Source organism: Diceros bicornis, chromosome 26 (genome assembly GCF_020826845.1).
Source record: "Diceros bicornis minor isolate mBicDic1 chromosome 26, mDicBic1.mat.cur, whole genome shotgun sequence".
NCBI classification, from domain to species: Eukaryota; Metazoa; Chordata; class Mammalia; order Perissodactyla; family Rhinocerotidae; genus Diceros; species Diceros bicornis.
In genome coordinates, this window is record NC_080765.1 from 19,602,093 (window position 1) to 19,850,999 (window position 248,907).

Genomic DNA, 248,907 nt, shown 5'->3' on the forward strand with positions numbered 1-248,907 from the left:
TTCAGGAGGCCAGCTATTGCAGTAGTCTAGGTGATAGATGGTGATGTCTTAGATTAGGGTGGGGACAGTGGAGCTGAAGGAAAGTGTGGGATTCACGAAATATTATGAAGGTAGAATCAATGATCTTGTATGTGTTGGGTGAGAAAAGGGATGAAATCAAGCAAGACTCAGGTTTCTGGTTTGAGTGACTGGGTAGAAAATATCGTAATTACTGAGATGAATGAGACAGGAAGAGGTACAGTTTTCTGGCCAGAGAAAACATAACATACAAAATACCTTGTTCAGTGGCTGGCACACAGAAGACACTCAATAAATGGGAATTACTATTATTATCTGGTCATTCTGTATTCTACAACAATGGCTTCTAGAAAACAGCTGGAAACAGTAACTTCTCTGTCCTTAAATATAGTATGTAAGCATGAAATAGAAGAATGGGATTCTGAGACAAATGGATGGTAGCAGGTCTCTGTGAAATAAATTACAGCAAAAACTTCACTAAGAAAGTCTGATGCCACTTCTCCAAGGAAGATATACAGATGGCCAATAGGCACATGAAAAGATGCTCAACATCACTAATCATCAGGGAAATGCAAATCAAAACAACACTAAGATACCACCTCACGCCCGTTAGAATGGCTATAATCACCAAGACAAAAAACAACAAATGTTGGAGAGGATGTGGAGAAACAGGAACCCTCATACACAGCTGGTGGGAATGCAAATTGGTGCAGCCTCTATGGAAAACGGTATGGAGATTCCTCAAAGAATTAAAAATAGAGATGCCCTATGATCCAGCCATCCCACTACTGGGAATCTATCCAACGAACCTGAAATCAACAATCCAAAGAGGCTTATGCACCCCTATGTTCATTGCAGCATTATTCACCATAGCCAAGAAGTGGAAGCAACCTAAGTGTCCCTCGACTGACGATTGGATTAAGAAAATGTGGTATATATATACAATGGAATACTACTCAGCCATAAAAAAAGACAAAATCGTCCCATTTGCAACAACATGGATGGGCCTGGAGTGTATTATGTTAAGTGAAATAAGCCAGAAAGAGAAAGACAAACACTGTATGATCTCACTCATATGTGGAATATAAACCAACACATGGACAGAGAAAACTGGACTGTGGTTACCAGGGCAGTGGGGGTGGGGGGTGGGCACAAGGGGTGAAGGGAGTCATATATGTGGTGATAGACAAACAAAAATGTACAACCCAAAATTTCACAATGTTAGAAACCATTAAAACATCAATAAAAAAAAAAAAATCGTGTGACCACACACACACACACACAAAAAAAAAAGTCTGATGCATAGAGGAGAATCGCTACAACGCAGTCAACTGAAGAAACTTTGGTTTACCAAATCTCCATCTGATAAGGTTTCACTGCTTCTCTGAAATCACAGTAATGAAAACATGTCAACTACCAGACTGCTTCACATTTAAAGCTTTTATTTTGAAAAATAAAATACAAAAGTCATTAAGTTGTAAATGTATATGGTAATTCCTCCACTTCTCAGAAACAATACAATGAATTATTTAAATAATTAAGACATTTAATATTATCCACATCAATACATTTAAACAGGTACAAGTGTTCTACAAAACATTAGAACATGTACAGACAACTGATTCCAAGGTGAAACTGCCCCATTTTGCGTTCAGAATCCCATTTTTAAACCCTCCCCTTGAAAACAAAGCTTAGAATCTGATAAGAAAAGATGAAGACCAGAGCAGTTTAACAGAAAGCACACGTCCCCTCTGGGCTCCTCATCCACAGGGATGTGCGTGTACTTAGGATCAAGAGCGCTGTACTCAGAAAGCAGATCACTCAGGAAGGCCCAAACGTGGACTGACCGCCCACCTTCTCAGTGGGAGGAGACTGGCAAATGAACAGGAGATGGGGGCCGTACATCCACTCCACTGGTCTCAGCAGGGCACAGCCGGTCCTAGGAATTTCCCTTCCGCTGAAAAGGCAGCAGTCCTCCCTGGGCAAACACAGAGAATTCGGTTACCGGTGTGGAGTCACAGTTTTCTCCCCTGCACCACACTGCCTCCTTCCCAGTTGTGGGCCTGGCATAAGCCAGGTAGCCGAGCAGGAGGATCAACAATCACAAGAAAAGCTGCATCAGGACTACCGGAGAGGCACTCTCCCTCAGTCTGGGATGCTTTTAGATGCTTGCCAGGAGCTTCGACATGCAAAACAAGCAGATGGCAGCCAAAGCAAGGACTGCTCCTGCCCATTTCTAAATGACTGCCACTGCCATCTGCAAATGAAGCTACTGCAGGGGCACTGGTAGGGACGTCAAATGTCCAGGGGTCCAACATGCTGACTCCTCATTTGAAAAAATGGATACCAAGGTTCTTTATAAAGGAAGCTTTAGAGAACACAGTGACTGTCATTCAAATGCCAAAGGGACCCAAAAGACGAGAAGAAAGACCAGTATCCGTCGTGAGATGCCATGCTGTCTTCTCAGCTTCTCCTGAAGCCTTCTCTCATTGCATGTGGACACCTACAGGCCTTGACAAACTAACAAGGATGAAATGCTGCTTCAGAGGCAACTTGAAGCCTGGAGTCAATGATACTGTGTTCTGTCAATAAATGAATTCCTGTCTGTGTGTTTCAGAGAGGGAATTTATCTATAAATTTGGAAGTATTTTGGATAAACAAAATGATCCAAGGCCTGTTCACTGCTGTAGCCATGCAAGCCCACAGATTAGAAGTCTAACATTCAGCATTTGCTCCTTAGCAAAAAGGCAATCATAAATCCTGAAACCTATTAATATTATTAGCTCACTGCCATCCATGATTTTGACATGGCACAGCAGTGTTCACCTGCTTTTTATATCTACAATCCATTAACACACAGGAAGTCACAAAAATCTTATTCAAATTATTCAATCTCAGTTTTCTCATCAGTATAACAGAAATAATACCACCTACTTGCCAGAGTGGTTTGAAAATTGAATGAAATCCTTTATATATATATATATATGAATAATATACATATTTTCCATAGATGTTATATATATCATATTATATATTATATATATCATTTATATATTACATATATAAAATGCTTGGTATTTTACACCTGGTATAAAGTATGCACCAGAGTACATAGTTGTTATATAAAATAAAAACCAGCAAGAAAAACTATTAAAAAAATATCAGATTTTTAAAAAAGCTTTTCAAGTTCCAAATGATCTAAGGCATCACCACATTGTTCAGAGCAAAACAGAATCTTAAGAAAGTGTGGGAGAGGGATGTGAAGCTCTGAGCGGCTACGTCAGGAGGTCTGGGCTCAGACACCGGCCTCCCCACTAATTGCCTAGTGTCCCTGGACATGAATCTGATGATTACTCAGATATAAGGCATGGCTGGCCTAGCCCACATTGTGCCCTTAGCTACAATGAGACAACACAGTTTATAAACATCATAAGACATCATAATACATTAAAATCAGCAAGGGCAGACCAGAAAAACCAACCAATCCAAAAAAATATTAGTGCAAAAACATTTGCATGCCCAGCACACATAGAAAGCAGTACGGGTGGTGGAAGAAGCCCTGGCTGGACGTCAGGAGATGGTGTTCTCTAGTCCCGGGCTTCTCCTACCTGTGATGTGACCTTGACAAATAACCTCTCTCTGGAATCAGTTTTCTTATCAGCAAACGGGTGGTTGGGCTTGATGGTCTCTGGGTTTCTTTCAGCTAAAATATTTTATTATTTTAAACCTCTCTTCATATTGAAAATAACAACAAATACTGTTTAAGTGCTTACTATGTGCCATGGTTTTTGCAGACATTATTATGGTTAATTCTTACTACCACTCTCTTAATAATACTGTCCTCATTTCACTGAGGAGGAAACGAAGACACAGAGAAGTCTAGTAATTTGCTCCATGCCACAACACAGAGCCAAGATTCCAACCCAGGTGGACTGACACCAGAGCTTTGCTCTCCACCCTGGACCTGCTGCCTCCTATGAGAGCCCAAGCGGGGAAACCCAAAGACCCAGCAATGTCCCCCAACCCTCACCTCATGTATACAGAGGTTCTTGGCTCAGCTACTCCACTTGCTCAGTCTGTGGAAGGAAGCAAAACATGTTTTAAAGTCCTTGAAATTGGTCAGCATGAGAAGTGACAGCCCCCCTCAAAATATCAGGTGTAACTTTCAGGCTCTAATCACAGATTTTATAATGAACTCAGCCTGTTACTGCTGCGTAACAAAGAATTTGACTGGCCTTTGTCCCTGGTTCCTGGTAGGGAGACTCTAAATCCTTGGAATTTCTGCGGTAACAGAAGTGTCTGTTATTCATGAGCTCCTTGGATCACATCCGAGTTTATGCTAAGAGATGAGATGACTTGAGATGGGGGCAGGTCACCAGAAAGACAACTGTGCGATTAGAGGGGTGGGGCTTTAAGTCAGCCCAACCTCTGGGTAGGGGAGGTTGACTAGGAATTGAGTTCAATCACATGGCCAACGATTCAATCAACCAAGCCTTTGTAATTAGACCCCAATAAAAACTCAGGATGCCAAAGCTCAGCGGAGCTTCCTGGTTGGTGAAGACACTGATGTAACAGGAGGGAGACATACTCTGATTCTACAGGGAGAGGGCACAGAAGCTCTGTGTCTGAGACCCTCCCAGACCTTGTCCTATGTGTCTCCTCGTTTGCCTGGTCCTAATTTGTATCCTTAATAATAAAACTTAATAATAAAAATCGTTAAGTACAGTGCTTTCCTGAGTTCTGTGGGCTATTCTAGCTAGATATCAAACCCGAGGTTCTGTGGGCTTCAGTTTTCCCATTTCTTAGAAGTAAAACCAAAGCTTTTTAGAGACAGCCCTTTTCTAAGTGTGCGCGTGTGATGCATTAAATGAAACTAACCAGAATAAGGGGCTTGAAGTGTGTGTTAAGCCTTCTGCCCAATTTTTTATTTTTCTTATTTATTTGTAGTAATTCTCTATATTCTACAGATGAGTCCTTTGTTTCAAATAGTTTCTCCCACTCAAGACTTACTTTTTAACTCTCTTTTAGATGCTTTCTAATAAGTAAACATTCTAAATTTTAATGTAGTCCAACTTATCCATTCTAAAATTAATAATTAGTGTTTTTTTTGTTTTTTTTGTGTGAGGAGATCAGCCCTGAGCTAACATCCGCCACTCCTCCTCTTTTTTTGCTGAGGAAGACGGCCCTGGGCTAACATCGGTGCCCATCTTCCTCCACTTTATATGGGACGCCGCCACAGCATGGCTTACCAAGCAGTGCGTCGGTGCGCGCCCGGGATCCGAACCAGCGAACCCCGGGCCGCCGCAGCGGAGCGCGCGCACTTAACCGCTTGCGCCACCGGACCGGCCCCAATAATTAGTGTTTTTTACAACTTGTTTAAGAAATCCTTTCCTCTTAAGGTCATGAAGATATTCTCCTCTATTGTCTTCTAAAAACTTTATTATTTTGCCTTTCACATTTAGGTCTATAATTCACCTGGAAATGATTTTGTGTATGCTGTGAAGCAGGGGTGTCCCTTTAGTTTTAGTCTCAAATTCCCTTTCTTAACTCCTTCAGACTTAATATGCAAAACACCCTTTGGATTTGACATTCCTTCAATAATACTCTGTCTCTTGAATTATTCTCTGGCTCCAATTGCCACAGCCTGTAAGTGAGTGACAGCCTGTTCATGAATCCATCCAGGTTTCTGGGACATCATGCCCAGCCTGGGCTCAGGGCCTTGCGCCCCCTTGTCTGCAAAAGTTGATCAGTCTTTTGAGTACATTAGGCATTCCTTGAGAAGATCTTTTTTCCTCTGACTACTGAGCACTTATTCCAATTTCTCATCTGTAACAGAAATTCAGTAAACATCTGTTGAATAAATGAAACGAATGAATAGATGGATGGATTAAAATTAAATATATGCTAATAAGAATATGCATTGAGAGTAGTTTGAAATTCTCACATAATATGTATCAATTATTGATGGCTCACTGTTAACAGACAACAATCTGGGAAGACAGAGCCTTTAACCCTGGCATGAGACATAGCTTCTCAGAGAGCCCAGCCCATTTACTCCAGGCTTGCTTTAGGTAACACGACTTCACAGAGAGTCTGTGAGTTGGTAGTTTCCCTCACCAACCCATATCTGGAACGTTTTTAGAAACTGAGTTCAGTGCAGAGTCTTCATTTCCTATTAACAAACTAATTGCTGATAGCAGCAGCCTGGAGGCAACGTGCATTATCACTATGCTAGAAAGGGAAGTCTGCTGCTGCGTTCAAGGAGTAGTTACAAATATTTTCCCTGCTACTACATAGGAATGGCATATGATGCTAAGATGCAGGACACTCTGGGCTACTCTAGGCATGTCAGCCATAACACTACCTGTTTCTCTTCAACTCAAGAAACAATATTGGAATCCAGGTAAATGAGAGGGAGGGGCCGGCCCCGTGGCGTAGTGGTTAAGTGCGTGCTCCGCTGCTGGTGGCCCCGGTTCGGATCCCGGGCGCGCACCGACACACCGCTTGCCAGGCCATGCTGTGGCCGCATTGCACATAAAGTGGAGGAAGATGGGCACAGGTGTTGGCTGAGGGCCAGTCTTCCTCGGCAAAAAGAGGAGGATTGGCATGGATGTTAGCTCAGGGCTGATCTTCCTCACAAAAAAAAAAAAATGAGAGTGTAACATTACAAGTATAACTCTGGATCTGTTTGAATTAATTTTTTAAAATGTAAAAGTTACAAGTTTCAAACTCTCCTTTCCCAACTTGGAGGACTTTGCAGTGGAGGGCCAATGGCTGTGTATAATGTATTCATAAGTCTTCTAGGTTCCAAATGAGAAAAGTTAAAAGGCCATGGATGTATATCTAATAAGAACAAAGGGTGGCTGTACATTTTTATTTCAAGTTAAATATCAGAAGGCTGGAGCAGATTCACCAAGCAGGCTCCTTATATGTGGGATACTGTGTGGTTTGTGAGTGACCTCAAGTAATCAGATTTTAGTTATTAATAAAGTATTTCCCTAGTTTTGGAAAGCCTTGAACTCTCTCTCTCTGAAAACCAATTTTTCTGTCACCAGCACATATCATTATCTCTTTAAAAAGATGACATCAATGCAAGAGGAGGCAGCAGATACAGTACCTGAGGTTTTTCTTTAAGAAATTCAGGTAGCTGAAATTCTCCTTTATAGACCTGGAAAAACAAAGCCACGTGTGAGTTTAAGGAAACAGGTGCCATCATCCTCACTTCAGGGTGCCTGCAGTGCCTGACGGTGGATGGGTTTACTGTCAGTTCAAGGGCGGCCACCGCTGAAGGGCTGAGTGACAACCCCACGCACGCTGCTCCCACCTGCTCCACATCTGCCTGAGTGCTCCCAAATGCAGGCTGGCTGGGACAGGGCTCAGAGTATCTGAAGAAGGAAAAAAATGCATCCCAACATTCCAAGTTCCAATCATTTTAGCTGAGAGAGACAGCAAGCTCTAGGCCATTTCTCGCAAGTAACCAACACAGAATTCACACAATTCAGGAACAGCCTGCTCCTGACTTCCTCTTGAAACCTCCAACCTTATAACCCTGGATTTAATCCAACTTCACCTTTTCTTAATGTATCCAATATTCCCATAATAATCTGAATATTAGATGGATTCTTAAAATGATATATACTTTTAACCTTGTAAAATCTTATAATTAAACTTACTTTTTTAATATATAAAATTATGCTTGCAATACCAGCAATAATTAGGACATAATTTAAAAAAATAATACCATTTATAATAACATCGGAAAAAAACCCCACCAAATACCTAAGAATAAATCTAATAAAAGATGTGTAAGATCTTTACACAGAAAACGACAACACATTACTGAGAGACATTAAAGACCAAATGAATTGAGAGACATACCACTTTCAGGGAATGGAACATTCAACACAATAAAGATGTCCATTCTCCTCAAAGGATTTCCAATCAAAATTCTAGCATGCTTTTTTTGGGAGGGGGAAGGGTGATTTCAAGCTGATTGTAAAAGTTACATGGAAATGCAAAAGGCCAAGAATAATCAAGGTAATCGTAAAAAGAACAAAGTGGGAGGACTTATTCTACCAGATATTAAGACTTACTATTACACACCTATAATTAAGCTATACTATACAGATATATATGTATATATAATTCAGCTATAATTAAACAGCAAGGTTTTGGCACAAGGATAGAGAAATATATCAATGAAACAGAATAAAGAGTTGAGAAACAGACCTTTGTATACAGACACTTGGTTTATAACAAAGGTGGCACCACAAAGAAGTGCAATTAGAATAAATAAATAAATGTGGTTTATGTAATACAATGGTATACTACACAGCAATAAAAAAAATGAACTACTACTATACAAACAACATAGACGAATCCCAACATATAATGATGAGGGGAAAAAAGCTAGACCCCTGAAAATAATATATTACATGTCTCCATTTAAAAATTTTAAAGCTTGTAGAAATTACAATGGACACCTCAGAAATCCAAAAGATCATATGAGAGTACTACGAAAAGCTATATGCCAACAAATTGGATAATCTAGATGAAATGGATAAATTCTTAGAATCATACAACCTTCCAAAACTGAATCAAGAAGAAATAGAGAATCTGAATAGACCTATCACCAGTAAGGAGATCTAAACAGTAATCAAAAATCTCTCAAAAAATAAAAGTCCAGGACCAGATGGCTTCCCTGGTGAATTCTACCAAACATTCAAAGAAGACTTAATATCTATCCTTCTCAAACTCTTCCAAAAAATGGAAGAGGAGGGGGAGCTTCCTAACTCATTCTACGAGGCCAATAATACCCTGATACTAAAACCAGACGAGGCCAACACAAAAAAAGAAAATTACAGGCCAACATCACTAATGAACACTGATGCAAAAATCCCCAACAAAATACTAGCAAATTGAATACAACAATTCATTAAAAAGATCATACACCATGATCAAGTGGGATTTATTCCAGGGACACAGGGATGGTTCAACATCTGCAAATCAATCAACGTGATACACAACATTAATAAAATGAAGACTAAAAATCACGTGATCATCTCAATAGATGCAGAGAAAGCATTTGACAAGACAGAGCATCCATTTATGATAAACACTCTGAATAAAACATGTATAAAAGGAAAGTACCTCGACATAATAAAGGCCATATATGACAAACGCACAGCTAATATCATACTCAATGGTGAAAAACTGAAAGCTATCCTTCTAAGAAGAGGAACCAGACAAGGATGCCCACTTTCACCACTCTTATTTAACATAGTATTGGAACTCCTAGCCAGAGCAATCAGGCAAGAAAAAGAAATGAAAGGGATCCAAATTGGAAAGGAAGAAGTGAACCTTTCGCTATTTGCAGATGACATGATTTTATACATGGAAAACCCTAAAGAATCCACCAAAAAACTTTTAGAAATAATAAATGAATATTGCAGGATACAAATGAAAGTTGCAGGATACAAAATCAACATACAAAAATCAGTTGTGTTTCTACATACTAACAACAAAGCAGCTGAAAGAGAAATGAAGAATACAATCCATTTACAATTGCAACAAAAAGAATAAAATACCTAGGAATAAACTTAACCAAAGAGGTGAAAGAGCTGTACACTGAAAACTATAAAACATTGTTGACAGAAATTGAAGAAGACACAAAGAAATGGAAAGATATTTCATGCTCTTGGATTGGAAGTATTAACATAGCTAAAATGTCCATACTTCCTAAAGCAATCTATAGATTCAGTGCAATCCCTATCAAAGTTCCAATCACATTTTTCACAAAAATAGAACAAAAAAATCCTAAAATTTATATGGAACAACAAAAGACCTCAAATAGCCAAAGGAATCCTGAGAAAAAAGAACAAAGCTGGAGGTATCACACTCCCTGATTTCAAAATATACTACAAAGCTATAGTACAGCATGGTACTGGCACAAAAACAGACACACAAATCAACAGAACAGAATTGAGAGACCAGAAATAAACCCAGACATCTATGGACAGCTAATTTTTGACAAGGGAGCCAAGAACATATAATGGAGAAAGGAAAGTCTCTTCAATAAATGGTGCTGGGAAAACTGGACAGCCACATGGGAGAAAATGAGTAGACAATTATCTTACACCATACACAAAAATTAACTCAAAATGGATTAAAGACATGAATATAACACCTGAAACCATGAAACTTCTAGAAGAAAACATAGGCAGTACACTCTTCGACACTGGTCTTAGCAACATAGTTTTAAGTACTGTGTCTGACCGAGCAAGGGAAACAACAGAAAAAATAAACAAATGGGACTATGCGAAACTAAAAACCTTCTGCACAGCAAAGGAAACCATCAATGAAACAAAAAGACAACCTAACAATTGGGAGAAGATATTTGCAAACCATATATCTGATAAGGGGTTAATATCCAAAATATATAAAGAACTCATACATCTCAACAACAAAAAAACTAACAACCCAATTAAAAAATGGGCAAAAGACCTGAACAGACATTTCTCCCAAGATATACAGATGGCCAACAGGCACATGAAAAGATGTTCAATATCGTTAACTATCAGGGAAATGCAAATCAAAACTACAATGAGATATCACCTCACACCCGTCATAATGGGTATAATTAACAAGACAGGAAACAACAAGTTTGGAGAGGATGTGGAGAGAAGGGAACTCGCACACACTGCTGGTGGGAGTGCAAAATGGTGCAGCCACTATGGAAATCAGTATGGAGATTCCTCAAAAAATCAAGGATAGAACTACCATATGATCCAGCTATTCTACTGCTGGGTATTTATCTAAAGAACATGAAACACGAATGCATAAAGGTACATGCACCCCTGTGTTCATTGCAGCGTTATTCACAATAGCCAAGACTTGGAAGCAACCTAAGTGCCCATCAAGGGACAAATGGATAAAGAAGATGTGGTCTATATACACAGTGGAATACTACTCAGCCATAAGAAACGATGCAATCCAGCCATCTGTGACAACATGGATGGACACTGAGGATATCATGCTAAGCAAAATAAGTCAGAGGGAGAAGTTCAAATACCATATGATCTCATTCATAAGTAGAAGATAAAAACAACAACAAACAAACACACAGAGACAGAGATTGGATTGGTGGTTACCATTGGGGAAGGGGGGAGGGAGGAGGGCGAAAGGGATGATTAGGCACATGTGTGTGGCGATGGACTGTAATTAGTCTTTGGGTGGTGAACATGTAATCTATGCAGAAACAGAAGTATAATGATGTACACCTGAAATTTATACAATGTTATAAACCAATGTCACCGCAATGAACAAAAATTTTAAAGCTCATAAATAGGCAAAACAACTCTATGATGCTAGAAATCAGGAAACTGTTTACTCTGGGGAGGAGGGAGATAGTAGTGACTGGGAGTGAGGATGAGGGAGGTTTCCAGAGCGCTGGTAACTTTCTGTCTTGATATGGGTAGTGATAACGAAGGTGTGTTCATTTGGTGATCATTTATTGAGCTATGATTTGTGTACTTTTCTGTACGCATGTTATATTTCAATAGCAAATTTGAACAAATGTAGCCAACACCTTAATACTAAAAATTTACTGTGAGTACAAAGATGTTGGTTTCAACATTGCAACAGCAAAAAAAAAAAAAAGAACTTGCATGTCAATCAAGAGTGAAGGCTTTCATTAGCAAAAGTCTGATAACTGCTGGACTCGAGAAGTTACGGTAAGAAACTATGGATTGTTACTGGGAAGAGAATCACTGGATAAGCTCCTTAGAGCACAAAGAAATCTTCTAAATGGTGAACGCTAAAGCCTACAAACCTAAAGGATTTTACTTGGTTTTAAGATGACTGATCCACTTCCAAAAGCAGCAGCATTTCTTCTGAGATTCAGATAATGAATATACTTTCTTCCTGTCTCTTTCTCCGCAATTTCTAAAACCTGTCTATTCTTTGGGGTCTCTGCTACAGTCCTACGAAGGCTAAATTAAAGCAAAGATATCAGATTTCTGGATAAGGCATTTCTTCAGAGATGCATCACACTGGAAGCTGAGGTGGGTGCTGGATAACAGCGCAGCTGCCAGGAGTGTCTCAAAAGCTACCATCATCTCTTTCGTACCTTCAGGTCACTGGGGGGCTGGCCTAGCTGCCCCCTAAAGAATTTGCATGTTTGTTCTACCCTAACACCACAGTCAAGAGACTGTTCCAGCTTTCTTCACTCCCACCCCGGCCCCGTTTTATTGAGATATGACTGACATATAACATTGTATTAGTGTTCTAAGCTTTCTGATATAGGAAGTATCTAAGTCCCAGGAGCTGAGTTATCATGTTAACGCTGACCCCCACTGTGCCTGTCTACTACCTGTGGGGCAAGCAGACACCATATCAGGTGCTGGGGCTCAAGCCACTAGGATGGTTTTTTTTTTTTTTTTTTTAACCCGATTCTCAAGTACCCTTCTTTTTCCCTCTATTCAGGGAACTGAGTCACAGCCCCCACCCTCCAAGCCCCTGGGGCATAAGCTGCTCAGGCCTAGGGTCCTGTGCCCTGGCTGCCTTATTGAATCAGAACAAGTTTGATTTGCCCCAGTCCTTCTTCCACTGTTAGTGGGCTAGGTCGCGAAGCAACTTTTCTTATATTCCTCACATCCTCTGAGACTCGCAGAAACTGAAACTTCTCCCAGCTAGCCTCTTCTGCTGGAAGACAAGCAGAGAGTCAATGCGAGCCAGGGGGTCAGACAGCTAGTTAGTGGCAGAGTGAGGCTCAGAAGGTGCCAGCCCAGCACTCTCCCATTATATCATACTCTTTGCATTTTATTACCATTAGCAAATCTTACAGTTAAATCTTCCATTCTCTTGTTGATTTGTTGTAAAAACCAGTAAGACAAGAGAAAATAGGAGTGGGAACATTAAATATAAGTTTCTTTCAGGTATCAACAGTTCCAGAGAGGTAAGGCTTTGATATGAAGGGAAAAAAACCCCTAAATACGTGATGTTACAAATATAATAAAAAAACCAAAAAGGAGTCAGGATAAGACGACAGATAAAAGGCTCAATAATAAAATAAGTGGGAAGCTGTCTCCTTTCATTATCCTTTAGGGAACAAATGCTTCAAAAGTTAGAAACTACGGTCCTGACGAAAAGAACACTTTCTACTGACAAAGCAATTCCTATCTGGTGCAGGAAACCCGGTACTGCATTGCTTATAAAAACAGCAAAGTTAGGAATGGAATTTCCTTTGGTTAAATGAACAGTGCTTCTGGACATACTATTCTCTGGTACTAATGGGTTGCGGGTTTTGCTTGGCAGCAATAAGCCAGGTACTCAGAATCCAATGTTCCCACAGAACCCTGCCATCCCAAGCCCTGAAGGAATGAGGAGGAGACAAAAGTAGGCTTCTGATTTGGAGGGTACATCGGAAATAAAAGTAGTAAGAACAGCAGCTAAACTTTATTATTTTCTCTGCACCAGGTTAGTCTTAAGTAAGAGCTTCACGTGTTATTACTTCATTGAATCCCACAATCCCCTGAGGAAGCTATTATTCTCTTTTTACAGATAAAGCAACTGAGGCACACAGAAATTAAGTAATGTGTCCCACAGAGGTATGGAGGCCACAACAGTAATCCAGACAAGAAAGGATGACAAGCAGGCGGCACTTGAGGTGGGGAGAGGTGGTAGGTTTGTGGATTTTTTCTAATTACATGAAGCTTTCCTAACAGATTGGATGTGGGGTGTAAGAGAGCAGGGGGGAGTCAAGGATGACTCCAAGGTTTTTGGCCTAAGCAACGACCAACTAGAAATATGGAGTTACCATCAGCTAAGTTGGGAAAGGTTCTGGGTAGAGCAGATTTCCAGGGGAAGATCAGTAGTTCGGTTTTGGATATGTTAAGCTTGAGATTAGACAACAAATGAAAATGTCAAGTAGCCAGTTGGCTATACAAATCTGAAGTTTATGGAAGAGGTCTGGGCTAGGATATATAAATTTGAGAGTCATCAACTTTTAGATGGTCTTTAAAGCCTTGATATCTGATGCTATAACCCAGGAGCCCAGGGCAGACAGAGAAGAGCAGAGGATTTAAGATTGAGATGTGGGGGCATTCTAACATTAAGAGGTCAGAAGAGGAAGAACCAGCAAAGAAGACTGAGAAGAAGCTACCAATGACATAGAAGGAAAATTCAAAGAGTGGTGCCCTAGGAGCCAAGTAAAGGAAACATATCAAGGAGTTAATGAATTGTATCAAAAGAGACTGGAAGATAAGATGATAACTGACCACTGGATATAGCAACGTAAAGGTCACTGACGAGCAAATTAAGCAGAATGGAGGTTGTGAAACTCTGAATGGAGTAAATGTAAGACGGAATACAGGGAGAGGAAATGATGACAGGGAGTACAGAAAACTTGAGTTTTGATGGAAAGGGAAGCAAAGAAATGGAATTGCAGTGGCAGAGCAACTGGGATCAAGAAGAGTGTGTGAGTGTGAGTGTGTGTGTGTGTGTGTGTTAAGAAAGAAGAACTAAGGGCATATTTGTTTGTTGATGGGAAAGATCCTGCTGCAAAGCAAAATCTAATGATGCAGGAGATATGGGGAGATGGGCTTGGGTACACAAGAGGAGGAAATGCCTTCAGACGGGAGCATGGACATTCACTTCTGTTAACACAGACTTTCTATTATGATAAATGAGGATATTAGGTCTGCAACACCTCTTCCCCTAGTCTCTCAAAAATTACATAATAATTTTTGATTAAAGTCACATTATGTAAGTTTCCATTATTATGACAATATAAATATCACATATTTACATTTTCTTACACAACTTTTGTTGTTTTAGCTGGAGTTAATGATTGCCTCATATATTTTTAAAATTAATAGACTTCATTTTTTAGAGCAGTTTCGGGTTTACAGAAAAATTGAGCAGAAAGTACTGAATCTCCACCTACTTCTCCCTCTCCTACAGTTTCCTGTATTATTAACATCTTGCATTACTAAGGTATTTGTTGCAATTAATGAACCAGTACTGATACACTGTTATTAACAGCGTCTTTGGTTTGCATTAGGGTTCACTCTATTATACTTTCTATGGGTTTTGACACATGTATCCACCATTAAAGTAGCATACAGAATAGTTCCACTAACATAAAAATCCTCTGTGTTCCACCTATTTATCCCTCCCTACCTTTCCCCAATCTTTTTACCGTCTCCATAGTTTTGCCTTTTTTTAGAATGTCATAGAGTTGGAATCATATAGTTTATAGCCTTTTCAGATTGGCTTCTTCCACTCAGCAATATGCACTTAAGGTTCCTTTATGTCACTTTGTGGCTTGATAATTCATTTCTTTTAATCAGTGAATAATGTTCCATTGTCTAGATATATGGCAATTTATTTATCCATTCACCTACCGAAGGACACCTTGGTTGCTTACAAGTTTTGACAATTATAAATAAAGCTGCTATAAACATTTGTGTATAGGTTTTTTTTTTTTTCCTGAGGAAGCTTGGACCCGAGCTAACATCTGTTGCCAATCTTCTTCTTTTTTTTTTCCTTTTTTCTCCCCAAAGCCCCAGTACATAGTTGTATATCCTAGCTGTATGTCCTTCTAGCTCTTCTATGTGGGATGCCACCTCGGCACAGCTTGACGAGCGGTGTGTAGGTCTGCGCCCAGGATCCGAACTGGCAAATCCTGGGCCATTGAAGCAGAGCAAGTGAACTTCACCGCTACGCCACTGGGCTGGCCTCTGTGTACAGGTTTTGTGTGAACATAAGCTTTCAGCTCATTTCGGTAAATATCAAGGAGTGTGACTGCTAGATCGTATGGTAAGAGTATGTTTAGTTTTATAAGGAACTGCCAAGCTGTCTTCCAAGCGGCTGTACCATTTTTCATTCTCACCAGCAATGCATGAGAGTTAGAGTTCCTGTTGCACCACATCCTCACAATCATATGGTGTTGTCAGTGTTCTAGATTTTGGCCATTCTAATAGGTGTGTAGTGGCATCTCGTTGTTTTAATTTGCATTTCCATAATGACATGATGTTGACCACTTTTTCATCTGCTTAGTTGCCATTGGTATATTTTCTTTGGTAAGGTATCTGTTCAGATCTTTTGCCCATTTTTAAACTGGATTGTTTTTTAATTTTGTGTTTTAAGAATGTTTTGCATATTTTGGATGCCAGTCCTTTATGAGATAAGGTGTTTTGCAAAGATTTTCTCCCAGTCTGTGGCTTGTCTTTTCATTCCCTTAACAGTGTCTTTTGCTTTGTCTGAAAGCTTCTCAAGCTTTTATTATTGTTATCATGATATATCTTCATTCATCTTTTTACTTTTAATTTGTGTCTTTATATTTAAATTGGTTTTCTTGTTAAAAGAAAGCTATTTTCTCTACTCACAACACTTCTGATGCCAAATGTGTGGGTTTTTCCTCACACCAAGTAATTCTAACACTAACTTCCTAGAGTTACCACAGACCTCCACAGGTTAAGGGCTCAGCCCTACAAGATGCCCTCTACTTCAGAAGCCAGTTGCAAGTCCAGGCCTCCCATACTTCTGACCAACCAACTAGAAATCAGAGTTTCCCACAACCCTCTCCTCAGGTACAATAATTTGCGCTAATGGCTCACAGAACTCAGGGAAACACTTTACTTACTATTACCAGCTTATTATAAAGGATAAAAATGAACAGCTAGATGAAGAGGTACATAGGACAAGGTCTGGGAGGGTCCTGAGCACAGGAGCTTCTGTCTCTGGAGTATGGAGTGCACCACCCTCCCAGCACGTGGATGTGTTCACCAACTTGGAAGCTCTCTAACTCCTTCATTTTCATTTAGGGTTTTTACGGAAGCTCCATTATGCAGGCATGATTGATTAATTCATTGGCCAATGGCTGATTAACTCCATCCCTAGTCTCTCTTTTTTTTTTTCTTTGTGAGGAAGACTAGCCCTGAGCTAACATCCGATGCCAATCCTCCTCTTTTTGCTGAGGAAGACTGGCCCTGGGCTAACATCCATGCCCATCTTCCTCTACTTTATATGGGACGCCGCCACAGCATGGCTTGACAAGCAGCGCATCAGTGTGTGCCCAGGATCCGAACCTGCGAACCCTGGGCCGCCCAAGCAGAGTGCACACACTTAACTGCTGTGCCACTGGGCCGGCCCCCACTAGGTCCTCTTTCCTCCTTGGATCTAGACAGGGTGGGGCTGAAAATTCCAACCCTCTAATCACAGGGTTGCCAACCCTGGTGGTCTAATGGCTCAGATTTGGCGCTCTCACCACTGTGGTCCAGGTCCCCACATACCCGTCTGTCAGTTGTCATACTGTGGCGGCTGCATGTTGCTGTGATGCTGAGAGCTATGCCACCAGTATTTCAAATACCAGCAGGGTCACCCATGGTGGACAGGTTTCAGTGGAGCTTCCAGACTAAGACAGACTAGAAAGAAGGATCTGGTCACCCACTTCCGAAAAAAATTGGCAATGAAAACCCTATGAGTAGCAGGGAAGCCTTGTCTGATATAGTGCCAGAAGATGAGGGGATGGTGCAAAAAGACCCCTCTGCAGTACATACAGTCACTAGGCATCAGAATCGACTCAGACAGCACTCATAACAAAAAAAATCACATGGTTACCTCCTCTGGCAACCAGCTCCCATCCTGAAGCTATCTTGGGGCCCATAAAGCAACTCATTAACATAAACTCAGGTACGCTTGAAAGGGGCTTATTATGAATAACAATAGATGCTCCTCTCACCCTTATCACTCAGGAATGACAAGGGTTTTAGGAGCTCTGTGCCAGGAACTGGGAATGAAAGCTGAATATATATTTCTTATATCGCAATATCAAACTTGTAGACAACATATAGTTGGGTTTTGTGTTTTAATCCACTCTGGTAGTCTCTGTCTTTTAATTGGTGTATTTAGACTATTCACATTTAAAGTGATTACTGACACAGTTGGTTTAGTATCTACCATATTTGTAACTATTTTCTATTTGTTGCCCTTGTGCTTTTTTTCTTTCTTGTCTTCTACTCTTTTTTTGCCTTCTCTAGTTTTAATTGAGCATTTTATGATTCCATTTTCTTTCCTCTCTAAGCATATCAATTATACTTCTTTTAAAAATGTCTTCAGGGGCTGGCCCCATGGCTTAGTGGTTAAGTGCGCGCGCTCCACTACTGGCGGCCCGGGTTCGGATCCCAGGCGCACACCGATACACCGCTTCTCCGGCCATGCTGAGGCCGCGTCCCACATACAGCAACTAGAAGGATGTGCAACTATGACACACAACTATCTACTGGGGCTTTGGGGGGGGGGGGAAGGAGGAGGATTGGCAATAGATGTTAGCTCAGAGCCGGTCTTCCTCAGCAAAAAGAGGAGGATTAGCACGGATGTTAGCTCAGGGCTGATCTTCCTCACACACACACACAAAAAAATGTCTTCAGTGGTTGTCCTAGAGTTTGCAATATATATTTACAACTAATCTAAGTCCACTTTCAAGTAACATTATACTGCCTCACCAGTAGTGCAGGTATTTATTATAGAGTATGCCCAATTCCTTCCTTCTGTCCCTTATTACATGTCACTCATTTCATTTATCCATAAGCTATAATCATTGACTATGTTGTTGCTATTATTTTGAAAAAAAAAAAAAAAAAGTTATATGCTAGATCAATTAATGAGAAAAATAAAAGATTTTATTTTACTTTCATTTATTCCTTTCTGTTACTCTTCCTTTCTTTATGTAGATCCAAGTTTCTGGCCTATATTATTTTCCTTCTCTCTGAAGAACTTCTTTTAACATTTCTGGCAAGGCAGGCCTATTGGTGACAAAGCCCTCAATTTTGTTTGCCTGAGAAAGTCTTTATTTTTCCTTCAGTTTTGAAGGATAAGTTTACTGGACACAGAATCTAGGTTGGTGTTTTTTTTCTTTCAACACTTTAAATATTTCACTCCACTCTCTTCTTGCTTGTACGGCTTTTGTGGAGAAATCTGGTATTATTATTATCCTTGTTACTCTATAGGTAAGGTATTTTTGTCTTCTGGGTCTTGTCTTTGATTTTCTGCAATATTAATATGATATGTGGAAGTGTAGATTTTTTTAGTATTTATTCTGGTTGGTGTTTTCTGAGCTTTTTGGATCTATGGTTTGGTGTCTGTCATTAGTTTTGGAAAATTCTCAGCCATTATTACTTCAAATGTTTCTTATGTTCCTTTCTTTCTTTCTTTGCCTTCTGGTATTCCCATTATGCAGATATTACATCTTTGGAATTGTTCCACAGTTCTTGGATATTCTGTTCTATCTTTTTCATTCTTTTTTCTCTTTGCATTTCTGTTTTACAAGCTCACTGATTCTTTCCTGGGCTGTGTCCAGTCTACTGATGAGCCCATCAAAGGCATTCTTCATTTCTGTTACAGCGCTTTTGATTTCTAGCATTTCCTTTTGATTCTTTCTTAGAGTTTCCATCTCTATGTCTATATTACCCATGTGTTCTTACATATTATCAGCTTTTCCCATCAGAGTCCTTAGCATATTAATCATAGTTATTTTAAATTCCCAGTTTGATAATTCCAAAATCTCTACCATATCTGAATCTGGTTCTGATGTTTGCTATTGTCTCCTCAAACTGTGTTTTTTGCCTTTTAGCATGTCACGTAATTTTCTGTTGAAAGTGAACATGATGTATTAGGTAAAAGGGACTAAGGTAAATAAGCTTTTAGTGTGAAGTTTTACATTTATCTGGCTAGAAATTAGGCTATGTTTACTGTTTGTTGAAACTGTAGGTATCAGAGGCTAAAATTTCCTCCATTGTCTTTGTTTTTGTACCCTGTTGTTTTGGGGTTTCCCTAGAGACTTCTTTCTAAAATAGGGTCTGAGCATTGCAGTTCTTTTAGCAGTAATCCACTGTTATTATACAGGAGCCTGATGGGGGTGGTGGTAGGGTATGTGCGTGCATGTGTGTATGTGTGTGTGTGTGTGTGTGTGTGTGTGTGTGTGTGTGTGAATTAAGCCTCTAATTTTCCTTTTTTTCTCTCCCAGTTATGTCTTGATGTCTCTGTTCTTGTTTTCTAAGAGATTTTCTCAACTTTATTTTTCCAATTCTCTTATTAATTTTAAATTTCAGCTCTCATATATTTAGTTAACAAATTTTTTAGTTCTCTGTTTTTGTTCTTGTTGCTTTAAAAAATAACATCTTGTTCTTGCTCTTTCACCTTATCTCTACAAAAATATTAATTACAGTTCATGTAAGTTTTCTTTTGCTCATTACATTGTGTTTGTTTCCTCTGGGGTCCTCTTTTCTCTTTCTTTTGGTCTCTCTCTTTCACGTTAGAGATTTTCTGCAAATGTTCAGTGAGTCTTGGCTGAGAAGCACAAAAAAGTTGATTGGAGTTCTGTATATGAGGGTTGAGTCTAATTACAGGTGTGCTTTCTCAGCTGGCCTTTTTTGGTCAGGATTCTCCATGTATCATGTTGTAGGTCTTTTCTTTGGGGTAGTTAAGCATGTAGAAAAGGTGTCATAATCTCTTACCTTGGTGTCAGCATTCTTGAGCTGGGAAGAGGTGGAGGATTGGAGAGGGCAGCATCTAACAATAAATTAATTTTTTCAGAAAGCGGACTTTCAGTTAATGTTCCGGTTTTCAATTTGGAGACCTGCCTCTATTCCTAATGTCCTCATTTTCCCTAGTTTCCCTCCCTAAGAGAAAATACTACTTCTGCGGGGAAGGGATGGTGATCTGGAGGTCTAACTCCTCCACATACACTTTCAAACTCCATGTTTTTAGTATCAGATATCATCCCTGTCCCTTGACTTGTAATACCTGATGTTCCCAAATTGCTGAGCTTTTGTGGGGTTCAGGGTGAACTGCCTTGTTTCTTGTCCCTCTGCTTGCTTGTGTTCCTTTTTTTCAGGCATATAAGTTTGGCTCCCTTCCACTCTGCTAAGTCATTTACCATTCCTTCATAGCTTTGCATCTTCATCTATTATGTTTCAGGGGTAGCAAATGGGTTTGCGGTCTCTAGTTTGGTGGTCCCTGTGAGGTTGGAAATGGAGAAGGAGAAGAAGAGGTGCTAAAGTCAAAGGACCCAACAGTACTTAATTTTAAGGAAACATATGGTTAGGGTACACTTATAGCATGTATATCCTCTCAGGTCCAGGTAAGTAACTTGTGGCTGGAGGCTACAAGGCTTTGCAGAGGCTGGAAATCACCATTTATGGGATTGATAAATAGAGGAACAGACTACTACTGGAAAAGAAATTCTGTGTTGTGCAGAGGAAAAAGATGAATAGGAGAGACATGTAATTCCCATGATCTTTAGCTTTACTGTTAACTATTTGCAAGAGACTGGAGCTGGGGGAAAAAGATTAAGAGGTTTTTAAATCACTCCCCTCCAAGCTCTAATACTTTGTGATTTTGAAGGAAGGTCCTCAAAGCCTGAGCATCCATGAATTGCTTTCTCACTTCCACCTTTGCCCTCTCTAGCAGGCCTCCTAGGTCTGAGAACAAAGGTTACTGCATTGCTCCTGATCCTCTCAGAGAGCAAAACACTACATAGGGTCTAAAAGAAATGCATATAAAAATGTGAACTCCACATATTTAACACTGTTATAGCTTTACTTGTGGTAGTGACAATATGTTTCCATTTGAGAGGCTCTGGCTGGCAACAGATACCACTTCAAAAGAAATAACTCAAACAGAAAAGTAAATTGTATTTGCTACTTTGGGTTTGTAGACTGAAATCAGGTTCAAATTTTTGGAGTGAGGTATAATTAACTCCAGTATAAGTACAGCCTTCAATTGTGGAATTACATAGAATACAGAGCTAGAGAAGGGAGGAGAATTTACCTAAGTTGCCTGTGAAGTTTCAAAAATCCAAGAAAGAGGTCCTGAATGTTGGCTGAAGTGAGCAATGTATCCTTCTTGTTATTTGTCCTCAGGCCACTTTGAGCCTTCTTATAAGATTAATTAGGAACTGACCTACTAAGCCCAATACCACTCTACATGTCACCATAGGCTCACCTATGACAACAATTTACAATTAAGATGTAAACAAAAGTCTCAGAGCAGCTAAAATGGATGTCATTAACATGACTTGCAGACTACAGATCCAACCCTCTATTGGTCCCTTTCCCTTTACACATAGTTTTAACCAATGTTAAGATATTTAGTTTCAACCTGTAGCAATTAAATACAGCAAACAGGAAGGCACCGGGCAAGTACTGGTAACTGAGAAGTGACAAATGAAACAAAGGAAGACAGAAATTATAAAAGGCAGACAGGAAGCCTTGAGTTCTTTAAGAAAGAGACCAATAGTTCTATATCTAATATAAAGAGAACAGGCACTTTCTCTTTATAACACATACAATAATTAATTTTCTTTTGGTGAAATAAAATTTCAAATTATGATCAGTAACTTATTTAAGAAGGTAAGGAAGTATGTGATCAAATGCAGAAGGAATTCTATACCAAATTATTAATTATGATTTGGTCTTTAATGGGACAAATCTATCTAGAAACAACCTTCTAGAATGACTGATTTCCCAAGGGTTTCAGATAGTCGAGCTTTCACAAGTTACAGGAGAAACTGTTAGAAATGTTATGAGGCCAAATTCTGAATATTAAACGTTTTCTAAATTATTTTCATGCTAAAAGTGTGGCCACATTCTCAGACACATGTGCCTTGCTATTTGTGGTAGGCAGCCTCAGAGATCGGGCCCCTGTGATCCTTGCCTCTGGTATTCACGACCCTGTGTAATCCCCTTCCTTTAAGTGTGAGCTAGATCTAGTGGCTTGCTTCTAACAACTAGAATATGGCAAAAATGATGAGATGTTACTTTCAAGATTAGGTCATAAACAGTCTCTATCTTCTGTCTTAGGTACTCTTTCTTGCTCTCTTGCTTAGTTGCTCTGAGGCAAGCCAGCTGCAAGTTGTGAATTGCATTACAGAGAGGCCCACATGGCAAAAAACTGCTATCTCCAGCCGACCGCCATCAAGGACCTGAGACCTGCCAGTAGTCACAGGAGTGAGTTTGGAGAGGGATCCTTTTCCAGTTGAGCCTAGAGATGACTACAGCCCTGGCTGACAGTTTGACTGCAACCTCATGAAAGACCTTGATCAGAGGCATCTACATAAACTACACCAGAATTCCTAATCCACAGACACTGTGAGATAATATATCTGTTGTTTTAAGCTGCTAATTACCTTAAATTTTAGGGTAATTTGTTATGGCTCAGTAGATAACTACAAAATACAGATTTTGGTGTCATGAGTAGGGTTCTACTGTAACAAATACCTAAAATGGGGCAGAAGTTTTGGAACTGGGCAGTAGGAGGTGGCTAGAAGGACTTTAAGGAGAGCAGTGGTAAAAGCCTAAATTGCCATGAATTGACAGTAGATTTTAGACTTTGAGGAGGCTGCCTGTGAGGGTTTTAAGGAACACTGGAACATTTGATTAGAAACTGGAGGCTGGGGGATCTTTGTTATGTAGTAACAGAAAGTTTAGCGACCCTGTTACTTGCCCTTATACGGAAAGGAGAACATGAACCGAATGAACTGGATAGTCCAGCTAAGGAGATTCCCAAAGTACTGAAGGTGTCACCAGCTTTCTCCCTGATGATTATAGTAAAATGCAAGAGGAGAGAGAAATTGAGGGAAGGACTGTTTAAGGAAACAAACAAACAAACAAACAAACAAAATGAAGCCAGGAGTTGATGATTTTGAAACTGGGTTTGAAACTGTTTAGCCTTGCCATCTTCAGTGCTAGCAGTGTGGCACTGTCACATTTTTTCACTGATTCTGCTTCCAACGTCACATCATCTTCTCTGCCTTTAACTCTCTTGCCTCCCTCTTATAAGGACCCTTGTGATTACATTGGGCCTACCCAGATAATACAGGATAATCTCCTTATTTTAAATTCCTTAATTATATCTGCAAAGTCCTTTTTGCTGTGTAAGGTAACATATTCAGATTTCAGGGATTAGGACATGGAAATCTTTAGGAGACCATTATTCAGCTACCACAGGTAAACAATCGATAACTAATGCATTAAACTTAGAATTTCTACAGTTTATAAATGGGAACACAGGGATGAACAAAGTGCTGTAGAAATGACAGTTGTATATAGCCCTTACACACAAACAAAGAGCCCGTACACGTCTTTAAATTTTAAAACAATGGCTTACGTAAGAGAATGCTTTTATTCTTAGAAATGTGTGCTGAGGGAGCATAATAGCTGCAACTTTCAAATAACTCAACAGTAGCAGCAGCAGCAGCAAAAAAAAAGCATGTGTGTATACATGTAAACAGAGAAAGATGGACAGATGAAGCAAATACGGCAAAATTTTAACAACTAACAAATCTATGTTAAAGGTATACAGATGTTCTTCACATTTTTCTGTAAGTATGAAAAAGTTGGGAAAAAATATGGGGATCAAAAAAATTTTCAACACAATAAATACATTAACCCTGCAAAGTTGACTGGAGTAGATTATAAGAAATAAATAATTTGTGAATGGTTTGAAACCGAGGATTAAACTCAGGGGTTGGCAACCTACTCCATAAAAGGCCAGGGAGTAAATATTTTAGGCTTTGTAGGCCACACAGTCACTTTTCCAACTGTTCAACTCTGCTGTTGTAGTGTGAAAGCAAACACAGACAATATATAAATAAATGAGCATAGTGTGCTCTAATAAAACTTTATTTACAAAAATAGGTGGCAGGCCAGATTTAGCCTGCAGGCTGAAAACTGCCAATCCCTGATTTAACTCACAACATTCTTTGAAAATAAGAGAATTTTAAACAATTTCCAGAAACATGTACTAATGACCATACTATTTGCTAAGCACTGTATTAGGCAATGCAGACTAAGGTTACTGCTTCTGCTTTTTTTTTTTATTTTTTAAGAAAACAATGAAGATAGATACATATATATATTCCACAGGTTAAAAGATTAGTCGCACAACCCCTGGCTGTGAATTCAAATTTCACTGTAAACTCAAAATCTCATTTATTCTTCCTCCTCCTTTCTGTAAACTCTATAATGTAGTCCATCCTTCCTTCTTTCCCTCCTCTTTCCAATTGTACTCAAGTGCACAGAATTGGATTAACCATAATCCTTAGTTCATGACAAACTTTCATCATTGGTCCATGCTTGGCCTGTTATTATTTTATTTATTTTGTACTGTAATTCATTATTTTTAATAACGTAATAAGCATTCCCCCTTGAGAAATCATGACTTGATAGTTTCACATGCAGAGAAAACAACCCCAGCCAAAACAACCCCAGCCAGATATGATAATACAGGAAGGAATCTAGATTTTGAGATTTACATCTTTAATCCCACTGGGCTCTTGTGTCCCACTAGAGACCCATTATCTCTAAAACACAAATATGAAACAGCTGACAACATGTATGTTTACATATTCTCATTTGTCTTAAAATATTTTGGCAGCTTTGCAAATCTCAGACTGGGTTCCTGGAGAGTTCAATAGTCTTCTGCTGCCTACAAACAACTGGATAAATGTTATTAATATTTCTTATATCAAGAAGAAAAAATATTAATCAGCTCAGAAGCATGATATTCTACTCCAACAATGTTTTTAGGAAAAAGAAATGTTTAAGTGTATTGACTTTTGGGTGGAGTTAGACAGGATGGATTGGAATGTGAATTGAATTGGGAATGTTCCGTAACTGAAATAGGAACCTCTTCCTATTATAGAAGGCAGTACAGTAGTCCCCCCTTATCCGTGGGGAATACGTTCCAAAGCCCCCAGTGGATGCCTGAAACTGCGGACAGTACCGAACTGTATATATACTATGTTTTTTCCTATCCATACGTACCTATGATAAAGTTTAATTTACAAATTAGGCACAGCAAGAGATTAACAAAAATAGCTAATAATAAAACAGAACAATTATAACAATATACTGTAATAAAAGTTACTGTAGATCTTAGCAACCTCAGCATATGATTTTTTTCCTTTCCTTATTAAGTCAAGAACTTGCACCTTTTCACTTAAAAGAAGCACTTTATGGCTTCTCTTTGGCATATCTGAATTGCCAGCATCACTACTCTTGCACTTTGGGGTAAAATATTAAGTAAAATAAGGGTTACATGAACACAAGCACTGTGATACCACAACAAAGGATCTGATAACTGAGACAGCTACTAAGTGACTCATGGGTTAGGAAGCTTATACAGCACGAGTATGCTGGACAAAGGGACAATTCAGTCCAGCAGGACGGAGCGGGAGGGCCTGAGATTTCATCACGCTGCTCAGAATGATGCATAATTTAAAACATGAATTGTTTATTTCTGGAATTTTCCATTTAATATTTTCACACCATGGTTGACTGTGGGTAACTGAAACCAGATAAGGGGGCCTACTGTATAAATATAGTGAATTTAGCATTAAGACTTTGATTTCCCGGGAAAAAAAAGTTTGGTGTGCACAATGATTAAGAAATCATATCATCTGACTACAAGACACTTATCAGGCAAGAATGCTAAGGCATTTCCATTCAAAGAAAATGGTACCAAACCAAGTTTTCAGGGACAATGAAAGACAGTTAATACATACAAGTATAGTCAACAATTATCTCACAATTTCCTTTCACTGGGGTGCTTTTTCCTCCTTTTCTCAAACTGTGAAACTTCTACTTATTCCTTAAATATGAGAATCCGGTAGTCCCATTTCTGTGCCCACATGGCATCTGAATGCCCTACTTTTATGGCAGTTATCACACTGAATTACAGTTAACTATAAATTTATCTTCTCTATACTTGTTAAGAAGAGAGACAGAGTCTTTTTTTTATTTTTGTGAGGAAGATCAGCCCTGAGCTAACATACACGCTAATCCTCCTCTTTTTGCTGAGAAAGACCGGCCCTGAGCTAACATCTATTGCCAATCCTCCTCCTTTTTCTTCTCTTTTTCTCCCCAAAGCCCCAGTAGATAGTTGTATGTCATAGCTGCACATCCTTCTAGTTGCTGTATGTGGGATGCGGCCTCAGCATGGCCAGAGAAGCAGTGCATCACTGTGTGCCCGGGATCCGAACCCGGGCCGCCAGTAGCAGAGCGCGCGCACTTAACCACTAAGCCATGGGGCCAGCCCGAGACAGAGTCTTAATCATCATATTTATATCTTGGATGCAAGAATGAATGGAGAGTTGGATGAAAAAAGAAAGAAATGAATGAGATCCTTTCACAGTGGTCTCCATTTTTACAGATAATGGACTGAGAACAGTTTCCAAGGCCAACTTACAGTACAGATTGAGCACAGAGTGGCAGAAAAAGTGACTCTGTTGGGACTCTCTGATCTGAACCTGCTGAACCTTCAGGGCTACATATGACGTTACTTTATAGAATACTGTCATTCATTCTATCATTTTATTCAATCCTACTACTCTTGGAAAGAAAAGAATTCTAACTTATTTTTTGATAAAAACATTATACAGGTTAAAAAAAAGAATTATCTTCTGCTTAATTGCATTTTGAAATGTTCAGGAAGGAATCAATTGGTGCCAGGTAGCAAAAAAGAAAAATGGTAGAAAATCTAGGAAATTCTCCCGGGCCCCGACCTTAGTAAGGCTTCAATAAGAGAAAGAATAGAGTACATTGTCCAAGACCTCTAATCATGATCTTTTTTTCTTGCCTGAAAGACTACTCTAGGAAAATCACATGGCAGATGCAAGTGCTTTGCCTCATTTTCCTTCTTACAAATGGACATGGGGCCGGCCCAGTGGCGTAGTGGTTAAGTTCACACGCTCCGCTTCAGCAGCCCAGGGTTCACGGGTTCGGATTCCGGGTGCAGACCTACACACTGCTCATCAAGCCATGCTGTGGCAGCATCCCACGTACAAAATAGAGGAAGATTGGCACAGATGTTAGCTCAGGGCCAATCTTCCTCAAGCAAAAAAAGAGGAAGATTGGCAACAGATGTTAGCTCAGGGCCAATCCTCCTCACCAAAAGAAAACGACATGATGGAAAAAAGAAAGCTAGGCTAGGACAATCATATTCCCTGTAAAGAAGAAGGGAGATTAAGAACAAAAAAAATTACAAAAATTACAAAAAAAATTACAAAAAAACAGGGAGACTAAGAACAAGGAATTTATGTCACACCTTCACTCTGTTAAGATGTTCAGTTAAACTAGGTTTAAGAGCTAGAAATCAATGTTGGGGCAGAAAGACAATGTTCCAAGTTTCCTTAAAGCAGAAAGTAAAATTTGGTTTAATTAAACAGACATTGAGAACTGCTAGGTTCAGTGAAAAGGAGAAAAAACGCTGTGTGTGTGTGTGCATGTGCGCACACATTTTTTTTTCTCTACACATCTCCATGTAGGGGTATTTGTACAGTCATGCGCCACATAAGGACGTTTTAGTCAACAACAGACCATGTATATGACAGTGGCCCCATAAGAATAGTACCATGTAGCCCAGGTGTGTAGCAGGCTATACCATCTACGTTTATCTTAGTACACTCTATGATGTTCACACGACAACAAAGTTGCCTAACAACACATTTCTCAGAATGTATCCCCGTCGTAAAGCGATGCATGACTGTACTCTTTTTGGCTGCCTAGGATTTGAATCCCCTTCCTACATTTGGGAAATGCCTCATCTCTTGAGTCTTGGTGGAGACAAATCTTGTCCCCTATAAAAAAGCTGAAAACAACAACCACTTGCCCCTGCTTCATATCTCCTTCTGTATAATTATTATTAATAATTTTTAAAAGATAATTCCTTCATTAATTTTTTTAAGTTCAGTGCTATATGCTTGGTCAAATTTTCACCTGGTGCTGATTCCCTTTTGGTTTATTACTCATTCTTGAAAGAGAGGAGTTGTTCATATGTCAAATATTTACAGAGGTTCATATTGGTGAATGCCAGGGCTACATTCCAGGTTAGTAGGAATTCCCTTTATGAAAGGGTGTAAATGAGAATTGGTTTTTTTTACTTTTACTTCGCCACAACTAACCAAGATCCACACTGTACGACTGCTTTTATTGCTGAATCTTTCCTTCAACCTAGTTCACGACAGAGAGCATTGCACAAATATGGCTTATGGTCTGTATTCAGTCCCATCTTCCCTGCTTCACGATACTTCACGTCAAACCATGTCTAGGGAAGCTACTGGCACTTGGCTGTGTACCTACTGTTCTTCTTGTTATAGACAAGAGACTTGGTTTTGCCCTCAGGGCTTGCCAATTCTGTGGAAACCTGTCTTCTTCCCTAAAAGTGTCCACATTGGGTGTCCCACTCACCTTTGCTTAATCTTCACTGCACTTGTCTGCTCTTCCTCAGTGTCTTGCTGTTTGGGGCTGCAGATTTCTCCAAGTGTATGGAATCAGAGTCCAGCCCCTGATAATCTCTATTTTACTTTGCTTCTATGAATTCGCCTATTCTATGCATCTTATATAAGTAGAATCATAAAATATTTGTCCTTTTGTGTCTGGCTTATTTCACTTAGCATAATGTTTTCAATTTTCATCCAAGTTGTAGCATGTATCAGAATTTCATTCCTTTTTAAGGCCGAATAATATTCTATTTATGTATATACCATCTGTTTATCCATTCATCCTTCAATGGACATTTGGGTTGTTTCCACCTCTTGGCTATTGTGAATAATGTTGCTGTGAACATTGGTATACAAATATCTGTTTCAGTTCTTGCTTTCAATTCTTTTGGGTATATACCTAGAAGTGGAATTGCTAGATCATGTGGTAATTCTATATTTAACTTTTTTGAGGAACTGTCATAAAGTGGCTGCATCATTTTACATTCCTACCAGCAAAGTATGGGGGTTCCAATTTCTCCACATTCTCACCAACACTTGTAATTTCGTTTTTTTTTTAAATAATAGCCATCCTAATGGGTGTGAAGTGGTATCTCACTGTGGTTTTGATTTGCATTTCCTTAATGACTAATGATATTGAGCACTGTACTGTAAATATTTTAAATTTCTGTATATTATGATGTTTTGACATCCTAAAAAGAAAAACCTTTCTGGCTGGAGAGAGACTGCCCTTCCAGGACTAGCCAATTCTCAGAGATGGCAAAGATCCCAGCCCTGAAGCATGTCTTTGATATACAAACTAACCAATCTAGGGTCATAGCTCCTCTATCTGGCCCCTACACCCCAAGAGACAATGTTCCTCTGTCTTAATCATCCCAGCGCCAGGTGCAAGGTAATTAGGGACCACCCCTACAGCCCAAATCCCACCAAAATCATTTAAACTAGCCAATCCTAAACTGTTCACCCTGCCCTGACTTGCCTTTCCCTCAGAAACCCCAATAAAGGCTCCAGCGTAAATCTCCCCCTTGCTCCTGTGTTCTGCCTCCTGACTACTCTGGGGGCTTTTCCACCTAGAAGTGTCAGACCTCCTGTCTCCAGGACCTGTGAGTATAATAAACTTTGTTTCCCTGAGCCTCTCTTCTGACTCCTTCTGTGGCCGCACCTGACTCGCACAAAACAAGCATCTTTCTATATGCTTACTGGCCATTTGTATATCTTCTTTGGAGAAATAGCTATCAAGGCCTTTGTCCATTTTATGTTTAACTTTCTGAGGAACTGCCAGTCTGTTTTCCAAAGTGATTACACCGTTTTACATTCCCACCAGCACTGTAGGAGGGTTCTAATTTCTCCACATCCTTGCCAACACGTTATTATGCATTCTTTTCCTTTGTTTTTATTGTGGTAAAATATACATAACATAAAATTTCCCATTTTAACCATTTTGAAGTGTACAGTTCAGTGGCATTAAGTGCATTCACATTGTTGTGCAACCATCACCACTATCCATTTTCAGAACGTTTTTTATCATCCCTTACTGAAACTCTGTATCCATTAAACAATAATTTCTAATTCTCTCCTTCCTCCAGCCCCTGATAACCACTGTTCTACTTTCTTTCTCTACACATTTGATTATTCTAGGTAGTTCATACAAGTAGAATCACACAGTATTTGTCCTTTTGTATCTGGCGATTTCTTTTAGCATAATGTCTTCAAGGTTCGTGTATGTGGTAGCATGTATCAAAATTTCATTCCTTTTTAAGGAATTTCACTCCACTCTATGTATATACTGCATTTTGTTTACCCATCCATCTGTTGATGGACAGCGAGTTGTTGTTTCCACCTTTTGCCTATTGTGAATAACACTGCTACGAACATTGGTGTACAAATATCTGAGTCCTGCTTTCATTTCTTTTGTGTATATATCCAGAAGTAAAATTGTTGGCTCATATGGTAATTCTGTGTTTAATATTTTGAGAAACTACCATACAGTTTTCCATACAGGCTTCCTAGTGGGTATGAAATAGTATCTGATTGTGGTTTTGATTTGCATCTCTCTAATGGCTAATGATGTCAAGTATCTTTTCATTTGCTTATTGGCTACTTCTATATTTTCTTTGGGGAAATGTCCACTCAAATTCTTTGCCCATTTTTAAATTTGGTGATGTAAATTCTTATTACTGAGTCATAGATTTCTTTATATATTCTGGATACTAGTCTCTGGATACCATTCTGTGTGTTGTCTTTTCACTTTCTTTTCTTTTCTTTTTTTTTTGGTGAGGAAGATCGGTGCTGAGCTAACATCTGTGCCAATCTTCCTCTATTTTGTATGTGGGTTGCCGCCACAGCAGGGCTTGATGAGTGGTGTAGGTCTGCACCCAGTATCCAAACCTGCCAACGCGGGCCACTGAAGCGGAGTACACTGAACTTAACCACTACACGACTGGGCCGGCCTTGTCTTTTCCTTTCTTGATGATATCATTTATAAGCACAAAAGTTTTTAATTTCAACGTAGTTCAATTTTCCTATTTTTCCTTTTGTTGCTTGTGTTTTTGGTGTCCTATCTACAAAACCAGCGTCAAATCTAAGGTCATAAATATTTACTCCTATGTTTTCTCCTAAGAGTTTTATAGTTTTAGCCCTTAAATTTAGGTCTATAGTTCATTTTGAGTTAATTTCTGTGTATGGTATTAAAGAAGAGGTCCAACTTCAATCTTTTGCATGTCAATACACAGCTATCCCAGCACCATCTGTTGAAAAGACTGTTCTTTTCCCATTGAATTGTCTTGGCACTTTTTTTTTTTTTTTTTTAAAGATTTTATTTATTTATTTTTTCCCCCCAAAGCCCCAGTAGATAGTTTTATGTCATAGCTGCACATCCTTCCAGCTGCTGTATGTGGGACGCGGCCTCAGCATGGCCGGAGAAGCGGTGCACGCCCGGGATCCGAACCCGGGCCGCCAGCATCAGAGGGCGCGCACTTAACCGCCAAGCCACAGGGCCGGCCCTTGGCACTCTTTTTGAAAAACAATTAACTATATATGTTAGGGCTTATTTATGGACTCTCACATCACCTAATATCTTTTTAATAAATTATCTTTCTGCTTAAAGACAATTTCCCATTGTTTGCAACTAAGAATTTCATCAGGAATAGGGAAGTGTAATATAAAGTTAAGTAAGAGGAGGATCATCAGAGAGTAGTAGGGACCCCACAATTCCAAACAGGAAATCTGGGAATTCTTGCAGCCGTTTCAGTCCTTTGAGGTTAAACTATCAAATATGGTACCTCGGACATTCATCAAGTTTTACTTTCTTTCTTTTTTTTTTTTTTGTGAGGAAGATCAGCCCTGAGCTAACATCTGTGCTAATCCTCCTCTTTTTGCTGAGGACGACCGGCCCTGAGCTAACATCTATTACCAATCCTCCTCCTTTTTTTTTCTCTTTTTCTCCCCAAAGCCCCAGTAGGTAGTTGTATGTCATAGTTGCACATCCTTCTAGCTGCTGTATGTGGGACGCGGCCTCAGCACGGCCGGAGAAGCAGTGCATCGGTGCGCGCCAGGGATCCGAACCTGGGCTGCCAGTAGCGGAGTGCGTGCACTTCACCACTAAGCCACAGGGCCGGCCCAAGTTTCACTTTCTTATGGAAGTTCTGATACTGAATTAAGGAATGAGTCACTACTTAAGACCTCATTCTGATTTCATTTAAAGGGTTTCTCTCCAGTGTGGGCTTTACTAACGGGTAAGTGATAACCTAAAGGCCTTGTTGTGTTTATTACACTTGGGGTTTCTCTCCATTTTGACTTCTCTGATGGTTAATAAAACTTAAACTCTGAATAAGGACTTTTCATAATCCTTAAATTCGTATGGTTCTTTCCCAGGTTGAATTTTCTGATGTTAACTAGGCTTTGAAACTTAGTTACAGGCCTGTCCGCTTTGCTGCGTTTATAGAGTTTCTGGCTACTGTGAATTGTTTGATGCTGATTAAGGTGCAAATCATGACTAAAGACTTTCCCTTACTCCTTTGCATATAGTAGAGTGAGGTGAGAGTCATGGCTAAAACCCCACAATAAAATTACATTCCTACCCTTTACAATCCCGCTGTGAATTTTCTGATGTTCATTAAAGTGGGAACTGTGTCTAAAGACATTCTCAGATTCATTTTAACGGCATTTTTAAAGGCCCACAGCTGGTTGAAATGCTAGTTTTAGACTGCTTGTCACTTCTCTCTCTCCATCTTCCAGGCTCCTTTTCTGGCTCCCATAAGGATACACCATCTGCCACAGAATCCAGGATTCTGTATTTCTCTAGTATCACTTGCTAGTATTTTTTTTTTTTAACACAATGTGAGATATCATGTTATGGAAGTATTACATTAAAATACATTTAATGTATCCACAATTAAGGTATGTATTATGTACTCATGCTGGTGTTCTTGACTGTTTTTTGTTTTCCTACTTCTAGTGAAAATTTCCAAGTAAAATGTTTTGGAGCACATAAATAAAAGAAAAAAACCATATTCCCATAAAAAAATATTGTACCTTGGGACACTGATCATGTGCCTTTGTAGGCTATATTATTGGGGAAAACTAAAAGTCCAGATGTTGGTATTTGTTGACTAAATTTTTTAGCTTTCAGCAAATCCTGCCATGAAGACATTTGAAAGTAAATACATCTCTGTTAAGGCTAAATCAAAACTGACTGAGAGTACAGTAATTTGGAAGTTTTCAGGATTGAAAAAGCCAAATTCTGTATATTAAGCTAAAGTTAGCATAAGCAGAGACAGTGAGGTGGAAGACTTGATAGAAGATAAAATTGAGCAAAAAAAAAAAAAAAAAAGCCTAATCTAGGCCTTTTTTGGTAACTTCTGTTAAGAATTCTCCACAAGAGACAAGCCTGGGGACAAAGACTAAATTATGGGGTATACCTTTTCAACCTGAGCCTATTTTTAAAAAATTCTCTCGGAGCCAAGGAGGTGGACAGGGTATGGAAGACTATTGCTAAGAGACAGGAATTTCCATGATCAAAGAGACAAGACAAGCACTATGGCTGTGGTCCATGTCACCATGGCTAGAAGCAGAGACTGGAAGTCAACTCATCTCCTAATCTCTGCCTTACCTGCTCTGCTCCAACCACACTAACCAAACTCTGTGTAATGCCTCAAACAAACCAAGTGCTCTCCTGCCTTAAAGCCTTTCCAGAGGCTGTCCTCCAGATATCTGGATGGAAATTCCCTCACCACCTTGATGTCTTTGTCAGATCCATCTTCTTTTAATAAGGACTACTCAGAATATCCTATATGTAACTGTAACCTGTTCCTTCACTCATTCAGCTTTCTCAATCCCCCTTAGCCCTTCTCTATTTTTCCACAGAAGTTATCATCTTCTAACAATATACAATTTACTTATTTGCTACAATTATTGCCTATTTTTTGACTTATTCCTCTGGAATATAAGCTCCATGAAAGAAGGGATTTTTGTCAGTTTTGTTTCCCAATAGCCTCAAAAATTTCTGTTGATTCAATGAATGAAATATGCTGTACTAAACTAAATTTCATATTTTGAGAAGAAAAAAATAATGGGAGAATGAATCATCATCTGGTAAATGGTAGCACAGATACTATAGCATGTATATCAACTTTCTATTTCTGTAAATGACAGACTTCAAAAAATGCTATTTCATATTTTTTGACAACCCATTGGAAGCTTAGTCCATTGTGAAGGGAGAATTTAGCAGGTTGTTCTTAAAATGTCCAGATTTATTAAAGATTAAACATAATAAACTCCTAAATGGAAGAAAAACAAATGGTTGCTCATTGCAGGTAAATTCCACTTGTACTCTTTTATACCTATTGCCAATCAGAAAATATTGCTTTACCATAATTGGGGAGTTTAATGTTTTCCTTTCACTTGTTTGTTCACAGGTATTTCTCGGTTATAAGCGAGATACTGTCCTAGGTGCTCATCACACTATGGTAAACGAGACAGGCAAACAAGGTGCTTGTGCTCATGGTATTTACATTCAAGTTCCTTGAAAACTTCTTATAAAAGTGAGTGGTACATATTTGTGCTGCTCACCAGTATATCCAGTTCTCTTTCCTCTGGCACGTGGGAAGACTGTACTTCCCTATCGCTTGAAGTTAGACAGGACCACCTAACATCAGGCATTGCTTTTACTAGTGAAATGTAAGGAGAAATGATGTCTGACATTTCTAAGGGGAAGCATTAAAGACTTTGTGCACGATTCTCCATGCTCGCTCTCTCTTCCTCTGCCACAGTGGTTGTGAATCACATGTTGATATGGAGGAGTCACAAGATTAAAGAAGCCTGAATGTTAAGACAACACATGGGATGCCTGAGAGTAGCCTAAACTCCAAAAAACATTTAAAAAGTGACCCACTTTTTTTGGTTAAGGCCCCCGAGATTTGGAAGTTGTGTGTACTATAGCATAACCTGGCCTCTCCTGCTGACAAAGGAAGATTATACAAACTTCTTTCCACTGTAATATTTAAGTCAGAAAAAATACTGACGTCTGCCAGACATCATTTTTAATCTAGAACACAATAACAACTTCATGGTTGCTTGAAACTAACAAGAGGTTCTCACACTGGTTCTGAGAGAGACCCTTTCAGAGATTTCATAAAGTGAACATTATTCTCTCTTTAGTGTTACAGCAGAGTTTTCCAGAGGCTACCTCACACGTGATATTGTAAGACTGAATGCAAAGCAGATATTATAATCTATCAGGTGAGACAATAAATAACTAATTATTACTTACTAATTCTTTTTATTATAGAAAGTAGTTATTTTTTCATAAATATGCTATATTATGTTCATATATAGTGGGTTTCTTGTTATTTATAAATGAATTTAAAATATTTAAAAATTTTTCCATTTTAATTTCTAACACAATAAACATTTATATATATAAATAGCATGTTAACCAAAATGCTTTGGAGTCTTTGATAATTTTTAATAATTTTGGTCCTGACACCAAAAAATTTGAGAACTGCTGGACTAGACTATACACTTCTATCAGCGAAGAGTTATTATTTTTCATGTTTATCACTTACTCTTTTCCTTCTCTATGAAATAATTATTTTCTAGATAATACTAAAGGCTCCATAATAAATATCAACATATGTCATCAAGTTTCTGCTCAAAAGTACTTGAAATTGGAATGCATACCTAAAAGAAATTTTAAGAATTCTGAAATTTGTTATCTCTTTGAACCCAATCTGGAAAAATTATAAAATAAAGTAGAAAATGCTTCTAGGGAGTAGTAATCTCATGATAGCGCTAAAGAGAAATTCTACTAAGAAATAATTAATTGATTATGAGGTCCCTGGCCGTTGAGTTCTAGTTAATGAGGACTATGTTTCCTTACTGCAGCAACAATATTGCACTTCTGATTGTACATTACGTTATAATTTAAGAGTTTAGTTGAGATTATCTGTAATAGTTGCATAGTAATAATTATGACGTACAAACAGAGAAGACCTGAATTGCTCAAATAATTTAATTAAATCACTCACTCAACAATGAAGACATTTATTGATGTGCAAGGCCCTATGTTCAGCCTTACAGACATCAACGAAGATGTAAAGGAGTCATCTCTCAATCCAAATTATAAAGAAATCCATTCTAGTCCTGGACAAATGCTAGCCGGGTACCAGGACAGAAAATGAACACGTTGCATTGATGCATATATCATTTATTTTCTAGCAATACAAACTCTTAGAAATTATGCTCAGGTATTTCTGTGTTTTCAGAAGGGATCTTTGATTGCTTCACTTTAAAAAAAAAATTTTTGATGACTAAAAAAAAGTACGATATGTATTTATATAAAACAACAGAATTCAAATTCTGATAGTTACATCATACCATTTTATAGCCTTCTTCTCCTTCCACCTGTTGCATTCTGGAAATTATATTTTCACAGATTCTGACACAAGAAAGCGCTAAGCTGGGAGACAAGAGGAAGAGAGGATTGAAAGGAATAAAAAAAATTAAAAACCAATAATAACAATTATACTATATGCTTAGTATATTTTAAAAAATCCTCTGTTTTCATCTCTCCTCACTCTAATCCAGGTGTCTAAAACTCACATGTGAGTAAGTGACTGCCCTGCTGTAAATCTCTCACCTACAGTCTAAAGCATGGTACACCACGCCCTTCTGACCTTTCATCAAACCTCACCCGTCCAGCTCCCTCTCCTACAACTTCCTGCCAAGTCTCCAAAAAACTATCTTCTATTCCCAACACAGTTTCATGCTCTCCTAACTTTTCATTGACTGTTTCCTCTGATTGAATTCCCCTCTGAACCTTCTCTTGGCTGGTGAACCTCTATTTAACTCTCAAAACTCAACTAAAATATCAGCACCACCGTGAAGTCCCAAGTTGAATTAAAATTTCTAATCTTCCAGAGTACTTGGTTATTCTTTTTATAGCATCAATCACTGTAGTGTTAGAATTATTTTTTTCCATGCCCCTCCCCCCACTGATATTAGTGGTACCTTAATAGCAAAGACTATATTTCATTTATGCCCAGTTCATCTAATGTGGCACCTAGTAGGTACTCAACGAACTTCTACTGAATTACTGACTGGACTATTATACTGTAAAAGTTAAGAGCAAAGGCTGTGGAATTAGAAAGATTTGAGGCAGTAAGCCAGCTTTGCCAGTGATATCACGGGTGACTTTAGCCAAGTTACTTAATCACTCTGAACCTCAGTTTCCTTCTACGTAAAATGGGGTAATAACTCACAGATTTGTTTTGAGGATTGAATATGTAAATGCATACAAAATACTAAACTTAGCACAGTTCCTAGCACATCAAAGGTGATCAATCAATTGTAACTATCACTATTATTACTTTCTCAATATTAGGGCCAGGTTACACTGTTCCACTGATCTCTATCCCTTTAATTATTAGTTTAGGGTGGAGTTTGTGATTACAAAGAGGTAAAACAAATTGGTCAGTCTATTACTTAACAGAGAACTCTGTCTCTCTGACCACATACCCTAGCTGACTGAAGAAGCTGAGAAACTAATTTTTAAATGTTCTTAGTCCAATAAACAGCAATATTCATTAAATCACATTGTTTTCTCTGAGCATTCACATTTTATTGCAGGTTCACAACACACATAAAAATACCTATAGTGAAGGTCATTAAAATTTATAAAACATCTACACTGATAAATGAGTTATATATTTACGTTGAATTTGCTCTTTTTTTTTTTTTTTTGGTGAGGAAGATGAGTCCTGAGCTAACACCTGTTGCCAATCCTCCTCTTTTTTCTGAGGAAGATTGGCCCTGGGCTAACATCCACGCCCATCTTCTTTTACTTTATATGGGACGCCGCCACAGCACGGCCTGACAAGTGGTGTGTCGGTCCATGCCTGGGATCTGAACCTGCGAACCCTGGGCCGCCGACGCAGAGTGTGCGAACTTAACCGCTACGTCACTGGGCTCGTCCATCCTGTTTATAAAAGGTATTATCTGTAACACGCAATTGAAAACTAGGGTGTGTATAATTATTGGATTAAAGTTACTACTAGAGTGAAGTGTGACTTCTGGTTTCCAATTCCAGAGTGAGGGAGCTTGGAAGTCACCACTCCATCCTAACAAGTCAAAAGCTGAACAGATTGAAAAATCAACAGCTCTTCTTGGATTTGTAAGAGAGGTAAGTAAACAGGGCAAACCACTGCCCCCGAGACTGGAGAAACAGACAGGTGAATACAGGGGGTCATGGCTTACCGGAGCAGACCCTCCAGCAGAAACCAGGGTAGGAACACCTGAACTATAATTAACAAACTGCTGGAGGCTCAGCATGGACAAATCTGGGAGTTAAAAACTCCAGGGGGACCCAGTCTTAGGGGAGCCCCCACACTTTTGCGAGTTTTACCTCCAGTAGCTCAATCAGGTTCTCTCAGTAAATATTGGAGAAAAATTCTCTTGTGCTTCGGCAGAGGAAGGGAATAAGGAATCATTTTTAAATACACTAGAGCGCTCTGTTCTTCTTAACAAGGCCTGCCCTTAGGAGAAACTAGTTAACCAGAGCTTAACTTGCTGGGGTATTTTTAGAGCCTAACAGACCTAGAGAAGGGAAATGCCCAACTCTAGCCAGATCTAGAACTCCACGTGGGAGAAGGGAAATATCCAACTCCAGCCTACTCTAGCCATCCTGTTCCACTTAAGGAGGTTGAAAAAGAAAAAAAGAACCCTGAGAAACACTTGTGATGCTCACAGTCTGGAGGCAAAGGCTCACTGCAAGACTGAGAGCTAATCATAGGACTACAGAACACTGGCTCTTCCTCCATACTTTCAGAACTAGACATGGCAGAGATGCTGGAATTATCAATTTGGGAGTTTAAAACAACTATGAGTAGCACGCTAAGAACTCTAGTGCATAAAGTAGCAGCATGCAGGAACGTATGGGCAACGTAAGCAGCAGATGGAATTCCTAAGAAAGAACCAAAAAGAAATGCTAGAGATCAAAAACAATGTAACAGAAATGATGAATGTTTGATGGACTTATTAATAAACAGCTGAGGACAGAATCTCTGAGCTTGAGGATATATCAGTGAAACCTCCAAAACTGAAAAACGAAGAGAACAAAGACTGACTAGCCCCCCAACAAAAACAGAACAGAATATCCAAGAATTGTGAGACAACTACAAAAGGTGTAACATATACACAATAAGAAGACCAGAAGAAGATGGGGCCAGCCAGTGGCATAGTGGTTAAGTTCACGCGCTCTGTTTCGGCAGCCCGGGATTCACAGGTTTAAATCCTGGGCGAGGACCTACGCACTGCTCATCAAGCCACGCTGTGGCAGCATCTCATATACAAAATGGAGGAAGATGAGCAGGAATGTTAGCTCAGGGCTAATCCTCCTCAGCAAAAAGAGGAAGACTGGCAAGGGATGTTAGCTCAAGGCTAATCTTCCTCACCTCCCCCCAAAAAATTCCAATGGCTTTTTTTTTTTGTGGAAGTGAAAGAGTCAATCATCAAATTCATATAGAATTGTAAGGGATCCTGAATAGCCAAAACAATACTGAAAAAGAAAAACAGAGTTCAAGAATTCACACAGATTTCAAAACTCACTCCAAAGTTACAGTAATCAAAAAACACTGGTACTGGCATAAGGATGGACATACAGAGAAATAGAATGGAATTATGATTCCAGAAATAAACCCAAACATCTATAGCCAACTGATTTTTCACAAGAATGCCAAAACTATTCAATGGGGTAAAGAATAATCTCTTCAACAAATGGTGCCGGGCCAACTGCATACATGAAAAAATGAAGTTGGAACCCTACTTCATTCTACATACAAAATTAGCTCAAAATGGATAAAAGACCTAAACAGAAGAACTAAAACTATAAAACTATTAGAAGAAAACGTAGTGGTAAATCTTCAAAATTTCAGATGTGGCAATGGATTCTTAGATTTGACATCAAAAGCACAAGCAACAAGAGAAAAAACAGATAAATTGAACTACATAAAAATTAAAGCTTTTGTCCATCAAAAGACACATCAAGGGGCCAGCCCGGTGGCACAAGCGGTTAAGTGTGTGCACTCCGCTACTGACGGCCCGGGTTCGGATCCTGGGTGCGCACCAATGCGCCACTTCTCTGGCCATGCTGAGGCTGCGTCCCACATAAAGCAACTGGAAGGATGTGTAACTATGATATACAACTATCTACTGGGGCTTTGGGGGAAAAAAAAAAGGAGGAGGATTGACAATAGATGTTAGCTCAGAGCCGGTCTTCCTCAGCAAAAAGAGGAGGATTAGCATGGATGTTAGCTCAGGGCTGATCTTCCTCACAAAAAAAAAGATAAATAAAAAATAAAGCAAAAGGTTACTAAATTAGATATTAAAATTAAGAACTTCTATTCTTGAAAAGACAGCCTTAAGAGAAAGAAAGGTCAAGGGAAATAAGTGGGAGAAGATATGTGAAATACATATAAACTCTATCAAAATATGTAGAGAATTCCTAAAAATCATTAAGGAAAAAGCAAACGATTCAGTAGAAATTTGGGTAAAAGGCTTGAATAGGCATTTCATAACACAGTCTATTGGCAAATAACATATGAAAAGGTGTTCATTCTGTTTAGTTACTAAGGAAATACAAATTTTAACCATAATGAGACATCATTACGCACCTATAACAAAGACTAAAATTATAAAAGATAGACTCTAACAAATATCAGCAATGTAGAACAACTGGTATTCTCATTCACCTGATGGTGAGAGAGTAAACTGGTATAATCACTTTGCAAACCTCTTTGGCATTATCTCCTAAATTTGCACATACAAATACTCTATTCCATCGATCTCACTCTGTGAAGGAAAAGATTAACTCAGCAGGCCCAGCTTCCTCAAATGCTGCACATTCCCAAGGAAGGCCTGTGTTCAGGACTGGCTCTTGGGATCTGAGCTTGGAATGTTCTGTCTATAAGAATGTTTTTGCATATCTGAGGCCTTGGGCCAGGCTGTACCTGTTTGAGCAGAGAGTTTACGTTAATTTATTTATGGTGAACACCTGTTTTTTCTTGGAGGGGTCTGGAGCATGAGTAACTGAGGTCGGTCACGGAGGCACTAACATGCCTAAGCAACTGACCTCCAATAAAAACCCTGGATACAAAAGCTCAGGTGAGTGCCCTGGTTGGCAACAATCCACATGTGTTGTCACATATGTCCACTGGAGAGGACATCTGAAAGATAGCACCTGGTTTCCTCCAGAGTTCCCTCCATGTCCCTTTTGTCTTTGCTGATTATACTTTGTATCCTTTTGCTGTAATCAACTGTGACTGTGAGTATAAGAACTTCAGATTACTGTGAGTAGCCTTGGGGACTCCTAGCATAACTCTCAGGCATATTCTTAAAAAACTGCACACTCATTTTCACCAAAAGACATGTACAAGGATACTGTATATCAACATTAAAACATCCCTAAAACCATAAACAACCCAAATGTCCGAACAGCTGTGTAATTATAGTGTAATATTAAATAACAAAAATGAACTACTGTAAAATACAACATGAATCTCACAAATGTTAAACAAGAGAAACCAGAAACAAACGAATACTGTCAATGCCCTCCAGCTAAAGACTACCAGCACTATAGCTGTAGTTGAACATGCTGAGTTTATCACTCATTTCAGCAAGAAAGAACACACATAATGGAGAAATGTGGGGTGTTTCAGTAAAAGAGTATTAGAAAGGACTTAGATGATTCAGGTTTTGGTTAGGTGATTTTGGAAAGAGTCCAAGGAAATAGGGGTTTGCTCTGGATTGGGTCCTGCCGGCAAGCAGGGATGATCCTATGACTGGGTATCTTAATAAATCTTATCTAGAAGGAAGGCAGACTAGAAGCAAGACTAAAGCTATTATTGGTAACAAGCAGCTGTCACTTATATTAGACAAGAGGTAGGTATTTGGTATCTTGTGGTTAGCATGGTAACCTTGATTTTCTCTGTGCTTAGATAAAATTATGAAGTTGTCTTGTCCTTTCTCAGTTATGGTTAAAAAGTAATTTTGTCTGATGTTGGTGTCCTGTGAGATCATCTGTATCCAACAGGAGACCAACATGTTCTAGTGTGAGCACCAAGCCAGCTTCTAATAAACCAGAGCCTAGATGTTGTGTCAGATCAGTTCTTACACGTCAGAGACTGCCTTTTTTCCCTAAATACATACTGTATGATTCCATTTATACGAAGTTTAAAAACAAGTAAAATTAAATCCATGATGGCAGAATTCAGGACAGAAGTTATCTTTGGAGAGAAGAGGAAGAGGGAATAATTTGGAGGGGCAAGAAGGGGGCATCTGGGGGTATCGTTACTGTCTTCTTGGAAAGAAAAAGAAACATCTTCGGGTTGAAAAACGGTGGGAAAATAGAAAAGAACTGGCAATAATCTGTACAATCTTCACTCAATTATGAAACATGATCAACAGACTTTCACTGTAAGATGAAGTCTTTGTATGCTCACTTGCATATCAAGTCATTATTTAGGAGAATGTGTCACTTATTGAAATGCAAAATATATTAGGTGGAAAATATATGAAGGGTTTACATGAAGCCCACTAATGCTTATTCAAGATTTCAAGTCCCAAAAATGAATGTTTAAACAAAGCAATGTTGAAATTACATCAAATTCAGCTAATTTGATTCAACAACAACAAAAAAGAATATAAGAAAATTTGAGGATGGTATCTATGTCTCTAAGAAAGTGAGTACAAACGGCTGATAAAGATCTAGGAGTTGTCCAGATGCTCAAACACCCAAGACCATTCTGTGATGTTTTAAAAATTGTCATATAATACATAAATTAAAAAAATAAGCAAAGAACAAGAGCATATATATATTTTTAAATCTAGCAGACAGGTTAAAAAGAACCAAAAACATAATTGTTAAAATTAAAATACATTGGATAGTTCAAAGAGCAGATTAGATACAGATGAAGAGAGAATGAGTGGATTAGAAAATGAATCCAAAGAAATTACTCAGAACATAGTAGATAGAAAGACAAGATAAAAAACATGAAAGAGATGTTAAAATATCAGGAAGGCAGAATGAAATATTTTACATTATTTTCTTTTTATTGAGGTAACATTGGTTTATAACATTACAAATTTCAGGAGTACGTGATTATATTTTGATTTCTACAAAGACTATATCATGTTTACCACCCAAAGTCTAACCGCTACCCATGACCCTACACGTGGCCTTTTTACCTCTCCCTTTTGCCCTTCCCCCTTCCCCAGAATGAGATACTTTAATATGGGCATACCTCGGAGATACTGTGGGTTCAGTTCCAGAACACTATAATAACGTGCGTAGTGAAGTAAAAGCGAGTCACACAAATTTTTTGGTTTCCTGATGTGTATGAAAGCTACGTTTACACTATACTGTAGTCTATTAAGTGTGCAATAGCAGTATGTCTAAAAAACAATGTATATATCTTAATTAAAAAATACTTTATTGGGGCCGGCCCCGTGGCTTGGCAGTTAAGTGCGCGTGCTCCGCTGTTGGCGGCCCGGGTTAGGATCCCGGGCGTGCACCAATGCACTGCTTCTCTGACCATGCTGAGGCCGCATCCCACATACAGCAACTAGAAGGCTGTGCAACTATGACATACAACTATCTACTGGGGCTTTGGGAAAACATAATAAATAAAATTAAAAAAAAAAACTTTATTGCTAAAAAATGCTAGCCATCATTTGAGCCTTGCCTTCAGTGAGTCGTAATCTTTTTGCTGGTGGAGGGTCTTGTAAAAAATGCATTTTCGTGCCTGTATTCAACTAATTGGAGTCCAATGACAAAATGGAGAGAATGGAGGAAACACAATATTCAAAGAGAAATGGCTGAGAATTTTACAGAACTAGTGAAATACAGGAATTCACCTAAAATAGGTACACAAAGCAAAATAAAAAAAAAAAGAAAAGCTGTGTGTGTGTGTGCGTGTGTGTGTATAAAGGGAGATCCCACCTGAGAAAGAAGATCTTAGATGCAAGTACTTGTAAGCAAAAGAAGTGGTAAATACGTACATAAACATAAATAAATGTTTATATAATAATAATAATACTGTAATATATGGGGTAAAAAAACCCTAAAATACTCAACAGAAATAGAAAAAACATTAAAAGGGTGGTTATCAGAGGTAAAATGTTTATATGGTGATTTGAAATATTGAATAACTTTAGATTTTATCAAGTAGAGTTTGTACAGTAATATTTAAAGGCTAACAAAAGAATAAGTATGTCTGTCTAACATCTAAAACAGCAGTAGGGGAAAACGGAATTTTAAAAATCAGGCAAAAAAAAAAAAGAGGCGGCAAGAGCAAAAAGAAGGAGAAAAATTTAAAAAATTTGAAAATATAGTTTTAAGAAATAAGGACAATATATCAGTAATCCTAATAAATGTAAAAGCCCTATACTTGCTAGAAAAAAGACATAGGCCAGATTAGATTAAATAAAATTTCAGCTGTAGGTTAAGCAACCATTAAAACATAAAGACTTAGAAAGGTCGAAATTTACCAAATAGAAAAAGATATACTAGGGAAATTATAACCAAAAGAAGTTGGGTATTAGTACTAAAAAAATAGTCTTTAAGATAGGGTTGCCAAATTTAGCAAAAATAAGCAAAACCTAGGACTGTTAGGTAAATTTGTATTTGTAAACAAATAATTTTTACAATTACTTAGAACATACCTATACTAAAAAACTATTTATTGTTTATTTGAATTCAAATATAACGGGGCATCCTGTATTTTATCTGGCAATCCTACTTTAAGATGAAAAGCATTTTTAGTGATACAGTCTTTAGATTATGATAAAGTGTTCAACTTGCTAGGAAAGAACAGTGATTCTACACTCGTAAGCTCTCAATGAAGTAGCCTCAAAATAAAGCAAAATTTGACAACTTCAGGATGACAAACCCTCTACTTGCCCCTGTGCTGCCAGTGGCTGCTTTCCTCTAGAGCCACAGCACCTACACACGGTTTTTCTCTTCCATGACCCCAGGTTTTCACTAGACTGGCAGCAGTGTTCCCTCCCTTTGCCTCTGCAGGCCTGAGGGTGGTAATGGCTTTTCTTTGTTACTAGTTCCTGGTACTTCATCATTCCTTGTTGATTCCTTAACCACGGCCACACCTAAGTAAATCATCCTTCAATAAAATCTTGTCAGCTAAACAGTGTGCCTTCTGTTTCCTGTCACTACCATAACTGATACAATTAGGTGCAGAATTTTGTGATAATGACCATTCCCCATTCAACACTATAAAATGGAGAGAGTAGTACAGTTGGAAAAAAATCAGCATTTTGCAACTATCATAATAAAGACTGATGTGGGCAAAAATCATCAATGGATGCTAAATCTAAGGTGTAAAGTCTAATGAAAAGCAAGATATTTGCACAGTCTTAAAGTGCAAAGTTGCTTTTTAACTGACAGGGAGAAAATAGTAAATGTAGAGTGGAGACACTGGAAAAACAACTTTATGAAGAGACAAAAATTAACCTCACCAATGAGGGACAGATGGACATCATATGCCTCTAGATGTGATACCCACAGAATGAAACACCATATGCCCAGAATTCTGGCTGGGAATACATAACCGCATTTAATTATGAGTGAATACCAGAAAAACCCAAAATGAGGAACATTGTATAAAATAACTTGCCTGAATTCCTCAAAAATGTCAACGTCATGAAAGACAGAGAATGTATGAGGAACTGTTACAGATTAGAGGAAATTAAAACAACACGAAACTAAATACAGTATGTGATCCTAGACTGAAACCTGTACTGCTGGAAGAAAAAGTTATGAAGTACATTATCGGGACAACTGACAACATTTAAATATAGACTATAAATTAGATAAAAGTATTGCATCAATCTGAAATTTTCTGAATTTGACAACTGTACTGTAGTTATGTAAGAAAATATTCTTAGGAAATATTAAAAGGCAAAGGGGCATGATGTATGCAACCAATTCTCAAATTATAAATAAATAAATAAATAATACAATACAGTGTGTGTGTGTGAGAGAGAGAGAGAGAATGATAAAACAAAAGTAAACCTGGTGAATATATTTTACACACACACACACACACACACACACACACACACACACAGCAAGAGAGGGAGGCGGGGGAGGGGGACATAATTATGGCCACATGTTAAAAATTAGTGAATCTGGGAAAGGATATACAGGAGTCCTCTGTATTACTCTTGCAACTTTTCTGTTCAGTTTTAAATTATTTTAAAAGAAAAAGAAAAAGCACCATGGATATTGCTCCACTACCACTGTTCTTTGTTTCACCTAAAAATATGACGAAAGGTATGAACTCTGTTTCCAGGAAAATCAACTTGCATCAACACATATAAGTTTACACGTTATTTTAGGGAGTTCAAAGACATTGTAAAGTACACGCAGGTTAAGAACCACTGCTCCATTATTTTCCAACATTTAGTATTGCAAAAGAGAATTCTGCAGCAAGCATAATTTTTGTTTCTTTGTAGGTAACCTATTTTTTTCTGCCTCAATATATGTAGGTTTTTTTTCAGGATCCTTGAAACAAAACATACCACCAAAATATGTCTAGGTATAGACATTTTTTCATAAAGTTCTCTAGACTCGGTTGAGCTCTTTTATTCTTCAGGTCATTTTCAGCCTTGGAAACTTCAACGACAAATTTGATTAATGCTTCTGTTCAATTTCTTCTGGTTTCTCCTTTGGAGATTTCTATTATTCATTGGTTAAATCTCAATTTTCTTTCTTTCATATATGTAATTTTCTCTTACCTATCATTTTCATCTCTGTCCTTTCACTGTGCATTCTGGAAGAATATCCCAAGTGTGCTCGCCATATCATTAATTTGATTTTTTTGTAGTGTCAATTCTGCCCTTTATCACAAGCTCCCTCTACTCCAGACATGCTGTTCACTTGCAGCTGTGACATGAGAGTGGATATAGAAAGACACAGGGGCATAGAAAGAGGGGAGATGACAGGGTTAGCATTTTTGGCAGACCAGCTAACAACTCTAACTTCCTGATTTTCTAGTCAGGGCAGCCCCTCCAATCTGGAGTTAGGGATGAGTATAGTAAAGGTGGAGTCAAAGCCTTTGTTCTGCCCTCTTTAAGGCCATTGGTAATCTTTAAGAAAGTGATCTGAATGTGGTCCTCAATGCAGTCAATGACAAACTTATTGGAAAACTTCCCCATTCTTTAGCATGGAGTTTTTCATATCTTTATTTTACAATGATGTTCCTTTTTATTAGGGTATCTTTATGGAATTTTTTTTAAGGTAATTGGAAGAAGCTATTTCAGGCACTGGTAATCTGATACCAAGTTAACCCAGAAGTGTCTTCTCCCATAGATTCCCCTGAATAAGAGCACAGGGAAAAAATTACTTCTAATAATTCTGGTTTATTATATTTCCATTTATAGATACTAGGTTTTCTAAGAGTTGGTTATCATTGTTTAGCACAATCATTCACGAATGTTCAGAATAGGTATTTATTGACATAATTGATTTCTTTCTTTAAAATTCCAAGGGAAACTGTGTAAATAGCTACCCAACCAAACTTCTTAGCTACAAGCATTCTCTCACTCTCAAAAGGTAGTCTCACTAGTGAAGGCAGAAAGAGAAAGAGGAGAGGAACCTTGGAACCTGCTTCTTTTGTTTAAGAGACTGGATTCCCCATAGGCCTTTAGATGGGATCACAGATGCTAAAGAAGACAATTAAAATATATTAAACCATGAATGGCACAAGTAAGGAATACGTGCTTGTACATATCACAAAGGGGCTCCTTTGACATTTGATCGAGGTAAGTAAAAGACAAATAAGAGGAAGACCTGCTTTAGATAGCAAAAATGAGCGCATGAAACTCATTACTCTCCAGAGGATTTTTGGCAAAAAACGTAAATTATTGAGATAAATTTATGAATGACAGTGCCAAAATGCTGAAGGAGAAGATGAGAAAGATTTGATTTTGAAGGATGAGAGAAAGGACACACTCTTTCTGTGGCTATTTCCTTGGAGGAGTCTCAGACTTTTAGACTGACCCTGTGGACAAAGTCCTGGGTTCCTAAAACCAGTTTTTATCCCTTTAAAAAACAGTGGAAAAATTTCTGTCATCCTGTCATTACCTTACTTTTTCTAATTTGTCTCTTCTCTCCAATTACCTACATCTTCCTCCTGGATACAAACCAGGTCTTTGCTACTCTCGAAACAACTAGAAGGTGTTATGCCTAGAGCAACTGTTTAGTAACTACCTGCTTAATAATCGAAGCCTTAAAATGATACATCCAAACACATACTGAGGTATTCTGAGAGACGGCAAAATGCACTACTCTGAACCTCCTTACATATTCTTTACAGAATGCCTGAAGGAAACAATTCTGCCTACTTTCAAAATTAAGGCAAACTACTTTGAAGTTCAGAGATGAGGTGGATGGTCAGTCCTGACCTAGGCTCAGGAGCTCAGAAATCAAGGGTCCCAGGCTCTTTCCTTCTCTTCCTTCTGTCATTTTCAGTGTGTCTGACATCTTCTCTTATGATCACAAAGTGGCTGCAGCAGAGCCAAGCATAATGTTCTTCCATAGCAAAGTTCAAAAGCGGGAAGGGAGGGGTAGGCTTTCTTCAAACATTTCTTTATTTTCTCAGAAAGCTAAATGTCTCCCAGAAAACCCCTAGCAGACATCTCCTTATATGGCATTGTCTAGAAAAAACTGGTCACATGGTTATCCCACCTACAAGAGAGTCTGTAAAAATTAATATGAGGAATTTGTAGCTTATTTTTTAAGAGATAGTTCTTACCAATAAGGAAGAGGGAACAGGCAATCAACAGCGTCTAACACTTCTACCAACAGTTCCTATGCCTTATATCCTGTGGTCTTCATTACCAGAAAGGAATCACCTTTCTACCCCCAGTACCAATTCAAAAACTCCAGGGAAGGACCCTTATTTGCCTGGGTTGAGTCAGGTTCCCACTCCTGAACCAATCTGCTATGACCCTCAGAGGGATCATCATGCTAGAATGTTGTCAACTCAATACCACCACCACTCCTATCAAAGGCTGGGAATTATGTTTCCCAGAATCCCCTTCCCTACATGGTTCCAGGTTAGAATTTGCCAATGAGAGGAACTCACACAGAACTTGAAAGGCAGAAATCAAGTCATTACTCTTGGGAGATCATGGTCAACACGGCGAATTCCTTAGCTAAAATTGGTTCGCTGATTTGATTAGATTCAAAGGTGGTAAATGGGATAATAGCAGTCTATGGTACATGAGGCAAAACAGTTACTTAATTTATCACCCATAGTCACGTGCCCACACAATACAAGGCTTCGGGTAAACGAGTAACGGCTACAATAGAAAGTAACAGTGGAAATAGAGAACAAAAGAATATAGGACTGTGGGGTTGATTCTAAAATGGAGAACGTGGGGGGAAAAGGGTGATAAACTGAGGGATTTAAATTCCCACCTCAAGTCCTGATATGGAACCAGAAAGCTTTTATGGATGCCCTGAATGCCCTTATCACTTACAACCATTGGATCAAGATTTTTTTAAAAACCAAGTTCAAAGTGTAATCCTGCAGGTGGTTGAATACCAACACTAATTGAATTGACAGCCATGTATATTAAAGTTAAGGCACTGACTGAAAGAACAAGACTCTGAAAATTAAGATATCTGGGAAGATTCTGATGAAGCTGAGGATCCTGAATCCTCACATTTTGCTGAGCCTTACGTATCAGTCAGGATTTAGTCAGGGACGTAAAGCCACCATGATTATTTCTATAGGAAGCTATTGCCTTTGCGCAGCTACCACCTCTGTGGGTCAGCTGCCAAGGGTGTGGTGGTGGACCAGGAGCCACTCTTGGTCAACAGGGCCAGAACTCAGGCGGAAGAGCCAGATGTGGAAGGGAGAAGACCAAGGACAAGTACAACAATATCAGGCACCTCTGTGTCTATCACTGTGTCTGCCTGAGAAGACCTCCAGGAAGAAACAGCCACTGCTTTACTTCTACGTCCTAAATGTCAAATAAGTTCCTCTATGGACCAACTCTGTCCTAGAACCATACCAGGAAGAGAATTCTGGGAAAGGTAGTTAACCAAGTTGACAACAGAACAATCCAAGAAACCTACAAGGTGATCAACCTTCCCAGATTACTCAAGACTGTCTCAGTTTTAGCACTGAAAGTCCTACATCCCCGGAAACGCCTCAGTCCTGGGCAAACCAGCACAGTCAGTCATCCTACCTTCCTTGCCAACAGAGGCAGTCTTTTTTCTCTGTCTGAAAAAGCTGGCATCCTCTTGCCAAAAGAACCTTTAATGACCTCTCTTGAGGCAATCTCCTGGCAGGAGAATATTGATCCACCCCACTACCTCTTATTGCTTCTAAAGTTATAACTAGACTTAAATCCCAGCAGGCCTCAAAGAGATGAACACAAAGTCTGACCCAAAAAGAAGTTCTGTACACACCAAAAGAAGTGAAAGATTTTGCCCTTTTGTATCTGCAAAACCTAGGTAAAGTGTAGGAATCATAATAATGTTATTAGACCAGAGAAGAAGAAATGTAATGTTGGATCAATCCAAATTTATTGATATGGGTACATTAACAAGAGATTTTGCATGCAATGTGTTAGCTTGAGTACCTGGGAATAACTCTTAACAATTTCTTCAATTGGTTGACTGAAACCTGAAGCCAACAGTGGCTTACATTAAATGAAGTTTAGATGTCAGAACTTCCTTGGTATACAGTAAAGAAACGTTATTCAAAAGCTTAGAAAACAAGGAACACTGGGGTGTATTTAATGCGTATGACTGACCTGCTCACTTACTCCCTAACTATACCCCAGGACGCTCCAGAGAACTCACTCCTTTGCCAAGCCTCTGAGAATACATCAGCAAAGGGTGCAAAAGCATCCCTTAAAAAGCTCTTCAGTACTTTCTCTCTGCAGGCTAGAAATAACAGTGGGAAAGGCTACCAATGAAATAGACTCCTTGAACTCAAGGAGGGAAGATCTCAGAGTGGCCAGAGCCAAATGGTGGCATATAACTACTAGAAATAAGGGGCACATGGTTACACCTTATACCCATGTGCAGAGGTAGAGTAGGAAAACACAATGGTGTGACCTGTAGAGATCTTTGGTGGTAGCTAACTGATCATGGTCCCTAGGACTAAAATACATGGGCAGCCTACTGAAGCCACATTTCAGAGATTATACCAGAACTGCTCTTGTCTATCAAAATATTAAGTCAAAAGCAACAGTGCATTCGTAGAGAGACTGCAGAGATTAGTGCCATCAACAAAAACTTGAAAAATACTGGGTGATACTTAATGAAATAGCGACTCCTATTACACCTGCTGTTCCAGATATGTTAACTTTACTAGAGCTATCAACATAGCTCCTAATATCTAGTATGTAGTTATTGACCCAGCAAACACTTCTTTCTCTGTACCTGTTAGTAAAGACCATCAGAAGTAATATCTTACCAGAGGGCTATATCAACTCTCCAGTATTTGGTCATAATCTTCAGGGACCTTGATCATCGCACTACTGCACAAGATAGCACACTGATCTATTACACTGATGACATGTTAGCTCTTTCCCCAACTGAATGCAGACTGATATAGTCATAAAGTACTGTCACAGCCACTGGAGGCTTACCTCTGTAAGCCTGTAATTGGCATTTCTTACATAAGGCAGAATCCCTGTGAACTGAGACATACTCCAACTATTGTCTACAAGAGCCTCATATCAGAATATAGCTGTTTTGGCTGCAGAAATATTCTTCTTCCTATGTCTAAGATTTATTTTGCCAATGACAATCATTTTATTGAGCACCTACTAATTGTCAAGTATTAAGGTTGGGGCTCAGGATACAAAATGCATATTATGTGGTTCTTGCCTTTGAAAAATCCTTAGTCTAAAAGCAGAAGCATATAATATAAACAATTATAATACAGTGTGATCACTGCAGGAATAAAGGCAGGTACAAAGTATAGCAGAATGACCTGTGGCGCAGAAGACGTGTCATTTGAGCTGAATCTTAAAGGATAAAGTTGTAAGACAAAGAGGAGGAGAAGAAAGACAATCAAGACAGAGGGAACAAGTGCAAAGGTATGGAGGTATAAGAATGTGCTAAGAGAACGAAAGGCAGGTAGTGTGGTGTGGCTAGAAGAATAAAAAGAGATGAGGCCGAAGAGGAAGATGGAAAGCAGAAGAAGAGTCCTAATACTATTCTAAGGAGTTCCCTTACGGTTAGAATGCAGAAAGTCTCAAAAGACCATTGCTCTCATCAAAACAAGAAAACATAAACTTCTTACTTTTCTGAAGAGCCATCAAAGAGCAGTGGATGCAAAGAAGCCCAAATGAACCAAATTCCAGAAAAGGATGAAGGATGAGTTCTTCAAAGGTAAGCAAAAACCCTCTTTCTATCTTGAATCAACTGCCTAGTCTGGATAGGTGGACAGAAAAGCAGGCTTACCAAAGGTGAAAAATTTTGCTAAGACAAAAAAAGGGCAAACTTCTAGAGACACTGCAGACTGGTATGACGGATTAGAATCTGGAAGAGCCCCAAGTGTAAAAACAAATCTCTCAGTCTGACAATTGTACTCCAAGGGAATTCTGCTGAGTAAGTGGCAGTGAAAGCAGAGCTGGAAAGCAGAAACACATCTCCCAATTGTGTGTGGTGCTCAGGTTCTAGGGCCCTGCTGCAGCTGCAATCCTGAGGTGAAATAAACGAATTTAAACTTGAACACAATTCCCTGCCAGCTGAAATCTTGAAAAAAATCAACGAAATCAACACTTTATCTACAGCACACAGGAAACTGTGGGTTGGGATAAAGGCCAGGTCGCCATAAAATCTCATTTGAATCCAGAGTAAACTGTAATTAAAACGGCTGCTCAGCTCCAGCTCACCCTGACTCACTGAAATTTGAATCATCAGCCAGTTACCTTAGCTGCCTGACAGAGTAAAGAATATGCCCTCTCTGGGAAAAATAAAACAAAAACATTATCTAGTTTATTCTCTACATTTCTTTTATACAAAAGGTCCAGTATGAAATCAAAACTTCTAAGACATGTGAAGAAACAAAGAAGTATAACTCATAATTAAGAAAAAAAAGTCAAGAGAGAGACCCAAGGACAAGAAATTTTAAATAATTATTACAAATATGTTAAAAGAACTTAGAGGAAAAAATGAACAGAATGGGTGAAGAGATAGAGGATTCCAGCAGTGAAATGGAAATTCCAGACCTGAAAAATAAATTATCTGAAATGAAGACACTGGATGGGTTTAACAGCAGACTGGACACAGAAGAAGAAAGGATCAATGAATTCAAAGATAGGTTAATTGAAAACTAATCAAAGCTGAGGCCCAGGCTGGAGATGGGAAAAGAGCGGATCTATGAACTTGGCACATTATAGCCAAACAGCTGAAAACTAAAGATAAAAAGAAAATCTTACAGCAGTCGAAAAAAACCCAACTACATTCATAAGAATTTTAGCTGACTTCCCATCAAAAACAACGGAAGTCAATAAAATAACATCTTTTAAGTGCTGAAAGTAAAAAAACAAAAACACAAAAAATGTGTCAACTAGAACGATATACCTAGCAAAATATTTTCATAAAATGGAGACATAAAGACATTTTCAGGTAAACAAAAGCTGAAAGAATTAGTGGCCAGCATATCCTTACTATAAGAAATGCTAAAAGAAGTTCATTAGGGTGAAGAGAAATGATTCCAGATGAAAATCTGGATCTTCAGAAAAGATGAAAGAGACCATTTATGGCCCATAAAGCATAAAATATTTACTATCTGGCGTTTTACAGAAAAAGTTTGCAGCTCTTGTCAGAGAGCAACTACTATAAACAAACAAAAAAAGAAGTACAGCTAACAAGGGGAGATCAGAGCCAAAACAGGAGAGAAAAGGGAATACTAAAACATTAGTTAATGCAAAAGAAGGCAGGAAAAGAGAAACAAAGGGACAAAGACAGATGGTCCAAATAGAAAACAAACTGTAAGATGGTAGACTTAAACCCAACCAGGTGAATAATTACATTAAATGTAAATGGATTAAATGCTCCATTTATAGCCAGAGATTATAAAATGAGATTAATAAACAAGACCAGCTACATCTGTTTATAAGCAACATATGTACTTGAAATATAAAGACACAGATTAAGAGTAACAGGACGAAAAAAATATACCATGTATACGGTATGCATAAAAACAATGTTGTGGCTATGTTTATATCAGACAAAGTAGATTTCTAGAGAGTAACTGACATCAGAGATGATTGAGAGATATTTCACAACAATAAAAGAGTTAATTCTTCAAGAAGATATAAAAAGGTATGCTCCTAATAATATAGATTCAAAACACATGAAGCAAAATTGATAGAAATCAAAAGAGAAATAGACAAAATCATATTTACCAAAATTGATAAAATTGGACAAAAAAAATCAATAAGAATTAGGAGATTTGAGCAAAACTATGAAACAACTTGACCTAACTGATATTTATAGAACTCTGCAACAACTGCAGAATACATATTCTCTCAAGTGAACACGTGAGACCATATGCTGGCCCTAAAGCAATTTTCAATATATTTCAAAGGACTGAAACCATACTGTGTGTGTTTTCTGACCATAGTGGAATTAAATTAGAAACCAACAACAAAAAGATAACTAGAAAATCTTTAAATATTTGAAAAGTAAATGCCATTCTAAGAAGCCTGGGCTTTATCGCCCAGTACCAGTGGAGCTATTCAAGGATTTTATGCAAGGGAATGATACATTCAGATGTGAGCTTTTAAAAAATAATTTTCACTGAAAATAAAAAATGTAGTAGAAGAAGAATGACTAAACACATTCACATACAAAAAGAGGAATAAGCCATAACCCATGTGAGAAACTAGGAGAAACTGATGTAGGGCAGCTGAAAGGAAAGAGGATTGACTCAAGATATTTTCAAATGTAGAATCAAGACTTGGTGACCAATTAATTACATGTGATCTGCAAAGCTAGATAATCTCAACCTTAACTAACTTTGATGACTGGATAAATAGGAATGCCATGTACGGAGACAGGAAAAACAGAGAGAAGCAGTTTTTGCTGGGTATAGGAACTGAAAAAGAGAAGTGTGCAATACAGGCTCTACTTTTAATGCAAGAACATCGATTCCAACTGCTGCAGCTTCTTACTGTTTGCTTCAGGGATTTAACCCAACTCCCAGCTCACTAAATTATCTTTAAGGTCCTTCTTCTCTGCCACTGTGGGTTCTGCACCCTGATATCTGCTTTTCCATTTCACCACTTGCTCTTCCTTAGTACTATCTACTCAGGTTTTCAACTAGAACATCAACTGGGTATTCCATTCACACTTGGATCTGCTTTTCGACTCATTCTTCAGATTTGGTAAACAGATCTTTGAACTGTTTTTGGCTTGACCCATGTGCCCTTAGGACTCCTCATATCTGCCCACTGACTCAGAGACACTGCAAATGTAGATGAACACAGCCTTATCTCACCTCTACCCTGGATTCCTGCTCAGTTTACTGAACAATTCCATCCAGCTTCTGCCTATAAGGGAACAAGTTTGCACAATATGTTCAATCACGGACACTGAATTTGAGGTCCTTGTGAGCATCCAGGTGGAGATACACAGAAGGCAGTTGGCAATAATGAGGCTGGGGTTCAGGAAAGAGATCCACTGGGAGACACAGATTTATCATCAGCAGCATAGGTTGTAATTAAAGCCACATGAGAGGATAAGCTTGATCAAGGAGACTAAAAGCAGAAGTCCTTAATCTGACGGGCTTCAGGGGCATCTATGAATCCACTGAAAGTGTGGGTAAAATTTTGTGTATGTATGTGTCCGTATTTCTAAGGTAGGGATCCATACATTTCATCAGATTCTCAAATTGGTCTGCAAATCTAAAAAGATTAAAAACCTATGGGGGAGGAAGAAGGCTAAAGATATAACCTAAAGGGCATTATTTACTGAAATGTGCAACGATTTGGGGATTAGAGACTATGGTGGGAAAGGGTAAGGAATATGTTAGTTATATTTACTGAAATGTGCAACGATTTTGGGATTAGAGACTATGGTGGGAAAGGGTAAGGAATATGCTGGTGTTTCATCTCCAATTTACCATCTGAGTCACAGCAAACATGAAGCACATGATTTTCTATTCAAAATTGGGCAATATGTCCCCAAAACATGCTGACTCAAACACCAGTACTTTTAGACTACCCAGAATTGTATGAAAACCAGCACTTTTAGGCCTGGAGCTTTGGATTCTATATTCCCAGTCAAAACGTGAATTTTTTCTTACTCCCACCCCATAAACAATGGGAACAACCTCCCCAGCCATCTTTTTTCTCTGGAGCCCATCTCATGTCACAGCTGACAATCGAAGATCACTTTTTAAGCATTACTTTATGGACATTCATGATCATCAATGCTGGATATATTAGCATTTGAGTTTTTACAGGCAAAAAGGCTTTGAAAATACATAGGATTTGGATTGCAAAAAGGTCTATGAAACGCAACCCCACAAAACAAGAATGTCACCTTGTATGTATTACCACAAAGTGCTCAAAAATGCAATTATAGTTCACTCTTTACCTTTTTTTCCTCAAAATTATTTGTCACTTTAGAGACTGAGATGGGGAGGGGAAAAAGTTTTTTTCCCAGTGTGCATTTTGAAACCCTTTCAAAAGCCACAAACGTGTTATGAAACAAGTTCTCTAGTCACATGGATTCAAACCACAGCATTCTTCCCAATCTACCGCTCAAGCAAGCCAAGAATAATCTAGCCAGCCAACTTGCATGTAAGAAAACTATAATGTCTACTGCCTGGGAAATCTCTAAACATCATTTGTACATGTACCTTGGCTTATAAAAACCATTTCAATACTGTACAAAGGAGAAAGCTATGAATTACTAATTACCAAGAGATTATCAAGGACTACTGATGGGCACTTTATCTTTAGCAGAATGTAGTTCACAAAATTTTAACACATAAAAAACTTTTTTAAAACCTAAGAGATGGTTCATATATTCTTTTGAACATACACATATAGGTAATAACTGGAAAATGTTCAATTACATTAATCAATGAAACCTACTAAAATTATCAAAAATCTAAAATAACCTGTATTATGCTGGTAGTTCAAAAAATTAAAAAAACATTTTTTATCAACATATATCAAGCACCTTAAAAAATTTCAGATACTTTGAGACCTAGTTTAATGCTACTGTTATTAGTCTAATCTCTAAAAAAAAGTCTAAAATGTCATATGTGCAAAGATGTTCATTGTAGCACAATCTGTCAAAGAGAAAACTGTAAACGACAAAAGAAAAATGGTAAAATGAATTATAGAACCTATACCAGGGAAACACACTTTTTGTTTGTTCTTTCATTCATGCACTTACTGCTGTTTCAGAAAGGCCCATTTGGTGATATATTATATAACCATGAAAAATTATGTTTAAAAAGCATGTTCACAATGTGAAAATGCTCACGAATATCAAGAGGAAAGGACTGGATACAAAATTGTGTGTGTATAAAGGTAAGATTGTAAGACGTGTAATCTTACCTTTGTTTAACAACATGCAGAGAAGGAAGGGAAAGCCATCAAAATTTTATTTTGATACAGGTGAATTTTATTCTCTTATCTTTTTAATTTTATAAGTTTTATATACTGAGCTTATATTTTTATAATAAAATGTTTATACATATGAAAAGTATAAAAAGGACAAAGATTATTTAAAAAATAAAAAATCTGCCTTCATACATGTTTTACCACAAGATAGTTCTTCCTGTATAGCCACTAATGAATAGAAAAAGAAAAATGACAGTAATACCTAAGAGAAAAAAAATCCACATGGAAATTAACTTCATGAAATATAAATTTGTTTGTCAATTAAAGGTACCAAAAGAAAGACAGAATAAAAAGATGATATATTATAAGGTTGCAGGAAGGAGAGGACACTGACGTAAACAGGAGAATACCAGAGAAAGGCAAGAAATTTTAATCATGAAACTCAACAGCCTATCAGTGAACTTATGCTAACATGGCTGTCTTGTTTAAACTGTCATTTCAAAAAAGAATACATCTAGAGACAGAAAGAAGAATTGTGGTTGCCAGGGGCTCGAGGGATGGGTAATGGGTAATGAGAATGTAGTTTCAGTTTCAAAAGATGAAAAAAGTTCTGGAGATGGATGGTGGGGACGGTTACACAATAATGTGAATGTACTTAATGCCACTGAACTGTACACTTATAATTGTTAAGAGAGTAAATTTTGTTATGTATATTTTACTACAATTAAAAAAAGAATACAGGGGCTGGCCTGGTGGCATAATGGTTAAGTTTGCGCACTCTGCTTCCGCGGCCCAGGTTTCACAGCTTTGGATCCCAGGCATGGACCTACGCATCGCTTATCAAGCCATGCTGTGGCAGGCATCCCACATATAAAGTAGAGGAAGATGGGCATGGATGTTAGCCGAGGGCCAATCTTCTTCAGCAAAAAGAGGAGGATTGGCAACGGATGTTAGCTCAGGGCTAAGCTTCCTCACCAAAAAAAAAAAAAAAAAGAATACATTAAGGTCTGATTTGAAGTAGATTCAACTGGTAAGGTATATATTCAGAATAGCTCTTTGTGTTTGCAGCTTTTCTGAAACAGTATTTTATAAAGATGTGAGCATAACTTAAAAGAAAAAGCTGTATTACAGTACAATAGCACCTTTCTCTTAAGCAGAGGGTAGCATATTGCACCTGTTTACTAATTCTTCTAATGTACCCAATGTTTAGGTTCAAGTATCAAGAAAGTATGCCTCATCCAAAGAAAGGTTTAAAAGTAAAGTAGCCATTAGATTCAAAGAAAAAAGAAACGAGACGTAAGTGAGGTCACTAATAATCTTGGTGTTCACGCAAATTTGTGGTAATCAATTATGAGAATAAATCCCCCCAAAAGTAAACACCATTCGTGGAAATTGGGCAAAACGAAGAATTGTCCCCAGAGTTCCTGGGAAGAGCCACAGTTATCCTTAAAATGCAGTGGAAGATTTCTGATGATGAAGCATTCTACAAATAGAATTCTTCTATTTTAAAATAATTTTCTGATAAGAAAAAAGCAAGAAACAAAATAGGAAAAAACTTTTCAGGACCCAAATTCCACACCCAGTTTTCTCAATTCCCTTTAAAAATCTTACTTACCCTTCTAGTGTTTTCAAGGATTTTGGGATCAGGTTTCCCATAGTTAGGTGGATTGGCGTACGGGTCATATCCAAGCTTGGCAAGCATGGGTGCGATCACTGCCATGTCTTGTAAAACATCTGGAGGTATCTTCCCCACCCATTTTGACAGCGCTCCCACATTGACTGGCTGGATGACTTGGTCTGTAGATCTCTCCACTCTGAAAGCAATATAATGTAAATGAATATTTATGTAGAATACAAAAAAATAGTGTTAAAAGACAGGTGGAAATTATTTTTGATAATTTTAAAAATTGTAAGTGTCTGGATTATAAAGCTATTGAGAAAGAGGGCAGTAACCAGGCTTAACACTATTTACCAGACTTTTTTTAATTTTCTAAATTTGACAATGATTATTGGCAACCTCAGATTCCTAGAAATAGGAAAAAGGGTCAGCTAAAAACATCTGCACAAAATGTGTTGACGCTTTAATTACAACATTCAGAAAAAAATAACAAAGAGAAGAATGTTTAGCAAAAGTCAACTTACTCAAAATGCATGACAAATAAATAAATAAATAAGATGGATTGATGAATGACTACAGAGACAGATGTACTGATACGTGATAAAGCAAATACAGCAAAATGTTAATTGTAGCTGGTGAGTATGATTCTGTCAATTCTTTGTATGTTTGAAATTTTTCATAATAAAATTTAGGGGAGAAATAGCCAACCATAATCCACTAAGAATGCAAAATATTCATTTGTTCTATTTTTCTGTTGACCTCCTGAAGAACATTATTTTCTAAGAAAGAAAAAGAAGTGCCGTTTATGATTTTCAATATTACAGAATAAATGTGTTCTACCTCTTGACATGGAAATTTACTTTAAGCTTGTAATGATTACATTCGCTATATTTGACTAAGTCATAATCTTAGGATAAAATATAACATAAAATGACATCTAGGTTTAAATTGGATCTGAATTAGCATATTTTGGTCAAACGACTATAAAACAAAAGTGTTAGGAGAGTTTTACATCATAATACATAAGAAGTCATTCAAACATAGTATTCTAAAGATGATAAAAACCCTTTATCTTTAAGTAAATGACCTCTCCCAGCAGATAATCTTTATCTGATGAAGAATCCCTCAAAGGGCATCCACTCCTAAAACAACAGTGAAGAGAAAATGAAATGATTCTTTCCTGGGATGCTGTGAGGCCACAACTTGAGGTTTCCTTCCTGCCTCAATGGCCACATTCTTTTTCCTCTCTTAAAAACTTCTCCAGGATTCCACTTAGCCCACTGCTCTCTTCATTCTATACATTTTCCCTACATGGCTTCATCTCTAATGATCTTTGCTTAACATTATTTACCTGTGTAAAGAACATCCTGGTTTGTCCAGGACAGGTCCAGTTTATACCTATTGCCCCAGCTTAATTACTAATAGCACGTCCCACACACTCTCATAAATGCTCAAGGTTGTATGATAAAGTATACGATCACCCTACCCATATACCCTACACATACCTCAAAATTAAGATGTTCCTTTACACTTATGAATGCTCCAACACAGGAGCACCAAAGTATATAAAGCAACTATTAAGTGACATAAAGGGAGAAATTGACAGCAACACAATAGTAGTAGGGGATCTCAATACCCCACTTACATCATTGGACAGATCATCCAGACAGAAAGTCAACAAGGAAACAGTGGCCTTAAATGAAATACTAGACGAGACAGACTTAATAGATATATACAGAACATTCCATCCCAAAACAGCAGAATACACATTCTTCTCAAGTGCACATGGAACATTCTTAAAGATAGACCACGTGGTGGGAAACACGGCAAGCCTCAACAAATTTAAGAAGATGGAAATCATATCAAGCATCTTTTCTGGACATAATGCTATGAAGTTAGAAATCAACTACAAGAAAAAGGCTGAGAAAGTCACAAATATGTGGAGACTAAACAACATGCTACTAAACAACCATTGGATCAATGAAGAAATTAAAGGAGAAATCAAAAAATACTTGGAGACAAATGCAAACGAAAATACAACATACCAACTCATGGAATGCATAAAAGCAGTGCTAATGCAGAAATTTTTAGCAATACAGGCCCACCTCAACAAAGAAGAAAAATCTAAAATAAGTAATCTTAAACTACATCTAACAGAACTAGAAAAAGAAGAACAAACAAAGCACAAAGTCAGCAGAAGGAGGAAAATTTAAAAAGTTAGAGCAGAAATAAATGAATAAATGAAATAGAGACTAAAAAAACAGAAAGAATCAATAAACTAAGAGCTGGTTCTTTGAGAAGATAAACAAAATTGACAAACCCTTAGCCAGACTCACTAAGAAAAAAAGAGAGAAGGCTCAAATAAATAATATCAGAAAGAATGAGGAGACATTACAACAGATACCACAGAAATACAAAGGATTATAAGAGAATACTATGAAAAACTATGTGCCAACAAATTGGATAACCTAGAAGAAACAGATAAATTCTTAGGTTCATACAACCTCCCAAAACTGAATCAAGAAGAAACAGAGAATCTGAATAGACCAATAGCAAGTAAACAGATTGAAACAGTAATCAAAAACCTCCCCAAAACAAAGGCAGGACCATATGGCTTCTCTGGAGAATTCTACCAAACCTTCAAAGAAGATTTAAAACGTATCCTTCTCAAACTGTTCCAAAAAATTGAAGAAGACAGAATGCTTCCTAACTCATTCTATGAGGCAAACATAACCCTGATACCAAAACCAGACAAGGACAACACAAAGAAGGAAAATTAAAGGCTACTCTTGCTGATGAATATAGATGCAAAACTCCTCAACAAAATATTGGCAAATTGAATACAGCAATACATTAAAAGGATCATACACCATGATCAAGTTGAATATATACCAGGGACACAGGGGTGGTTCAACATTCACAAATCAATCAATGTGATACACCCCATTAACAAAATGAGGAATAAAAATCACATGATCATCTCAATAGATGCAGAGAAAGCATCTGACAAGATCCAACATCCATTTATGATAAAAAACTTTCAATAAAATGGATATAGAAGGAAAGTACATCAATATAATAAAGGCCATATATGACAAACCCACAGCCAACATCACACTTAATGGTGAAAACCTAAAAGCCATCCCTCTGAGAACAGGAACAAGACAAGGGTGCCCACTCTCACCACTCCTATTCAACACAGTACTGAAAGTTTTGGACAGAGCAATCATGCAGGAAAAAGAAATAAAAAGTATCAAAACCGGAAAGGAAGAAGTGAAACTCTTACTGTTTGCAGAAGACATGATTCTATATATAGAAAACCCTAAAGAATCCACCAGAAATATTAGCTATTAGAAATAATGAACAACTACAGCAAAGTTGCAGGGTACAAAATCAACTTACAAAGATCAGTTGCATTTCTATACACTTAGAATGAACTAACAGAAAGAGAACTCAAGAATACAATCCCATTTACAGTCTCAACAAAGAGAATCTAGGAATAAATTTAACCAAGGAAGTGAAAGACCCATACAGTGAAAACTACAAGACATTTTTGAGAGAAATCAAAGATGACATAAAGAAATGGAAAAATCTTCCATGCTCATGGATTGGAAGAATAAACATAGTCAAAATGTCCATATTACTTAAACAATCTACAGATTCAATGCAATCCCAATCAGAATCCCAATGACATTCTTCACAGAAATAGAACAAAGATTCCTAAAATTTATATGGAACAATGAAAGACCCCAAATAGCCAAAGCAATCCTGAGAAAAAAGAACACAGCTGGAGGCATCACAATCCCTGACTTCAAAATATACTACAAAGCTATGGTAATCAAAACAGCATGGTACTGGCACAAAAACAGACGCACAGATCAACGGAACAGACTTGAAAGCCCAGAAATAAAACTACACCTCTACAGACAGCTTATCTTTGGTGAAGGAGACAAGAACATAAAATGGAGACAAGAAAGTCTCTTCAATAAACAGTGCTGGGAAAACTGCACAGCCACATGCAAAAGCATGAAAGTAGACCATTATCTTATGCCATATACAAAAATTAACTCAAAATGGATTAAAGATTTGAATGTAAGACCTGAAATCATAAAACTCCTAGAAGAAAATACAGGCAGTACACTCTTTGACATCAGTCTTAGCAGCATCTTTCCGAATACCATGTCTACTCAGGCAAGGGAAACAAAAGAAAAAATAAACAAATGGGACTACATTAGACTAAATAGCTTCCGCACAGCAAAGGCAAGCATCAACAAAATGAAGACAATCCACCAACTGGGAGAAAATACTTGCAAATCATATATCTGACAAGGGGTTAATCTCCAAAATATATAAAGAACTCATACAACTCAACAACAAAAAACCAAACAACCTGATCAAAAAATGGGCAGAGGATATGAACAGACATTTTTCCAAAGAAGATATACAGATGGCCAACAGGCACATGAAAAGATGTTCAACATCACTAATTATTACAGAAATGTGAATCAAAACTACAATGAGATATCACCTTACACAGGTGAGAATGGCTGTAATTATCGAGATAAAAAATAACAAATGTTGGAAAGGATGTGGAGAAAAGGGAACCCTCATACACTGCTGGTGAGAATGCAAACTGGTGCAACCACTATGGAAAACAGTATGGAGATTTCCCAAAAAATGAAATACCATATGATCCAGCTATCCCACTACTGGGTATTTATCCAAAGAACATGAAATCAACAATTCAAAGAGATTTATGCACCCCTATGTTCACTGCAGCATTATTCACAATAGCCAAGACACGGAAGCAACCCAAATGCCCATCAACTAATGAAGGGATAAAGAGGATGTGGTATATATATACAATGGAATACTACACAGCTATAAAAAAGGACAAAACCGTGCCATTTGCAACCACATGGATGGACCTTGAGGGTATTATGTTAAGCGAAATAATTCAAACAGAGAAAGACAAACACCGTATGATTTCACTCATATGTGGAACATAAACACATAGATAAAGAGAACAGATTAGTGGTTACCAGAAGGGAAGGGGCTGGGGTGGGGGTTGAAATGGGTAAAGGGGCATACATGCATGGTGATGGATAAAAATTAGACTATTGGTGGTGAGCACAATGCAGCCTATACAGAAACAGATATACAATATTATACACCTGAAATTACACAATGTCATAAACCAGTATGACCTCAATAAAATAATTGAAAAAAAAATTTACTATTGGGCCCTTCACAGTAAACAGTTTGTGACCCCAATTTCACACTAAATCCTTTGTTGGCTAAATGTTTGGCAAATATCTTCACCCTCTCTATGGCTTGCCTTTTGACTTTATCATTGGTATTTTCTAATAAACAGGATTTCTTAATTTCAAAAAAAAAACAAAAAAAGAAAACTAAGATGTTCCAAAACTGGCCACATCATCCCCTGCTCAAAATCTACTCCTCTTCATGTACATCTTATCTTGATAAATGGCACCACCACCTATTCACAAGGCAAAGCCAGAGATCTGGGATAAAACAGGGAGAAAGTAAGATCCCTCCCAACTTATCTAGTTCTATAGGCTTTATCTCTGAGTAGGACAATCCTCCATTCCTACTGCCACTACCTTAGTTCACATCACCATCATTTCTCGCCCAGATTACTACAAAAGCCTCCTAATTGCCCTGCATTTAAATACTTGGCTTCCTTGTCCAACTATCTATCATTCTACCAGCATATAAGAAGGGTCTATGTCTTACTAATCTCACTATCACCAGCACCTAGCATATTAACAGATAGTAGATGCTCAATAAATGTTTATTAAATGAATGACTAAAAGAACTCTATAAATTTAATTTATACAAACATGCTCAAGAGAAGTCAAGGATAATATCTTTGTAAGGAGATTAACTGACACAAGACGAAATAACTAGAGAATAGCCAAGTGCTAACCTACATGATAATCACTGTGGGTGCGTTAGAAATGTAAGAGAATAGGAGTCACGTCTGCAGAGATAAACACTTCCAGAAAAAAAAAAGGCTAACAGTAAATAAAGAATAACATTTTCTGTTCATTGTATGTCAGGCACTTTGCATACGATTTCTAACTTAATCCTTAAAACAACCTTAAGAGAAAGATATTATCAGTACCCATTTTTCAAATGTGTAAACTGAGACCTAGAGAAGGTAAGTGATTTACCCAGGGTCACACAGTCTGGAAATAATGGTGTTAAGAATTTGAACTCATGTTGTGACTCCAAAGCTCCTGTTTTTCCCAGTTTCTCTTACTGCCATCCTATTGATCATCTTAATTTTTACATTCTATGCTTCTTTGAAAACCTTGGCCTTTTGCTCTACACTGCAGAGTGAGCAAGTTGGTTTGCCATAACAATAAAAACACACAAATGTACTATTGATATAATAGGTATATATAGTGCTGTGCTAGCAGTGTTTAACAACCTGCTCTGCAGGGGGAAAAAGGCAATGATTTGTTGCATTTACTGATGTCCATGGTGCAAATACTCCCACCACGGCTGATTTCAAGCTACCAACATGACGTCACTGACTGCAGAGCTGGGAAGAAATGCACAAAATGGGCTCTCTAAAGCTGGGGCAAGCCAGCTCCAGCAGACCACTGGATATCTGCAGGGCCACGATCTCTTATCCCACACTCTGAAATCCAAAAAGCTACAAAAACTAAACATTTTTCTGTAACTCGTTTGGCAGCAAAACATGACCTGAACTGATAGGAATCTATTTATAGTCTTTATTCTACTTGGCATAAACAATCATACTCTTTAATGCAGAAATATTAATGCGTTTGATTACAGAGCGCTGACTCAGAACGAGCAGAGGACGTTACATAACATGTGTTCTATACACCCAAAAATTTCTGAATTCTGAAACACATTTGTATTAAGCACTGCAGTCATATACTGTATGTCATGACTGGGAAGTTGGTTTTATCTTGAACATGTTGGGGAATGACAGAAGGGTTTTAATCACAGGTCTGACATAATCAGATTATCATTATTAGCATTCAATGCTGATAACTATGGGAAGAGTAGATTGAAGGAAGGGGCTATCAGGGTCAGAAAAACCAGTAAAGATGTTCAACTATATATCCCAAGAGTTGAGAAATGATTAAAGCTTCAACTAGAGCAAATGAGATAGAGATACAAGAGAAACTCCATAGATTATTTTTTTAATTGTGAAATTTTTGTTGTACATTACTGTTTATCAGTCACCCTATAAGTGCATCCCTCCACCCCTTGTGCCCACCCCCCACGCCCCTAGCCCCTGGTAACCATCAAACAATTCTCTCTGTCCGTGTGTTGGTTTATCTTCCACATATGAGTGAAATCATGCACTGCTTGTCTTTCTCTTTCTGGTGTATTTCACTTAACATAATACCCTCCAGGTCCATCCATGTTGTTTCAAATGGGACGATTTTTTTTTTTTATGGCTGAGTAGTATTCCATGGTGTGTGTGTGTGTATATGTGAATATATACCACATCTTCTTTATCCAATCATCAGTTGAGGGACACTTGGGTTGCTTCCATGTCTTGGCTATAGTGAATAATGCTGCAATGAACATAGGGATGCATAAGATTTTTTTTTAATTGATAAGACTTAATGGCCAATTAGATATGTGGGGAAGGAGGGAAAGGAGTCTAGATGAATTCAGATTTGACTTGAAGGACAGAATGGATGGTGCTATCATTCACTACAACAGGTAGCGTTAACTGGGTTAGAGTCCATATCTGGTGACAGTAATATGGAGGAAAAGCATACAATGTTGTTGCTTTGTTTTGTTTCAGGTGTAGGGAACAAAGAAAAAGAGGTAAATTGACAGTAGTCAGAAAGTTAACAAAAGTCTAAAGAAAAATTAGAGTTGACTAAGAGACTGGAATGTAGTATATGCTCAATAAACAACAGCTGTTACTATTTTTTCATCCAGATTATTATAGCACTGGTTCATAAGAAAAGTGAAAGTCATTACTCATCATGATCAAATAAACGACTTAAAGATAAAGTCCAACCATCTCTTTTCTGAAAGAGACAGAACTCTAAAAGAACTTGGGAAGGGCTACTGCATATCAATCAGATGTTTCTCTTTAAGACAGCAGTTAATGGCATTTTACATTTATTGAGCATAAAATTAAAATTAAGCATTTTCTGAATACCCACTATGTGTCAAGTCAAGTCTTAGATATTAAGGATGCAAAGATGACTGACTAGGCCATGGCCCTCCTCTCAAGAAGCTCAGAGTCCAGTAAGAGAGATAAACATATACACGTGATTATAATATGCAGCACGATAAATGTAACGACAGAGGTTAGAAACCATATTATGGGAATGCAGATGACAGAACTAGGCCATTCTTCTCCTGGGGTGGCACATGAGTCAGGCCAAGTTACCAAACAGCTAAGGTTGAGGTTAACAATCTATGGGTCACAGGCCAAATCCAGTCCCACTGCCTGTTTTTGTCTGGCTTTGAACTAAGAATGGTTTTTACATTTTTAAATGTTTTTTTAAAAAATCAAAAGAATAATATTTCATAACACATGAAAATCATATGAAATTCAAATTTCAATGTCATCAAGTTTTATTGGAACATAGCTGCACTCATTTGTTTCCATATTGTCTACGGCCGCTCTTGTGCTGCAATGGCCGAGTTGAGTAGTGGAGGTAAAGACCATATGGTTCCCAAAACCTAAACTATTTACTATCTAGCCCTTAACAGGACAGATTTGTCAACCCCGATCTAAGACTACATCTTAAGGGCATGCAGGATCTGTGTGTGGCTGTCTCAGGTGAGGTCCTTCCTCACAGAAGGGCCACCTCAACTTCCACACACGAGAGAAGCTGGTGCATTTAGAGAATGGCACACGCCGAGAGCTAAGGATATACTGAAGCTGCATGCGGGGGACAGGGTGAGAGTCGGGGAAAGAAATAGTGTTTACTTTGCACTTATCAGGTTCAAGAAAGACATTTGGTGAGCTAGAAGGATAAATAAATAAAAGAAAATAGAAAATAAAATACAAGAGAGGGTGTGGTCCCAATCCTCCAGGAGGTCACTGGTTGGTGAGCCACACAAACTTTCCACACTTAAACTCTTAAGAGTTGCTTCTTAGTTCCAAATCAGCTCTTTGGGCTCACCTTTCCTCTTCTCCCACGGGTTCTAGTTATTTAGTTTGCCTTTTCTAAGAGTAGCAAGGTGTAGTGGGGAGAATGCAGACCTGGAAGCTGGGCCTGTGTGATCTAGCTTTGTGATCTAAGAAAACTCTGATCCTCAGAGATTGGGGATAATGACCACTAGAGGCACAGTTTCCAAAAGATTGTTCAAAAGCAGAGATTGGCAAACTATGGCCCAAATCTGGCCTGCTCCCGGTTTTGTAAATAAAGTTTTACTGGAACACAGCCACACCCATTTTTCCTGTACTGTTGATGGCCGCTCTACAACATCGGAGCTGAATAGTTAAAACAGAAACCGTATGACCTATGAAGCCAAAAATATCGGGCCCTTTACAGAAAAAGTTTGTCATTCTTTGTTCACAAGAACTCAGTTATTAGAAAGAAATGAGCCTGGTCCAGAGAGCCTGATTTTCTTTTTCAGACAATAACCTGCAGGCTGGATGGAGCTCATTAAATCTCCCTTACTTCTTTAGCCCTTCTAGAAATTAACCAACACTTAGTGCTAAAGTGTACTAGGGTATAAATTAATTAACTTTCCAGTACCCTCTCATGTCACTGGGACTTGAAAACAGATTGCCTGACAGATTGGTATATTTCAACATCCAGAGCCCAGGCACAGCACTGTAAGGCAAGATATCTGTGAATCTGCAAGTTCTCCCCTAGTTGTAAACGTCCAGGCTCCCTTGCCTCACTAACATTCATAGCGGAAGGCAGCCCTCCTCAGGGAACTGGGATAATGCCCAAGTCTTGAATGACTGAGGTGAATATAATCCTCCAAGACACTCATTTGAAAAGCATGGATCTTCCATGAGTCTCAGTTAAACACTACAGCCAAGGCAGGCTGCCAAACCACAGGTGTGAATTATGATACACAGCAACTACTACAGGAAACCAAATCCTCTGGACTAGAGCATCAGGGTCGGAACGGACACGCAAAAAGGAATGGGCAAAAGAGTACATAAGCCATATGGTTAGACTTAGTATAGTAAAACAAAAGATGAAATACCATTAAAAGTCATGTTTTCAAAGACACTTTCACTCTTAGAGAATACTCAGGTTATGTCTTGTGAAAGAGGATTTAAAAATGTGTACACAAGTTCAACTTTGCAAAAATATGTTATATATGCATAGAATCATACCAAAATGCTAATGAGAGTGATAATATTGTGAGATTTTTATTTTCTTACCTACCTTTTTTGTATTTTCCAATTTTCTATGATAAACAATGTCTGTCTTTGTTAGCCCATGCAATAGTGGGACGCACAGGATTACAAAGATTCACTCAGAAGTCTAATAACTATCTCAAGCTCAGCATAGTCCAGACTGAACTCCTGATCTTACCCCCAAAATCTACTATACCCACACCCCTCTCCATCTCAGCTGAAAGCCCCTCCTTTCTTCTGGCTGCACAGGATAAAACAAAATAAAACTGGAGTTGTCTTTTGAGTACTCTCTTTCTCTCATATTCCACATCCAATCCATCAGAAAATCTTATCAACTGTACCTCAAAACATACCCAAATAGGATCACTTCTCATTAACTCCACTGCCACTCCCCTGGTCCAAGCCAGTATTATCTTTTGCCTGGATTTCTACAATATTCTTCTAATAGTCTCCCTGCTTCTTCCTTTACACCCCTGTGTTCTATTCTCGTCAATAAGCCAGAGAGAGCCTTTAAAAACACAAGTCAGGGCCGGCCCCGTGGCTTAGTGGTTAAGTGCATGAGCTCCGCTGCTGGCAGCCCGGGTTCGGATCCCGGGCGCGCACCGACGCACTGCTTCTCCCGCCATGCTGAGGCCGCGTCCCACATACAGCAACTAGAAGGATGTGCAGCTATGACATACAACTATCTACTGGGGCTTTGGGGGAAAAAAATAAATAAAATGATAAAATAAATAAATAAATAAAAACACAAGTCAGATCATGTTATTCCTCTGCTCAAAATTCTGCAACACCTCCCCAGGTATTCCAAGTCCTGAAAATGAGAGGGAATTTGAGAAACCACAGAATAGTTTTTCAGTCTCGCCAAATCACCCCCTAAAAACAAAGAAACCAGAGAGCAAAACAAAAAACGCATGAACAACATTTAAAACAAAACTAGGTGACAAAGTAGCCCCACAAACCTCAAAACACAAGTGGGTGGAAACAAGCAACACAGCCATAATACCTGCATGGAATGAATGTTTACGTGGAAAGAAGGAGGAAATAATAGGGCATCTGAAAGACAGCTATACTCGGAAATCACAGCAGACCTATTTGAGAACACCAGTTGAAACTGGGAGGGGTTTCACCCAAACCCAAAGACCAGTGCAAGGGGTCCTTGGTAAGTTCTAAAATGAGTCAAAGAAGGCTGAGAGGGGCCAGCCATGGCTTAGCGGTTAAGTGCACGCGTTCTGCTACTGGCGGCCTGGGTTCAGATCCCAGGCGCGCACCGATGCACTGCTTGTCCCGCCATGCTGTGGCGGCATCCCACATACAGCAACTAGAAGGATGTGCAACCATGACATGCAACTATCTACTGGGGCTTTGGGGAGAAAAGGGGGAAAAAAAAAAAGGAGGAGGATTGGCAATAGATGTTAGCTCAGGGCCGGTCTTCCTCAGCAAAAAGAGGAAGATTGGCGTGGATGTTAGCTCAGGGCTGATCTTCCTCACAAAAAAAAGAAAAAAAGAAAAAAAAAAAGTCTGAGAAACATGAACTCTTGAAACCAACCAGCCAAATCTCCTTTCCAGGACAGGGCATCACACTGAGGAGAAACTTCTAGGAGTAGAATCAGAATAGGGACAGAGACAAAGGAGTGAGAAGGTTCAGATACAGTCGAGGGAGAGGTACAGGGTCAGGAAATCTCAGAAAGCAAGCCACCATATTATTTAATACTTTACCAAAAAAACAGAAGAGGGAGATCTGTGAAAATCACAAAGATATCTTGAACCATTTTGCCTTCTAAAAGTTCAAGAAAACGATTTCCACATACAAATGAGCAACAAAAAAGTCTAAGATCAAATCTCATACAAAGTTATTATAAGAAAAAAAGAGAATAAGGAGAATAACATCTCTGGATAAGGAAAGCAGACAGACATGCACACAAAACATATTAAAATTGTAACTTACTATTTTAAAATAAGCTAAAAGACATTAAGAAAATGATACAAGACATGAAACAACAACATAAATCATAATCACAAAAACTCAGAAATGAAGTGATAGACCTCAGGAAAATATTAGAAATGAAAGGAAAAAGAAATCATTTCAGAAATGAAGACCAAACTTGAAGAGTTAATAAATATAACAGATACCCTTAAAAGAAATTAAAAGTGAAACAGAATAATGCCTTCAAAGATTTAAATGTTTTCCAATTGGAAATAGAAGAAATATTTTAAAAATAAAAGTAAGTGAAGAGACAAGATGAATTCAAGACAAAGTGACCAAATATTGAAGAAAGGCCAAAAACAAAACACAACAAACAACCCAGTATATGAATAATGGGAGTCTTTGAAGAAGGAGAAAATGAAAGTTAGGGAACTGAGGAAATACTAAAAACCAAAATTAAGGGGCCGGCCTGGTGGCGTAGCAGTTAAGTTCATGCACTCCACTTCGGCGGCCCAAGGTTTGTAGGTTTGGATCCCAGGCGTGGACCGACGCACCGCTTGTCAAACCATGCTGTGGTGGCGTCCCATATAAAGTAGAGGAAGATGGGCACGGATGTTAGCCCAGGGCCAATCTTCCTCAGCAAAAAGAGGAGGATTGGCAATGAGTGTTAGCTCAGGGCTAATCTTCCTCACACACACACACAAAAAAATCAAACAAAATATTCTTTAAAAAAATTTTTTTTCACTATATATTGACAGACCACATGGTCTATCTGAGAATATCTGCTTTATAATGACCAATATCAAGACATATTCTAGTAAAATTATGCGACTTTAAAGAAAAAATAATCCTTTGAGCATCTAGGCAAAATAAGCAAGTAACTTACAGAAGAAGACTAAAGGAGCAAATAAAAAAATAAGAATCAAAGTCAGTTTATCAGACTTTTCAACATCAGTACTTTTGCCAGAAGAAAATGGAGCAATCTATTTAACACACACGGAAGAAAATTTAGCCAAGAGTTTTATATCCAGCAAAACTGAACTTCAGGTATAAAGGGCACAGAGCAGCTGTTATCAAAATTAAGAACTCAGTGAATATTGTTTCCATGGCTATTTTCTGAAGAATCTACTAGAGGTTAAGTCAGCAAACTTTTTCTGTAAAAGACTAGAAAGCAAATATTTCAGGCTTTCAAGCCACAGTCTCTAGTGCACATCCTCCTTTTTAAAATTTTTACAACCTTTTAAAAATTTGTAAAAACCATTCTTAACTCACAGGCCTATAAAAACAGGTGGTGGGCCGGCCCCGTGGCTTAGTGGTTAAGTGCGCACACTCTGCTACTGGTGGCCCGGGTTCCGACCAACACACTGCTTCTCCGGCCATGTTGAGGCCGTGTCCCACACACAGCAACTAGAAGGACGTGCAGCTATGACACACAACTATCTACTGGGGCTTTGGGGAGGAAAGGGGGGAAAAAAAAAAGGAGGAAGATTGGCAACAGATGTTAGCTCAGGGCCGGTCTTCCTCAGCAAAAAGAGGAGGATTGGCATGGATGTTAGCTCAGGGCTGATCTTCCTCACACACACACAAAAAACAAACAAACAGGTGGCAAGCCATAGTTTGCCAACCCCTGTACTGGAAAATGAGCTTCAGACAACCAAAATAATTAGGGAGCACTGACAAAGGACTGGGATATCCTGACCAGATAGTGGTCTTGAAAAAGCATTTTCTGCTAAAGAAACGAGGGCATATTGAAGAACTGATTCCTGATCAGAGCCGAGCCTATAATATCTTGTCAGACCAGACAGCAAGAAAGTTATCAGACACTACTATGGTCATGGCAAAAGTATGCAGGAACCAATCTGAAGAAGCTTCTAGTGGCCAGAGATGGGACAATTTGAACTTCAATAAAAATAATAATTACAACAGATTGAAATCATTAAATTGGTCTTTTGGGAAGACATAGGAACCAACTCCTTACCTTGAAAACTAGCAAATAAAGAATAAGAATTAAGTATTTATCATGCCGTTTTCCTATGTGAACTGTAACCCTAGGTAACCAAATAGTAGATGCAGGGATGTATCTCTTCATAAAATCTTTCCAACTAATATATAGGAAAAAAAACAATTAGAATTTCAAAATTTTGCAAGATTCAACAAACTGATGAATCTAGGCACTGAAGATTAATGGTTGCTAAAATCACAAACAGAAAGACAACTACACGTAATGGACAGCCTTGTCGAATCAGATCTTGAGTCTGATTAATCTGGATTCAGATGCCAATCTGCACAAAGTACAGAATTCAGAAGAATACATTGGACCATCAGCAGTTTGACTGCAAAAATTTTGCAATCTGCAAAATTCGCATTGTAAATAACTTCACAAGCGAAATGACCTAGGTTCTTCAAAAACTAAAGTGCATGATAAAGAAAGGAATAGTGTTTGGAAATCCGTAGATTAAAAGAAATCTAAAAAACATGTCAGATTATTTTTAATGGGTAAGACTATAGTATATAGGGATGCATATTTGGGTGATATAACTATAAAGAAACATAAGGAAGTGATTTCTAAAAGTGCCATGATAGTGGATAGTTTGAGGGGGGAAGGAAGAAGTTTAGTTTGAGATAGGGTACATGGAAAGGCTTCTGGATTGACTGGCATAGTTCAACTTCTTGATATGGGTGATAGTTATAAGGGTGTTTGCCTTATTAAAAATAATTAAACTAATTTTTAAATAGTCCTTACAATGGTCTGCAAGACCCTACATAACATAACATGACTTCTACACACTCCCACCTCTACTCTGTTCCAGTCCCACTGACCTCTTTGCAATTGCTTGCCTAGGCCAGGCAGTTCTTCATTACCATCTTTACAGCGGCTGTTTCCTCCGCCTGGAACATTCTTTCCCCAGACATCCACTTGGCTAATGCCCTCACCTCCTTCAAGACTTCCCTCAGATCTTACTTTCTCCATGAGGCATATCCTGACCACTCTACTTACTATTACAACCTGCCCCTCAGTATCTCCTGGGTCCTGCTCCCCTTTATTCTCTGATTTTTCTTTTTTTCCCTAGCATTTATAACCTCCTAATATACTATACGCTTTTCTTCTCGAGTATGATTTGTTTTTTATCTCCCTCCACTCGACTGTCGGCTCCACGAGGAATTTTTGTATTTTGTTCACGTGCTCTTGCTCTCCCACAGGTCACTGCTAGAAATGCCACCTTCCCAGTGAGGACTTCCACACCATCCCTACACCCCAGCTGCTGGCAACTACCTATTCTCTGCTTTACTTCTCTCAATAGTACTTATTACCACCTGACAAACTAGACATTTAACTTGTCTATTTTTTTATGGGATGGCTCCCAAATGCTCATGTAAGTTCCATGAAGAAAGGGTTTATTGTGTTTCATTTTGTCTGTTCTGTTCACTGTTATATCCACAGCACATAGAACATTACCTGGCACATAATGGGTGCTCAGTAAAAACATTTTAAGTGGACAAATAGTCTTTATCATATTTAAGTAGTTTTTATCTATTCCTCCTTAAAAGTTTTTATTATGAATGACAACTGAATTTTACCAAGAGCCTTTTCAGCACTGAATGGTATGTCATATGATTTTCTCTTTAATTTATTGATGTAGTGAATTATGTTAACAGATTTTTCTGATATGAACTATTCTTTCATTTTTGAAATGAAAATTGGTCATAATAACTTAATCTTTGATATACTGCTGAATTCTGTTTACTATTATTTTATTTATGATTTTAACATCTATATGCATTAAGAAAATTCGTCTGGGGTTTTCTTAATTTATATTGGGTTCTATCATTAAATCATGGTTTCATGAAATGAACTGGGGAGTTTGCATCTTTTTCTGTGACCTAAGATAGTTTAAACAGCATTGGACTCATCTGTTCTCTACAGGTTAGAAATAATTCAGTTGTGACTCTTTTCAATTTCTTTGATGCTAATCAACCTATTTAAGTTCTCCATCTACCTTGAAAAATCAGCTATTGTCTTTAGGCTTTCAATTTATTACAAATGTATTTTCATGTAGCATTCTCATATAATTCTTTTAATTTCTTTTATATCTATGGTTATTTCCTTTCTCAATCCTTTATGTGATATACAATTGCTCTATTTTACCTTCATTGACACTGCAAAGGGTTTACCTTTCGTGTGTGTCTGTGTGTGTGTGTGTGTCTGTGTGAGAGGAAGATTAGCCCTGAGCTGACATCCGTTGCCAATCCTCCTCTTTTTGCTGAGAAAGATCGGCCCTGGGCTAACATCTGTGCCCATCTTCCTCTGCTTTATATGGGACGCCACCACAGCATGGCTTGACAAGCAGTGCGTTGGTCCGCGCCTGAGATCCGAACCTGCGAACTCTGGCCCACCAAAGCAGAGCACGCGAACTTAACTGCTGTGCCACCGGGCCACCCTCACAAAGGGTTTACTTTTTTATTGATCATCTCAAATCACTAATTTTGGTTTTTATTTATCCTTTTTACTATTTTTCTCTATTTTATTAATTTTAGCTTTTATCTGCCTTGACTTTAGGATCCAATACCATTACTCTTTTGTGTAAGATATCATACCATTGTCCTAAATTGCTATACGATTTGGGTCTATTTCTTACTCTGTTCTTTACCACTTATCAAGACAGATCGATCTTGATTCACACGAAAGGAGATTTTTTTTTATTAAAGTACTGAGAAGGGTCTCATTAGAAAGGGTAATGGTGCTTCAACAGCAGCATTAAACCAGAGTTTCCAGAAGGTACATTTAGTTGAAAGCTAAACTATGGCTAAACAAGAAAAGTAGCTACCTAATGTAAGCTCACTGCAACATGTATGCATTCCTGCCCCACCCTCACCCTTAATATATGTTCCATAAGCACAGGAATTTTTGTCTTTTGTTCACTGCTGTATCTTAAGTGCCTACAATGGTGCTAGGCACGTAACAGGAGCTCAATAAATATTTGCTGAATAAATGAATAAACCAAAGAATTCTGTTTCTGATTCTTCATATAAAATGAGCATTTCTAGGCTTAGATTAATAGTTAGCACAAGGTCAAGAAAAAATAAAATCTCTCTCTTCCCGATTACCCATCTTCTCCCATGCCCTGGTCATGTCTCAGTCCTTTTTCTTGTTCCTTAAACATTCTGCGATGAAAGCAGCTCTGTTGTGGTTTTGTCTCTGGTGGTTTTATTTTCTCTGTGTAGCAACATCTTGGTGTTTGGCCAGCCTTGCACTCTTTGCTAGGAACAGATTTCATTTCTTTTTTATGGCCTACAAGTAGTTGTAAAAACACGGGCGCGTCATTTCTCAAAAGTTCCATCACTTGCTCATTCTGCTTTGGTCCTCCAGCATGAAATATACCAACCAAGCTGGTTAAATGTTGCTAATAATTGCCCTTAGCCCATTCTGGACTTTAGGAATAACATATATGACCAAATATTTAAATTATTACCTAAAACAAATAGGGTAATCAGCAGAGTCATCATAAACCTAGGTTTATGTTTTTATCTCAGGGTAAATTGTTTTAACATGTTATACCTCAATAAAGGCTTTTAGCAGTTACAAAAAATGAAACTGTGGTTGAATTTCCTTCCACAATGATTGAATTGCATAGTATTATTTATCTCTGATTTGAAAAACATTGAGAGAGCAATAAAGGTAAGTATTTCTTGAGGATCTTAAACTATCTTTCACAATGTGGAGTACAAACAGAACTTCAAGAACGGCAACTTTTTAAAAATGTTTAACTCCAATTTTTATGTAAGCACCCACATAACTACCACCCAGAACAAGACAGAGAACATTCCCAGCCTCCAAACTGGCTGGCTCCTTTGTGTGGCATACCAGTCAGTACCTCTAAGATAACCACTATTCTAATTGCTAGATAGATCAGTTTTACCTGTTCAGAACTTCACATAAACAGAAACTTACATTATATACTCATTTGTGTCTGGCGTTTTCCACAAAGCATATTTGTGAGATTCAACCATGTTGGTGTACCAGCAGTTTGTTCCTCTTTATTGCTGAGTAATAACCTCATTGCATGAATATACCACATTATCCGTTCCCCTGTTGATGGGCATTTGGATTCATTTCCAGCTTTTGGCTATTATTATGAAGAGTGCTGCTAGAAATATTTTTGTAAAAGTTTTTTGGTGTAATATTCTCAAATATGTAACTTCTTCCTTCTGCATATATACCCAGAAGGGGATCTGATGGGTCATAAGGCAGGCATATGTTTTGCTAAGTAGCTAGAACAACTAGTTTTCCTAAGTGGCTATACTAATTTACACTCCCACCAACATTAAGAGTACCAGTTGCTTCATATCCTTGCCAACACTGTATTGTCCATCCATTTAATATTAACCATTCTGGAGGATACGTAGGGATATTTCACTATGGTTGTAATTTGCATTTCTTGTTGACTAATATTAAGCCTACTCTTTTACTTACTGTTTTTTTTTGTAGAATTAGAATGGTAAAGTTTTCACCTCATTAACCTATTCAAAAATTATATACTGAATGAAAGAAGGGAGTAGGACTCCTGAAAAGCAGAGTGGAGAGAAGTATGGCTTTATCCCTACTGTCTTGAAGCAAGTGATCTTGGAAGGCCTCCTTTTTCTAAGGACTAGCTCGGCCAGTGCTGAGTCAACCTATGTACTTGACGTTATCCATGCTCTTTCTTTTTTATATGGATTTGAGTCTAGCATTCTTTCACTTCAGCCTGAAGCACTCCCTTTGGTATTTGCTGTAGGCAGGTCTACTGCTGATGAATTCTCTCACTTTTTGTTTGCAGGGACTGTCTCATTTCTCTTTCATACTTGAAGTATAGTTTTGGCCGAAGTCCTAGTTGAGGTTTTTCCTTGTATGTCATCCCACTGCCTTCTGGAACCTATGGTTTCTAATGAAAAGGCAGCTGTTATTCTGGCTGAGGATCCCTTATATGTTCAGTCCTCTTCTCTTGCTGCTTTAAAGATTCTCTTTGGGCCAGCACCGTGGCTTAGCGGTTGAGTGCACGCGCTCCACTGCTGGCGGCCCGGGTTCGGATCCCGGGCGCGCACCGACGTACTGCTTCTCCTGCCATGCTGGGGCTGTGTCCCACATACAGCAACTGGAAGGATGTGCAGCTATGACATACAACTATCTACTGGGGCTTTGGGGAAAAATAAATAAATAAATAAAATCTTAAAAAAAAAAAAAAGATTCTCTTTGTGTTTCAACAATTTGATTATGATGTGTCTAGGTGTGGATCTCGGATTTTACTCTACTTGGGTTCACTGAACTTCTTGAATGTGTAGATACATGTTTTTCATTAAAATTGGGGTTCTGGGCCATTATTTCTTCAAATATTCTTTCTGCTCCATTCAATGTCTCCACTCCTTGTAGGACTTCCATTATGTGTACAAGCACGCCTCAGAGATATTGTGGGTTTGGTTCCAGATGACCGCAATAAAGCAAGTCACACAAATTTTTTGATTTCCCAGTGCATATAAAAGTTGTTTACACTATACTGTAGTCTATTAAGTGTGCAATAGCATTATGTCTAAAAAAACAATGTATATACCTTAACGAAAAAATACTTTATTGCTAAAAAATGCTCCCCATCATCTGAGCTTTCAGCAAGTTATGATCTTTTTGCTGGTGGAGGGTCTTGCAAAAAAAACACAATATCTGAGAAGCATAATAAAACAAAGCACACAAGAAAACGAAGTATGCCTGTATGTTGGCACACGTGATGATGTCACATAGGTTCCATAGGCTTTTTTCTTTTTCTGTTCCTCAGACTAGATAACAGCAATTGACCTATCTATAAGTTTGCTATTTCTTTCTTCTTCCAGTTCAAATCTCCTCTTGGGCCCAATGAGTGAATTTTTCATTTCAGTAATTGTACTTTTCAAGTCCAGAATTTCTATCTGGCATATTATAGTTTTACTTCTTTATTGATATTCTCTATTTGGTGAGACACTGTTCTCATACTTTGCTTTATCTTTATTTTTTAAAAATTGTATATATTTAAGGCGTACAACATTACGTTAGATATACATAACATTGTGAAATGATAACTAAAGTAAAGCTAATGAATATATACATCACCGTTTCGTGTGTGTGGTGAGAACACTTAAGGTCTACTCTCTCAGTCCTGGCCTAGCACTTAAGCTCAGCATGCTCTGCTTCAGCAGCCCATGCTCGGTTCCTGGGTGCAGACCCACACCGCTCTGTCAGTGGCCACGCTGTCCTGGGGCCCACATACCAAACAATAGAGGAAGATTGGCACGGATGTTAGCTCAGGGTGAATCTTCCTCAGGGAAAAAAAAAAAAGATATCTACTCTCTTAACAAATTTTTGTGTGTGTGTGTGAGGAAGACCAGCCCTGAGCTAACAGCTACCAGTCCTCCTCTTTTTGCTGAGGAAGACTGGCCCTGGGCTAACATCCACGCCCATCTTCCTCCACTTTATGTGGGATGCTGCCACAGCATGGCTTGACAAGCGGTGAGTCAGTGCATGCCTGGAATCCGAAACTGGGACACCAGCAGCGGAGCTCGTGCACTTAACTGCTAGCGCCACAGGGGCAGCCCCTCTTAGGAAATTTGAAGTATACAGTACAGTATTATTAACTGCAGTTAATCTCCCTATTAGATGTTGGCCAAAGGGTAGAAAGTTTCAGTTATTATCCAATCCGAGGAACAAGAAAAATAATGTTGAGCATACAGAACTTATGAGACCTACAGAACATCATTTACCCCAACTCCCTGCCCCTGGTAACTACCGCTCTACTTTCTCCTTCTATGAATTTGACTTTTTAAGATTCCACATACAAGTGAGACCATGCAGTATTTGTCTTTCTCTGTCTGGCTTACTTCACTTAGCATAATGTATTCCAGGTTCATCCATGTTTTCACAAATGGCAGGATTTCCTTTCTAAAGGTTGGATAATATCCCATTGTATATATATACCACAACTTCTTTATCCATTCATCCACCAACAATACTTAAGTTGTTTCCATATTTTGGCTATTATAAATAAAGCTTCAACGAATATGGGAGTGCAGATATCTCTTTGAGATACTCATTTCATTTCCTTTAAATATATACCCAAAGTGGGATTACCACATCATATGTTACTTCTATTTTTAATTTGTTGAGGAACCTCTATACTATTTTAGATAACTGCTATACCAATCTTACATTCCCACCAACAGTGTACAAAAGTTCCCTTTTCTCCACATTCTCACCAACACTTTTTATCTTTGTTCTTTTTAGGAGGCAGGAGTTCTCCTGCTTTTTTTTTTTTGTGAGGAAGATCAGCCCTGAGCTAACATCCATGCCAATCCTCCTCACCGGCTCTGAGCTAACATCTATTGCCAAGCCTCCTCCTTTTTCTCCCCAAAGCCCCAGTAGATAGTTGTATGTCATAGTTGCACATCCTTCTAGTTGCTGTATGTGGGATGCCGCCTCAGCATGGCCGGAGAAGCAGTGTGTCAGTGCGTGCCCAGAATCCGAACCCGGCCCTCCAGTAGTGGAGCACATGCACTTAACCACTAAGCCACGGGGCCAGCCCCTTATCTTTGTTCTTTTTGATAATACCCATCTTAACAGTGGTGAGATATCTCATTGTGTTTTGATTTGCATCTCCCTGACAATTAGTGATGTTGAGCACCTCTTCATATACCTGTTGGCCACTTATATGTCGTATCTGGAAAAATGTCTATTTAAATTCTTTGCCTGTAATTGGATTATTTGGGTTCTTTTGCAATGGAGTTGTATGAGTTCCTTATATAGTCTGGATAGTAACCAATTATCACATACATGGCTTACAAATATTTTCTCCCATTCCTTGTTTCCCTTTTCATTTTGTTGATTGTTTCCTATGCTATGCAGAAGTGAGGAAGTCCAACTTGTTTATTTTTGCTTTCCCTGTCTGTACTTTTGATGTCATATCTAAAAATCATTGCCAAACCAATGTCAGGAGTTTTTCCGTGTATTCTTCTATGAGCGAATATGAAGGCCTAGGATATTACTGTACACTACTATAGACTTTATAAATATTGTACACTTAGGCTACACTAAATCTATAAAAAAATATTTTTCTTTCTTCAATAATAAATTAACCTTAACTTACTACAGCTTTTTTACTTCATAAACTTTTTAATTTTTAACTTTTTGACTACTTTGTAATAACAGAGCTTAAACATAAACACTGTACAGTTGTACAAAAATATTTTTTCTTTATATCTTTATCTATAAGCTTTTTTCTATTTTTTAAAATTATTTATTTCTTTTTACCCTTTAAGGTTTTTTGTTAAAAACTAAGATACATACACACATCAGCCTAGGCCTACACAGGGTCAGTAACATCAGTATCACTGTCTTCCACCGCCACATCTTGTTCTACTGGAAGGTCTTCAGGGGCAATAAGACACATGGAGTCGTGATCTCCTATGATAACAATGCCTTCCTCTGGAATACCTCCTGAAGGACCTGCCTGAGGCTATTCTTGAGGAGCTGTCACTCTTTTCAGAAATATGTCCATGGTGGTTTGCTTGGTTTGTTTTTTTTTTTTCATCATGGATTTGCTTGTAAGCAGATAATACACTATGAACATTCCTCCCCATTGATGAAAATCTTTTGGTATTGGGGTCCATGTTTTCAAACCCTTTAAGGAGCTTGTTGAGACCTTCACAAGTTTCTGCTACACTCTTCACTGTGAATTTTCTTAGAGCTTCTTCTTCTTTTTCTTCTCCTGCAGTTTCCTTTTCTTTCACCTCTTTTTCAGCTATGCGTCCCTGTTCCAGTTTCAACAACTCTTCATTGGTCAGTTCCACAGAAACCACTTCTAGGAGCTCCTCAATGTCATCCTCACCCACACCCAGGTTACAGTTTGCCATCTCAACCACAGCCTTGTTGATTTTTGCAACCTCCTCATCCTCGGCAAATCCTCTGAAGTCATGGATGAACTTCTTGAGTGTCTTCTTCCAGATGCCATTCATATACTCCTTGGTGACATCACCTCAAACCCAAGTAAGGTTCTTGATGCAGTCACAGATGTTGTAATCCTTCCAGAATTGCATCACTGACTTCCTCAGTTGCAGCAATAGCCTGGGCAAAGATCCTCCTCAGGCTGTAGGCCTTAAAAGCTGCTATAATTCCTTGATCCATTGGTTGAATCAAAGAGGTGGTGTTTGGAGGGAGAAATACCACTTTGATATTGGGATGAAGGTCACCAATAAAAGGAGAATGGGGGTTGGCCCAGTCGTGTAATGTCAAGTTTGTGCACTCTGCTTCAGCAGCCTGGGGTTCGTGGGTTCGGATCACAGGCGCGGACCTATGCACCACTCATAAAGCCATGCTGTGGCAGACATCCCACATATAAAATAGAGGAAGATGGGCACAGATGTTAGCTCAGGGCCAATCTTCCTCAGCAAAAAGAGAGAGATTGGCGAGTGACATCAGCATCATGGCGGAGTGAGCTTTCCAGTAAACTCTTCCCCCGATAAGATACAACAAAAAGCGTCAAGCATAGACCAACAAGAGACACTCACACTGCACACAGGGACATCGGAAAGACCCACACTGCTGCACATCTGAGAGTGGACGTGCTGGAGCCCCCGGAGAAAGCGGGGAGAGGTAAGGAGAAATCCTCTCCCTCCCCATCAGATTGGCGACTCACGTTGCACAGCTCCCAGAGAGAGGGGACGTGCGACCCCTCTGCAGGGAAACTGTAGGTGTTCAGGCTGTCTCAGCCAGTGAGAAACTCCACACAGAGGACTCAGAACCGCTGCAGGGGTGCCATCAACATCTGAGAACCCCAGGAGAGTGGATAACGAGAGGTGAGTGAGAAGTGCCGCCCCCACCAAGAGACCCAGTGGGCAAGGGAGAGAGCCCTCGCCCCCCACACGCCTGACACTACAGCTCAGCCGACCAGTCTGAGCTGCCCTGGTGGAGTGTGGGCAGCCCGTGGCAGCAGAGTAGCTGGGGCGGAGTGTGGGCGGCCCATGGCAGTGGTGGAGTAGCCAGGGCAGAGTGCAGGCGGCCTGTGGTGGAGGCAGAGTAGCTAGGGTGGAGCATGGGTGGCCACAGTGGCGAAAGAGCCAGGGTGGAGCGCGGGCTGCTGCGGTGATGGAGTAGCCAGGGCGGACTGCAGGCACCTGCAGCAGCGGAACAGCTGAGGCAGAGTGGAGCGCAGTCAGCCCGTGGCAGTTGAACAGCCGTGGCAGAGCACAGCGGGCTCAGGTTACACAGCCCTTGACCCGTACACAGTGACGGCAGGTGGAAACTGCAACCAGATATTTCCATGGTCAGGAAAAACAAAGCCAATACAGCAAGTACAATGCAAAAGTACATTAAATCACCAGACCAGAAGGAAAATGACAAGGACCCAGAAACCAACCCTGAAAGCACAGAAATCCATAACCTAAACGACAAAGAATTCAAAATAGCTATCATAAAAAAGCTCAACGAAATACTAGAAAACACAGATAAACAATTCAATGAGACAAGGAGTTTCTTCACAAAAGAGATTGAAATCATAAAGAAAAACCAATCAGTATTGATGGAACACAATAATGAAGAACACGATGGAGGAGATAAAGGAGAATATGGAATCTTTAAAGAACAGAGCTGACAATATCGAGGAAAGAATTAGCATTATAGAGGATAGGAATACAGATATGCTCCAGATGGAGGAGGAGAGAGAACTAAGACTAAAAAGAAATGAAGAAAGTCTCCGAGAAATATCTGACTCAAATAGGAAATGTAACATAAGAATTACAGGTATTCCTGAGGGACAAGTGAGGGAAAGAGGAACAGAGAGCCTATTCAAGGAAATAATAGCTGAGAACTTCCCAAATCTGGGGAAGGAGCAGGAAATACCAGTAAGTGAAGCCAGTAAGGCACCTAAATATGTCAACAGGCAAAGGCCCACTCCACGACATATAGTAGTAAAACTGGCAAAGATCAATGACAAAGAAACAATATTAAGGGCAGCTAGACAAAAGCAAAGAAGAACGTACAAAGGAACTCCCATCAGGCTCTCAGCAGATTTCTCAACAGAAACTTTACAGGCTAGGAGAGACTGGAATGATAATATTCAAAATTCTGAAAGGCAAAAACTTTCAGCCAAGAATACTCTATCCAGCAAAAATGTCCTTCAAATATGATGGAGAAATAATAACTTTCCCAGATAAACAAAAGCTAAGGGAGTTCATGGCAACAAGACCCCCCAGTACAAGAAATGCTCAAGAAGGCCCTCAGGCCTGAAAAAAGAAGAGAAAGGGAATACAAAGCTTGGCGCAAGGAGAAGAATAGGTAGACAAAATCAGAAAAATAGCAAATCTTCACCGGAATAGGACAGCACCACTTAGATACCAAAATCAAAGATCAAAGGAATGAAACCACCAAAAATAAATATAACCTCATCACTGTAAACACACATCCACAACACAAGACAGAATAAGTTGTGACAAGAATAACTTAGAAGTGGAAGAGGAAAGACATCGAATTGACTTAGTAAAAGGGAATAAGAGGCTATCAGATAATGGACTATCTCGTACACAAGACTTTTTATACAAACCTCAAGGTAACCACTAAACAAATAATCAGAACAAAATCACGTAGGATAAATAATGAGAAAACTAAAAAAGTCATAAGACAGAACAACCAAACTAAACTGGCAGGCCGAAATACATGGGACAAGAAACTAAGGAAATGCAAAAGAACCAGAAAATAAGCGATAAAACAGCAACATTAAGCCCTCATATATCAATAATTACTCTAAATGTAAATGGATTGAACTCTCCAATCAAAAGACACAGAGTGGCAGGATGGATTAAAAAGCAAGACCCAACAATATGCTGCCTCCAGGAAACACATCTCAGCTCTAAAGACAAACAGAGGCTCAGAGTAAAAGGATGGAAGACAATACTCCAAGCTAATGCCAAACAAATGAAAGCAAGTGTTGCCATACTCATATCACACAAAGTAGACTTCAAGATAAAACAGGTTAAGAGAGACAAAGACGGGCAATATATAATGATAAAGAGGACGATCCACCAAGAAGACATATCAATTATAAATATATATGCACCCAACATAGCAGCACCAAAGTACATAAAGCAATTATTAACAAACCTAAAGGAGATATTAACAACAACACAATAATAGTAGGGGATCTTAATACCCCACCTACATCAATGGATAGATCATCCAGACAAAAAAATCAATAAACAAACAGTGGACTTCAGGGCCTGCCCGGTGGCTTAGCAGTTAAGTGCTCGCACTCCGCTACTGGTGGCCCACGTTCGGATCCCGGGCGTGCACCGACGCACCGCTTCTCCAGCCATGTTGAGGCCGCGTCCCACATACAGTAAGTAGAAGGATGTGCAACTATGATGTACAAGTATCTACTGGGGCTTTAGGGAAAAAAAAAAGGAGGAGGATTGGCAATAGATGTTAGCTCAGAGCCGGTCTTCCTCAGCAAAAAGAGGAGGATTAGCACAGATGTTAGCTCAGGGCTGATCTCCCTCACAAAAAAAAAAAAAGAAACAGTGGACTTCAATGAAAAACTGGACGAGATGGACCTAGTAGACATATACAGAGCACTCCATCCAAAAACAGCTGACTATACATTCTTCTCAAGTGCACATGGAACATTCTCAAGGATAGACCATATGTTGGGAAACAAGGCAAGCCTCAATAAACTTAAGAAGACTGAAATCATAACATCATAACAAGCATTTTTTTCAGACCATAATGCTACGAAACTGGAAATCAAATACAAGAAAAAATATGGGAAAGTGACAAAGATGTGGAGATTAAACAACATGCTACTGAATAACCAAAGGATCATTGATGAAATTAAAGAAGAAATCAAAAACTATCTGGAAACAAACGAAAATGAAAATATGCCATACCAACTCATATAGGATGCAGCAAAAGCAGTCCTGAGAGGGAAATTCACAGCAATACAGGCCCACCTCAACAAACAAGAAAAAGCCCAAATAAGCAACCTTAAATTACACCTAACAGAACCAGAAAAAGAAGAACAAAGCCCAAAGTCAACAGGAGAGAAATAATAAAAATTAGAGCAGAAATAAATGAAATTGAGACCAAGAAAAACAGTAGAAAGGATCAATGAAACAAAGAGTTGGTTCTTTGAGAAGATAAACAAAATTGACAAACTCTTAGCCAGACTTACTAAGAAAAAAAGAGAAAAGGCTCAAATAAATAAAATTAGAAATGAAAGAGGAGAAATTACAACAGATACCACAGAAATACAAAGGACTATAAGAGAATACTATAGAAACTATATGCCAACCAATCGGACAAACTAGAAGAAATGGATAAATTCTTAGACTCATACAATCTCCCAAAACTGAACCAAGAATAAATAGAGAATCTGAATAGACCAATCACAAGTAAAGAGATTGAAATAGTAATCAAAAACCTACCAAAAATAAAGTTCTGGACAAGACGGCTTCTCCAGTGAATTTTACCAAACATTCAAAGAAGATTTAATACCCATCCTTCTCAAACTATTTCAAAAAATAGAAGAAGATGGAACACTTCCTAACTCACGCTACGAGGCCAACATCACCCTGATATCAAAACCAGACAAAGACAATATAAAAAAGGAAAATTACAGGCCAATATCACTGATGAACATAGATGCAAAAATCCTCAACAAAATATTGGCAAATCGAATAGAGCAATACATTAAAAAGATCATACACCACGATCAAATGGGATTTATACCAGGGACACAGGGATGGTTCAACATCTGCAAATCAATCAACGTGATACACCATATAAACAAAACGAGGAATAAAAACCACATGGTCATCTCAGTAGATGCAGAGAAAGCATTTGACAAGATCCAACATCCATTTATGACAAAAACTCTCAACAAAATGGGTATATAAGGAAAGTTCCTCAACATAATAAAGGCTATTAATGACAAACCCACAGCCAACATCATACTCAACGGGGAAAGTCTGAAAGCCATTCCTGTGAGAACAGGAACAAGACAGGGCTGCTCACTCTCACCACTCTTACACAACATAGTACTCGAGGTTTTGGCCAGAGCAATTAGGCAAGAAAAAGGAATAAAAGGAATCCAAATAAGCAACGAAGAAGTAAAACTCTCACTTTTTGCAGATGACATGATTTTATAAGTAGAAAACCCTAAAGAATACATTGGAAAACTGTTAGAGATAATCAACAACTACAGCAAAGTTGCAGGGTACAAAATCAACCTACAAAGTCAGTTGCATTTCTGTACGCTAATAACAAACTAACACAAAGAGAAGTCAAAAAGATAATACCATTTACAGTCACAACAAAAAGAATAAAATATCTAGGAATAAATCTTACTAAGGAGGTGAAAGACCTATACAATGAAAACTATAAGACATTATTGAAAGAAATCAATGATGACATAAAGAAATGGAAAGATATCACATGCACATGGACTGGAAGAATTAACATAGTTAAAATGTCTATATTACCTAAAGCAATCTACAGATTCAATGCAATCCCAATCAGAATCCCAATGACATTCTTCATGGAAATAGAAAAAAGAATTCAAAAATTCATATGGGGCAACAAAAGACCCCAAATAGCTAAAGCAATCCTAAGAAAAAAGAACAAAGTTGGAGGCATCAAAATCCCTGATTTCAAAACATATTACAAGGTAACAGTAATCAAAACAGCATGGTACTGGTACAAAAACAGACACACAGATCAATAGAACAGACAAAGGAGCAGAGAATCTATTTCAAGAAGTAATAGATGAAAACTTCCCTAATCTAAGGAAGGAAACAGACATCCAGGTAGGAAGCACAGAGAGCCCCAAACAAGATAAACCCAAAGAGGCCCACACCAAGACACATCGTCATCAAAATGTCCAGAATTAAAGATAAAGAGAAAATCCTAAAAGCTGCAAGAGAAAGTCAAGTTACATACAAAGGAAACCCCATAAGGCTATCAGCTGACTTCTCAGCAGAAACCTTACAGGCTAGAAGAGAATGGCATGATATATTAAAAGTGCTAAAAGGAAAAAACTTACAGCCAAAAATACTCTACCCGGCAAGGTTATCATTCAAAATGGAAGGAGAGATCAAAAATTTCCCAGACAAGCAAAAATTAAAGGAGTTTGTCACCAAGAAACCAGCGCTACAAGAAATGTTAAAGGGACTGATTTAAGGGGAAAAGAGAAGACCAAAAACAGGAAAAATTACCTATTTCCATGATAAGAGGGTAATGGATACAAATGCACCAAAAAGAGGTTAGATATAATATCAAAAACATAAAAGGAGAAGTGACGTCAGCATCATGGCGGAGTGAGCTTTCCCGTGAACTCTTCCCCCGACGAGATACAACAGAAGGAACAGTCACAGACCAACAACGGAATCCCAGACAGTGAAAAGCTAGAGCGGAAAGATCCACACTGCCGCACATCTGAGAGCGGAACGTGCTGGGCCCCCGGAGGAAGTGGGGAGAGGTAAGGAGAACTCCTCTCCCTCCCCATCAGATCAGCGATCCCAGTCCGCGCGGCTCCCAGAGTGGGGAGGGGCGGCCCTCGGCGGGGAAACCGTAGCTCTTCGGGCTCTCTCAGCCAGTGGGAAACTCCCGCACAGAGGACTCAGAAGAGCCACAGGGCTACCATCAACATCTGAGCATCCCAGAGAGCGGATAAAGAGGGGCAAACGAGAAGCCTCCCACATCAGGGACCCAGAGGGCAAAAGAGAGCTCCCCCTTCCCCACAAACCGGACCCTGCAGCTCAACTGACCAGACCAGACCTAGCGATCCGTGGCAGACCAGACCAAGAGATCTGCGACAGACCAGACCAAGTGATCCGCGGCAGACCTGATCAAACGACCAGACCCGTGGATCACAGCGGGAAAAAAACAAAACACAAAAAACAAAACTGCGGATCGCAGCAGAAAAGCCGGGGCAGAGCACAGGGGGCTTAGACTACACAGCCCTTTACCACCAGACAGTGGCGGCAGGTGGAAATTGCAACCAGAGACATCCAGGATGAGGAAAAACAAAACCAACACAGGAACCACAATGCAAAAATATATGAAATCACCAGACCAGAAACAAAATGACAAGCACCCAGAAATCAACCCCGAAAACACAGAAATCCATAAACTAAATGACAGAGATTTCAAAATAGCTATCATAAAAACACTCAAGGAAATACGAGACAACACAGACAAACAATTCAATGAGATTAGGAGTTTCTTCACAAAAGAGATTGAAATCATAAAGAAAAACCAATCAGTGCTGATGGAGATGAAGAACACAATGGAGGAGATAAAGGAGAATCTGGAATCTTTAAAGAACAGAGCTGACAATATGGAGGAAAGAATTAGCACTTTAGAGGATAGGAATACAGATATACTCCAGATGGAAGAGGAAAGAGAACTAAGACTAAAAAGAAATGAAGAAAGACTCCGAGAAATATCTGACTCTATTAGAAAATGTAACATAAGAATTATAGGTATTCCTGAGGGAGAAGAGAGGGAAAGAGGGACAGAGAGCCTATTCAAGGAAATAATAGCTGAGAATTTCCCAAATCTGGGGAAGGAGCAGGAAATACCAGTAAGTGAAGCGAACAGGACACCTATATATATTAACAGACAAAGGCCCTCACCACGACACCTAGTGGTAAGGCTGGCCAGGGTCAACAACAAAGAAACAATATTAAGGGTAACTAGACAAAAACAAAAAATAACGTACAAAGGAACTCCCATCAGGCTCTCAGCGGATTTCTCAAGAGAAACTTTACAGGCTAGAAGAGACTGGAATGATATATTCAAAATACTGAAAGACAAAAACTTTCAGCCAAGAATACTCTATCCAGCAAAAATATCCTTCAAATATGATGGAGAAATAGTAACTCTCCCAGATAAACAAAAGCTAAGGGAGTTGATGGCCACGAGACCCCCACTACAAGAAATACTCAACAAGGCCCTCAGGCCTGAAAAAAGAAGAGAAAGGAAACACAAAGCTTGGAGCAAGGAGAAAAGTAGGTAGACAAACTCAGAAAAATAGTAGATCTTTACCGGAATAGGTTAACAACCACTTAAATACTGAATTCAAAGATCAAAGGAAGAAACTCACCAAAAATAAATTTAACCTCATCACTGTAAACACACAGCCACAACACAAGATAGAATAAGGTATAACAAGAATAACTTAGAAGGGGAAGAGGAAAGTGATTGAATTGACTTAGTATAAGGAAATAGAAGGCCATCAGATAATGGACTATCTCATACACAAGATTTTTTGCCCAAACCTCAAGGTAACCACTAAACAAATAATCAAAACAAAACCACATATGATAAACAAAGAGAAAACTAGAAGAGTCATAAGACAGAACAACCAAACTGAATTGGCAGTCCAAAACAAATGGGACAAGAAACAAAGGAAATGCAAAAGAACCAGAAAATAAGTGACAAAACAGCAACATTAAGCCCTCATATATCAATAATTACCCTAAATGTAAATGGATTGAACTCTCCAATCAAAAGATACAGAGTGGCAGGATGGATTAAAAAGCAAGACCCAACAATATGCTGCCTTCAGGAAACACATCTTAGCACTAAAGACAAGCACAGGCTCAGAGTGAAAGGATGGAAGACAATACTCCAAGCTAATGGCAAACAAAAGAAAGCAGGTGTTGCCATACTCATATCAGACAAAGTAGATTTCAAGATAAAACAGGTTAAGAAAGACAAAGAAGGGAAATATATAATGATAAAAGGGACACTCCATCAAGAAGACATATCACTTATAAATATATATGCACCCAACATAGGAGCACCAATGTACATAACAAACCTAAAAGGTTTGTTTATTACAAACCTAAAAGGAAAAATCAACAACAACACAATAATAGTAGGGGATCTTAACACCCCACTTACAACAATGGATAGGTCATCCAGACAAAAAGTCAATAAAGAAATAGTAGACTTAAATGAAAAACTGGATGAGATGGACCCAGTAGACACATACAGAGCACTCCATCCAAAAACAGCTGACTACACATTCTTCTCAAGTGCACATGGAACATTCTCTAGGATAGACCATATGTTGGGAAACAAAGCAAGCCTCAATAAATTTAAGAAGATTGAAATCATAACAAGCATCTTTTCAGACCATAAGGCTATGAAACTGGAAATGAACCAGGAAAAAAAAACTGGGAAAGTGACAAAAATGTGGAGATTAAACAACATGCTACTGAACAACCAATGGATCATTGATGAAATTAAAGGAGAAATCAAAAACTATCTGGAAACAAATGAAAATGATAACATGCCATATCAAACCATATGGGATGCAGCAAAAGCGGTCCTGAGAGGGAAACTCATAGCGATACAAGCCCACCTTAACAAACAAGAAAAAGCCCTAATAGGCAACCTTAAATTACACCTAACAGAACTAGAAAAAGAAGAGCAAAGCCCAAAGCCAGCAGAAGGAGAGAAATAATAAAAATCAGAGCAGAAATAAATGAAATTGAGACCAAAAAAACAGTAGAAAGGATTAATGAAACAAAGAGTTGGTTCTTCGAGAAGATAAACAAAATCGACAAACCCTTAGCCAGGCTTACTAAGAAAAACAGAGAAAAGGCTCAAGTAAATAAAATTAGAAATGAAAGAGGAGAAATTACAACAGATGCCACGGAAATACAGAGGATTATAAGAGAATACTATGAGAAATTATATGCCAACAAATTGGACAATCTAGAAGAAATGGATAAATTCTTAGACTTATACAACCTCCCAAAATTGAACCAAGAAGAAATGGAGAATCCGAATAGACCAATAACAAGTAAAGAGATTGAAATAGTAATCAAAAACCTCCCAAAAAATAAAAGTCCAGGACCAGATGGCTTCTCCAGTGAATTTTACCAAACATTCGAAGAAGATTTAATACCCATCCTTCTCAAACTATTCCAAAAAATAGAGGAAGATGGAACACTTCCTAAATCATTCTACGAGGCCAACATCACCCTGATACCAAAACCAGACAAAGACAATACAAAGAAAGAAAATTACAGGCCAATATCGCTGATGAACACTGATGCAAAAATCCTCAATAAAATATTGGCAAACCGAATACAACAATACATTAAAAAGATCATACACCATGATCAAGTGGGATTTATACCAGGGACGCAGGGATGGTTCAACATCCGCAAATCAATCAACGTGATACATCACATCAACAAAACAAAGAATAAAAACAACATGATCATCTCAATAGATGCAGAGAAGGCATTTGACAAGATCCAACATCCATTTATGATAAAATCTCTCAATAAAATGGGAATAGAAGGAAAATACCTCAACATAATAAAGGCCATATATGACAAACCCACAGCCAACATCATACTCAACGGGGAAAGACTGAAAGCCATTCCTCTGAGAACAGGAACGAGGCAGGGCTGCCCACTCTCACCACTCCTGTTCAACATAGTACTGGAGGTTTTGGCCAGAGCAATTAGGCAAGAAAAAGGAATAAAAGGAATCCAAATAGGTAACGAAGAAGTGAAACTCTCACTATTTGCAGATGACATGATTGTATATAGAGAAAACCCTAAAGAATCTGTTGGAAAACTATTAGAAACAATCAACAACTACAGCAAAGTTGCAGGGTACAAAATCAATCCACAAAAATCAGTTGCATTTCTGTATGCTAATAATGAACTAACAGAAAGAGAGCTCAAAAAGATAATACCATTTACAATTGCATCAAAAAGAATAAAATACCTAGGAATAAATCTTACCAAGGAGGTGAAGGACCTATACAACGAGAACTACAAGACATTATTGAAAGAAATCCATGATGACGTAAAGAAATGGAAAGATATCCCATGCACGTGGATTGGAATAATAAACATAGTTAAAATGTCTATATTACCTAAAGCAATCTACAGATTCAATGCAATCCCAATCAGAATCCCAATGACATTCTTCACAGAAATAGAAAAAAGAATACTAAAATTTATATGGGGCAACAAAAGACCCCGAATAGCTAAAGAAATCCTAAGACAAAAGAACAAAGCAGGAGGCATCACAATTCCTGACTTCAAAACATACTACAAAGCAATAGTAATCAAAACAGCATGGTACTGGTACAAAAACAGACACACAGATCAATGGAACAGAATTGAAAGCCCAGAAATAAAACCACACATATACGGACAGCTAATTTTCGACAAAGGTGCTAAGAACATGCAATGGAGAAAGGAAAGTCTCTTCAATAAATGGTGTTGGGAAAACTGGACAGCCACATGCAAAAGAATGAAAGTGGACCATCTGCTATCGCCATTCACAAAAATTAACTCAAAATGGATCAAAGACCTGAAGGTGAGACCTGAAACTATAAAACTCATAGAAGAAAATATAGGCAACACACTATTTGACATTGGTTTTAAAGGAATCTTTTCGGATGACATGCCTACCCAGACTAGGGAAACTAAAGAAAAAATAAACAAGTGAGACTTTATCAGATTAAAGAGCTTTTATAAGACAAATGAAACCAGAATCAACATGAACAGACAACCAACCAGCTGGGAGAGAATATTTGCAAAACATACATCTGACAAGGGGTTGATCTCCATAATATATAAAGAACTCACACAACTGAACAACAAAAAAACAAACAACCTGATCAAAAAATGGGCAGAGGAAATGAACAGACACTTCTCCAAGGAAGATATACAGATGGCCAATAGGCACATGAAAAGATGCTCAACATCACTAATCATCAGGGAAATGCAAATCAAAACAACACTAAGATACCACCTCACGCCCGTTAGAATGGCTATAATCACCAAGACAAAAAACAACAAATGTTGGAGAGGATGTGGAGAAACAGGAACCCTCATACACAGCTGGTGGGAATGCAAATTGGTGCAGCCTCTATGGAAAACGGTATGGAGATTCCTCAAAGAATTAAAAATAGAGATGCCCTATGATCCAGCCATCCCACTACTGGGAATCTATCCAACGAACCTGAAATCAACAATCCAAAGAGGCTTATGCACCCCTATGTTCATTGCAGCATTATTCACCATAGCCAAGAAGTGGAAGCAACCTAAGTGTCCCTCGACTGACGATTGGATTAGGAAAATGTGGTATATATATACAATGGAATACTACTCAGCCATAAAAAAAGACAAAATCGTCCCATTTGCAACAACATGGATGGGCCTGGAGCGTATTATGTTAAGTGAAATAAGCCAGAAAGAGAAAGACAAACACTGTATGATCTCACTCATATGTGGAATATAAACCAACACATGGACAGAGAAAACTGGACTGTGGTTACCAGGGGCAGTGGGGGTGGGGGGTGGGGGGGTGGGCACAGGGGGTGAAGGGAGTCATATATATGGTGATGGACAAACAAAAATGTACAACCCAAAAATTTCACAATGTTAGAAACCATTAAAACATCAATAAAAAAAATAAATAAATAAAAAGAGGGAGGAGGGGAGTTAAAGAGTAGAGCTTTCAGACAGAGGTCAAACTAAAGAGACCATCAATTCTGTACAGAAGGAGGAAGGAACAGAGAAGGACTACTAAAACACTGAGAAAAAAAAAAGTTAAAAAATGGCAGTGAGTACATACTTATCAATAGTTACTTTAAACGTCAATGGACTAAATGCTCCAATTAAAAGGCACTGGGTGGCTGATTGGATAAAAAAACAAGACCCATATATATGCTGCATACAAGAGATACACTTCAGACCTAAAGACACTCACAAACTGAAAGTGAAGGGATGGAAAAAGATACTCCATGCAAATGGCAATGAAAAGAAAGCTGGGGTGGCAGTACTCATATCAGACAAAATAGACTTTAAAACAAAAACTGTAAAAAGAGACAAAGAAAGGCATTACATAACAATCAAGGGAACAATCCAACAAGAGGATATAAAACTTGTAAATATCTACGTACCCAATGTAGGTGCTCATAATATATAAAGTAATTATTAACAGACATAAAAACAGAAATAGACAGTAACACAATAATAGTAGGGGACTTCAACACTCCACTTACACCAACGGGTAGATCATTCAAACAGAAAATTAATAAGGAAACATTGGCCTTAAATGATACACTAGAACAGATGGACCTAGTAGATATATACAGAGCATTCCATCCAAAAACCAAAGAATACACGTTCTTTTCAAATGCACATGGAACATTCTCCAGGATTGATCACATATTAGGCCACAAAACAAGTCTCCATAAATTTAAGAAGATTGAAATAATACCAAGCATCTTTTCTGATTACAACGGTATGAAACTAGAAATCAACTATAGGAAGAAAATCAGAAAAGCCACAAATACGTGGAGATTAAACAAAATGCTACTGAACAACGACTGGGTCAACGAAGAAATCAAAGAAAAAATAAAAAAATACCTGGAGACAAATGAAAATGAAAATATGACATGCCAGAATTTATGGGATACAGCAAAAGCGCTTCTAAGAGGGAAGTTTATAGCAATACAGGCCTATCTCAACAAACAAGAAAAATCTCAAATAAACAATCTAACAATGCACCTAAAGGAACTGCAAAAAGAAGAACAAACAAAGCCCAAAATCAGTAGAAGAAAGGAAATAATAAAAATCAGAGCAGAAATAAATGAAAGAGACCCAAAAAACAATAGAAAAAATTAATAAAACCAAGAGCTGGTTCTTTGAAAAGATAAACAAAATTGACAAACCTTTAGCTAGACTCACCAAGAAAAAAAGAGAGAAGGCACAAATAAGTAAAATCAGAAATGAAAGAGGAGAAATTACAACAGACACCTCAGAAATACAAGATTATAAGAGAATACTATGAAAAGCTATCTGCCAACCAATTTGACAATCTGGAAGAAATGGATAAATCTTAGAATGATACAACCTTCCAAAACTGGATCAAGAAGAAGTAGAGAATTTGAATACACCAATCACCAGTAAGGAGATCGAAACAGTAATCAAAAACCTTCCCAAAACTAAAAGTCCAGGACCAGACCGCTTCCCTGGTGAATTCTACCAAACATTCAAAGAGGGCCGGCCCCGTGGCTTGGTGGTTGGGTGCGCACGCTCCGCTACTGGCAGCCCGGGTTCGGGTGCCGGGCGTGCACCAACGCACTGCTTCTCCGGCCATGCTGAGGCTGTGTCCCACGTACAGCAACTGGAGGGATGTGCGGCTATGACATACAACTATCTACTGTGGCTTTGGGGGAAAAATAAAAAAAAAAAAAAAAAAAAAAAAACATTCAAAGAAGACTTAATACCTATCCTTCTCAAACTCTTCCAAAAAATTGAGGAGGGGGGGAAGCTCCCTAACTCATTCTATGAAGCCGACATTACCCTGATACCAAAACCAGACAAGGACAACACAAAAAAAGAAAACTACAGGCCAATATCACTGATGAACATCGATGCAAAAATCCTCAACAAAATACTAGCAAATCACATACAACAATACGTTAAAAAGATTATACACCATGATCAAGTGGGATTTATTCCAGGTATGCAGGGATGGTTTAACATTCGCAAATCAATCAACATGATACACCACATTAATAAAATGAAGAATAAAAATCACATGATCAAAATTCAATAGATGCAGAGAAAGCATTTGACAAGATAGAGCATCCATTTATGATAAAAACTCTGAATAAAATGGGTATAGAAGGAAAGTACCTCAACATAATAAAGACCATATATGAGAAACCCACAGCTAATATCATCCTCAATGGTGAAAAACTGAAACCTATCCCTCTAAGAACAGGAACCAGACAAGGATGCACACTGTCACCACTCCTATTTAACATAGTACTGGAAGTCCTAGCCAGAGCAATCAGGCAAGAGAAAGAAATAAAAGGGATCCAAATTGGAAAGGTAAAGTGAAACTGTCACTATTTGCAGATGACATGATTTTATATATAGAAAACCCTAAAGAATCCACCAGAAAACTTTCAGAAGTAATAAACGAATATGGTAAAGTTGCAGGATACAAAATCAACATACAAAAATCGGTTGCATTTCTATACACTAACAACGAAGTAGCAGAAAGAGAAATTAAGAATACCATCCCATTTACAATTGCAACGAAAAGAATAAAATACCTAGGAATAAACTTAACCAAAGAGGTGAAAGAGCTGTACACTGAAAACTATAAAACATTGCTGAAAGAAACTGAAGAAGACACGAAGAAATGGAAAGATATTCCATGCTCTTGGATTGGAAGAATTAACATAGTTAAGATGTCCATACTTCCTAAAGCAATCTATAGATTCAATGCAATCCCTATCAAAGTTTCAACATTTTTCACAGAAATAGAACAAAGAATCCTAAAATTTATGTGGAACAACAACAAGACCCCGAATAAGTAAAGGAATCCTGAGAAAAAAGAACAAAGCTGGAGGTATCACACTCCCTGATTTCAAAATATACTACAAAGCTATAGTAACCAAAACAGCATGATACTGGCACAAAAACAGACACACAGATCAATGGAATAGAATCAAAAGCCCAGAAATAAACCCAGACATCTATGGACAGCTAATCTTTGACAAAGGAGCCAAGAACATACAATGGAGAAAAGAAAGTCTCTTCAATAAAGGGTGTTGGGAAAACTGGACAGCCACATGCAAAAAAAATGAAAGTAGACCCTTACCTTACACCATACACAAAAATTAACTCCAAATGGATTAAAGACTTGAATGTAAGACCTGAAACTATGAAACTTCTAGAAGAAAACATAGGCAGTACGCTCTTCGACATCGGTCTTAGCAACATATTTTCAAGCACCATGTCTGACCGGGCAAGAGAAACAACAGAAAAAATAAACAAATGGGACTACATCAAACTAAAAAGCTTCTGCACAGCAAAGGAAACCATCAACAAAACGAAAAGACAACCTAACAATTGGGAGAAGATATTTGCAAACCATACATCTGATAAGGGCTTAATCTCCAAAATATACAAAGAACTGATTCATCTCAAGAACAAAAAAACTAACAATCCAATTAAAAAACGGGCAGAAGACCTGAACAGACATTTCTCCAAAGCAGATATACAGATGGCCAACAGACACATGAAAAGATGTTCAAAATCTTTAACTATGAGGGAAATGCAAATCAAAACTACAATGAGATATCACCTCACGCCCGTCAGAATGGCTATAATTAACAAGACAGGAAACAATATGTGTTGGAGAGGATGTGGAGAGAAGGGAACTCTCATACACTGCTGGTGGGAGTGCAAACTGGTGCAGCCACTATGGAAAACAGTATGGAGATTCCTCAAAAAATCAAGGATAGAACTACCATATGATCCATCTATTCCACTGCTGGGTATTTATCCAAAGAACTTGAAAGCACCAATGCGTAAAGATACATGAACCCCTGTGTTCACTGCAGCGTTATTCACAATAGACAAGACTTGGAAGCAACCTAAGTGCCCATCAAGGGACAAATGGATAAAGAAGATGTGGTCTATTTACAAAATGGAATACTACTCAGCCATAAGAAATGATGAAATCCAGCCATTTGTGACAACATGGATGGACATTGAGGGTATTATGCAAAGTGAAATAAGTCAGAGGGAGAAGGTCAAATACCGTATGATTTCCTTCATTAAGTAGTACATAATAACAACAATAAACAAACACATAGAGAGAAAAAAAAAAAAAAAAAGAATTGAAAGCCCAGAAATACAACCACACATACACGGACAGCTAATTTTCAACAAAGGTGCTAAGAACATACAATGGAGAAAGGAAAGTCTCTTCAATAAATGGTGCTGGGAAAACTGGACAGCCACATGCAAAAGAATGAAAGTGGACCATCTGCTATCGCCATTCACAAAAATTAACTCAAAATGGATCAAAGACCTGAAGGTGAGACCCGAAACTATAAAGTTCCTAGAAGAAAATATAGGCAATACACTATTTTATATTGGTCATAAAGGAATCTTTTCGGATGCCATGTCTACTCGGACAAGGGAAACTAAAGAAAAATAAACAAGTGGGACTTTATCAGATTAAAGAGCTTCTACAAGGTAAATGAAACCAGGATCAAATGAATAGACAACCCACCAGATGGGAGAAAATATTTGCAAATCATATATCCGACAAGGGATTAATCTCCATAATATATAAAGAACTCACACAACTGAACAACAACAAAAAAACAACCCAATCAAAAAATAGGCAGAGGAAATGAACAGACACTTCTCCAAAGAAGATATACAGATGGCCAATAGGTTTATGAAAAGATGTTCAACATCACTAATCATCAGGGAAATGCAAATCAAAACAACACTAAGCTATCACCTTACACCCGTCAGAATGGCTATAATCACCAAGACAAAAAAACAACAAATGTTGGAGAGGATGTGGAGAAATGGGAACCCCCATTCACTGCTGGTGGAAATGCAAACTGGCACAGCCTCTATGGAAAACAGTATGGAGATTCCTCAAAAAAATTAAAAATAGAAATATCCTATGATCCAACTACTTCACTAATGGGAATCTATCCAATGAACTTGAAATCAACAATCCAAACAGGTTTATGCACCCCTATGTTCACTGCAGCATTATTCACTATAGCCATGAAGCGGAAGCAACCCAAGGTCCCTCGATTGATGATTAGATCAAGAAAATATACACACAATGGAATACTACTCAGCCATAAAAAAAGACAAAATTGTCCCATTTGCAAAAACATGGATGGACCTAGAGGGTATTATGTTAACTGAAATAATCCAGAGAGAGCAAGATGAACACTGCATGATTTCACTCATACGTGGAATATAAACCAACACACGGACAGAGAGAACTGTATGGTGGTTTACCAGGGGCAAGGGGGGTGGGGGCTTGGCACAAGGGGTGAAGGGAGGCATGTATATGGTGACTGACAAATAGTAACGTACAACCAAAATTTCACAATGTTATAAACTATTATGACATCAATAAAAACAAATCCTTAGAATAAAATAAGAATCCATACCACAAACAAACGCGAGCAGCAAAAACTGAGCAAAACCCCATCTTTCAGGCAAAAAAGAATTGGGAAAACGGACCACTGGGGTCTAAAGACTATAAAACTGTTATTTTTGACAGTTTTCTGTCACCTCTTTGCCCTAATGGTGGTACCAGTCATGCAGAAATGCACAGCAACAGTGCAGGCAGCTAAAACTGTGAGAGAAACCCATAATTCTGGCCAGAATAACCAGAAAAGTAGCCACTGGGAGCCAGGGAATGTTGGGGTAAACCACGGAAAGAAAGAGCCAGAGAAAGTTTCCCATAATTTTGCACATGAATCAGCACAACTTCCAGCTCACACTTGGGAGAGACTTAAGGAAACACAGCAAAGGCTGTGAGAATTAAAGTATAAAGTAAACTGCCACCAAAGCTCCAAACTCATAAGCGGGTGAGAAAGACCCCAAGTAGCAAAGTCTAAAAACTAAACTGACACTGGAAATACTCTTCACAGAAGGTGAGCCCACCCTGTGGTTCAGAACCTAACCAGCTTGATTGCCTACGAAAACAAAAAAAAAAAATCATCATTCTCCAGAGGATTCTAACAGGACTCAGAGACTCAAAACATAACTTCAAAAATTAATCAAATACAGAGAAACAAGAAAATGTGATCCAATATTGAGGGAAAAGACAATCAAAAGCTGCACAGAATAGGAGGAAACACTCTCAAGTAATTTGTAAGGCTAAAATAACCATATAACAAAACCAGACATAGGTTATAAGAAAAATTTAAATTACAGGTTAATATCACTCATGAAATAGATATAAAAATCCTAAACCAAAAGACATCCCATGCACATGGATTGGAAGAGTTAACATAGTTAAAATGTCTATCTTACCTAAAGCAATCTACAGATTCAATGCAATCCCAATCAGAATCCCAATTATATTCTTCACGGAAATAGAAAAAAGAATACTAAAATTCATATGGGGCAACAAAAGATCCCGAACAGCTAAAGCAATCCTAAGAAAAAAGAACAAAGCTGGAGGCATCACAATCCCTGACTTCAAAACATACTACAAAGTAACAGTAATCAAAACAGGATGATACTGGTACAAAAACAGACACACAGATCAATGGAACAGAATTGAAAGCCCAGAAATAAAACCACACATATACGGACAGCTAATTTTCAACAAAGGAACTAAGAACATACAATGGAGAAAGGTAAGTCTCTTCAATAAATGGTGTTGGGAAAACTGGACAGCCACACGCAAAAGAATGAAAGTGGACCATGTGCTATTGCCATTCACAAAAATTAACTCAAAATGGATCAAAGACCTGAAGGTGAGACCTGAAACTATAAAACTCATAGAAGAAAATATAGGCAACACACTATTTGACATTGGTCATAAAAGAATCTTTTCGGATGACATGCCTACCCAGACTAGGGAAACTAAAGAAAAAATAAGTGGGACTTTATCAGATTAAAGAGCTTCTACAAGACAAACGAAACCAGAATCAAGATGAACAGACAACCCACCAGCTGGGAGAGAATATTTGCAAAACATACATCTGACAAGGGGTTCATCTCCATCATACATAAAGAACTCACACAACTGAACAACAAAAAAAACAAACAACCCGACCAACAAATGGGCAGAGGAAATGAACAGACACTTCTCCAAAGATATACAGATGGCCAAATAGGTTTATGAAAAGATGTTCAACATCACTAATCACCAGGGAAATGCAAATCAAAACAACACTAAGATATCACCTCACGCCCGTTAGAATGGCTATAATCACCAAGACAAAAAACAACAAATGTTGGAGAGGATGTGGAGAAACAGGAACCCTCGTCCACAGTTGGTGGGAATGCAAACTGGTGCAGACTCTATGGAAAACAGTACGGAGATTCCTCAAAGAATTAAAAATTCCTATGATCCAGCTATCCCACTACTGGGAATCTATCCGACGAACCTGAAATCAACAATCCAAAGAGGCTTACGCACCCCTATGTTCACTGCAGCATTTATTCACTATACCCAAGAAGTGGAAGCAACCTAAGTGTCCCTTGATGACTGGATCAAGAAGATGTGGTATATATATACAATGGAATACTACACAGCCATATAAAAAGACAAAATCGTCCCATTTGCAACAACATGGATGGGCCTGGAGGGTATTATGTTAAGTGAAATAAGCCAGAAAGAGAAAGACAAACACTGTATGATCTCACTCATATGTGGACTATAAACCAACACATAGACAGAGAAAACTGTATTGTGGTTACCAGGGGCAATGGGGGTAGTGGGGTGGGCACAAGGGGTGAAGGGAGACATATATATGGTGATGGACAAACAAAAATGTACAACCCAAAATTTCACAATGTTACAAACTATTAAAACATCAATAATTAAAAAAAAATCCTAAACCCAAAGTTAGCAATATCAAATCCAGCACTAATTATCAGTTGATAAATCATGATCAAGTTGGAGGTTTTTCCCAGAAATTCAAGGTTAAATCAACGTTAGAAAATCTATTAATGTGACTTATTACGTTAGTAGATTAAAGGAGAAAAAAAGGTCATATAATTACTTCAATTAGATAAAATTTAACCTCTGTGGTAGGCTGCTTCTAAAATGGTTCCGAATAATTCTGTAACACAAAGAGGACTTTAAACAAACAAGGTTGTGCCTCATGGGTCCTCTCAACTGAACTTATTGTTCAATTACGGCCTCCAGGAAGCTTAAGCACATTGTCCCTCAGCCATCTCAGCAGGAGCCCAAAGCAAAGAAGGATTTATCTCAAAGAGATCTGAGGGTATAACTGTTATCCAACGGAATGAACCCCAATGAGATTTACAGACAACCCATACGTTTTTGAGAAAAGTATCAGCAGCGACACTGCCAACTTGGACTGAAATGGACAGATATAGTACAAAATGAAAAGATGCACTGGATTCCCAAAATTATTCTGGCAGGAAGTAGACTGATAAAACCACATAGCTACAAAACATGTGCTATCTTTCATGAAAAAGGAAGGATCACTCAGCCCAGGGGGCAGAGCTGAGAGACGTGGAGAATAATTCCTAGAATTTCTATTGGAGACCTAATCAAAGAATGTCTAACATTTTCCCAGATGGATTTCAGAATTGATATGGACCAGGGAAACCTTTGTGCTTCCTATTTTGCCCCATTTTAAACAGGAATTACCCTATGCCTGTTCCATTATTGTATACTGGGAGGGTTGGCGTGGGGATATAACTTGTATCGTTAGTGTCACAGATCTTCAGATGAAGAGCAATTGTACTCAAGGACCTGTATTTAAGGAACTACACCCAGGAACCTCATCCACAACTAGATCTGATTTAGATGGCAAAATGCTAGACTTTGAGCTTGTAATTGGGTTAGAGAGGACCTGGGAAGGGAGGAAATGTATTTTGCATATGCCAGGAAAATGAGTCACTAGCAGCTAGAGGGCAGACTGGTAGGCTGCTTCTAAAGTGGTATTGATGAGTCCCACCGCCCCGGTATTCTTTTGTGTAATATCCTCCCCTTGATCGTGGCTGGACCTACGGACTTGCTTCTAAAAAATGTGGAAGCAGGGCCGGCCCAGTGGCGCAAGCGGTTAAGTGTGTGCGCTCTGCTGCGGTAGCCCAGGGTTCGGCGGTTCGGATCCCGGGCGCGCACCGATGCACCGCTTGTCAAGCCGTGCTGTGGTGGCGTCCCATATAAAGTGGAGGAAGATGGGTATGATGTTAGCCCAGGGTCAGTCTTCCTCAGCAAAAAGAGGAGGAGTGGCAGATGTTAGCTCAGGGCCGATCTTCCTCACACACACACAAAAAAATGTGGAAGCAAGTGACAGGATGTCACTTCCAAAATTGGGTTACAAAAGATGTGACTTTTGTCTTGTTCATTTTCTCTGGCTCTTCTCATTTATTTGCTCTGATGAAGTCAGCTGCCATGTTGTGAGTAGCCAAATAGAGAAAGCTTCATGGCAAGAAGTGAGGTCTTCCATCCAACGCCCATGAGGAACTGAATCCTGCCAAAAACCACATAAGCTGGGAAAAAAGTCCCTTACCACTTAAGCTTTGATTGCAGCCTTCTGAGAGATTCTGAGCCAGAAGACTCAGCTAAGCCACGCTTATATTGCTGGTTCACAGTAAACTATGATACAATATCTGTTTGCTGTTTTAAGTCACTACATTTCGAGGAGCCTCTGAGTCAGTGAACATATCCACATGCCACGAAGGTAGAGCACCCTAGTATCATGGGGCCAGAAGCTCCCACCCTTGGGACCCTTCTGGACGCTGCCCCCTATGTACTTCTTCATCTGGCTGTTCATCTGTATCCTTCATAAGAATGGCTCCAGATTTTCTTTCTTAAACGCAACCTTTCAAATGAGAAACAAACCAAGACTCAAAGCAATGAAGTGACTTGTCTAGGTTCACTCTGCTTGTAAGTGGCAGAGCTGGGATTCAAACCCAGGACCATCTGACTAAGAAACCAGAATCGTAACCATTTTACTCATTGAGTATGTCTTCGCAGGAAATAATAACATAAAATAAAGTACTTTATTAGGGAAAAGAAGCCTAAGGATTACAATCAGAATTTTTTTTTGTAAATGCCTGATTTAAAACTATTGATGTCTACTTCTAATGAAATAAATGATTCATTTATTTTTTTTAAAAAATGGGATAATATGATATCTTGGATTTGCTTTAAAATAATTCAGAAGTAGGGGAAGAGAGAGAGATAAATGAAACAATGTTGGCCTATGTTGATAATTGTTGGTGGTCATACATGGGGGTTCTGTATACCATCCTATTTTTGTATTTGAAATTTTTCGCAATTAAAAAAAAACCCTTATTTTAAGGTTTCTCAACCTTGACACTACTGACATTTTGGACTACATCAATTCTTTGCTGCGGCAGTTGTCCTGTGCATTGTAGGATATTTAGCAGCATCCCTGGTCTCTACTCATTAGATGCCAATAGTGCCACCACCCCACCGCTGTGACAACCAAAAATATTTCCAGACATTGCCAAATGTTCCCCCAGGGAGCAAGTGGCCCCAGTTGAGAACCACTGCTTTAAAACAAGGTTTCTTGCTATTATTAAAAGTCCTAATCTAGGCAAAACCAAAAAATATTAGGAAAGCTGCAGGATATAAATATACAAAAGCTCATTTGCATCTCTATACAAGAGAGACTAACAGAAAATTTAAAAACAACACACATTATTTACATTAACAACAAAAAAGAAGGTACTTAAGGGAGGCAACCTGGTGGCATAATGGTTAGGTTCGCATGCTCCACTTTGGCGGCCCGGGGCTTGTGGGTTCAGATCCTGGGTGCAGACCTACACACCACTTATTGAGCCGTGCTGTGGCAGGCGTCCCACATATAAAGTAGAGGAAGATAGGCACGATGTTAGCCCAGGGCCAATCTTCCTCAGCAAAAAAGAGGAGGATTGGTAACAGATATTTGCTCAGGGCTAACCTTCCTCTCCAAAAAAAAAAGATACTTAATAATGAATTAATCAAAAGAAGTACAATACTTTTATGAATAACATTATAAAATATCATCAAAAGACACTGAAGACCTAAATAAATGGAGAGGCATACTATGTTATGGATAGGAAGGCTTAATATCATAATGATGGCTACTTTTCTCAAAATTATCTACAGATTCAATGTAAATTTAAGCATGATTTATATAGAATAACAAAGGGCTGAAAATAGCCAAGACATTCCTAGAGAAGAACTAAGCAGGGAGCTTGCCCTACTAGATATTAAGATATTTTGTAAAACTATAGTAATTAAAATAGACTGGAATTGAAGAGAGAGATACACTAACAGAATAATGTATATTTGGAAACTTAATATTTAATCTAGCTAGTACTGTATGTCACTAAGGGAGTTTCATAAATAGTTCTGGGAAGCTGGTCATCTACATGGAAAAAAACTGAAAGTGGATCTGTACCTCTTACACAAAAAATAAATTCCACATTTATTAATAAATTCCAGATTGATTAATGTGAAAGAAAAAATTTTTAAGTTTTTGAAAAAAATATAGGAGACTATTTTTATGACCTTAGGATAAGGAAGGCTTTCTTTACAAAACACAAAAAGTTCAAACCATAAAGGAAAAGACTGATAAATGCAACAACTTTAAAACCTACATTCATCAAAAAAGATTATAAAGAAAGTTAAAAGACAAGCTACTGAGAGAAGCAATTTGTAACTTCTATGTATATCAGATAAAGGCTATCAAAAAGACAAACTTTGGGCCTGGCCCAATGGCACAGTGGTAAGTTCGCACACTCTGCTTCAGCAGCCCAGGGTTCGCAGGTTGAGATCCCGGGTGCAGACCTACGTACTGCTCATCAAGCCACGCTGTGGCAGTGTCCCACATACAAAATAGAAGACGACGGGCACAGATGTTAGCTCAGGGCCAATCTTCCTCAGCAAAAAGAGGAAGATTGGCATCGGATGTTAGCTCATGGCTAATCTCCCTCACCAAAAAAAAAAAACGAAAAAAAACAGGCATTTCACAGAAGGGAACCACAAATGGCCAATGAAAATATAAGGTGCTCAAACTCATTAACCAGAGAATTACAAATTAAAACCACAATGAGGTACCATTTACTCTTACCCAATTGGAAAAATAAAAAGCCAGGCAGGGGCCAGCCCCGTGGCGTAGTGGTTAAGTTCAGCACACCCCGCTTCAGCAGCCTTGGTTCTCAGGTTCGGATCCTGGGTGTGGACCTACACTACTCATCAGCCATGCTGTGGCGGCGACCCACATACAAAGTAGAGGAAGACTAGCACAGATGTTAGCTCAGGGCTAATCTTCCTCAAGCAAAAAAAGAAAAAGAGGAAGACTGGCAACAGATGTTAGCTCAAGGCCAATCCTCCTCAGAAAAAAAAGTAATAAGCCAGGTTGTACTATGCAGTTAAATTAAATAAGGAGGCTGTAAATGAGTTGTAGTTCTGTATACTAAATGATTTCAATTTTATATGTAAATATTTGATATGGCTGTACATATATATTTAAAAAATATATATATATATAATTGGAAATAAACAAAATATTAATAGTGAAAAAAAAAAACCAGGCTAGTAAGGATATGGATCCTTGGGAATTTTTATACTCTGATGGTAGCAGTGTAAACTATTGCAAACTCTTTGGAAAATAATTTGGCATTACCTACAGAAGATGAATATGCATATCCCCCATGATTCAGTAATTCTTTTCCTAAGTGTGTATCTTAGAGAAACTCTTGAAGGGGACACCTTAAATGTACATAGCCCCAAACCAAAAACAACCCAAATGTTCATCAATAGTATAAATATATAAATAAACTGTATTATACCATAGTATAGTATTGTGGCAAAAAAACACACAAATTGATGATAGCTATACACCTCAAAACAAATAATAAATCTCAAGATAATGTTTAGCACAAAAAAAGAAACAAAAAGATAAAAAACAGAAAAAAACGGACTATGATCCTGTTTATGTAAAGTTCTCCAACAGGCAAATTCACCAACAGGCAAATTAAACAAACAAAAATGTGAAAAACATGACAATGAAAAGTCAGGGATCACCATCAGGTAGTTTCAAATATGGGTATTGTAATGCTAAAATTCCCAACCTGCTATGTCAGTTTCTCTCCCAGAGCTATTCAAATCACTTTGTCCATTTTGCTTCATCAGTTAGACAAACATTTCATGAGTTAAGCCCATCTCTACTCTGAATAAGCTTATAGGAGAATGTGTTGGTACTGTGCTAGGTGTTTTACACTCATTATTTTTCTTTTGGACAGAGCATAAGCATTTAATAATAATAATAATAAAAATAATATACTAATAAAATAAGTACCATTAATGCCAGGTGCTATGCTAAGGGCTTTACAGTAATTTTAATTTAATCCTCACAACAACTCTATGAAGTAAATACTATTATCACCATCCCCAATGGGTACTATTATTATCATCCTAATAATAATAATAAACATAATACATATTTGACCACTTACTAATGCCAGGCACTGGGCTAAGGCTTTATAGTCATTCTAATTTAATCCTCACAGCAACCCTATAAGTAGATACTATTATCATTCCTAATGGATATTATTACCATCCCCATTTCCAAGTTAAAAAAACTAAGGGGGAGGATGAGGTAATTAATAGGGAAAATCAAGTAACTCACCCAAGGTCATACAACTAATAAAGGATAGAGCTGGGATTTGAACCTATGTATGTCTGACTCTAAAGCCTAAGTTTAGCCACTTTCACACATTATTTTATTTAATATTCATAAGCCCTGTAAGGTAAATACAATGTAGGGGTTAAGAGCATAGGTTCTAAAGACAGAAAGACATAGGCCTATATCCTAGCTCTACCATGTTCCTACTGTGGGACTGAGGACCAGCTCCCCAACCTCTCTGAAAGGTATAGTTCTTCATCTACAAAATGGAGATTTTTTTTTTTTTGTGAGGAAGATCAGCCCTGAGCTAACATCCATGCTAATGCTCCTCTTTTTGCTGAGGAAGACCCGCTCTGACCTAACATCTATTGCCAATCCTCCTCCTTTTTTTTTCCCCAAAGCCCCAGTAGATAGTTGTATGTCATAGTTGCACTTCCTTCTAGTTGCTGTATGTGGGACGCAGCCTCAGCACGGCTGGAGAAGTGGTGCGTCGGTGTGCGCCCAGGATCCGAACCCAGGCTGCCAGCAGCGGAGCATGCGCACTTAACCGCTAAGCCACAGGGCCGGCCCTAGAATAATTTTTTGTTTCTGCCTTATCCCCCAATTAGCTCTTTTTGAAAGCAAGGACTCAGTCTTCAAAGAGGCAATACAGTCTGGATTAGATCTGCCTCAACCAAAGCAGCTCTGCTCTCATCTGTTTTATACTGGAATTCTGGGGGAAGATTTTGTTTCAAAAAGGACTTCAATTGTTATTTTTATTTTGTTTTGAAGTTTAAAAAAATATTTTGTTTGAAGTTTAGTACCTCACTAAAATTAAAAGGACTGATAATACCAAGTGTTCGCAAAGATATGAAGCAACTAGAACACATTCATGTATAGTATAGCCATACAAGAATGACGCAGTTTGGAAAACAGGAAGTATCTGTTAAAGATATAGACAGATATATCTTATGATTCAGTGATTCTATTCCTTGGTATATACCCAAGAGAAATTAACACCTATGTCCACCAAAAGTAATGTACAAGAATGTTCTAGCAACTTTACCCATAATAGCCCAAAACGGGAAACACCAAATGCCCATCAATGGAACAATGGATAAATTCTGTTAAATGTACATATTGGAATGTTACACAGCAATGAAAAAGAATGAACTACTGCTACGTACAATATTATGGATGAATCTAATGTCAAATGAAAGAAGCCAGGCACAAAATAATAGGCATGAGTGCATTTATATGAAGTTCAAAAACATGCCTATAATTCTCTTTGAACCAATAAAAATAACCTAGAGCCACTGGAATGATAATACCTAATAATTTATAATCAATAACTGAAGCTAGGTGCAGAAAGATGGCTGTTCCTTTCCAATTGTCTACGTGAGGAATCAACATCAACAAGTTCTACACAATGAAAAAAAAATCAAGAAGATATTCCTTGGTAAAGGGAAGCAGGGCACCCAAGGAAAGTACACTGCTTTTTCTTTTTCTTACAGGAGGTATGCATTTCTTTTATAAATGGAAAAAGATAAAAAATAAAATAAAATTTAGTTATAGCCAATTTTTCTTCATGAGGAGGAGATGCTACCTGAATTTAACAGTAGTTCCCATTTTTGTATCTTCGTTCTAGGTATATAAGTCATCAGGTCAGGCTGTCACCTCAAATCAGGACACCCTAGTCATCACTATATAAGAAAGGAAGAAAAATGCAATGGTTTTAGAAGTATTTGAATCCAAGAAACTTCTTGTATGGATTATGGATTAAGCTTCCAAATTTCAGAGATTCTCGAGCCTTTTGTAAAAATCAAGAGATATCCATCAGATGGCAAAAGCAGCACTACATGTAAAAACATGCCATGAAAAAAAGTACTAGCCCATTGAGGACAAGGCATGGATTCTAATTCTGACCTTGCCATCTAAATTTGAGTAAACCATTTTGATCTTTCTGACTCAGTCCTCCTACCTATAAAATGAAGGGATTGGGTTAGGTAATTTTAGCCTTTATTTTTCTCTATCACTAAACATTCCTAAAAGCTTGGAATTCACTACATGCTCACTGATATGGTAGATGCTTTTCCTTGTATTAACCTTAATCTACACAAAAGTCAATTATTCTTACTAACAAAAATATTTAGAAATCAGAAATGAGAAGCCACTAAAAATGAATGATGGACATTAAAGCCTGAGGTCCATGAAAAAGGCCTTTCATTGCATAAACTGGGTTTGCCTCCAACAAATAAATAAAAAGGACTACAATTCATAAATTAACAAATGAATTAAATAAATGAAAGTGTCTATAATGAAGTTCCTAGAGAAGTTTTAAAAAACTCATCAATGAAGCTATGTCTGTTCCAAAAACGTTCTGTAGTTTACACACACACACACACACACACACACACACATTTTTATTAGCTGAATACAGAGTTAAAATAAAAAACATAACATTTACTCACTTTGACAGAGATACTCCCCCAACTTTCCCAATCATCTCTTCATGGTGCAATACTGAGTGGTTCCACGGAATATGGAGGAACTTTAAGAGTGTTCTCATCCACCGTTCGGGATGTAAGACAAGCTGTTCGTAGTGAACTAACATGCATTTGTTATAGCCAACCTCCATACATTGGTTATACATGGTCTCTATGGCACGATTCCACTTGGTTAAACAGTCTCTATAGCTGTTCAGGTCAAACCCAGCTATAGTAACTTTTCGAGAAATCATTGAATGTACTGATGCCCGACCATCTCGGACCATCAGGAGAAATTTGGCATTGGGGAATAACCTAGCAAGGTAAGTTAAAGATTTCAGGGCAAAAGGATCTTTATTACATAAATAAGGGGCTGGCTCCCCATGTTTAACTATGATTTCTAGTAAGAAGGCTTGCATGGCAGAATCCAGCACTTCATCGGTGACACCAGCCTCATCCAAGCGTATTTTCTCTTTACTCGACCGTGACCACATCTGCTTCAGGGCCAGGATTCGAGGAATGACCCTGGTTTCCTCTCCACAACGAATATCAGGGTGTGCATCCAGCATGGCCCTCATGAGTGTGGTTCCACTCCGAGGCACACCTCCAATAAATATTAAAGGCATATCTTTGTGATAGGCAAAGGTTTTGTTGGCTTTGATGTCCAAGCCAGTTCGCACAGTGGTCTTTGCGATCTCCAATCTGAGGGGCTGGCTACGTTCCTCTATTCGGTGATGGCATTCCATAGCATGTTGGCCCAAGTAAAACACAGTCACAGAACTAATCACCAGACATGCCAATAGTAAGTTCTGCTTCAGTTTTCCAACCATCTTGATGTGGTTATCTTGTTATTAAACAGATATTTTGCACAGAATGATTTTCAGAAAATGTTCAGGCCATGGAGATTCTACTTCAGAAAGATGATCAACATCTAATAGGAAAAGGAAAAAGTTATTTTATCATCACATTAAGATTGTTTACAAATTAGTCATCAGTTACCACCGTTACATTTTGGCTAGAAAGCAGCTGAAGCAGTCTTAGACGCTTTGATACTCTTAGAACACAAGTATACACAAATGCAAGCAAATATAAATCAACATTTCTAATCAGAAACAGCTCTTAATGTAACAATTCTAAAGCTATGTACCTTGCACAGGATGAAAAAACAAAACTATTTCTATCAGTGAGTCAAGCAAATATTTAATATGCCCAAGTCTGTCTGGAGTCTAACCCAAGCTCATCTCTGGTATTCAGATTTGCTTCATCCCCAAGAAGTCATTATCTCCACATTCTACTGTAAAGAGAAATTACAGAAGAAATATACGACTCCCAAATCTTTAACACAGATTCAGTTTATTCATCCCACAAATTATTTATTTAGGCCAGATACTTGGGCTTGGCTGAGGATAAACTTTGAAAATGACAGCAGTGCAGTGACTCCCGCTCTCAAGAAACAAAGTCTCATGGACAGACAGATATGCAAACAATGACAATAAAATGCAATCAGTGCCTTAGCAGAAATAAGAAAAGGGGACAATGGGAGTATAACGAAAAGGAGCACATAAGTCTGCCTGAGGAAGCTGTAAAAGCATTCGTTATAGAAAATAAGAGGGAGGGATACGCTAAGCAATAGGAACTTGTGTGCAAAAGCACAATGGCATCAGAGAACACAGCATAATTAGGTGACAAGAAGTAGTTCAGGAGAGCTGGTGTATAGGGCGCAAAGAAAATTGTGTGTGTGTGTGTGTCTGATCTAGCCTTCAGAAGGACAGATAAGATTTGGACACAGAGACCATTCAAAGCTGAAGACACACTATGACCAAAGATGTGGACGTGTAAAAGCAGGGGCATGTATGGAAAATATACATACTATAGAACTGCTAGTTTACTATAGAACTGCTAGTTTAACTGGAGCAAGGAGACATACTACAAAGCAGACAGCAATTAGACTATGTCTAGACTAAAGAAATTTACTCTGAATCCTTAGAGGGCAAGTGTGATGGTTAATTTTATGTGTCAACTTGGCTAGGCTATGGTGCCCTGTGTTTAGTCAAACACCAGTCTAGATGTTGCTGTACAGGCATTTTTTAGATGTAATTAACAATTAAATCAACAGACTCTGGATAAGGCAGATCGACTTCCATAATATGGGTGGGCCTCATCCAACAATTGAAGTCCTTATGAGAAAAGACAGGATTCCTGAAGAAAAAGGAATTGTCCTCAAGACTGCAACACAGAAACCCTGCCTAAGTTTTTAGCCTGCTGCCCTGAGGAATTCAGACTCAAGGCTAACACCAACTCTTATCCGCCGGAATGCTCTACGGATTTTAAAAATGCCAGTGCCACAATCGCATGAGCCAATTCCTTAAAAACTCTCTCTCTCTCTTATATATACATCTCCTGGCTAACAGTAAGTATACCGGGGGAAATCACTAACTACAATAGAAAAAGAATACATTCTGAGAGGCAGGACCTCTAGCTACAGACTAGTGAGAAGGCAGGCAATTCTTCTCCCCAGAAAACAATTACAAAGCAGGATGAAATTGACCAAACAACCCTTTCAGTCCTCTGGATCTACCAAAGGAATACAACCACCCAAAAAGCCTTTATGTTTGAAAAACTACTAAACGTTAAGAACAGTGAGCATCTGTGGCATTCTTGCCTAAGACTTCTCCCACTCCACCATCCACCCACTCAATAGGTACAGAGGTTCTGCAGGGCAGGGCAAACTATGAGGACTGGCGGCTTTGCTGCCAGGATCAAAAGGAGATGGCTCAATTTGGAGTGGTGACGAACACACCTGCCCCTTGTGCTGTCAGTGTAAGTGACGCTCCAGATGACAGGTGAGCAAGGAGGGGGAACAGCTCTAGGAGGCTGAGGTTGCAGTCACGGTTGGCAAGCTCGTGGCCACCCCTGAGGCTGCACGTAGGCAAAGAGGAGACCTGAAAGGACCGAGTGGAAAGTAAACGCCAGGGCAGATTTGAAAACAGCCTGAACTTTGAACGTGCTCCTTTACCCACATGCAGATCCACCCACAGAGGACAAAGACTTACTGGCTCAAGATGTTTGAGCACAACCACTGTCTACTAAGCTACACAGACGGGAGGGAACCCCTAAAAAGCCATGCTTAAAAATGAAAATAACTGGGCTAGCCCCGTGGCATAGTGGTAAGTTTGCGTGCTCTGCTTCAGCGGCCCAGGGTTCACGGGTTCAGATCTTGGGTGCGGACCTATGCACCGCTTGTCAAGCCATGCTGTGGCAGGCGTCCCACATATAAAGTAGAGGGAGATGGGCACGGATGTTAGCCCAGCCAATCTTCCTCAGCAAAGAGAGGAGGAGTGGCAACAGATGTTAGCTCAGGGCTAATCTTCCTCACCAAGAAAAAAAAAAAAGAATTATAAGTGTGTGTGTGTGTGTGTGTGTGTGTGTGTATATATATATATGAGCAGCTACATCAGCATACATTTCTATGAAATGTCCACACAAGGCAAATTCATAGAGACAGAAAGCAGAAGGTGGAAGCAGGAATTTAACAACAAAGAGGCATGAGGGGACTTTTTGCAGTGATGGAAATGTTCTAAAACTGGACTGTTGCGATAGTTACACAACTCTATAAATATAATCTACTAAAAATCACTGGATTGCACTCTTTCAATGGGTAAGTTTTATGGTATACAAGTTATACCTCAATATAGCTGTTTGTTTTTTTTTAAAAAAGAATACATTCCTAGAAAAATATTTTGATAGTCTCAGGAAGATACACCAGCCAAGATCTGGTGTTTGTTTACTCATGTATTCATTCCTTTAGTCACATATTTGAACACATATTATTGTGCCAAGCACTGTACTTCATTATAAAGCTGCAACAAAGAACCACAAAGTGAGAATAGGTTGAGATTGAAAGATCAACTTAATAAGAAAAGACTGCAAAGAAAAAAGCACTAATTAAGATAATTGGTAGCAATAAAGCATTGAAATATCTATGCAGAAAACTGTAGCCATGATATAAAAGACAGAATTAAGACGTTACAGCAGTATTCCATTTAAAAGGAGGTAGATGGAAAGAGAACAAAACAATGGAGAGAAAAAGAGGGTAATATGGAAAACAAAGAATTAAGATTCAACTCTAGAATAATAACATTTTGGTTGAAGAAACCAGAACTATATTACAAGCACAAAAGAAGAAAATGTTCCTGAACTGGAAAAAAAAGACATTAGTCTATAAGTGAGGGTGTACGTTTCAAGCAAAACAAATGACAATAAACCCAATCTGGACATATCCTAGCAATTTCAAATATGGCAACTGCAAATTTGAAATATCCTTCAATTTGAAATGTGAAGGAAATAGTTCTGTAGGCTTCCAAACAGAAAAGGAAAATAAGGACCAAAAGGCCAAACAACCAGCTGGCATTGGATGTCTCTACAATATTAAATGCTTATCCTCAGCTTTCCTTGTAGATACCTTTATTTTTCAAATTTGCTATAATGAACAAATGTGTTACTTTTCTAAGTGGGAAAAGAAAAACCAGTACTTTAAAAATAATAGGAATAGCCTGTCTTAAAAAATGACAGGTAAACATCTGAAAAATGAGTAGGAATTAGGGAAAGAGTGAAGAGAAGAGCATTCTAAGCAAAAGCAAATGGACATGCAAAAGCCCTGTGATGGGAAGGCACTTGAAAGCTTTCAAGGAGCAGGGCACGGCAGCGAGCAAGCGGGAAAGTGGGAGAGAGATGAAACTGGAAAGATGGGTGGGGGTCAGATGATAAATCTTGTGGATCAGGTTAGGGACATGAAATTTTATGATAGATGCAGTCAGATATGACTGATTTAAAGATTTTAAGCAGGGAATTACTTAATCCTATTTAGGTTTATACAGTCTCACCCTGGCCAAAACCATCTTGAAAAAGAACAATGTTGGAAGACTCATAATTCCCAATTTCAAAACTTACTGCAAAGCTACAGCAACGAAGACAATGTAGTACTGGCATTAAAAACGGCATACAGATGAATGGAATAGAATTGCAAGTCCAGAAATAAACTCTTACATTTATGGTCAATTGATTTTTGACAAGGGTGCCAAGACAACTGAGTGAGGAAAGAGTAGTGTTTTCAACAAACAGGGCTGCGACAATTGGATATTCACATGCAAAGAATGAAGATGAATACCTAGCCACAAAAATTAACTCAAAATGAACTAGAGACCTAAATGTAAGAGCTAAAACTATAAAACTCTTAGAAGAAAACAGACGTGTAAATCTTTGTGGCCTTGTTTTAGGCCACAGTTTCTTAGATACAACACCAGAAGCATAAGAGACAAAGAAAAAACAAATAAAGTAGGCTTCAACAAAATTAAAAACACCTATGCTTCAAAGGATTCCATCCTGAAAGTGAAAGACAAACCAAAAATGGGAGAAAATATTTGCAAATCATATAGCTGATAAGGGACTTTATCCAGAATATATAAAGAACCGTTACAATTCAACAATAAAGACAAATAACCCAAGAAAAAATGGACTAAGGATCTGAATAGACATTTCTCCAAAGAAGATATATAAACGGTCAATAAGCACATGAAAAGAAGCTCAACATCATTAGTCTTTAGGAAAATGCAAATCAAAACCACGAGATACCCCTTCACACCCGCTAGATAGCTACAATAAAAAACACAGACAATAAAAAGTGTTGGTGAGGGCCGGCCTGGTGGCGTAGTGGTTAGGTTCACGCACTCCCCTTTGGTGGCCCAGGGTTCGTGGGCTCAGATCCCTGGCACAGACCTATGCACAGTTTATCAAGCCATGCTGCAGTAGGCGTCCCACAAAAAAAAGAGGAAGATGGGCACAGACGTTAGCTTGGGGCCAATCTTCCTCAGCAAAAGGAGGAGGACTGGCAGCAGATATTAGCTCTGAGCTAATCCTTCTCACCAGAAAAAAAAAAAAATTGTTGTTGAAGATGTGGAGAAACTGGAACCCTCATACTGCTGGTGGGTGGGATTGTAAAATGGTGCAGCCACTTTAGAAAACAGTTTGGCAGTTCCTCAAAAGATTAAACAGGGGCCGGCCCTGTGGCCTAGAGGTTAAGTTCAGCATGCTCTGCTTCGGCAGCCTGGGTTCGGTTCCTGGGCAAGAAACACCACTTGTCGGCAGCCATGCTGTGGCGGCGACCTACATACAAAATAGAGGAAAACTGGCACAGATGTGAGCTCAGAGACAATCTTCCTCACAAAAGAAAAAAAAAAAACAACACTAAACACTTATTCGAATGGCTAAAGTAAAAAATACTGACAATAACAAGTGCTGACAAGGCTGAGGCGCAACTGGACTCTCATACATTCCTGAGAACACACAATGATAGATCCACCCTGAAAGAGAGTTTCGTAGAGTCTAGTAAATGTAAACTTACACTTACAATACAACCCAATAACTGCACTCCTGAGCACTTATCCTAGAGAAATGAAACCTATGTTCACACAAAACCTGTACATGAATGTCTATAGCAGCTCTATTCATTATCAGCAAAAACTGAAAACAAACCAAATGTCCTTCAGTGAGTAAATGTGGATAAACTGTGGTACAGCCATTGCTGGAATAAAAAGGAACAAACTGTCGATACACACAATCTGGATGAATCTCACAGGCATTATGCTGAGTGAAAGAAGCCAGTCTCAAAATGATTCTATTCATAAAATAATCTCAAAAAGAGAAAACTACAGATGGATGGGGTGCCGGAGGACTGTAACTATAAAGGGATATAACACAATGGAGTTTTCTTGACCACAATCTGCACCCTGATTGTGGTAGCTGTTACATGAATCAATATACGTGCTAAAATTCACAGAACTGTGCACCCAAAAAAAGTCTGTTTTACAGCACAATAATTTTTTTAATAATTTTATTTATTTATTTTTTCCCCCAAAGCCCCAGTAGATAGTTGTATGTCATAGTTGCACATCCTTCTAGTTGCTGTATGTGGGACACGGCCTCAGCATGGCCGGAGAAGCGGTGCGTCGGTGCGCGCCCGGGATCCAAACCCCGGCTGCCAGCAGCGGAGCACGCGCACTTAACCACTAAGCCACGGGGCCGGCCCATACTGCACAATAATTTTTAAAACAACTTTTTTTTTCACATCAAGAGAAATCTGAGGGGAAACATGGGGGGAGGGGAACAGACATGATAGAAGACCAAGAACAAGAGAGTTTGTGATTCTAAATCTTCCAATTAATGTTTCTGATCAAACATTATTTAGTGGTGATAGATTCAGTGGTGACAGGAATACATTAAAGAAATAATGGGTTTTACTGAGAAGAGCAGAGAAATGATCCTAGGAAAATGATCTCATATTTTCCCTTTTATGGACATTTAAATGAAATAGAAAAATCATTTAAATCTGAACAAAGCAAATGAAATTCAGTGAAGCAAAGAGAAGTTTTCTTTGGGATGCAATTAACTCTAATAATGGTTGATATCATTTTAGATAGTGGTACAGGAATGATTCCTCTAGTACATTCCATTTGTTTGGGGGAGTTGCATAATGCAAGTTGCTTAAGAGAAGAGCAGTAATCACTAAGAAATCACCCTGAAACGGCGAGGCTTTTTGATAAAATTTAATACTATACACATTTTAAATTACACTTAACTTACCAACTTCTGATATATGTCAGAATTCAATAGGTGACACTGACTCAACTTCTTTCAAAAATTACCTGAGCAACTATTTAAAATGCAATTGTTCAAAAACAAGATAACTACCTCTCTAAAATCTTCTCCAAGCACATATCACATACAGAATATTCACCAATAGAAAGTTAACATGACACACCTATAAGTTACTATAGCAGCAACCAGTAGTAAGTGTTAACAACTTCTCATTAAAATATCCCAAATTCCCAGTAAAATACATAAAAAGACAAAAACTAGAAATATATTATTAATGTAGTTCCTTGTCCAGAAACACATTTGTAAATTATTTTAATGGCTGCATAATACTTTACTGAAAGGACCTATCAATGTTTTTTTGGCCAATTCTCTATTACTATTTACTTGCTTTTAAATTTTCATAACTATAAACAACACTGTGATAAATATTCTTGTATATACAAACATCTTTGCACACATAATTATTCTCTTAAAATAAATTTCTGAAGAGGAATTGCTAGGTCAAAGGGTATGAGATGTGCTTGATTTTAAAGCATTTAATACATATATGATTCATTTCTTTCTTATACCCTACATCCAAATCTGACAAATAATTCTACTAGCTCTACCTTACAATATAGTCAGAATCTGACCACTTCTCAACACTTCCACTAGCACCACCAGCATCTCTCACCAGGATTACTGAAATGTAGCTTTACTTCTACTCCTGTCTCCTAGAGTCTATTCTCAACTCAACAGCCAGAGAAATCTTAAAACGTAAGTCATAATATGTCATGCCTCTGCTCAAAGCTTGGATAGTTTTTCAAAATAGTCTTGAAAAGGCTTATTTTAAGACATCCAGCACTAAATCAGTGTTAAATTTCTGTCTCTGTTTCTATTGATTCTGTCAAGAAATCTCTATGGGCACCAAATGTAGCACTGATTGAGGTCAGGCTAATATATCATTTCAAAACAGTGGTTTGTTGTTCAAAGTAAAGTAATTGAGAAGTCACCTCATAACATGAAGGTTTCATCAAGACTCAGATGAAGACAACTCCTCTTTACCAAGGGATAATTTAGGGGAAAAGAAAACCTTGCCATATATCCAAGTACACTTGATAGTTGTGTCAAATAACACAATTTGGGGTGATTTTTTTCAAGTTTTCATTTGTGTTGTATTTTAAATTAAACCCTGCCTCCCCCAACACACTTGGGGAAAAAAGGTATGTTCTATATCCCCTTCAAGATTCTTGAAAGCAAGTAAGACAGTGGTCAAAGGCCTTGTAAGAGATACTAAAAAGGAAAAGAAGAGGATTTTGGCTTCCCCAGAAACATTCTCAGTACTTTTCACTAAGCTTATAAAGCCTAATTTTCTCTCTTCGGATGTATCCTAACTTGGAGAACCACCGAATCACAGAGCATCACTGCTAAAAGGGGCCTTTAGATCACTTGGTCCACGCTCTCATTTTATAAAGATACAAACTGAGGCCCAAGTAGCAGATTCTCCTCACCATGTCTCTAAATCTTACCTGTTCTTCTGAGATCACTTGTCATTTTATTGTGTATATTTTACCTACTCCAAAAGATTTTAAGCTTCTGAAGCTCAGAGATCACGTCTATGTCTCATTCCCTACCACAGCATGCATAACAGAGCACCAGGTCACAGTGTACACTGAGTCTTCAAAAAGTATCAGTAAACTAACCAAACTGGGAAACACATTTCTCTAGAAGACAAATGCTGTGGAGCTCTCGGTGGAGGTCTCTACTCACGCCTTGATACCGATTCTTCTCAAATTCTTGAAAAAAGTAGCCCTGTAATTTAAGAAGAAAGTATAGTAAAAGCTGGTCTGACCATTAACCTTATATATTCAACCACTGTGAACGTGTGTGTGTGCACATACACACACAGGCCTCTTTCCACTACCTTTACTCCATTTCACTGTATTTTCAGACAAACAGTATCAATATTTTCTCAGCTGGGACATTTACAGAGCTGAGGCTGAGCTGGAAAGAAACACTAGAAAGTTCAATCTAGTTTTCATCTCCAGAGGAAAGAAAAAGCATTGAAACACTGCAACAAACATATCTAAGAAATCACTATTAACAGGACTGCTCTTTCCCAGCAAAGCCAAACGAAAGACTCCCAGAAATAATGCTCTAGAGAGGAAGAGAGTACTGACATTATACTCCCATACTTAGATCTTTGTAAATTTTATAAAGATTTCTAATCAAACACAGCATCAGTCAACAAAAGCAGGGGTATAGAGGTCGGTAGTCAGCAAGACCATGCCCAACCCTCAGTGCACACACACACACAGGCACAGGCACTCATGCGCACATTTACCACATCCTGCGTTTCTAATCACCAATGTGCTAGGTCCAAAGAGATGCTGGGTAAATGTCCCAGTGAAAGATAAATTACAGGAATATAACAATCCCCTAAACACTTTCTTTCACTTGTTAGTCATTAGCTCCTTGCCTCCCATGCCTATTCATGATGCCAACCAATGTGGCAAAGAGCAAGAGCCAATGCCACTTTGCCTGCTGTCTAAAGTCCAGTCTATAGCTGGTTTCTCTACTCACTTCCAGCTTTTTAGCAAAAGGAAAAATAACTGTATCACGTGCTTGAACTTGCTAATTAATAAGTGTCCAGGGGTTAATTTTAACGACAGCTTTGCCATTCAGCAGAAACTTCAAATAAACCCACTGTTGCAAGATCAATCGTTATGTCAGCTCATGGTCAGAGCACCAACATGGGAACACCTTTTTCTGTCTGCACACTGGGGGCCAGCACTAGCACCGCTGACAACAAATGGCACATGGCAAGAAGAATATGGCATACACAGCTGACATCTTTGTGTCTGCTGGAACCTATCTTCTTTTTTTTTTTTTTTTAACTTTCTTTTTCTATTGAGGTAACATTGGTTTATAACATTACATAAATTTCAGGTACACATCATTATATTTCGACTTCTGTATAGACTACATTGCATTCACCACCAAAAGTCTAGTTGCAGTTGCCATCTATCACTGTACACTTGTGCCTCTTTACCCCTTTTGCCCTCCCCCGACGATCTATCTTCTTAAAGGAGCAGTATACTGGGATTTTGTTTTCAATAAACTCCATGGTCAGAAGGGAAAAGAGCTGGTCAAATACTAAAAACTGGAGTTAATGCCTAAGACACAAATAGAGACAAGAGCACAAGTTAAACTCAAGCATAACATTTTTAATAGTTCAAGCTAAATGAAATGATGTCTGGGAATTGCTTCAAAAATATCTGAGGGCAGATGTGTGTGTAGCGAGGGGGGTTATATATGAAATTAGATGGCTATAAGTAATAACTGTGGAAGCTGTGTGATGATACTTGAGAGTTCAATATAATTTTCTATTTTGGGATATGTTAGAAAATTTTCTCAATAAAGAGTTAAAATGAAATCAAACCAAAGTTTAAGTTACCAAGTTCTATCCTTCTCAGACCTGTAAATCAGAGGGCCATTGTAGGATCCTCTTTCAGATTCCTCACTCATGTTTATCGTCTGTTTAAATCACCCATGAGAAGGAACACAAAGAAAAGAAAGCAAATTTGCTTCACTTATATACTCTCATTCAGCAATTCAATTACGCAATTTTTCTAACAACCTCCTAACTTTTAGAACTAAAAGTAACTGGAACAGGAAAAGGAGAAAAGAAGACGGCAGTGAATTAATGTAAAAGAAGCCTAGTATATCAGTCAGAAGATCTGAGCTCTGATCTGAAATCGGTTTTTTCTTAGCCATATGGAACTAGATAAATCACTGGGCATCAGTTCCCTCATCCATAAAATAGGGATAATGATAAATTCTTTTTCACACATAATTAGAGTAGAAATTACAAAAAGAAGTAAGACTGGAGAGAAAAATGCAACAGATAAAGGGACATCTGCAAGTTCTCTTTTCTTTCACAGTGCTGCTGTGACAATCAAGTAGATAATATGTGAAAGGGTTTAAAGAACAAGGGCCTGTGGCACCCTTCATACACTGACTCCCGCTCATCTCCAACTCCACCTCTCGGCACTCCTCCCATGCAGCCGGCCCTTATAGGACCACTTCCCGTCCACACTGGCACCTCCACACCTGGCCTCTGCTCGTGCTGCTGCCTGCTGTGTCATGCCCCTTTCTCCCTTTTATACACGCCTCTTCAGTGCTCTTTTCCCATCCCCCTTCCCTAAAAATCAATTGTTCCCTCTTCTGTAACCTCAAGCACTTGGTAAAACCACGTTGGTTTGCACATTCATGCACTTTATTGTGGTTGGTTTACCCTACCAGACCATAAGCCCCTTTAAAGCACAACTTAAAACCCATTCATCAGATAAAATCTAAAGCAAGGAATTTACAGATGAATAAGCACCTAGTGATACCTCTCTTAAATCTCCTTTTTTTTTTTTTTTTTTTTTTGCTGAGGAAGATTTGCCCTGAGCTAAATCTGATCTAATCTTCCTCTATTTTGTATATAGGTCGCCATCACGGCATGGCCATGGACCAGTGGTATAGGTCCACCTCCTAGGAACCGAACCCAGGCCACTGAAGCGAAGCGTGCGGAACTTAACCACTAGGCCACAGGGCCAGCCCCCTTAAATCTCCTTAAAATACCTACAGAATCATCTGACACAAAGCAAATGTTTAACAAATAAATGTCAAAAATGAAACAAGTAACTACAAATAAAAACAAAGTAATCCAGAAACTATAAAAGAATTTTGCAGTCCAATCATTATCCCAACAGAGTTTTTTTTCAATTGAATCTACAAAATTCATAGCAGGTGGGAAAAACAGTTTTTCCAAGAGCCATACAGATATTAAAGTATTAACAAAAATATTTTAACTGTTATGATAGTAATCAAAGGAACAAAATGGAAAGCCCAGAAAAAAACAGCCTCAACTATGTATACAAATTTAACGTTTCAAAAGCAAACATCACAAAACAGTGACAAAATACTATTTAATTTACGGTATTGGGTTCTCTCTTCCACACTCACACTCAACCATGCTTCATCTACTGCCACCCCCTACTTATATCCTGATGCCTCTCAAATCTATTTGCAACCAAGACTTCTATCCCAAATCTCAGACCTGACCATTCAAAGGCCAAGGGACAACTCCATCTGGATGTTCCACAGGCATGTCAAATTCAAGGAACAGCAAATGGAACACATATTCCCTAATAAATCTGTACTCCTCTTCTATTTCCTCTACTGGTAAATGAACCACTTCCTCCCAGATGCCCAAGCTAAAAATCTGGGAGCCTTTACACAGTTTCTCCCTTAATCTCTCCATAGGTAACTGGAGAAGTCCTGTCAATTCTTCCTCCTTCATATCTCTTGAATCTATTCTCCCTTTTCTTCTCCTGCTGGCACGGCTTTAATCCTCACTCTCATTCCTTCTTACAAGAATAACTCCACAGCCTCTTAACTGGTACTCTCTGACTTCCTTCAGTCAGTTCATTCACTATCCTCTTTCAGGAATGATCTTTCTAAAACATAAATATACTTATGACCCTCCCCTACTTAAAACCCTTGCATGACTTTTCTACTTTCAGAAAAAATCCTCACCATAACGTACAAGGCCCTTCACGATTCAGATGTTGCCTGTCCCGCGGCCTCTTTTTTCATCTCTCCCCATCGCCAACATCCCCCTACACATACTCTCACCCAACAGTGCCTTCATCTCAAACAATCTGCAGCATCTTACTCATAACTCCCACTCGTCCTTCAATATTCGGCTTCAATGCAATCTCTTCTAGGAAGCTTTCCTGACTCATATGCCATAGGTGCCCTTCCTAGTGCCCTGGAATGAAGTAAGTGTCCTCCCTAGTGCCCTTGTATTTACCCATATCATATTACTTCTTGCATTATACAGTTTATTTGTCTGTTTTTTCAGTAGATTGTGAACTCCTTGAAAGTAGGAACTTTTGAATGAGTTAATGGATTCTTGATTGCCAATAAGTGAATGTAACTAGATTCTATGAGTGTAATTAGTTGTGAGTTCTTGGAAGGTACTGACTACATCTTATCCTTTTCAGTTTTCCCCATAGCATATAACATAAAATGCTACATGCATACTGAGCACTCAATAAATACGCATGGAGTGACCCCACTAGAACTTTCTCACTAAAACCCAGACAGCTAACACTTTCCTATGATTAGAAAACTGGTCTTTCCTCCTGAATCCAGTGTTAAAATATGGTTTGACTATATTTAGAAAGACTAAAGTTCAGCGTTCGCTGCTGGTTTTCCCCCTCTGACCTTTGCTCTTCTAATCCACTCGCTTTATTGATCAGTCTATTTCATCTGCCTCTATCATTTTACACTCTCATTGATGAATAAATCAGAATCGTATTTTTTTGTAATCTTTTAGGCTCACTGCAACAAACCAGAAGATAAAGGAACATGTCTGTCTTAAAATCATTTTACGTATGAGGAAACCGAAGCTCAGAAAGGATACGTAACTCACTTAAGATATCAATACTTGGCAAATTGTTGACCCAGTCGGAATCCAGGTCTGACCCTAAAACTGTGATGGCTATTCCATGGTGCTTCCCAGACATTAGGCTTGGCATGAACAAAAAGCAATGTATGCAACAAGTATGTTGCAACAAGTATGAAGCTTCATTTGCAACATATGAAGCTTTCATTAGCATATATAAGGCTTTCATTAGCATAAGATTTAAAAAATACACCTAGCTTTTGAATTATACTATTATGATCGTATCAGATCGAATTAGAATGATAGAAGAATACTCTAAGTCCATATATGCATTATGCTTTATTTGCATAAATGAGCAGCATGCATATTTGCACACTTTCTGCAAGTCCCTAAAGATTTCATCTAGATGAGATTAAGAATGGAAGACTAGGTGGGGCCAGCCCAGTGCCGTGATGGTTAAGTTCACGCGCTCTGCTTTGGCAGCCTGGGTTTCACAGGTTCGGATCCCAGGTGCGGACCTACGTACCACTTATCAAGCCATGCTGTAGCAGCATCCCATATAAAGTAGAGGAAGATGGGCGTGGATGTTAGCCCAGGGCAGTCTTCCTCAGCAAAAAGAGAAGGATTGGCAATGGATGTTAGCTCAGGGCTAATCTTCCTCACACACAAAAAGAATGAATAGAAAACTAGGTCCAGCCCCAGTGGCCTAGTGGTTAAGTTTGGTGCACTCCACTTCAGTGGCCCGGGGTTCAGTTCCCAGGCTTGGACCTACACTACTCGTCTGTCAGTGGTCATGCTGTGGTGGTGGCTCACATATAAAAAAAAAAGGGGGGAAGACTGCCAACAGATGTTAGCTCAGAGCGAATATTCCTCAGCAAAAAAAAGAAAAAAAAAGAATGGAGAACTAGATCTGGTCTTAAGAGAAAATAGACATAAATGGAGGCTAGAAATTAGCATGGCAAGTAGCTCTACTTCTCCTGTGTTTTTATCAGTTTAGTTTTGCTCTAGCACAGTCACTTTCACACTTAAGTTCCAACTTCTGTCATGAGAAATTATGCCTCTGACACAAAGTTACTCAGAACTGGAATTCTGTGATATTCTCTATAAAAAACTGGGCATCAAATCTTTGATCAGAAACCACTATTATAACAATCTCTACGGGAAAAACTGAATTTTGTCTTTATTGTCTTATCTTCTTGTAATTTTCCAAAGATTAAATAATACAGTGTGTACATCCACGTATTGTTATTTAATTTTCCAGAGTAGACAATTTGCATCAGTTTAATAACAAATAAATAAAATGTAATCCCCGGAACAATAGCTAAAATGTGGAACATTCTTGCTAAGAAACCTTACTCCTACAAGGTTTAAACAAATGTTTATTGAGCATACAAAAGAGTACAATTCATCATTTGCCTTCAAAGAACTAGCAACTTAGCAGGGGGTGAAGACAAGAAACTACACATGCTACATGACACAATAAGAAGATCATATAGGGCCAGCCCAGTGGCCTAGTGGTTAAGTGAGCACACTCCACTGCTGGCGGCCCAGGTTCGTGTCCCGGGTATGCACCAATGCACGGCTTCTCCGGCCATGCTGGGGCTGCATCCCAAACACAGCAACTAGAAGGATGTGCAACTATGACATACAACTATCTACTGGGGCTTTGGGGGAAAAATAAATAAATAAAATTAAAAAAAAAAAAAAAAGATCATATAAAAGGTATGAAAAAAGATGTACAAGAATTTCAAGAAAGGATCACACATCCATGGGCTCATAAAAGGCTATATGAAGGGCCAGTCCTATGGCCTAGTGGTTAAGTTCGGCGCACTCTGTTTTGGTGGCTCAGGTTTGGTTCCCAGGCACGGACCTACAGCACTTGTCGGTAGCCATGCCGTGGCGGCAACCCACATATAAAATAGAGGAAGATTGGTACAGATGTTAGCTGAGGGTTAATCTTTCTCAAGCAAAAAGAGGAAGACTGGCAACAGATGTTAGATCAGGGCGAATCTTCCTCAGCAAAAAATGATACATGAAGAAAACTGCATCACAATGAACCTTAGAAGATAAGAAGGACTCCTATTGTGGGAGTGAGGAAAGAGTGTTTTCAGCAGAGAAAATAAGAAAACAAGAAGACTCAAAAGTGAAGAGAAGACAGCACATATTGAGAAAATATTAACTAATTAGCTTAGCCAGAGTGTAGGAAAATAATAGTAAACAAAATTGAAAAAACAGAACTGTATAATCTCAGAGTTGTCAGTGACCTAAACAAATCTGCTAAAACGTGATGCATGAAGCTCTTTTGCCACATAAATGTAAAAAAAGACTGGAGGAAGCAAATCCAGCATGGCAGAGTAAGGACCTCCAAAAGTCTGATCCTCTATAAAAGTTAATGAGAACACTGGCAAAAATGGTCAAAATCAACTTTTTCAGAAAACTGAAAATTAACCAAAGGCTTGCAACAGTCCAAGAAACGTTTATTCAAGAACAACAGCTAACTTTCAGTAAGCAGAGTAGGCTTTATACAATTTTAATTTGCCCTACTCCCCTCTCCCCAGCTCCATGGAAGCCCTGGAAACCAACAACCTACAAACATGGAAACTGTGAACAGCAGCAGCCCAACAGACACTTAAGGGGGCATAAGAGGTTAGGAGGCCCCCCAAAAACCATAACGCCAAAGAACTGTCACCACTTAACCTGTCTAGCAGCTCAATGGAAAATCTTCATTCTCAGGGCTTATCTTTACTGGACCTGAATGAGAGCACCCTCAGTGTGAATAATCCTATCCCCAAGGTGTTTGTTAAAAATAATTGGAGATAATTGTTTAATGTCACAGCTGTCTGCAGTGGCAATAACAGTTGGGGCTAACAAGACATTGATCAAAAAGCTTAAAAGGAAAAACTGAGGAATGAGATGTACACAGAGGGAGTTTAAAAACAGCTCCAATATATTCTTGGGAATCTAGAAGGCATGCACATGCCCACGAAAGACCTGAGGAGGCTCTAATCTCTCACCTCTGCCTGACCTTGATGTTCTATACAAGCAGGAAGTGAAGGCTAAGGCACAGTGTAAACTGCTGGTGCATGAAAGGAGCCACAACACACACACACACACACACACACACACACACACACACACACACACACCTAGAGCCCCTCAGCAAGACATTTAACAGTTCTAAGCATTTAATGAAATCTGTCCAATCATTAGTTGACCACTAAGCTAACCAAGCAGAGACTTCAGTGGTTACACAGGACAAATACAGCCTTTACAGAATTAGTCCCAAAAAGTAACAAAACAAATAGCAACAACAACAAACCCTAGGAGAGAGGAGTTTGATTTCCAGAGTAGCCACATAATATTATAGTCATGTCTCACTTAACAACAGGGATACAGTATGAGAAATGCATCATTTAGTGATTTAGTCATTGTGCAAACATCAGAGTGTACTTACACAAATCTAGACAGTATAGCCTACTACATACCTAGGCTATATAGTACTAATCTTACGGGACCACCATCATATATGTGGTCCATTGTTGCCTGAAATGTTGTTCTGTGGTGCATGACTGTATTTAAAATGTCCATTTTTCAACAAAAAACTTTGAGACATAAAGAAACAAGAAAGTATGGCCTATAACACAGGAGAAAAAAGGCAGTCAATAGAAACTATCCCTGAGGGAGCCCAGAGATGTTGGACTTACTAGACAAAGACTTTAAATCAGCTATTGTAAATATGTTCAAAGAACTAAAGGAGACCATGTCTAAAGAACTAACGGAAATTATGAGAATGATTTCTCACTAAATCGGGAATATCAATGAGATAAAAATTATTAAAAAGAAAGAAAGAATCAGATAGAAATTCTAGAGTTGAAAAGTAGAATAATTGAAACAAAAAATTCACTAGAAGAGTTCAACAGCAAATTTAAGCTAGCAGAAGAATCAGCAAACTTAAAGACAGATCAATTTTCCAGTCAGAAAAATGGGGGGGGGGGGGAAGAAGAATGAAAAAGAATGAACTCAGCCTCAGAAATGTGGGATATCATCAAGCATACCAAAATAAATACACATAATAGAAGTCCCAAAAGGAGATATAAAGAGGAAAAAATCAAATTTATACATATAAATGGCTGAAAACATCCTAAATTCAATGAAAAACATTAACCTAAACATTCAAGGAATTAGATAAACACCACATATGATTAACTCAAAGAGATGTGCACCTAGACACATTATAATCAAATTGTCAGATGTCAAAGACAGAGGATCTTGAAGGCACCAAGAGAAAAGTGACTCATCACATACAAAATCCTCAGGAAGATAAACAGCTGACTTCTCACCAAAAACCACAGAGGCCAGAGGCAGTGGGATAACATATTCACAGTGCTAAAAGAAAAGGACTATCAATCAAGAATTCTGTATACAGTAAAACTACCCTTCAAAAATGAAGAAGAATTAAGACATCCCCAATAAACATAACTGAGAGAATTCATCAAGGGAACAGCTGCTGTACAAAAAATAAAGGGAGTCCTTAATACTGACAGGAAAACACACTTGCCAGTAACCCAAATCTGCATGAAGAAATAAACAGCACCAATAAAGACAACTACACGAATATAAACGATAGTAGAAACATATTTTTGTTTGTAACTCTTTCCTTTTCCTATTTGAATTAAAAGACAACTGCATAAAGCAATAATTATAAAACTGTTAATGGGCTTTTAATGTAAAATATGTAATTTGAATGACAATAAGAGGGCAAAGGGAAACGAACAGAACTTTATTAAAGCAAAGTTTTAGCATAGTACTGAAATTAAGTCAGTATAAATCCCAAGTAGACTGTTTTGAGATATTAATTGCAATCACCAGGAAAATAAAGAAAAGTTATGACAAAAGAAATAACAAGCTAATTAAAATATTAACTAAAAAATATTTAATATAAATATTTAATACAAAGGCAGTAATGGAAGAGTAGAGAAACTAAAAAGACATAAGACACATAGAAAACAAATAGCAAAATGGCAAACATAAATCCTAATGTACTGGTAATTACATTAAATGTAAACAGATTAATAGATTAAACTCTCAAGAGGCGAGGACTGGCAGAACCGACCCAAACAAAAAAATCATTCAAACAGATGCTTTCTACAAGACACAGTTTAGATTGAAAGACTAAATAGGCTGAAAGCAAAAGGAGGGAAATAGATACACCATGCACACAGTAACCAAGACTCTAGAATAGCTATACTAACAACAGATACAGTAAACTTTAAGATAAAAATTGTTACTAGAGACAAAGGACATTTTATACTTATAAGAGGGCAAATCCATCCAGAAGATATAACAACTACAAACATACGCAGCTAACAGAACCCCCAAACACAATAAGCAAAAGCTGACAGAATTAAAGGGAGAAATAGACAATTCAACAGTAATAGTTGGAACGAAACTTCAATACTCTACTTTCATTAATGGGTAAAACCACTAGACATAAGATCAGCAAAAAAAACCACAGAAGACTTGAACAACACTACAAACCAACTAGACCTAGCAAACATCTATAAAACAGTCCAGGCAACAACAGCAGAATATATACCGTTTTCAAGTGCAAATGGAACATTCTCTAGAATAGGCCATAAAACAAGTCTCAATAAATGTAAAAGATTGAAATCATACAAAGTATATTCTCCAACCACAATGGGATAAAATTAGAAAACAATAACAGAAAAAAGTTTGGGAAATTCACAAATACGTGAAAATTAAACACTACTCTCCTAAATAACCAACGAGCCAAGAAAGAAATCACAAGAGAAGTTAGAAAATACTTTGAGATAATAATACAAAACTTACGGGATGTAGCAAAAGCAACAAGAGTCATGTTATAAGGGAAATTTATAGTTGTAAACACCTATACTAAAAAGATCTCCGGGTTGGCCCAGTGGTGTAGTGGTTACATTCGCATGCTGCACTTCGGCAGCCCAAGGTTCACAAGTTCTGATACCAGGCACGGACCTATGCACCGCTTATCAAGCCATGCTGTGGCACGCATCCCACATATAAAGTAGAGGAAGATGGGCATGGATGTTAGCCCAGGGCCAATGTTCCTCAGCAAAAAGAGGAGGATTGATAACAGATGTTAGCTCAGGGCTAATCTTCCTCACCAAAAAAATAAATAAATAAATAAATAAATTTCCCTTAAGAATCCCCAGATTAAAATGCATAAATTTAAAAAAAAAGATCTCACATCAACATGTTGTACGCTTACACACGTTATATGTCAATTACATCTCAATTAAAAATATAAAATTAAAAAAATTTTAAAAATCTCAATCAACAACTGAACTGTCCACCTTAGGAAACTAGAAAGAGAAGAGCAAACTAAACCCAAAGCCAGCAGACAGAAGGAAATAATGAGACTACAAAGAAATAAATACAATAAAGATTAGAATAGAGAAAATCAACAACACAAAAGTTGGTTCTTTGAAAAGATCAACAGAATTGACAATCATTTAGCTAGATTGAGCAAGAACAAAAGAGAGAAGACTCAAATTACTAAAATCAGTACTTACTACCAACCTTACATAAATAAAAATAATTATAAAGAATTGCAGGCATACCTTGGAGATAGTTGCCAGTTCAGTTCCAGACCACGGCAATAAAACGAAGACCGCAATAAAGCAAGTCACACGAATCTTTTGGTTTTTCAGTGCATATAGAAGTTATGTTTACACTATACTGTAGTATACTAGTGTGCAATAGCATTATGTCTAAAAAAACAACGTACATACCTTTATTAAAAAATACTTTATTGCTAAAAAATGCTAACCATTGTCTGAGCCTTTAGCAAGTCATAATCCTCTTGCTGGTGGAGGGTCTTGTGCAATATCTGTGAAGCACAACAACGTGAAGCGCAATAAAACGAGGTATGCTTGTACAAGGAATACTATAAGCAATTGTAATCTAATCAATTACATAACCTAGATGAAATGGACAAATTCCTAGAAGACACAAACTACCAAAATCAACTCAAAGAAATAATATGAAAGCTATAAGAGATGGAATTAGTAATCAAAAACTTCCCACAAACAAAAGCTCAGGACCAAACAGCTTCACTTGTTATTTCTACTGAACATTAAGAATGAACATCAATCCTTAACAAACTCTTCCAAAATATAGAAAAGATAGGAAACTTCCCACCTCATGCTAAGAGATCAGTTTTCCTTGATTCCCAAACCAGACAAAGACACTACAAGAAAACAAAACTACAAATACTTATTTATATAAATGCAAAAATCCTCAACAAAATACCAGCAAATGGAAATCCAGCAACATACATAAAGAATCACACACCTTGACCAAGAGTGATTTATCCGAGGCACACAAGGTTGTTTCAATAAAGGAAAATCAATTAATGCCACAGACCATATTAATAGAAAAATGACAAAAACCACACGATCATCTCAATAGGCACTGAAAAAGCATTTGACAAAATCCAACACCCCTTCCTGTGTTATCATAACCCTGTGTTATGATAAACACAATGAATAAACTAGAAATAGAAGAGAACATCATCAGTCTGAAAAAGGACATCTAAGAAAACCCACAGCTAACTTCATACTTAATCATTCTCCCTAAGATCAGGAACAAGACAGGATGTCCACTTTCACCACTTCTATTCAATATTGTACAAAAGGTTCTAGCCAGGGCAATTAGGCAAGAAAAATAAATTAAAAGGCATCCAGATTGGAAGGAAGAAGACAGACTCTCTCTCTTCAGAGATGATATATCATGTATATATAAAATCCTAATAAATCACTAAAACACTATCAGAACTATTTAATGAGTTTGGTATGGTTGCAAGATACAAGACTAATATATAGAATTCAATTGTATTTCTTTTTTTTTTTTTGCTTGAGGAAGATTCGCCCTGAGCTAACATCTGTTCCAGTCTTCCTCTATTTTGTGTGTGGGTCACCATCACAGCATGGCCACCACCGAGTGGTGTAGCTCCGTGCCTGGGAACGGAACCCAGGCCAGTGATGCAGAGTGTGCCGAACTTAATCGCTAGGCCCCAGGGCTGGCCCCTCAGTTGTATTTCTATATACTATTTGAATTTCTATATATATACTATTTTTAAATACAACTGTATTTCTATATAGCAATAACAATCCAAAAACAAAATTAAGAAAGCAATTCCATTTATCATAGCATCAAAAGAATAAAATATTACGGAATAAATTTAACAAAAAAAAAATGCAAGGCTTGTATGCTGAATACTAGAAAACATTGAAAGAAATCAAAGAAGATCTAAATAAATTAAAAGACATTTCATGTTCATGCATTGGAAAACTAATACTGTTAAGATGGCAATATTTCCCTGATTGAGCTATGGGTTCAATGCAATCCCTATCAAAATTCCAACTGGACAAGAGTGCCAAGACAATTCAAAGGGGGAAAGAATATTTTTTTGAATACATGGTGCTGAGACAACTGAATATCTATAAGCAAAAAAATGAAGTTGGACCCCTATATCAACTCTAAATGTAAGAGCTGAAACTATAAAATTCTTGGAAGAAAACACAGGAGTAAGTCTTCATGACCTTGGATCAGGCAATGGTTTCTTAAATACAAAACCTAAAGCACAAGCAACAACAACAACAAAATAGATAAACTGGACTTTCTCAAAATTAAAAACCTTTGTGCTTCAAAGGACACCATCAAGAAAGTGAAAAGACACCCAAAGAATGGGAGATTTATATTTGCAAATCATATATCTGATAAGGGTCTAGTATCCAGAATATATAAAGAAATCTTACAACTCAACAATAGAAAGACAAATAACTCAATTTAAAAGTGGGCAAAAGAATAGAGATTTCTCCAAAGATACACAAATAGCCAAAAAGCACAGGAAAAGATGCTCAACATCACTAGACATCAGGGAAATGCAACCAAAACCACAATAAGATACTACTTCACCCCCATTAGGATGGCTAGAATCAAAAAGTCAGACAATAACAAGTGTTGGTAAGGATGTGGAGAAATTGGACCCCTCAAACATTGGTGGTAGAAATGTAAAATGGAGCTGCCACTTTGGGAAACAGTCTGGCAGTTCCTCAAAAATGTTAGACCTAGAGTTCTATGACCTAGTAATTCTACTCGTAGGTATATAACCCCCCAAAATGAAACTTTTTCCCACATAAAAACTTGTACACAAATGCTCACAGCAGCATTATTCACAAGAGCCAAAAAGTAGAAACAATCCAAATACCCATCAATTGATTAATGGATAAATAAAATGTGGTATATCCATAAAATTGAATATTATTTGGCAATAAAAAGAAACAAAATACTGATACATTCTACAAACCAGAAGAACCTTGAAAACATTATGCTGAGTGAAAGAAACCAGTAACAAAGGACTGCATATCGTATGATTACATTTATATGAAATGTCCAGAACAGGCAAATCTACGGAGACATAAAATAGATTAGTAGTTGCCTAGGGATGGAGGAGATGATGAGTGGAAGAGTTGGGGGTGACAGGTAAGGAGCGTGCAGCTTCTCTGCAGAGAAATGAAAATGTTCTAAAATTGCTTATAGTAATGGACGCACAACTTTGTAAATATACTAAAAATTTTTACACCTTAAATGGGTGACTGTATGATATGTGAATTAAAACTATTACCAGAAAAAAAAAAAAATTGGCTGGGACATACACACTAAACCTTTTAGGGTGACTGCCTACTAAAAGATTTCATAATAGAAGGTTTAAATAGGATCCAGAGTCTCCTAACAAAATATCAAAAATGTCCAGGATACAATCAAGTCACTCATCATACCAAGACCCAGGAAAATGACAATTTAAATGAATAAAGACAATGAACATATGCTAAAACCAAGATGAGCCAGATGTTGGAATTATCTGATAAGGATTTTAAAGCAGCCATCTTGCTTTAATGAGTACAGAAACATACTCTTGAAACAAATGAAAAAACAGAAAATCTCACCACAGAAACAGAAGGTACAGAAAAGAACCAAATGGAAATTATTGAACTGAGAATAACCAAAACAAAAATCACCGCGCAGGCTCAAAAGCAGAATAAATAGGACAGAAGAAAGAATGAGTGAACCTTAAACTGGAAGTAGAACAATAGGAAGTACCCAATCTGAACAACAGAGAAAAAAATAGTCTTGAAAAAAAATAATAATGCCTCATGCTCTGTGGGATGATAAAATATCTAACTTCGTATCATCAGAGTCACAGAAAGAAAGGAGAAAGAGTGGCACTGAAAAATTATTCTAAGAAATGGCTGAAAACATCCCAAATTTGGCAAAAGACATTAACTTACCGTTCAAGAAGCTAACGGATAAACCCAAAGAAATCCATGCCAAGACATATCATAATTAAACTTCTGAAAACTAAACACAAAGAAAAAAAACCTTTAAAGCAGCCAGGAAGAAAGGACACATTACCTACAGGGAAACACGAATTCCAATGAGAGAGTTTCTCATCTGCCTCATGGAAGTCTGAAAGAAGCATTTTTCAAATGCTGAAAGTAAAGAACTGTCAATAGCAAGTTCTATAAAGAGAAAGAGCTGACAAAAATCTTAAGAAAACTAAAGAACAAAAGACAATCAACAATTATAGTTTATATCTTAGCTCTGAAGAATTACAAAATATGCTGATATCAATATACAAGCAATACAGGTTTTTCCTATAACAATAATTAAATATTTGGGAATTACAGATTGTTCCCCCTCACTATCACCAACGCCAATGAGATTCATATAGGTAGATGGCATAATGCATATTCCCTACTTCCTTAATTCTCTTAGTTAAAAAGAAATTCTTTTGGGCTGGCCCAGTGGCCTAGTGGTTAAGTTCGCACACTCTGCTTCAGGGGTCCAAGGTTCACAGGTTCGGATCCCAGGTGCAGACTTCCACACTAATCAAGCCATGCTGTGGCAGCGTCCCACATAGAAAACAGAGGAAGATGGGCACAGATGTTAGCTTAAGGCCAATCTGCCTCAGCAAAAAAAGTAAAGATTGGCAACAGATGTTAGCTCAGAGCCCATCTTTCTCACTAAAAAAAAAAAAAAAGAAATAGTTCTGCCACTGTTCAAGATCTTTTATCAATTTGAAAGTTTTTGTTCTAGTTAAAAATTCCAAAGCTTATGAGACTTAAATCAGAGCAATTTTTTCAAAAAAGGTAAAGGATATATGTGCCTCAACCATCTGAAATAAAGTCTATTTTAAACAGCATCTGCTAAAGAGGAAGGCTGAATGAACCTCTATAACACTGTCATAGCTTAACCATGTTAAAAGCCAAACCATAAGAGCAAATAATATTTACCTTAATCCACTCTACTTTATGAAGAGAATATGTATGTATGTGTTTAAAATAAGAATGACTGTGCAAGTATGACTAGTGACCTGTTAAGCAGCCAAGAAAGAAACAGCTGGTCAGCTTGCAAACCATGAATTCAAGATCTGTTTTACATTATTTTCCAACTGATTCATTCAACCAATTTTTATCAAGTTTCTAAAATATACCAAGTAGTGTACAAGGCAGTGATGAAAAGATAAATAAGGCATTGTGACATCGTGATATAACAAGAAGTACTACAGAATATATATTAGGTGTTCGTCCCTGGTTCCTGGTACAGAGCTCCTAAAACCCTTGCAATTTTTTGCCGGGGGTAAGAGGGGTGTCTTTTGTTATTCACAAGCTCCTTTCAACCCTATCTTGAAGGATGGGAGCTGGCTGCCAGAGGAACTAACCCCTGACCTCTGGGAAGGGAAAAGGGTCTACAGATTCAGTTGATCACTGGCGACCCAATGATTTAATCAATTATGCCTATGTAATGAGGCCTCCAAAAAACTCTAGGTGAAGGTTCAGAGAGCTTCTGGGTCGGTGAACACATGAAGGTGCTGGGAGGATGGCGCACCCAGGGAAGGCATGGAAGCTCATGGAAGCTCCATGACCCTTCCCACATACCTTGCCCTATGCCTCTCTTCCATCTGGCTGTTCCTGAGGTTATATCCTTTATAAACGGGTAATGGTAAGTAAAGAGCTTTCCTCAGCTCTCTGAGCCATTCTCACAAATTATCAACCTGAGGAGGGGGTTGTGGAAAGCCCCAATTTACAGCCAGTTGGTCAGAAGTACAGGTCACATCCTGGGACTTGCAACTGCCTCTGAAGTGGGCGGCAGTGTTGTGGGACTGAGTCCTTAATCCATGGGGTCTGCGCTAACTCCAGGTAGTTAGTGTCATAATTAAGTTAAATTGTAGGACACACAGTTAGTGTCCAGAGAGTTGGAGAATTGCTTAATGTGAGGGGAAAACCCACATATGTGGTGTCAGAAGGGTTGTAAGTAGTGCAGAACAAACAGTAGTTTACCTTTAGGCATAGTCCCAGACCTCAAGGAACTCCTAGTCATGAGAAAAATGGGCCCATGAGAAATAATCTAAATAAAATGTGGTAAGTACTTTAATAGGTACATGTACAAATTACCAGGAAAGTAAGCAACTAACCATGCCAACAAAAGTGATATTTATCACGATTTTTTTTTATAATTTTATTTATTTATTTATTTTTCCCCCAAAGCCCCTGTAGATAGTTGTATGGCATAGCTGTACATCCTTCTAGTTGCTGTATGTGGGACGCGGCCTCAGCATGGCCGGAGAAGCGGTGTGTCGGTGAGCGCCCGGGATCCGAACCTGGGCCGCCAGCAGCGGAGCACGCGCACTTAACCGCTAAGCCACGGGGACGGCCCTATCATGATTTTTAAAGGATGTTAAATACTAAAGTTCCTCAGGGTTCTATCACTCCCTCTTCAAGCTCTCAGCCCAGTTCTCAGCCCTAGCTGCATATTACTGTCAGAAGGGAAGCATTTTTTAAATGACAAGGTCTGGACCCACACGAGACCAACTGAATCAGAATCTCTGCGGATTTCTCGATCCCCTCATCCTTACCCTTTAAAAGCTCCCCAGGTGGTTTTAAAGTAGTGCCTGGGTTGAAAATGACTGACTCTGTTCAGGAAAAACATAACTCAGGCCTCAAGCAATCTTCCAGCAATGAGGAAAGAAAGAAGATTTCCGATAGCAACAAGAGCATCTATGACAGACAATGTGAGAGAGAAGAAGAGGATTCTAAAGACTCTAGAGTGAAGATCTTAAAATAGGAGGAGTGCGTGTGTGTGTGCTTGAGGGGGCTATGAGTAGAGGGAAGGGAAAGGAAAAGATAACCAAGTTTGAAGAACCAAGTATCCAAGTATAGTTATCCAAGAGAGAAGAAAATCAAGAACACTTGAAGGTCAAGAAAAATGGGTACTGAACATACATCTTTGAAAACCATAAATATACAGGTGCTATTGAAGCCATAAAAGGAAGTGTAATCACACAAGGAACTTAAAGAGGAACAGAGAAAAGAACAAAAAATGAAACCCTAAGGAATACCCTGTTAATCTGAGAAAGAAAAAAGGGAAGCATCAAAGGAAGGTTTTTGTTTGTTTTGGATGGTGGGCACCCAAGCATGTATGCTGGCTGAGAAAAAAATGAGAATATAAGGAAAGATCAAACATGTTACCCTTAGAAAGGAGGACCCCTCTTCCTCTGATGAAAGGAAAGATCAGAAATCAGATAAGTACAAGCACACACAAAAGTGACAGACCCTTAAGAATTCAGGGTTGATGCCCACCAATTTCTTCTGTGAAGGAGAAGGCAAAATAAGCAATGAAGTCAAGAATAGGACAAAGAGAGGAGAATGGTAAAAAACTGAACAGCCATTTAGGTTTCAGTACATAAGAGAAACATAGGGGGTAGGTCAAAGCATCTTCAAGAAGTGTGAGTCAAGTTGGAATCCAGAAGTTTAGAACAGCCCCAGCAGCTCAGTAACATGGTTTCCTCCAACCTGCTCTGGAGATCCCCGGAGCAGAAAAAGCCAACTGTTTGACTGATCCAGGCTTGGAGACCATTAGAGCAAATGTGGCAAGAATGGCCTAGGGGCAGTAACACTGCTTTTATAATTTTAAAAAGTCAAATTCATTTTACTCTTTTAAAAAATTGGCTGTAGCTATCTCCTCTTTCACTCCTAGAGAACTTGTCAGTACTTTCATTTCTAAGCATTTCTGATCCCTTCAGCAGTTGATTCCAAGAAATCTAAAGCTGATTCCTCCATGCTCTTAAAGGATAAAAATTCACTGCAGGACTGGACTATCCAGCTGAGAGATAAACACCTGAAACACTTCTTACATACAATGCTATTTCAACTAGGAGGTACGGACTCTTTCTTCCCTAAAAAGAAAGGTTCAGTAAACGCTGTAGGTGGAGCAGCAGAAATAAGGGGGTAACTATATTGCAGAGCTCGCTAAGAATCCTTTATAAAGCCAATTAATATAAAACAATACAGGGCACAGAGATAGCAGAATTCAGTTCTTCTGAATAAATGCAGTGAGTAAATAACTGACAATTTGATTTCGGAGTTCACTAATTCGTCCCGCCATCTCCCATACCACTCTTCAAGTAGTGGGGCAAATCCCTTGGGATACTGGACCTCTTGCCGCCACCATCTGGAGAGTACAAAGGCCTAAAAGGAGAAAGAGGCTAACACACGTGACATCCACCATGTGCCGGGCCTACTGTGTGCCAGACTCTGGGCAAGGCATTTTACATATTACGGGTGCAGCGCACTTAAAGACGAATTAAGATGTCAAAACTATAGATCTGGCATTCAGGAGAGTATTCAAGTCTGAAGGTTTAAGTGTAAAGGAATCAGTGTTATCGACGGTGGTTGATCAAAGTGAGGAGAGAAGAGGTGAGATGGGAAAGGAAAGCATTTGGGAGCAAAAGGGCAAGACCCAGGAGCACATGGGGGGAGGGGGAAGCGCGACTGAAACGCAGAGAAGACACGGTAGGTACAAGGGGCAGGGAGGGGAGTGAGCCTGCGGAAGCGAAACCCGGCTAGAGGGGAGGGCAAAAATCCCATCCCAGCGGGATGGGGGTCTCATCCCGGAAGGAGCCCCGAAAGACTGCGGGGGCTGGGACCCGGTGCCAGCGCCGCGAAAAAGGAGGGGAAGGAAGGGAGGGGAGGGGGCCGGGGCGAGCCGGGCGACGGCGACGCCGGAGACGGAGCACTGCTGGCGCTGGGGGAAGGGGTGCGGGTGCAGGAGCCGGGCGAGCCAGAACGTGCGGCGCCGTGCTGGGAGGGCGGGGCCGGACAACTGCCCGGGGCAGACCCGGAGACGCGCGGCGACAAGGCGAGGTGGGCTCAAGGGGCGCCAGGACAGCGCCGGCCGGGGCTGGGAGCCAGGTGGGCGGCGGCGGAGGGCAGCGGGGCCGGGGCGGCGCTCCGAGCAGAGCTGCAGCGAGCGCGGCGTCCCCCTTACCTGGCGTGAGTGACGAGCCGCCGCGCCGCCTCCCCAGCATCCTGGGCTCAGCCGCTTCTCCCACCGCACTAGGTGGGGGCCATTCCGCCCGCCCCGGGAGTCCGCCCTCACTGCCAGGCGCCAGCAGCGGCCAGCCTGGCCCGGCCCCGCGGAGCAGCGCCGACGCTCCCCGCGCCCGCGGCCGCCTCAACAGCGACTCCCGCCGTCGCCGCTTCAGCGCCGGCTTGCCGGCCTCCCCGGCGGCCGCGGGATCACACGCGTGCGGCGATTGGCTGCCGGGCGCCCGGCGCGGCCGATGTGTCGGCCTCTCTGATTGGTGGGTCCCACGGGCTACCCACTGAGGGAGGCGGGGCTCGGAGTTGCGCCGGGTCCAACAGGGGCTGAGGGGCGCGGGTGGACCTGACGTCGCGGCAGGGGGGGGGGGGGTGTCCCCGCGTTGCTGCGTGCGCGCTCTCCCCGCGGGGACTCCTGGGCCGCCACCTGCCTGGGTGGGTTGATGCCGGAGCAACGGCGCGCGGCCTAGCTGGAGGGGAGCCGCGCGCAGATATCTGTTCACACGCCCCAACCCTCCACGTGGGTGGCCTTCATGCGTGAAACCTTGGGACACGACAAGAAAATGAGCTTTTCCAAGAAATCCCTCCTCTGCTTGTCCGCTGCTGGCAGAGGGGCTTTCATCTCATTGGAGATAACTCGCAAATGCAAATATCAAATTCGGACAATATCCCGTTCCATACAAAAGTATAAATAAGTAAGAGTAAATTCTGTCCCGAATACAGAGGAGGGGAAGTGACACCTGAAAGAAAGAAGTGAAAACTGGGAAAGAAGAAAAGGGCAAAGAAGGAAAGGAGAGGTTGGGGAGAAGGCTGAAATTTCCCAACTGAAAGTTAAAGGTTCAAGTTCACAGTTCCTTCCTACTGGCATACTCACACCAGGTTCTGTCAAAGCAATTATTTCAACTCTATGAGCATAGATTGGAAAAAGTATGGGCTCAGGAATCTAACAGCTGTATTCAAAATTCTTGTCTACCGTCTTGGAACGAGTTTTGTCATCTATGGAATGAGGTCTGTAGAATTTGTATGTTAGAGAGTCACTATAAAGATCAAATGAGGTCCACAGGCAAACTTGCACTCAAATGTTTATAGCAGCAGTTTTCATAATAGCCAATAAAGTGGAAACAAACCAGATGTCCATCAACTGATTAAGGGATAAACAAAATGTGGCATATTCATACAATGAAATATTCAGCTATAAAAATACATGCTACAACTTGGATGAATCTTAAAAATATTATGCTAAGTGAAAGAAGCTAGTCAACAAAAGACCACATATTGTATGAGTCCATTTATATGAAATGTCCAGAATAGGCAAACCCATAGAGACAGAAAGTAGATTAGTGGACGCCTTGGGCAGAAGGAATTGAGAGAAAATGGTAAGTGACTGCCAATAGGTATGGGGTTTCTTTTGGGGGTGACTGATGAAAATGTTTTAAAATTGATTGGGGTGATGGTTGCACAGTTGTGTGAATATACTAAAAACCCATTGAACTGGGTACTTTAAGTAGGTGAATTGTATAGTATGTGAATTATATTTCAAAAAAGCTGTTATTTTTAAAAAAGAGCAAATGAGATAACAAACCTCTGAAAGCCCCTGGCAATGGTGCTTCTCTGAGAACAAGGGCTCAGTATATCTAACTGTTTTTTTTCTTTCTTTTTTTTTTTTGTGAGGAAGATTAGCCCTGAGCTAATATCCAATGCCAATCCTCCTCTTTTTTTTTTTTTTTTTTTGCTGAGGAAGATTGGCCCTGGGTTAACATCTGTGCCCATCTTCTTCTACTTTATATGAGACGCCACCACAGCATGGCTTGACAAGCGGTGCATTGGTCCACACCCAGGATCCAAACCTGCAAACCCCAGGCCGCCAAAGGGGAGCGTGCCGAACTTAACTACTATGCCGCCAGGCCAGCCCTCGTTTTTTTCTTTATTCAGTTGGCAAAATCTTGTAAGCAATTTTTTTTGTGTGTGTGAGGAAGATCAGTCCTGAGCTAACATCCATGGTAATCCTCCTCTTTTTGCTGAGGACGACCGGCTCTGAGCTAATATCTACTGCCAATCCTCCTCCTTTTTTTCCCCAAAGCCCCGGTAGATAGTTGTATGTCACAGTTGCATATCCTTCTAGTTGCTGTATGTGGGACGGGGCCTCAGCATGGCCGGAGAAGCGGTGCGTAGGTGCGCGCCTGGGATCCGAACCCGGGCCGCCAGCAGCGGAGCGCATGCACTTAACCGCTAAGCCACAGGGCTGGCCCTCTTGTAAGCAATTTGATCTGAGGAAATTTTAAGAAATACCTGCCATGATATTTTTCTTTGGAACATTTAAATCAAATGAAGAAGATGATCTGAGTTGACTCAAGCTTCTTTGGGGCAGCAAAAATGGACCACTAGAATTACAAAGTTCATCAAAAGAAAATGAACAAGGTCAGCAGGCAGAGAGCAAGGGGAAAGGGAAGGAAGGAGATAGCACTCTACAAGGTGATTATAGATAGACCTGAGGGCTATCCCCAAAGTCATTTAACCAGTCTTTTAACAATAAAGGCTGTGTCCCATTCCACTTCCTGCAAAAATGAACTGAGTAAAGTTAAAGACCTAATTGGCTTTATTCAATGATTCATGAAACCCACAGCATCCTATCTAACAAATACAAGGAGTTGTACAAAATAGAAGGTTTTTATAGGCAAAAAGAGGGTGGGACAAGGAAGTTAAACGAATGGATTATTTCAAGCAAGTTTACATTCCCTTGGGGGAAGGCAGGGAGTCTTATCAGGCAGATTACCCCACTAGAGCTAACCAGGAAATTCCAGATTGATTGGTTTAAAATTCCACTCCAGAGAGAGGCTGAAACTGCAGTTCCCTTAGGTATTAAATCTAGGTGCAGCCTAGCATAAGTGACTCCATTTTGGGTGTGTTGTTTCTTTTTCTTTTTCTTTTTTTTTTTTTGTGTGTGTGAGGAAGATCAGCCCTGAGCTAACATCCATGCCAATCCTCCTCTTTTTGCTGAGGAAGACTGGCCCTGGGCTAACATCTGTGACCGTCTTCCTCCACTTTATGTGGGACGTCACCACAGCATGGCCGGAGAAGCGGTGCGTCGGTGCGCGCCCGGGATCCGAACCCCGGGCCGCCAGCAGCAGAGCGCGCGCACTTAACCGCTACACCACGGGGCCGGCCCCTGTGTCATTTCATTTTAACACTGCATTCCAGACCCCTTCAGGAAAAGAGCTCCCCAAGACCTGAGAAATACTGAAGCCACTATCAGCACCGTGGGGCATTAATCCCCTAAACACAGCCCCTGCCAGCCTCTCTCCAGGAATCAGAAATGCAGCTCTCTGAGATGACGTCCACACTGCCCAGAAAATATTTCACCCACCTACAAGACCTAAAAAAGAATTGAGTAGCCAGGTGAGGGGCTGGCGCTTGTATCTCACATATTAAACTGAGAACAAATTCAAGACGTGGGGAATTCAGTAAAAACAGGGGACACCAATCCCTTCAGTGAAATCTTGCAGGGAGGTTTGCTCCCTATGTGTCATGTGGCAGGATGTCTCCCTGAGCAAGACAGCTTCAAGTGGCCGGGGGCCACATTGTCTGCAGAAAGCAGCCCGGAGCAAGGATCATTTGGGAGCAAGCTTTTCCTGCTTTCTAAATCTACCTCCAACCCATGTAGTATATGTACTCATCAGAAAAAAGACCCCAAAATATACTCTTAAGTGAAAAGAACAAAGTTAAAAAAAAGTGTATCTAATACGCCCCTTTGTATTTTTTTAAGTACACACGCACACACACAAACACACATGCTTGTGATTTTCAGAGACAATCTCAAGAAGGATGCATGGTAAACTGGAAACAGTGGTTGCGTCTAGGAGGGAAAAACTTAGACACAGGAGTGGGAAAGAGACATTTTTCACTATGTACTCTGCACTTTTTGAAATTTTGTGCCCTGTTCTTGGATTACCTATTCAAAATGAATAAATTCTTTTTTTTTTTTTTGAGGAAGATCAGCCCTGAGCTAACATCCGATGCCAATCCTCCTCTTTTTGCTGAGGAAGATTGGCCCTGGGCTAACATCTGTGCCCATCTTCCTCTACTTTATTTATTTATTTATTTATTTTGTGAGGAAGATCAGCCCTGAGCTAACATCCATGCCAATCCTCCTCTTTTTGCTGAGGAAGACTGGCTCTGAGCTAACGTCTATTGCCAACCCCCTCCTTTTTTTCCCCAAAGCCCCAGTGGATAGTTATATATCATAGTTGTACATCCTTCTAGTTGCTGTATGTGGGACGCGGCCTCAGCATGGCCGGAGAAGCAGTGCATCAGTGCGCGCCCGGGATCCGAACCCGGGCCACCAGCAACGGAGCACGCGCACTTAACCACTAAGCCACGGGGCCGGCCCGCATCTTCCTCTACTTTATATGGGACACTGCCGCAGCATGGCTTGACAAGCAGTGCATCAGTGCGCGCCCTGGATCCGAGCCTGCAAACCCTGGGGCCGCCAAAGCGGAGCGTGTGCACTTAACCACTGTGCCACTGGGCCGGCCCCTATCTTTTTTTTTTTAGAAAACAACTCTCTCCTGAAAAACTCACTGTTCAAGCCTTTATGAACATCTGGTTCACGTGACATTTCTATTTCTCTGTATGATTTAGTAAGGCTCATATTGAGTACACATTCAGATCTGAACATCTGGATCTATTTCCCTCCTCAGCCTTACCTCTTGCAGGTGATCAGCTCAGACTCAGATAACCTCACCTGAGGGCATAGACAGCTTCACTCACTGACCAATAGGCAAATCCAAGAACTCAGAGCTTGTTTCTTCCAAACAGCCTAGGCAGGCCCAAGAAAAGAGAGGAAATGGGCAAGCACTTGCTGACACTCCAGCGAGAGCCCGGAAGCCCTTGCCCTCTAGGCCAGGCTTTGCACAGCTTCTGCCTTAGGGATTCATCTCCCAGGAAGAAGGCTAGCCAAGGGTAGATGAGGACTCCTCGCTACAGTAACCTCACATCCTGGAAGGAAAGTCTCTGTGCAACACACCTAGGACTTTTCAGGCTTTGAGGAGAACTAAAGAGGCAGTTTTATTGTGGCACTTTTATTGTGGGGGGTTGTTGGCTTTGTTTTGGTTGTTGGAAGGATGAAAGATCTCCCTTGATGGCATTTCCATTCCAGGATCTGGCATGGAGAGAGGATGGTGGCAGAGGCGAGAGGTGGAAGGGATGGGGAGGCCCTGAGAAATGGAAAATTGGGGGAGAGAATCGTGCCAGGTCCTACTTCTTTATTCTCTGTCCCAGCCCAACTGAGCTGGAAACGCGGGTCAGGAGCAAGGGGTTTGGACACCCAAAATGGAGAGGACAGGCTACCTTTGCAGTGAAAGTGAAAGAGCAGAGATCTTTCAGAGAGCAGAGATGTGGCTGTGGGAGGAAGTGGAGAAGTGGGGACAAAGGGAGTTCTCAGGGGGAAGGGCAGAAATGGTGATGACAGAAGATGGTTTGTCTGCCCGACCCTCCATCCTGTCCGCAGCACAGGGCCTGGCACTGAATGAATGATGGATGGGTGAATGAACGGATAGATGATTAGCAAAAGCTGCAGCTATCAATGAAGGCCACCAGGGCAAAGCAGAGAGGGACACAGGGAAGAGAATAGGAGGGCTCTCAGGGTCCCACCTGGAAGGGCAGGGAGACTCCAGGTGAGGGCTCCAGAGCCAAAGATCCTTGATGGAGAATTGAGGGTTAAACTTTCACTGGACTTGAAGTGACCCAAAAGCCCTAGCTGACTCTGGACAAGATGAAACACTTACCTGCAAAGAGCATCAAAGAGCCAGTGAGCTGCGGAGACACCTCACAATTCTCTTGAAGCTTGTGGGATCGAGGGATTTGAGACAAAAAGAAAACGGTGATATAATTTAAAGAAAAGGAAAGAAAAAATGAGCATGCCTCCTCACTTTCCCCACCCCTAGATCCAGAAAAACTGGCCAGGTCAGGCCCCTGAGCCACATCATCATTTTGAAACGAGAATCCAGCCCAGCCTATGAGCAGGCATTTTCCACATGGCTACAGAATTCCTGCACCTTCCAAAAATACCTCTTCATGCAACTCCTGCCGGGGAGGGAGGGCCACATGCCCAGGCTGGAACCAACCAACTGGGCTTCCTGAGGCCAGGAGCTGCCACCCACATGCTCTGCAGACCCCAGATACAGGACATGGCCACTGCTCTGTGGGTGAACCCAGCCAGACAGCTACTGGTGCTGAGCCTAAGATGGGGAGCAAAGCATCCGCTCGTTCCACATAAAACAAAAGGGATTATATGACTTCCAGGAGTGGTTTCCAAACCTAGCTATGCTTATAAACCACCTGTGCAGCTGTGCAAAGTAGACACTGGGCCTCTCGTCCATTTTATGAAGCAGAAACTCTAGGAGAAGTGTCCTGCTGGGGGACTGCGCTGGGGGTAGTGACTGGTAGGTGGCACAAGGTGCTATTCTGTTTCTTGACCTGGGAATTACCCAGTTCGGTCACTTGGAAAATTCATCACACTCTACACACATTTGCACTTTTCTGTATGTTTGTTTCTCTTCCTTTTTTAAAAAGCTCCCAGGTAAATTCTGCTCCTCTACCAGGTTTGGGAACCACTGAGTCAGAGGTTCAGGATGAGAGGCTTATGTTACACTAAGGAGAGATGCTGGGCGCTTTTGAGTATGGGCTAGAGTGGCTACAGGGGTCTGCCTCCGTTCTCAGGCAATTCACTGACCCTCAGGGGACAGAAGCTCCAGGGAGGGGAGGATCCTGTGTGGGAGATGCCCCAGGGAGCAGCCAGCCCTTCTCTACCCACAGATCCTGACCAGTGACACCAGTGCAGACCAGGAACCGCTGCCAAGCCTAGTGACTTATCCTACACCCGACTTCTTGGACAGGGCTCACTCAGGCCCCTTGTGACCTGGTTTAAGAGGGCCATTTTCTCCTGCAGCTTTGGTTTTCCCTTCCTGATTAAAGATGCTGCAGAGGCTACTGGCCTCTTTCTACCCTCCCAGGTCCCTTTCCCAGAGCAAGCATCTTATTCGAATGTTATGCTACTCCCAGTAGGATCTGGGGCACCCCAGTACCTGAGATTTACCAGTGTCCTACACCAGGCACTGTTCCAGGCGCTGAGGACACAGCAGTGGACAAGTCAGTCCTTGCTGCCCTTATGGGGCCTATCTGTTAATATAGAGCCTGGCATTCAATTACATACAAAGGGAATCAGAAAATGCCACCCCAAAATATGACACTGTGGCATAAGGATTATTTTGAGAGGAAGGCAATTAACAGAAGACACAGGACTTCTTTGTCATCCTCCTTTTGGCCTGAAGAAGGGCATTAATTTCCCTTTTGTAAACGAAATTTCCATCTGTGAAGGTGTCCCCCAACCCCCTCACCAGGAAGAGGAGAAAAACTTGGAGAAAATTCTTATCACCTTTTCACTACTTAATCTGCATGACAAACCTTACTAAATAAGCTTTATCTTCCATTAGTTTCCCATATATATTTAATTTACCACACTTTACTGCCCCTGGAAGCCCGAAACCTCCCTCTCCCTTTCCCCTACTAAGGCAGGAATATAAACCTTTAACTCTAACCATTTAAGGAGCCAGCTACTTCCTTTGTTGGCTCCTGTATGCCTGAGCAAAAAACCTTTTCTCCTGTTAATTTGTTTGTCAATTTAATTCTCAGGCCGCAGCCACCGAACTTGAGAGTAGAAGACAAGTGTTGCCTTTCCTCTGTGTACTTAACCAAAGCACTCAAGGCAAGGAAGACTTGCTCACCACTCAGTGTGCCCAGGTCTTCAGTTCTGTCCCTTTGCTCATGCACATCCTTCCAGCTGTGTTGAACTTCTCAACCCAGCTCTGCCAGTGAAAATTCAGCCAACCTCACATCACACTGTGTAGGGAAGACAAATCCTCTACCCTCTGGGTCCCTCTGGCTAGGGTATGAATTAAATTGACATGAGACAGAATAACAGGAGAAAATCAAACAAAGCTTTGGGTAACTCACCAAAATGGCAGAGGCTCTCATCTTAAATACCATCTTCAGCTAAAGACAAAGGAGGATTTTGGGGGTTGGGGTAGTCCGTTATGGGAGATTACTAGAAAAGCACAGTAAACAAGAGTAAGGTTATTATGCAGATTTAAGTCCTTGACTTCCACATTGGTAAGAGTTTCTAGAGAAAAGGTCATCCCCTCTACTTCCTGGTGCAGAGAGGGAGAGACCTTTACAAATGGAGATTTCCCTTACAAATGTAAATGTCTCTTACAAAGGATAACTTCTACTTTTACTTGGTTTTCAGAGCTTTGATAAGAATGGGCTTAGCAAGGACCCTCCCAGTCTATTGATACACAGAGTTATCTATGGTGAAGGCCTGTCCTGGGGACAGGGCTTCTATCTTAAATTTCTTTTAGGCAGTTAGTTGGGGGGAGGTCAAAATTTCTTTTAGAGTCTTTTGTTCTTGAAAATAATCAAGGCAAAGAGACATATTTTGAGGTGGCCAATTCTGATTCCCCACAACTACAAATGCCAACTCCACTCGAAAGGGTCTCATCTCTGTGACTGTCATGATTTGTGCCCCAATTTACATCTTTCTTTTTTTTGTGTATGTGAGGAAGATCGGCCCTGAGCTAACATCTGCCAATCCTCCTCTTTTTGCTGAGGAAGACTGGCCCTGGGCTAACATCCATGCCCATCTTCCTCCACTTTATATGGGACGCCGCCACAGCATGGCTTGACAAGTGGTGCATCGGTGCGTGCCCGGGATCCGAACCGACGAACCCCGGGCCAGCGCAGCGGAGCACGCACACTTAACCACTTATGTCACCGGGCCGGCCCCAGTTTACATCTTTCTTAAGGCATCTCTCCCATCCTACTTTGCATTCTTGTTTTTTGTGTATTCATCTGGTCTCCTCCCTCACCCTCATCAGATAGGAGCTGCTTGGATGTGGAATGGTATTTTACTCCCTGCATATTCCCTGCAGCACCCAACAATACTCCAGGCCCATAAGAGGCCTTGGAATGTTTGTTGAGATGAGCTAAATTGAACGATAGGACAGTATTTCCCTCAAGAATCATCAGTTCACCTTATTCCACATCTCTGTAATCCACAGACAAAAAGCCCCATTGGTTTTTTTTAACTTTATTTTGAAAACATTTAAACATAGAAGAAATTGGTGAGAATAGTGCACTTAACTCCAATATATGTATCTTTCATTGAGCGTCCAACTGTTGACTCACCAATTGTTAACATTTGCTACATTTGCTTAATCTTCTCTCTCTCTCCTATATATATATGCATATACATAAAATTATCATTATTGTTATTGAACCATTTGAGAATAAATTACAGACATTGTGTCTTGTGTCCGTTTACCCATAAATACTTCATATCTCCTAAAAACAAGGACATTGTCTTATGCAGTGATCCAATGAAGGAAATTTAACATTGATATGATACTATTATCTGATATACAGTCCATATTCAAATGTCCCCAATGTGCCAATTATGTCTTTTACAGCTGTTTTTTCCTTCTCATCTATGTACTGCATTTAGTTGTCAGGTCATGTCACTTTAGTCTTTTTCAGTCTGAAACAGTTCCTCAATCTTTCTCTTTCATTCTTGAGGCATACTAGTTATTTATAAAATAGCCTTCAAATTAAGTTTGTCTGCTATTTCTCAGGTTATGCATTTAGGGGACAGGAACAGCCCAGAAGTGAAGTTGTGCCTTCCTCAGTACATCATAGCAGGAGGCACACAAGGTCAGTTTGTCCCATTATTGTTGATGTTAATTTTGATCATCTGGTTAAGGTGGTATCTGCCAGGTTTCTCCACTGTGAAGTTACCATTTTTCCCTTTGCAACTTATAAGTAATCTGTTGAAATTACTTGGTATTTCAGAGACTGTGGAAATATCCCATTCCCTGTCTGATGATGATTCCTGCCTGGCCCTGCTATTCTTGCCAGTCATTCAAGGAAAGTGGAGCTGGCTGGTGCCCAGGGGCTGAAATGCTGGAGATCACAGAGCCAGGATGGGCAGAGAAGGAAAAGCAGCTGGGACAGGAAATTGTGCAGAGAGCAGGGAAGGCAGTCTGAATTCCACACTGGGAGCTGAACTGCAGCTCACTAAAGTGTAGGTGGCAGGCACCCCCACACCCCTTCAGTACCACCAGGCACTTCAGGGCTGCCCCAGGAGGGCTGGCCCTTCACCAGGATCATGCTCTGGAGAGGGACCAGTTTGTAGGAAGCAGGAGGACCATCCTTTCCCTCCTTAGTCCCTGGTGGCCCCTGATGATTCCTCGGGGGGTGGGGGGTGAGCGGTGGCTCCAGAGGCATTATTTCCAGAGGCCCAGAAAATCTAAAGGGTTCCAGGCCTCTGGGCCTGGCCTGGCCCTCCCAGCCGGGCTCCCCCACAGACCCCCTGCCCAATTGCTCCCTCCTCACAAATATTTGCTTCGCTGTTGGATAAAACCCTGGGCTGCCAGTTGTCAACTTTCAAAACAGAAACCAGTTTAAGAAGCAAAGCGTTTATTTGGGATCAAAGAATTGCAATTCAGGGAGCACAGATGCAGGTACAAACCCAAATAGTGTCCCAATTACAGGGTGAAAGCAAGGGGCTTTTATGAGAAAAGGAAGGGGATAATTACCTGAGTTGAAAGAGGAAAGAAAAAAAAATTTCTATTGGTGTTAACAAGCTAAGGTACTCTTGGTTATACATTGATTAGCTATTGAGTTTATCTTCAGAAATTCTATAATCATCAGTCTTTGTGATCAGGGTATTCGTTTTCCTGCTGACTTCTCAAACAGTTGCTTGTAAAATAATTGTCATTTTGGCCCAATCCAAAGGTTTGGCCCAGTCTAAAATTTAAGGGACAAGACAAGTAAAGCAGTTCCCCTGGAATGGCTGCTCTGGCTCTATTTTAATATGGCTCCACTTAACGTCAATTTTCACATTTCCCCCTCTTTTGATCAAGATCTGTCTCTGAAAGCTATGTTGATTAACCATTTAAAAGTGTTGCTGACTGGCTATTGGAAAGCATCATTGGTCCCTCATCACCAGGAAGGCTAATTCTTGGTTTGTCATGTCCCATGTTGGAGGGAAAGTGGTTTCCTTTGGAGCCTTTAGGCCGCATTTGAGCAACAAGAGTGCCAGAGCAGAGAAAGGCTTCTCATCAAGTCCTATGAAATATACAAAAGTAAGTAAAGTTCCTTTAATTAGCCAAATAAGTATTAGAATTCAGTTTAAAACATTGGGATACCATTATTCACATGGAGTTTTTATAACATTGTGAAAAGCAATAGAAGCAGAGTTTTATAGTAATAACAATTCCTAGAATCACAAGCAAGACACTAATTTTGAATTGTAGATTAGTTCTAAACCATGAGGCTATACCTGAGGGTAGCCAACTAAATAGGTCAAAAACTTTTGAGTCTTCTGTTTCTTAAAATAATCAGCCTAAAATAATCCTCTTGCTAAAGAGACACATTTGGGGTGGCAAAATTTTACTTCCCCATAGTCCTGCCTTTGAAACTTCTCCAAGAAGTTTCACAGTCCAGAAGTTGAGTTGGCAGATTGTTCCAACTCATTGAACCAGTCTCTTAGTCCTGACAATAGATCAGTTCAGTTAAACTCATTTCAGGAGGTGATGATGCAGGTAGGCTCCCAAAGTTAGGTCTATATCGTTGTAAGCAAGCACTCAGGTGTTTAATAAGAGGCATTTCTATAGAAACAAAACAAAAACAAAGGTTAATGGTTGGGCCAAATTATAAACCAGTTTCTGACCCCAGGGGCAGCCAGGCAAGATTTCTAGATGTCAGAGTTGAAGCATCTTTCATAATTTGAAATATCTCTGATGATGTCATCAGTGTTCAGGTAAACTTTCTGAATAGCTCATACAGCAACAGACATGAAGATTGTCTAACATGGGCTCTTGTGGTGAGTTCTCTGAAGTTTATATCGAGTCATCTAGCTTCAGGTTGCAGGGCTTCAGGAAGAAAGGCAATTTTAGTTCTCAATGATTCCAAGTTAAAAAGACGAAAGAAAGTTGGAAACTTTAGTTTGGAGATTTGTAGCCAGATGTTTGAGGAAACTAGAAGAATTTATGATCCAGTCCAGTTTATAGGTAGAAAATAAAACCTTAAAAACAATGAACAGCATTAGAATTTAATATTCACAAAGACATATTACTGAAAACTAATTTTTCTCTCTATAATCACCCTCACTTTTACCAAAGATAACCAAATTAAAACTAATTTGTTTGCAAAATAGTCTAGTTTCAATAAACTTGACTTAGTTATTTATATAAATACAGCAAGAATAGCGACTGACCATATAGGCTCTTTTAAATTTGCTTTGTGGGAACTTTCCCTAAGGAATCTCTGGATTGAACTTTTAATAGCCTCTCAAGGCAAAGAATCCAAGCCAAATACTTGTTATCAGATTCCACCAGCAATATATATAGATTTGAGTGAATTCCTCTCTTTTTGAGGTTCCCAACATATCGAGAGGTTTCTGCACCTACTAGGAAGTGACTTTCTTTACTCACCTGGTTAGGTTTTCAGGAACCCTGTAAGTAAGGTACCAGGCTGTTTTCCAATGGGCTTTATTGGCTTCATAGAGTCAACCTTAGTTCCTTAAAGCTGTTTGGTCATATCTGAGTTTATGCATATCTCTCTCAAATATGACATCCCCATCAAAGCCTTGGTAACATAACCAGTATTTCCAATTGTGTTCTGTTATAAGGAAAATAGATTCTTATTGAACTTACGTAAATAATTATATTGCCATAAAAATAATAATACTCACTGAGAGTTTCTGAATTCTGGTGGGATCAGGTACGGAGAAAAAGTAAATGTTTCATCTTTGTTCACAAAGGTATATCTTACCAAATTGTTGATAGCTTAAGAAAAAAGATTTCTTTAAATCTAGAAAAAGTTAAAGAACCAGCAATATTTTAAGCACAAAGTCAGAAACATTATAATCATCTTCATCAGTTCATTCAGTCTCATGTCATTAATTCTTATTCTGCTCTAATCCAGTTTTTCCCTTAGTTGTCTCAGTCTTTCTTGATGATTGAGGGTGATAGGGACAATGATAATTACAAGAAGTTTTTATGGTTTTTGTTAAGGCTTGTATGATTTGCCCAGTGAAGTGTGTGCCTCCATCACTGGAGATTGTGAGGGTATATCCCAAGTGGGAAACACACTCTCTAACAGTTTCTTTGCCACCGTGAGGGCATCAGCCTTGTGGACAGGGAAGGCTTCAACCCATCCAGGAAACATAGGTACAATAATAAGAACACATTGATATCTCATACTATGTAGCAGTTGAATGACGTCCAGCTGCAGATGCTTAAAGGATCCAGAGGGAGGAGGTCTGAGGCCTCTGGGGACAAAAATAGTTTTTCCTATGGTGGATGAAGGAATGCAAAAACCAAAAAATGGGGTTTGCCAGGGAGCCTGGAAGAACCAAGTGGCTATCTTAAGTTTCCCATAGCTTCAACTGTTTATTTAATTTATAGTCTTTGTTTATCCATCTTAATTTCTCTGATTCAGGAGCAGACTGTTGCCATGTTACAAGGATATTAGGATGGCAAGTCTAGCAATGAAGGGCTATTCTTAAATCTTTATTTTTCTTTTATAATCTTTTCTCAGGATCAGGGCTAATAGTCACAGAAAACTTTGTCCTTTGAACAGATGAAAGAAAATTAAAGTTTAGTTTTACATGAGTACACTTATTGATATTAAAGCCTATTTCCAAAACCCTTATAATAACAATCCAATTTTTAACCAACTTGATCACATGAAGTAAAATTCTCTCTTTCCAACTTTCTATATACATTTAGTTTGTCCTTCATTTTTTCTTCACTTTCTGAAACAAAATTACTCTATTTCCCTTAAAAATGCATCTTCATATTAGAATTTTTAACCTTTAAAAACCTTAATTTCTAGTGAAAAATAAAGTAAACAATTATGAACTGTGTTTTATATTATATTTAATATATTATATATTTATAAACATTAATTTATTAATATTTTATTAAATAAATACAGTAATATTTAATTAATAAATATTATAAATTTTGTTTTATTTATTTATAAAATTATTATAAATAATAAAATATTATATAAATATATTTACATTTTATATTATATATTCTGTAAATTGGCAGATTTATAAATACTTTTTAGAAACATGTGCTTTCTCATAGAAAATTTTTCAGTGTGGCATAAAACATGTTTACTAATAGACCCAAATATCTTTAGTTTCTCTGTAATAGGAAGCCAAAAGTAGATAAAGCTATGTTTAATAATTAATCTTTCATTATTTTATCTTATTTGGAAATGATCTAGACATTCAATGAATTTTCATCATTTAGTTTAACTTAGCAAAACTCTAAAGTTTCAAGTTACCAAAGAGATTTGGAAAACTATTTTTTAAGTACACATGCCATATAATGCTAAAGATTTCACCTAAAAACTTTTTATCTTACTTACATCTATCTAAATCATTTGCTCCCAACAATTATGTTTAGATTACCCACGAAAACTTCGTGAGACATTAGACAAATCAGCTGTCATTCTAAGTTATTATTATTATTTTTTTTACCTTCAATATGTTTTGTTTTTGTTTTCATTTTTTGCAGGGAAAGATTTGCCCTGAGTTAACATCTGTTGCCAATCTTCCTCTTTTTTTTTTCCTCCCCAAAGCCCCAGTACATGGTTGTATATCCTAGTTGTAAGTCTTTCTAGTTCTTCTATGTGAGCAGCCACTACAGCATGGCAACTGACAGATGAGTCCTGTGGTTCTACAACCAGGAAGCAAACCGGGCTGCCAAAGTGGTGAGTGCTGAACTTTAACGACTAGGCCGTCAGGGCTGGGTCCTAAGTTATTTTTTTAACTGACAAAGTTTACAACAGAGATAACATGAATTTGACTAGTAAACCCAGGTAGAATAAGAGTTGTTTATTTGCATTATATTCTATGTTGATAACTTTAAAGACATGTCTGTTTTAATTAAATCAACAAACTTAAGCTAGCTTTTATTTACTAAAGATTAATCCTAGATCACGTGAATTTGAAAAACATTTGGATTGGTTTTCATATTTCTGAGAATTTAGAATACCCAATCCTTACAAGTGCTTGACCTTGTAACTAACTAAATAGAGCTCTTTTTCAAATCAATTTTGGCAGTACCATTCAGAGGTAGAAAAATAGCATACATCTACAACACACACAGACAGATAGATAGGTAGATAGATAGACTTGATAGATAGATAGATAGATAGATAGATAGATAGATAGATAGATAGATAGAAAGAAAGAAAGATAGACAGACCCACATACATAGAGACCCCCATAGTTGTTGTTTTATTTTATTTATTTATTTATTTATTTTTTTGTGAGGAAGATCAACCCTGAGCTAACATCCATGCCAATCCTCTTCTTTTTGCTGAGGAAGGCTGGCCCTGAGCTAACATCCGTGCCGATCTTCCTCCACTTTATGTGGGATGCCGCCACAGCATGGCCTGACAAGTGGTGCATCGGTGCGCGCCGGGGATCTGAACCCCGGGCCGCCAGCAGCAGAGTGCGCGCACTTAACCGCTATGCCACGGGGCCGGCCCCCAGATAGTTTTTCTTTTAAAATTGCTGCCGTGAGTAAGGTACAGTGATAAAAAAAACTCGCTAGTCACGAAAAAATAGTTGGATCTAAGTTTTGTTTACGTAGTTGGAATAGGTTAAGTTTATCTGCTCAGGTGGCGAAGTTTTTTTACTAATATTTGTGGGGAACACTTTTTAAGATTTGTATTTGCCCTTGACAAATAATCTTACAGAGATTGTGGCAAGAGAGACTTTATAGCAGTTTGTATTTTTAAAAGGCCTCTTGTCCCCCTCCTCTTTTTTTCCTTCAGTTTTAGGGATCTGGGATGATCTAGATAAAAGTTCCCAGAAGAGATCTGGTAAAACTTTTACATCTCAAAGGCACAGAGAAACAATACAAATTCCTCCAAGAAGGACTTTGATTTCTTAAGGCCAGAATACTTATAAGCCTTTTGAGATAAATTGGGGAGGTTTTGGAACTGATAAAGAGAAATGGGTGGAATTTGAATTACCTCTAGAGCTGCATTTCCAGTTTGCAAAGATTTGTAAGCTGTAACTTAAATGACATCATAGGTTGATCCACTCACACAACTGAATTATTCCTAATTTACTTCTCTTCTTCTGGGTACATAGTTTTATTATAACTTGATGGAGAAAGCCAAAAATAATTCCTTATCAGGGTCTGATTATCAGCTTCCAATTTGCCCACATTTATGATCACATAGTTGTTAAATTCTTTCAAATATCTTGTCAGGTTTTAGCCAGGACAAATGATAAATATTTCTGGCAGTATTAAACAACTCCATTAATTTTTAATTTTAGTTTCCGCTTTCCCCTTACCAGAAAATCCCTCAGAGTCTCATCAACTCTGGGAGGGGCCTATACAGGGACCCTCCTTTGAAGGTAAATATGGGGGTGTCTCTAAGGTCATTAACTTGGCAGACTTTTGTTTACAGTTGTAGTATTTTCTTTTAGGTACCTCTTATGTCTTTAACTTTTCATTAGCTTTTTGCAATGAAACTTTCAGTGAAGCTATTTTGGAATTCCGAAGACTTTGCTTTTAAGTGCACTTCTTAACTGATCTTATCTAATTTGAATGTTCCTCATAATGGTGATTATAAGTCTAAGTCATAGTTCCCCTGAGGGCTGGAGCAGTTTGGTAGGAGCTTAGCTACAAATGGAGTTCAATCCCCATTTCCACCTAGCCATATCTGGCTGCACATGGGGTACAACTCACATTTCTCTCTGACCATATTTTGGGGCCCCCAATCTGATGGTCACCAAGCCAAGTTCTCAGAACATGAAAACAAGCTTAATAAGATTTGGCCATTGTTGTAAATATTTACAGCTTCCAGGACCATAGGTCTTAAGCAGGTGTGCCAGAAAGTGGTGTGCTTAACTATTTAGAAATTAAAGATTTCATTCAGTTTGTCTGGTCTTAAATCCATCAAGTCTAGTGCACAAAAAGACAATTTTGGGGAATTCAAAAGAGCCCCAAAGTGGCCACTCTAATTTTAAATTTAAATCCTTAGTAATTTTGGTTCATTGCAATGGAAACTTACAAGAGAAGGGATCATAATGTTTTAGCATAAAACCAGCTGGAGTTCCTGAGGGAGGAATTTCTCAGGGACTTTTTTAGAAATCGCAAGTCCCATGTTAAAGAAAAGTACGCCACAAAGATAACAATAGAGGAATCCCTACTGAGGGGATCCCCTTTAATTTAGTCAGAGTACACACCAAATAAATAGAGAAACCCTTCCAGAAAGTAATAGTCGTGAGCTGCCATGAGCTGGCCTAAATAGGGAAACCCTTGCAAATGGCAACATCCATGAGCCGGCTTTGAGACAATTGTCTCCTGCTGGGCAATTGCCCCCAAATCCCAAAGAAAGGCAATGATCCCAAACAATAGGAGGGGGGTCAGAGTCTGGGAGGACTCTCGGTTGGAGGGGAAGGTAGTCTGTGAAAGCAGGGAGCACAAGAGGCTCATGTGGTTACCATACCGGGTTGCAGGGGACACCAGGCCACATAGATGAGAACCCTTCAGGTTCCACTTCTGATACCATATGTCAGCCTTCAAAGACAGAAACCAATTTAAGAGGCAAAATATCTACTTGAGACCAAGGAATTGAAATTCAGGGAGCACAGATTCAGGTAGAAACTCAAATAGTGTCCCAGTTACAGGGTGAAAGCAAGGGGTTCTTATGAGAAAAGGAAAGGGATAATTACATGAATTGAAAGAGGAAAGAAAAAAAAATTCTTTTGGTGTTAACAAGCTAAGGTACTCTTGGTTATACATTGATTAGCTATTGAGTCTATCTTCAGAAAGTCCACAATCCTTGGTCTTTGTGGTCAGGATGTTCATTTTCCTGATAACTTCTCAAACAATTGCTCATAAAACAATTTCTGTCTTGGCCCAGGCCAAAGGTTTGACCCAGTCCAAGGTTTAAACAATAAGACAAGCAAGGCCGTTCCCCTCAAACGGCTGTTCTGCCTCTATTTTAAAATGGCTCCACTTATGTCAATTTTCACACAGAGAGGGGGAACGTAGAGGGTGCACACCCACAGGACACACATAGCCCTCGACAAATTGGCCACGTATTCTTTTTTTTTTTTTTTTTGGTGAGGAAGATCAGCCCTGAGCTAACATCCATGCTAATCCTCCTCTTTTTGCTGAGGAAGACCAGCTCTGAGCTAACATCTATTGCCAATCCTCCTATTTTTTCCCCCAAAGCCCCAGTGGATAGTTGTACGTCATAGTTGCACATCCTTCTAGTTGCTGTATGTGGGACGCGGCCTCAGCGTGGCCGGACAAGCGGTGCGTCGGTGCGCGCCCGGGATCCGAACCCGGGCCGCAAGAAGCGGAGCGCGGGCACTTAACCACTAAGCCACGGGGCGGCCCCTGGCCACGTATTCTTGTATGCCCAACAGAAGGTATATTAGTTTCCTGTGGCTGCCATAACAAATTACCACAAACTGGGTGGCCTAGCACAACAGAAATATATTCTCTTACAGTTCTGGAGGTCAGAAGTCTGAAATCAAGATGTCAACAGGGCCGTGCTTCTTCTGCAGGCTCCTCGCCTCCTCCAGCTTCTGGTGGCTGCCTGCATTCCTTGGCTTCCTTGGCTGCATCCTCCAAGTTCTGCCACTATGGTCACATTGCTTCTTCCTCCTCTCTCTTATAAGGAAACATCACTGGATTTTGGGCAGACAGTGGGGACACCCGCATAATTCAAGATGATCTCATAGTGAGATCCTTAACTTAATTATATCTACAAAGATCCTTTTTCCAAATAAGGTCATATTCACAGGTTCTGGGGGTTAGTTCATATTTTTTGGGGGAGTCACTATTCAACCCACTGTAGAAGGTATCCATGTGCTTTTTTCCATTCTGCACAAATGTTCATTTTCTACATGTTTCTCTGAATGAATTCTATATCAAAGGTTAGAAGTCATTAATGTAGTCCCTGATGGCTGTTTTGGGCTTACCCAAATATTTTTGTCCTCCCCCCACCACACATAATGCACGCACACACACAAAATAACACCTCTACACACAGAGATTAACACATTGTACACAGGCACTTGTACAGAAATGTGCATGTATGCCATACTCATTCACTGCACACATATTTAATGAGTGCCCACCGTGTACTAGACCCTGTGGGGGGCACTGGAAAAACAGCAGTAAACAAGGCAGCAAGCCCATGCCTCATTTACATTCTGGTAAAATATTTACATGCACAGAGTGAGCATAATATGGATGCAGAATATGCAAGGCTTTTACATTCCCAGTGCTCCCATAAGGGCTGAATCCAGCAATTCTAGACCATAGGCATCAAAGACTGTGAAGGCCCCTGATGCGAATACACAAAGTCACCAGCAAAGTAGTTTTAAAAACCACAAATCATTACGTGAAACATTTGTGAGCAGGGATGAACCCTATTTTTGAAAGAGCAAATCTCTGTACTGTTGTAGAGGGGCTTAGAGTTCCAGGTATGAAATAGAGGAGTCTGAACAAAGTAGACCAGCTGGGCCTTAAATAGCCAGAGAGGGCTGTGGCTGCAAACACAGGCTGGGTTTGAGGTGCACCTCAAGGACAAGGAGTGGTGGGCCACATGAAGGGGAGAGAGGCTGAACACAGGAGCCACATACTGGAAGCCAGGGGTCAGAAGTTGGCAATGATGTGCAGGATAAGGTAAGACTGATAAATATAACATCATGGCATTATCTACCAAACTGGCGCTCACACCAGTGTGATGAGCATGTGATGTGGCAACTTGGCTGGGCTGGACAACAGACCCCAGAATTCCCTTTCTAGTACGATTCCAGTCAGGGTGGGCTGCAAGCGACTTTCTCTCATGAGAGTCAGAGGATGGAAGGAAGGCAGCAGGCATTTCGTAGCACATGCGTAGCTTCTCTCAGTTACTCACACAACTGTTCTCTCTTCCCTCTGGATCTTCCTTCCTGAGGGCTTCTGAACAAGCTTCCACGTGTCGGAAGCCTACTTGCTGCAGCTAACTTATGACCTTCCCTTCCTGCCTGCCTGCCTTTCTGTGGACTTTGGGCTGCTTAGCCAGCCCCTGCAATGGCATAAGCCAATCCCTTATAAGTAAATCATTTGAAAATATATACATATATCTGTATCTGTAGGCTGACCTCTAATACAACTAGTATTTTATAAACTGTTAGAAATTCAAGTACTTTTTAAAAATCAAAGTATATATTTATTTCCTTTTCTTGTCTAATTGTTCTGGCTGGGGTTTCCAATATTATGTTAAATAAGAGTGGTGAAAGTGGGCGTCCTTGTCTTCCTGTTCTTAAAGGGATAGGTTTCAGATTTTCACCCTTGAGTATGATGTTAGCTGTGGCTTTGTGATATATGGCCTTTATAATGTTGAGGTACTTTCCTTCTATACCCATTTTATTCAGAGTGTTTATCATAAATGGATGCTGTATCTTGTCAAATGCTTTTTCTGCATCTAGAGATGATCATGTGACTTTTATTCTTCATTTTGTTAGTGTGGTGTATCACATTGATCGATTTGTGGATGTTGACCCATTCTTGCATACTTGGAATAAATTTTACTTGATCATGGTGTATGATCCTTTTAATGTATTGTTGTATTCAATTTGCTAGTATTTTGTTGAGGATTTTTGCATCGATGTTCATCAGTGATGTTGGCCTGTAATTTTCTTTTGTTGTTGTTGTTCTTGTCGGGTTTTGGTACCAGGGTAATGTTGGCTGCATAGAATGAGTTAGGAAGCATCCCCTCCTCTTCAATTTTTTGGAAGCATTTGAGAAATATAGGTATTAAATCTTCTTTGAATGTTTGGTAGAATACACCAGGGAAGCCATCTGGTCTGGGACTTCTGGTTTTTGGGAGGTTTTTGATTACTGTTTTGATCTCCTTACTAGTGATCAGTCTATTCAGATTCTCAATTTCTTCTTGATTCAGTTTTGGAAGGTCGTAGGATTCTAAGGGTTTATCTATTTCTTCTAGATTATCCAATTTGTTAGCATATAGCTTTTCATAGTATTTTCTTACAATCTTTTGTATTTCTGTGGTGTCTGTTGTAATTTCTCCTCTTTCATTTCTGATTTTATTTATTTGAGCCTTCTCTCTTTTTTTCTTGGTGAGTCTAGTTAAAGGTTTGTCAATTTTGTTATCTTTTCAAAGAACCACCTCTTAGTTACATTGATCTTTTTAATTCTTTTTTTGGTCTCTATTTCATTTATTTCTGCTCTGAATTTTATTATTTCATTCCTTCTACTGATTTTGAACTTCATTTGTTCTTCTTTTTCCAGTTCCTTTAGGTATATTGTTACATCATTTGAGATTTTTCTTGTTTGTTGAGGTAGGCCTGTATTGCCATAAACTTCCCTCTTAGTACTGCCTTTGCTGTATCCCATAAATTTCAGTATGTCATATTTTTGTTTTCATTTGTCTCTAGGTACTTTTTGATTTCTCTTTTAATTTCTTCATTGACCCAATAGTTGTTCAGTAGCATTTTGTTTAATATTCACGTATTTGTGGCTTTTGTAGTTTTCTTTTTGTAATTGATTTCTAGTTTCATGCCGTTGTGGTCAGAAAAGATGCTTGGTATTATTTCAATCTTAAATTTATGGAGCCTTGTTTTGTGGCCTAATATGTGATCTATCCTGGAGAATGTTCCATATGCATTCAAAAAGAATCTGTATTTTGTAGGCACATGAAAAGACGTTCAACATCACTAATCATCAGGGAAATGCAAATCAAAACTACATTGAGATATCACCTTACACCCTTTAGAATGGCTATAATCACCAAGAGAAAAAATAACAAAAGTTGGAGAGGATGTGGAGAAAAAGGAACCCTCATACACTGATGGTGGGAAGGAAAACTGGCTCAGCCACTATGGAAAACAGTATGGAGATTTCTCAAAAAAATTACAAGTAGAAATACCATATGACCTAGCTATCCCATGGGTATTTATCCAAAGAACTTGAAATCAACAATTCAAAGAGACTTATGCATCCCTATGTTCATTGCATCATTATTCACAATAGCCAAGAGGTGGAAGCAACCCAAATGCCCATCAACTGATGAATGGATAAAGAAGATGTGGTATATACATACAATGGAATACTACTCAACCATAAAAAAAGGCAAAATGGTCCCATTCGCAACAACATGGGTGGACCTTGAGGATATTGATTTTTTTTTAAATTTTTAAATTTTTAATTTTTTGGTGAGAAGATCAGCCCTGTGCTAACATCTGCCAATCCTCTTCTTTTTTTTTGCTCAGGAAGACTGGCCCTGGGCTAACATCCGTACCCATCTTCCTCCACTTTATATGGGACACTGCCACAGCATGGCTTGCCAAGCAGTGCGTCAGTGCGCGCCCGGGATCTGAACCGGCGAACCCCAGGCCGCCGCAGCGGAGCACGCGCACTTAACTGCTTGCACCACCGGGCCTGCCCTGAGGGTATTGTTTTAAGTGAAATAAGCCAGACAGAGAAAGACAAACACTGTATGATTTCACTCATATGTGGAAGATAAACTAACACATGAACAAGGAGAACCGATTAGTGGTTACTAGGGGGGGAAGAGGATGGGAGTTACCAGGGGCAAGGGGGTGGGGATGGGCATAAGGGGTAAAAGGGAACATTTATATGGTGACTGACAAATAATAACCACCAAACAGTTCTATCTGTCCCTGTGTTGGTTTATCTTCCACATGTGAGTGAAATCATGCAGTGTTTGTCTTTCTCTTTCTCGCTTATTTCACTTAACATGATACCCTCCAGGTCCATCCATGTTGTTGCAAATGGGACGATTTTGTCTTTTTTTATGGCTGAGTAGTATTCCATGGTGTATAGATATATCTATATATCTATATATAGATACATATAGATATATCTATACATATCTTCTTTATCCAATCATCAGTCGAGGGACACTTGGGTTGCTTCCATGTCTTGGCTATAGTGAACAATGCTGCGATGAACATAGGGGTGCATAAGCCTCTTTGGATTGTCGATTTCAGGTTCGTTGGGTAGATACCCAGTAGTGGGATAGCTGGATCATAAGGTATTTCTATTTTTAATTTTTTGAGGAATCTCAACACTGTTTTCCATAGAGGCTGCACCAGTTTGCATTCCCACCAGCAGTAGATTAGGGTTCCCATTTCTCCACAGCCTCTCCAGCATTTGCTGCTTTTTGTCTTGGTGATTATAGCCATTCTAACAGATGTAAGGTGATATCTTAGTGTGGTTTTGATTTGCATTTCCCTGATGATTAGTGATGTTGAACATCTTTTCATATGCCTATTGGCCATCTGTATATCTTCTTTGGAGAAGTGTGTGTTCATTTCCTCTGCCCATTTTTTGATTGGGTTGTTTGTTTGTTGTGTGAGTTCTTTATATATAATGGAGATTAATCCCTTGTCAGATATACGGTTTGCAAATAATTTTTCCCAGCTGGTGGGTTCTCTATTCATTTTGATCCTGGTTCCATTTGCCTTGTAGAAGCTCTTTAATCTGATGAAGTCCCACTTGTTTATTTTTTCTTTTGTTTCCCTTGTCTGAGTAGACATGGAATTCAAAAAGATCCCTTTATGGCTGAGGACAAGTAGTGTACTACCTATATTTTCCTCCAGGAGTTTTATAGTTTCATGTCTCACCTTCAGGTCTTTGATCCATTTTGAGTTAATTTTTGTGTATGGTGAAAGAAAGTGGTCTACTTTCATTCTTTTGCAAGTGGCTGTCCAGTTTCCCAGCACCATTTATTGAAGAGACTTTCCTTTCTGCACTGTATGTCCTTAGCTCCTTTGTCAAAGATTAGCTGCCCATAGATATGAGGGTTTTTTTCGGGACTTTCAATTCTGTTCCATTGGTCTGTGTGTCTGTTTTTGTACCAGTACCATGCTGTTTTAATTACTATCGCTTTGTAGTATGTTTTGAAGTCAGGGATTATGATGCCTCCAGCCTTTTTCTTCTTATTCAGGATTGCTTTAGCTATTCGGGGTCTTTTGTTGCCCCCTATGAATGCTAGTATTCTTTGTTCTATTTCTGTGAAAAATGTCCTTGGGATTCTGATTGGGATTGCATTGAATCTGTAGATGGCTTTAAGTAGAATGGACATTTTAACAATGTTTATTTTTCCAATCCAAGTGCATGGAGTCTTTTTCCATTTCTTTATGTCATCATTGATTTCACTCAGTAATGTCTTATAGTTTTCATTGTACAGGTCTTTCACTTCCTTGGTTAAATTTACTCCTAGATATTTTATTCTTTTTGTTGCAATTATACATGGGATTGTCTTCTTGAGTTCTCTTTCTGTTAGTTTGTTGCTGGTATGTAGAAATGCAACTGATTTCTGTAACTTGATTTTGTACCCTGCCACTTGGCTGTAGTTGTTGATTATTTCTAATAGTTTTCCAATGGATTCTTTAGGGTTTTCTATATATAAGATCATGTCATCTGCAAACAGCGAGAGTTTTACTTCTTCGTTGCCTATTTGGATTCCTTTTATTTCTTTTTTCTTGCCTAATTGCTCTGTCCAGAACCTCCAGTACTGTGTTGAATAAGAGTGGCGAGAGTGGGCACCCTTGTCTTGTCCCTGTTTTCAGAGGGATGGCTTTCAGTTTTTCCCCATTGAGTGTGATGTTGGCTGTGGGTTTGTCATATATTATAATGCCCTTCTTTGTCTCTTGTTACAGTTTTTATTTATTTATTTATTTAGTGAGGAAGAGTAACCCTGAGCTAACATCCGATGCCAATCCTCTTCTTTTTTACTGAGGAAGATTGGCCCTGGGCTAACATCCATGCCCATCTTCCTCTACTTTATATGGGACATCGCCGCAGCATGGCTTAACAAGTGGTGCGTCGGTGCGTGCCCAGGATCTGAACCCGAGAACCCCGGGCTGCGGAAGCGGAGCGCATGCACTCAACTGCTGTGCCACTGGGCTGGCCTCCTACAGTTTTTGTTTTAAAGCCTATTTTGTCTGATATAAGTATTGCTGCCCCAGCTTTCTTTTTTGTTTCTTTTTTTTGTTTTGTTTCCTTTTGCATGGAGTATCTTTTTCCATCCCTTCACTTTCAGTTTGTGCGTGTTTTTCAGTCTGACATGTGTCTCTTGTAAGCAGCACATATATGAGTCTTGTTTTTTTAATCCATTCAGCCACCCTATGTCTTTTGACTAGAGCACTTAGTCCATTTACGTTTAAAGTGACTATTGATAAGAAAGTGTTTATTACCATTTTGTTACTTTTTTCTGAATTTTTTTTTAAATATTTTTTTAAAATTTATTTATTTATTTATGTTTTCCCCCCAAAGCCCCACTAGATAGTTGTATGTCATAGCTGCACATCCTTCTAGTTGCTGTATGTGGGACGCGGCCTCAGCATGGCCAGAGAAGTGGTGCACCAGTGTGCGCCCGGGATCAGAACCTGGGCCGCCAGCAGCGGAGCTCGCGCACTTAACCATTAAGCCACAGGGCCGGCCCTTCTGGATTTGTAGTTCTTCTCTGTTCCTTTTTTCTTCTCTTGCTTTCTTGCCTTGTGATTTGATGGCTTTCTTTAGTGTTATGTTCGGGTTCCTTTCTCTTTATTTTTTGTGTATTTATTATAAGTTTTTGGTTTGTGATTACGATGAAGTTCATATATAATGTTAACATTGACTTTAGTCAAGCCATTTTAAAATAGACTCAGAGCCGCCTTTCCAGAGAAACTGCCTTGCTGTCTTGAACCTCGGACTTGGCCAAACCTTTGGACTGGGCCAAAACAATAGTTGTTTGAGAAGTCAGCAGGAGACTGAACATCCTCATCACAAAGACTGAGGATTGTGGACTTTCTGAAGATAGAATCAATAGTCAATCAACGTTTAGCCAAGACTAGCTCTGCCTCCAACTCCAATTAAAATTCTTTGCAATACAACATTCCTTCTTTGCCTTTAAAAATTCCCAACTTTTACTCCCTAGTGAAACACTATTTGGGTTTCTACTTGAATCTGTGGTCCCCAAATTGCAATTCTTTGAGCTCAAATAAACACTGTGCCTCTTAAACCAGATTCTATTTTTTGTATGTTGACAAAAATATATAATCATATTATAAAACATCAAATAAAATATCAACACTAATTATATATTATAATTCTACTGTAAATTATTAGCCAATTAATTTAATAAATTATTATTTTAAAATAATCAACTTGGTACAATAGACAAAATAGAAGTTTAATCATGAAACACTGATAATGAAATAAAGTTGATTTTTTAAATGCAATTGTAAAATATAAAGAGCATCTGGAGTTGTCAGAGAATTTTTGTGCAAATATTTCCAGCTTCTGTAAAAAACTCTGACCCTTCACTAGTTGGGAAAGGTGAGGAAATAACTTCAAATATTTTTCTGTAAATCCTTCATCATGTTAAAACATAGCAGTGTACAGGAATGCTGGAACACCAAGATGCTGAAAATCACTGCTGCATTCATCAGTGTGATATTGTGATATAATACAAAATATATATTTGGTCTTTGTCCCAGGTTCCTGGCACAGAATTCCTAAAACACTTGTCATTTCCTAAATGGGTCAGGAGTGAGGGTGAGAGGAGCATCTTTTGTTATTCATAATAATCCTCTTTCTTTTTTTTTTTTTTGAGGAAGATTGGCCCTGCACTAACATGTGTTGACAATCTTCCTCTTTTTCTTTTTTCTCCCCAAAGCCCCAGTACATAGTTGTATATCATAGTTGTAGAGTTGTAGCTCTTCTATATGGGACATCACCTCAGCATGGCTTGATGAACGGTGAGTAGGTCCGTGCCCAGGATCCAAACCAGCAATCCCCGGGTTGCCGAAGCAGAACACACAAAGCTAACAGCTACATCATCGGGCCGGCCTGTAATAAGCCCCTTTCAACCATGCCTGAGTTATGTTAATGGGCCCCTAGATAGCTTCAGATTGGGGGTTGGTTGCTTATGGAACCAACCATGTGATCAGAGGGTTGGAACTTTTAACCCCATCCCCCATCCTCTGGAGAAGGAAGAGGGGCTGGGGATTGAGTTAATCACCAATGGCCAAGGATTTAATCAATCATGTCTATGTAATAGAATCTCCATAAAAACTCTAAACAAAGGAGTTTGGAGAGCTTCTGGATTGGTGAACATATCCACGTGCCAGAAGGGTGGTGTGCCCCAAACCCCATTGGGACAAAAGCTTGGGACCCTTCCAGACCTCACACTATGCATCTCTTCATCTGGCTGTTCATTTTGTATACTTTAGAATATCCTTTATAAGTAAAATGTTTCACTCTGCTCTGTGAGCCATTCTAACAAACTATCGCACCTGAGCAAGGGGTTATGGGAAGCCCTGATCTATAGCCCGTGGATCAGATGTACAAGAGGCCCAGACTTGCAAGTGGTGTCTGAAGTGGGGGGGCAGTCTTGTGGGACTGAGCTCTTAATCTGTAAAGTCTGCACTAGCTCCAGGTAGTTAGTTTCAGAACTGAATTAAATTGTAGGACATCCTATTGGTATCTACAGAGAACTGGAGAATTGCGTGCTGTGGAAAACCCATGCGAGTAGCGAGTATTAGAGTAGAGAAATAATTTTCCTTTAGGTAGAATGACACATAAAATATTCTCAATAAATTCATCCTTCCTTCCTTCCTTCCTTCCTTCCTCCCTCCCTCCCTCCCTCCCTTCCTTGTTTCCTTTCCTTTCTTTTCTTTCTTTTTATTGCAGTAACGTTGGTTTATAACATTGTATAAATTTCAGGTGTACATCATTATACTTCTATTTCTGCATAGATTACATCATGTTCACCACCCAAAGACTAATTACAACCCATCACCACACACGTGTGCCTAATCATCCCTTTCGCCCTCCTCCCTCCCTGCTTCCCCTCTGGTAACCACCAATCAAATCTCTGTCTCTATGTGTTTGTTTGTTGTTGTTGTTATCTTCTACTTATGAGTAGGATCATACAGTATTTGACCTTCTCCCTCTGACTTATTTCGCTTAGTATAATACCGTCAATGTCCAACCATGTTGTCACAAATGGCTGGATTTCATCATTTCTTATGGCTGAGTAGTACTCCTTTGTGTATATATACCACATCTTCTTTATCTAGTCGTCCCTTGATGAGCACTTAGGTTGCTTCCAAGTATTGACTATTGTGAATAATACTGCAATAAACACAGGGATGCATGTATCTTTACACATTGGTGTTTTTGTGTTCTTTGGATAAATATCCAGCAGTGGAATAGCTGGATAGTGTGGTAGTTCTATTCTTAATTTTTTGAGGTATCTCCATACTGTTTTTCATAGTGGCTGCACCAGTTTGCACTCCCACCAGCAGTGTATGAGAGTTGCCTTCTCTCCACATCCTCTCCAACACTTGTTGTTTCCTGTCTTGTTAATTATAGCCATTCTGACGGGCGTGAGGTGATATCTCATTGTAGTTTTGATTTGCATTTCCCTGATAGTTAATGATGTTGAGCATCTTTTCATGCGCCTGTTGGCCATCTGTATATCTTCTTTGGAGAAATGTCTGTTCAGGTCTTTTGCCCATTTTTTAATTGGGTTGTTAGTTCTTTTGTTGTTGAGATGTATGAGTTCTTTATATATATATTTTGGAGATTAACCCCTTATCAGATATATTGTTTGCAAATATCTTCTCCCAATTGTTAGCTTGTCTTTTCATTTTGTTTACAGTTTCCTTTGCTGTGCAGAAGCTTTTTAGTTTGATGTAGTCCCATTTGTTTATTTTTTCTATTGTTTCTCTTGTCTGGTCAGACACGGTGCTTGAAAATATGTTGCTAAGACTGATGTCAAAGAGCATACTTCCTATGTGTTCTTCTATAAGTTTTGTGGTTTCAGGTCTTATATTCAAGTCTTTTATCCACTTTGAGTTAATTTTTGTGTACGGTGTAAGATAATGGTCTACTTTCATTTCTTTGTATTGGGCTGTCCAGTTTTCCCAACATCATTTGTTGAAGAGTCTTTCCTTTCTCCATTGTATGTTCTTGGCTCCTTTGTCGAAAATTAGCTGTCCAGAGATGTGTGGGTTTATTTCTGGGCTCTTGATTCTATTCCATTGATCTGTGTGTCTGTTTTTGTGCCAGTACCACGCTGTTTTGGTTACTATAGCTTTGTAGTATATTTTGAAATGAGGGAGTGTGATACCTCCAGCTTTGTTCTTTTTTCTCAGGATTCCTTTAGCTATTCGGCGTCTTTTGTTGTTCCATATAAATTTTAGGATTCTTTGTTCTATTTCTGTGAAAAATGTCATTGGAACTTTGATAGGGATTGCACTGAATCTATAGATTGCTTTAGGAAGTATGGACATCTTAACTATGTTAATTCTTCCAATCCAAGAGCATGGAATATCTTTCCGTTTCTTTGTGTCTTCTTCAATTTCTTTCAGCAATGTTTTATAGTTTTCCGTGTAGAGATCTTTCATCTCTTTGGTTAAGTTTACTCCTAGGTATTTTTTTCTTTTTGTTGCAATTGTAAATGGGATTGCATTCTTAATTTCTCTTTCTGCTCCTTTGTTGTTAGTGTATAGAAATGCAACTGATTTTTGTATGTTGATTTTGTATCCTGCAACTTTATATTATTCACTTATTAATTCTAAAAGTTTTCCGGTGGATTCTTTAGGGTTTTCTATATATAAAATCATGTCACCTGCAAATAGTGACAGTTTCACTTCTTCCTTTCCAATTTGGATCCCTTTTATTTCTTTTTATTGCCTAATTTCTCTGGCTAGGATTTCCAATACTCTGTTAAATAGGAGTGGTGAAAGTGGGCATCCTTGTCTGGTTCCTGTTCTTAGAGGGATAGCTTTTAGTTTTTCACCATTGAGGATGATATTAGCTGTGGGTTTGTGATATATGGCCTTTACTATGTTGAGGTACTTTCCTTCTATACCCATTTTATTGAGAGTTTTTATCATAAATGGATGCTGTATCTTGTCAAATGCTTTCTCTGCATCTATTGAGATGATCATGTGATTTTTATTCTTCACTTTATTAATGTGGTGTGTTACATTGATTTGCAGATGTTGAACCATCCCTGCATCCCTGGAATAAATCCCACTTGATCATGGTGTATGATCTTTTTAATGTATTGTTGTATTCGATTTGCTAGTATTTTGTTGAGGAGTTTTGCATTGACGTTCATCAGTGATATTGGCCTGTAATTTTCTTTTTTTTGTGTTGTCCTTGTCTGATTTTGGTATCAGGGTAATGTTGCCTTCATAGAATGAGTTAGAAAGCTTCCCCTCCTCTTCAATTTTTTGCAAGAGTTTGAGAAGGATAGATATTAAGTCTTCTTTGAATGTTTGACAGAATTCACCAGGGAAGCTGTCTAGTCCTGGACTTTTATTTTTTGAGAGGTTTTTGATTACTGTTTCGATCTCCTTACTGGTGATTGGTCTATTCAAATTCCCTATTTCTTCTTGATTCAGTTTTGGAAGTTTGTATGCTTCTAAGAATTTATCCATTTCTTCTAGATTATCCATTTGTTGGTATATAGCTTTTTGCAGTATTCTCTTATAATCTATTGTATTTTTGAAGTGTCCATTGTAATTTCTCCTCTTTCATTTCTGATTTTACTTATTTGAGCCTTCTCTCTTTTTTTCTTGGTGAGTCTAGCTAAAGGTTTATCAATTTTGTTTGTCTTTTTGAAGAACCAGCTCTTGGTTTCATTAATTTTTTCTAGTCTCTATTTCATTTATTTCCGTTTTGATTTTTATTATTTCCCTCCTTCTACTGATTTTGGGCTTTGTTCTTCTTTTGCTAGTTCCTTTAGGTGCACTGTTAGATTGTTTACTGAGATTTTTCTTGTTTGTTGAGATAGGCCTGTATTGCTATAAATTTCCCTCTTAGAATCGCTTTTGCTATATCCCATAAATTCTGGTGTGTCATATTTTCATTTGTCTCCAGGAATATATTTATTTCTCTTTTGATTTCTTCATTGACCCATTCGTTGTACAGTAGCATTTTGTTTAATCTCCACATATTTGTGGCTTTTCTGATTTTCTTCCTGTAGTTGATTTCTAGTTTTATACTGTTGTTGTCAGAAAAGATGCTTGGTATTATTTCAATCTTCTTAAATTTATGGAGACTTGTTTTGTGGCCTAATATGTGATCAATCCTGGAGAATGTTCCATGTGCATTCGAAAAGAGTGTGTATTCTTCAGTTTTTGGATAGAACGTTCTGCATATATCTACTATGTCCATCTGTTCTAGTGTGTTGTTTAAGGCCAATGTTTCCTTATTGATCTTCTGTGTAGATGATCTATCCATTGGTGTAAGCGGAGTGTTAAAGTCTCCTACTATTATTGTGTTACTGTCTATTTCTCCTTTTATGTCTGTTAATAACTGCTTTATATATTTAGGTGCTCCTACTTTGGATGCATAGATATTTATGAGTGTTATATCCTCTTGTACGATTGTTTCCTTGATCATTATGTAGTGCCCTTCTTTGTCTCTTGTTACAGTTTTTGTTTTAAAGTCTATTTTGTCTGATATGAGTATTGCTAGCCCAGCTTTATTTTCATTGCCATTTGCATGGAGTATCTTTTTCCCTCCCTTCGCTTCCAGTTTATGAGTGTCTTTATGTCTGAAGTGTGTCTCTTGTATGCAGCATATATATGGGTCTTGTTTTTTTATCCAATCAGCCACCTTATGCCTTTTAGTTGGAGCATTTAGTCCATTGACGTTTAAGGTAGCTGTTAATGAGTATGTACTTACTGCCATTTTTTTACTTTTTTTCTCGGGGTTTTAGTAGTTCTTCTCTGTTCCTTTCTTCTTCTCTTGCTCTCTTCCTTTGTGATTTGATGGCTTTCTTTAGTATTATGTTTGGGTTTCTTTCTCTCAGTTTTTTGTGTATTTATTATAGGTTTCTGGTTTGTGATTACCATGGGGTTCGTATATGGTAACCTATGTACATAGTAATCTATACTAAGTTGATGGTCTCTTTAGTTTGACCTCTATTTGAAGGCTCTACTCTTTTACTTCCCTCCTCCTGCATTTTATGTTTTTGATATCATATCTAAGCTCTTTTTTGTGTTTGTATCCGTTACCCTCTTATCATAGAAACAGATAATTTTTTCCTATTTGTGGTCTTCTCTTTCCCCCTTAAATAAGTCCCTTTAGCATTTCTTGTGGGCCTGTTTCTTGGTGATAAACTCCTTTAATTTTTTTCTTGTCTGGGGAACTCTTTATCTCTCCTTCCATTCTGAATAATAACCTTGCTGGGTAGAGTATTCTTGTCTATAGGTTTTTTCCTTTTAGCATTTTACATATATCATGGCAGTCTCTTCTAGCCTGTAAGGTTTCTGCTGAGAAGTCAGCTGATAGCCCTATGGGGTTTCCTTTGTATGTAACTTGTTGTCTTTCTCCTGCAGCTTTTAGGATTCGCTCTTTATCTTTAATTCTGGACATTTTAATTATGATGTGTCTTGGCATGGGCCTCTTTGGGTTTATCTTGTTTGGGGCTCTCTGTGATTCCTGTACCTGGCTGTCTGTTTCCTTCCTTAGGTTAGGGAAGTTTTCAGCTATTATTTCTTCCAATAGCTTCTCTGCCCCTTTGCCTCTCTCTTCTCCTTCTGGAAAACATATAACACAGATGTTAGTGTGCTTGATGTTGTCCCAGAGGTCCCTTAGACTGTCCTCACTCTTTTTAATTCTTTTTTCTTTTATCTGTTCAGCTTGGGTGATTTCCTCCAGTCTTTCATCCAGCTCACTCATCTGTTCTTCTGTATCCTCTACTCTGGTTTTGAGTCCCTCTAGTGAATTTTTCATTTCCAGTATTGTATTCTTCATTTCTGATTGGTTCTTTTTTATCTCTTCCATTTCTTGTTGACATTCTCACTGAGTGCATCCATTCTTCTCCCCAGATCAGTGAGCATCCTTATGACTCTTTGTTTAAACTCTCTGTTGGGTAGATTGCTCATTTCTGTTTCCTTTAGTTCCTTTTCTGGGGTTTTGTCCTGTTCCCTTACTTGGAACATATTCTTTTGCCTCTTCATGGAGCCTCTTTCCCTGTGCTGTGTCTATGTATTAGGTAGGTCAGCTATGTCTCCTGATCTTGGAGAGGTGACTTTATATAAGTGATGCCTGATGATCCCTCTTGTCACCAGTTTCAAATGTTCCAGGAGTGACCCCTGTGTGGGCTATGTGTGTCCCTCTGTTGTGGAGGGTTGCTCTTGCAGTAGGTGCCCACAGAGATTGAGTTGTCCCCCTGGCTGGCTGGTTGTAACCCTCAGCTGTGTATAGTTGTTGTGGGCACTTCAGTCTCTTTATCGGATGTGGGGAGCCCTAGCACAGTGGGCTGCAAGGTTTAATATGCACATTCCTGCTGCAGTTTTTCTATTAAGTGAGTAGGCCCCCAGGGTGGCTGGATTTTAGGATCAGGGGCTCACAATTGCTATAAGCCTCTGGCCTATAAGGCTCTTATCAGCTCTCTGAGGATTGCAGCTGGGTGGGGCTGGCCTTAGGCACAGGAGCACCCAATTCTTTCAGGCTTTGGAAGGTGGAGCTAATCCCCTATGCAGTTGTTCAGTTGTTCGAGAAGCACAAGTCTTCTGCAGCTAACAAGCCCTAACCCCCACAGGGCCACACACATAGTCAACACAGTCCTGCCCCATGTGCGTGCCCTGACCCCCTGACGTGGACCCAGTCACTCCAAGGCAGGAGCCCCACTCAGTCCACCAATGCCCCACACTCTCCACCCGCTCCTCACATGTGCCCTGCCCCACAGAGGTGGATCCACTTGCCAGGCTGCAGAGAATCCAGGCAGCTTGATTAGTAGTTGCCCAAGGGCTTGTTGTCGGGTGGGGCCAGTATCTAGGGCAGGCTGCTTTCCTTGGCTGAGCTGGATTAAAATGATGCTCTTGTGGGTGGGGCAGACCCTGGGCTAGCAGGCTACAGGCAGAGCTCCAATGGCATCTGCCAGTGTCTGTGTCAGCACACCCATACCAGGTCACAACAATGGCTGCCACCAATGTCCCAGTCCCTGGAGAGGTCTCACTTCCCGCCAAGATGCACCCAGAGCCTATCAGGTAAGTCTCTTTTCACCAAAGGACTGTGCACCTTTCTTTCTGGTGATTTTAGGTTGCTTTCTGAAACTGGTGAATTTGTGCATGGGCCCTTTAAGATCTGGTTTTAAATTCTCTGTGTCCCAGCTCTTCTGGGGGTATTCTCCGTTGTTATTAGTAGCCAGCAAAGCCAGATATTATGACACTCTTCCACCTCAATTAGGACTGTCATTTGTTGCAGGGGTTCCTCTTATCCAGTTTTCAGTTCTCTCTCAGGGATAATTTTTGCAAGAGTAGTTGTAAATTCACTGTGTCCATGGGAGGAGGTGAGTTCAGAGTCTGCCTACACCACCATCTTGACTTCTCTCTCCTCAATAAATCTTTCTTGAATGAATCCACAATATTTTAGGCAATTACCCTATCTATCCTAAAACAGAACTAAAGCTGATGAGTGAGTTTTCTTGCTCTGGCAGTGAATTGAGAGCTATTATATGGCCAATTGAGCATTTATTGTGTGAAAACTGTGTGTGACATTCTGTTAGTTTTTCTTTTTTCTAATTTTTTAAAAATCACATCTTGAGTGACTAAGAAGTGGATCATTTCATAGACCAGATCTTCTTGTACAGGCCAGTATCTTGGTTATTCTTGCCCCTTTGCAGTTTCATATAAATTTAGAATCAGCTTGTCAAGTTCTATTAAGAAACATGTTGAGATTTTGATAAGGATTATGTATAATTATAAATCAATTTGGGGAGAATTAATCTTTACAATATTGAGTTTTCCAATCCATGAACATGGTATACTTCTCTAGACTCATACATAGATTAATGAATGCAAAATAAGACATTAAAATGATGGGATGGTTGGTTCAGTGGACACCCGTAGGAATGACAGGTGGGTACTACTCGCCTTCTAGTTGCTGCCTCTGCTCCTTGCTTCCTGCTTCCAGGCTGCCAGGTTATCATGTGACCTTGTGCCCTGCCAACAGCTAATTGGTTCAAGGGAAGACATCTGCCCCAAGGTGATCCAATGAGAATCTTCTCATGGATTTTTGAACCAGAGGCTGAAAAAGAGTTGAAACAGGCTCTTTTTGGCGTCTAGAGTTGTAAAAAGAAAAAATTTAGGAGCTCTCTGCAACCATATTTCAGATCATATGGACTGGAGGATTAGAGGCAAATGCATTGTTGAAAAAGAAAGGTGAAGCTCAGAGAGGCACAGTGATAAGACAGACAGGCTAGTAGTGTTTGAGTCTCTGACTCCATATAGTACCTGAGGCCCAACTGCATTCTTGCTTAGGGGTTCCAAGAGATCCATGGGTTCCAAGAGTACACTGTTCCTTATAATAAATCCACCTTTAGGCTTAAACTAGTTTGAGTTGGGTTTCTATCATTCACAACCAAGAGTCCCAACTAATGCAGTTGGGACTCTTGGTTGTGATTAGGTATTATCAAATAGATTTCAGGTGAGCCAGCATGGGTACCTGGCTTTAATGGGTTCTCAGTTTAGATTGCACTCCACTCCCTCTGGTGCCCCTAAACAGAGCCTTCTCTAACACAGGCCAGCAGCTGGCAGACAATCTTTGCTCCCTTTCTCTGCACAAATTTTACCACATCTGCTTGGGATAGATAATCAGAGGTGGTTTTCCTTATCCTCTTTTTTATGCAGGATTTATGTAATGTAAGCATTTGTCTTATTTTTATGTTTGGATGCCAAACTTTGGTTATTTAATTACCACATTATAATGTAATGTAATTGTAATGTAATGTAATTAATTACCATACTTGTCATTAAGATTACTCATATGATCACTCTAGGGCTGTTATATGCCTAATTAATTGGCAAATGTTGTGTATGTCAAGATGTCAAGAGCCACCCAAAATAAGATGTGAGCACCAGATGGGACTTCAAGAGAAATACTAAAAATCTTCACCACTTCTGCCTCTCTTTGAATGACCCTATATACCATGAGGCAGAGAGTGTTATAGTAACAGGAGGGCAAGTTTCTAAATTTTGAGGAAGTTGAAGGGAAGAATTTTGACGATACTGTGATGTGGGGAAAGGGTATGTCCTATATATATAGACAGTCTTAAACTTTGCTAAATTTAAATCTTGAACAGTTTACACTTGCATATGTTTCACACTATACACTAACAGACCCAATGGACTTTTCAAAGGCCAGATTTGAACTTTTATCTCTCAGCCACCTCAGGACAATTTCAGGCTCACTCATGGGGGTGCAGCTGCCAACACTCCCCCTTCGGCATCATCAATTGTCATCATTACCAGTATAGCAATTTATATCATTATTTAAATATTTAATTAAATAGAAAATATACAAATAAAGGTGCTGATCAGTGATAAGAAACAAAGGTCTCATAAACTTAACATGGTTGGGACAATAGTGGGAATGATTAGCTGGGCTAGAATTGGTGAATCTTTATCTTCAAGTCAGATGTTCATCACACCGAAACTAGTCAATCGTGTGTCTATTTGTGAAGAAAAAAAAAATCAACTTATGTAGGACGATAGAAGATTCTGTAGACTCTGGGAAAGTGCATTCCTTTGGACAAGGCCTGAAATGTTATATGACCTGCTTCCATAGCCCTGAGAAGCATAATGAAGTCAGTCAAGTTTCCTAAGGTTCCACAAGACAGCCTGTTCTTGGTCTTTTCTGTGTTATTCCGACAACTCCAAGAAGGTCCTGGCCACTAAACTTTAACAGGATTACAAAAGTTTTACTTTGTTCCAAACTTTCCAAATCAAAGTTATATTACTTTGTAATATAAATATCTCTACGACTATCTATCTATAACTAAATGATGATAGAGAGATAGATAGATAGATAGATAGATAGATAGATAGATAGACAAATGGGTAGATAGATGATTGATAGATATTCTGTGGGACTTATAAAACCCTCTAGTCACTGGTGTCTGGGTCTGATTCTCCAGGAGAAAAAGGATCAAGACCTCAAGAACTGAGGATAGCGACTCCAGAATTTCTGAACTGACGAGTTAAAATAGCTTAGGAATGTGCTGTCTGTTGGGAAATAGCCACAGGAGGACAGATTTTAATCATTAATGCTGATGCAGGCCAGATTGCTTTCCAAGAAACCCTGCCCTGTCACTTTTTCCAGCCATTATTTTCTGAGGACGGAGGAAATTAAGCAAGCCTGGGTATTCTTGGAAGGAAAGCTATGCCTGAGCCTGGTGGCTAGAGTTTCTGCAGGAGTGTGTGCAATGCAGAGTGTGATGAAATAAAGAGCAGCTCCCTGGGTCCTCCAGGCAAGAGAGGGGAATTCGGCAACTGGCCACTTCCAGAGACCACACTTCTCCATGTTCAGAGGCCAGAGAGAATTCACCTCCGGATATGACCCCATTTCCCCTGTGCTTCTGAAATATGGGCAGGGCTCACTTTTTATTCAATTACTCTATCTCAAGAGATTTTGCAATTCGAATAATTGATTTGATATGAGGCAGCAAAGTACCCGGTACTGTTGGATCAGAGGATCTCAACTGGGAGTATACCACCCGGAGAGAGGTTTCAAAATTCATAGCCATGGACCCCCATTCTAAATCCATTGAATCAGAAAATCTAGAGCCTAGACCCATGTAGTTTGAAAAAGGTCGTGGAGATTCTAATTTAAACCCTGAGTTAAGGGCCAGTGCAAATGAATATGGTGTTAATAAGGCCTTGATATTTTTTATGTTAAAATCATCAGCTTCACATGAGTCAGGTGAAAATACATTAGAGGCTACATTCTACAGGGTGTGCTAGACCAGGCTTCTCATTTTAATGAGCATACAGATCACATCTTACTAAAATGCAGATTCTGATCCAGCAGGTCTAGGATGGGTCCTGGCAATTTACACTTCTAAAAAGCTCCCACACGATACCTCTGCTGCTGGTCCATGGCCTATACTTTGAGTGGCAAGGGGGCTAGGTCCTTGGTCCTTTACCTGGCGCAATTTTGCCACCACCACCCGTAGGGGACATTTGGCAATGAAAAATGCCTGGAGACATTTTTGGTTTTCAACTGGGGAAGGAGAAAGTGTTAACCATCTAGTGGCTAGAGGCTAGGGATGCTGCTAAACATCCTACAATCACAGGAGAGCATCTCACAACAAATTACCCAGTCCCAAATGTCTGTGATTCTGAGGTTGAGAAACCTTGGACTAGACCAAATGCAGAACTTATAAGGTTTCTGAAATGTAGTGGCTTTAGTCTTAACTCCTTGCTCCATCAAAGGTATAAAAAGGTTGGCAATAGGATTTAAGGAGAGAATTTTGGGGAGAGAATTTTATAGAAAGAGATGTGCATTTGCCCTACACCTGGTGACCGAGGAGAGGAGTTCCTCAGAGAATTATCAAAGTACCCAAGCATCAAAGAGCTGACTTTAAACAGCTAACAAATCTGAAACAAGCTCACAGTAGTAACACACACACACAAAAAGTTTCCTGTTCCTCTTTCCTCTCTTCCCTTACTGTGATCCAACCTCAAGGGTTCAAAAGTTAGCGACCCAATTTCAGGCTTCCCACCTGTGTCCCAGATCATAGTCTTCTCCCTGTCTGAATATCTTCTCATTTCTTCTTCCTCCCACCAGGCTTTCAAGGCCTCATTGAAACCCCTGGCCTTGACCATCCTAGCCTGGGGCGATCTGGCCCTTTTCTGGTTTTCCTTGATTCGCTGTCACAGCACCCTATGTATACCCCTATTATCATAGCTGTCTTCACATTGTACTTTTTAAACAGCTTTATTGAGGTATAATTCACATACCATACAACTCACCCATTTAAAGTATACAATTCAATGGTTTTTAGTATATTCAGAGATACATGCAACTACCACTAGTCAATTTTAGAACATTTCAGCACCTCCAAAAGAAACCCTGTATCCTTTAGTTATTACTCCTCATCCTCCATCTCCTCCCAGTCCTAAGCAAACACTAACTTACTCTCTGTCTCTATAGATTTCTCTATTACAGACATTTCATTTTGTAATTTAATATGTGGTCTGTTGTGACTGGCTTCTTCCACTTAGCACAATGTTTTCAAGGTTTATCCATGTTGTGGCATGTATCAGTACTTCATTCCTTTTTATGGCCAAATAATATTTCATTGTATGGATATGCTACATTTTGTTTATCCATTCTTCAGTTGATGGACATTTGGGTTGTTTCCATTTTTTGGCTATTATGAAAAATGCTACTATGAGCATTTGTTTACAAGTTTTTGTGTGGACATATGTTTTCATTTCTCTTGGGTATGTACCTAGGAGTGGAATACTTGAGTCATATAGTAACTCTAGAACTCTAATTTTCAGCCATTTCAGGACGTGCCAGACTGTTTTCCAAGTGGCTGCACCATTTTACATCCCCACCAGCAGTGTATGAGGGTTCTGATTTCTCTACATCCTCATCAACACTTATTGTTATCTGACTTTTTGATTATAGTCATCCTAGTGGGTATGAAATGGTATCTCATTGTGGTTTTGATTTGCATTTCCCTGATAATTAATGATATTGAGCATCTTTTCATGTGTTTTGTTTGGCCATTTGTATTTCTTGCTTGGAGAAATGTCTATTTAGATCCTCTGCCTATTTTTTAGTTGGGTTGTTTGTCTTTTTATTCTTGAGTTGTAGGAGTTCTTTATACTATACTCTGCATACAAGTCACTTACCAGACATAAGATTTGCAAATAGTTTCTCCATTCTGTGGGTTGTCTTTCACTTTCTTGATTGGGCAAAGATAATCAATATGTTTGGCAAAAAATATCCAGCCGTAGTATTCCTGTCATGCTTAGTCATGATCTGGGGCTGCCCAATAAGACCACATCCTCAGCTTGCAAGCCAATGCAGTTGTGAGATGCTAACAGCTGGAGGCTGCCAGCTACCTGCATGATTGGCAGGTGAAGGACAAGTTCTTCCTTGAGGAAGAACCAAGTGGCACATCTCCATGGCTGCCACAGTGTCTTTTGTTTCCAAAAGAATAAGCCCATAAATTATATTTTCTTTCTTTTTTCTTTTCTTTTCCTTTTTTTTAGGGGCAAGATGAGGAGAGGCAGTATTTCTCCACATGAAAACACAGTCTCCAGGCGGGGCCCTGTGAGGGTGTCTGTAATGTTCCATGGTGGCGTTGCCAGGATGAGGCAGTGCACCCAAGGGAGTAGCTGCAAGTGTACCAGGGAGGCCAGATGCTAAACAGGCCTGGAGTCCCAAATGTACCACAGAGCCCTGAGCATGGACACCTCAGAGCAGCATGTTTGAGAAATCTGCAGGCCAGGACTGTGGGTGCCTCAGACAGAACCAATGTCAAGGGTGAAGCCAGGTTCTCTCTTAGGTGAGTGAGCCTGGCCTGCGGCCTGTGCTATTGGTGAGTAAAGGAGCCCACATATGAAGAAGACACCATTTCCTGCCTCCCTTCTCTATGGATTTTACAAGGTCTGCTTCCTCTAATGTCTTCTCATCCTCTTCTTGCATCATGTCAATATATAATTCTTTACATTCGTGGTGGACACTGTGATGTGCCTCTCAGATCCTCCTTCAGGAATGAAGTACTTATTACCCCAGAGTGCTTCCAATGGATAAGTCTCAGGTAACTTCAAGAATAGCCTCAGCTAAAGAGAGCCACCTCACCCAAGATCATGCCCTTGTCTCAGGCAGCCCATGTCTGATGACTGATTGACATAGGATGAAGGCCAGACCCTCTCACTCCACCTCTCACTTCAAACCAGCTCTGAATGTTTGCACCAGATTCATAATTTCTCCTCTTCTTCAACTGAAGCTTCCTTTGAGACATCATAGCTCCATTTCTCCCTCTGCCCAATCCTGCCCCCTTCTCTTCCCTTCCCTTTCTTTCCATGAGTGTTGATCTAACAAGTACTCCTTAATAAGCCTTTTGTATGTTAATCTCTAACAGAAGGGCTGCTTCCCAGGAAACCCAAGTTGTGGCAAAATAATTCTTGGTGCTACTCTTGGAGAATGTCTTCAGGAAGACCAGTGACTTACTCTTCTAATTCCCCCCCATCCCAAGCTATACTTCTGACCAGTATGGACAACAACAATTTCATGGGGCATTCCATGCCACAACCACAGTCAGGGCCAGTTTGGTGAAAACATCTAAAAATTATTGGGATTGAGTTTTCAACCAGCACAGTAGCTTGGGTGCTCAGAATTCTAAATTAAATTGATTTAAGGTCAATAAACAAATATAATATTTCTTGCCAATATTTCTCCCAAACTGAGAGTCTTAGTCATTGCACTGGATGGTAAAGTTTGCCACTTGCTTAATTATAGGGAAAGGAAATTAATTAGGAGCTCTCTGTCTTGCTTTCCCTCCCAGGCTGTGTAAACACTCAGGAATACAGCCCACCTCTAAGGGAGCAAAAATATTCGGAGATTGAACTCTAAAACAGCTGAAATCTTTCCATGGAACCACCTTACTCAATGGCACAACACTCCACGGTCTCAGATCCCCCATCATGAGTGTTTGGTCAGGAAGACAGGAGTGACTCTAGGTGTTTAAGGGAAGAATTTATACGGCTTTACATGGACACATCCTTGTAACCTTTAACTGCATATTCAACCAATCAACAAATGACTGACTTAGAAATAAACTTAAAGTAGCAGAATTAGAAAGGGCATTTTTGAGGTTCTTGTTCAAGATGACGATGTGGAAGATCCTGAACTCACCTCCTCCCACAGAAATACTGAGTCTACAGCTACGTATAAAAAACCTGAAGGCTGTCTAAGTGATGACTATACATCGGGCAAATGAGAAGAAAACCACAGCAAAGCAGATAGGAGAGGCTGGGACACAATCTTGTCATAAATTCCACCCCTGGAGTGTGGGGTGGAAGTGTCTCACAACTGGGAGGAAACTCAAAACCTGGGGCTTCTCCCTGAGGAGTGAAAGGTTCAAACCCCACATTGGGCATCCCAACTTCTAAGACATGTACTTGAGAGATGAGCCCCCAAAACATCTAACTTTCAAAACCAAGGGGACCTTGTGTCCCAAGACCTACAAGACTGTGGCAGTCTGAGAAACCACTCTTAAAGGGCTCCCATGCTCAGATTCACTTGCCCCAGGGCTCAGCTCAGAGGCAGCCAATAGCACCTAGACTTACAGTGAAGGAGGCTCACCTGCTTATATATATATATATTTTTTTTTTTAAAGATTTTATTTATTTATTTTTCCCCCCAAAGCCCCAGTAGATAGTTGTGTGTCATAGCTGCACATCCTTGTAGTTGCTGTATGTGGGACGCAGCCTCAGCATGGCCGGAGAAGCAGCGCGTCGGTGCGAGCCCGGGATCTGAACCCGGGTCGCCAGCAGTGGAGCGCGCTCACTTAACCACTAAGCCACGGGGCCGGCCCTCACCTGCTTATATTAAAGTGTCAGCAGGAGAGGCAGGCATCTAATTTAACACACACATCCAGGAGCCTTCTGGAACACTCTCCAGGGATGGAGACTGGCGGATGTCATCTTCGTGGTCTCCCTTTGCTGTGCTCCAGAGCACCAGTATCTCCCAGAAGGGAGCTTTTACATGCATCTGGTGCCCTGATTTTTGAGGCTGCCACCTAAGGGATACCTCTTGATTGCCTGGCTCTGGAGGCCAGGGTAGCTTATATTCCTGGTCCCATATGACTACAATAATTGGTGTCACCCAGAAAGGACACTTCTACATTGCCTGGCTCTGGTGGGCCAGTGGGGCTTATGCTCATGAATCCCACAAGACTGTAACCAATGGAGAAAGAGTTCTTAAACAGCTACCACCCCCAGGGCACAGCAAGAGGCAACAGGCCCAGGAGCTCAGTCTTTCTGTAAAGGAGGGCTATTAGGTAATCATCATGACAGCGGCTTGAGGGGCAGGCTTCTAATTAAACACACATCTTGAGGCTGGCTATAATCCTTTCCAGAGACCTCAGAGGGCAAGTGCTATCTTTATGCTTACCCTCTGCTGTGCTCCAGAGCACCATAGCCTCTTGGAGGGGAGATTTACATGGAGGTGGTGCCCTGGTTTTTATGTCTGGGGCCCTGGTTTTTGTGGCTGCCAACCAGGACACACCCCTTGATCACCTGGCTCTGGTGGGGTGCCTACATTCCTGGGTCCAACAGGACTGTGACAATTGGAGAGATGGTTCTTGGCAGGCTACCACCACCAGGGCACTACACAGACAGCAGAATGAGGCACACTCTCCAGTTTTCCTGTTAAAGAGGCCACTTTGCTTGTCCTAGAGCCTCAGCCTGAGGGGCAGACTTCAGGTTTGCACACATTTAGTGGTCTATGGAGGTTCTCTCAAGGAACGTAAGCTGTGGATGCCATCTTGGCACTCTCCCTCTGCCTTGCTCCAGCTTGCCAGTATCACTCAGAAAAGAGTTTATACACTTGGCTGGAGCCCTAGTTTTTGTGACTGCTACCCAGGGGACACTGTGACAGTAGTTTCTAGGACACTGCCACCTCCAGATTGCCTGGCTCTGGTGGCCATTGGGGCTTATGCTTGCAGTCCTACAGGGCTGTGTATATTTACATACTTTTAAAAGGTGATACCTGAGGGTTTGGCTTCTAGTCAACCTGAATCTAGGTGCTGAGATCCTCCGCTTTGGGACACTGACAGATCTTGGCACATCCTCAACTACTGGCAAACGTTAAAAATATAATAGGCTGCTCAGACAAACACAGAGTTTGAGAGACAAACAAGAGCCAAGTCAGGGTTGAATGATAAGGTTCATTTCCTACATAAGGCCACTCCTTCAAGTCTGAGAGAGGTGGTTCTTTCATCTACTGTATAGAAACCAACAGGTGAGTCAAGAAAAATGAAGAAATAAAGAAATATGTTCCAAATGAAAGAACAAGATAAAACCTCAGGAAAAAAACCTTAATTAATGGAGATAATTAACTTACTTGATAAAGAATTCAAAGTAATAGTCATAAAGATGCTCACCAAACTGGGGAGAAGAATAGATAAACACAGTAAGGACTTTGACAGAGAGATGGAAAGCTTAAGAAAGTACCAAATAGAAGTCATAGAGCTGAAGCATACAATAACTGAACTAAAAAATACGCTAGAGGATTCACTAGCAGACTAGATGAAACAGAAAAAAGGATAAGTCAACTCAAAGACAAGGCAGTGAAACTCACCCAATCAGAGCAGCAAAAAGAACAAAGAATTTAAAAAAGTGAAAATAGCTTAAGGGACTTATGGGACAACATCAAATGGACTTACATTTGTATCATAGGGCTCCCAGAAGGAGAGGAGAGAGAGAGAGAGGCAGAAATCTTATTTGAAGAAATAATGGCTGTAAACTTCCCTAACCTGAGGAAGGAAACAGACATCCAGATCTAGCAAGCCCAGAGAGTTCTAAATAAGAGGAACCCAAAGAGACTCACCCATACCAAGTCACGTTATAATTAAAATGCCAGAAGTTAAAGACAAGGAGATAATCTTAAAAGCAGCAAGAGAAAAACAATTTCTTACATATGAGGTAACCCCCATAAGACTATCAGCATATCTTTCAGCAGAAACTTTGTAGGCCAGAAGGGAGTGGGACAATACATTGGAAGTACTGGAAGATAAACTTCCAATCAAGAATACTCTACCCAGCAAAGTTATCATTCAGAAGTGAAGGAGAGATAGAGTTTTACAGACAAGCAAAAGCTAAAGGAGTTCATCACCACTAAGCCAGCTTTACAAAAAATGTCAAAGGGACTTCTTTAAGCTGAAAAGAAAGGGCACTAACTAGTAACAAGAACACATAAAGAAATAAATCCTACTAGAAGGGTAAATATTTAGTAAAGGTAGTGGCTTAATCGCTTATAAAGCTATCATGAAGGTTAAAAGATAAAAGTAATAAAAATAACTATGATTACAATAATTAGTTAAGGGATACATAAGATAAAAAGATGTAAAATATGACGTGAAAAAACATAAAACGTGGGGGGGCGGAGAGTAACAATGTTGATCTTTACAATGGGGTCAAACTTAAGTTGTTAACAACTTAAAATATACTGCTATAGATATAAGTTGTTATATGTAAGCCTCATGGTAACCATAAAGCAAAAACCTATAGTAAATACATAAAAGAGAAAGAGAAAGAGATATAAGCATAGCAGTAAAGAAAGTCATCAGACCACAAAGGAAGAGAATAAGAGAAGAAGATAGGAACAGAGAGGAACCACAAAAACAGCAAGAAAACAATTAACAAAATGGCAATAAGTACATACATATCAATAATTACTTTAAATGTAAAGGGACTAAATTCTCCAGTCAAAAGACATAGAGCGGCTGAATGGAGTAAAAAAAAAAAAAGACCCATCTATATGCTGCCCAAAGAGACTCACTTCAGATGTAAGAACACACACAGGCTGAAAGGGATGGAAAAATATTCTATGCAAATGGAAACCATAAGAGAGCTAGAGTAGCTATACTTATATCAGACAAAATAGATTTTAAAACAAAGACTGTAATAAGAGACAAAGAAGGGTGTTACATAATGATAAAGGGGTCAATCCAACAAGAGAATATAACATTTGTAAATATTTATGCACCCAATATAGGAGCACATAAGCATATAAAGCAAAGATCTAAAGGAGAAATAGACAGCAATACAATAAGAGTAGGGGACTTTAATAACCCAGTTACATCAATGGATAGATCATCCAGACAGAAAATCAATAAGGAAACATTAGCCTTAAATGACATGCTAGATCAGACGGACTTAACAGGTATTTACAGAAGATTCCATCCCAAAACAACAGAATACACATTCTTCTCAAAGGACATGGAACATTTTCCAAGATAGATCATATATTAGGCCACAAAAGAAGTCTTAATAAATTTAAAAGGACTGAAATCATATCAAGCATCTTTTCCTACCACAATGGTATGAAACTAGAAATCAATTACAAGAAGAAAACTGGAAAATTCGCAAATATGTGGAGATTAAACAACATCTACTGAACAAAAAGTGGGTCAAAGAAGAAATCAAAAGAGAAATCAAAAATACCTCAAGACAAATGAAAATGGAAATGTAACATACCAAAATTTATGGGATGCAGCAAAAGCAGTTCTAAGACGGCCATTCATAGTGAAAAATGCCTACCTCAAGAAACAAGAAAGTCTCAAATAATCAACTTAACTTTACACCTCAAGGAACTAGAAAAAGAAGAACAAATGAAGGTCTAAGTTAGTAGAAGGAAGAAATTACAAAGGTTAGAGCAGAAATAAATGAAATAGAGACTAAAAAGACAATAGAAAAGATAAATGAAACTAAGAGCTGGTTCTTTGAAAAGATAAACAAAATTGACAAACCTTTAGCTAGACTTACCAAGAAAAAAAGAGAGGACTCAAATGAATAAATACAGAAATGAAAGAGGACATGTTACAACTAATACCACAGAAGCATAAAGGATCATAAGAGACTATGACAAACAATTATATGCCAACAAATTGAACAACCTAGGAGAAATGGATACATTCCTAGAAACATACAACCTACCAAGACTGAATCATGACAAAATAGAAAATACGAACAGACCAATTATTAATAAGGAGATTGAATCAGTAATCTAAAACCTCCCAACAAACAAAAGTCCAGGACCAGACCACTTCACTGTTGAATTCTACCAAACATTCAAAGAATAATTAATACCAATTTTTCTCAAATTTTTCCAAAAAATAAAAGAGGAAGAAACTCTTCCAAACTGATTTTAAGAGGTCAGCATTATCTTGATACCAAAAGCAGAGAAAGATGCAAGAAAAGAAAATTACAGACCAATATTCCTGATGAACATAGAAGCAAAAATCCCCAACAAAATATTAGCAAACCAAATTAAAAAATACTTTAAGAGTATCATACACCATAAGCAAGTGGAATTTATTCCAGGGATGCAAGGATGGTTCAGCATTCACAAATCAGTCAATGTGATACACCACAGGAACAAAATGAAGGATAAAGGTCATATGGTCAGCTCAATAGGTGCAGAAAAAGCATTTGAGAAAATTCAACATCCATTTATGATAAAAACTCTCAACAAAGTGAGTATAGAGGAACATACCACAACGTAATAAAAGCCATCTATTACAAGCCCACAGCTAATATCATACTCAACAATAAAAAGCGGAAAGCTTTTCCTCTAAGATCAGGAATAAGACAAGGACGCCCACGCTCACCACTTTTATTTGACATAGTATTGAAAGTCCTATCCAGAGCAATTAGGCAATAAAAAGAAATAAAAGGCATCCAGATTGGAAAGGAAAAAGTGCAACTGTCACTATTTGCAGATGATGTGATAATATATATAGAAAATCCTAAAGACTCCATCAAAAAACTGTTGGAACTAATAAACAAATACAGTAAAGTTGCAGGATGCAAAATCAAAACTCTGTTGCATTTCTATACACTAATAGTGAACTATCAGAAAGAGAAATTAAGAAAACAACCCCGTTTATGACTGCATCAAAAAGAATAAAAAGTGTAGGAATAAATTTAACCATGAGGTGAAACACCCATACACTGAAAACTACAGGACATTAATGAAAGAAATTGAAAAAGACAAATAAGTGGAAAGATATTCTGTGCTCATGGATTGGAGGAATTAATATTATTAAAATGTCCATACTACCCAAAGCAATACACAGATTCAATGCAATCTCTATCAAAATTCCAATGGCATTTTTCACAGAAATAGAATAAACAATCCTGAAATTTGTATGGAACCATACAAGACCCCGAATAGCCAAAGCAATCTTGAGAAAGAAGAAAAAAGTTGGAGGCATTAGGCTCCCTGATTTCAAGCTATATTACAAAGCTATAGTAATTAAAACAGTATGCTACTGGCATAAAAACAGACACACTGATCAATGGAACAGAATAGAGAGCCAGAAATAAACCCATGCACATATTGTCAATTAGTTTATGACAAAGGGGCTGAGAATATACAGTAGGGAATGGATAATCTCTTCAATAAATTGTGCTGGGAAAACTGGACAGCCACATGCAAAAGAATGAAACTGGACTACTATTTTACACCGTACACAAAAATTAACTCAAAATAGATTAAAGACTTGAATGTAAGACCTGAAACCATAAAACTCCTAGGAAAAAAACATAGGCTGTAAGCTCCTTGACATAGGTTTTGGCAATTACTTTTTAAATCTGACATCAAAAGCAAAAATAAGCAAATGGGACTTCATCAAACTAAAAAGCTTCTGCACAGCAAAGGAAACCATCAACAAAATAAATAGACAACCTACCAAATGGGAGAAAATATTTGAAAATCATAGATCTGGTATATCCAAATATATAAAGAACTCATACAACTCAACAGAAAAAAACAATCTGATTAAAAAATAGGCAGAAGCATCAAGGGAAGAATGGATAAAGAAGATGTGGTATTTATACACAATGGAATACTATTCAGCCTTAAGAAACGATGAAATCCAGCCATTTGTGACAACATGGAGGGACATTGAGGGTATTATGCAAAGTGAAATAAGTCAGAGAGAGAAGGTCAAATACCATATGATCTCACTCATTAAGTAGTAGATAATAACAATAATAAACAAACACATAGAGACAGAGATTGAACTGGTGGTTACCAGAGGGGAAGGGGGGAGGGAGGAAGGTGAAAGGGATAATTAGGCACATGTGTGTGGTAATGGATTATAATTAGTATTTGGGTGGTGAACATGAGAACATGATGTAATCCATGCAGAAATAGAAGTATAATGATGTACATCTGAAATTTACACAATGTTATAAACCAATGTTACCACAATAAACCAAATAAAATAAAATAAAATAAATAAAGTAAAAAATAGGCAGAAGATCTAAGTAGATATTTTTCCAGAGAAGACATACCGATGGCCAACAGGTACATGAAAAGATGCTCAACATCACTAATCATCAGGGAAATGAAAATCAAAACCACAATGAGATATCACCTCACACCTGTTAGAATGGCTATCATCAAAAACATAAGAAATAACAAGTATTGGTGAGGAGGTGGAGAAAAGGGAACCCTTGTGCACTGTTGGTAGGAATGTAAGTTGGTGCAGCCAGTATGGAAAACAGTTTGGAGCTTTCTCAAAAAATTAAAAATAGAACTACCATATGATCCAGCAATTCCACATCTGGGTATTTACCCAAAGAAAACAAAAACACTAACTTGAAAAGATATATGCATCCCCACGTTCATTGCAGCATTATTTACAGTAGCCAAGATATGGAAACAACCTAAGTATCCACCAATGGATGAAGAAATTATGGTATATAAATGCAATGGAATGTTATTCAGCTATAAAAAAGAATGAAATCTTGCCATTTGCAATAACATGGATTGACATTTAGGACATTATGCTAAGTGAAATAAGTCAGACAGAAAAACAAATACCATATGATCTTTCTCACATGTGGAATCTATATATATAAAACAAGCTCATAGATACAGAGAACAGATTGGTGGTTCCCAGAGATGATGGGGCATGGGGGGTGGCAAAAATGCATGAACTGTTTTTTATTTTTTTTAGTTTACATAAATTGAATTTTTTTAAAAAAGAATTTAATACAGGAAATTAAGTGCTTACAAAACCACTCGATATGTGAGAGGAACAAAAGTAAGGGAAGCCTCCTCCAGCTCTGAGGGGTGCTATTAACTTTCAGAGATTCAGGAATTTGCTAGCGCCACAGGAAATCATCACCAATGATCCCAACTGCCTGCAGCAAGATGAGTGATTCACAGGGGAACACACAGAGACCTCTGCAAAGCCTCACATCTGCTGAAGGCTCCACCGCTGGAGAAGTAATTATGTAGTCTTTGCCCCTCTTTTGCTTACAAAGCCCTTGTGAGCAGTGGAATGTAAACTGCAACTATGCTGGCAGGGAGTTCTGGGAAAGGATTTTCCAGGCTTCTAGATCCTGGGATGCAAGAAAGAGCAAAGAAGGGGGCCATGGTGCTAAGTTCTCAACAGAAATTCTGCACATAGTCTTTGAGTCTTCTTTTACCCTGGCCCAGAAATTCTCTCTGGCTCTTTCATTCTTCTTAATCCGCACTCCTACTCACTCAAATGAATCTCTGACCCCAACAGGGTTCCAGACCAAGATTACTTTCCAATTAAATTACTCCTTGAACCTCTTTATACCCATCTAATTAGCTTCACTTCATACTCCATAGAGTTCAAGCATCCTTTCTCTACCCTCCACTTCTCCCAGCCCGCTGCCTATAAAGTGGTTAACAGTTCAGGCTTTGGAGTCAGACCTGAATTCAAATGTGGACTCTGCTACTCTCCATTGTATGTATTTGCATTTCAGAAAATTATACAACCTCTCTCGGTTTTAGTTTCCTCATTCATAAAGTAATATGATAATAGCAACACTTACCAGTAGGATTTAATATATCATGCCTGCAAAGTGCTTAGCACAGTACCTGGCTCATGGAAAACATTTAATACATGGTAATTATTCTTTATACTCAGCACATATTATTGCGCCAAGAACTAGGGATCCAGTGGTAAACAAGATTCCTGTCCTCATGAAGCTTAAATTCTAGGGTAAGAAATAGAATACACATCTAATTATACAATTAGTTATTTAAATGCAATTTTCTCAAGTGTGACAAGGGAGAAGGGTAGGGTGCTTTAAGAGCATCTCAAGAGTGGGGTGAACCTGGTCTGGGAGTCCAACCTCACAGCTGGTCGGAATTACCCAGCTTTGTGTTCAACTATGGAAGGAGGTCAGGGCTCCAACTGCAACGTCAGGAGATCCAGCTGCCCTTTCTCTCACCTCATCCTGCTCCATACCAAAGGAATCTCCCATCAGCACAGTTCTTCTCTAGCCTTGGAGCTTGGATTGGAATAGTCCATCCAAAGCTCTGGAGGAAGCCAAAGCCCCAACACATAGAAGCTTAGAGCAGAAGTCTCTTCAAGCGGACACTGAAGACAAGAACTGGACTGGATGCTATTTGTCGTGCTCTGCAGATCTAACAGCTCAGGAGGGATGAGGAGGAAGAGAGAGAGAGACCAGTCAGATTTTATTGCCCTCCCCAGCTTCACTCTTCTGGAAAATTCAGCCCCTGGACCGCAACCAGCCACCAGCCTTCCAGCTGTAAAATCAGTTTCAGGAGTTTTTTCTCTCTCTCCCTCCCTACTTTCTTTCTTTCCCTCTTTCTCTTTCTCTCTTCCTCCCTCCTTCCCTTTCTTCCTTCTTTCTTTTAACTTTGTTTTTTCTAATGATAAAAAAAAATACATACTTATCACAAACACTTTAGAACACAAAGCAAAGTATTAAGATGGAAAAAAAAATACCACTCAGAGATAATCACTATGAACTTATGATAATTCCCTTTTTCCTTATTAATATACAGTTTTAAAAAATCATAGGTGAGAACATATTTGAGGTAGATTCTTGCAGTAAAAGCCTCCAGTTTGTTGATGTCTCCCTGTATCCAAGCCATTGTCTATTGCCCTCCCATACTGACTCTGGGTTTGGTCATCCTCAATGGCTTTGGCCAATGGGATATCAGCAAATGTGAGGTGAGCAGAGGCTTGAAAAGTGCTTGCATGTTGGAGCTTGTTCTTTCGCTGCTCTTGGGAACCACAAAACTGCCATGAGAAGAAGCCCGGGCTAGGCCTTTGGAAGATTAGAGATCACATGGAACAGAGATGAAGTGTTTCTGATGAGGCCCCCTTACACCAATCAGCCTGTCAACCACCAGACATGTGAGTGAGGCCCTCCCAGACTATCCACAACCAGACACAAAACATCCAGACACACAAAACAAGGGAAACAATAAATATTGATTGCTTAAGTGACTAAATTTGTTACATGCCAAAAGCTGACTGATATACTGATTTATATAAAATCCTGTGACCTATTTTTTTGCACTTGATATTTTAACAGAAGCACTTTGTCATAGGATTACAACTCCTCATGAACATCTGTTTTTAATGGCCACACAATAGTCCCTTGAGGGATAGATCTAATTTACACAATTGTTGCCCAGTTGTTTGACATTTAGGTGGATTTAATTTTGGCATTCATAATATGGTGGGACTGATATCTTTATGCATAAAAATTTTTCCTAGACTTTAGATTCTTTTCTGAGAATAGACCCTCTGGAGTAGAATTACAGAGTTAAAGTGAAAGATCTTTTATTTTATTTAGCTTCTTACAATGGAAATTTAAACAAACAAAATATCAAAGAGAAAAGCATAGTTCATCTTATGTACCAGGACCCAGCCTTAGCAATTTATCAATATTTTGCCAGTCTTCTTTCATATATCTATTCTCCACCTCTACATTTTTTTTCCTGAAGTATTTTAATCCATCATTTAGCCTAGACATTTTTGGTATGTATTTCTAATTGATAAGAATTTTTAAAAAAACAAAACATAAGAACAATTCCATTATCACACCTAATGGATTAACAATAGTACATTAATATCTTCCAACACTCAGTCCATGTTAATTTTCCTTGATTGTCTGAAATTATATTGATTTGTTCAAATCAGGATCCAAAGAATGTCTTGGTTGATATATGTCTTAACTTACTGCTCCTGTGAATTTCCCATAAACTGGACTTGGTTGATTATATCCTTATGATGACGTTTAACACATTTCTCCAGCCTCCATATTTCCTGATATTCCAGATAGAGGCTTGATTAGGTTAGTGTTTGATTTTTTTTTTTTTTTGACAAGAATACTTCACTGGGGATGGTGTGCTTCTTATTCCATCACATCAAAGGCTCAGAACATCTGGTTGTCCCTTTGTGTGATGTTAAGATTTTTTTTTTTTAATTTTTTAAAAATTTTTTGTTTATTGCAGTAACATTGGTTTATAACATTGTAAAAATTTCAGGTGTACATCATTATACTTGTATTTCTGCATAGATTACATCATGTCCACCACCAAAATACTAATTACAACCCCTCACCACACACACGTACTGAATTATCCTTTTCACCCTCCTCCCTCTCCGCTTCCCCTCTGGTAACCACCAATCCAATCTCTGTTCCTATGTGTTTGTTTATTGTTGTTATTATCTACTACTGAATGAAGAAAATCATACGGTATTTGACCTTCTCCCTCTGACTTATTTCACTTTGCTTTATACCCTCAATGTCCATCCATGTTGTCACAAATGGCTGGATTTCATCGTTTCTTATGGCTGAATAGTATTCCATTGTGTATATATACCACATCTTCTTTATCCATTCATCCCTTGATGGGCACTTAGGTTGCTTCCAAGTCTTGGCTATTGTGAATAATACGGCAACGAACACAGGGGTGCATGTGTCTTTATGCATTGATGTTTTCAAGTTCTTTGGATAAATACCCAGCAGTGGAATAGCTGGATCATATGGTAGTTCTATCCCTGATTTTTTGAGGAATCTCCATAATGTTTTCCATAGTGGCTACACCAGTTTGCACTCCCACCAGCAGTGTATGAGAGTTCCCTTCTCTCCACATCCTCTCCAACACATGTTGTTTCCTGTCTTGTTAATTATAGCCATTCTGACGGGCGTGAGGTGATATCTCATTGTAGTTTTGATTTGCATTTCCCTGATAGTTAGTGATTTTGAACATCTTTTCATGTGTCTGTTGGCCGTTTGTATATCTTCTTTGAAGAAATGTCTGTTCAGGTCTTTTGCCCATTTTTTAATTGGGTTGGTAGTTTTTTTGTTGTTGAGATGCTTGAGTTCTTTATATATTTTGGAGATTAACCCCTTATCAGATGTATGGTTTGCAAATATCTTCTCCCAATTGTTAGGTTGTCTTTTCATTTTGTTGATGGTTTCCTTTGCTGTGCAGAAGCTTTTTAGTTTGATGTAGTCCCATTTGTTTATTTTTTCTATTGTTTCTCTTGCCCGGTCAGACGTGGTGTTTGAAAAGATGTTGCTAAGACTGATGTCGAAGAGCGTACTGCCTATGTTTTCTTCTAGAAGTTTCACAGTTTCAGGTCTTACATTCAAGTCTTTAATCCATTTGGAGTTAATTTTTGTGTATGGTGTAAGGTAAGGGTCTACTTTCATTTTTTTGCATGTGGCTATCCAGTTTTGTGATGTTAAGATTGATCAATGGGTTCAGAAGCTGTCAGCCTGGGCTATCCATTATAAAATTTCTTTTTTAAAGATTTTATTTATTTATTTTTCGCCCCCAAAGCCCCAGTAGATAGTTGTATGTCATAGCTGCACATTCTTCTAGTTGCTGCATATGGGATGCGGCCTCAGCATGGCTGGAGAAGCGGTGCATCGGTGCGTGCCCGGGATCCGAACCCGGGCCACCAGCAGCAGAGCGCACGCACTTAACCGCTAAGCCACAGGGCCGGCCCTCCATTATAAAATTTCTATCAACATTTTACCTAATGCTTTCAACAGCATTGCTGATCACTGCCTAAATTTATTATTTCATTAGGGATGGAAAATAGAGATTTTTCTAATCCTATAATTCATTTTCCTGCAATTATTTTAAAAGAAGAACTTTCCTCAACCATTTGGGTTATTGTAAAATACAGTTGATAAGGAAAGTCAGGATAAATGCTTCTTTCCTTCCTTTACCAATTTTCAGAATGAGTTGGTATCCTAGAAACTTCAGAAGATGACCTTTTCAGGGGGCTGGCCTGGTAGCATAGTGGTTAGGTTTGTGCTCTCCACCTCAGCGGCCTGGGGTTCGCAAGTTCAGATCCCGGGCATGGACCTATGTACTGCTCATCAAGCCATTCTGTGGTGATGTCCCACATAGACACCAAATAGAAGAAGATGGGCATGGGCCGGACCCATGGCATAGTGGTTAAGGGTGCGCACTCCGCTGCTGGTGGCCCAGGTTCGGATCCTGGGCGGGCACCAATGCACCGCTTGTTAAGCCATGCTGTGGTGGCGTCCCACATAAAGTGGAGGAAGATCGGCACAGATGTTAGCTCAGGGCCAGTCTTCCTCAGAAAAAAGAGGAGGATTGGCATGGATGTTAGCTCAGGGCTGATCTTCCTCACAAAAAAGAAAAGAAAAGAAAAGAAAGAAGATGGGCATGGATGTTAGCTCAGGGCCAAGCTTCCTCACCAAAAAAAAAAAAAAGATGACCTTTTAGCAATAATAATCAAAACAGCATGGTACTGGTACAAAAACAGACACACAGATCAATGGAACAGAATTGAAAGCCCAGAAATAAAACCACACAGATACAGACAGACAGCTAATTTTCAATAAAGGAGCTAAGAACATACAATGCAGAAAGGAAAGTCTCTTCAATAAATGGTGTTAGGAAAACTGGACAGCCACATGCAAAAGAATGAAAGTGGACCATCTGCTACCGCAATTCACAAAAATTAACTCAAAATGGAGCAAAGAGCTGAAGGTGAGACCTGAAACTATAAAACTCATAGAAGAAAATACAGGCAACACACTATTTGACATTGGTCATAAAGGAATCTTTTCAGATGACATGCCTACCCAGACTAGGGAAACTAAAGAAAAAATAAGCAAGTGAGACTTTATCAGATTAAAGAGTTTCTACAAGACAAACGAAACCAGAATCAAGATGAACAGACAACCCACCAGCTGGGAGAAAATATTTGCAAAACATATTTCTGACAAGGGATTAATCTCCATAATATATAAAGAACTCACACAACTGAATAACAAAAAACAAACAACCCAATCAAAAAACGGGCAGAGGAAATGAACAGACACTTCTCCAAAGAAAATATACAGATGGCCAATAGGCACATGAAAAGATGTTCAACATCACTAATCATCAGGGAAATGCAAATCAAAACAACACTAAGACATCACCTCACGCCCATTAGAATGGCTATAATCACCAAGACAAAAAACAACAAATGTTGGAGAGGATGTAGAGAAACAGGAACTCTCATACACAGTTGGTGGGAATGCAAACTGGTGCAGCCTCTATGGAAAACAGTATGGAGATTCCTCAAAGAATTAAAAATAGAAATACCCTATGATCCAGCTATCCCACTACTGGAAATCTATCCAACGAACCTGAAATCAACAATCCAAAGAGCCTTATGCACCCCTATGTTCATTGCAGCACTATTCACTATAACCAAGAAGTGGAAGCAACCTAAGTGTCCCTCGACTGATGACTGGATCAAGAAGATGTGGTATATATATACAATGGAATACTACTCAGCCATAAAAAAAGACAAAATCGTCCCATTTGCAACAACATGGATGGGCCTGGAGGGTATTATGTTAAGTGAAATAAGCCAGAAAGAGAAAGACGAACACTGTATGATCTCACTCATATGTGGAATATAACCCAACACATGGACAGAGAAAACTGTATTGTGGTTACCAGGGGCAATGGGGGTAGGGGGTGGGCACAAGGGGTGAAGGGAGATATATATATGGTGGTGGACAAACAAAAATGTACAACCCAAAATTTCACAATGTTGTAAACTATTAAAACATCAATGACTATAATCACCAAGACAAAAAACAACAAATGTTGGAGAGGATGTGGAGAAACAGGAACCCTCATACACAGCTGGTGGGAATGCAAATTGGTGCAGCCTCTATGGAAAACGGTATGGAGATTCCTCAAAGAATTAAAAATAGAGATGCCCTATGATCCAGCCATCCCACTACTGGGAATCTATCCAACGCACCTGAAATCAACAATCCAAAGAGGCTTATGCACCCCTATGTTCATTGCAGCATTATTCACCATAGCCAAGAAGTGGAAGCAACCTAAGTGTCCCTCGAATGACGATTGGATTAGGAAAATGTGGTATATATATACAATGGAATACTACTCAGCCATAAAAAAAGACAAAATCGTCCCATTTGCAACAACATGGATGGGCCTGGAGCGTATTATGTTAAGTGAAATAAGCCAGAAAGAGAAAGACAAACACTGTATGATCTCACTCATATGTGGAATATAAACCAACACATGGACAGAGAAAACTGGACTGTGGTTACCCGGGCAGTGGGGGTGGGGGGTGGGCACAAGAGGTGAAGGGAGTCATATATGGGGTGATGGACAAACAAAAATGTACAACCCAAAATTTCACAATGTTAGAAACCATTAAAACATCAATAAAAAAAAAAATCAATGAAAAAAAGAAGAGGATCTTTTGCTTTTGTTTTTTAGTATGATGAATACTTAGATTATTATATTCTTGATATGTTTCAATCCATTGCAGTTATTATTCTTTTGACTGCCCAAATTGTGCCCTGTTTTGCCTCGAATAGGGTGTAGAAATTAATAAACAGAAACCTCATTAAATTGGAGTTAAGAAGCCAAAAGGGGGAGCTCTCATACCCTACATGGATAGCAGAGCCCAACGGGAAGAAGAAAGACTTCCTCTTCTTGACCGGCAAGAAGCTCAACCAATGAGAGACTGTTACAACTCAGCCAATGAAAAGCCACTTCACTGTAAACTCTCAATTCCTCCAACGGACTCTTTGTTTACAATAGCCCTCCCAACTTCCTTTTCCCCTCTATAAAAGAGTTTCTCCTCCCTTTGCTACTGAGAACTTGCACGTGGCTCACCATAATTGCAGACCCTGAATTGCAATGCTTTGCTGATCCTGAATAAACTCATTTTTGCTGGAGAAATAACTGGCTATTTGTTTAAAGTCAACATTTTTGTGGCAGGTACAGGGGTCCAGAGAAGACCTCTGATGACTCTGAGGCTGGTGAACAAACAAGTGTGGTACCCACAACATTAGCGAGCTTTTCTTACCGACTCTGGAGTTTGAGGGTAAATCTTTCTCCTGGATCTGAGCTTCCTCCCTCTCTGTGTTTGAGGCTCTCCAGGCTTTATTCAACATGTATTTTAAGGCTTTGTTTCTCCGCAAGTACCTGGGTGGCACTTCAGCTTGACTCTTTGGATCAGGCCATTCCTTCGAACTGCCCTACTCTTTGGTCCAATTCCTTTTGGAACCAGACTGTTTCTACTGAAACTGTACTAGCCTTCAGTCTGACTTGCAGACTGTTTCATTGGAACTGTGCTGGTCCAGCCTTCAGCCTGATTCCCTAGGGAGCAGACTGTTCTATTGGAACTGTGTTGATTCAACCTTCAGTGAACCTTAATGAAATCAGACTGTTCCCTTAGAACTGGCTGGTATTAAGACTGAAAGCTGTTTGAACTGTTCAAGCTGAGTTGTGAGCTGTTTAAGCTATCTGAGCTGTTTAGGCTGTTTGAGAACTATTTCTTTGCTCTAGAAAAAAACTTCTAAGAAATGGGATCCCCGTCCTCTAAATATTTTGAGGGTGTCCCCCTACAGGGACCTCAGCCAATTTTATGTTTAAAAACTGCGGTCATTCCTCATGAACTTTTCTGACTACATGGACCAATTTAACCAAAAGTAATTAAGAATACCAATGGCCATTGTGGGGAAATTTTGAACTCCCCAAACTTATTTTCCTTAAAACAGAATTGGACAACCATAGCTCTATAATTTCCAAAACTGAATGGAACGCCTATTTCAATTGGTACATTGAGGCTTCCAAACTTTATCTGGAGTCTAAAATTGCCTCTTTGCAAAATAAAATTTTAAAATGAACTGAGGGGAACAAATGATTACAGAAAGATAAAATGGCTTCCAAAGCATCATGTTCTTCTCCCCCATCTCCTCGTGCTTAGTCCCCGGCTTGGGTGCCATCTGCCTCCTTCCCTTCTATACACCTACACTTCCTCTATACCCTCAGTTCCCCCATACTAGCTCTCTTGCTGAACTTCACCTTTTCCCTGTATTTTTCCCCACTCTCTCTTCCTCTGAACCTATCAGAACCTGTTCCTTTAAAATTAAACCTTCTGAGGATCCAAAGGCTAAACTCTTAATGTCTTAAACTCCCTGGACTAAAGCTGAACTGTGAGCCACAGTCACAGATTTTCCCAAGGTAACCAAAGATCTTGGGCCAGCCCTGGTGTCCTAGTGGTTAGTTCAGCATGCTTCTCTTTGGTGGCCTGGGTTCAGATCCCAGGCATGGACCTACACCACTCATCTGTCAGTAGCCATGTTGTGGTGGCGGCTCACATATAAAAAGAAAGTAACCAGGGATGGCCCTGTGGTGTAGTGGTTAAGTTTGGCACACTCCACTTTGGAGGCCTGGGTTCCCGGCTTCGGATCCCCAAGTGTGGATCTACACCACTTGTCTAGCCATGCTGTGGCGGCGACCCACATATAAAAAATTGAGGAGGATTGGCACAGATGTTAGCTCAGGGTTAATCTTCCTCAAGCAAAAAAAGAGGAAGATTGGCAATGGATGTTAGCTCAGGGTGAATCTTCCTCAGCAAAAAGAAAAAAAGAGAAAGTAACCAAAGATCTTCACAGATTTGCTAAGGAATTTAATATAGTCGTTCAAACTTATCAACCTGGTTTCTCTGACTTATATCAAGATTGTCAGTGAAGACCAGGCCCAGCATTGGATGAAAACTGCTAATTGGGAAAATCTTGAGAGGTCTCTAGAATTACAGTCAGGAGACCAACCTGATGACCTGTTGTATGATCAGGCTCAGGCAATCGCAAGAAGGCTGCATCAGGCAATTCCTAGGGCTTTCCCAAAGTTTGTTGATTGGAACAAAATTCGGGCTTGTGTACAAAAACCTGATGAACATGTTTATGGCTTCAGATTGTTTTTAAATAAAATTCTGGTTTTCCTTCAGATATTGGTTCCACCCAGATAGCTTTAACTCTATGTTTCTAATAGAGTTATTATCCCCACTGAACTGGGACCTTCCCTTCTAGTAAAAAGGACCAGGACAAATTGTGAAACCACGTCCACTCCAGATTTAGTTAATCTGGCAAACCAACACTCTTACCCTCTAGATGAGTCATCTAAAAGAAAGACCTCAAAAATCCTTAACTTTCAATTCCAGCAAATGAAGTTCCCTTCACAAAGCCAAAAACCTCCTAGTTTCTGCTATTATTGCAAAGAGCCAGGACATTGGAAGAGAGATTATAAATTTAAGCACTTCAGACACCTTCAGCCCTCTAACCAGACTTTCCAATGTCCTCCAAATTCTCAGTGATGGGGCTCTGAGGAACTACAGGGGCTCTTCCCAATCTTCCCTCTTAATTGGCTTGGAGAAACATTTCTCCAGTTTGGAGATGAATCTCTTTCTGTCCTAATTGACACCAGAGCCAGGCCCTTGGTGCTCAACCCTATTACTATAAAGCAGCCCCTGCCTTGGAGCACCAAGACACTTCAAATAGTGGGGATTTCTAATAAACCTCAAAAGGTTCCTGTCTCTGAACCTATTCCTTTCTGTTTAGTCTCTTTGAGAGACATACACTCTTTTCTTCTTAGTTCCTCCATCCCTATTCATTTATTAGGTTGAGACATCGTCTTTTTTTTTGCTGAGGAAGCTTCACCTTGAGCTAACATCTGTTGCCAATCTTCCTCTTTTTGAATATCTATTCCCACTGGAAGCAAATTCTTTATTGTAATTGATTAATGCAGTTGACATATTAATGCAGATTAAAGCAGATCACTCACTCCTCTGCTTAAGTCCTAGAGCATTCCAGTTGATGAAGCTAGTCAATACTTTTCTGCCTTCACTTGGGAAGGAAAACAATTCACTTGAACAGTAATGCCTCAGGGTTTTCCTGAGAGCCCTCCTTATTTCTCCCAAATCCTAAAGGCTGATCTGGGCGATATGAAGTCCCCTGGGGGTTCTACTTTGTTGCAATATGTGGACAATTTTCTTCTTTGTTCTCTTTCCCAAGCCTCCTCACAGGAAGGCAGCACCTACTTGCTAAAGCTTTTAGCCTTAAAGGGACATAAAGTCACCAAGGAGAGATTGCAGTTTGCCCAAACCCAGGTTCAATGTTTAGGGCATCTGATATGATAACAAGAGCTACACCTAGATCCAGATAGGCTTCGTGGTGTCCTAAGTTTCCCTAAACCCAGAGCTAAACATCAATTGTGAGGCTTTCTCAGGCTAGTCGGTTATTGCCAAAATTGAATTCCAGTTTTCTCTCTTATGCCAAAGCTCTGTATGTTTTACTAAAGAACAACAACCTCAACTCAATTTTATGGGAAGAACCAGACAACATAGCCTTTAAAGCCTTAAAGGAGAGATTGATGAACCCACCTGCCCTTGGACATCCCAATTATCAGATTCTCTTTTTCCTTTTTGTATATGAAAAGGAAAGAAATGCCCTTGAGGTACTCATCCAAAAACACAGAAATCACCATTGACCTATAGGGTATTATATCCAGCAACCGGACCCTGTGGCATGGGGATACCCTCCTTGCCTCAGAGACATCATTGTCACTGCCCTTTTGGTTAAGGACACCAAGAAAATCATTGTGGGATTCCCTTTAACCATATTTGTACCTCATGCACTAGAAGACCCCCTGAATTCTCATCACACTCAATATATTTCAGCCAGCTGCCTCACCTCCTATGAAATCCATTTGTTGACTGCTTCTCACGTAACTCTTTTATTTTGTAACGACCTTGACACTGCTACTCTTCCCCCCTCCATTACCAACAGTCACTCATGACTGCTTAATGCTGACAGATTATCTCCTAACTCCTTGTGATGATCTTGTGAAACTCCTTTGGGTCACACCAACTTCTCATGGTTCACTGTTGATGTGGTTAGTGATATTGTGCTGGGTATGCTATTGCAACTCCTTTTGACATTGTGGAGGCAGCATATTTACCTATGGCTATTTATGCCCAACAGGCTGAATTATATGCTCTTACAAGAGCTTGTACCTTAGCCAAGGGCTCAACTGCCAATATTTATACTGATAGGAGATATGCTTTCAGAGTAGCTCATGATTTTGGAATGTTGTGGAAGCAACATGGCTTCCTTACTTCTAGCAGAAATAAAATTTAAAATGGCATCTATGTTCAGGAATTATTAGACGCTATACTTATACCTGCTGCTTTAGCTACTATTAAGATCCTGGGGCTCGTGGCTTAGTGGTTAAGTGCGCGTGCTCCGCTACTGGCGCCCCGGTTGGGATCCCGGGCGCGCACCGACACACCGCTTGTCCGGCCATGCTGAGGCCGCGTCCCACATACAGCAACTAGAGGGATGTGCAACTATGACATACAACTATCTACTGGGGCTTTGGGGGGAAAAAAAAAGGAGGAGGATTGGCAATAGATGTTAGCTCAGAGCCGGTCTTCCTCAGCAAAAAAGAGGAGGATTAGCATGGATGTTAGCTCAGGGCTGATCTTCCTCCCCCAAAAAAACGATCCTGGGGCTTTTTTTTTTTCTTTTTAATGAGGTCACATTGCCTTATGACATTGTGTAAATTTCAAGTGTACATTATTATATTTCAGTTTCTGTATAGACTACATCATGTTCACCACCAATAGCCTAGTTTTTATTCATCACTATACAGATGTGCCCCTTTACCCCTTTTGCCCTCCTTCCACCACCTTCTCTTCTGGTGACCACTAATTTGTTCTCTTTATCCATGTGTTTGTTTATCTTCCACATATGAGTGAAGTCATGTGCTATTTGTCTTTCTCTGTCTGGCTTATTTTGCTTACCATCATACCCTCAAGGTCCATCCATGTCGTTGTAAATGGGATGATTTTGCCTTTTTTATGGCTGAGTAGTATTCCATTGTATATATATACCACATCTTCTTTATCCATTCATCAGTTGATGGGCATTTGGGTTGCTTCCATGTCTTGGCTATTGTGAATAATGCTGCAATGAACATAAGGATGCATAAGTGTCTTTGAATTGTTGATTTCAAGTTCTTTGGATAAATATCCAGTAGTGGGATAGCTGGGTCATAAGGAATTTCCATTTTTAATTTTTTGAGAAATCTCCATACTGTTTTCCATAATGGCTGCACCAGTTTGCATTCACCTCAGCAGCGTATGAGGGTTCTCTTTTCTCCACGTCTTCTCCAACATTTGTTATTATTTCTCCTGTTAATTACAGCCATTCTAACAGGTGTAATGTGATATCTCATTGTAGTTTTGATTTGCATTTCCCTGATGATTAGTGATGTTGAACATCTTTTCAGGTGCCTGTTGGCCACCTGTACACCTTCTTTGGAAAAATGTCTGTTTAGATCCTCTGCCCATTTTTTAATTGGGTTGTTTACTGCTTTGTTGTTGAGTTGTATGTGTTCTTTATATAATTTGGAGATTAACCCCTTGTGGATATTTGATTTGCAAATACTTTCTCCCAGTTGGTGGGTTGTCTTTTTGTTTTGTTCCTGGTTTCCTTTGCCTTGAAGATTTTAGTCTGATGTAGTCTCATTTCTTTATCTTTTCATTTGTTTCCCATGCCTAAGTAGACATAGTATATGAAAAGATGCTGCTAAGACCATTGTCAAAGAGTGTACTGCCTATATTTTCTTCTGAGAGTTTTATGGTTTCGGGTCTTACCTTCAAGTCTTTAATCCATTTTGAGTTAACTTGTATGGTGAAAGATAATGATCTACTTTCATGCTTTTCCATGTGGCTGACCAGTTTTCCCAAAACCATTTATTGAAGAGACTTTCCTTTCTCCATTGTATGTTCTTGGCTCCTTTGTTGAAGAGTAACTATCCATAGATGTGTGGTTTTATTTCTGGGCTTTCAATTCTGTTCCATTGATCTGTGTGGCTGTTTTTGTGCCAGTGCTATGCTGTTTTGATTACTATAGCTTTGTAGTATATTTGAAGTCAGGGATTGTGATGTCTCCAGCTTTGTTCTTTTTTCTCAGGATTGCTTTGGCTATTCAGGGTCTTTTGTTGTTCCATATAAATTTTAGGATTCTTTGTTCTATTTCCATGAAGAATGTCATTGGGATTCTGATTGGGATTGCATTGAATCTGTAGATTGCTTTAGGTAATATGGAAATTTTAACTATGTTTATTCTTCCAATCCATAAGCATGGACTTTCTTTCCATTTCTTTGTGTCATCTTTGATTTCTCTCAATAATGTGTTATAGTTTTCATTGTATAGGTCTTAAATTTATTCCCAGATATTTTATTCTTTTTGCTGCAATTGTAACTGGGATTGTATTCTTGAATTCTCTTTCTGCCAGTTCATTGTAAGTGTATAGAAATGCAACTGATTTTGTAAGTTGATTTTGTACCCTGCAACGTTGCTGTAGTTGATTATTTCTAATAGCTTTCTGGTGGATTCCTTAGGGTTTTCTATATATAGGATCACGTTGTCTGCAAACAGTGAGAGTCTCACTTCTTCCTTTCCCATTTGGATACTTTTTTTTTTTTTTTTTTTTTTTGTGAGGGGATCAGCCCTGTGCTAACATCCGCCAATCCTCCTCTTTTTTTGCTGAGGAAGACGGCCCTGGGCTAACATCTGTGCCCATCTTCCTCCACTTTATATGGGACGCCGCCACAGCATGGCTTGCCAAGCAGTGCGTCGGTGCGTGCCCGGGATCCGAACCAGCGAACCCCGGGCTGCCGCAGCGGAGCGCGCGCACTTAACCGCTTGCGCCACCGGGCCGGCCCCATCGTTCCTTGTATTTCTGACTGCCATTTCAGTTTGGTGGTTTTCTATGGTGGTTTTCTCAGTTTTCTCTTTATTTATACTTTGTATCTTTGCTCTGATTTTTTGTTTAGTGGTTACCATGAAGTTTGTATAAAAGATCTCACAGATGAGATAGTCCATTTTCTGATAGCTTTTTATTTCCATTAGCCTAAGCACATTCCATCCCTTTCCTCTTCCCCATCTACGTTATTGTCACAGATTATTCTGTTTTTTGTTGTGAGTTTGTGATTAAAAACAAGTGTTTACAGTTATTTTTGATGTTTTCCTTCCCTTTACCTTTTATGTTATAATTAAGAGTTTGCTAACCTGTTCTGATAGAGAGCTGCAATTTTCTAATTTTGTCTGTCTATTTATCTCCTTGCTCAAGGCTTTGTAAACCTTTGCCTTTTTGTTTCAAGTATGAGATCATCCTTGATCATTTCTTGTAAGGGAGGTCTAGTGGCGATGAACTCCCTCAGCTTTGTTTATCTGGGAAAGCTTTTATTTTTCTGTTATATATATTTCTTTTGTGAGGAAGATCAGCCCTGAGCTAACATCCGTGCCAATCCTCCTCTTTTTGCTGAGGAAGACCGGCTCTGAGCTAACATCTATTACCAATCCTCCTCCTTTTTTTCTTTCCCCAAAGCCCCAGTAGATAGTTGTATGTCATAGTTGCACATCCTTCTAGTTGCTGTATGTGGGATGCTGCCTCAGCATGGCTGGACAAGTGGTACGTCGGTGCACGCCTGGATCTGAACCTGGGCCGCCAGTAGCGGAGTGCGCACACTTAACTCCTCAGCCACGGGGCCGGCCCTATTTTTCTGTTATATTTGAAGGATACTTTGCTGGATAGAGTGTTCTTGGCTGATAGTTTTTGTCTTTCAGTATTTTGAATATATCATTCCATTCTTTCCTAGCCTGTAAAGTTTCTGCTGAGAAATCTGCTGAAAGCCTTACAGGGGTTCCTTTGTAAATTATTCTCTTCTGCCTTGCTGCCCTTAATATTTTTTCTTTGTCATTGACTTTTGCCAGTTTTACTATTATGTGCCTTGGATAAGGTCTTTTTGCATTGATGTAATTAGGAGTTCTATTGGCTTCGTATACTTCTAAGACCAGTTCCTTCCCCAGGTTTGGGAAGTTCTCAGCTATTATTTCTTTGAAAAGCTCTCTGCTCCTTTCTCCCTTGCTTCTCCCTCTGGAATACCTATAATCCTTATGTTGCATTTCCTAATTGAGTGGGATATTTCTCAAAGAATTTCTTCATTTTTTTATGTCTTATTTCTCTCTCCTTCTCCACCTGAAGCATTTCTATATTTCTGTCCTCTAAATTGCTAATTTTGTCCTCCCTAATGTCAGCTCTGTTTTTTAACTTTTCTATATTTTTTTAGTTTTTATTTTTTGGTAAGGAAGATTCACTCTGAGCTAACATCTGTTGCCAATATTCCTCTTTTTTTTTTTTTTTTTGCTTGAGAAAGATTAGCACTGAGCTAACACCTGTGCCAGCCTTCCTCTATTTTGTATGTGGGTCGCTGCCACAGCATGGCTTGATGAGTGGTGTAGGTCCACACCCGGGATCTGAACCCATGAACCCGGGCCACTGAAGAAGAGTGCACTGGACTTAACCACTATGCCATGGGTCCAGCCCCCAAAATTAATAAATGCCTCTTATTTTTAAGAGAACACATTTCTTTTTTTTTTTTTTGAGGAAGATCAGCACTGAGCTAACATCCAATGCCAATCCTCCTCCTCTTTTTTTTTTTTTTTTGCTGAGGAAGATTGGCCCTGAGCTAACATCCATGCCCATCTTCCTCTACTTTATATGGGACGCTGCCACAGCATGGCTTGACAAGCGGTGTGTCAGTGCACGCCTAGGATCCGAACCTGTGAACCCTTGGGCTGCCACAGCATAGCACACGCACTTAACTGCTTGTGCCACTGGGCCGGCCCCTAGATTTTCTAAATCTTATTAATTGTTTTCTTCATCTCTATTTCTGGTTTTTTTTTTTTTTTTTTTTTTTTTTAGTTTCAATTGCTTTTGTGAAGAATTCCTTCTGCTCGTTAATTTTATTCCTGAGTTTATTGATCTGTCTTTTTTTTTATAATTTTATTTATTTATTTTTTCCACCAAAGCCCCAGTAGATAGTTGTATGTCATAGCTGCACCTCCTTCTGGTTGCTGTATGTGGGACGTGGCCTCAGCATGGCCGGAGAAGCGGTGCGTCGGTGCACACCCGGGATCCGAACCCGAGCCGCCAGCAGCGGAGCGCTCGCACTTAACCGCTAAGCCACGGGGCCGGCCCTATTGAACTGTCTTTCTCAGTTTTCTTGTAACTTGTTGAGTTTCTCTATGACAAATATTTTGAATTCTCTGTCATTTAGACTGTAAATTTCTGTGACTTCAGGATTGGTTTCTGGAGACTTGTCAGTTTCCTTCTGCTCTGGAGTGTTAATGTAGTTCTTCATGGTGTTTGATGAAGTGATCCTTTGCTGGTGCATAGTGGTAGTATCAGGTCAGAGATTTCACCTGCCACCACTGGCAGGTGGCAGGAGTTGTGTTTTCTGAACATGCTGCATCTGCTAGAAGTTGTGTTGGTAGAGATCCTCTGTGTTTGCCCGCTGGCCACAGCTGCTTGGTGGATCACACACACACATGCAGGTGCCCTGGTGCAGATCTGCTGCCTTGGCTGGGGACTGGCTGAACTGGTGAGCTAGGTGGGAGGAGAGGGACACTTTCTTTCACATGCCTGCAGGCCTGCTCTGCACTCATGGGCACTTCCCCTGGGCTGCTGGGCTTGCTGGAGGTACCCACGTGGTGGCTGAGCCACAGCACTCAGTGTGGAGCATTCCCTTGTGCCAGCCTGCAACTCTGAAAGAGAAAGTGTTCACACATAGGCCTGCCTGCTCCCCTGCCTCCTGTTACAGTTGTGCGCCAGCTGCTGCATAAGGACCTGTGACATAGATCACGGCCACTGAGGAGGTGGAGGGGATCTGCTCACCTCCTTCCACTGCCTCCTGGGGTTCCAGTACCCCCACCTTCAGGTGTATGGCTGCCTGGATCTCTCAGACATCCTATTGTGCTTTGTATGGAATTCTCTGTTGGTTAATGAATGTCTGTTTGGTTGTAACTTAGGGAGGAGAGACTAAGGAAAAGCTCACTCCACCATGATGCTGACATCACTCGGCTCTGGACTCTTTTGACCCACAGCTCACATAGGAGATATACTCCAATATGGCAAATGTCTAATTACTTCTGTTAAAAATAACCATGTTTTGGTAGATCAATCTTTTCACAGTTTGCTCCAGGGAGATGAAGACTTTAAGCATCACACCTTGCAACCTGGATATTTTGTCTATTGGAAAAGATACCTCCAGCAGGACTCTCTTCAACCTCACTGTATAAAAACTCTATCAGATACTGTTAGCTAACTCTTGTGCCACAAAACTCCAGGGAATAGACTCTTGGATTCATGTGACACACCTAAAGAAATCACCAAATGCTGACTGGACCTGCACATCATCTGGCAACTTATCAGTAAATATTTCTGAGAATTTAAGCAGATGACATCTAATGAGACAACTTTCTCAAGATGTCTGGACTAGGCATGTTGGAAATTTGTCCGCCAAACCTTTGATGATGACATTGTGTTTCAGATGATCTTCAATGCCTATGATCTTGATAGCATATGGATTTTAGATTAAAAATGCCTGAGAATTCTCCCTCCTACCCCTCCTTGTTACTCAAATTGTGGCCAAAATAGGTTTCCAATCTGTGCACTTTCCTTCCAATGTGGGATATGATACCCAAGAAAGGTCCTTCCTGGCATCAAGAGACAAATAGGCTGCTGAAACCAGAAAAACCAGACTCTTGATTAGCAATGCTTTCAGAGAAAGATGTTGATCAAAAGGCGAAAATGTGGAAATTAATAAACAGAAACCTGATGAAATTGGAATTGAGAGGCCAAAAGGAGGAGCTCTCATACCCTACACCAATTCCAGAGCCCAGCAGGAATAAGAAAACTCCTCTTCTTGACTGGCAAGAAGCTCAGCCAATGAGAAACTGTTATAACTCAGCCAATGAAAAGCCACTACACTTCAAACTCTCAGCTACTCCAGTGGACTCTTTGTTTAGAATAGCCCTCCCAACTTTCTTTTCCCCTCTATAAAAGAGTTTCTCCTCCCTTTGCTGCTGGGGAATTGTGTGTGGCTTGCCATAGCTGCAGACCCCAAATTGAAAGTCTTTGCTAATCCTGAATAAACCCATTTTTTTCTGGGGAAAATAACTGGTTGCAAATGGGATCCTAGTCATCTAAATGTTCTAAGGGAACCCCTCCTTCAGGGACCCTGGATGGGTTTATGTTTAAGAACCATGGGTCCCTAAATATGTGCATTTTTAACCAAGTGGGCCAAACTGACCACAAGTAGACCAGAATTACAATGGCCTTTATGGGGAACTTTTGATCTTCCCATACTTATTTTTCCTATAACCAAATTGGAAGACTGTGGTTCTAAAATTTAGCAGAATGAATGGCATATTTATTCTAATTGATACCTGGAGTCTTCCAAACGTGCACAAAACTCTAAAATCACCTCACTACAAGACACCATGTCTAAATTAGCTGCAACAACTAAAAAACTGAGGAAAGACAAAATGGCTTCTAAGGCCTCTCTTTCCCTTCCCCTGTTTTCTTTATCTTATGCTCAGGTCCCAGCTCTGGTGTCATCTTCCTCCTTCCCTTCTGCACCACCTCCACCTCCTCTATACCCTTAGTTTCCCCATTCTAATTCTCTTAACAAACTTATAGGGGTTCAAGGTACTACAGGAACTCTTCCCAATCAGAAAAACAACTTTCCAGATTGGGCATGCAACACTATTGCTATAAAGTAGCCCCTGCCTCAGCACTAAAATGATTCACATAATGTGAATCTCTAATAAACCTCAACAAATTCCTGCCTCTAAATCTATTCCATTTTGTTCAGGCTCTTTGAGAAGATATCCACCCTTTTCTCCTTAGTTTCTCTGCCCCTATTCATTTATTAAGCTGAGACATTTTAGAAAATTATCACGTTGGAATTTCTTTCTCCCGAGAAGGGAAATAATTCCAGAATTTGATAGCAACCATAACAGCTATAACCAAAATAGCCAACTGGACAAATTAAATGACCCTACAATATTTTTCATTTGTTCTATCATTGATGATGTTAAAACTAACTTTAAAGACACTAGCCATTTATCCTTATTAGATCAGCTGCCACCCTTCCTATGAGCAAAATCCACAACTGACATCAGCAGAATACATAGTGCATCTCCTATTAAAATTCAAATAGATTCTTCAAAACCTCTCCCCAAAATTAATCAATACCCTATAAATAAGGAAGCCCTTCAATGTAAATCTTTTACCTCTTGTGTAAAGAGTTTCTGGGAGATTCTACAGGCTTTAGGTAAGGGCACGCAGCTTGTTCTTCAATGTATTCCAATTTTGTTTCTGAATCAACAATTTCTAGTGGTTTTATTAAATTCTGAGAAAATTCTTTACTTTTCTGTGAGCATACTGAATTTTTGTTAGAGTCCAATGAGGAAGCATCATTTTCAGAATGTCTAAATTTGTTACTTATGACACCAGTACTTGAATTCTGATTTTCACTTGACATATTTTTCTCAATTGCTGCTATTTTCAGTGTTTCAATATCCTTTGATATAATAGATGATTGGAGAGGATTTGCTTCTCTGCCTCCCTTCTCAAAACTCTTTTAACCCCTTTCCTTTCTCTGAACTCCTCTTCTTCTCTAGTGTTGAAACTTCGGTCATCTGAGCAGGTAAACATAACTTAGTCCATTTACCAGAAACACAATTTGGATCCAACTATTCCTTTGAACTTTGCACCTGAGACATGGCTAAAATTTTTTAAACAAAAGCTATAAGGTCTCTATGTCTGTCTATATGTTAAGTATGTCTGTGTATGTATGTGATATTTTTCTACCTGCAGATGGTATTGCCAAAATTAATTTGTAAAAGAGCTCTATTTAATTGGCTTAAGGAAAATCAAGTGCTATATAAATTAAGTATTCCTAAAAATTCTCAAAAACATAATAGAATCTAACCCAAATGCTTTTCAGGTTCTCCTGATCTGGGAAAATATTTGAAATTAAAACTAGTTTAATTTTGTTGGTTTAATTGAAACAGACATGTCTTTAGAATTATCAACATTAAATATAATAATTTTATTCTACATGGGCTTATTGGTCAAATAAGTTCATGTTACCTCTGTTGCAAAGTTTGTCAACAAGAAAATTTGCTTGAGGTGATGGCTGACTTTGTAACAACTCATGAAGTTTTTGTGAGTAATCTAAACATGATTGTTGGGAACAACTTATTTAAATAGATGAAAATTGGATAAAAGTTTTTAGATGCAATATTTATGTTTTATGGTATGTGTGCTTAAAAAATAACATCCCCAAATCTTTCCAATAACTTAAAACTATGGAGTTTTTGCTAAAGTTAAAATAAATGATGGAATTTCATTGAATATCTGGATTATTTTCCAAACAATATAAAATACTAAAACACTAATTACTGAACAATAGGTTTATCTACTTTGGGCTCTCTATTGCAAAGAAACTAAAGATAAATTTGAGTCTATTAGCAACCATGTCTTGTGCCACACTGAAAGATTGCACTATTTAAAAGGGCATATGCTTCTAGAAATTATGAAATATATTTATAAATTTACTACTCCACAATTGATTACTTCTTAGCTTTCTCAAGGAATCAAGGATTCTAAGACTAAGAATTGTAACATATGTGATTAAAGCTACTAGATGCAAAGAAAGTAGGACATGTGTTTTTCATTAGAAAAAGATATGAGATATAGAGATACCTATTTGTTGAAAAAACAAAAGAGAGAGAGAGAAAGTAATTTTGTCCTAAAGTAAAGTGGTTGCCAGATTAAGAAAGGAAAAAATCTGAATATAAAGAAGAAAGTTGTAGAAGGTTTGTGAAACAGAAATCTTTGGAAAGAAATTTTTTATGTGATCAAGCTAGATAAGATTAAATAAAATAGCTGTATGGGTTTTAAAATAAGCTTTAATATCTATAATGTACTTATGTAAAGTTGGAACTCAAGTTTCTTTCCTCTAGTAAAAGGACCAAGTTTGATTGGGCTATTGGTCTGATCTCTGATAAGAGATTTTGAAAGATTTTTCCTTACCTTTTTAGTTTTATCAGTTATTTCCTGTGCTTTATGTTAAAAGGTGAGTCTTTTCTATTTAAAAGAGCCGAGATTTTTGCAGCTATATAACCTTCTATATTTGTCTTCGAAATCTCTTTGTCGCTATGGTTGAATAGATAATTAAGTACTATTTTATAACTTTCTGTGACTCTATTTGGTCAAATGTCCAAAATCTTCCAATATTTTTAACAAACTTTCCAGAAATCAAATTCTAAATAAAGTCTTTTTGACCTGAATGTAACCTTGAGAATTTCCAGAGGGTCCCAGGGACTACTTAAAGGATTTGTTCTCTCTTTGCATAAAAAGTGAGATGTTAAACTAATTAGACTTACTTCATAGATCAAATTACATGGGAAACATTGTCAAATAAATGATAAATCTTCTTAGGTTATATTATATAGGTGAATGTTATTAAAATAAATGTTCTAGAGGTGCTAGCCCAGTGGTGCAGTGATTAAGTGTGCACTCCACTGTGGTGGCCTGGGGTTCACAGATTCAGATCTCAGGCGTGCACCGACACACCGCTTATCAAGCCATGCTGTGGTGGCGTCCCATATAGAGTAGAGGAAGATGGGCATGGATGTTAGCCCAGGGCTGATCTTTCTCAGCAAAAAAGAGGAAGATTGCCATCATATGTTTGCTCAGGGCTGCTCTTCCTCACAAAAAATAAATAAATAGATAAATAAAATAAATGTTCTAGAGACTGTATGAAAATTCCTAAAGTTCCGATACGTCCTGGTATAATGAATGTTATCAGTCATAATTTTAAAATGTATATCACAGAAATGACAAAATTTACTTGTCATTTACGTTATAATGAAACTTCATCAGATCTTTAACCATTGCTATCTTTTTAAGTCTTTTTCTTTGCCCTGGTGCTTTTGCAAATATGTTATATCTTCAGAGAAATTCATGGAAAAGATCTTGACAAATACTCTAGCATGCAGGCGTTTGATAACTTTAAGATCATCACACTGAAGTGAATTTAAAGAATCCCTTTTCTTCTCTCTTTTGAGAAAAATGTATCTTTACAACAAGGGTTAAAACATTTATCTTTTTTCTCCCTACTTGATCCTTCCAGAATTTGAAAATTCTTAAGTATTCTTTTCGTAACAATACATTTGCATAAATTCAATGAGAATCTGTTCTCCTTATAGGAGACAATTGGAAATATCGGCTATATCACCAAGGCTGTGACTGGAATGTCATATTTGAGACAGTTATACATAGACTCAGATATTTGATTATCTTTGATAAAAATGGGGGTAATTGTGGAGAGATAAATTATGTTTGCACCTTTGTAGATACTAAATTCTAGTCCTATTAATTGTTTTTAAGGTTTTGTTATATACCTGTAAGCTGGACTGGATCCTAAATTCTTCTAGTGACCTCAAATGTTTGGCTATGACTCTCAAAACTAACATTTCCAATTTTCTTACTGCCCTTAAAGTCTCCTTGGAAGGGACTATACCAGGTCCTCCTCCTCCTCAGGTGTGTATACCCTTTTATCTCTGCTGCTTTTTCTCTCTCTCTTTTGTGGAAAAACAATGCCCTTGTCTACATTTCTCAAACCCTTGAGAAAGGGAGAAAACTTTTCTTCTGATTATGGCCTTTCAGAAACAGCCTCATCATGATCCCATGACAAATTAATCTTTCACTTGCTTTTTCTAAAGTGTTAGAAATTTCAGAATTCACAGAAATATTTCTTTCACCTGGACTATTAACTGACTCTGAGTTCTTATCCAAATTCATGGTCTCTAAATTTGCAGCCTCACAGGCTGTATTATTGGATAACACATTTGGTTCCCCAACAGTTCTTTTGAGATAACAATACTGTTTTAATATATCTTTGAAATTTTTGCTATTTCTGCAAAGAGTTCATCAGCTATTGATTCATGTTTATTCCTGCACTGTGTCTTCCCAATGCACTTGGGAATTCTTTCAGTTTGAGTAAGCTCTTGCGGTACTTACTGTTCTGTTTTCTCTTCATAACAAATCAGAAGCTTCTCATTGGTCCACCCTCTTAAGCCTCTATTTAGCTGGTTACCTTCAGGTCTGGGATCCTAGTTTAGGACCATCACACAATCTGGAATTGTCATGTTACTTTTAACTCTATTTTATATAATTATTTTGTTTTGTATCTTTTGCCTGTCAAACCTTTTGTGAAAATTATATACCCAATAAGATGATGCTAGCTCAGCACTTTGAGATAATCTCCAATGCCTATGACCTTGGAGAAATATAAACTTTAGATGAGAAGTGCCTGAGAGCTATCCCTCCTGACTTTTCTTGTTACTCAAGTGTGGCCTAAATGGCTTCCAACTACTATGGACTTTCCCTCCAACGTGGGACATGACAAGCAGGAAAGGTCCTTCCTGGCACCAAAGGACAAACTACTACATGCAGAGAACCTGACTATTGATCAGCAATGCTTTCGGAGAAAGTCTTGATCAAGCAGGGAAATATGAAAATTAATAAAGGGAAACTTCATTTAAAAATGGATTCACGCGGCCAGCCCGGTGGTGCAAGTGGTTAAGTGCACGCGCTCTGCTGCAGCGGCCCAGGGTTCTCGGGTTTGGATCCCAGGTGCACACTGACGCACTGCTTGTCAAGCCATGCTGTGGCGGAGTCCCATATAAAGTGGAGGAAGATGGGCACGGATGTTAGCCCAGGACCAGTCTTCCTCAGCAAAAAAGAGGAGGATTGGCAGATGTTAGCCCAGGGCCAATCTTGCTCAAAAAAAAAAAAAAAGGATTCGGGAGGCCAGAAGGGGGTGCTCCCACGACCACTCCGGGTCAATTACAGGAAGTATTGTCAGTTACAGACCCCAACAAGCAGAACTGTCAACAGGAAAGAACTGTCAATTACAGGCCTCAACAGGAAAACGTACATTGCATCTCCTGGAGGAAATCGACTGCCCCAGCAGCTAAGCCAAGAGAACCTGTCATCACCCTGAACTCTCGCTTTCCTCCAATAAACTTTTATTCAAAATAACCCTTCCCAGCCTCCTTCTTTTTCTCTATAAAATAACTTTCCTTTCCTTTGCTTGCTGGATTTGCCTGTAGTCCGCCATAGCATGCATGTCCAAATTGCAGTTCTTTGGCTATTCCCAAATACACTTGTTTCACTGGTAAAATAACTGGCTGTTTTATTTTTAAGGTTGAAAGTTTTTATACATCATTAGTGATTTGTATTTGTCTGTTGGTGAATTGTCTAGTTATATCTTTTACTCATTTACCTATTGGTTCTTAGCAGTTTTTAAATCAACTTATATGAATTTTTAATATATTAAAGTGTTAACTCTGTATGTGTTGTCTTTATTGTACATTTTTTCCCAGTTGATTGTTTGCCTTTGATTTTATTTAAGTATATAGTTCTGTATTTTATAAAGGTAAACCTATTTATTTTTTTTATTTGTGAGTTATTCCAGTGTTATTAAACTTAGAATGTTCCTTTCCACCATAAAATTTGATAAATATTTTCCTCTATTTTATTCTAAGATTTTAATGTGTTAAAAAATAAATTCAACTCTTTAATCTATCTGTTATTAATTTTTATAATTAATGTGAGGCCTGGATCTAAGTCCTTTTCCCCCCCAAATTACCCCCTCCACACACACACCAATGATTTATCTACTTATTCTCATTCTGGCATTACACACTATTACAGTTTTACAGTATATTTTTCCATGTACAAGAGAAAATCTCATTATGTTGTACATGTAAAACTAAAGTAATGTTGTATGTCAATTACACTTCAATAAAAAAATAAAAATAAAAAATTTTTTTAAAAGACAAAGTCTCTATTACTCTTATTCTTTACAGATTTCTCAGCAGTTATTATGTTTATTTTTTCAAATAACTGTGTGCTGAACATTTGTTATGTTTTGGAGCTGCCTTTTTGGAGGGTTTTCTGCCTTATAAATCCTGTCTCTTCCCCATCCCCCGAGAGAAACCAGAAAATTGATTTCCTGGCCTCCCTTGCAGCTAAGGAATGGGCATGTGACCTAGGTTCCAGCAATCCAACATACTTGTGTGAAACTTTAGTTTAGAAATAAACAACATGAGAAAGTGGACTGTGTGTGGAGTCCATTTGCTGGGGAGGGTGACAACAGACATCTAACTTTTGAGGCTGGCAATAGCTGTGAGGTGGAGTTCCAGGCACACATGTGGCATTGGTGTTGTGGCAATAGTGTGTGCACTTGGTTTGCATCCCTGCCATCAGAGCAGATGGGCTCCGTGCCCGGCAGTGGGAAGACTGGTTCCCTCATTAGGTCAGTTCTGCAACGTGGTCTGGGCACTATTCCCTTGAGCTCAGCTCCAAGCAGTTTTGACAATTCCCCAATGCCCATTAATAATGCATTTTCTGGGCAGACTAGAGTGTGCTCTGATGTTTGTAACTGAGAATCTTGACTGACACACAAGGCAAAACTAAATTAAGAAAGAAAGGCATTGTATCCAGAATGAATTGTAGGTATTGTCTGGAGTCTTGACTGACCCTTGATATTTCAAGTGTGGTCCATGCAGACCAGCAGCACCAGCAGCTCCTGGGAATTTGTTAGAAATGCTTCGTCTCAACTCTACCCCAGTTCTGCTGAATCCAAATTTGCATTTTAACAAGATCCCCAGAGGATTCGTAAACAGATTGAGAAGCATTGGTCTAGTGATTCCCAGCTCTGACTGCACTTTAAAATCACTTGGGGACCATTTAAAAAAATATTGATGTTCATTTACATCCTGCATGACAATAATTGATTCAGGTAAGAATCAGCGATGGAGCCTAAAACCACGGGGCTAAAGGTTGTTGGGGAATAGGTTATTCACACAGCTCTAAGAATTTCCCCACAGATGACTTATTAATTACAAAGGGGAAAAGATGACCTTTACAGCAGAGAAATCTGGAAAACACCACATAAACAAGTGACAAAACTTAACAGCACAAATAATTGGGCAAAGCAACATCAAGATGTATACATACATCACCTATGTATAATTGCTGCCAAAAATGATTAACCTGAATCCAATACTGAGGGGCAAAAAACAGACAAATCTAAATTGAGAGACAATCTGTGGAACAGCTGGACTCTTCAAAAATGTCCATTTCATGCGAGTCTAAAAAGACTGGGAACTGTTTTGATTAAAGGCAACTGAAGACATGTAATAAATAAATGCATTGTATAATCCTTAATTACACACTGAATTGAGGGGGAAAAAGGCTATCAGGGACATTTTAAGGACAATTTGGGGGAATGTGAATATTACTTAATAGAATTGATGCAATGTTAAATGCTTTGAGTGTGATAATTATAATGTGGTTTATGGAGAAGAATACACTTACTCTTAGGAGATACATGCTGACATATATGAAGTCTCATGATATCTACATTTTATTTAAATAGTTTAGAAAAAATCCACATATAAAAGAAAGAGAAATAAAACAAAAGTGGCAAAATGCCAAATGTTAACATTTGGTGGACCTAGATCAAAGGTCACCAAAATTTTCCGTGAAGAGCCAGAGAGTAAACACGTTAGGCATTACAGTCTCTGTCGCGATACTCAACTCTGTTGTTTTAGTGTGAAAGCAGCCCTAAACAATGTGGAAACAAATAGGCCTGGCTGTGTTTCCATAACACTTTATTTATGGAAAATTATGCATTAATTTTATCTCATTAAAATTAGGAAATAGCCATTTCAAAAATTTCCTTCTCTGAAAGGATATGCACCAAAATGTTATCAACGACGACTCCTGAAGGAGTAGGGAGTTGGTGAAGGGGAAGTTTATGTTTTTCTTTATATATACTTCTGTTTGGTTTTTTGTTTGTTTTTTCATTAAGTTGCTTCTTAGATTAGTCAGCTTTTGCTGCAGTAACAACGCCAAATTTCAGCGGATTACAACAATGAATATTTGTTTCTCATGTTTCATGAGGGCTGAGGGTAGGCTGCTCTTTGGCTCCATGTATTTTCTCTCTCTGAGACCCAGGCTGATGGAACTGACCTATCTGGAACATACTGTTCTCACGGCAAAGGGTAGAATCATTAGAGACCAAGCCAAACTGTGCAATTGCATTTAAAGTTTGTGCTCAGACATGACATGAGCCATGCCTGCACACATGCCAAAGGCCAAAAGAAGTCACATGGCCAAGACTCACACTGGAAGGCTTAGCAAGGGGGGTATGTGTAATCACCTTATAAGGAAGGGAATGAGTAATTGTGAAACAATGATGTACTTTACTACATTTCTGCTGAATTAAGTAAATCTACTTTGAGGAGATATTTTCTTTTTTGGGCCTTATACAATGTTTTTCCTATTGACTCATTTCTTTCTTTCCAGTTTTCGCTTCCCTAGTTAAAGGAAGAGACACAAGAATCTTCAGCAATGCTTTTCAACCTATCGGTGGTAACCCATTAGTGAGTCATGAAGTTAATTTAGTGGAGGCATAACAAGCTTTTTTTTTTTAGGTGAGGAAGATTAGCCCTGAGCTAACATCTGTGCCAGTCTTCCTCTATTTTGTTTGTGGGTTGCCACCTCATCATGGCTGACAAGTGGTGTAAGTCCACGTCCAGGATCCAAACCCACAAAGCTGAAGGAGAGTGTACCGAACTTAACCACTATACCACGGGGCTGGCCCCACAACCAGCATTTTTGTTTAAAAGAAACAGAATAGAATATAAGAGAAGAGCAAATTATAAAAGAACATTGCATATCATAAAGATAAGGATTGTTTCATGAAACTTTTGTTTCAGTTACATATATATGCCCATAACCTGATATAAGCTGTATTTTGCTATAAGTTTCAATTAAAAAAATTATAAAATCCTTGACCTAAAGGATAGGCTAGATTGAGGACTTGCCCAATTTCCATTTGAAATGGAAGGATGCTCAAGGATGCTGGCACCAAGGACGAAGGGAAGCTGGTTATAGAAGCTGATCACCAAGGCATGACTGAATGCTGAGAGCCCCTGCTGGACATGGCAGATGGACAGACTCACACTCTTTCCTGGGCCCCATCCTCCGCCTAGGCTGCACAGACTAGCAATCCTAAAACTGCTCGTCCCAGACTCCACTGCAGCAGGGTTCCAGATGGGATTTAGCTTCCACTCATCAGACCCTGTGGTAGATTAAAGATCGCACACATTCTTTGCTATTCCTCCCGTTGAGAGTGGAATCTAATTCCCCTCCCCTAGAATCTGATCTGGCCTTGGAGACTTGTCTGGCCAAAAGAATGCAGCAGAAATGACAGTCTCAAACTTTGAGTGTAGTTCATAAGAAGCCTTGCAGCTTCCACCTGGGCCTCTTGGAATGCTTGCTCTGGGGGAAGCCAGTTGTCATGTGAGCAGTCTGACTGCTCTCAGACAGCCATGCCGTGAGAAGCCCAAGCATCCTGAAGGCCCTGGAGGACGAGCGAGCACATGGAGGTGCTCGACATGGGAGTAAAGAAGCTATCTGGGAAGTAAATCCTCCAGCCCCAGCATGGATCAGAGACGGACCACTCAACCAAGCCCTCTCCTGACTCACAAAATCGTGATCAAAATAATGTGGTTATTTAAGCCACCAAGTTTTGAGGTACTTTGTTACATAACAAGAGATAAACAGAAGAGATGCCTTTTATGGAGACTTGCATTTGGAAATGAGCTAAGCAGAGAGAGACATTCTACCCCTTCTGAGGAGTAGAAGGTTGCTTCTTGTTTGGGTGTCTGGAAGCAGATGTCTGATATGCAAGGTACATTCTTAGCAGGTATGAGAGAAGGGCAAGCTTCAGGACAGGACACTTGGGAACCAAGAGCCATTTGTGCTGAGAGAATCCGGAGGCTACGCTAAGGACCACAGGAGAGCCAAGAAGAACTTGAAACATAGAGCCAGAAATGAAGCAAGACAGAGTGACAAACTCAGACAGCCTACTTTATTGGGCATTTACTGTAGGCCAGGAATGCATTAGCACTCTATGAACACAGTTTCATTTGATCCCCCCAACTATCCCAGGAGGTAGCTACTATTATTATTCACATTTCATAGATGAAGAAATAAAGGCATAAAGAAGTTAAGCAATTTCAGGTTCCCACAACTAGTAAATGGCAGAGCCTGGATTCATCTGACCCAGAGCTTGTGCTCCTAGCAGCCACTCAGACTGTTATGGCTTCCAAGAGCAAAGGCCAAGGGCGAAGTCACTCAACAAGGTTGAAACCAAGGGTATGTGAGGTGGGTGTAGGTTATTGCACAAAAGTACAGACAGGATTCAGCCACACAGAAAAGTTATACTGTAGTTGTCCTTTACTCAAGGTAACTCATGGGGGTGCCCCTACCCCTCATTCTCTAAGACATTGTTTGTAGCCTCCATCACTGTTCCTGTGAACACTGTGAGTACCAATAAATTTCCTATTGGGCTCTTCCCTCAGGCTCTTCCCCATTCCTGGTAACCAGAGGCTGAGTTAGCCTCGGCATTACTCAGAGCCCCAAACAGTTCAGACCTCTTATCCTGGTTCCTGTGTGATCCAGTTGGGTGCTGGCCAGGACAATTGATGAAAGGAGGGCTGGGAATTTTAAGATGGTCCCTATAACCTTTTACCCCTGGTGTAACTCCCACGATTATGTTCTGTGGCAAAAGGGACATTATCCAAGTAGGCCTAATCTAATAATATGACCCCTTTATTTATTTTTTTTAATTTTTTTAAATTTTATTGGGGTCACATTGGTTTATGACATTGTATGAATTTCAGGTGTACATCATTATACTTCTATTTCTGCATAGATTACATCATGTTCACCACCCAAAGACTAATTACAATCCATCACCACACACATGTGCCTAATCTCTTTCACCTTCCTCCCTTCCCCCTTCCCCTCTGGTAACCACCAATCCAATCTCTGTCTCTGTGTGTTTGCTTGTTGTTGTTTTTATCTTCTACTTATGAGTGAGGTCATATGGTATATGACCTTCTCCTTCTGACTTATTTCCCTTAGTATAATACCCTCAATGTCCATACATGTTGTCACAAATGGCTTGATTTCATCATTTCTTATGGCTGAGTAGTATTCCATTGTGTATATATACCACATCTTCTTTATCCATTCGTCCCTTGATGGGCACTTAGGTTGCTTCCAAGTCTTGGCTATTGTGAATAATGCTGCAATGAACACAGGGGTGCATGTATCTTTACACATTGCTGTTTTCATGTTCTTTGGATAAATGTCCAGAAGTGGAATAGCTGGATCATATGGTAGTTCTATCCTTAATTTTTCGAGGAATCTCCATACTGTTTTCCATAGTGGCTGCACCAGTTTGCACTCCCACCAGCAGTGTATGAGAGTTCCCTTCTCTCCACGTCCTCTCCAACACTTGTGTCCTGTCTTGTTAATTATAGCCATTCTGACAGACATGAGGTGATATCTCATTGTAGTTTTGATTTGCATTTCCCTAATAATTAGTGATGTTGAACATCTTTTCATGTGCCTGTTGGCCATCTGTATATCTTCTTTGGAGAATTGTCTGTTCAGGTCTTTTGCCCATTTTTTAATTGGGTTGTTAGTTTTTTTGCTGTTGCGATGTATGTGTTCTTTATATATTTTGGATATTAACCCCTTATCAGATGTATGGTTTGCAAATATCTTCTCCCAATTGTTAGGTTGCCTTTTCGTGGTATTGATGGTTTCCTTTGCTGTGCAGAAGCTTTTTAGTTTGATGTAGTCCCATTTGTTTATTTTTTCTATTGTTTCTCTTGCCTGATCAGACATGGTACTTGAAAATATGTTGCTAAGACCAATGTTGAAGAGCATACTTTCTATGTTTTCTTCTAGAAGTTTCACGGTTTCAGGTCTTACATTCAAGTCTCCAATCCATTTTGAGTTAATTTTTGTGTATGGTGTAAAATAATGGTCTACTTTTTTTTTTACATTTGGCTGTCCAGTTTTCCCAACACAATTTGTTGAAGAGACTTTCCTTTCTCCATTGTATGTTCTTGGCACCTTTGTCGAAAATTAGCTGTCCATAGATGTGAATATGAACCCTTTAAAAGCAAAGTTTTTTTGTCTGGTAGGAGAAGAGGAAGTGACATAGACTCTCTCCCTGACCAAACTCTAGCCATGTTCCTCTGAGCCCTCTTCTCAACTAGGCCTCAACCTTGGCCTATAAAGACTCGAACAGACACTAACATAGTTCCTAACAGCTCAAGGCCACGTCCCTAGAGTCATCCTAGCCTCTCTTAAAGTGCCTGCCTGAGAAAGCTCAAGGCTGCCCAAAAGAATTTACTCTTTGTTTCAGCCAATACCTGACAATAGCGCCTCTGTCTCCCCATCTCTATGGGAGGATAGAATCGTAACTTCAATAACTGCCAGCTAGCAGACACAGCTGGCCTAATTACATTTACACTAACTGGTCCTTTGCAATTTTTCACTTCCCTGACTCTACTGAACCTCCACCCACCTCCTCCTCTCGATTCCTTCATTCTCATTTTAAAATACCAAGTTCATCTCTGTACAAGTTGAAGTTGAGTTCAATTCACGTTAGCCTCTTCTCTATTGCAATAGTTGTTACTGATTAAAATCTGTCCTTACCACTAACTAGTGTCCAGGTTTGTTTATCTATGACAGAAGTTGGAGAGATTCCAAGTAAGAATGATTTGACACAAATTGCTGGTTTGAAAATGGAAGGGCCACATGGCACAGACTGGGGGCAGCCTGCAGAAGCTGAGAGCCTGCAACAAAATGGGGATCTCAGTCCTAGGAACTGAATTCTGCCATTGAATTTTCTTGGAAGTGGATTCCTTTTAGAGCTCTCAGATAAGAGCCCAGTCAACATCTTGATTTATGCTTTGTGATATTTTGAGCAGAGAACCCAGTCAAGACTGCCCAGATTTCTTACCTATAGAACTATGAGCTAATGAATGGGTGTTATTTTAAGCTGCTAAATTTGTGGTAACTTGTTATGCAGCAATAGAAAGGGAATACACCTTGTTTGACCCAGCAGTCCCACTTCTAAGAATTTATCCTGAGGATATACTGTCAATAATACAAAAATACATATACACAGGGTATTCCTTGCAATATTATTTTTAACTGGAAAATACTGGAAAATACCTAAATGTCCAGTGAGAGAAGTTTGGGTGACTATATACAACGGAGCTAAGGGAGTAAAAAAAATAAGGAAGATTTCTATGAACTGATATGGAACAATTTCCAGAAGATAAGTGAAGAAATTATATTACAGAAAAGCATATTGTAAAGAAAAAACTCTATTGCTTTCCTTTACACTATACACAATATTCTGAATACTTCTGTCCCCCAACACGTGGTAGTTTTTCCTACATCAAGCAATTCTGTGACACCAGCTGGATGTCCTATAATTTAACTCAATTCTGACATTATCTGCTTGGAGACAGCATCAGATCCCACAGGTTAAGATCTCAGTCCCAGAAGATTGCCCTCTGCCCCCCCCCCACAAGATACCAGTCACAAATCCAGGTTGTTACCTGTGCTTCTGACCAGCTATAAAGTAGAGGTTCCCATGAACTCCTCATCAGGTTTGATTTATTTGCTAGATAGGCTCATGGAACTCAGAGAAACATTTAGTTATGTTTATCAGTTTATTATAAAGGATATTATAAAAGATACAGATGAACAGCCAGATGAAGACGTTCGTAGGGTGGGGTCCAGAAGGGTCCCAAGCACTGGATCGTCTGTCCCCATGGAACTGGGGTACATGTGGATGCATTCACCAACCTCATCAAATTTCATTGTTCAAGAGGTCAATGAGTGGGGCTGACAGTTTCGACCCTCTCATCACTTGGTCTTTCTGGTGACCAGCCTATCCTGAGGCTATCTAGGGGCCCCACCACGTCACCTCATCAGCATAAACTCAGGTGTGCTCAAAACAGAGTCTCCTTATGAGTAACTAAAGACACTCCCATCACTCAGGAAATTCCAAGGATTTCAAGGAGCTCTGTGCCAGCAACCGGAGACAAAGACCAAATATATTTCTTATTATACTACACGTATATAGCATGCTATCTTTTGCATGAGAAAGAAGAGAAAATAAGAAAACATACTTATATCTGCTTATCATTACAAAATAAAACACAAGAGGATAAATCAGAACACAATGCAGTTGGTTACCCTCAAGGGGTGGAGGCGAATAGGTGGAAGTGATATTTCTCTGAGCCTACTTTTTTGTATAGTTTTGACTTTTGAAACCATGGCAATATCCCACATATTCAAAAGTAAAATTAAATCAGTGAGAATGGAAAGGAGGTAGTAAAACAAAACTGAAAGCAAACAGAAACAATGAAACTAACCATATTTCAAATAAGTACCATAACCACACTGAACGGAAAGAAAAAGAACTAATTCGAAGTAACATAACACAGTATTTGACTACATACCCTCAGTTGGGGCAGGGGGTGTGGTGGGGAGGGGGAAGAATTGCAAACAAATCTAGAACTCTTCTTCGTAGGTCTGCTGTTTGTAATCGTGTGGGCAAAGCATTAAGAAACCATTTTAGATGTAATAAACTACTTCAAATGTAATATAGGATTGAGCAAGTGTGTCGATACAGCTGGGAGCCAGGATTCTCATTGAGGCAGAAGGGACCTACCAATATGGAATGCGGAAGGCAAGAAATAACCCTCTGAAGAGGTATCAGTGTAAATTCATGATTTCTAAAATATGCACGTGCATATTTATGTCACACATATGAATATGCAAATATGTATATGTGCATATGCATGCATATATTTCCTAGCTCTGTCCGTTGAAAGAGTAAAGAAGAAAAGACATTCCAGTAGCAATGAGGACAACGAATTCTCCAAATTTGATCTCTAATACCTTCACCAATAAAAGGAGTCAGGCTCCTCAGAGAAGTGACCCAGTCCAGGGCTGGTACAAGACATGCTCAGAATCCCTTGTTAAATCGGAAAGAAAGGAAGTGCTTTAAAATCAAACGGAGTTATGTTACAAGGACATAGGAGACAGCTTGAAAGGGTTCCCACTGGCAAATCTGGGACAATTTGAACACCAAAATAATTAAGTATTAAATTATAAGTCACTGAAAAAAAATAGGAATTCATGAGTTCACAAATACATAAATGGGAGCAGGAAGGTCTCTCATTCACAGGAGAATACTAAGGGCAGAATGGAAAATGTGGAGAGAATGCTGGAGTTAGCAAATCACTGTTTCGCAACCATCATGGTAAAGAATGGATTAGGCAAGAATCATCAGCGGATGAGAAATCCAGGGGGCAATTTTGATAAAGAACACAATATTTACACAATCTCTCCACATTGCAATGGAGAAAAAAACAGCAATGATTATACAGTGAAGTACTTTGGGGTAAAGGGCTGTGGTGTATTTAACTCACTTTAAGATAGTTTAGGAAAAAAAATGTGTATTTTTATATTGTGCTGCTTTTATTTTTGCAGCTTTTTGTACATTTGAAATTATTTCCAGAGGGTTAAAAAAAAAAAAGTTACAGAAACAGTCTCTGAGAGTAAAGCTCTTGAAGAATGCAGTTTTCATCCAAAGAGAGGGTTGGGCCTGACTGAGTAATCTCAGCAGATAACTGGCTGAGCTGGTGACCCCAGCTGACAAAATACAGAGGCTGAACCCCAGGTAGCTGAGGTGGGTAGGGGCCTGAGGGGCCTGTTGGAGATGTCCAGCTGTAGTTGGAGAGGTGAATGTCGCCACAAAGTCTGATCCAAGAGGACACCTGTGACTAATGCACACTTCTGGTCTTGTGCATCCCCCGCCTGAGCCAATCTACCAGGCTTAGGCCACTGTCAGCCCTGGAGACCAAGCCTCCAGCACTGGAGACCTCCAGACACAGTTTCAGGATCTCCTATACCAGCCCTGTGTGATCCTGGTGAGGGAGCTTGTTCTTGGCTCTGATCCTGACTGTGATCTCCCCTCCTGTGACCTCGCCTACATCTGGGGATTCTCCCTCCTCCCAGCCTTCAGACCATGGCTTTGCTCCAGGTTTACTGGCTCAGCATGCCTTGCCCTGGCCCTGACTCCTTGGTCTCCCTATGACTCAGGGCTCTGGCTCCCTGCCCCAGGACCCCACCCTGCCTGTGTTCTGGTCCTTCCAGCGAAGGCCCCACAACAGGGAAGAACAGGGATGTTTAACCCAGAACTTGCCAGGGTACTAAGACCCTCCACCCCTATCATGTGAAAGAACAACTTGGGGCTTCTGGTTCTGGGAACCCAGCTACTGACCCAGTATCTGCAGGACACTGCAGATAGATAGTGACCTATGAAGCTTCAAACAGGCGATCAGTGTGCGTAGCTAGTACTCTCTCAGGGAATTGGCTCCTGACTACAGATCACAACCAGCATGTCACAGCCCACAGCCCTGAAGTCTGCCTGCCCTAGCCCCTCTCTAGGTCAGGGCGTGTTTGGGAAGCACAAGGAAGGAGCATCAGAAACAGGCTCACTCAATAGACCTGATGCTTGGAGTCCAAGTTTCCAGCTAACACTTGCTCCCCAAGCTGTAGTACATGGGCTCTAGCTCTGGAGCAGACAGTTCTAGAGTCCACGCTCATTTCTACTGCTTGTTAGCTATGAGTCCTTGCGCCACTGTTTTACCTGTTCTGCTTCAGTTTCCTCATCTGTGATGTAGGGATAATGTGTGTTAAGCACCTGATGCAGTATCTGGAACGTGGTTGGTGCTCAAAAATAGTAGCCATTGATTTAAGAAAGAATCATCAATAAATGTTTAAACTAGTGTGAGAAAGTTTGATGAGAAAGAGGATAGTTATATAATCTTAAAGTATTTCCCCATAAATTACTTATTAATTTAAAAAAGGAAAATAGAGGACACTATCAAGAGAGTGAAAAGACAACTCACGGATGGGAGTAAATATTTGAAAATCATATATGTGATAAGGGATTAATATCCAGAATATATAAAGAACTGAACTCCCATACTCGACAACAACAAGAAATGCAATTCAAAGAATAGACATTTTGAATAGCTATTTCTCCAAAGAAGATACATAAATGTTCAATAAGCTCATGAAAAGATACTCAACATCATTAATCATCAGGGAAATGCAAATCAAAACCATGATGAGACACCACCTCATACCCATTGGACAGCTATTATTAAAATGAAAACAAAATGGAAAAAAATGTTGGCAAGGATGTAGAGAAACTGGAACCCACATGCATTGCTGGTGGGAATGTAAAATAGTGCAGCTACTGTGGAAAAATGGGAAAGCTACTGTGGTAGTTCCTCAAAAACTTAAAAATAGAATTACCATATAATCCAGCAATTCCACTGCTAGATAAATACTCAAAAGAATTGAAAGCAGGGACTCAAACAGATACTTGTACACCAATGTTCATAGCAGCGTTATTCACTATAGCCGAAAGGTGAAAATACCCCAAGCATCCATCTACAGATGAATGGATCAACAAAATGTGATGTATACATACAATGGAATATTATTCAGCCATAAAAAGGAAGGAAACTTTGATACAACACAAATGATCTTGAAAACATTATGCTTAGTGGAATAAGGCAGACATTGAAGGACAAATATTGTATGATTCCATTTATATGAGGTACGTAGAATAGGCAAATTCATAGAGACAGAAAGTAGAATAGAGGTTACCAAGGGCTAGAGGAAGGCGGGGAGTGGGGAGTTATTATTCAATGGGTACAGAATTTCAGTTTGAGATAAAAAAGTTATGGAAATATATAGTGGTGATGGTTGCACAACATTGTGAATATACTTAATGCCACTGAATTGTTAACCTAGAAATAGTTAAAATTTGTGTTATATATATTTCACCATAATTTTAAAAATATGAGCAAGGAGTGCTGAGGTCTGAAGCAGTGGGGGTGCCTGCGAACCTCAAAAGTGACTGGTGGGGACTCACTTCTAGGACAGTGTCCCCCACAATCAAAATTGAGCAGAAGAGACACAAAGAAAGAAAAGGTCAAAATCAGGGGTCCTCAAAGGCTAGACAGTAAATATTTTTGGCTTGTAGGCTATAGGGGCCATGTTGCAACTCTTCAACTTTGCTAATTTGGCCTGAAAGTAGCCATAAACAAAATGTTATTGAATAGGCAGGGCTGTGTTCCAGTAAAACTTTATTTACAAAAATAGGCAGCCTTTGCCAATCCTTGGTCTAAAAAGTGTGGGAGAGGAACAGAGTCAGTAAGCCACCATATTTTTGAATATTATATGAAAACAACAAAAGAAGGAGCTCTGTGAAGTTAGAAACACCATACTGAACCACACAACTCCTTCTAAAAGTTCCAGAAAACTAATTTCACATGAAAATGAATAGCAAAAAATTATTGAGATCAAATTCCATACAAAGTTATTACTAAAAAAAAGAAAAAGAGCAGAATAACATTTCTGTAAGATAATGATAGCACACCAGAAAGACATGCCCACGAAACAACTCAAATTGTAACCTAGTGTTTCAAAATCAGCTGAAAATCATTAAGAGAATGAAACATGACATGAAGTAACCATACGTAAATGAAATTAGAAACTCAGAAATGAGCAAAGTAGAAATAAAAGGGGGGGGGAAATGAAGAATAAATTAGAAGAAACAAAAGGGCAAATAAACACAATAAAAAATGTCTTAAGGGAAATAGAAGAGTGGAAAAAAATTTAAATTGTAAAGAAATCATAGAAGGAAACAAAATGATTTGAATGAAAATGACAAATATGGAAGATAGGCAAAGAAGAGCCAATACAGAATATAGAAGTCTCTGAAGTAGAGAACTGAAAGAAGTTAACAGAATAAATATTAAAATCAAGAAAATATATTAAAAAATCAAGATGTAGATATCTTGATATAAAATATATATAAAATCAAGGAAATATATAAAATAAAAAATTCAAGAAGAGGCTTTCCCAGTGGCACAGTGGTAAAGTTCATGTGCTCCACTTCAGCGGCCCAGGGTATGCGGGTTCAGATCCCATGTGCAGACCTAATCACCATTCATCAAGCCATGCTGTGGCAGCATCCCATATACAAAATAGAAGAGGATTAGTACAGATGTTAGCTCAGGGCCAATCTTCCTCACTAAAAAACAAAAACAGCAAAACAAAACAAAACAAAAATTCAAGAAAATGTTCCTGAATTTAAGAAAAAGAATATTTGAAACTACATAGACACCATCTACCTAAGAATACTTGACCCAAACAACCAATACCAAGACATATTCTAGTAAATTCACTAGACTTTAAGAGAAAAAAAATCCTTTGAGCATCTAGCCAAGGGGAAAAAAAAAAAAAAACAAGTGGCTTAAAAGAGAAACAAAGTGAGGATATTGCCAGACTTTTTAACAGCAATGCTTGATGCCAGAAGAAAATAGAGTAATATATTTAAGATATTCAAGGAAAAGAGAATGTGACCCAAGGACTTTATGTCCAGCAAAACCGACTTTCAAATATAAATAGCATAGATTATTATCAACATGCAAGAGCTCAGGGAATATTGTTTCCATGAGCTCTTAATGAAGAATCTACTAAAGAACAAGCTTCAGGTAATCAAAACTAGAGATATAAACATAATCAAAACTAGAGAGATATGATGAAAAGGTATGGTGATGAGCATTATAGATATATGTAGTCAGTTGTAGAACAAAGACTAAATAAGGGTTAAAAGAGGAAGAATAAAAAATGGATTAAAGACTTGAATGTAATGGGGGCTGGCCCCATGGCGTAGTGGTTAAGTGCGCGTGCTCCGCTGCTGGCGGCCCGAGTTTGGATCACGGGCGTGCACCTACACACTGCTTGTCAGGCCATCCTGTGGCGGCATCCCACATAAAGTGGAGGAAGATGGGCATGGATGTTAGCTCAGGGCCAGTCTTCCTCAGCAAAAAGAGGAGGATTGGCATGGATGTTAGCTCAGGGCTGATCTTCCTCACACACACACACACAAAAAAGACTTGAATGTAAGACCTGAAACCATGAAACTTCCGGAAGAAAACATAAGAAGTACGCTCTTTGACATCAGTCGTAGCAACATATTTTCAAGCACCATGTCTGACTGGGCAAGAGAAGCAATAGGAAAAGTAAACAAATGGGACTACATCAAACTAAAAAGCTTCTGCACAGCAAAGAAAAGCATTAACAAAAAGAAAAGACAACCTAACAACTGGGAGAAGATATTTGCAAACCATATGTCTGATAAGGGGTTAATCTCCAAAATATATAAAGAACTCATACAGCTCAAAACAAAAAAGGAAACAACCCAATTTAAAAATGGACAAAGGACTGAACAAACATTTCTCCAAAGAAGATATACAGATGACCAACAGGCACATGAAAAGATGTTCAACATCATTAACTATCAGGGAAATGCAAATCAAAACTACAATGAGGGGCCGGCCCCGTGGCTTAGTGGTTAAGTGCTCGCGCTCCGCGGCTGGCGGCCTGGGTTCGGATCCTGGGCACGCACCGACACACTGCTTCTCCAGCCATGCTGAGGCTGCGTCCCACATACAGCAACTAGAAGGATGTGCAACTATGACATACAACTATCTACTGGGGCTTTGGGGGGAAAATAAATAAATAAATAAAATCTTAAAAAAAAAAAAACTACAATGTGATATCACCTCACGCCCATCAGAATGGCTATAATTAACAAGACAGGAAACAACATGTGTTGGAGAGGATGTGGAGAGAAGGGAACTGTCATACACTGCTGGTGGGAATGCAAACTGGTGCAGCCACTATGGAAAACACTATGGAGATTCCTCAAAAAATTTCATGTGATCCAGCTATTCCACTGTTGCGTATTTATCCAAAGAATATGAAAACACCAATGTGTAAAGATACATTCACCCTTGTGTTCATTGCAGCATTCACAATAGCCGAGACTTGGAAGCAACCTAAATGCTCATCAAGGGAGGAATGGATAAAGAAGATGTGGTATATATACACAGTGGAATACTACTCAGCCATAAGAAATGATGAAATCAAGCCATTTGTGATAACATGGATGGACCTTGAGGGTATTATGCTAAGTGAAATAAGTCAGAGGGAGAAGGTCAAATACCATATGATCTCACTCATAAGTAGAAGATAAAAACAGCAACAAACAAACACATAGAGACAGAGATTGGATTGGTGGTTACCAGAGGGGATGTGGGGAGGGAGGAGGGCAAAAGGGATAATTAGGCACATGTGTATGGTGATGGATTGTAATTAGTCTTTGGGTGGTGAACATGATGTAATCTATGCAGAAACAGAAGTATAAGGACGTACACGTGAAATTTACACAATGTTATAAAACAATCTTACCACATTAAAAAAAAATAAAATGAAAAAAACAGAAAAAAAAGAGGGGGCCGACCCCGTGGTGTAGTGGTTAAGTGCGCACGCTCCGCTGCTGGCGGCCTGGGATCGGATCCCGGGCACGTACCAATGCACTGCTTGTCAGGCCATGCCTTGGCAGCGCCCCACATCAAGTGGAGGAAGATGGGCACAATGTTAGCTCAGGTGCAGTCTTCCTCAGCAAAAAAAGGAGGATTGGCATGGATGTTAGCTCAGGGCTGATCTTCCTCATGAAACAAAAAAAAACAACAGAAAAAAAAAGAGAAGAAGAGTAATGATTGTATGTTCTAACAGTATGTATACAGAATGATTATTATAAAATGAAGGGAAAAAGGGAAAGTATACGAAAATTCTTTTTGACTATCTTCAGTAATCATATTGATAATGGTAGTATTAGTACTCTTATTCTGAGACTGTTGTATATGTAATGTGGGATAAAGCAAATAAATAATTCTATCATATAGAAGAGTTTAAGTAAAAACCCTGCATATGAAGTGGAAGTAGCATCAGGATGAACTTAAAGAGTACTTTTATCTTTAAAAATGTACACACTATATATAGAGATAGATATAAGAATAAAAACCACAAGATTATCTCAATAGATGCGGAGAAAGCATTTGACAAGATACAGCATCCATTTATGTTAAAAACTCTGAATAAAATGGGGATAGAAGGAAAGTACCTCAACATAATAAAGGCCATATATCACAAACCCACAGCTAATATCATCCTCAATGGTGAAAAACTGAAACCTATCCCTCTAAGAACAGGAACCAGACAAGGATGCCCACTGTCACCACTCCTATTTAACATAGTACTGGAAGTCTTAGCCAGAGCAATCAGGCAAGAGAAAGAAATAAAAGGGATCCAAATTGGAAAGGAAGAAGTAAAACTGTCACTATTTGCAGATGACATGATTTTATATATAGAAAACCCTAAAGAATCATCCAAAAAACTTTTAGAAGTAATAAATGAATACGGTAAAGTTGCAGGATACAAAATCAACATAGAAAAATCAGTTGCATTTCTATACACTAACAACGAAGTAGCAGAAAGAGAAATTAAGAATACAACCCCATTTACAATTGCAACAAAAAGAATAAAATACCTAGGAGTAAACTTAACCAAAGAGGTGAAAGATCTGTACACCGAAAACTATAAAACATTGCTGAAAGAAATTGAAGAAGACACAAAGAAACAGAAAGATATTCCATGCTCTTGGATTGGAAGAATTAACATAGTTAAGATGTCCATACTTCCTAAAGCCATCTATAGATTCAATGCAATCCCTATCAAAGTTCCAACAACATTTTTCACAGAAATAGAACAAAGAATCCTAACATTTATATGGAACAACAAAAGACCCTGAATAGCTAAAGGAATCCTGAGAAAAAAGAACAAAGCTGGAGGTATCACACTCCCTGATTTCAAAATATACTACAAAGCTATAGTAACCAAAACAGCATGGTACTGGCACAAAAACAGATACACAGATCAATGGAATAGAACTGAAAGCCCAGAAATAAACCCACACATCTATGGACAGCTAATCTTTGACAAAGGAGCCAAGAACATACAATGGAGAAAAGAAAGTCTCTTCAACAAATGGTGTTGGGAAAACTCGATAGCCATATGCAAAAAAATGAAAGTAGACCCTTACCTTACTTACACCATACACAAAAATTAACTCCAAATGGATTAAAGACTTGAATGTAAGACCTGAAACTGTGAAACTTCTAGAAGAAAACATAGGCAGTACGCTCTTCGACATCGGTCTTAGCAACATATTTTCAAGCACCATGTCTGACTGGGCAATAGAAACAATAGAAAAAATAAACAAATGGGACTACATCAAACTAAAAAGCTTCTGCACAGCAAAGGAAACCATCAACAAAACGAAGAGACAACCTAACAATTGGGAGAAGATATTTGCAAACCATACATCTGATAAGGGGTTAATCTCCAAAATATATAAAGAACTCATGCATCTCAACAACAAAAAAACTAACAACCCAATTAAAAAATGGGCAAAAGACCCGAACAGACATTTCTCCAAAGAAGAGATACAGATGGCCAATAGACACATGAAAAGATGTTCAAAATCACTAACTATCAGGGAAATGCAAATCAAAACTACAATGAGATATCACCTCACACCCATCAGAATGGCTATAATTAACAAGACAGGAAACAACATGTGTTGGAGAGGATGTGGAGAGAAGGGAACTCTCATACACTGCTGGTGAGAGTGCAAACTGGTGCAGCCACTATGGAAAACAGTATGGAGATTCCTCAAAAAATCAAGGATAGAACTACCATAGGATCCAGCTATTCCACTGCTGGGTATTTATCCAAAGAGCTTGAAAACACCAATGCGTAAAGATACATGCACCCCTGTGTTCATTGCAGCGTTATTCACAATAGCCAAGACTTGGAAGCAACCTAAGTGCCCATCAAGGGATGAATGGATAAAGAAGATGTGGTATATATACACAATGGAATACTACTCAGCCATAAGAAACGATGAAATCCAGCCATTTGTGACAACATGGACGGACATTGAGGGTATTATGCAAAGTGAAATAAGTCAGAGGGAGAAGGTCAAATACCGTATGATTTCCTTCATTAAGTAGTAGATAATAACAACAATAAACAAACACATAGAGACAGAGATTGGATTGGTGGTTACCAGAGGGGACCGGGGGAGGGAGGAGGGCGAAAGGGATAATTCGGCACATGTGTGTGGTGATGGGTTGTAATTGGTATTTGAGCAGTGAACATGATGTAACATATGCAGAAATACAAGTATAACGATGTACACCTGAAATTTATACAATGTTATAAACCAATGTTACTGCAATAAACAAAAATTAAAAAAAAAATGTACACACTATATATAGAGATAGATATAGATGTAATATATAATATTATTATAATTATTGCATATTATTATTTATCCTATTATTTACATTTTATATATTTATGTATTATATTATTTATGCTTATATTATATATTATTATTATATGTACATTATATATATATTCCTAGCATATATATATGCATGTATGTATGTATTTGTGTATATATATAAAAATTTATATTGTATATAAAATTTGTTATATATATACATGTAAATATATATATATATTTATATATATATATATAAACATGTAAATATAATATATGTGTGTGTGTGTGTATATTCCCAGCTCTTTTGACTGAAAAGGCCTAGAAACAATGACCAATCAGTAGCAATGCAGATATGGTCTTGAAATATCATTTCGCACTAGAAGAAACTGCTATCGAGCGGGGGCTCTCTCCACCCATGCGCACAGAAGCCAATACTGTGGTACCACTGGTCTTTGGGGGAAGAAAATTTATTATGCAATCGACTCGTAAGGAGAGAGAAGGAAGCCTCTCTCTTCTATCTCCCTGATCCAGGGTATAGGGTAAGGTTTAAGGCATTAGGCAGGGCAGGCTGGTATGTGGTAGTGTTGGCAGGATGAGTTTTGATGGGCAGATCAAAATTTTCTCTTCTGTGCATACTCCTGGCTGACTCACCTGCCCCTGAAAAGTAGCCTTAACATTCTGTTGTTAAGATAAGGTCAGCACAGTAAACAAGGGTAAAGTTGTTATGTAGATTTAAGTCATTCCCTTGTCTGTTGATAAGAGTTTCTGGAGATTTAGTCATCCTCTCCTTCCTAGTACAGAAAGCAAGAAAAATGGAGCTTTTTCTTATAACTGTAAATTTCCCTTACAAATGGGTAACTTCTACTAGGTTTTCAGAGCTTTTCCCTGTGTCTGCTGTTTCTTAAATATAATCAGCCTAAAATAATTCTTATGCCAAAGAGGCATATTTTGGGGTTACAAATTCTGTCCTGGTCCTGTGATTACAAAACCAGGGTTTTTGAAGAAATGGATGATTCCAGGGTAGGAAAGGTACAAGATGAGCCTGGAACTCTTCTCATACCTGATTGCAAGGAAACTCACAAAGACTTCTACAGTTATGTCAAAAGGACTCAGGAGTCAACTTTGAAGTGGCTTCCACCAGCCAGAGGACAAATTGAGCAAGGCACTAAGGATAATAATTATATAGATTGAAACATCAATAATGAAACATCAATAATGGGTTAAGTCCATGAGTTAACAATGGTACTTAAACAAACAAAACTAATTGGTCACCTTCAGAGGATGATTAGGAGCCAATTCATTATCTTGAAAATAGGTAAATAAAGGGAAAGAATCAAACATGTATCTTGCCTGTGTAACTGCGGGCCCTCCAGGACCAGTTCAACTGACCCCATCTCTTATCAATAGAGTGATTAAGAATTGCCTTTCAGAAAATGTGCAAAGGCACATAGCTGGAGCATGAGCAGAAATCTTGACCTGAAATGACCACAAAACCAAAAATCCTCCCCCCAACGGAACCAAAGGACCAGGAAACGACCAGAACTTGAAAGTTGGCCTCTTATCAGAAGTGGGGGTCCCTAATTCAGGAAGATCTGGTGTTAAAATTCCTTCCCCACCTCATCATAAATGTTTAGAACCCTGTCATAAACGTTTAGACCCTCATAAATGCTTGAAGCCCACCAATCAAAACATGTCCCTCCAGCATTTCTGCATGGCAGCTTGTTCTCCCTGTAGGGGAGGAGGACTATCCTCTACCCACTCTGGGTCCTTTCTGGCTGGGCTACAAATTAAATTGACATGAGACTGAATAGCAGGAGAAAATCAAACAAAGCTTTATAATATGTATACAGGAAACTGGGTAGCTCGACAAAATGGCAGAAGTTCTCATCTTAAATAGCATATTCAAGTAAAGACAAAGGAGGATGTTGGGAGTGGAGGGACCCAGCTATGGGAGATTACCAGAAAAATACAATAAACAAGAGTACGCAGATTTAAATCCTCGCCTTCTGCATTGATAAGCGTTTCTAGTGATAAGGTCATCCCCCCTTCTTCTTGAACGGAGAGGGAGAGACCTTTACAAATGGATATTTCCCTTACAAATGTAAATGTCTCTTACAAATGGTTACTTCTACTTTTACTTGGTTTTCAGAGCTTTGATAAGAATGGGCTTAGTAAGGACCCTCCCAATCTATCCATACCCAGAGTTATCTATGGTAATGGCCTGTCCTGGGGACAGGCCTTCTATCTTAAATCATTTTAGGCAGTTAGTAGCGGGAGAGGTCAAAGTTTCTTTCTGAGTCTTCTGAGCCTTTATTGTCTTCAGCTCAAAATAATCTGTATAGCAGAGTGGCACATCTTGCAGCAGCCTGCCCTGAACCCCATCATCGCTAACCTCTTAGATTCCGCCCCAAATCCCGAATTGTAGAGACTAATCTGAGGGCATGCATCCCTCTCTCCCTGCAGGTCAATCTCACAGAATAAAGCTGATTTCTTTTCCCAAAGGCTGATGCTGTAATTAATTGGCTGTTTATGCCCATTGGGCAAGAGAACCCCAATTTTGTGTGGTAACACCTACCCTACATGAATTTTACTCCTGGGTGTAGGGTAAATAAAAATCTACCAAAAAAAAAATTTAATTTCCCTGATGCTTAAAGGGAAAGAGAACTTCCCCTCCTTCCTTCTTTTCAGCATTTCCTTTAGAAAACTTGAAATTATAAATGCTTTCTCTGTCTCTTTGAGAGATATGTAAAACTTTTAAAAAGTTAAATAGATCTCTTGCCAGCTTTTCATGTCAGGAATGCCTTTCTTGGAGGCGTGAGGGCCATCTCATTGAAATGTGAACTTCAAGGAGGATGGCACCCTGTTACCTTACTCTGTGGGAGTTTAAGCCTAGGCACTTGGCTCCATGATGTAACATCCCGCTTGTTATAAAGATAGAAGTTTTATTTTTTCTTTGCTAAAGACAATTAATATGTATGTAATGGATTGTATTTTCCTAGCTATATAAAAGGGTGCTGGTGGTCTAGTGGTTAAGATTCAGTTCTCTCACCACTGCGGCCTGGGATCATTTCTCAGCCAGGGAACCACACCACCCATCTATTCGTTATCATACTGTGGTGGCTGTGTGTTGCTGTGATGCTGAAAGCAATGCCACCAGTAATTCAAATGGTGGACAGGGCTCAGTGGAGCTTCCAGACTAAGAGAGAGTAGGAAAAGGGGCCTGGCCACCCACTTCCAAAACAATTGGCCCTGAAAACCCTATGAATAGCAGTGGAGTGTCTGGCATAGCACTGGAGGGTGAGAGGATGGCACAAAAAGACTGGGCAGGGTTCTGCTCTGCAGTGCACAGGGTTGCTTGGAGTTGAAATCAACTTGACAGCAAAAGCAACAAATAAAAGGGTGACTTATTTCTCTTTGCAATCTCCTTAGTGGCTTGCTATAATGTGCATTGCTGTCTGGTTTAATGCTTTTTCAATAATAAAACTGTTTTCTTTCTTTCCTATATTTTGTGGAGAAAAATTTCTCTGGTGGTAGAAGATCTTATTTTTAATTATGTTTCCCCAACAAAGGTAACCAAATAGCAGATGAGGAGAAACATATCATTACAAAAATATTCCATCTAATAAGAAGAAATGATAGAATTAAAATATCACCATTTTGCAACCCCCAATGAATTAATGGATCCAGACACTCAGCATCAACAGCTGTTAATATGACAAACAGACATAATACAAACATTATGTGTTTTTTGATGAAAAAACACAGTACCACCTGTAGTCTTGCCAAAAAGGTCAAACTTGAATCTGCCCAAGCCTCTGGATCCAGTTGCTAAATTGCAGGAAAAACATAAGACAGAGGAACAAGTTGAACTGCACCATGAGTATGCCATCAGCAAAATCCAGGACTGTGGGAAACTCTACTGGTCAAACAGCCTGGGATCTTCATTGCGAAATTGTAAGAAAAAGAAAGAGTGATTTGAAGATAAAAGACGAGTTAAAAAAATAACAAAAGTGCAAGAGAAAACTATCGTGGTAAGTGATGCACACTTGGGTAATAAAACCATAAAGAAAGCTGAAGAAGTGGTTACCATAAAGGTCCGGATTGTGGATACTTTAAGCGGGAGGGAAGCGATTGTATTTGGTACAGGGCAAATATTTGCAAAAGGAGTTTCTGGAGTGGCTGGTAAAGTTCTATTTCTTGACCTGAGTGGTAGTTATAGAATTTATAACTTCTTTAGAATTTATAAGCTATAAATAATAATTGTAAATTCTTTTTGTAATCCATCTCCTTATAATTGACACGATTTGGGGGGGGTATCTATGTTTTATTTTACAGTAAAAAAGGTTAATATTATTCAAACCAAGTCCTCTAATCATTGCTTTCCCAGAAAACTCTGCATGGAAATAAAACAGAAGTGATACGCTAATGGATTGGAATGGAGGCCAGAATCAAGAGTGACTTCTAGATTTATGTAACAGGGCAAGGTGAGAATCGCAAAAACATCACAAGGCTGTGCATAGCTTATAGCTAGTAACAAACAAACTTGTCCAGTTTGTAGCAAGGAGAGAATACTTCAGCATAAGATGATCAGGAACGGCTTTCTGAAGAAGGGAGGATATGAGCCAAATCTTGAGTTAGAATTTGGATACTTGAAGAAGGTGTGTAGTAAAAGCAGATGGCACAGTATACACAAAAGCATAGAGAAGGAAAAACACAAAAATATCTTCAAGCAATGTTTTTTCCTACTCTAAATTTTACTCATCCTTCAAGTCCAAACATTACTTTCTCATAGAACCTTCCCTGATTCTCCCAGACTAGGTCAGGTTCGCAATCCTAAAATTTATATGGAATAACAAAAGACCCTGAATAGCCAAAGGAATCCTGAGGGGAAAAAAAAACAAGGCTGGTGGTATCACACTCCCTGATTTCAAAATATACTATAAAGCTATAGTAATCAAAACAGCATGGTACTGGCACAAAAACAGACACACAGATCAACAGAACCAAATCGAGAGCCCAGAAATAAACCCACACATCTACGAACAGCTAGTTTTCCACAAGAGAGCCAAGAACATACAATGGAGAAAGTCTCTTCAATAAATGGTGTTGGGAAAACTGGAGGGCCACATGCAGAAGAATGAAAGTAGACCATTATCTTACACCATACACAAAAATTAACTCAAAATGGATTAAAGACTTGAATGTAAGATCTGAAACCATAAAACTTCTAGAAGAAAACATAGGCAGTATGCTCTTCAATATCAGTCTTAGCAGCATATTTTCAAGTACCATGCCTGACTAGGCAAGGGAAACAACAGAAAAAATAAACAAATGGAACTACATCAAACTAAAAAAATTCTGCACAGCAAAGGAAACCATCAACAAAATGAAAAGACAACCTAACAATTGGGAGAAGATATTTATTTGCCAACCATATATCTGATAAGAGGTTAATATCCAAAATATATAAAGAACAGATCTATCTCAACAATAAAAAATCAAACAACCCAACTAAAAAATGTGCAAAAGATCTGAACAGACATTTTTCCAAAGAAGACATACAGATGGCCAACAGGCACATGAAAAGATGTTCAACGTCACTAATTATTAGAGAAATGCAAATCAAAACTACAATGAGATATCACTTCTTGTCTGTCAGAATGGCTATAATTAACAAGACAAGAAATAACAAGTGTTGGAGAGGACGTGGAGAAAAGGGAATTCTCATACACTGCTGGTGGGAATGAAAACTGGTGCAGCCACTATGGAAAACAGTATGGAGATTCCTTAAAAAATTAAGAATAGAACTACCATATGATCCAGCTATTCCACTGCTGGGTATTCACCCAAATAACATGAAAACGTGAATGCATAAAGATACACCCCTATGTTCATTGTGGCATTATTCACAATAGCCAAGATTTGGAAACACCGTAAGCGCCCATCAACGGATGAATGGATAAAGATGTGGTATATATACACAGTGGACTACTACTGAGCCATAAAAAGGTTGAAACCTTGTCATCTGCGATAACATGGATGGACCTTGAGGGTATTATGCTAAGTGAAATAAGTCAGAGGGAGAAAGTCAAATACTGTATGATCTCACTCATAAATAGAAGATAAAAACAACAACAACAACAAACAAACACATAGATGCAGAGATTAGACTGGCGGTCACCAGAGGGGAAGGGGAGAGAGGGGGGCAAAAAGAGTGTCTAGGCATATATGTATGGTGATGGATGGTAATTAGTCTTTGGGTGATGAACATGATGTAATCTACACAGAAATCGAAATATAAAGATATACACCTGAAATGTGTATAATGTAAACCAATGTTACCTCAATTAAAAAAAACTGAAAAAAATTTAAAAAAAACCAAAACCAATCAAAGTGCATGCAAAGCAATGGACCCTGTTTTGAAGAAATTCTGAAGCATGATTGGTCTGATTGTATTGGAATGCTTGGCTATAGTTCTACCCTTTTTTTTTTGTCCTTGAGACCCATGAGTTGGCTTCTAAAGTTCTCTTAGTAACTCAAGGGTTGAATAGAATAGTGTAAAAATCACTAATCTATAGCATGGAAAGTGAAGACTGTAAATACATACTGCTTTCTAAAATCCTTATTTTCTCTATTAACCAAAAAATCATAATTTCTGAATGTCTATATGTTTTCATATTCAATATTTAACTTGCTACTGTCATGATCTAATTATGTATGTATGCAGTTCAGAATTTCAGCTGCCACAATTTAAACCAATGCAATAGTTTCCATTAAACCCTTGGAACCAATCAACACATTCTCAACATTGTGTCAAGAATAACTCTTTTCTTTTGGTTCCAGAAGGCTCAGAGCCAAACTGGTGCTCAATTTATTTAACCACACCAATATTCCTTGTTAACATATCTGCTCCTTCTGCCTTCCATACCCTGGTTTTCTGAAAAATTTTTTTATTGAGGTAAAATATACATAACATAATTTACCTTTTAAACCATCTTTACATACACAGTTCAGTGGCATTAAGTACATTTACATTATTGTGTAACCATTACCACCATCATCTCTAGAACTCTCATCTTCCCCAACTGGAATTCTGTACCCATGAAACAGTAATTCCCCATTCCCTCTCTGCCCAGCCCCTGGCACCCACCGTTCTACTTTTTGCCTCTATGAATTTGACAATTCTAGGTCTCTCATATAAGTGGAATCATACATTTGTCCTTTTGTGTCTGGCTTATTTCACTTAGCATATTTTCAAGGTTTAATCATGTGGTATCTTTCAGAATTTCATTCTTTTTAAGGCTGAATAATATTCCATTGTGTATATATACCACATTTTGTTTATCCATTCATCAATCAATGAACATTTGGATTGTTTCTACCTTTTAGTTAGTGCAAATAATATGGCTATGAACCTGGGTATACAAATATCTGTTCAAGTTCCTGCTTTCAATTCTTTGGGGGTATATACCCAGAAGTGGAATTGCTAGATCATATAACTCTATGTTGAACTTTTTGAGGATCTACCATACTATTTTCCACAGCAAATGCACCATTTTACATTCTCACAAGCAATGCACAAAGATCCTAATTTCTCCGCATCCTCACCAATACTTGTTATTTTCTGTTTTATTTTATAATAGCCATCCTAATGGGTATGGATCTCATAATGGTTTTGATTTGCATTTCCCTAATGACTAGTGATGCTCAACATCTTTTCGCAAGCTTATGGAACATTTGTATATCTTCTTTGGAGAAATGTCTATTCAAAGTCCTTTGCTCATTTTTGAATTAAGTTGTTGGGTTTTTTTCTTGTTGAGTTGTAGGAGTTCTTTATATGTGCTACATATTAATTGCTTATCAGATGTATGATTTGCAAATATTTTCTCCCATTCTGTGGGTTGCCTTTTCACTCTCTTGGTAGTGTCTTTTGGTGCATGAGTTTTAAATTTTGATGATAGCCAATTTATCTATTTTTTCTTTTGTTGCCTGTGCCCATTGAAAAAATCATTGCCAAATCCAGTGTCATGTAGCTTTTTCCCTATGTTTTCTTCTAAGAGTACAGTTTTAGCTCTTACATTTAGGTCTTTTAATTTTTGTATATAATGTAAGATAAGGATTCACCTTCATTCTTTTGCATGTGAATATCCAGTTTTCCCAGCACCATTTGTTGAAGACCATCTTTCCCCGTTGAATGATCTTGACACCCTTGTTGAAAATCAATTGACTATAAATATGACAGTTTATTTCTGGGCTCTCTATTCAATTCTCTTGGTCTCTATATTTGTGCCACTACAATACTGTTTTGATTACTGTAGCTTTGTAGTAAGTTTTGAAATCAGAAAGTGTGTGACTTCCAACTTTGTTCTTCTTTTTCAGGATTGTTTTGGCATTTGAGGTCCCTTGGGATTCCATATGAATTTTACGACGGATTTTTCTATTTCTGCTAAAAACGTCAATGGGATTTTGATAGGGATTGCATTCAACCTGTAGATCACTTAGGGTAGTATTGACACCTTAACAATATTAAATCTTCCAATCCATGAACATGGGATGTCTTTCCATTTATTTGTATCTTCTTTAATTTCTTTCAGCAACATTTTGTAGTTTTCACTAGTGTTAAATACATTCACATAGTTGTACAACCAATCTCCAGATCTCTTTTCATTTTGTGAAACTGAAACTCTATATCCATTAAACAACCCATTATCCCCTCCACCCAGTCCCTGGCATCCACCATTCTACTTTTGTCTTTATGAATTTGACTGTATTCTAGGTATCTCATATAAGCAGAATCATACAGTGTTTGTCCTTCCATGACCGGTTACTTTCTCTTAGCATAATACCCACAACGTTCATCTATGTTGTAGCATGTGTCAGATTTTCCTTCCTTTTTTTTTTTTCTTATTTTGGTGAGAAAGATTGGCCCTGAGCTAATATCCATGGCACTCTCCCACTATTTTGCATGTGGGTCACCGCCACAGCATGCCTTGATGAGTGGTGTAGGTCCGCATCCAGGATCCAAACCCAGGAACCCCAGGCTGCTGAAGCAGAATGCGCTGAAATTAACCACTATGCCACCAGGCCAGCCCCTAGAATTTCCTTTCTTTTTAAGGCTGAATAATATTCCAGTGTATGTATATACCACATTTTTTTCATCCACAAATCTGTCAATGGACACTTGGTTTGCTTCCACATTTTGGGTATTGTAAATAATGCTAGCATTAAACATGGGTGCACAAATATGTCTTTGAGACCCTGCTTTCAATTCTTTGGATATATACCCAGAAGTGGAATTGCTGGATCATATGGTAATTCTTTAATTTTTTGAGGACCTGCCATACTGTTTTCTATATGCTACACCATTTTACAGTCCCATCAACAGTGCACAAGGGTCCCAATTTCTCCACATCCTCCCCAACATTTGTTATTTTGTTTTGTTTTGTTTTATAGTAGCCTCCTAATGGGTGTGAGGTGATTCTCTCTCATTTTTGAAGGACAGTTTTGCCAGGTATAGAGGTCTCAATTGAAAGTCTTTTTCTTCCAGCACTTTAAATACATCATCCCACTCCCTTCTGGCCTCCAAGGTTTCTGCTGAAAAATCAGCTGAGAATCTTGAGGATACCTTGCATGTGACAAGTCACCTTTCTCTTGCTTTCAAGATTCTGTCTTTGTCTTTTTATAGTTTGAGTATAATGGCATGGGTCTTTTTGGGTTTATCTTACTTGGAGTTTAAACTTCGATTTGTAGATTTCATCAAATTCGGGTAGTTTTTGGCCATTATTTCTTCAAATAATCTCTTCCTTTTTCTCTCTCTCTTCTTCTGATACTCCCATACACATATATTATTAGTCCTCTTGATGGTGTGCCATAAGCCCCTTAGGATCTGTTTGTTCTTCTTCATTCTTTTCTCTTTTTGCTCCTCAGACAAGGTAATTTCAAATGTACTACCTTCAAGTTTGCTGATTCTTTCTTCTGCCTGCTCAAATCCACTGTTAAACCCTCATAGTAAGATTTTCAATTAAGTTATTGTATCTTTCAGCTCCAGAATTTCTGTTTGGGTCTATCTCTTTATTACTATTCTCATTTTAGTCATATATAATTTTCCTGGTTTCCATTAGTTCTTTGTCCATTTTGCTTTAACTCTTTGAGCATATTTCAGAGAGTTGTTTAAAGTCTATCTAGTAAGTCTGATGCCTGTGTTTCTTCAGGGAAGATTCCTGTCACTTCATTTTCTTCCTTTGAATGGGCCAGGTTATCCTGCTCTTTGTGATTTTTTTGGTCAAAAATTGGGCAGTTGAAAAAACAGCCACTTCTCCCAGTCTTTGCAGACTGGGTCTGTGCCAGTGAAATCTTTTACTAATTAGTAGGATATGTTCTGAGCCTTGGGATCAGCCAAAGTAGAAAGCTAAGTGTTCAGGTGTTTTCTTAGCATGTAGCTCACCTGGATCTGCATACTGTTTTTGATTTCCCTCTATGTACTCTGCTTTTACATGTCTTAATTTCCCAGAGTTTCACTCCAGTTTCTCCTTGAAGCTTTAGATGGTCTATTGTATGTCTCCCTCCACCCATAATGTCTTGCCCCAGCTGTCTACAGCTTTTAGTCTCCTTATAGATTTTATGAGCAGTTCCTGCCACTTTCTACTGAGTTTTTCCTGCAGAGGTCCAATTAGAGGAAACAGAAACTAGTCCTTCAGGCAGCCCCCAGACGAGTTAGAACACAGCAAATAATGTTTGCTCTGCTCCCTCTAGTTTGAGGGAGGGCACTAGGAAATTGGCTGCTAATTCCTCCAGACCAAGAGTGCACGCAGGTGGGGGGAACAAGGGTGAACAAAAATTCCATGAATTTTTTTCCCATTTTGAATGTAGTTCTTTCTTGATTGGCTGTTCACTTGGTTACTGTAGACCTTCGACTGTTTTCCAGAACTCCCACAAGCTCACTTCAGCTAGGTTTGGTTGTTTTCAATGTTTCTGTGGAGGAACAAGAGCTTGGAGCTTCCCAGCCCTCCATTTAGCTGATATAACTACAGAATTTTTATTCTCGGTGCCGTAGGAAGACTTTTGGTTTCTGAGCTGAAGATATGATGTAAAGAAAAAGTATTTTAGGGATATAAAGTACAAGCAGGGCACACAATAGATCAGAGAGGAAACAGTAGAGTCATTAATTAACCTGTCTTATCTTGCAGGCCATAAGCAACTTAAGGTTTGACTTTGTGGCCCCAGTATATAGTACCAAGCCTGACAAATACTGTGTGCTCAATAAATCTTTGTTGAACAAGACACCCAAGATTATAGTGGTTGTGACTGAACATAGAATCCTCAATGCAGCCTCATACTGTGTGGTAGGTAAGGCAGTCAAGACTAAACACACTCCAGGAGACTTCTGCGTCATGCTAATAGGTAGAATCTCCACCAGGATTGGGCATGCCAGCTCTTGAAGCATCCATGAAAAGAGTCCAGATGTCCTGCAGAAAAGTAAGCCACACTGAGGACCTCATGAGGAAGGTTATTAGTGGACAGGGAACCCTCTGCTCCCTACTATAGAACCATGTAAATGAGGGGGTCAGCAAATTACAGACTGCTCCCTGATTTTTACTGGAACACAGTCACACTCATTTATTTATGTACCGTCCATGGCTGTTTTTGTGCTGTAACAGAATTAAGTAGTTGTGACAGTAACCTTATGACCTGCAAAACCTAAAATATTACCTGGCCCTTTACTGAAAAGTTTGCTTTAAACAATACAGTGAGGTCTAAAGGGGCTAGAGGCTGATGTAGATTATCATATTTAATAAGAGACCAAGATGACAGATAACTCAGGAGTCCACAGGACCTGAATGATGAAACTTAGTCACCTTCTTTTCAGGGACAGAATACTTGGGGGAAAATAGCTTTCTACAAATGGTGCTAGGACAAATGGATATCCACATGCAAAAGAATGAAGTTGGACTCCTTCCTCACACCATATACAAAAGTTAACTCAAAAGTTAACTCAAAAGACCTAAATGTACAGAATTTTTAGAAGTTACATAGGAGTAAATATTCATCACCTTAGCTTAGGTAGTAGATTCTTAGATATGATACCCAAAACAGGAGAACCAAAGAAAAAAATAGATACACTGGACTTCATCAAAATTAAAAACTTATGGGCCGGCCTGGTGGCTTAGCGGTTAAGTGCATGTGCTCCACTACTGGCAGCCGGGGTTCGGATCCCAGGTGCGCACCGATGCACCACTTCTCCGGCCATGCTGAGGCCGCGTCCCACACATAGCAACTAGAAGGATGTGCAACTATGACATACAACTATCTACTGGGGCTTTGGGGGGAAAAAAAGGAGGAGGATTGGCAATAGATGTTAGCTCAGAGCCGGTCTTCCTCAGCAAAAAAGAGGAGGATTAGCACGGATGTTAGCTCAGGGCTGATCTTCCTTAAGAAAAAAAAAAAAAAAACTAAACTAAAAACTTATGTGCTTCAAAGGACACCGTGAAGAAGGTGAAAAGACAACCCCAAAGATGAGAGAAAATAATTGTATATCATACATCTGCTAAGGGTCTAGTATCCAGAATATATAAAGAAATCTTGCAATTCAACAATAAAGACAACTCAATTAAAAACAGGCAAAGAAGAACAAAGCTGGAGGACTGATACTACATGACTTCAAGACTTAATACAAAGCTACAATAATCAAGACAGTATGATACTCATGAAGGAATACACAAATAGATCAATGGAACAGAAGAGACCCCCAAAATAGACCTACACAAAGTTAGTCAACTGATCTTTGACAAAGAAGCAAAAGCAACTGAATGGAAAAAGGATAGTCTTTTCAAGAAATGGTGGTGCTGGAGCAACTGGATATTCACAAGCAAAAGAATGAATGTAGTGGGGCCGGCCCTGTGGCTTAGCGGTTAAGTGCGTGCGCTCCGCTACTGGCGGCCTGGGTTCGGATCCCGGGCGCGCACCGACGCACCGCTTGTCTGGCCATGCTGAGGCGGCATCCCACATACAGCAACTAGAAGGATGTGCAACTATGACATACAACTATCTACTGGGACTTTGGGGGAAAAAAAGGAGGAGGATTGGCAATAGATGTTAGCTCAGAGCCGGTCTTCCTCAGCAAAAAGGAGAGGATTGGCATGGATGTTAGCTCAGGGCTGATCTTCCTCACATTAAAAAAAGAATGTAGACACAGACCTTGTACCTTTTGCAAAAATTAACTCAAAATCAATCATAGACCTAAACGTAAAATGCAAAACTATAAAACTCCAAAAGATAACATATGAGAAAATCTAGGTGACCTTGGGCTTCATGATGACTTTTTAGGTAAACCAAAAGCATGATCCATCAAAGAAAAAGTGGATAGGTTGGACTT

General features: G+C 39.1%; 1 protein-coding gene across 2 annotated transcripts; it reads right to left on the reverse strand.

Annotated features, from left to right (window-relative positions):
- Positions 1–1,440: 1,440 nt before the first annotated feature.
- Positions 1,441–141,678, reverse strand: TPST1 (tyrosylprotein sulfotransferase 1). Of its 2 annotated transcripts, none has more exons than XM_058569496.1 (6): positions 141,505–141,678; positions 112,011–112,956; positions 60,042–60,240; positions 7,136–7,186; positions 4,049–4,094; positions 1,441–1,996 (listed from the first exon to the last, which is right to left on the reverse strand). In XM_058569496.1, exons 2-5 carry the CDS (start codon positions 112,853–112,855, stop codon positions 4,077–4,079), a joined length of 1,113 nt encoding a protein of 370 aa, XP_058425479.1. In that variant the 5' UTR covers positions 112,856–112,956; positions 141,505–141,678; the 3' UTR covers positions 1,441–1,996; positions 4,049–4,076. The 2 variants fall into 2 exon arrangements, with proteins under 2 accessions (XP_058425479.1, XP_058425480.1); XM_058569497.1 differs by having other exon boundaries at positions 141,616–141,636.
- Positions 141,679–248,907: the final 107,229 nt, after the last annotated feature.

Excerpts from the sequence above, each read along its gene's own strand:
- TPST1 (XM_058569496.1), bottom strand. The coding sequence starts at position 112,855 with ATGGTTGGAAAACTGAAGCAGAACTTACTATTGGCATGTCTGGTGATT. Across the intron at positions 60,241-112,010 it reads GGGGGAGTATCTCTGTCAAA|AGTGGAGAGATCTACAGACC; the intron begins GTGAGTAAATGT and ends TATTGCTTTCAG. Across the intron at positions 7,187-60,041 it reads TCCTTGAAAACACTAGAAGG|GTCTATAAAGGAGAATTTCA; the intron begins GTAAGTAAGATT and ends TTGTTTTTCCAG.